At 38.6% G+C, this 232,103-nt stretch overlaps 12 protein-coding genes and 1 long non-coding RNA gene across 31 annotated transcripts; 8 read left to right on the top strand and 5 right to left on the bottom strand.

Annotated features, from left to right (window-relative positions):
• Positions 1-477: 477 nt before the first annotated feature.
• LOC130103759 (uncharacterized) lies at positions 478-1,648 on the top strand. The gene is made up of 2 exons (XR_008809396.1): positions 478-1,057; positions 1,191-1,648. It is a non-coding gene; the product is annotated as an uncharacterized LOC130103759 (long non-coding RNA).
• A 6,928-nt stretch (positions 1,649-8,576) lies between these two features.
• alkbh2 (alkB homolog 2, alpha-ketoglutarate dependent dioxygenase) lies at positions 8,577-12,300 on the top strand. The gene is made up of 5 exons (XM_056270079.1): positions 8,577-8,712; positions 9,037-9,285; positions 10,661-10,859; positions 10,988-11,375; positions 11,512-12,300. Exons 2-4 carry the CDS (start codon positions 9,045-9,047, stop codon positions 11,313-11,315), a joined length of 768 nt encoding a protein of 255 aa, XP_056126054.1. The 5' UTR covers positions 8,577-8,712; positions 9,037-9,044; the 3' UTR covers positions 11,316-11,375; positions 11,512-12,300.
• Positions 12,301-12,604: 304 nt separating this feature from the next.
• On the bottom strand, positions 12,605-15,764 carry bcl7a (BAF chromatin remodeling complex subunit BCL7A). Its single transcript, XM_056270081.1, has 6 exons — positions 15,437-15,764; positions 14,377-14,458; positions 13,934-14,030; positions 13,326-13,499; positions 13,138-13,235; positions 12,605-13,017 (listed from the first exon to the last, which is right to left on the bottom strand). Exons 1-6 carry the CDS (start codon positions 15,526-15,528, stop codon positions 12,952-12,954), a joined length of 609 nt encoding a protein of 202 aa, XP_056126056.1. The 5' UTR covers positions 15,529-15,764; the 3' UTR covers positions 12,605-12,951.
• Positions 15,765-15,877: 113 nt separating this feature from the next.
• On the bottom strand, positions 15,878-35,106 carry cfap251 (cilia and flagella associated protein 251). The gene is made up of 20 exons (XM_056270073.1): positions 34,606-35,106; positions 28,191-28,331; positions 27,978-28,087; positions 27,363-27,471; positions 27,012-27,092; positions 26,203-26,280; positions 26,086-26,130; positions 25,778-25,980; positions 25,370-25,558; positions 24,756-25,006; positions 24,347-24,498; positions 23,923-24,096; positions 23,646-23,830; positions 22,440-22,554; positions 22,073-22,236; positions 20,864-20,954; positions 20,178-20,321; positions 19,846-20,074; positions 16,564-16,644; positions 15,878-16,111 (listed from the first exon to the last, which is right to left on the bottom strand). The coding sequence occupies exons 1-20, from the start codon at positions 34,843-34,845 to the stop codon at positions 15,969-15,971; spliced, it is 2,925 nt and encodes a 974-aa protein (XP_056126048.1). The 5' UTR covers positions 34,846-35,106; the 3' UTR covers positions 15,878-15,968.
• A 3,203-nt stretch (positions 35,107-38,309) lies between these two features.
• Positions 38,310-80,706, top strand: atxn2 (ataxin 2). Of its 10 annotated transcripts, XM_056270064.1 has the most exons (26): positions 38,310-38,433; positions 38,693-38,850; positions 41,733-41,766; positions 41,986-42,045; positions 42,178-42,249; positions 42,384-42,534; positions 48,698-48,712; positions 53,527-53,651; positions 53,849-53,940; positions 54,047-54,235; positions 56,739-56,905; positions 57,704-57,919; positions 58,946-59,128; positions 67,592-67,771; positions 67,874-67,981; positions 69,742-69,812; positions 69,888-70,237; positions 70,473-70,539; positions 70,714-70,854; positions 71,683-71,700; positions 73,137-73,209; positions 73,483-73,676; positions 74,386-74,512; positions 75,890-76,260; positions 76,346-76,517; positions 79,979-80,706. In XM_056270064.1, exons 2-26 carry the CDS (start codon positions 38,732-38,734, stop codon positions 80,005-80,007), a joined length of 3,324 nt encoding a protein of 1,107 aa, XP_056126039.1. In that variant the 5' UTR covers positions 38,310-38,433; positions 38,693-38,731; the 3' UTR covers positions 80,008-80,706. The 10 variants fall into 10 exon arrangements, with proteins under 10 accessions (XP_056126039.1, XP_056126040.1, XP_056126044.1 ...); XM_056270065.1 differs by having other exon boundaries at positions 38,317-38,850; positions 73,137-73,203; XM_056270069.1 differs by having other exon boundaries at positions 38,317-38,850; positions 74,386-74,488.
• A 214-nt stretch (positions 80,707-80,920) lies between these two features.
• On the top strand, positions 80,921-92,535 carry riok2 (RIO kinase 2 (yeast)). Its single transcript, XM_056270075.1, has 10 exons — positions 80,921-81,108; positions 84,340-84,478; positions 84,782-84,898; positions 85,052-85,227; positions 86,055-86,143; positions 86,361-86,552; positions 86,630-86,722; positions 90,292-90,717; positions 91,361-91,451; positions 92,358-92,535. Exons 1-10 carry the CDS (start codon positions 81,043-81,045, stop codon positions 92,517-92,519), a joined length of 1,551 nt encoding a protein of 516 aa, XP_056126050.1. The 5' UTR covers positions 80,921-81,042; the 3' UTR covers positions 92,520-92,535.
• Positions 92,536-93,052: 517 nt separating this feature from the next.
• Positions 93,053-132,204, top strand: epg5 (ectopic P-granules autophagy protein 5 homolog (C. elegans)). 4 transcript variants are annotated; one of them, XM_056270046.1, is made up of 45 exons: positions 93,053-93,157; positions 93,879-93,988; positions 94,096-94,962; positions 95,407-95,650; positions 96,023-96,153; positions 96,472-96,579; positions 96,718-96,791; positions 96,997-97,108; positions 97,456-97,570; positions 97,950-98,100; positions 99,693-99,854; positions 99,936-100,093; positions 100,328-100,482; positions 100,594-100,734; positions 100,990-101,151; positions 101,276-101,398; positions 101,722-101,987; positions 102,130-102,270; positions 102,422-102,563; positions 104,385-104,582; positions 104,696-104,806; positions 105,277-105,399; positions 108,009-108,175; positions 108,675-108,905; positions 110,328-110,451; positions 110,740-110,887; positions 111,228-111,399; positions 111,584-111,746; positions 112,960-113,102; positions 113,179-113,335; positions 113,497-113,691; positions 114,072-114,285; positions 123,717-123,838; positions 124,186-124,393; positions 125,956-126,031; positions 126,118-126,221; positions 126,352-126,527; positions 126,840-127,019; positions 127,098-127,307; positions 127,423-127,567; positions 128,873-129,115; positions 129,360-129,579; positions 130,072-130,287; positions 130,447-130,561; positions 131,813-132,204. In XM_056270046.1, the coding sequence occupies exons 2-45, from the start codon at positions 93,935-93,937 to the stop codon at positions 131,993-131,995; spliced, it is 7,650 nt and encodes a 2,549-aa protein (XP_056126021.1). In that variant the 5' UTR covers positions 93,053-93,157; positions 93,879-93,934; the 3' UTR covers positions 131,996-132,204. The 4 variants fall into 4 exon arrangements, with proteins under 4 accessions (XP_056126021.1, XP_056126022.1, XP_056126023.1 ...); XM_056270047.1 differs by having other exon boundaries at positions 95,407-95,654; positions 96,027-96,153; XM_056270048.1 differs by having other exon boundaries at positions 93,055-93,161.
• An 8,591-nt stretch (positions 132,205-140,795) lies between these two features.
• Positions 140,796-159,258, top strand: dnajb5 (DnaJ heat shock protein family (Hsp40) member B5). Of its 3 annotated transcripts, none has more exons than XM_056270100.1 (4): positions 140,796-140,887; positions 144,832-145,088; positions 147,915-148,552; positions 158,875-159,258. In XM_056270100.1, exons 2-4 carry the CDS (start codon positions 144,878-144,880, stop codon positions 159,106-159,108), a joined length of 1,083 nt encoding a protein of 360 aa, XP_056126075.1. In that variant the 5' UTR covers positions 140,796-140,887; positions 144,832-144,877; the 3' UTR covers positions 159,109-159,258. The 3 variants fall into 3 exon arrangements, with proteins under 3 accessions (XP_056126075.1, XP_056126074.1, XP_056126073.1); XM_056270099.1 differs by having other exon boundaries at positions 140,817-140,892; XM_056270098.1 differs by lacking the exon at positions 140,796-140,887 and adding an exon at positions 141,366-141,598.
• Positions 159,259-166,048: 6,790 nt separating this feature from the next.
• akr1a1a (aldo-keto reductase family 1, member A1a (aldehyde reductase)) lies at positions 166,049-170,293 on the top strand. Its single transcript, XM_056269992.1, has 9 exons — positions 166,049-166,158; positions 166,494-166,575; positions 166,753-166,872; positions 167,002-167,153; positions 167,931-168,126; positions 168,388-168,587; positions 168,739-168,811; positions 169,974-170,060; positions 170,153-170,293. Exons 2-9 carry the CDS (start codon positions 166,495-166,497, stop codon positions 170,216-170,218), a joined length of 975 nt encoding a protein of 324 aa, XP_056125967.1. The 5' UTR covers positions 166,049-166,158; position 166,494; the 3' UTR covers positions 170,219-170,293.
• A 161-nt stretch (positions 170,294-170,454) lies between these two features.
• vcp (valosin containing protein) lies at positions 170,455-185,835 on the bottom strand. Its single transcript, XM_056269991.1, has 17 exons — positions 185,677-185,835; positions 183,718-183,829; positions 183,468-183,640; positions 183,147-183,289; positions 179,131-179,261; positions 178,910-179,041; positions 178,715-178,817; positions 178,454-178,587; positions 173,698-173,833; positions 173,445-173,557; positions 172,940-173,104; positions 172,712-172,834; positions 172,406-172,618; positions 171,950-172,258; positions 171,721-171,876; positions 171,349-171,503; positions 170,455-171,050 (listed from the first exon to the last, which is right to left on the bottom strand). The coding sequence occupies exons 1-17, from the start codon at positions 185,691-185,693 to the stop codon at positions 170,945-170,947; spliced, it is 2,421 nt and encodes an 806-aa protein (XP_056125966.1). The 5' UTR covers positions 185,694-185,835; the 3' UTR covers positions 170,455-170,944.
• Positions 185,836-189,267: 3,432 nt separating this feature from the next.
• Positions 189,268-193,697, bottom strand: fancg (FA complementation group G). Its single transcript, XM_056270092.1, has 14 exons — positions 193,540-193,697; positions 193,353-193,437; positions 193,146-193,271; positions 192,862-193,052; positions 192,504-192,645; positions 192,161-192,291; positions 191,842-191,988; positions 191,219-191,373; positions 191,019-191,085; positions 190,525-190,829; positions 190,396-190,436; positions 189,955-190,122; positions 189,740-189,857; positions 189,268-189,615 (listed from the first exon to the last, which is right to left on the bottom strand). Exons 1-14 carry the CDS (start codon positions 193,606-193,608, stop codon positions 189,507-189,509), a joined length of 1,854 nt encoding a protein of 617 aa, XP_056126067.1. The 5' UTR covers positions 193,609-193,697; the 3' UTR covers positions 189,268-189,506.
• Positions 193,698-195,815: 2,118 nt separating this feature from the next.
• On the top strand, positions 195,816-205,244 carry eef2l2 (eukaryotic translation elongation factor 2, like 2). Its single transcript, XM_056270105.1, has 15 exons — positions 195,816-196,008; positions 198,375-198,589; positions 199,256-199,437; positions 199,678-199,889; positions 200,404-200,591; positions 200,689-200,794; positions 200,882-200,995; positions 201,081-201,219; positions 202,682-202,877; positions 202,959-203,217; positions 203,306-203,413; positions 203,516-203,869; positions 203,963-204,145; positions 204,225-204,357; positions 204,575-205,244. The coding sequence occupies exons 1-15, from the start codon at positions 196,006-196,008 to the stop codon at positions 204,766-204,768; spliced, it is 2,586 nt and encodes an 861-aa protein (XP_056126080.1). The 5' UTR covers positions 195,816-196,005; the 3' UTR covers positions 204,769-205,244.
• Positions 205,245-206,274: 1,030 nt separating this feature from the next.
• Positions 206,275-214,103, bottom strand: pias2 (protein inhibitor of activated STAT, 2). Of its 5 annotated transcripts, none has more exons than XM_056270110.1 (15): positions 214,061-214,086; positions 212,984-213,068; positions 212,213-212,681; positions 211,385-211,472; positions 211,236-211,286; positions 210,163-210,253; positions 208,742-208,876; positions 208,544-208,649; positions 208,293-208,366; positions 207,991-208,151; positions 207,740-207,873; positions 207,430-207,619; positions 206,765-206,904; positions 206,624-206,661; positions 206,275-206,515 (listed from the first exon to the last, which is right to left on the bottom strand). In XM_056270110.1, exons 3-15 carry the CDS (start codon positions 212,676-212,678, stop codon positions 206,327-206,329), a joined length of 1,863 nt encoding a protein of 620 aa, XP_056126085.1. In that variant the 5' UTR covers positions 212,679-212,681; positions 212,984-213,068; positions 214,061-214,086; the 3' UTR covers positions 206,275-206,326. The 5 variants fall into 5 exon arrangements, with proteins under 5 accessions (XP_056126085.1, XP_056126083.1, XP_056126082.1 ...); XM_056270108.1 differs by lacking the exon at positions 214,061-214,086 and adding an exon at positions 213,719-213,918; XM_056270107.1 differs by lacking the exon at positions 212,984-213,068 and having other exon boundaries at positions 214,061-214,103.
• Positions 214,104-232,103: the final 18,000 nt, after the last annotated feature.

Here is a 232,103-nt window from a genome sequence, read left to right as displayed (position 1 = left end):
GTTGCTGGGGATTATGTGCGACGCTGACACGTCTGCTCCGGTCTCCTCAATTTTTTCCTGTTTTCACAGGGGCTGCGTCCGAAACCGCATACTTCCCTACTATATAGTATGGGAAAAAGAGTAGGCGAGCGAAAAGTATGTACGAATCATAAAAGAGTAGGCGAGAAATACCTGGGTGACGTACTAATTATCGCGAGATTCGGACGTACGTATACCTTTAGTGCGTTCGAATATGCCTACTTTCCTACTATATAGTAGGCGAAAACAGTACGTGAAAGGAGTAGTATGTCCGAAACATCAGTATTCATAAAAGAGTAGGCGAGAAGTTCCCGGATGGCTTACTGCTTCTGCACAGATTTTCGAGTGCTCAACCGATGGATACTGTGGATACTCATCTATCCCAGGAGGCCACGCGAGAGGATACGTCATTATCAACAATCGCGGAGATCAGCGACGCAGGGGTTTTCAAATGTGAGTAAACACGGTCCCTTGTGTTAAAATTGCATGTGTTGAACTACTGTACAGTAAACTGTTGAATTGTTGAAGGTGTAAAGACATTAGACAGTATAGTATAGTTGTGATTTTGTTGTTAAAACACGTTTTATTATGTATCGCTATCAGGGGAGCTCCAGTAAGGATCGACACTTAAGTTACGTCTCTAAAGTGGATTTACATAAACCACACATCTTAAAGACGCTTATTTTAAATGTCTATTTACATCTGACAGGAAAATCTTCAATAAGTATTGTAGAAGTGCACATCACAACATATAATAGACATCTGAGTGATGTATGTGTGCTATTATGTAGAACAAATCTATAACTAAACATACGTTATCTATTTTATTTGTCCATAGTACTGTTGATAAATTGAGGAACATTTATGTTGGATAAAAAGTTTAAACAACCTCAACATGTAAATGTAGTGTTGAGCTCATAAATCACAGAGGTTATGTGAATCTTGTCAGGATGTTACAGGGACAGAAGAACATGTGTGTGTGTGTGTCAAGTGGAGAGTGGCTCATGATGCTGATGAATGCAGCCATTAAAGGCTTTGAGTGAGTATACTACAGAAATGAAGAACAACAACTATTTAAATATTAAGTTGTAGTTTATTTTAATTATTGTAATTTCAAACAATGCTATTACAGCACTTTTCTGATTCTTGATTTATGTGGATTTGCTGCACAGCTTTTGTGGCGGAGTAGGACCTGCAAGGAAAGATGATGGCGGCATTTGTGAAAAGCGTTTTTGTCTTCTAAATAATACTGAAATCAAATGACATTGTGCTGTTAAAATGACTGCTTTTGTGTTATGTTTGTGCATTTTTGTAGGATCTGAAATGTCAGCAGACTGGTGTGAGCACTGAGGATGAAGAGCCCAGAGTTGAATCCTGGAAATGGTGCCATGGATGAGTCCCTCCATCCCTCCACCTGCCCTTATTTCCTCAGATTGGGAAGCACAACACATCACGCAACAACCTCCGGCACGAAGGAACGGCTCACCTCTGGCGGTCAGCTGATTCATCAGAATAAAGCCGCTGAATGGGAACCGCTGTGTTGAGATGGCAGTAGGATGGGGTTCAGCGCCTGTAGCCTACATACATGATTGTAGTTTGAATAAAGCTTTGTTTCATGTGTTGACTTGAATATGCATTTGTTTATTGTGTGATGACTTTCATTCATTCTTTTACTAATTTATTAATATTTCTCATTGTTGTCAGTAAATAAAATATATTTATTTAATTAATTAATTAATTGTTTAATTAATTGTTTGAATGAAAATGTAGATATGTTCACTATATACTAGGGATGCACGATGATGTCGGGACAACATCGGTATCGGCCGATAAAAGCTTAAAATGACCATCATCGGCATCGGCCGATATGAATATTTCTGCCGATGAGTCTTGCCGATAGGGTGGCGTGTTTCCTATGCGCACGTGACGCGAACGAAGCATGAGCGCCAGCAACTTAAACTTCCAACTAGGGGTGTGCCGTGCGTCTCACGCGGTTTTGATCGTGGACGATTAAAATGTCTCCACGATCTGCTTTTGAAGAAAAATCATAGTATCGTGCATTCTATCAGTTCAATTCTGGCGCCTTCATCTCAACATACTGTACAACGCGACGTACATTCACATCACATGTAAACGCAGAGGTAGAGTTACACTCACGGGACACTGCAATTCACAAAAGTTCATTGTTTGCATGTGCGTCAAAGTCTTGCTAGGTAAACATGTCATTCACGTGCTGATGCGCTGTTCTAACATCCGCTTTTCTGAGCGCGTACACGCGACGCTCACAGGAACTAAAGCCTGTCACAGAGTCTGCATACTGGACTAATCTTTCGAGTCTTATTGCGCTGATACTGTCAAATACACACAAGGTTTACATAAACAAAGTTGGTTATGTCTAAAGTGGAAGCAAACAGAGAAAATCTGCTTGTCAAATGCGTGTATATTAGACGCGTCGCGTTACTCGCGCGCAGTTCTTAAAGAGACAGTAATAATATTCTGCCGCTTGTCTTTAAAGAGATACTGCACCCAGAAATAAAAATTCTGTCTATCTAATGTTGTTTCAAACCTGGATTCATTTCTTTCTTGTGCTTAAATATACTATGGAAGTCACTGGAGTACAGCAACTGTTTGGTTAGCCACATTCTTCCAAATAACTTTTATAATTTCAACAGAAGAAAGAAACTTGAGAGAGTAAATGATGACAATTTAAATTTTTGGGAGAACTATCCCGTTAATGTTAATAAAACAACAAAACACAGAGGAAATCACTCACTGCTCTTGACTGAGAACATTAATAGAAGCTTTAATAAGCTTTTTTTGCACTTAAAAAAAATACAAATATATCGATATCGGTATCGGCATCGGGCAAAATTAGTTTGAAAATATCGGCATATCGAATATCGGCCAAAATCCTATATCGTGCATCCCTACTATATACACATCTAGAGTGTATTCATGCATAGCTATGTCATATGACATACATTATTGTTTGTTTTATTGAATTATATCATTTTCAGTAAAAAGTAATATAATTAAGTATTGGTCAGCATTTATCGTTGGTATTATTGTATGTTTTGGGGTGGGATAACAATGCAATACATTCTGGGGTAATATTATTTTTTAATATTAATGATACGGGTATAAAAGCAACAGTTTTCTCCAAAGGTGAATCTTCACACAGCTGCCCAACGTCTCCTTTGTGCAGACATTACAAACGCTGAGGAAAACCGTTCTAGGTAGGGCTGTCGAGTTACTGATGTAATGAGGTGTGTATATATATATATACTGTATATATTATGTATGCAATATATATATATATATCATATTATGATATCAAACCCATGATATATATAACCCATATATCCTCCTGGGACCCAAGAATAGACTTTTGTCCACTGTAGTGGACATTATATTTTAGTGAATTTCTCTGACATCATACATGTCACATGACACAACCTGGGTGTCCTGTAAAGAGCACATTCAGGACTTTTCAGAGATACCAAATGTTTGGAGGTTTCACCATGAAAACAACTTCTCCTTGGTCTTTAAAAATGTCTGACATTAATTTAGTGATCAAATGTAGCATTCTTATGGAAATATGATAATATAGTGTAATTATAATATAAATTGGACTACTTTTCAAATTGTATTTCATAAAACAACATCTCAGGAAAATGTTAAGGGGTTTAAAAAAAAAAAAAAAAATTCTGTTACAGAACAGGGCATTGATTTCAAAAGTGTCCACCGTAGAGGACATCAGGACTAAAATCATGTTTATCAGGCATTCTGGGAGACACAACAAGTGAATATGGAAATAAATTATACATCAATATTCCTATGAAATGTTAGATATTATTATTAAAATGTTGCCAATTATTACTCCAATTATTAACCTTTATTCTTTCATTAAATGTTGCTCCCAGAACACATTAATGTGCAAATTAGATGCAGTGTATAGATACATTGCATTGAATGGGAATATTAACTTATGGCCATTTTACCCACATATTGCAAAAAGTAAAATGGTGTATCAATTCATTCCATTATTTCTTTCATAACATAGATGAGAATAATCTTTATACAAATTTTGGTTGAAAAAATCCTGAAACCCCAAAATGTATTGGCGATTGAAAAAAAATCCCATTGTTTTTGCCTATACATATAATTTCATGTCATTTTATTTTTTAAACAACTTAGTCCTGGCGTCCACTACAGAGGACATAGCATAACGTATGAATAAAATATTATTTTATATATATGTTTTTTTACCATTTGTTTATTGTGCTCTAAACAGTGTGATGACATGGAAAAAAACTAAATTCAAAAAACTTTTTTTTTCTGGGTCTCAGGAGGATATCATGGGTTTGCATATAACATGAGATGTTATACAGAGGAAAAAAGAACCTACAAGGTTGAATATCTTAATATATATATTTTCTTAAATAATTCATTAATACATTTAAAAAAATCTTTTTTTGTTATTTATAGGCCTGAGGGATGAAACGAGAGTTAAATTCAACAAGAAAAAGCAGTAAGCCCCTTTTGCTTGTGGATGAAAATGTTTGGATATAAAATAAAGAAATGAACAACATATTCAAGGGATGACGATTTGGGGGTTTCTTAATAAAAAAATATATCGGTATAAGGTTTACTGTGGGTCACATTAGTAGGGTTTAAAATATAACAACTTAAATCAACCCTAAATGTATTCACAAAATAAATGGGCAGCTGTTTCTTCAACAATACCACAAAATTAGCAAGTTTCACCAAAATCAAGATATTTACAGATAGATGAATTAAATATTTGAATTAATCGAATCGCATCGAATTTTAATGTGAATCGCATTGAATCGAATCTTTCTGAATTTGCAAAAATCGTTCTTGAATCGAATCGAAAACGAATCGATTCGCTGCCTACCCAAAGATTCAGAGCCCTACTTTCTAATCTTTAAACAAGGCTTTCTGCACGGGGCCTGCAACAATAACTTTAAAGGGGTGGTTGATTATGATTTCACTTTTCTAACTTTAGTTAGTGTGTAATGTTGCTGTTTGAGCATAAACAACATCTGCAAAGTTACGAAGCTCAAAGTTCAAAGCAAAGGGAGATATTTTCTTTTAAAGAAATTGATTTTTAAGGACTACAATAAATGGCTGGTAGGGACTATACAACATTCCTCCCGGGTTAGTGACATCACTAACCCTAAAATTTACATAAACCCCGCCCCCGGGAACGAGATTTATAGATTATCATAACAGAAAATGCTAATCAATGACTAGAAGATAACTACACATAAGCTACATAAATTTATCAACTAACCATTCAGCAATGTTGTCTACTTATTGCGAAAGACACAAGAGCTCTTGAAGCTCCGCCCTCTGTGCAGAGACACACACAAAAACGGTGCGTTTTTGCTCACCCTCAAAAAGTAACAATTTTAACATGCTATATAAAAATATCTGTGGGGTATTTTGAGCTAAAACTTCACATACACACTCTGGGGACATCAAAGACTGATTTTACATCTTGTGAAAAGGGCATTATACCTTTAATATCTTCATCTGCGAGGCCACTAGAGGTCAGTAATGCCATTCTTAATATTCCACCAATTACAGCTGACAGACACAAATTATGTTTCTTATGTACCTCCACAGCCAAGTTGCCCTTTAATCATCACCATCAGTCCTTTTAACTTATATTGGATATAATTGAACAGTTATTAATATAGGCCTACTTAATTATATTAAAAATCTAAATAAATATGAAGAATAGATTCTGAGTAGATTCTCTCTCAGTATTTTTTTTCTCATTTAAAAGTATTTACTCTTGAATAAAATTAATACTTTAAGCAAAATACCTAAGTATAAAGTAATGTGAAAAATAATAATAATACATTTCAGCCATGTAAAAAGCATAGCTATACTTGTGGGTCTTTTTAAAAGCTTGAGTTCAAATTTTAAAATCCATCTAATCAAGTGGTTTCGTGTAATAGTGAAGATTAAGTAGGCTACATACATGCACACACCATGAGCATATTGTCTTGAGGCAACTGGCGGAGTAGGTAGAGCGATCAGGAAATTACAGAAGACACTTGTCCAACAGCCCCTTCACCTCTTCGATGCAAACATCAGAGTGAATTGTTTCAAGGTTTGCAGCACTCGCTCCTGATGTTTACCTGAGGGGGGAAAAAACATCCTTTCTTTCTGTGTTGGACTTTAGGGCTTTTTACTCTGCATTTTTCGCCTCTAAATGGTAAGGTTTATTTTTGGTCATGTTATGGTTTTTAATCAGTCCTTTCAGGAGATGTTATTGTAGAATCATTCAAGCAAGAATTTAAGAGTGTGTTCCATTAACAGACATTAATATAAACATAATAATTATACAAAGACATTATATTCTCAGCAGCATATAAGTATTTAAAGTTTGCCAACATTGTAAAACAGCAGAAAGCTCAGCAAACATCATCATTGTGCAAAGACCACCTGTGATGTGCAGACGGAAACTGGTGAATAGATTCATGTGTTTGTTGCTGTGGTTTCTCAGGTTTGAGCAGAGATGCTCTCTCGTTTCTTTGAAACAGCCATCTCCAGGCCAGGCTGCACGGCAGAGATGTTGCACCGATGCAACAGTATCTAATTTTAGAAAACATTCTGAAAGGTGAAGTAAAGGGTTAGGACGATAGAAGAAGACTTCCAAATTTTACGAAACTGGAAAGTACTCCATCCTCATAATGTGGGTCTGTTCCACTGTGAACTGTCTTAATACTTTAACTATAGCATTAATAAACATCATGAGGACACTGGAATTCACACATGTGAGTAAAAAAAAATTACTGGCTACCTTATCACAACTTTGCATTCAAGAGGACCTCTGACAGTTTTACAAGTATGATTTATTCACTAAAATAATGCAGTCAAAAACATACCATATTTTGTATGAGTATATTTGATTGTGTCCTGACACTAATTCTTAAAATCATACTTTTTAAATACTATATACTGATTTATTGTCTGTTTTTTGTTGTACATGTTACAAATGTTTTAACTTCTGTCTGAAAGGCAGAAGAATTTGAACAAGGTGAATCAGAAAGCTCAAAGGACACAGTGATGTCCTTTTGGCCCTTCATAGCAGGAGGAGCAACAATTATTATTTTTCTTCTTGTGGTCACAGTGTGTTGCATTGTGCGTAAACAAAATAGTAAGTATATCACATAAATTCTGAATATATTTTAAATATAAAATGTTTGCATGCTCATGTAACATAATCTCTTTCTTTCAGAAATATCAGATCAACCATATTATGCGAACAGCCAGCAGGGTAAACTTATTTTTTACCGTATTTTTTAAACTTATTATTACAATATTGTTATTAGCCTATATACAGTAGTATTCATTCACGCACATATGCTACATGTGAACATTTTCAGTAACACATGGTCTCATGAATCAAATCAAGTTTCAAGTTTTAAAAGATGGTGACATCCTGTTTCAAACATTGTCTTTCTCTCATTGTGATGATAGTTCAAGATGCCAGCAAAGATCAAACCATCTATGGTGGGTTTGATGAGTATTTCTTGTTTTAACAAATTCTCGTAGCTATATAAACTGTTAGTGAAGGCATGACCTTTTTTTATCAGAGACATTATATTTATATATTTATCAATATATAAATATTATATTATAATTCTGTTGCAGAGAATGATCAAGAGTTCAGAAAAAATACCTCCAAAGGGAAAAGTGAGTAATAAATAAATAAACTAAATTACTTTTATTATGGAAATATTCACAATAAATTAAACAGTTTTTTTTCCCCGCTTTGCAGGGCGGTTTTCATCAGCTTATATCAACAGGCCTGAAAATAAGGTTGCAATTTATGTGAACCGTTCAGCAGAAGCAGAGGAGACATATGCAAACTGCACTGACAATGATTATGAAAATGTGGAGTAGTCTGAAGGGAACATGACTGCGGTATTCTTCATTCTGTGTTTTCTTTTGTGCACACTACCAACTTAAGTGGATTTATGATATAAATAAAGACATTTCAACATTTCAGGCTTATTCGGGTAAGACAAAATAATGGAAAATAATAATGGAATGATCTGTTACCATTTGGGTGACTAAACCATTGTGGGACAAAGTCAATTGTATAGGCTACTCCAGTATATTTGACCAAATCTTTTATTTGTCAAAAATGGCAGTGTCTTCTTCAAAACAGTCAATAAAATATTGCACTTTTGAAATTGACCTCTTTGCAAACCTTGTCCACAGTGCTGAATAGTCATGATCATTTATTAACTGCTTTTACGTTTAATAACTAACAAATAATTCCTGTGACATAGATGCAGGTCATAGCTACATCACAAGTCTGTCAATGAATGAAAATTGTGTCTTCTTATTATTTCTTCGAGTAATATGAGGTTCCTGTAAATATTTCCTAAATACAAAACACGTTTCTTTTCATGGTTTTCCTAGTGAATGTATTCAGAACAATAGGTCTTGGCTAGATGCGTTTGTTTCTTTTACTGTCTATGGTTTGTACATAAGCACTGTTTATGACGTCTTATCGGTAGTGACGTGGACGTACACTTCCGGAGGTGTGCAGCCCACGATTGCTGGAAGTGAAAACAAATTTGGGACATAATTTGAGCATTAAGCTATGCAATGTGGATAGTTTATTAAAACATAAACGCAATCCAGGTAAGACACCCGACTGAATCCTTCCCCAAAGTTACAGTTAGATAATGCACGTGCATAACGAAAGACACGGACTGTGTTGCAACTTCTCAAGTTTTAACCACCAAAACATTTATTATAAACCGGAGAGCCCTCTTCATGCTTTACAGTGTCAACCACATTTTACTGTCAAAATGTGCATGACATAGATTGAAGTTTAGTTCATAGATTGAAGTTTTCCTACACCCACCGTACCTATATCAAAATAACTAATTAATAATAATTGTTGACAAATTAAAGAGACTTAGAAAACAAAACCAGAAGAGTCTTTTCTGTTTTGTTCTGCAGGTGTTCGAATGGATAAGTTTGTAACTCGGCACAGAAAAAGATCAGTTGTTGAGGCAGATGAATGGAAATCGGAGGAACCGATCAAGAAATGCAAAGATGAGTGTGCGGTGGAAGAGGAGTTTTCTCTGCCCATTCCCTGGCAGAAGTTTGAGGCAGAGGGATTGGACTGTGACTACAGTTTTCTATTTGACAAAGAGGAGGCTGATCACCTTTTAAACCAGCTAGAAGAGGAGGTTGTGTATTTCACAGGTATTGAATGTGCTTCTGTATCATGTAGGCCTACACTAACTCTACCGTTCAAAAGTTAAGAAAAAAAAAAAAAAAGTTTCTGAAAGACGTCTCGGTAACACTTTCTATGAAGCCCATGCTTATAATGAATTAGTATAGCCCCATTTATACTTATTTATAAGTATTACTATTCTATATATTTATAAAAACGAATTTATGGTAATGAATGTTAATTTTGATTTGTTAAAATCTCCTCAGCCATATGCATGGTATTGCTAAATAGCAGTTTGAAATTATACTTAAAAAAATATAGTTGCAGTGTTTTGCTAGTATGTAACATAAAAAAAGATCCATGTTTGCCTATGTTTTCACTTTACTTAAAGCCATCAATGATGCATTTATAGAGCTTATTAACTGTATTATCATTCACAATAAGTATTTATAAGAACACAACATGGCTATTAATAACAATATATTCACTTATTTAACAAGAATAAAGAATTATTAAAAATGTTTTAACTATAATATAATAATATTATAGCAATGCAGGCTGCATCTTTATAAATACATTCATGGAATCATACGACTGACTAATTAATACTTATAAATCAGTGTATAATGGATTATGAGCATGCACATTGAAAAAGCAAATGCATGACTTATAATTGTAAATAATATAAATGTAACTGTAACTGTTCTTATAATGCAGTATGTCTTAATGAGTCTTTATAAATATATTTATATAATAGTAATACTTATACGTATAAATGGGGCTATAATTTATTATAGGCTTCATAGAAAGTGTTACCGAAGTCTCTTAAGCTTACCAAGACTGCATTTATTTGATAAAAAAAATTACAATTTAAAATAACTATTGTGTTATTTTAATATATTTTAAAATGTAATTTGCTGTGATGGCAAAGCTGAATTTTCATCATCATTACTCCAGTCATCAGTCACAGGATTTTTCAGAAATCAATTCTAATATGATGATTTGATGCCCAAGAAATATTTCTTATTATTATCAATGTTAAAAACAGTGATGCTTGTGGTGTTTTTCAAGATTCTTTGATGAATAGAAAGTTTAAAAGAACATATTTATGTTTTGTAACAATTTAATCACTTTAATGCATCCTTACTGAATAAAAGTTTTTTGTGTTTTTTTAATCTTGCTGACCCCAAACTTTAAAACAGTTTATATTGGCGTTACAGATATAAGAATCATGCAGGATGTGTTATTTAGATAAACAATGTAACTTCATTGTTATATTTGTACCAAATGCTGTGTGCCAGATTACGGCGATATAGTACTCCATCCTGTTGTTTTTTGGATGCTGATTTTGTTAGTGTCCAGTGTTTGAAATGTTTTGTGTTTCCATTTTCTCATGTGACAAAGGTGACAAAGCTAAAGTACAAGTGTATGGAAAGTCATACAGTGTTCCAAGGAAGCAAGCGACATATGGGGACGAGGGACTGATGTACTCTTTCTCTGGAGTCCATCTCCTGGCTAAACCGTGGACTCCCACTTTGGAACACATTCGAGATGCTGTTACCAAGGCAACAGGCCATACATTCAACTTTGTTTTGATAAACAGGTAATTCAACTCTCTGCTGTTGACACATAGACACCACTGTCCTACCTATGAGCCTGAAGTGGTGCATTGCTTCACATAGAAGTCATGTTCTTTCAAAATGAGGAAAGTATGTTTATGGTTTACATCAGGTATAAAGATGGTCACGATCACATGGGAGAGCATCGGGATGATGAACGGGAACTCGATCCTGCCTGTCCTATTGCCTCTGTATCGCTAGGGGCTGTCCGAGACTTCATTTTCCGACATAAGGATGCACGAAGTGGTTCTAGCAAACGTCAGATTGAGCCTGTGAAGCTGGAGCTGGCTCACGGGAGTCTTCTGCTCATGAACTATCCCACAAACACATACTGGTATCACAGTCTTCCAGTCAGAAAAAAGGTCAAAACACCACGCATCAACCTCACTTTCAGACGCATAGTGAAAAACAGACAGAAAACTAGCATTAAAATGGAGTGATTGTTCTCTTAGCATCTTACCAGGTATTGCTGTGGGCCATGTTAGTTGTTCTACCACAACATGTCGGAAAGCTAGTGAGCACTTTTCACATTATCACAGAGTGCGGCTAATCAAATATGCAGTAAATCTTTGTTGTTTTTCACATTCAGACATCTCTTGCGCACACTGTTGTCAGTTTATTTTAATTATGTATCACTTTCTGTTAGTCTTCACGACACGTTATGATTTATTAGTCTTTACACCAGATCATGTGCAGTAAAAATGGATCTAAGGAAATCAAGCTTCAAGCACATCTTTACTATTCAGAGCATATTCTGGCTTGATATTTGGCAACAAAATGAATGAGCATTCAAAGGAAATAATTTTCTTTTATTTGTTTTTGTTTTTTTTTGTTTTTTAGAAAACCAATAAACTACATGTGGAATAAATAGGATAGACAACCATACTTCTGTACAAGACATTTCTATTATAGACTGGGAAAGAAAAAAAACAATATGGTCCCAATGAATACATTTTGCTAAAAGTTTCAAAGATTGAACTACAGAAGGCAGTTTGGCGAAACACTGTGGCAAAAACGTAAGGGTAGCAAAAACGTAATCGTATAAATATATACATTTTATTTTTCAAGCATACGTAACAGAGTAAGTTCGAGAAAGTCATACTTAGTGTTTACATTCCAGCACTGCTGGACTGAGTATGAGGTATTCGTACAGCTGTCTACCCTTAACCTGCCTGTGGTACAATCTAATCAATGTCACCTTTTTCCTTGGACGACGACACATGCAGTCAGTACAGTTGCTGCTAAAAGAATCAGTCATTTGTCAATTTGACGTATCAAAATGATGCAATTATTGTATCTCTTATGTACGTTGGAAGGTTGTAGTGCTGTTGAAATGGCAACCAGCATTTCAAAGCTTGGTTTGAGTTGAGCATTAGTGAAAATTAACATTTTCGGCTTACCTACTGTAGATATTTGAAAAACAAATAAACAAACAAATGAGAACCAAAATGTGTAGTCAAAAACAAGATGAGAAAAAAAAAATCCTCTTCTCAATAATACAAATGCACTCAACCAAGCAGGGCCTATGCTACAAGCTATGGTCTTCACAGGAGAACTTGAATAACTTGTGACTAGTACCATTTGCAGTATTTTTTTTATATTTAGCTACTTATGGTGAAATCTCTCTAAACTACAGCAGCAGAAATCAATTACTTTCACCGTGATTAAAAAAAAAAACAGTGTTGACCTTCCTGAGTGAACAAGAAAAGGTGATGACACACAAAAAAAAGGCAGTTGATAATGCCAATTTAGAAAAACTATGGCAGTTCCAGTGCCATTTCAATTGACAATACTGATCTTGGCAAAAGAAACAGCACGTAGTGATTGTAGGGCAGCATGAACTGTTTTAGGATCAGTACACTATCTCACAGCTTGATTCATTGCCTTAACTCATACAAAGACGATCCAGACATGCCCTTTACACTAAAACTGACAGCAAAAGACAGGGTTCTGGTTTAAAGTGAATAGATGGCAGTAGGGATAAGTGTAGAACTGAAGAAAAACCTCCTTTATGTTGTGATGTGTTTCGGGATAAGAGACTGGGATCGCAAATGCATAACAGCTGGTAGAAGATAGTTAACTTTCTTCAGAGGAAGAATCGATTTTTCCTTTTTTGTTTGAGGGAGCCCCATCTTCCAATTCCTTCAAAAGAAACCACTGAATCAGTTGACTGATCTCTGACTGAAAACTGTTGCTATATCTACTTAAATGATTACTTTGACTTTTTTAAACCTTCATGCAAGTGACACGGTTAGCATGTACCTGGGCCGATTTGGAAGAGTCTAAAAAGTGCTCCGAATCTCCTTGTGACTTGCTGTCCCTTTTGGCTGTCCTAGACTCTGATGAGCAGTGGTTTTGTTCTGAAAATAAAAAAGTGAAATTAAAATAAACATTGAAGAATAGAGAAGAGAGGATAGTGAGCTTGTAGAGGATTCATTGCAGTGACTAACCACTCTTATGATCCTGACCAGAAGAAGGCTGTTTGGAGGGATATAGGTCACTTTTCAAGTCATTGCTGTCACTCTGAGAAGCTGCCATGGGTTCAGGTGCAGGACTAGTGTTGGTGCTGTTCTCCTGCTTCAATGGGGAGGAGTCTGCAATGGAGCTCTGGTTACTGTTATCGTCTGTAGGTGAAAAACAGAAACACAATTAAAAAGGTCTGACAAAGGATTTGATAAATTCTTGAACAGCTTTCAAACAGTATGACATGTTAATGGGCGGTTATAGAATAGCAAATTACATCAATTAAATTGGAGTGTTTCATCAACACTATTGGTTAAGAAGGAAAACAGACCATTGAAAAACAATTAATAGGATTTTTCTTTTTAAATGGATAATTGGTGTGAAATTACAGGTAATTTCTGGCATACTTAAATATTTAATACATTCTTAGAAGACCAACTGTTCACAAATAACAATCTCAATTTGGTGTAAAAATAACACAAAAAACCCCACTAGAATTTATGATAATTGCCAAGTAACAGCACCTGAAAAGGCTGAATGAGCATTATTTTGAGATGTGATTAGAGTCAGATAACTGTCATGTCTGCAGCATTACCATGCATATCCATCATTCCAGGAGAGGAGCTGTTCTCAGGGGTCGTGACCTCAGAGCCATACTTGTCATCTTTGCCTTTCTTCTTGTTTTTGTTCTTCTGTGTGACAAATAAATATATATATACACACACATTTGCAATTAAGCCATGTAAAGAATATTGAAACATATATTGCAAAAATAATGTTGGCTTTGTGTTTGATGCGACAACTAAAACATGTAATGATCTGGGCCACCAGCAACAAAAACACATTTTTGGCACTAGTGACCTCAATCCCACAATGAATTTACCTTTTCTAATAATTTTTTTTTAAATAAATTCCTAATATGAAAAACAGATTGAAAAAGATTTATCAGTTAAATCGGCAAAAAATTACAATAATTGGGTTATTGGTATTGACTAGAATTGCAATAGCAGAGCATTATGGTGATTATATGTCACTTACATCATCTGACTTGGGCTCTGTCACTGGTACCCACTTGTAGATTCGTAGTGACGTGTCACCAACAGTCACCCATTTCTTCTCCCTGGAGATGCATGTTTTTGTTAGATATCACAGACAAATGAGACCGCAAGCAAATGAGTTTAACAGAGGATTAATCATTTATAGGTATAAGAAATCTCTGCAGAGGTATTGTTCGTTTAAAGGGTATTTCCAGAATATGCAATGCAACTGATAACATATTATCAATGCATCTAATAAACTAGTTTTACTATATACACGAGGTTAACTCTCTCTGCAATAGTGTACGTGGTGGACAGGGTAGAACAACACTAATTAAACTTAATTGATATTATTTACTTTAAAAATCACTTTTTACTAGCTCACAGATTAGGATAATTTCAATCACACTAATGTCATTATAAAACTACGATTTTCCTTATATAATTCTATAAGAATTATATATTTCTAAATAAAGTTTAGGAAATATACTGTTGTTGTGGTTATTGTTAACCTCATAACCATTTTGCTGGGGGAATTATTTGAAGTTGGACTGAAGTTTAAGCACAACCTTCAGAAGTTTTTGGTTAGTGTATTAAAGCTCCGCGCTGAGTTTAAACCCCCCGCGCGCGGATAAAACTCTTCTCACGCTCCGTCTCTCAGAAGTCTCTCGCTCTCAGATGAGATGAACTAGAGTCAAAAGCCCATTCATCGGCACTTTTTGTTTGGTACGGACGTTTGACTCTAGTTCATGTCAGCCCGTTCAGTTACTATTCAGCCGGCATTACAGGCTCAAACAGCAAAGGCTTCATGTGACTGCAACGAAATGGCTTCTAGGTTCAACCCACATAAACATTTAATGGAAGAAAAATGCGATGAACATTTTTCCTAACTAATTTTTCAAACGCCGACAAAAACCCCAGCCGCGCGAAGAAACAGCACATCTGACTGAAATTGGAGTGGAATAAACGCTCTCTTTCCTTTCATTTCATTGTTTCTCGTTGTCTCTCCTCCCCCACAGGCTGTCTGTACTGTTCGTTAACGGGTAGACGCTCTCTCTTACCATTTCCGCACTTTTTCAATTGCAGCCATAACCCGCTTGATGTCATCTTTCGCCCTGCTCCGCGTCTCCGCTCGAACCGACCTGCCCGACATTACTGCTGTTGGTAAAATATCTTTTTGCTCGCTGCCTGTTTAGACACAATGCGAATGCACACAGCACAGGAGAGAGGCGGGGTTTGTGCGCCTGCGCTGAAGCCAAATGCCCTCGAAGCATGAGAGACACGGTCAATGCGGGTATGCGTTTCGCTCCTTTGTTAGCGATCAGAGAAAAGAAAGCGATATTTCAACAGATTGCTGAATACGTCGATCAAATCGAAACGATGGCTAAGACATCCACACACGTTTTACACGTGTATCTGAGGAAAAAATGGAAACTGGATCGACAGTGTGTCAAACAACGTTTGATTTTATCTCTCTCTCGGCGTTTCAGAAAAGTATACACCGAAACAACAGCTCAGTAGTAATCACAAAATGACTGTTCTGTTATGCAGACTACAAATCATACATTTCTTTAATTAGATAGATTATAAGTTTCAGAATGGTTCTGGACACTTCAGATATAGATCGTGTGCGTGTTCTTGATGAAGTTCCTGGGTGGCTGCAGAAAACCCCAAGATATCTGTGGATAATGTCCTCATGGTGATTTTAGTGGGTAGCAAAGTCTCCAACAGAGACTCTGAAAGACAGACACAGTAGTTGAGATTAAAACATGGGTACACTTTGAAATTCATTACTAGTTTAGTCAATAATAGTCCTTCTCCTTAGAAGCTATCGAATACTGTTTCTGGGTCCAAGCCTCTACTCCGTTTTAAGTGAGAATACTATCTCAACAGCTGTTTATGAGCACTATTAATTTACAGCACCCTTAAATTAAGATTTTAAAAAGTCAGGATGTACTCTGGGCTTCCTGTCTCATGGACATTTAACAATTCAGAAAAGATAAATCACTGTCTGGCGGCAAACTGATATTTGAGCACAGAGATAAAGGTTAGGATCATGCTTTTTCAGTAGTATTACAGCACACCTTGAGTGTAGCCTATACTAGCACTGTGTTGTTTGCTTTTGGACCTGAAAACATGTCACCCAAATTCGGCCATCAGTATGGAGATTCACAGAACTTCTACATACCTGTGCAACTGCCTCCCTCTGCACTAATACCTAGAAGAGTTGTAAAGCATTCAGCCAAGTCCTCCTCTGTCATATGTTCACCTGAAATGAACATAAGTAATTACTAATTATTAATCGCTTGTTCAAAATTATGCAGTGTATCAAAAATTGTCAATAGAGCGGTTTCCCGGACAGGGTTTAAATAAAGCCAGGAGTAGGCCTTAATCTAGAATAGTTAATCGTGGTTTAAAAAATGGCTTTCTGAAACACAGATTAAGTACAGATTCAATTAAAAACATTTCACACACATTTTCATTATTAAAAATTAAATAATCCACATTCACCTTTTAGATTTCACTTCCAAAATATTCATTCTGTTTCAAAAATACAACCTATAATATTCGACAGGCAATTTTCGGTCCATTTATTTTTGGAAGTGAAATCTGAAAGGTGAAAATGGATTATTGAATTTTTAATAATGAAAATGCTTGTGAAATGTTTTGAATTGAAATATTCACAGCTTAAATAAACAACCATGTTGAATTTCAGCCTATAAAAATGCAAGACCTAAAAATACAATCCATTAAAGGTCCCGTTCTTCGCGATTCCATTTTTCAAACTTTAATTAGTGTGTAATGTTGCTGTTAAAACATAAATAATACCTGTAAAATTATAAAGCTCAAAGTTCAATGCCTAGCGAGATATTTTATTTAACAGAAGTCCCCTTTCTACGGTGGCCGAGAGAGCTCAACGCGCTGCAGCTGAATAAAACACATGCAAATAGAAAAAAAAGCGTGCAAATAGAAAAAAACACATGCAAATAAAATAAAACGCATGCAAATAGAAAAAAACGCATGCAAATAGAAAAAAACGCGTGTAAATAAAAAAACACCCGCAAATTAAGAAAACATCTTCATCAGTTTCATAACACATGTGTGCTCCAAATACTCACAACACCACCAAATAAAGAAACGCGCTGCAAATAACACAGAACACAACGGAAATGTTTCCAGGGGAATCAAATAAGTGACGAACCCGGCTGGGACGTGCTGGCATAGATATCCATAAATCTATGCGTGCAGGTGCTTAAAGCTTAAAATTATACTTTATTTATTTATTTATTTATTTGTGCAAAACATTCAGAGATGACATTTTTTATGACATACAACTTGTATACAATGTACAAAATGTATTAACAATATGTTCAATGTCATCAGAATACAAATGAGAAAAGAACAATGAGCTGGAAACTAAAATAAATAAATAAAAAAGATAAAGAAGAAAAACATGAAGGAAAGATATTTATCTATACATCAGTTACACTGTACAAATTGTTTCATGTTATTACATTTTCATAAAGAAAAGTTTCGTAAGAAATGTTAGGTAGCCTAATATTTTGCATCCGTTATGTTAACAGCATTATATTTCTGTCGTAAGACCAGCTGATGGACACCGTGCTGCGTTGTCATGGGAACATCTCAGGTGAAAATAATGAGGAAATTACATTGTCTGTCGTTGCTCCCTTCATCAAGTGCGTTCCACACGGCTGCCTAGCAGCACGCTAGAGCCCTGCTCACTCCACAGTCCCACTTTAAGGGCTCTGCAATCTACCCTTCGAAAGGAGTATGGCACAGGGAAGCTCACAAGCAATAAGCACGTCCCAGCCGGGTTCGTCACATTTGGTTCCCCTGGAAACATTTCCGTTGTGGTCTGTGTTATTTGCAGCGCGTTTTCTGTATATGGTTGTGTTGTGAACTTTTGCAGCGCGTTTCTGTATTTGGAGCACACGTGTGTTGTGAAACTGATGAAGATGTTTTTTTTAATTAATGTTTTTTTTCTATTTGCACGCGTGTTTTTCTATTTGCACGCGTGTTTTTCTATTTGCATGTGTTTGCTTCAGTTGCAGCGCGTTGAGCTCTCTCGGCCACCGTACCTTTCAAAGCATACAGCGAACGGCCGGTTTGGACTACATCCCTCTACTTCCTTTTTTAATGACGTAACTAGAACAGTTTTTGACTAATCTTCGCCCACAGGAATACACAAAAAAGGGGGCGTGGTCTTGTTGCGCTCCTACGGAGAAGAAGCACTTCAGGTGCGCATGCATCTCCAATTTATGATAAGAGGCGTGACCTTTCCGGGCAACGTGCGATAAGCTGCTGTCGAATCACAACACAGGAACCGCTGGCACAATCAGAACTCGTTACGTATTTCTGAAGGAGGGACTTCATAGAACAAGGAAGTCATCAGGCCGTTTTTTGGACAGTGAAAACAGCGGTATACAGATAAGTCAATTGTGTGAAAAATACTGTGTTTTTTTACACGCGCAACATGAACACATGTTATATTACACACTGTAAACACAAGCACACAGCAACACAACACAGCTTTTTTGTTTCAAAAACATTTGCCATTATTTTACTTCCATAGCTAAATCTAGCAACTTATGCTTAACCTGGTCTAGGGCAGGCTAACTGTCAGGCCAAGCCTGAATTGTTGCACAGTTCCTCTAGCACTGACCGACAGGAACACAATGATATTACGGTACCACCGACTCTTTCACATACCATTATTTGACTTTATTAACCACTATCAGTCCAAAAATAAGTATACAGTATACAGAGAATCAATTTAAATAATAAATCAAATAAATGGGCTACAATGAGAAATGATACAACATAGACCTACAAACGAGTGAGATTTTGAAACAGCTGGTATGCTCCACATGGAGATCTGATCTCACCATCATCGAGTCCGTCTGTGATTACATGAAGAAACGGAAAAAACTGAGACAGGCTAAATCCAGAAGGCCTGCGTCAAAGTCTCCAACACGCTTGAAGAAACCTACCTGCAAAGCTGCAGTACTGTGAAAGTATTAGGCACTTAACGCTGTAAAGTAAGGATGCTTTAAAAAAATAGTGTCATAAATGTATTTATTTATCAAAGAACTTTTAATCAAATCAATATTTGGTGTGACAACACATTGTGTTTAAAACATCTTTTGTCCTAGGTACACTTTTTCAGGTAGCTTTGCAGGTTGGTTTCTTCAAGCGTCTTGGAGATGTTGCCACAGTTCTTCTGGATTTAGTCTGTTTTAGTTTTTTTCTGTTTCTTCATGTAATCACAGACAGACTTGATGATGATGTGATCATATCTACGTGTGAAGCACACTGGCTGTTGTCAGACTCCTTGTGCATATTTTTTTGAATGTGCAAGTCAAAACCTTTCTCTGTTAATTATAATAATTCTTTCTCTGGTATCTCAAGTTACCAAAAGTATTGGTAAAACTCATAAAAACATATTTACCTCTAGCCTGCAGTAACTCCAGTAGTTCGTCTCTGTCAATAGTATATGTGCCCTCCTCGTCTGCCCTTCCAAGCACCTGAAAGGCATTGCAAAGCTCCTGTCTGGAAATGCCAGAGGCAGGTCTGTGGTTGATATACAGCTTAATGAACTCCTCCAAATCGATGTCCGTCACATAATTTCTGGTCTCAGCATAGTGGCTGAATTTCACCTCATTTTGCATGTCTTCCAGCTATAACAAAACAAAACAAAAAGACAAGGATTGAGTGCTAGTCCATCCAACGATGCTAGTTTTGCATGGTAGAATGAATTGGTGATTGCAACAACGCTTGCACCTCTTGCTCAGTTGGATAGAAGCCAAGTGCTCTCATTAAGAAGGGCACATCTGCTAGAGGGATGCGCGTGGACACAAGCCGTGTTTCCATGGTGTTGAGGTCCTGATTCTGTAGCTGGCAATAGTAAAAATATTCCTCCATTTCCTAAAGGACAAATCATAATATGGTCTGGCCTGGTAACATGTTAAGCAAGCATGTTATGAAACCTCATAACATTTTTTTTTTATTAAGTTGTGATTTTATCTGTAAAAATGCTACAGTAAAAACCTAATTGGTTAACGGTAATTTCACTTACTAAATGCAGGGGGGAAACAATAAATTTAACCTTACATTTAATTTAATTTTAAAGTAAAATACTGTTAAAGGTACCATTTTTGTAAGTTAAAAAGAACAAATTATATTATAATTTACAGTGAGAAAAAGTCTGACATTCCAAGAATTCCCTGTATGACACTTCATATTTGATGGCATTTTGTTTAAATAACTGTATTTCTTAATCTTTGTTATGAGTTATGTATGTATATTAGGGTTTTACAGGTTGTTCTGTAAATGTTTACATTTTATTGGGGTTTTTTTCTGTAATTTTTTTTAGGATGAACGGATGTAAACGGATGCAAAAATTTAGTACTTTTTGACCTATACAGGACAATGAGAAAAAAGAAAGCATTAAAATAGAGATCTCAAACCCTGAAGAGCTGTCCATCTCTCCCTCCCTCCAGAAGATTGTAGAAGGGCAACATGTCTTTCCCTCCGAGGGCAGCTGATGCCTCCAATGATCTGCATGTTTGCAAAAGCTAATTATGTGACCACATTTTCTGACAGACACAATAAGCAGTATATTTGATTTGAATTTCAATCCTAAACAGCTTTTTAAATTCATGTACAATTATTATCTGCTGCGTCACACGCATCACACACATGACCAGCGTCGGCCAATAGTGAGCCTGCGTGTAACGTGCAACACAGAAGCTTTGCGCAATATCAACGTATGTGATACGTTTCACGAGAGAGTTACGTGGTTTTCACGAGGCATCTATTCTCACCTAAGCTTACGCTACACCTACGTCATATGTCATGAGTCAGGTCAGAGGTCACCCTTCCACCCAAACTTGACTCTCGTGAACGTGAGTACGGCCGTTGCCGGAAGCCAGTGATTATAGTTTATAAAGGTTTAAATATGTAAATTTTTCTTGCAAAAACTCATCGCTTTGTTTCAGAAGGCATTTATTAACCCACTGGAGTCGTAGTGATTACTTTTATGGATGGATGCACTATTTGGAGCTTCAAAAACTTAGGCACTATTCAATCAGAGCTGCCAACTCTCACGCATTGGCCGTGAGACACACGCATTTGATTGGTTTCACATGCTCACACGCCACACCCCCGATTTCTCACGCTGAAGTGTCAACCTGGTCGGCCAAATGCCTGGAAGATGAGTTTATCTACATATCTACCTGTTGAGCCACTCGTGATCGACTAGTTATGCCGCAAATTAGTTAAAATCTCCCGTAATCTAGAGCGAGCGCGCACGCACGCGAGACAGAGATTGTGCTCCAAAGCACATAGAGGGAAAGCGAGCGAGAGACCTTGCATCCCCCCCAAAGTCGGAAAAATCTCACTCCAAGCTAAACTCAAAAGTTGGCAGCTATGATTCAATGCCATTACAAAGCTTGGAAGAGCCATGATATTATTTAATATGACTCTGAATGTGTTCGACTGAAAGAAAGTCATATACAGCTAGGATGGCTTAAGGATGAGTTAATTATGGGATAATTTACATTTTTTGGTGAAATATTCCTTTAATTGAGCAACTACATGATATATTATGACCTAGTTGATGAGTCAACTGCAAAAACTGTTGACTTTTACATGGGACGCATGTACTTCAAACTTACGACAAATTGAGCTCCCATGACAAGACAGTGCAGTCTTGTCCTCCAGCAGTGAAAACATTTCTACCATCGTATGAGACAGCTAGAGTTGAGACGCCTGTTGAGTGACAGATCATTGCAAAGGACTTATGAGGGTTTCCATCCACAGGCAAAATCTGAATGCCAACCTACATCAAGGAGAAAAAACAGGAATGAAATGAGACTTAAATCATTAAATCAAAGTAAAGGAAATAAAATTGTCATAATGGCTCATGCTGATACCAAGAGATCTTAATAAGACATTAAAGAGATCAGTTTATATATGTGTAATAGTAGTAGTTAATTTCAAATGCATGGTTTGTTTATGAGGCCTGAAACACTTTTTTTTTACCTTATCTTGTGTTATATATGCCATGTAACGCAAATTAGGGTCACCATCATTAGATGCAGGTAAGATGGCCATCTTTTTCACTGGAGAACCATATGAGGGCCCAAAGACTGTTTTTCTGTTTAGACAAAGCACACCATCACCAACAGATATATAAAATAAAAAACGAAGATTAATTTAGGAATGAAAAATTGCTGTGGCTTAGTTTGGAAATATTAGCATAGGCAAAGCAAAAACAGTCAAATTAACCACTGGGTAGGCCAAATCCAGGCGGAAATCCCAAAAATGGTCTTGGATCTTAACAGGTTAACTAGTTACTCAACATTAACTGTTTATTGAATTGTTGTATAAAAGCAATAATCATGCTGCTTTTAGTGCTGTGCTGGTATATTCAGAAATGGTAAACATTTTATTTTTTATCTCACAGAGAGCATAAACTGCTTTACAGATCTATTATCCTGACACAAACAATCCAATAAATAGTAATAATATCTAATAGTTGAGTTAGAACATTAAAGAGAACCGTTTTATTTTTTATTTCCTGTTTATATTGTGTTTACACTAGCTATGCATACAATTTTAATATATTATTTGTGTTACTGTAGGGTGTATTAAAGCAATACAACCAGATTATCTTTCTCCCTTTTTGGTATATTTGGTTGACAGCCTATTTAATTATTTGGAATTCAGGAGACCTGTAAATCCATTGACCTTTATTTGTATTACCTCACTTAACATGATGTCACCAGTCATCACTAAGTCCTTTCCCGTCACTTATGGATGATGACAAAAGTACTTAAGATGAATCTTCTGTTTCTTTGTCCATAGTCATAACAGAGATGTTTATCTTTACACAATTATTAACTTATTTCCCTTTTGGATCATAAGAAGGCCATATCCTAAAATATCCTTGAAATCCCATTCTACTATCCAAATTTAGGTTTGTGTAATCATTGTTTCCATTTAAGTTTCTCTACAAATCACATTTAGACAGAATGGTTTGGCTTTTGCTTAATTTGAAATTATGCAATAAACGAATCAACCAGGCTGCGTTTCCCAAAAGCATCATAAGCTAATTTGATCGTAGAGAACACTGGTGGCAATGGTCTCTACGATCAACTTGTCACGCTGCTTTTGGTAAACGCAGTTGAGATTGCTGTTTATTTCAGTGACATTTCTATTTGTTCTGTCAATAGGAAAACTGCAAACCTGCACATTTTGGAGGTAGCATTGAAGAGCTTCATCTTATACAGGTTGGAAGCTGTAAGGAGGAAGTTTTCGGGCGTCAGAGGAGGATACCACACCATGCAGGTGGGCACCGCACTCTGTTCGATCCGATCAGAGCTCAAAATCAACAACTCATTTTCACCGCTGTTCTGCAGATCATACTCCACCTGTATACAGACAGGAAGATGTGATACGTTTAACACAGTTCAACAAGTTAAACACATAGAGAGCAAGATCATATTAGAAAACAGGGACTCACCAGCCTGCGATCCATGCCAAGAGAGAGCAGGCGAGGCTGATTGCTGTCTAAATCCACTCCAAACAGCAGATCCTGAATGGGTTTATAATGCGAGTGGTGCCTGCCCTGGTACTTCCAAATCTCTTGGGTCCCTGCTTTACACCGATGGAGCAATGTCACACTTTTTCCAGTGTCCTGGCAGAAGGGAAATAAAATGCGAAACAAAGGATATAAAAAAAAGCGCCCTCATAAAATCAAGAACATTACTGTTACAATAAAAAAAAAAGCTTCCCTAAGGTCCACTTAGTAACATTTTTGTGCCAGAAACAGTAATGTTTTAGTTTTTAATTTCACATTATTTCACAATGTGACAGGATCACAAAACAATCTATGCTAAAATGTGTTGTACAAAATAAACTAAAACAAAAATGCAACTCCTACTAACCGCAGCAGCCAGGTAGCACGAGTCCTGAGAGAAGGTGAGATGGGTAATGCTGTCCTGACTGTACTGCAAACACTCTTTACCATCACTTTGCAGTGTACAGGCATCAACAATCTGCAAAGCCCCACTGGCAAAGCCCACTGCCAGGTAAAAACCTAGAACAGGGCAAATTCACACAGATCGTATATGTATAATCGCAATTTGTGGCATCCTTCATAATCCTATTTAAAAAAAATAAAAAAATTGAACAGGTGGATGCAAAATTTAACAGGTGGATAATGAATGCAATTTTAGTCGCTTCCTGTCTGGACAGTCTTGAATCAGACAATGTACCTATAAAGCTGAGCTAAAACATATATTATACCTTAACTATATTATAATAACATGAGTGAGATCTTGTTTTGCAGTTCACCTTGTGGATCGTAGGTAATACACTGGATCTGTTTGTGGGGCTGGAAGGCCCTGCTGCAGACCACCTCTTTACGCTCATAATCCCAAACCTTGATTGTGCCGCTGTGGCTGCCCATAGCTACTACCGGTTGTTTGGGGTGGCAGGCAACTGCTTCCAGAGGTTCTGGATGTTCCTTCAGAAGGGTCTGATGAACATGTCTCTGTGCATTTACATGTACTACAGTTGCACAAGTAGTAGAGAGAACAACATTTCTGTAATTGGAAGGAAAGAGAGAAACATATTTATTGCTTTCTTCAAAACATCTTTGAATGAAATAAATGCTAATTAAAGTTTCTCTCTAAAATTCTCTCTTATTTTGTTTGTGTGCGTGTGTGTTTATTTCTTCTTTTAAGTACTTTGCACTAGTCGTGGCATTCATTGTGGACAGCAAAGAAAGAATTTCATTGTACAGGGAAACTTGTTTTTCCTCACTGTGCATATGACAATAAACGCGTTGACCTTGAAATGTTTTTAAACAATAATTCATATATATAATCCTGACTTTCTCTTTTTATTACATATTTTGTTATGGCACATTGATCATAATAAATATTAGATCTTTCTGAATTTTTCACCTTATGACAAATGGTTTGGCATCAAGTGTGCAGTCTTTTGGATATCCCAGGCTGCTAGTGGAAGGCTTTTCTTTGGAAAAGGAGATGGATCTGATGGGATCCATGCTAAACTCATTGTAAAAGTTGATGAGCTTGAGATTTCCATCATAGAATTTGATTTGGCCATTCACGTCGCCTGTAACTATGAAACTTGACAGAGAACAAATTAAGACATGTATACAGATTTTGTAATGGCATTAAATAATGTCAAACAGAAAAACAACAAATGCAAAGCAAAATATAACATACAACAAGTGTAAATGTAATAGGCACAACCTTGCAGTGGCAGCACAGTTAGCTTATTAGGGTTTATTTGAAAAATCTTAATGCACAAATTTGCCATAAACTGTATCTGTGTGTCATATATACCTGTCAATCAGAGTCAATACGGTGATCGCTTCCTTCTGGAGAGGCACAATTTTCATGGCTTTTCTCACTGTGGGCTGAGAAGAGACAGACTCAGTCTGCTTGTCCCAGAGAACTATATTCCCAGCTGAGGTGGCTGTAAGAGCCTGCACACTGTCGTAGTGGAAGATGGACTGGCTCAGGGAACCTAGCACCATATTGAAGGTCTGAATGGGGACATATTTGCAAAAGGTGTGAAATGCCAAAAGCAGAGCAGAATACATCACAACAGCACACAGAAATGTAACCTGATGAAAGGTTCTTCTGCCAACCTTGTCAGTAATTTCAGGAGCAGAGTATTCCAGATGTCCCCTTTCCTGAGCAACAGAATTCATTGTTATACAGACAACAAAAATAGTAAATCAGTAACACAAATAAATAATTCCTACCCAGTTGTAGAAGAGAACCTGAGTGCTACTGTTGCTAACCAACTGTGTGCTGTCAGTGGGATTGAAAAGTATTTGATTCTGGGAAGACATGGAGAATGTTTACATGTTAGATGCATTTAAAGCTGACTGATAACCAGTATTCATAAAGAAAGAATACTTTTTTTGTTGTAAATTAAGACATTGCTGCTTTTCAGCTTTTGTGTATGTGTTCCCCTAGTGAAAAATAAATATACCAAAATGTATTTGAAATACATTTATTTTATGCTAAGTATATTTACATTTACATATTAATGTAATTACTATAAATACCCTGCAATTGTATTGTTGGTATACTAAATTGATATACTTAAAGTCTGCTAAATTGGAACAACTCATTTTGTACTAAATGCACTTTAGTTATTTTCTAGTTATTTTAGTTATTTTTTTCTAAATAGTGCTGAGGTCCAACTAAAGATATACTTCAGTATATTTGATTGTGCTAAAGTGGAACTATTGCAAAATATCTTGCATTTAAAGAAAAATATTATACAGAGATCATACTATCTTTACTAATAGTGATATTAAAATACATTAGGCTTAATATTAAGAAATGTGCATTGTGCAATAAAGAAGTATTTTATAATAAAAAATTAAATTGAATTATAATATTTACGTATATCAGTAAGTCTCAAGCGATACATCAGTAAATATGTTAATGGTTTTGTAGTATACTTAGTACGAATTAAACGCATTTTAAATACATTTTGGTATACTTTTTTTTCAGTAAGTTCAGCATAATAACCTCATCAAAGCACAATTTTGCAACATACCTGGCAACCATATTTTGGGCTGAGGTCAACTTGACATTGTGGGCTGTCGCTTTCATCTGTCCAGTCCCAAATACACACTCGCTGATGCATAGAAAAAAAGTAAATAGGTTAGTGTATTTGTAACCAGTGAAAATATTATGTGATTTCATTTGACCTTTTTATGTTCATCATTATTTCAGTTAATAAAGTTTTCATTTTCATCTCTCCCTGGGATCAACGTCTCTTTTGGCAAGTTATGATAGATGCTGGAAATACACGGCTCCTGGAGGGTGCATCTAAGATTTACGTAAGATATCTACAGTGAGGTTATGTAAAAATATGATAGATAATATAAAACATAATGTTTTAAACCTGTACTGCTCCAGCTCCAACAGTCGCCAGATATTTTGAATCCTTTGATAGTGCCAAGGCAGAAACTCCCCCCTCTGGATGACAGTCAAACAATGTCCGCACAGGAATCCTACAACACATGTTATGGATCGACATGAAATGAAAATTATTTTGTAAATGCATGTTATAGATCTTATTGTGATTGATTCATCCATGTATAGGTTTGTTTATTGTCCACCTTGTAATTCCTAATCAAAATGTCATAACACGATCTTCTGTTGAAACAACACACTTCTCTCTAGTGATCTAGGCCTATGTCGAATTTCTCCAAACATTTAGTCCGCTTAATCAACAACCAATGGATAGGATGGATAGAACAACCAATGGATCTCGCTCTACCTTTATTTCATTTTCAATAATCCGTTTCACCTCGATGTACATCACAATATGGAAGAAAAGATCTGTTGCTACTTTCGTTTCGTCACGACTTCAACAGGTTTTTTGAAAATCATATTCAAGACCATCAAGTCCTTACAGTCAGTTATAAGGGCAGATTTACAAAAACAATATAAATAGATTGTATAATCATATACACACATATATTCACATACATATGAATATTTGGGTCAGAGTTACCCTGTATAAGCATCCCATATAATAACAAGACTCTCTCGGCCCATGTCCGCTGTCACAAGCCAACGCCTGTCTTCACTGGCACACAAACAGGTGATTGGACTGCAGTGGCCCTGTAGACACCAAATAGCACAAAAGGAACATGTTTACAAAAAAAATTGAGGCTTTATATTAACTTTATGATTTACTTTTTAAGTAGCCAAATGAGCCTCGTACTTGTAACAGATGCTGAGCATTTGAAGTGTGATCATACATGACAGCAACATGAGCACAAATATACAAGATGACAAGCCTATCTTCATCCTGCAGGCTGAGAACGGGTAGTGTTTGGTTGATCCCATAAGCCCAGTCAAGGACCTGCAATTGTAAAGATCAAAGTTTTACATACAGATGTGAAATAAAGAAACTAAGGTATAGTGGGTATAGTGTTTAAGACTTTGACAATAATATGATTTTTACTTAACAAGATCAGTATTGTTAGCTCCTACACTGTAAACCCGGATAAGTAGAATCTACTTAAAAAAACCAAGGTAACTCGTTGCCTTAAAATTTTTAAGTAATGAAGCATTAGTTGAATAAGTGAAGTGGATTACGTTCAATGTACTTAAGTCCATAATGGAATGGAATAGAACATTTAAGTTGAATGTACTAATGACCGAGTTACAGTAACTGAAGATACTTAGTTTAAACAATCATTCCCCAACCTTTATTTAACTCAGCTTGTTAAGTAAGCATTACTCCATTACCAATTCAACTAAATTGTATATTCTAACTGACCCAACTTAACTTTTAAATTCCTGATACTCAAAATATCTTTCAATCAATAGAGCCATGTAAAATACATACAACTGCAACGTTACACTGTTTCAAAAAATTTTTTATTGAACATGTCTTTTTTCAGCAACAACAGAAACAAAGCCATGGCCTAATAGGTTTCTAGTGTGTAGTTTCCTCAGTGATGGCATGAAAAGAAAAAAAGTCTCTTCATCTTTATCTCCAATCATTACAATATTGTACTGCACCTCTTCATATTTGGTTGACAAACTGGCAAGATAAAACTCGCCACTTCTGAACACTGGCATCTTAACATTTATACTTTAACACTTAACATTTACATTTGGTTGACAAACTGGCAAGATAAAACTCAGCCCTGCTGAACACTGGCAGCTTAAAGGGTTAGTTCACCCAAAAATGAAAATTATGTCATTAATGACTCACCCTCATGTCGCTCCAAGCCCGTCAGACCTCCGTTCATCTTCGGAACACAGTTTAAGATATTTTAGATTTAGTCCGAGAGCTTTCTGTCCCTCCATTGTAAATGTATGTACGGTATACTGTCCTTGTCCAGAAAGGAAATAAAGACATCATCAAAGTAGTCCATGTGACATCAGTGGGTTAGTTAGAATGTTTTTAAGCATCAAAAATACATTTTGGTCCAAAAATAACAAAAACTACGACTTTATTCAGCATTGTATTGTGTTCCGGTTCTGTTGTGGATCCGCGTTCAGTGCCGCCGCTGACGTAAGACGCTGCTGACGTGTGTCTGGTGCGCCCGAGCTTCGTTTACAGTCTTTCCACACAGAGGAAGACTTGCATTGATTTGCCCAGCCATATTTATTTGTACCCGAATACACGGACGCACCAGACACACGTCACCAGCGTCTTACGTCAGCGGCGGCACTGAACGCGGATCCACAACAGAACCAGAATACACACACACACACCAGACACACTTCAGCAGCGTCTTACGTCAGCGGCGGCACTGAACGCGGATCCACAACAGAACCAGAATACACACACACACACCAGACACACGTCAGCAGCGTCTTACGGCAGCAGCGGCACTGAACGCGGATCCACAACAGAACCCAAATACACACACACACACACACACACACCAGACACACGTCAGCAGCGTCTTACGTCAGCAGCGGCACTGAACGCGGATCCACAACAGAACCAGAATACACACACACACACCAGACACACGTCAGCAGCGTCTTACGTCAGCGGCGGCACTGAACGCGGATCCACAACAGAACCAGAATACACACACACACACCAGACACACGTCAGCAGCGTCTTACGGCAGCAGCGGCACTGAACGCGGATCCACAACAGAACCCAAATACACACACACACACACACACACACACCAGACACACGTCAGCAGCGTCTTACGTCAGCAGCGGCACTGAACGCGGATCCACAACAGAACCGGAACACACACACACACACACAACCCAGACACACGTCAGCAGCGGCACTGAACGCGGATCCACAACAGAACCGGAAGACAATACAATGCTGAATAAAGGCGTAGTTTTTGTTATTTTTGGACCAAAATGTATTTTTGATGCTTAAAAACATTCTAACTAACCCACTGATGTCACATGGACTACTTTGATGATGTCTTTATTTCCTTTCTGGACAAGGACAGTATACCGTACATACATTTACAATGGAGGGACAGAAAACTCTCGGACTACATCTAAAATATCTTAAACTGTGTTCCGAAGATGAACGGAGGTCTTACGGGCTTGGAACGACATGAGGGCAAGTCATTAATGACATAATTTTCATTTTTGGGTGAACTAACCCTTTAACATTTACAAATAGGCTAACAAATGTCATGTGTCCATGGAAAAACAAAAAAGTGTATGAGAATGAAAGAGAACGGGAGGGTGAAAAAAAATAAGAGAGCAGATACCTGTATGGAGAGCCCATACTCTCCCCTCCACCTATACCTCCCTTTCTCTCTCCCCCTCCCCTCCCCTCCCGTCTCTACCACACTCCTCCATCTTGGCAATTGTGAACTCGATCATTAAAGGAACACGCCGACTTTTTGGGACTTTAGTTTATTCACCTTATCCCCCAGAGTTAGATCAGTCCATACACACCCTTTTCATCTCTGTGCGTGCTGTAACTCTGTCTGACACACCCACCGCTAGCCTAGCTTAGCACAAAGACTGGAAGTAAATGGCTCCAGCTAGCATACTGCTCCCAATAAGTGACAAAATAACGCCGACATTTTCCTATTTATATATTGTGATTTGTATAGTCACAGTGTGTACAAATAACAAGGTCATATGACACACAGCACCCTTATAACCGTATACATACTGGGAACTATATTCTCAGAAAGCAAAGCACTGCTACTTGGGCGGAGTGATTAGCGCAACACTCTGAGAGAACTCTCTGCTCCTCACCACCGGGCTTCTCAGGTGCTGCAAGCAAATCACTCCGCCCAAGTAGCAGTGCTTTGCCTTCTGAGAATATAGTTCCCAGTATGTATACTGTTATAAGGGTGCTGTGTGTCATATGACCTTGTTATTTGTACACACTGTGACTATACAAATCACAACATATAAATAGGAAAATGTTGGCGTTATTTTATCACTTATTGGGAGCAGTATGCTAGCTGCAACTATTTACATCCAGTCTTTGTGCTAAGCTAGGCTAGCGGTGGGTGCGTCAGACAGAGTTACAGCACGCACGGAGATGAAAAAGGAATGTATGGACTTATCTAACTCTGGGGGATACGGTGAATAAGCTAAAGTCCCCAAAAGTTGGTGATTCCTTTAACAAAAAATGTTTCTCTGGATAAAAAAAAAAAAGCATGTGTGAAACAGAATAAGGGTGAAAAATAAAACTTACATAAACTTAAATAAAACAGTAGATACCCATCTAGAGACCATAGAGGAGATGCTGGATCTTACATTGCAAGCTGATTCTTGAGTGTTTGAAGTTTAGGTTTCAGATCAGTCTTACCTAAGTTCAGAAGTACCTGTTGAATAAAATCTAAAGTGTTCTCCATGTACTTTGGGTAGTTGAGATGCAGTGCAAAGGTAAGTCCGAAGACAATGTACATGGCCTGGGGCAGGCTCTCAACATCCATCACAATGTTTCCCACTGAAGATGCAGTGTGGTGAAGGGACTGTGTGTGTGGAGTGATGTTTCCTGTTCATGGCAGAGGATCCCCACTGGCACATCATTGTACGAATCTTCCTCATCATCAATGTCCTGAAAAAAGGAACAGGGCATGATCACATCAACATGACAACATAGTGCTACAAACACAGAGATGCTGTATTTCCTATAAATGCACTAAATGCATTTATTTTGTTTACAAGTTCCAGATGGAGTCTGGAGATGATGTGGGGTACTTATTGTTTACTGTTAACATCATACTTTACACACTGTAAAGTAAGGCTGTTGTAGCTAGTTCAGGGGAGAGAATTAAATTGTCACTAATCTAAATGTCTATTCTTGATAACAATTGAATTGCTACTAGTAAAAAAATTCATTTTTGATATCTGAAAAAGTATTTCTGATATCAATATTATTTCAGATATATGAAATGGCTTTCTTACTAGTAACAATCACATTCATGATATCAGAAATGAACATTGTCACTAGTGAAAATTGAATTATTGATATCAAAAATAAAGATTTTTACTAGTAAGAATTGTATTTCTGATATGTGAAGTTGAAATTCCAACTAGTAAGAAATAAATTATTGATATCAACAATTGATTTTGAATGGCAGCCTATGGTGACATTTCACTGGTGAACATACAATTACAGATATTAAGAATTATAGTTTTTACTAGTTGCAATTCAATTGTTGATATCAAGATTTATAATTTTAACTAGTGAAAATTGAATTGTTGATATCAAGGATTCATATCCTGGAAATGAATAAAAGTGAACACGGCTTGCCATAGTAGAGCAGTCTATTGTGTGACCGAGTACGCGTACCCAAACACCGCTGCGGACTCAAAGTGTAACTTACCCAAAGCGGACGGTCACGTCGGCGCAAAGCTCAATTTCTATGTCCGGGCGGACTCCGTACTCGATGTCACACAATAGAATCCGGTTTAAAAAGGCAGCTGGGATCTGCGCCAACTTACCGGGAAGTTCGCTGGTCCGTGGTCCGTGACGCTATAGGTGTCCGGCTCAGCTCTACTTGCATTAACGTTAGCTGTCTGGGGGGGAACATACAATTGCCGTTACTGGCGCTACTAGCTAGCTAAAGTTACCAGTGAACATATAACGTTACGTTAGCTAAGAGACTGTGGGACAGAGAGCTGGTTAGCTTCCTTGTCAATAACTAGCTAAGTTATTTTTTCCCCGTTTTTTTTATAACTAAGTTAACTTAACGTTACAGTACTATAGAAATTAAACTTGATATACAGATATAACGTTAACGTTAACTTAGCTAGTTAACGTTATATCTGATAGATAGACTAACGTTACTTTGAATTATATCAAAGTCTCATTTCTATAGTGTTGTCCCCATGAAAATATATAATAAATTATTTCTAAAAATGTGAGGGGTGTAAATCACTTTAGAGATATAACTTACTGCTAGCTAAGCTAACTAATTACCTCAGCTAGCAGTCGGGACTGCAACCAGTGCAGTTTTTAAAAATTTAATCAACTTACCATTTTGTGTCTGAAAACGGTTCATTCACCGAAGGCTTCAACTTCCTTGCTAGAACGTCAGTTGACAAAAATCCAGCTGAATTCTTTGTCTTGCTCTGTCTAAAAAAATTCAAAGTCATCAATACCACTCGGTCAACTCAAAACTGATATAACAACTAGATTTTTGGCGGTTGCATGGATGACGTCAATGCGTTGCTAAGAGGCGGGGCATGGCTGCAGTGTAAATGCAGACTTTCATGCTAATGAATAAAATACTTTAAAATATATTTGGTGTTTTTTTTTTAACTAAACAGTAACGGCAATCATACAAACGAATATACTTTTAAAATATCTGTCATCAAGATAAATGCAGACTATCATGCTGATTAATAAAATACTTTTATGTCTGTCCATAAAATAAATAGAGACTAAATTTTAAATGAGGTTTGATCAAATGTGTTAACATCATGGACACAACAACAACATACAGAAATCAGCAAACTATATGTATGGCTAAAATTGTTAGCTAATATTCACTAACAAATGTCAATCAACGCTAATGCAGTTTTAAATGAGGATTCATCAATTGTACGTTAACATCAGGGACACAACAATAACATCAAGAAATCGCGAACTTACCCGTGACTCCATCTGGAAAATAATTTGCGATTTTGTTTTTGACCCTCTGAACTTGTCGTTGGACACGCCTCTGCATGACACGGGAAGCGCCAGGCTGCAGCAGTCTTGTTAGTAATAGACAAAACTTGATGATATTGAGTTGTTTGAGCTCAAACACATAATTACAATAAGATAGGTCAATAAAAAGTAGAGTTTACTTAGAATTCATAATTAATGTAAATTAATGACACATGTTTAAGTAATACAAACTCAGTTTGTTTGAGTAGAAACTACTGATTGGACTTAAAAACACAATTACAATAAGAAAGGACATGAAAAAGTTCAGCTTAATCAGAATTAACAAGTAATGTCAATAAATTAGGTACATTTAAGTAATATGAACTCAATCTCTTTGAGTTGAATCAAAATCTGGGTTTACAGTGTAAATAAACGTATTGTAATTATATAATGCAAAATACAGTATGACTGCTTGTCATTGTGAAACATAAAATCTTTTTAGTTTTAGAAGATACTAATATATGGACTAATTAAAGTAAATAAAAGGGTGATTTTATCAAACCATTACCAGTGGGTGAGTTTTGGTTCTGTTCTCCTTGGGAATGACAGACAATGATGTGGCTGTGTAAACTTGTGAATCCGCAACATTCTCTCCAAGACTGGATAGTTCACTTCTTCCTTCTCCAGCTTCTTGTAACGTTACTCCTTCATCGTCATCATGTAATGCTTTCTTCATGTGATTATCTACTGTGCTTTTCTGCTCCCTCGAGCCTTCAGGTTCTGCATCTGTCTTATCTGCCGTTGACATTGCTCGTTGTGTCTCGTAGAAGGAAAGCTGGAGAATTTGATCTCAATCAGAATCACGATGTTACCAGATGAAACCGCTAGAATCTCTGCGCGTGTCGGTTAGCCAGGCTAATTTAGTCTTTCTAGTGCCGTAGAAATCAGTTACCTCTGTTAAAGGTTTGCTTAAAAAAAAGTTTGAATTGAGTAACACGCGAACACATGTGAAAAAATACTCGTAATCTTGCAAATACGAATGTCTCGCACATACGAAGAAGTTGTTCTTTACCTAGCCATTTAGTCTAATAATGACCCACGCATCACGTTGCTAAGATACGGTCACGTGGGAGGACAACACTGACAACCTTGCTAATTTAGAGGAAAAATCCCTCATAAGGAAGTAAATGTATCATAGCTTAATAAAAGTATTTATTTTTTAAAAGCCCTCACTTTTTAATGATGTTGTGTAGGCTATATTATATTTTTCAGAAAAATAAACTAAATATGTTGTCACAATAGAAACCTACCACTAAACAGGGAATTATTGGACTTTTCAGCCAATTTAAACAGCAGTTAAGAAACACTAAACAGTTTATGAAACAGCAAAAAAAAGTTAAATGTAGGCTAACAACACAGCTGAACTTGTATAGGCCTACTAGTTGACACTTGCCTGAATGTATGCCAGTGTGGTTTTATTTTATTCTCTTGATATACCAAATAGCAATTAAAAAATAGGTGCTGTAGGCTATATGTAGTCCAATTTTAGTGTGCACTGCAGTTATGCAATTATGGCAGTTTTGAGCCACATGTATGAAAACAACTTAGAAAACCATTGCTAGTTTCACTGTAAACCTGCACTTGTGTAATTGGACATTTAAATTCAAAATATTTACTGAGATGTAGCCTTTTTACACTTTTGCAAGTGACATATCAATAGGATTTCAGTAAGAAAGTTTTTCAAAGAAAGTGTTTGTTTTATTTCTCACATCTGTATAGTTAACAAGTTAACTCGTTTTAACGGTCATCAGCATCGTAAATCCTACAAAGTTTTTTTAGATTTTCATTTTTTAAAATGTATTTATAACACTTTACTTTGTATTATATTACCTTTGCATCAAATTACAAAAAATTAGTTAACGTTGCTGTGAGGCTGCTTCAAATACAGCGGCAGGAGTCACTGTATAATTGGCATCTTTCTCTCTTCTGACTGCCGTTATCAATCTCTCTCTCTATTTTTTTTCCTGTTTTTGAAAGTTGTGAAGACACTACTGTGGAGTTTTTGTTTTAATGTTTGAGCAAATGGGAACACAAAAAATATATATTTAATGTCGTCTCTCATTCACAGAGGTTTACCTAAACATGACGACTTCCGCTTTTGAGAAACACGGAAATGTGAAAAAGGTCTATCAAGCAAGTCATAGTTCTCATGCAATATGGTGAGGAAGAAAGATCTTTCTAAAGATGAAAAGCATGACATAGTGCAATGTTTTGCAAAAGGCATGAAAACAACTGAAATTTGCAAAAAAAAATGTATAGGTATTTGAAGCAAAAAAGCATGTCTCTGCAGTCAAACTCATGCTGGCTGGCAGTTGTGCATAAAGTTGCATTTCAGCCACCTAACCAAAGCTCACAGAGAGAAACATTTACATTGGGTTTAGACATACATTTTAAAACAGTTTTATTGTCGTGGTGTTTTTGCAGCATGGGATAGTGTGTTGTCCTGCATGAAAATCCTTTTATTTCAGAAGGCTATCCTTCTTTTTATACCATAGAAAAAATGTAATAAACATATCTTGCAGAAGTCATTTTGACATCCTCAGGGACCCTAAATCCGTCTCACTTCCCAATATTCCAGCCCAAATCATCACCCGCTAGCTCTTCACTGATGTCGCAGTCTTGTTATGGGGTGGCCATTCACCAACCATCCAGAAATATATCTATCTAGCCCAGAGGTCTTCAACCCTGCTCCTGCGTGACCCACTGCCCTGCAGAGTTTAGTTCCAACCCTAATCAAACACACCTGAAGTTCTTCAGGATCGCTTGAAAACACACAGGCAGGTGTGCTGAAGTAGGTTAGAAATAAACTTTGCAGGACAATGGGTCTCTGAGCAGGGTTGAAGACCTCTGATCTAGACCATCTATTGTACAGCATTCGTCAGTGAATAAAACTATTTAAAAATGAGTCTTCATGTATTTCTAAACCCAATGTAAATATTCGTCTTTGTAAGTTTGGGTATAGGGGTGGCTAAAATGCAATTTTACGCACAACTGCCAGCCTGCATGGAAAGATTCTTGGGACTCCAGAGACACCAGCAGCTTCAAATACCTGTTTGCTGCTCAACAGTATAGCTTTTTTTATAGCTGCCCTTTTAATACAATTAATTTGTTTGACTGAAACGTTCCTTAACAAGCCTTTATCTTACCGAGTTCTTCTGTGCTCTAAATTACAAATCTTTTGATAGTTTGATAATCTCTATTCAGTTTGCGCAAAATATTAGTTTATTTCATGCATGCCCTTTTGTAAGACATTGCACCATTTCATGCTTTTCATCTTTAGAAAGATCTTTCTTCCTCCCCATATTACATGAGAACTGTGACTTGCTTAATAATATGTAACAACCTCTTTAATTAGGTTTTCCAATACTTAAGAAGACCTGGCAAACTATTTAACGAACTTGTCTGAGACTGATACTAGTTATCTAAAAAAGATATGGGGGAAAAAAACATTCTTTGAAAAACTAAAATCTGAATGTTTATTGTGCTGAAATCTTACTGATATTTCACTTGCATAATAATTTGGATCACAGTAATCTTTAAATAGTTAATCAACTCTGGTTTCTTGAAATGTCATGTTTATTATGAGTATGCTTCTTGCCTATCAAATATCATTAATCAAAATTATTAGATTTTTCTATGGATCTGGTTCTTCACAAAATGTTGAAAAGTGAAGTGAATTTACCCAGATGCTGCTAACCAAGGAGGAATATAACCAGCCTGCAACATATGAGTGAATAAATATTTTTTAAAATAATTTTTCAAACCAGTAGGCCAACATGAAAAAGGGCCAAATTTTTATCCGGATAGGCCTCAATTGGGTTAAATGAGGATAATTTAAAAACAAATGTTTTTACTAACTGTCTGATTATGGATTAAAAGACATTTGAAATATAGATTAAAATAAACACTCAAACGAATAAAATGATAAGAATAACTGCATAGTGCTTAAGGAATTTAACAGTAGGCTATATCAGTCACCTAGCGCAAAACGCTCAAAGTGATCGGTGCATTTGCTGAAAGTAGTGCGCTCTAAATAAGAGCAGTGTTCCTCAAAACTAACATTAGTCCATTTCCAATATTAACTAAATAACGTATCATCTTCCTAACATATTTACAGTAATCACTGGGGATCACTTCTCTTTAGAACAAACAAAACCGATAAAAGGAGTACACACATTCCTGGAATGTGTATATACATATATATCCTTCCGCCACTTTTTGTGGCTTTTCAGACTGTTTAGGTCTATCGGTCAGTACTGAAGCCCCGCGTGAACTGTGTATATCACAGAGAATATCGCACTTAAAATAACAACAACAAAAAAAGCGAAATTACTGGGTTGGTATTTTTGTTGACATCTAAAACATATGGATCGACCTCGCTTTGGTTTTTAAAACGGACTAAATCGTCTCTGGTTAGGAGGGGAAAAAATCAGCAGAGCTAGCTGAAGTAGCAGGCAGCATTAGTGGATACTTGAATAACTGGAGGAGTAGCTTTACACGTTGGCTGTCACTAACGTTAGATCAACTGTCAGCTAACACGTCAAATAGCATATTCCGCAATCGTACGCGGTGTAAAACGTTTTTTTTTCAAACAGTCAGAAAACTCTGCTCAAGCTGTCGTTTATGGGATCACCATGTCCATGAAGCCGCAGGCCGGTGGTAATCGCAAACCCGGCGGAAGCAACAGCGGAGCCGCTGCGGCCTCCGGTACCGGGGGAGCAGGAGGAGGCGTCGGACGCCAGAACATAGGCAGGTGGGTTCCGAATCTGCAACATAACGGTGTTTTAATTTGGAGGACGGGTGAGCGCGAACCTACCGGGGGATGCGGCATGCCCGCACTTGTGTCGTAGTTTAAAAACGCAGGTTGTGAATTTGCAGTGGTTTGGATTGAGCGCAAGTAGGCCGATATAGGCCAAGTTCTCAGGACAGGGATTCATTCACACGTTAATGGGCACAAACCCATCGCGGTTATAAAATTACTGCTGATAGCGGACAATACGTTCGTGAATATTTGAGAGGGGCGTGTTGTGTGCTGTGGTGAATAGGTTCAGGATGAATTGCCCTTTTGCCGGGGAAATATGGCTGTGCCAGCTTTTCCCCACAAGACCGATGCAATTATATCGTTTTGGAATGTATTCTAATGTAATTGACCGATTTTAACATTTAAATAACGTTCACAGAAATGCTTTGAGAGTCCTAAAATTAAAATAGCAGCAGCGATACAATTCATAGTAACGTAGTGTTGTTAGCCAGCTAACTAGCCAACATTTATTTGGTTATACTGTTAGTAATCTATTGCTTTTATCCGCATGACAGTCTAGTTTTTTGATAATTATTATTAAAAAAAATTTTTTTTGAAATTGCTCAAAATAAAATCAAGAGGTCCTTAATAATAGCCGATAATTAAATTATTTCTGCACCGTTTTATCATTTCCCTTTAATTTGTGTCAATCCCAATAAAATTGGTGGCTAAGGACACCTTTTCTTTTACTTGTATTATTTATCTTATCTGTCTAACGACAAAGTTCTGTCAGGTCTGATTTTTAAACCGTTCTGAGGGCCTGTGAATCGACGGTATGGGAATTCATCCTCCCATATGAGAAGTCACATGTTAGCTCTCTGTGTCTCTATTGAGAATGACATTAACCCAGTTTCCGCTCTAGTTTTCTTGCATTTGGTTTACTTGAGAACACCAGGGCAGAATTGCGTCTTTCCTGTTACTAATCATTTGGGAAACGAACGTTTTGGGACTATTTGTCAGACGGGTGCATTTCCGATGAGTGGCGGCGCTAGAGGGGAAAGTCAGATCTCAACCTTGACGTTTCCAAGAGGTTGCATGTATAAGTCCGTCCTTGCTAGATGACATTTTTGTAAGTATGTTACGTAGAGCGTGCTGTGATGCACGAAAAATATTGTTATGGTTTTTATTTAGCTGTGAATGTATTTGAAAACGTGTATTCCTACAGCTAAGAGGCAGAGGGGCCTTTATTGGCATCACATACTAGTCGCGCTGCTGCTGCATAGTGAAAAATGTCATTCTTGTTTACACGGAACAACAAGAGTATTATGACTTGTAGAAACTGTGGGAATCGTGAGTGGTGCAGTAGTGAAGCCTACACCGCCTGTAATGCAGCATTTGATTTGTAGTCTGGCTGCTGAAAAAGGAGGACTGTCATTCACAGCTTTTATTCTCTAATTTATTTTAATGGACTGGAAGCACTTGATAGTTTGTATTCAGATCATGCTCACTGAACTCATTCTTGCTGCACATTAGAGACCTCATTGGTATTTTGTCCTAAATGTGTAGATGAACACTTTATAATTTAGGATCTCTCATACTTGCATGTTTCTGGTATAATGCAGTCAGTGTCTACGAATCACGTCCTCTCTGTGAAATGCTATTGAACTCAATATCAATAGTTCATGTTTAATGTGAAAGTTTCAGTCTTACATTCACTATATCTATCCAATATATTGTTAGTTTTATTCATTTTGAAGCCTAAATGTAGTCCCCAGAAGTAAAAAGCTAAAAGTAGGCTATAAACGAACTACACCACGGTCCCACGACTTCAACGTCACCATCACTAAGCTTCAGACAACTCTTTCAGTTTTTATCTAAAAAACATTTTCCCTCTAAGTTTGAGTTAGAATCGTTTATAAGAGCACAATTGTAAGCATAACGAGGCTGTAAAAGTGGACTGAGTTTACCTGTTCAGCATGATGATGCTTAATGTCCTCGACAGCCTCATTTAGCCACTTGTTTGTTAGCAACCGCCTTTTTCAAGGCATGTAACAGCTCAAAAAAATCACGAGTGGGGTAATACTGATGTATTTTATGTCGTATAATAAAACGTCAAAAATCAGAAAAAAGATCCGCTTACGAAAATTGGGTGAAAAGCTCACAAGATTTTGTTGTCCTGAAGCCACAAATAAGGGTTCGCCCTTTAGTAGAATAAAACGTGAAAGTATTTTGAGCTTGTTCACCACAGACCTTATTTCATCCATTTAACCAAAAACTCATAAAAAACAACAACATTGAATTCAAGACGATTGAACCGTAAGTGCCAAAATGCTAACTCGTTTCTGCGTTTTGGCCTACAAATTTACATCATACCTGCACCACTCTATTAAGTAATTGATTGATGCTCATGTCTGTGTGAAGACTGTTCACAAGCCAGTGAAGAAAAGTTGAAGAAAGTTCCGCCACTGGTTGGCAACAAACACTCAGTATGATTTCAAAAACAACACATTCCAGCGCCATATCGCCTCTTATTTAACACAATGAACATCAACTGGATATGTTTCATTTGGATTAGGTATATCCGTGCAGATGTTTCAAAAAAGGGGTGGGGACAATATCAACCCCAGCAAAAAGTGGTGGGGACTCCCGTCCAACTCGCAAATGATGCCTTTGCTCCCTTGTCATTGTAGCTCTGAATGTATACCAGTGCATGTGCAATCGATAGCACCACCGGTATTACATGAATTATTGTTCCTAGGAGTGTGTAACTGTTTGTTTTTTTTGGCTTTGAAAACTGTGTACAGCATGTCAAACATTTCCTTGTTTCTATTTGATTATAGTTATTATCTATCTATCAAGCTTAATCATTATGTTGTTTTCTTTCTTCCTTACAGAGGACGCAACAATGCCAAAGGACCTTCCACTGCAGTGAGTTGTAACTTTTCTGTGTTTCTTTCACTTATTCATAACATTGATTTTCTAAATCGACAAAAAATGTCTAAATTGAGCCAAAATTTGCTCCGCAAGCAGTCCTCAGTTGAGCTCAATATCAGAACCTAGAACACTGCTCAGACAATTATGTTAAAGGACCAGCACTGTAATACAATTTAAATATAAGTATTGTCTATGTCTCCTTACCTATTTAAGGTGGCATTCAGTGGAGTTTATGCAAACATGAGGATGGTTCATGTTTTGACCTCAGTTGTGGTGAGTCCAAATGCAGTTTGTGCAGCTGTTATTATTTTCTCTGTTTTTTATTTTTTATTTTATCAGCCTTTTTACCAAAATTAAACCAATTCAATCATACTGAAATTTGTTTTGTGCTTCACCACTCAACAGGGAAACAAATGTGAACTTAAGGTTAAAAATGGCCTGATCTACGAAGGAGTTTTTAAAACCTATGGCCCAGAGGTGAGGAGAAGACTTTCTATGGCTCTAAACTCAAGTGTTTAAATCACTGTGTAGCAATTTTTGTTTTACTGTACTTTTATGCACATTTGGCATTTGTCGCTCTTTTTAAATTGTGTTGGTCTCTTCATCTGTAGTGTGATATTGTCCTGGATGCTGCACACAGGAAGAGTGTTGAACCTAATGTGGGCCCTCGCCGTGAGGATATTGTGGAGAGCATCATCTTCAAATCCTCAGATGTAGTGGTAGTTCATTTCAAAGATGTGGACCTCAACTATGCCAAGAAAGGTGAGAACTGTCTGTGTCAAATGAATGTTTGTCCATGCGTCTTTAGTGGTTACTTAACAGGTGTAAATTACAAACTGTAGATAGATAGGTACAAAAAAAGTAAAAGGTGTAGTAACTGCCAGTGCAATTGATCTATGAACACAAATAGCAGGAAAACTGACCAGTTTACTGACATAAAAACAAACATCTTAATTTAGACATTGCAAAGTGTGCTTTGACTTGAAAATATGTTGCCATCAACCATTAGAAAAGATTTTTCAAGATGTAAAGTCAAGCCTCAAGAATGTTATTTATTACTAAAACTAGAGCCATCCATTGTGTTTTCTGCAGAATGAGTGCGTGGCTACTAGGGATGGGCATTTTTGTCAATTTCTTGTTAATTTCTTTTTCATTTGTTCGGGGGTGGGGCGTGTCCGTCATGGAGACAATGATATCAATTTAATATTTTAGCAATATTTTGGATTACATTAGCACTTTCTGATAGAACAAAATGTTATTTTACAGTATATTGGCTAAAATTACACTTAAGTCAGAGTAAAACTGACTTAAATTACTGAAAAACACATGATTGATGAATTCTGAATACAATTTAAAGGATATGTTCATCATCATAAAAATGAATACACATGATACTTTTAGGCTACTTTATTCAACAGTAAATAAAACGTTCTCTTCAGTGCCAGGCTACTTCAGCAGCATATTTCAACTGTGCTTATGAAACAAAAACAAAAATGAACAGCTTAGTTTTCATTTAATAAGTGTAACAAACGACTTCTATGTGTAAATAAAACAGATGTTTTATTGATTTATTAAAACAAACACAAAAAAACATCCTGTATAAGGCCTATTTGCCACGACTGATGAAACTTAACTATAGGCTACAGCCAACATATTTTTGTTCAAAAAGATAAGTTGGTCTACGTGCTCAGGTGAGAGGCGTGTGCGGAGTCTATTCACAATTAGCCCCGCGGTGGAAAAACGTGCTCCGCTGGAACAGATGTCGCAGGAACAGCTTGGTACCACTGGGCAATGATGCTCAGCTTTGTAAACCGATTCTCATTTACCTTCCGCCACAGTAGAGGCTCCTGGTTTACAGAGATGCATGGCTCACTGAAGTAGCATTCAATTTCAGTGTCACGTGAACAAAAATCACTCGCCTGGCGCGGTGCGGTAATCCTCACCGAAAAGAGTGTCGAGCGCCATAGTTAATGCTGCTCGATCAGGCTGAGGGTCATTTTGAATGGGTGAGACAGAATTTGTAACGCTGTCGTAAAGCTGTTGCACAAATATACAGAGTTTCCTGCTGTTTAGGCATAATAACCATTCTCATACATTGGTTCTTTATTTGTTTTAAACTGCAGGCTTAATATTTATCCATTTCTGGTCATAATTTGAGACAATGAGCATATGAACCGTTGTGCCGTGCTGCTTATATTTCTAACGATTTAAAAAATGCCTCTCCCCGCACCCAAAATCGGTCATCTGTGGATAAGAATCCGAAACAAGGACTGGTGGGACGTTGTCCTGCTCCACTTCACAGATGCGGAGTGAAAGGAGAATTTTAGAATGACAGGACACTCATTTATACGACACTTTATTCAACAGGAAGAACAGCTTGTTCCGCGCGTCATACGTCATTACGCTATTTCAACGTCATTGCACATGCGCACGGGGTGGGCGATATGGCAAAAATATCATATCACGTTTTTTTCCTGGAAAATCACGATTCATGATTTTATCAAGATTCTTTTTCATGTTGGTTTTACTATTTTGCAAGTGACTGAGCATTACAGCCAAACTAATGTCCCTATTTTAAAAACAGAGCCTTAGGTAATAAAATATAAAATAAAAAAGAATGGCAGACATTTAGGCCAAAGTGGCGAAGATAAAAATCTTTGTCATTATTTTCTTTGTTATTAAAAACTAAGAACAAAGATACACATTACACATACACAACTTAATATACAAATGAAATAAACTGCTTTATATTTTCAGCTACAGTAGATGTATTTAGCATTGAAGAAAGTAATTAAATGAACAAATATGAAAATAAAACACAACATAGACTTCACTGTATAAATTATACATTGATTCTTATTAAAGCTACTATTAAAGTTCTCAGTCAAGAGCAGTGAGTGATTTCCTCTTTGTGTTTTGTTGTTTTATTAACATTAAAGGGATAGTTCTCCCAAAATTTAAAATTCTCATCATTTACTCTCAAGTTGTTTTAACCCCGAATAAGTTTATTTCTTCTGTTGAAAATAAAAGTTATTTGGAAGAATGTGGCTAACCAAACAGTTGATGGACCCCAGTGACTTCCATAATATTTTTCTTTCCTACTAATAGAAGTCAATGGGAACCAGCAACTGTTTGGTTAGCCACATTCTTAAAAATATCTTCTTTTGTGTTTAGCACAAGAAAGAAATTAATGCAGGTTTGGAACAACATTAGAGTGAGTAAATAATGACAGAATTTTTAATTTTGGGTGAACTATCCCTTTAAGGACAAGCGGCAGCATGTTTACTGTTAGGCTACTGTCTCATATGGTGTGTTCACACCGAACGCGAATAGAGCGTCAAATACGCGTCTAGTTAGACGCTTGAACATTCGCTCGAGTTCAAATTTTTCAACTTGCACGGAAGACATTCGCGGCAAACGCGTCGCCCAATTCGCGTCATTCGCAACGCCTGGAGCGAATGATGCGTCTATTCGCATCTTTGCATTGACTTTGTATGTAATCTACTCGCGCAAATAATTAAATTCGCGTTCGGTGTGAACACACCATTAGGCCTGGGACACACTGGCTGCGTGGCGTGAGCGTGGCGTTTCTGTTGCGTGTCAGCTGCGTGGCGGCTGTGTCGCGTTTTCTGGGTCTTTGCACACCAGAAGCGTGTCTGACGCGGCGCTGCTGCTGCTAGGTGACGTACAGGGAGGACGTATTGTGGAAGCCCTATACTTCATGTTAAGCATAAATATAAAGCCTACTGATAAAGACACTGTCAGCAGTATTGACAGCAAAATAGACTACATAATATTTCGTTCTGTATTGACAGGTGCAATATTTGAAAATTGATCATTATTTATTTTTAAAGGAGAACTCCGGCGCAAAATGAGCCTTTGGTCTAATCACACATTGTTACCTAGTCAACCGTTATCTGAGATTAGTTTTCATGATTATCGAATGTAAATAGTTTTATCTCTAAAAATAGTTTAGCCTATAAAGCTAGTATAACGCTAGTATATTGGGCATAGATCAATGACAAATAAAAATCGCTTGTTAATACCACTAACAAGGCTCAAAATAGCCCCACACTAGCACGGTAGCATAATGAGGGTCCCTACCTTCAAACCGAAGCATTGAGAACTTTGTCAGTGTCCAGACAGTTTAATAAGAAGATATTTTATACATACAGTCAACTTCGCGTATACAGCCAGAAGCCATCTTTGAAATACAGTCTCTACCAGTTGATCTACGAACGCCGATCCAAGTGCGCTGGTGAGATGTGAACGAGCTATAAGTTGTGATAAGGTTGTGATAAAATATCTTCTTATTAAACTGTCTGGACACTGACAAAGTTCTCAATGCTTCGGTTTGAAGGTAGGGACCCTCATTATGCTACCGTGCTAGTGTGGGGCTATTTTGAGCCTTGTTAGTGGTATTAACAAGCGATTTTTATTTGTCATTGATCCATGCCCAATATACTAGCGTTATACTAGCTTTATAGGCTAAACTGTTTTTAGAGATAAAACTATTTACATTCGATAATCATGAAAACAAATCTCAGATAACGGTTGACTAGGTAACAATGTGTAATTAGACCAAAGGTTCATTTTGCGCCGGAGTTCTCCTTTAAATTATATGTATATCTGAATTTATGTCAAAACCTAGACTTTCAACCATCAAAATGTAATTTATTAATATTTATTCGTGTACAAAATAACATATAAACACATTTTCCTATTCTATTTTGCCTGGAAACGCTTCCAACACGCTTGCGTGTCGCGTGAAAAATAGGCGTCGGTTCTATTTCTAGCATGCACGCGTTTTCCGCGCGGCTCGAGCTGCGCCTGAGACGCGCGTATCACGCAGGCAGTGTGCAAGCTCTAACCTGTTAACATGGGAGCCGAAATAAAAACGGACACGCCAAGCAGCTGAGACGCTTACGCCACGCAGCCAGTGTGCCCCAGTGTGACGCCTATTTTTCACCCGACACGCAAGCGTGTTGGAAGCGTTTCCAGGCAAATTAGAATAGGAAAAGATGTTTATATGTTATTTTGTACACGAATAAATATTAACAAATTACATTTTAATGGTTGAAAGTCTAGGTTTTGACATAAATTCAGATATACATATAATTTAAAAATAAATAATGATCAATTTTCAAATATTGCACCTGTCAATACAGAACGAAATATTATGTAGTCTATTTTGCTGTCAATACTGCTGACAGTGTCTTTATCAGTAGGCTTTATATTTATGCTTAACATGAAGTATAGGGCTTCCACAATACGTCCTCCCTGTACGTCACCTAGCAGCAGCAGCGCCGCGTCAGACACGCTTCTGGTGTGCAAAGACCCAGAAAACGCGACGCAGCCGCCACGCAACAGAAACGCCACGCTCACGCCACGCAGCCAGTGTGTCCCCGGCCTTAGACCTGCACGCGACGCGTCTAATATACACGCATTTGACAAGCAGATTTTCTCTCAATTTTCTCTGTTTACTTTCACTTTAGACATAACCAACTTTGTTTATGTAAACCTTGTGTGTATTTGACAGTATTCGCGCAAAAGACTCGAAAGATAACTTAGTCCATTAACCAGGCGCTGTTAGACAGGCTTTTAGTGCATGTGCTACGCGTATGCGCTCAGAAAAGCGCATGTTAGAACAGCTAATCAGCACGCGAATTTAATGTTTAACCGACAAGGCTTTAAAGGTATAGTTCACCCAAAATTGAAAATTCTGTCAGTAATTACTCACCCTCATGTTGTTCCAACCCCGTAAGACTTTCGTTCATCTTCGGAACACAAATTAAAATATTTTTGATTAAATCTGAGAGCTGGATCACTCCTCCACAGGCTTCTATGTTATTGAAACTTGCCGGCCCAGAAAAGTTAATAAAAACATTGTTAAAATAGTCCGAGTGACTAAAGTGGCTCAACCTTAAGTTTATCAAGCGACAAGAATACTTTTTGTGCGCAAAAAAACAAACAAAAATAACGACTTTATTCATTTTCATCTCTGTGGGCCTCTGAGTGAGCTCACGTAGTGTAACAGCGCAGCGCTTCTGTGGTGTACGTCACACGCATCACACACATGACCAGCATCGGCCAAAAGTGAGCCTACATTCTGACGTACAACACTGAAGCGCTGCGCTGTTACACTACGTGAGCTCACTCAAAGTTTTTTTTATTTAAACGTTAGAAAATTAACATAAATCAGTACACAAATAAATGAATTCCCCATAAATCTCTCGTTGACTCATATAGGTTTTGTGATATACTTTAAGCTGGTTTTGAATATACATTGTACATCATGTAAAAAAACATGAATGAGTATTATTTCAGGAAATGACTGTGCAGAAAAGAATAAGACCATCTTAGCTTATTTGTAATCACCACAGGGATATACCAGAACAATCAACTTAATCTGTGATGTGGTCAGTGTTACACAATTAGATCTGTGAGCCTTGCAGTGTAAATGCAGACCGCCAGAAACATCATAATGGACAGTGCCTGCTGTAGACCTGCCATTGTTTTGTTTACTGAGTTTGAAATGTGTTGTTATGAGATGGTGACATTTTGATGGATCAAAGACATTGCAAACCACTCGTTATAAAATATTTATTATGCTGCTACTACATACTGCTTTCAGCAATACAAAACACACTTGAAATTATCATTCCAGACATACTTGACATATTGGATATAGAACAACCTCATAAGGCATGAAATCAATTGTTTTTATCCTTTTGGTGACAACAGCATTTGCATTTTGCATTAAAGTGTGTATATTTAATGTCTCCACTGCTCCTTTCAGTCAATCCAATCCCTTTCAGCTTGTCTAGTTCACTGTAGCTCTTGAAATGCATTAGTTGAATCTCTTCAATGACTTTCACAAACTGACCCCTTCTTTATTCTGTCTTTTTCTCTTAAATGGGCGTAGTCTCATCAGATGCAGGTAATACAACTCATCCATTTCTTTTACCAGTGTATTTTTATGCAAAAAAAAAAAATGCTTTTATTAGTTGCTTGCGGCATTCTTTGAGTAGGTGAATAGTGCAAGACTTGCAGGCATTTTGACACAGAAATGCTTTTGTTATTTGTTATTATAATCTTGCTTGATCAGGGATCATGCTGGGTCAAACTAGAAATTAGTTTACTAATTAATAACACCCCTATTTTAAGTAGGGGTGGCACATTTAACAGATCAATTAGAGGTAGCTTTTACAGAAGGTTTGTGTTCTACAATGCACAATTTTCCTCATGCTTACTGAGGTGAAGTAATGTTATAATAACTTCAGCTACTAGATTTCGATTTTGAATCGTGTGAAGATAAAATGTAATTCACCATACCAAAAGCCAAACAAGCAACAGACAAGTGCTGAACCCCCTCAAAGCTGGCTGCAAGTAGCTACTGTAACATTTTGACTGTCATTGCATCATGAATCTGATGATGTCATATTAGAGGCCTGTTTCATTTCATGAGCACTACAGTATTTCTTTATCTATTCTAAATAAATCTTGGTGTGAGATCAAAATTCTTCAGGTTGTGATTTAGTTTTGAGCCATTTGCATGCTTTTTCTCCTCTTCCTTTATAAAAACGAATTTATTGAAATCAACATTAACAAAGTTAAATTCAATGCAAGGCCAGTTTAACAGCGATAAACAAATCATGCTGGCATGAAAACTACTTTATCAATTCTTTGAATCTACAGATTGAAATGGGTCTGTGTACATTTTAACCATTTTATTTCCTATCTGGGATGGAATAGTGAGAAATGAAAAGACTGCTTGTCTATTAGTTTTTTGTTTTGTTTACTTTAGCAAACGGAAAATTAGATTTAGACTTTTTCTCATTTTTCGTTTGGTTTACAAATCGGTCTATGGCTTTGAGATTTTATTCGCACATGTGGGCGGCGCTGAAAGCCCCTAAATCTGATTGGTCAAACCGGGCTGTCTTCAGTATGGCCTTAATTCTGTCAGTTAAAATAAGTCTCACTGCCAAATGCCATTTTAATAAGCATTTGTCACCACATGAACCACCACTCGTTGACATTTGAAACAGATATATGTTGCTGGGCATATAAAGCGCAGCATTGCCTCTAATTTACGACACTTGAATAGTCGCCAGCAATACAGTATGCTGACACAGAGTTTGGTGTATTATTTATTATTTCTATATTTAAAAGCAACATAAATCGTACAGCTTATAAATCATACTAAGTGATTTTTTTGTAGGGTCAGGGGATAGAATACATTGCATTTGAACGCGAGTGAGTGAACGCTGACGTGTCTTGCTGCCGCTGCTCATCGCACGTTTGTTTTGAATTACTGCTATGCTAAGTTAATTCTTAAACTTGCTATACATATTGATATTATTGTTGGGCTTGTATTAATGTTCTGTTTATTTTTGTTTTGTAAGGTGTCCTTGGGTGTCTTGAAAGGCGCCAACAAATAAAATGTATTATTATCATTATTATTACAGTATAAAATAATTTGTCTTTGGAAGGTCCCCATAAAATGTGTGTGTGTGTGACACACCTGAATAAATAATTGTGAAAAATAGATCGAAATAAAGTTAAAAAGCATTTTGTACTCAGTTTACATGAAAAGAATGAGAGAAAAAATGATTGAATCCGTGAACATGTAGGCTACTTAATATCCGACAAAATTAGCATGGTGGGAGAGTAACTGTATTATAGGCCTTAAATTGATACACAAATATGAATTATGAATAGGAACTGTACTGTTAATGCTGAATACATTGGCTAGAAGGCTAGAATACATTGTAAATGGTTGGTTATAAAAAACGTTAATAATTTACTTAGGATTAGAAATAAAATCCAATAAAAATATATGAATTGTGATCTGAGGAGAGTTTCTGCAGTGGTTTTAAATTAAAATCAGTGTTAGACAAATAATCCAAAATTAATTCGATCATGTTGCTTTGTGTCATTTAACCAAATGCATTAACCTACAAATTACATTGAACGGATTCGATCATATGTGGAAGATAATTTAAAACCAACCCTCTTAACACTGTAAATTAAGAAAACAGCACTTTTTAAAGTTATTATTGTTACATGCTTAATTGGTTGTATATTCCCACTGCTTTATGCATTTAATGTTTGTCCAGCAAAGCCCTGGTTAGTGTTTTCTAACTACTAAAGTACTTTCCGTAACACTTTAGTTTAGGGTCCAATTCTTACTATTAACTAGTTGCTTATTAGCATGCCTTTTACTAGGATATTGACTTTATTAGTACTTATAAAGCAGACATTAATACCTTATTCTGTATGATTATATCCTTAATCCTACCCAATACCTAAACTTAACAACTACCTTACTAACTATTAATAAGTAGTAATTAGGAGTTTGATGCAAAAGTCTTAATTAATAGTTAGTTAATAATGAGAATTGGACCCTAATCTAAAGTGTGACCGTACTTTCTTACTCTCTTTTTTTTTTCATTTGTCATGAGCTCTATATTTAAAGATGTACTAGGTATTGATAAATTACATTAAATTAGTGTGAAGGGCCTATGTCATGGGTGTCCTGCTCCTGGAGGGTCAATGTCCTGCAAAGTTTAGCTCCAACCCTATAAACACACCTGAACCAGCTAAGCAAGGTCTTCAGGATTACTAGAAATATCCGGGCTACACTTTCAGAAGAAAATGGTACAAAAGCTGTCACTGGGATGCAACCCTTTAAAAAGGTTCTAATATGTATAATTTAGGTACTTACAGTATATGTACACTTTTGGTACCAATATGTACCTTTAAGGTACTATTTAGGCACAAATGTGTACCTTTTGAAAGAGTACCACCCCAGTGACAGCTTTTGTACCTTTTTTCTGATAATGCATTGTGTTGGAATATAGGCTGGAGCTGAACTGCAGGACATTGGCCCTCCAGAAGCAGGATTGGACACCTCTGGCTTATGTTAATGTTGTTAAATCTATAAATGAATCTGCACAGCTTGATGTCTGCAGGCAGATGTGTAGGTCAGTCAATACAATGGAAAATGTAATGTGCAAAACGTTATTTTATCTTTACAACAATGCATGCAACCAAAACTGAACTTGATTTGAGAACTATAATGTTATAACTCCAAAACACATCCACAATGGAGAACAAATACAAACATGCTCAGGTTTGTTCAGGTTTGATTGTAATATTTTGACTTAATTGCAAAAAATGATTCTTCAGTACAAAAAATGCTAAACTGCGACAAAGAGCCATTTTTATTATAATAATGATTTTATAATAGTCTAAACACAAATCTAAATGAAAATTTGTAAAAAGATGTCTAAGAAATTCAATGCCTAAGAAATTGAGCCGAAATCTTATTTTCTGTTTTTTTAAACTAAACAAGAAAAAAACTAAATAAATAGACGAGCCGTCTTTTCATTTCTCGTTATTCATTTCATTTCCTATTTAATTTCCAAATAGGAAATGAAATGATAAAAATGTACATTGACCGAAATGCATGTTGATTCTTTCCTAATTCTTTTGTATTACTGTGTTTCCTCTTGAGTTCTCTGTGACCCTTAACCTCTGACTTACTCCAGTGAAGGTCATGTTCTCAGGCATCTCACTTTCTAATTAGCGTTCCTGTTGAATTAATCAAGTTTATTATATAGTTTTAAGGTGCGGTCACATTCGCTTTCTGTTGGTCAATGCGGCTTATCCTCATAACCAACTTGAACCCACATGAAAATTCTTCGCCCTCGTGCAAAATTTCCTATTGTTTGGATTCCTTGAAATAACTGTATTTTGACTGAAACTCTGCACACGACGGGGAATTTGACTGCACCTTTAGTTTAAGTGTTAGGATTTAATAAACTATTAGCAATGATGGAAATATAAACAGGAAACTTTGTTTCCTGTCTGCTTTGACAGGAATACTAATTTGTTTTCTGGTTATTGGTACAAGTCAAGAGCTTAATTCTTCAATAATAAATTGAACATGATGTCAGAAGAATAAATACTGCTCCATCTTTTTTCTGATAACATGGCCTTTAAAATGTTTTTGTAACTTGGTGAGCTCAGATACAATATAGTTGTATTATTTTTATATATGAGACCCTCGCCCCACCATTTGTGTCCATCTATGCCGGGTTCAAACTACACAGCATCATCTATTATGATAATCACTGTGTCAGATTATGTGATGTGTTGACTCCTAAATTCTTGTTGTGTACAAGAAATATGTGTGATGTCATCGAGAAGGCGGAACTAGCGACTGACTTCCGGAAACAAGAGCGTAAACAAACAATGTCTACCGAAGCGTCGTGTTAGCATCATAAAGGCAGGAGTATTGTTGTCATAGCTCCACAAACTTCGTTTCGGCATGTTGGAAAGCTGTGTTCGGAAGAGCCTTTGTGCTCCTATTGGTCAATGTCACAGATGTGACGGAACCCGTTGTGGAGGGCCGAAAAAAAATGAAACATGCTAGTCTTTCTGTCGGGACGTTGTGAAGCGTTAGTTATCGTCCACGGTGTCGCACTATACGATATAAAACGATTGATTCTTCCGTCCCGACAACCATTGTCGTTTACGAATCACCACAACACGCTACGTCAAATGGATTGTACCAAAATCTGGTTAATGTCGTGTAGTCTGAACCCGGCATTTGAAATCATCACTTGTTTTCCACTTCATTGTGTTCATCTTCATTTTTTTTGTCTCTTTCGTAATCATTTGTGTGCTTTTGCATCACCATGGTACACATTATATGAATCCTGTTGCTTATTTTGTGTGTTGGTGAAGATAACTTCACTGACAGTGCGGTAAGTGCCCGTCTGAATGGAGAGCACAAAGAGAAGGATCTGGAACCCTGGGATGGAGGGGAGCAGCACATCTCGGGCAGCATGGAATCTCTTGACACTGATCTGGTGAGACGTCAAACAAATCAGGCTTGAGATAATGTAATAAGTTGCAGTTGGATCATTGTAGAAGTATCATAAGCAGTAACGTTTAGATGTTTAAAACAATAAGCCACTTAAGGTCACACTTTACTGTGATTTTTCTGCGGTTACGAGAGGTATGGTGCAAAGCTGTAATCACTTTTTTCAAACTGTCTCCCTCTCAGTCAAATGGTTGGGATCCTGATGAGATGTTTAAATACAATGAGGAGACATACGGTGTGAAGTCCACCTATGACAGCAGCCTGTCATCATACACGTAAGTCATCTCATCTGTGTTTTAAATTACCTCTGATGAATATCTTGTTTTGTTTAAATACTGGATATGTGCTGTCTCTTAGTCTATTTTTTCCTTTTGTTTCCAGGGTTCCCTTGGAGCGAGACAACTCTGAGGAGTTCCTCAAGCGCGAGGCTCGTGCGTCACAGCTGGCGGAGGAGATCGAAGCCAGTGCCACCTACAAGGCCCGTGTGGCCTTGGAGAATGACGACCGCTCAGAGGAAGAGAAATATACTGCTGTGGTTCGTGGAGAGAGGGAGCTTCACAGCCTCAACAGGTGAAGCTTGAACTAGTTACCGCTGCTGTTTGTATGTTTAGATCAGGAGATGTTTGTGCTCCAGTGTATTTCTGTCGATGAACAAATAAAAAGGAGATTCATAATAGTGGGGTTTTTTCATGCTTTTCTTACTCTAAATTATACTAAGAGCAAGAAAAAGCAATTTCATAAGTGTATAAAGGCATATTTTATTTCACTCGTATTACTATGTTCACTTATATTACAATGAATAACTATGAATGAAAAAAAGTGCAATGCAAAATATGGCAGAATAAGTCCTGCCTTATAAATGAAAAAATCATGACTGCAGCTGCCGCTAGAAGCCCCGGATCCCATAGAAACAGTCAGAATAAGAAAGCAAGAGCATAAGTCTCATTTATGGACTGTTCATGTCAGATTTTATTGCTGATTTGAAATGTTATTTAAATGTGAGGTTGGTGAGCAGTTTTTGAGATTTCTGTATTTCTCCATTCAAGTAGATAGGAGTTGGAGTTACATGCCCGAAATATCTGCAAATTGCAAATATGGCCGCTGAGTGAACTGGCTTTCCTTGAAAGAGGCTTGATTCATTTCAAAGGCTAGTTTCATTTCTAGATTGAAATATATTGAAATATCCCAGAAAATGACAAAAACTATCGCTGGTTTAAGATTACAACTTCTTGCCTGTTAATCAGTCAGTCCAAATTAACCTTTGCGCAACAGTTATCTTTTGCTTCTTTCGTCTGGATCAATTCGAGCAGCAGCACAAATGTCTTAAGATGTGGTCACGTTTACCGTTGTTCTGCGGACGAAATTTAGTTGTTTCGGTAACACTTTACAATAAGGTTCATTAGTTAACATTAGTTAACACCATTAGTTAAAATGAACTAAGCATGAACAATATTTCTTCAGCATTTATTAATCTTAAATAAAATTAATTTCAACATTTACTAATACATTATTAAAATCCAAGGTTGTATTTGTTAACATTAGTTAATGCACTGTGAGAACTAACATGAACAAACAATGAACAGCTGGATATTTGGATATTGTTAACAGGGCTCCAGACTAACTTTTCCACTGGTTGCACTGGTGCTACCAACTTTCTCAGTTGGTCGCACCAGCATATGATTTGGTCGCACCTTTTTTTTTTTTTTTTTTTTTTTTTTTTTTGCTACATGCCATGGGATTAATCAATGCATGCTGATGAATTGTGCCAAATTTCAGGATTTTCATGGATTTTGGACAGTAATTTTAATCTGTAATTTTAAGCATTTTACATTTGAATTATATACAATCTATCTATTTACATTTGAATCATATCCTATCTATCTATCTATCTGTCTATCTATCTGTCTATTATCATCTTTCTATCTTTTAAAAATCATTAAACATTCAAATGTATGCATTACATTTTAAAAGATTAAGAGTATTATAATAAACTGATACAGATTTTTCGTTATCAAAGTTTATAGTTGTAACAAAAAGCAGAAATCTCACACTCCTTACCTTCTGCATTTTATAATAATTTCCTTTTCCTCTGTCGAGCGATCATGAGAGTAATCGCTCGACAGAGGAAAATATAACCGCTGAAAAGACGTAGGAGGAAGGGGCTCTGTGTTTCATAAGACCATTTTTATATGCCTTAATTCGTGAATTCGTAATTGGCGCGTTTCACCATCAGTGTGCAATGCGCGTGACGTCTACGTTCGTCAATAAATAAACTGCACGTGTCTTGCGGAAGAAGATTGTAGACGGAACTTCTCTCCGTTAATGTCTATGGCGAGTCACGCAGGCACTGGGCTACTCCGCAGCCGAGACGAGCCCGGGATAAAATAGTCCGAATATAAACACTTATTATAGGCGTACCGTAGTGATTCAGAATAAGTCAAAAACACGGTTTGGAAAATGGATTCATGATGTAGCCTACTCGTTCATTTTGAACATAAGTTACGGCGTAACTTATGTTCAAAATGAACGAGTAGGCAACATGGACTGCAGCAGCAGCTGATACAACGGCGTTCTGTTGCTCAAGCGTCCACTCGCACAAATGCGACCACATAACATTTTAACTCGCACATTTTTAAAAAATGGTCGCATATGCGACCAATTTGGTCGCAGTCTGGAACCCTGATTGTTAATAACTAACATTAACAAAGATTAATAAATACTGTAACAAATGTATTGCTCATTGTTAGTTCATGTTAGTTAATACATTAACTAATGTTAACTAATGAACCTTATTGTAAAGTGTTACCGTTGTTTCAATAGGAATCCACTCAAACAGAAATTTTGCATTTGGACTAAATATTTCCCAACACGCAAATTTCGCATTAAGTGAACGGATAGTGGACCTTTTTACCCACGAAATTATGCTGAAATTATCACCATTACCACTACTACAACGTTATTAGTTGGCACTACATTTTTTTGGTTAGAATTGAATTCAGTTTGAAAAGTATTGCTCATTTAAAAAAAAAATTTAAATCCAGAGTTTTCCTCTTTATTTTGTTTACTTAAACAGAGAGAACAAATACATTCCCCCTAGTCAGAGGAACCGAGAACCAGGGATGTCATGGGGAGCTGGTCGTCAAAATTCACCCAGACTGGTTCAGTGTAGCCCTGGGCCACCCACACCCAGATCTGGATCTCACGACTACAACACAATGGATCAGCGTGTGGTCAATGGAGGTACAAGATGATTTGTGATGATTTGTGTTGGGTATCCATGTCGTCTAAAATAGCTAGTAACTAGTGTAATGATGCCTCAAACGATAAAATTTGGTAATATATGTAAACAAACTGTATGTTTATTGGTTATGCAGCTTTGAATCCATGAATTATAATCAGTGGAGTTACTAGCGCAGCAAGCAATGTGCTATATGTTCTCTGGCTGGATCTTTGATAGACGTCTCAAAGTTTCCCCTGGTGTCACTTTCAACGGGATCATTCCTTATTAGTCCATTAAAACAGTAGTCAAAATTTCCATTTAAAATACTAGAAATTATAATGAGGAAAAAATAAAAAATCCCCTTGGCTTTCTATGGCATCTATTAATCCATTGTTCTCTCCTCAACTAACAGTCGATCTTTCAAATCATGTCTCTGGCTTTCAGTCCTTTCATGATAAAAGGATTCGGGCAAGGGAGTACTTTTGGCCAAGGCTGCTGTTCCAAGAGAATCTGATTGATCTTTCCAATGTTCTTTCTTTGAAGTCCCGTTTCCTTATTGTTTTCTGTTTCACTGCCTCAGAATTAACCAAAGATATCTTGAAATGTTCTTTGGTGTCTTGTCATTCCTGCTCAATACTTTTCCATCTCCTCTCTACCTTTCCTCCTGGAAATCATATCTAAAATTCTCAATCTATAAGGCCTTCAGACTTTTCTATTTTCCTATTCAATTTACATGGTCATTTGTTTCCCTTCCCCCGCTCTCTCAGTCAAATGTAGTTTTTCTTTCCTCTCATTTCGGCTCATTTCATCTCTGTCAGGTGCACACCCTTGGCCCTCACGCTGCCCATCTCCCTCCTCTCGCCCTCCATCCCGTTACCAGTCAGGCCCCACCAACTCTCTCCCGCCCCGGGCGGCCACGCCCACCCGGCCTCCCTCCAGACCCCCATCCAGGCCCTCTCGGCCCCTGTCTCACCCCTCTGCTCATGGCTCTTCAGGGCCCCTGTCCACCATGCCCAAACGCCTGTCCTCAGAAGGTACCAGAAATTCCAGACTGAGCAGTCATTTTGTTGTGGCACCACTGCTCAGGTTCACGTTTTGCAATCAGAATGCCTGAATTAAGGCTGTCACTAACAGCTGTGGGACTTTCCTGGTGTTTAATAAAACGACTCACTTCTCCTCTTGTTTCATTTTCTATTGCTATCCCTCTTTCTATGCATGATTGAAGTGAATTTGGGACATGTTTCACCCACTCATTTTCTGCGGTGTGTTTAAGGATTGGCATTGTATTTTGGCCATGGGGACACCACTAACAATGCCCAAGTGTTTCTTTCCATGTCTGATATTGGCTCGACATTCTATTCTCATACATCAAATGAGAAACTGTCACAGCCTCTTCAGTTCAAATGTATATCAGGTAGATTGACTAGAATTTTTTCATGAGGATAGAGCCCTACACATGACATGCAGAAAAAAAAAAAGATATTGAGGCCACAAATTAAGAATTTGTTCCCACAACTTATGAATTTGTTCCCACAACTTATGAATTTGTTCCCACAATGTATTCATTTGTTCCCTTGTTTTAGTTAAAACAAGCCCACATTGTAGTAATGTGATTCCTAATTTTAATTTCAATCGTGGCCACATTTTACTAATTCATTCCCTCATTTTCATGGCCACTTTGTTCTAATCTGTTCTTTAATTTTAGTTCAGTTGTGGGAATGAATTCTTAATATTTGGTCAGTATCTTTTTTTTGTCTTCTGCTTGTCATGTGCAGGGCTCTGTACATGACAAAGCTACTGAAGCGTATGACTTACTCATATTTGGTTAAAACTACAACATTTTCTGGTACCTCTATTGTAGTGAATCCAGTACATATTGAAATCACAAATAGTTGGCATAGTTATTTCCCCTCAGTGTTTGCTTCACATTTGATACTTTGAATGTCACATAGAGCATCTGCTTTTGGAGAGAGCTACACACTACACATTGATGAGAGATGCACTAAAGGGTGTTTGTTTCTTCTTTCAGAACTCACTCATCTCTATGTTTGTGAATGCAGGTCCTCCAAGAATGTCTCCCAAGTCACAGCGAACTCCGAGACCTCATAGAGTGGCCTCTTGTCGGGGTGGTGGTCCTCCTCAGCCTGATTATATGTCTCCAGGTGCATCGGTGGAGGTTTCTGCTCCCCCTCTTGCTCGCAACAGCCCTTCTGGGGGAACCTGGTCATCTGTTGTCAGTGGTGGTAAGTAGGGTTGGGAATTGTAAGAAATTTTTCGGTTCCGCCAAACGATTCCGCTTTCGGTTCCAGTTCCCATTCAATAAAAATGATTAAAACAACTAATAAAAAATTGTAGTAAGGGAAAAATGCACAATCCTTTTTGTGTTTGTTTCTTATACTTGTCAAATGAGTTTAACAGACTGGTAAGGTCAACAAATTCAACATATTATTTGGCAATTTTCGCAAAAATAATTTATTTTTCAGAAGGAAAATAAACATTTCTGCATTTTCTAGGAGAATTTGGGACCTCTCATAGCTTATTGTATCTCCAGCAGTGGAGAATACCTTCTCAGAAGGGGTAGAATATGCTTGAACACACATGTAAGATCCAGACAGGTGAAACAGATTATTTTTAAAAGCGGTTTGAATAATTGATTCATAAAGACTTCACTTGTTTCATTACTGGATGAATCAGCGCTCTAGCGATTAATAAACAGAACTGCATGCATCTTGCGGAAGAACATTGTAGCCGGAGCTACTTCTCTCTGTTTATGTCTATTACGAGTCACGCAGGCACTGGGCTACTCCGCAGCGGTGCCGACCTGACCCGTGTAAACTAGTCCAAGTATAAACGCTTATTACAGGTTTACCGTAGTTATTCAGGATAAGACAAAAACACGGTTTGAAAAAAGGCATTCATGATGTACGATGTACTTGATGTAAATTCTGAACACAAAAAAGTTACGGACTGCAGCTTTAACAGTCGTCTTTATTAGAGATGCACCGATTGATCGGCTGGTGACCGGAATTGGCTGATTTTCACGTGATCGGCCATGATCGGCGACCGGGCGGTCAGTCTGACATATGCCGATTTTATGCCGGTCAAATTCACTCGGGCGCCGCATGATTAACATCGCGCAACATCAGCATCACACGTGCACACGGAACGCACATGTAAGAAACCTTGTGAATTACGGCCGTTTCACACCGCAAACGTGAGCAGCGCGTATTATTTCCGGCGTGCATGTAAATCAATGAGTTCTCTTACGAGAGGTTCTCTCGTATTGCGTAAGCTAGCTTACGCTGCGGGAAAGATTCATCTTTGCTGAGATATTGAAGCCAAAAAATTATTTCATAATTTTGTATCCATACACAACGCAGTTCCTCTGCGGCAGACCTAGAGCGGGCTAGCTAGCAGCTCATTGGTTCGCTCAGAGAGAACTGCTTAAGCCTATGGGAGAGCAGGGCTGAACCCGCTTCCAATGAGAGGCGCCCGCGCGCTCATTGCGTCATGACCCGCCAGAATGGGCGTGGCCATGGTGTATATAAGGCGCTCTCCCAGGCTTATATGTTGATTCATTTCATCTTCAGCAAGCTGCACGCTTCTGCTGTTCCTGAGAAAAGCCATCGCCGTCGAAGAAGGCATCCTCTAGCGAGCTCAAGGACCCTGAAGAAGCCGGCCGTCTTCGCCACCTTCAGCCGCCCAGCAAGCTAGGCCATCCGACGATTGTATCCTTTCTCTATTTCTAAAAGAGCCGAGCGTCTTTTTAAAGATGTCTCGTTTTTCCTGCGGCTCTTGCCGCGCTCGTCTCGAGGACGGAGACCGCCATGTCATCTGCGCTCTCTGCTTGGGACTCGAGCATGCAGAACTCGCCCTCGCTGATGGAGGATGCGACCTCTGTGAAAGCCTGCCGTTATCGTCCCTGCGGGCACGACTTCTGGCAGTGAAAACCGCTCCCGCGCCGCCTATTCTCTCGCCGCGTAAAAAGAAACGCCGCTCTCAAAGGCCGCCGGAGCCCCCAGCGGAAACATGCGGGCCGCCGCCGCCGCCTCCCGCTTCCCGCTCTCCCTCCCCGCCCCTGCCGGACATTCAGTTGCCGCCGAGTGGCCGCTCTGTTGTTTCCGATGACGCCGCGGAGGAGAAGGACTCCTGTTCACTGCTCGCTTCTGACAGTGAAGACTGGTCATCTCTCGGATCCGCGAGAGAGTCGACGGGGACCCGCGCCGGGATAGAAGAGGAGCTGATGCGCCTCCTCTCACAGGCCGTCGAACGCCTCGGTCTCGAGTGGTCTCCTCCACCCGAGCAGGCCCCGAACCGAATGGACGGTAGCTTTTTTCATCGGCGCTCGACCCCCGCGTGCACCCGGGCCGCTCCATTCCTGCCTGAACTTCACGCAGAGCTGACAAAATCCTGGAATGCACCGCTCTCGGCTAGAAATCGCTCCGATGTATCCGCCTCGCTGCGCTCGGTGGACGGAGCCGCCGAGAAAGGCTATGCAGCCATGCCGCCCGTCGAGGACTTGGTCGCCACACACCTCTGCCCGCCCTCCGCTAGATGGCGTTCTTCACCCACGCTTCCTTCGAAGGCTTGCAGAGCGACCTCGAGCTTTCATGCTCGCGCTTACGCCGCCGCCGGTCAGGCCGCCGCTGCGCTTCACTCTATGTCTGTCCTCCAAGTGTTACAGAGCGATATTCTCCGTGAATGGGCCGAAGGCGGTAGAAAACCCCCCCCCCGCCGTCACGGATTTGAGAAGTGCTAGGGATCTCGCCCTTCGCGCCACTAAAGCCGCCGCACAAGCTCTGGGGAAATGCATGGCCAGCCTTTGTGTTGCTGAGAGACACTTATGGCTCACGCTCGCCGACATGGGAGATTCTGAGCGCGCCGCGTTTCTCAACGCGCCCCTCTCCCCGACGGGCCTGTTTGGATCTGCCGTCACGGGAATTGTCGATCGCTTTTCTGAAGTACAGAAAGCTTCTCAGGCGATGAACTTGTTTCTACCCCGCCGCGCTAGCTCTTCAGCGGGCCGCTCTCACGAGCCCTCCGCCAGAGCCCCATCACAGCGCCCCCCTCCGCAGACTCAAACAACTCAGCGCAGTCAGAGCGGCCGCCCTCGCCCTCGCTCTCGCTCTGACAGCCGCCGCAGACCGCCGCCCCCCCGTGGCCCGCGACCCAAGATCACGCTGAAGCCTGATCATCAGAAGTCTGCCTAACAATGTCAAGAAAACGACGGTGCTCTCCCGCCGCGGCCGGACCGCCGTCAAAGCTTCGCCCTCTGCCAGTCCCCGTTATTTCGCCGACTGCTGTAGTGTTGACCGCCACAAACAAGCCGGTGTCCCAGCCCGCTTGCGAGCGACAAAAAGCCGTTTTTACGGCTACCCAGAGAAATCTCAAAAAGAGAAATTTTGCCAGTTGTGTAGAAAATGTGCCCACAATCATGTGTTCACCCATACACACAAGCATAACATATCCCGTGTCTCTATCAGAGCCCCATCACATGAAACGGGCACAGCCCGCTCTAATATCAGAGAACATAAACACGCCCACGAGCTCGTGCACGTGTCCCCTCTCTGCTCGCTCTGTGTCACGGCCCATAGACTCCTCTCTGAGTGCAAATCCCGTTGCCACACACATTCAAAGCGCGCCCACACACTGTGTCCAGCCCGCTATGTGCAGCAATCAGGGCAATACAGCCATTCGGCCACTAGCCGCATGCTCCAAAGCGTGGGAAGCCATTCCAGGCATTTCCCCGTGGGTGTTAAGCATTATAAAGAACGGCTACCTGCTACAGTTTCGCCGCCGCCCGCCTCGTGCGCGCGCGCAGCTCGAATCTTCTGTCAGCCCGCTGGCCGCCGGCACGCTCCGCTCAGAAATTGCGACGCTGTTGCAAAAGGGCGCGATAGAGAGAGTCCCGCCATCTATGACCGAGTCGGGGTTTTACGGCCGTTATTTTCTGGTTCCCAAGAAAGACGGCGGCCTCAGACCGATCTTAGATCTCAGGTCTTTGAACAAAGCGCTCATGAAGAGACCGTTCAAGATGCTCAGTACCAGGAAACTCCTCGCGCAGGTGCGCCAAGGGGACTGGTTCATATCTCTAGACCTGAAAGACGCCTATTTTCAGATCCAGATAAATCCCCGTCACAGGCCATTCTTACGTTTCGCCTTCGAGGGTCTTGTTTATCAATACGCCGTTCTCCCGTTCGGCTTATCTCTGGCGCCCCGTACATTCACGAAGTGCATGGATACGGCGCTCGCCCCCCTGCGAAGCCAGGGGCTGCGCATTCTGAATTATCTGGACGACTGGCTGATTTTGGCCCAATCACAGACGGAGCTTCTGTCGCACCGCGCAGTTCTCCTCGACCATTTGGAAACGCTGGGCCTCTCTGTCAACTGGACAAAGAGCTCCCTTCATCCCAGTCAATCGATTTCCTTCCTAGGAATAGATTTGGACTCGGTCACGATGACGGCTCGCCTGTCTACACAGCGCGCGCGCAGTGTTCAGCGTCTAGCCGCCTCGTTCCAGATGGGCACCCGCAGGCCTCTGAAAACTTTTCAGAGGATGCTGGGTTACATGGCCTCAGCCTCCGCTGTACTTCAGCTGGGCCTTCTGCACATGCGCCCGCTTCAGTTCTGGTTGAACAGCCGTGTACCCCACCGCGCGTGGAACACGGGTCGCCAGCTGATCAGGGTTACGCAAACGTGTCTCACGGCGCTGCAGCCATGGACAGTAGCAGAATGGTTTCGTCTAGGCGTCACGATGGGGACCTTTTCCTGCCGAAAAGTCATCTCGACAGATGCATCCAACACGGGTTGGGGTGCAGTCTGCGAGGGCTCACCGGCCTTCGGCCACTGGTCGATTCAGGAAAGCCCATTACATATAAACTGTCTGGAAATGCTGGCGGTCGAGAACGCGCTCTCGCACTTTCTCCCGCGCATCCAGGGACACCACGTCCTGATCCGTTCGGACAATATGGCCGTGGTCTCCTATCTCAACCGTCAGGGCGGTGTCAGATCCAGAAATCTCTGTCGACTGACGCACCGCATTCTAGTTTGGTCTCAGAGCCGCCTGCTCTCGCTCAGAGCGACGCACGTGCCGGGCCATCTGAACGACGGTCCAGACATACTGTCCAGGAACCTCATCTCCACAGGAGAATGGTCCCTGAACTCACAGACGGTCCAGTTACTGTGGCGACTATTCGGCAGAGCAGAAGTAGACCTCTTCGCGTCAGAAGAGAACGCTCACTGCCCAATATATTTCTCGAAGAGCGAGGACGCGCTAGCCCAGGAATGGCCTCGCCGCCCGCTCTATGCATTCCCTCCGATCGCTCTGTTACCACAGGTAATTCAGAGGATCAGGGACACACGCCACTCGGTGCTCCTCATAGCCCCGCGTTGGGAGAGTCAGAATTGGGTTCCGGAGCTCACGCAGCTGTCACAGACAGCCCCGTGGCCCATCCCAGTCAGAGCAGATCTCCTCTCTCAAGCTCGCGGCACGATCTGGCACCCCCATCCACAGCGCTGGGCGCTGCATGCATGGGTGATCAACGACTATTCGTTGATTTGCCAGAGGGAGTAAGAAACACTGTCATACAGGCTAGAGCACCTTCCACGAGAAGGCTCTATGCGTCTAAATGGTCTGTGTTCTCAAAATGGTGCACCGACAAACAGCTGGACCCACGGTCGTGCGAGGTGCCGTCTTTGCTTGTTTTCCTTCAAGAGATGCTGGACAAGGGCAGGTCTCCCTCCACTCTCAAGGTTTATGTGGCAGCCGTCGCGGCGTTCGCGGAACCCCGACGCGCTCAGTCATTGGGCAAAGACGAGTTAGTCATCCGCTTCCTCAGGGGAGCTAAGAGGATGAACCCTCCGCGGCCCCCGTCGGTTCCGATTTGGGATCTTTCTATAGTCCTTGAAGCTATGAAAGCACCCCCGTTCGAACCGCTCGAGTCTGTGGATCTGAAATACCTCTCGCTCAAAACCGTTTTCCTGACGGCTCTGTCCTCAGTTAAACGCGTTGGGGATCTTCACGCGCTCTCATCCAGCGCCGCGTGTCTTGAGTTTGGACCGAATGATTCGATTGTCATTCTCAAACCTAGGCATGGCTATGTCCCGAAGGCGATTGGTACCCCGTTCAGGGCTCAGATTATCTCCCTATCGGCTCTGACTTCATCCGATAGTGAGCGTGATGCCAATCTCCTTTGTCCGGTGCGGGCTCTGAGATTGTACACTACGCGCGCTGCCGCGTTCAGACGCGCTGAGCAGCTTTTCGTGTCGTTTGGGGGGCGCACCAAGGGTCTGGCCGCCTCAAAACAGACACTGTCTAGATGGATAGTGGACGCTATCGCCTCTGCTTACGCATCTAAATGCCTGCCCTGCCCTCTGGGCATCAGGGCGCACTCCACTAGAGGCATGGCCTCATCGTGGGCATGGTCCTGTGGAATTTCCATTCATGACATTTGTGTGGCCGCGGGATGGGCCTCCCCGTCCACTTTTGTCAGGTTTTATAACTTGGAAGTTCCCGCCTTGCAGGCAAAATTACTAGCTGTCTGACGAACAGCTCTCTAAGAAGCTGCATTTCTGGAGGTCCCTCACAACCGGTTCGCCCCTTGTGCTCTCCTGTAATGCTTATACACTTCATGTGCCCGCTCTGCTGGCCCCATACATGCTTATGTGTACACTTCATGAGCCCGCTCTGCGGCCTCTTTGTACATTCACTCCACGTTAAGAAATTCCCCCGGTATATCCCTGGGTTTTTCATGAGTGGATTCGTAGCGCGCACGGCGTTGGCCAGGTGTTCCCGCAGCGTAAGCTAGCTTACGCAATACGAGAGAACCTCTCGTAAGAGAACGAATCGGTTACCTAACGTAACCTCGGTTCTCTCTAGAAGAGGGAACGAGTATTGCGTTCCCGGCCGTGCTTGCGCTACTAGCGTTTCGCTTCACGCTGAAATAAATCAACATATAAGCCTGGGAGAGCGCCTTATATACACCATGGCCACGCCCATTCTGGCGGGTCATGACGCAATGAGCGCGCGGGCGCCTCTCATTGGAAGCGGGTTCAGCCCTGCTCTCCCATAGGCTTAAGCAGTTCTCTCTGAGCGAACCAATGAGCTGCTAGCTAGCCCGCTCTAGGTCTGCCGCAGAGGAACTGCGTTGTGTATGGATACAAAATTATGAAATAATTTTTTGGCTTCAATATCTCAGCAAAGATGAATCTTTCCCGCAGCGTAAGCTAGCTTACGCAATACTCGTTCCCTCTTCTAGAGAGAACCGAGGTTACGTTAGGTAACCGATTCGTTCATTCACACCGGGAGCAGGAGCAGCGCGTGAGCGTCAAGCAGGAGCAGCGGTGAAACGCGGGTTTCGGCGCAGAGTCTATTTTTGCTGCACTGCTCACGCCTAATTAAAGTCAAAGCACACTTTTGATTGACAAAATAAATATGATTTCACACAAAAGTGCCCAAAATGCACAGAATTTGCATGTCTGGTGTGTTTTAACAAGAACTTGAGTATATGTCAGAAAAGAAAATGAATTTTCTTTTTGAAATGAACACATTTTTTTTAGTTGGATATTGGATGTGAAAAGAAGGAAATGGTTCTTCCATAACACTGCACTTTTAGATGTGTGTGAATTTCCCACACCAGGAGTAATTTATATAGTCCTATTTTATAGCGATTACTGTTAAAAAATGTTCTATGTAAAATGTTCTACTAAAGAAAAGAGAGAAAATAAATATTTGTGTGTGCTGTAAAGTGGTTAGAAAAAATGAAATCGGAATCAGCTAAAATCGGTATCGGCAGGTCAAACTTTGAAAAAATCGGAAATCAGAATCGGCCTAGAAAATTGTAATCGGTGCATCTCTGGTCTTTATGAATGTTTTGTGCATCAGATGTAATCGATACACTCGTTATTTGAAGCGACTTTCAAAAGGTGATTTACTCTATTTTGGTTGCTACCGTAGACATCAGTGTTTATACTCTAACTATAAACTTTTATCTCAGTACTTCTGTGATCATTTGAATATTTGTTACAGAAATATCGATACTGTGTGGTTAAAAAGACAACTCTATATATATATATATATATATATATTGACAACTGCTCTCTCTGGGTCAGTGACAGCGCAAACAGTTTTGAATGTTCCGGTGTGAAGTTTTTGTCATTTAGGAATAAGATTGCGTGGGTGTTTGAATCGAGATCTTTTAAAGATTAATCGTGCAGCTCTACTGTCTTTATACACTCTCTCTCTCTCTCTCTCTCTCTCTCTCTCTCTCTCTCTCTCTCTCTCTCTCTCTCTCTCTCTCTCTCTCTCTCTCTCTCTCTCTCTCTCTCTCTCTCTCTCTCTCTCTCTCTCTCTCTCTCTCTCTCTCTCTCTCTCTCTCTCTCTCTCTCTCTCTCTCTCTCTCTCTCTCTCTCTCGTTGATATCTGACGCAAAACGTATATGAGTAGCAGGGGGGCTTTTCAGTGCATTCATTACTATTTTAATATTCATGAGGTGAGAAATCGCTTTTAAAGGATAATCTCCCTGCACCTCGCCCACACATCGCACCAGAACCATTTTTGGAACCGAAACTTAGGAATTTCGCACGGTTCCGGTAAGTTGCTCGGTTCCCAACCCTAGTGGTAAACCTAGATTTTAAATCTGTGCCCAGATTTCAGTTTCAGTCGGAAACACTTCAATGCTCACTAATTTTTTTCCCACTTTTCTTAGCGCACAGACCTCGTTCACCTCGACAGAATAGCATTGGTGGAGGTGCTCCAAGCTCCTCCTGCTTGTCTTCCCCACAGGCTGGTACAGTGCCAGTAGACTCTATGACAGCTTCCACAACGGTGACTTCCCCCACAGCAGCTAACCCGGCCACCAACCTGGAAGCATCTCCAATAGAAGAGGGTTAGGACGTCCCTTACACAATATGGGCCATTTGTGCTATTAATTTCATCTGTACCAGATCTTACAACAGCCCTTTTTTCCATTTCTTTTTTTCTTCTATAGCCAAAGAATCAAGAGTACTAGAGACGAGACAAAATTCTCCTAATGCCAACAAAGAGAATGTGAAGCCTATTGAAGCTTCTGCAAGCATCGCTCGATCCATCGGCAAGGGTGTGTACCTTTGGAGATGTTATTAATCATCTACAGCCAGCCGTTTTGGATCTGAATTTTGAAGCTTTTGCTAAAGCTGTTTTTTCTGCATGTGATTTTGCTGTGTTGACACAAAGCATGTAGAAAGCAGAAATTGCCAGTTGTCAGTATGAATTAAGGATTTGGCTTCTAAGAATTAATTTTCTTTCTCAAAATTGCTGATACTGTAAATAGAGTGAGAAATGACTTTTTCAGTTTATCAAACACAATCTACAATACAAGTATAGGTACGGCATATACATTAAAGCTGTCACAATATCAGATTCACAAATTCACGATAATGACATTATTGCGACATCTATAGAAATTATGAAAAATAAGTAATGTTATCAGTCACATTGCCTCTTTTAACTGTACAAAAGCATACAAAAAGAATGTCCTGTTGAGCACCTCCTGCAGACTGGGGTCTCCAACACTTACCCCCGGTTTCACAGACAAGGTTTAAGCCTAGTCCCAGACTAAAATGCACGTTTTGAGCTGTTTTAACTCAAAGCAATTTGCACTGATATCTTAAAATATGTCAGTGTCTTTGTTTTGTCTCAGGATGCACACCAACAATGTTTTTTTCTAAGGCACATTTATAAAAGCTACTTAAATGTCTTAATTGAACTAATCCTGGCTAAATCTAAGCCCACAGAATCCAAAACTTTTTTTGGTGTGGGTGTCTGTCTAGTAATTTTGTGCGGCTGAAGTACTGTAGCTACTCGCTGCGCTGTTGTTATCTTTTTTTCTGTCTTATGACTGGTGTCTACCAGCATTATGGGCAGTTAACATGTCACGTCTTTTGTGTGCTTAAAGCAACACTAAAGAAGAATTTTTACCTTAAAATAATGTTTACAAAATTGTTTCAGCGGTTCATCAAGTGTACAGGGTGAAAGGCACTTCTGCCTTCGCTTTGCGGTCCTATATCTGCTATAACCACACTATGTAAGTTTGCCAGAACGGATCGCGTTTCTGTAGTTTGAATGAGACATAAGAAAACTACAAATTTGACTTGCTTTACGTCAAGCGTTACAATAGTCATTATTTAGTTTTTCTTTGTTTCTGATGTCGCAATACATCATACTTTCATGAAATCATGCATGAAAGTGTGATTGTCCCTACCTTGTCTGTGGACATCGTTCATTCCAAAGCCGGTGCTAGATAAACAGTGAGCGTGCGTGCGACAGTAGGCTGAATTAGGTTAAATTATTTACGACAGCGGTAATGGACAATTCCGCTTCCAACCTGTAGGGCGACCGAAGAGGAAAAGTTCTTTAGTGTTGCTTTAAGTTTGTTGTTTTAAATGTAGACGTGCGACAAGCACGCTCAAATAGAGAGCGACGCAATCACGGCGCTCAACAACTTCTTCGTCTTCATGAAGAACGCGGCTAAGGATTGCTTAGCAACGGCAGTGCGCTTTTGAAAAGAGGAGAAAGCGGCGCAGCCGGTGTTTTCAGACGCAAAATGTGAATGGCCCCTTAAGGTGCAATACTGCCATCTACTATGTTGGAGTGTCAGCCAGATAGTTACTGCCACTGGATTATTTATTATATTATATGTGTAGTATTAACACAATATCAATTCATTTTAAAAATATTTCAGAGACAGACATTTCAATACCATTATATCGCGACACCATTACATCAAACAGATCTTAGTGAAAAATCAAATGTAACTGTGAATTCTTTGTAATAGGTGTGCTTTCTAAAAAATATTCTTTCACTTTTTGATCTTCCTAGGGCCTCTCAGCATGGGTCCAGATCACAGGAAACAAATAGATAATTTAAAAAAATTCAGTGAAGATTTTAGGGTAAGTTTTATTTCTCTTCCATTATGTGTTTCAGCAACTGTACTTCAGTTTATTGAATCCCTTCATCATTTATAGTTGCAGTCTAGCTCAAATTCAGATGCAGTTTTTGATCCCATGGTGAACAAGACTCCAAGGGACCTTGGAATAAAGCCAAACGATCAAGCAGCTGAGAAGAGCACAGTAGATTCAACAGGACCCAAAGTCTCCATGGAGCCCGGCGTTAATGAAGAAACCTCCACTTCTGTGAGCGTCGCCCTAGCAGGAAGTAAATCTGGTACCCCTTTACTCTCTCCTTCCTCTGCTGTACCAGAGCAGAAAAGAGGGCCTGATGTGACATCTCAGGGTGTCCAGACCACCTCGCCTCTGGCCAACACTGCTGCAAAAGATAAGGATGAGAAGGAGGAGAAGAATGACCCTGTAGCAGAGTGAGTCAGCAGAAGAAAATGAAAACGCTGTAGCATTGGCAGTGTGAATCAGTGACAGAATTCATTGTCAAAATGAGAAATAATTTTTTTATCAAAAGTATAAAGAGGCTTAAAAGAGTCTTTCTCAGCAACATGATGCATGCCAGTAATATATTGTATTGCTCATTCCCCTGAGAAATGTTCTTGTAGTATAGTAAATAAAACCATGTTGATTTATTGTTTATGCACTTTTTAGGAGTGTTAGAAAATCTACTCTCAATCCCAATGCCAAGGAGTTCAACCCAAGGGTTTTTTGCTCCCCTGTAAGTAAATCAGTTGTTTGTTTTGTCATTAAATGAACTGAAATCAACATATTCCCCCCCTAAAAAAAAATTCTGAGACAAAATATATTGTACCTTAAAGTCAGGTCATTTTGACAAACTAATATAAGATAGAAATGTACTTGTTCATACATTTCTTTTTAACTGTTTCCTCAGCCTAAACCCGCAACAACCCCCACTCTGACCCGGCCTCAGGGTCAGCCCAGCCCTTCCATCGTAGTACAGCAGCCCCCTGCCGTCTATGGCCAGACCATGTTCCAGATGTACCCTCTGACCCCTGTGAGCCCTGGCGTTCAGGTGAGCACCATTATATGAACCCCTCTTGTCAGTTTAATCTAATTCGTTCTGTGCATGGAAGCCTACGTTTGTACTAAATCATCAAAAAGACATTTGTTTAAATTTGTATTTATTTTCATTCATGTGCCAAGATCATTGATGTCCTGATTGTGTTCATACTTCAGCCATCCCTCCTTTACTTTCATTTGTCAGTTGCATTTGCAAAGTATCTGCATGTATAACCCATCAGATGATTGCTCAATTGATGATTGACATGATTGCAGTTTTAATTCAGTGAGAAGGGCCAGTAATGGGCTGTTCATTCTAAGTTTGGTTTAAATAAATGGCATGAAAGTTTTGGAATTCTATCTAAATGGTTTATAGGTGTGCACTGGTTTATTTTACAATATTGTGCAAAAATGTGGACTTGGTGTGAACAGACCTTAAGGTCCAAACATGATAAAGTACAGATGGTTCTACTGGTAGCATGCTGTAAACCTTTGGAAGGAGCTCATGGTTCATCATCAGCCCAAAAAGTTGCACCACACTGATATTTGATAATATATTTACTAATTTAATTTTTTTTCTACTGACCAAAATAAAAGCTTTACTTTTTTGAATATATTGTGGTGTAGAGTGGAAAGATGCATTTTAGTAAATGCTAAACCCAAAAGCAATAGTTCAGTCATTCATTTTCCTTTGTAGCCTCTCTTAAAAATACGTTGATTCATCTTTAGTAACTCACATGTTCTAGAAAACTAATCTTATTATACTGAAGAAAGCAAGTGATAATCACACTAAAGACTGGTTCTTTTTGTTTCTTTTCCCTCTTTCCTCTCTCTCCATTAGAAAAGCATTATCTGGAAGGTTTGTGCAATTCTAAGCTTTTTTTTTCTACTGAAAACGTGTATGAGATTTTTGCCTGCATAACTGACCAGCAGATGTTGGTTTGCTCGTTACTTACTGCTGATCAGTTATTATTATACCATGGTCTGTCTGAATTCTCTATTCTCATTGGCTGGAAGGTGTGCAATAAAACAGTTTAATGCACCGGTAGTTCCAAGTCAGTTGAATCACCGTTCTATATAAATGCGCTTTTTTCATTGAAGCACACAGACGCATACATCATTCACGTTGTTTACATTGAACCAAACAAGCAAACGTCACTCGGAGATCGCGCTGCACACACAGAAATATTCAGGAGCACAGAAACTTGTCATCTCTGCCCTGTGACTTTCATTAATAAAATAGATTTGCTACTGAATCGCTACATTATATTTCTCAGCACTGAGGGGGTTACATCGCTGGTTTTGAAGTAATTAAACTCACAGCTGAACAGACAGGTAATTAACACACGCATCTCTCTCTCTCTCTCTTTCAAATAAATGCTATAATTCATTTATTGTAATAAATTGAATCTTACAAACTATCTCTGTATCTGATTCAAAGCGCGCAGAATGCTAAATCTAACGAGTCGTAACTGATGGAAATAAGCGTAATTTTTACCCTTCCGGTCAAATATTGCACTGCAAACATCAATAACAGCTTTAAGTTGTCAATGCTGGCAAATGACCATGGTATAAGCGGGATAATCCACGGCTAGCTGTGCATTAAACGATTTGAATGCACTCCACGGAGGCTTCGCGTCGGGTGGTTCTTTGCCGCAACGTTAAACATTAAAATCGTTTAATGCACAGCTAGCCGTGGATTATCTCTTACTTATTAAAATTCCATACTGTTGTCAATTTATTTTTAAACTCTCATTTCTTTTTTGCCTACCTTATCAACTGAGATTTTTCAGTACTCTGAATGAGCAGTTTTTTTGTTCTTTTTTGCTTCAAAATTGTAATCAAATTTTGTTTTTACATTTTTCCTTATTTTAATTTTGTTTGGTTCTGTTAGAGCATTGAAGCTTTGTTTGCATGAACCCTCTTGACCAGAACAGGAAAAAGCCAGAACGTTGTGTGGATTTATGTCAGTCTTTTTTCAAAAGCATTGATGTGTGTATTTCTCATTGTTTTTAACAACCCATCAGCAGTAGAGGACAACAATTTTCTGGGTCTTTGAGAAACAGAGAATGAGGGGTTCAACATTGATCTAATGTGTACAAATAGCTTTTTCCTGTCAGCGCTTTGAGACAAGAAGAAAAAGTGCTAAAAGTAAATTACAGAAGTGATGAACAGAATATGATGCATGATAGTCTTAAGATGCATTAAGCAAGTGTTTTTCAAGACTGTGAACTAAGTAAAAACTCAGAACATGTATGTAATTCTGCATCTCAAGTTCTGCTCCTCATCTTTTAGCCTCCAGCCATGTACCATGTTCAGGTTCCTCATATGGCCATGAACCAGAACAAGCCCTACAGACCAGGTAAAGGTGAGAATGCTTCTCTCTGTGTGCATGCTTTTTAAAGCTGCTTTCAAATGTTAGTTCAGGCTGTTTTCCATCCTCTAGTCATGAGCTTTTTCAATGTGAGGGAATTATACTATATTCTTGTGTATTGATTTTGTATATTGTTTGCCGGTCTATGCATTTAGGAAATACGATCTGTGTAAAATAGTTTATTTTTCATGATGTTCTCTCAATCTATAATGATTTAAGGCAAAATGCCCTTTTCATTCTCTCTTCTTTTGCTGTATCTGCTTGCAGTACCGAACATGCCACAGCAAAGGCCGGACCAGCATCACCCACCTGGCACATCTACAATGATGCATCCAGCTACAGCTGCCGGGCCGCCCATCGTGGCACAGAACCCAGCCTACTCCACCCAATACTTCACTTGTAGCCCCCAGCAGTTTGCTAGTCAACCTCTGGTACAACAGATGCCCCACTACCAGTCCCAGGTACAGTGACTTTAGAGATGTAATTTCTAACGAGGAATTACTAAAGCAGAGTAATATAAGATGAACACAACCAATAAATGATTATTTAGCAAAAAGATGACCCTTTGTCTGAATATGCTTTCTTCCCTACCAACCTCTTTACTAGGAGGCAGTACATGAAATTGGTATGTTCAAATGTCTACTATAAAACTGAGTGAAAAGTTCCTGAATGGCTGAATACCTCCATTGAGATTCTGAAGTTTGCATCCAATGGACACTTTACGATTCCATATGGCTGCGCAAGAGGAGTTGTGAATGGCAGTGATATAACTGGTGCTTTAGGTCTCATGACAAAGCCAACATGACGGATGTAGTACCCCTGGATTTCATTCATACTATATAGACTGTACTTTTTTACTGTTTGCTGAAAAGATACCAACAAACAACAGTGGGAAGTTTAAGAATCTTTAAATAAAACATTGTTGTGATTTGTTTGGATACTCTGAATGCCTTTAAAATCTGTTTAAAGATTGAGTGATGTCATTGAATTGACTGGATAACATTTGGACAGATTCTTTTCCCCATTATACAAGAAAAACATACAAGGGTTTTTTTTCTTGAAGAAAATTCTTAAAGGTACTATCTTGCAGACCATTTACTGTTCAACCGTTCTTGTCTTAAACAAGAAAAGTGAAAGTGATTAATATTATGCTGTGTTCATGTGTTTCAGGCCCAGCATGTGTTCAGTCCTATGATTCAGGGCAGTGCGAGGATGATCACCCCTCCTGGCCACGCTCAGCCTAGCCTGGTCTCTTCCTCCACCAATCAGTATGGTGAGCAGACGCATACTATGTATGGTAAGAACTCCCCCAGCATAAAGACTAAGCCTTGACAGCCCACTTTGCCCCTTTACTGTCATACTGTGCTAAATTTACTGTCACTTTTTGTTTCCTCTGAATAGCTTGAAGCTACAATGTTGGTCTTTGTAATGAGCCACACATTAATGACTTGAAGGGTTAGTTCACCCCAAAATGAAAATTCTGTCCCAATTTACTCACTCTCATGTCGTTCCAAACCCGTAAGACTTTCATTCGTTTTCAGAACCCAACTGAAGATCTTTTTGATTAAATCTGAGAGATTTCTGTCCCTCCATTGACAGCTACGCAACTACCACTATGACACTTAAAAAATTTGACAAAGAGATCGTAAAACTAATCCATATGAATTGAGCGGTTTAGTCCAAAATGTCTGAAGAGACTCGATTGCTTTATATAGGCCAATTCACACCGCATAGACAAACGCTAACAAACACGTTTGTTGGGGTTTGTCGGATCAGTGTTACCCCAGTCGGCTTCTGTTGGCATTGGTCGGAGTTTGTTTTCACCTGAATGAATATGTTCAATCAGTATTTGTCTGTTGGGGCAGTGTAAACTTGACAGTTATTTTTCATAAAATTCTAAATCCAACAGCCAACTTGTTTGTTGGCGTTTATCTGTGCAGTGTGAATTGGCCTTATGATGAACAGATTTAATTTAGGCTTTTATTCACATTTAAACATTAATCAGCTAACATAAACAGAAGCTCAACCGAACCTGCTTCACGCACGAAAACAAACCTCATTTGTTGCTGCGTAACACACGAGAATGAACCTCATTGGTTCTCGCACATCAAGCTAATATGCTTGAGCTTCCGTTTACCACAACTGATGTGTGAGTTGATGAATGTTTATGTGAATAAAAGCCTAAATTTTATCTGTTCATCACATAAAGTGATTGTGTCTCTTCAGAAAATTTGGACTAAACCACTCAATTCATATGGATTAGTTTTACGGTCTCTTTATGAACTTTATTTGAAGCACCAAAGTGGTAATTTTTGGTGTTAATGGAGGGACAGGAAGCCCTCAGATTTCATCCAAAAGATCTTCATTTGTTTTCAGAAGATGAAATAAATTCTTACTGGTTTGGAACGACATGAGGATGAGTAATGTGTCAGAATGTCAGAATTTTCATTTTTGGGTGAACTAATCCTTCAAGGAATAAAGGAAAATTAGATGCTATTTTATTTAAATGTAAATATGTTTTAATGATAGACTGATCTTCCTCCTGTCATGTTTCTTGTTGTTGTAATTAATTTATCATATATTTCTTTTTGTTTGTTTTTTTGTTAACAATCGCATTCACTGGATTTATTTTATCAAACATTATAACTGCATGTCATTTTTTTTTGTGTTTCAGTGTCACCTACCCCCATTCCTCAGCAGTTTCCCCACCCAAACTCCACCCTGCACCCTCATCCTCAGCACCCTCAGCCCTCTGCCACCCCGACAGGACAACCCCAGCAGGGTAACCAGCACGGAGGCAGCCATCCGGCCCCCAGCCCCGTTCAGCATCCCCAGCACCAGGCTGCAGCCCAGGCCATGCACCTGGGCAACCCACCACAACAGCAGATGTACTCTGCCCTGGCACCAACCCCACCCTCCATGACCCCCGGCCCCAACCCTCAGTCCCCTCAAGCCAGCTTCCCCTCTGCTCAGCAGACCGTCTACATCCACCCCCAGCAGGTGCAGCATGGGTACAACCATAACCATATGGCTCATGTGCAGCAGGTGAGTGCTAGTGAGACACCAGGATTATAAAAATAAATATTAAAAAAAAATATTCAGAGGATATTAATTCACTATGTCTCTAAAGGCACACATGCAGTCAGGGATGGTGCCTCAACATCATGGCACTCCTTCACACCCCACTATGATGTTGATGGCCACACAGGCTCCTACTGGCCCCCAACCTACGATGCCCCAGGGCACTCTCAACCCCATCCCTGTGTCATCAGCCACACACTACTCCTACACTCTCACCCCTGGTAAGAGCCTTTCTCAGCTCAACTGAACACATAGAGAATATAAAAAATATATAATTATATATATATATATATATATATATATATATATATATATATATATATATATATATATATATATAGTGTGTGTATATATATATATTATTATATATATCTATACAACCCTCTACGCACACCTTGGCAATAGAATCGCCATTGGCTAGTAAATTTTTTTTGTTTACTCACCAGACTGATATATATATATATATATATATATATAGAGATAGAGAGAGAGTATATGAATGATTCCACCAAATCAGCTTATCTTAGTAAAATGGCACAGCTTTTTAAATATCTGAACGTACACTTAACATCAGTCAATCAAGCATTATATTTTGATATAAGATAATAAAGCACTATTTAATGATAGTACTTTAATTAGAACTAAAACTTGGTAACCATGTATGAATGCATAGTTGTCATTTTAACAGAAAAAGATCATAGTAATATATAATAGTGATTATTCTAAAAAGATAATAATAACAATATACAGTGCATCTGGAAAGTTTTCACAGCACTTCACTTTTTCCACATTTTGTTGTTACAACCTTATTTCAAAATTGATTAATTCCTTTTCCTCAATTCTACAAACAATACCCAATAATGACAACGTGAAAGAAGTTTGTTTGAAATCTTCGCAAATTTATTAAAAATAAAAAACGACAAAAATCACATGTCCGTAAGTATTCACAGCCTTTGCTCAATACTTTGTTGGAACACCTTTGGCATTACATCTTCAAATATTTTTGAGTATGATGCTACAAGCTTGGCACACCTATTTTTGGGCAGTTTCTCCCATTCTTCTTTGCAGAACCTCTCAAGCTCCATCAGGTTGGATGGGGAGCGTTGGTGCACAGCCATTTTCAGATCTCTCCTGAGATGTTCAATCGGGTTCAAGTCTGGGCACTGGCTGGGCCACTCAAGGACATTCACAGAGTTGTCCCGTAGCCACTCCTTTGTTATCTTGGCTATGTGCTTAGGGTCGTTGTCCGGTTGGAAGATGAACCGTCGCCCCAGTCTGAGGTCTCCCAGTTCCTGCCGCTGAAAAACATCCCCACAGCATGATGCTGCCACCTGCATGCCTCACTGTAGTGATGGTATTGGCCAGGTGACGAGTGGTGCCTGGTTTCCTCCAGACATGACTGTTGCCATTCAGGCCAAAGAGTTCAATCTTTGTTTCATCAGACCAGAGAATTTTGTTTCTCATCATCTGAGAGTCCTTCAGGTGTCTTTTGGCAAACTCCAGGTGGGCTGTCATGTGCCTTTTACTGAGGAGTGGCTTCCGTCTGGCCATTCTACCATACAGGCCTGATTGGTGGAGTGCTGCAGAGATGGTTGTTCTTCTGGAAGTTTCACCTCTCTCCTTTCTTGGTCACCTCCCTGACTAAGGCCCTTCTCCCTCGATCGCTCAGTTTGTAATCTAGGAAGAGTCCTGGTGGCTCCAAACTTCTTCCATTTACAGATGATGGAAGCCACTGTGCTCATTGGGACCTTCAATGCTGCAGAAAATTTTCTGTACCCTTCACCAGATCTGTGCCTCGATACAATCCTGTCTCGGAGGTCTACAGACAATTCCTTGGTTTGTGCTCTGACATGCACTGTTAACTGTGGGACCTTATATTGACAGGTGTGTGCCTTTCCAAATCATGTCCAATCAACTGAATTTACCACAGGTGGACTCCAATCAAGTTGTAGAAACATCTCAAGGATGATCAGTGGAAACAGGATGCACCTGACCTCAATTTTGAGGGTCATGGCAAAGGCTGTGAATACTTATGTACATGTGATTTTTTCCCCCCGTTTTTTATTTTTAATAAATTTGCCAAGATTTCAAACAAACTTCTTTCACGTTGTCATTATGGGGTATTGTTTGTAGAATTTTGAGGAAAATAATTAATTTAATCCATTTTGGAATAAGGCTATAACATAACAAAATGTGGAAAAAGTGAAGCGCAGTGAATACTTTCCGGATGCACTGTACAACGCACTAAGGATTGATGAGCTGCTGGGTCCATGAATATTAATCACGTTATCAGCATTCGCTCAAACTGATTTGCTGAAATCAAAACAGGGACGGTAATAGATGAGCGCCAGCCAACGAGTTTGCAGTTTGCGCATTAGTTCTGCCCACTACCGGAGAAACCGGCATATCTTCTGCTTATTCTTAAAAGCTGAATAATTGTAAATTAACTGTTGTTTTGACTGGAAAATACAACAAAGAAAATCGTTTACATGTAACGATTTGATTCTGCGTGGTATGTAAGACTCTCTCTCTCTTTGCGTGTGTGTGAGAAACACCGTACTCTCAGCAAAGCGACAGCACACTAAAGTTTACGGGACGTCAAATACAGGTACCCTGGCCCGCACATCCATTGAGCTGCATTGAAATAGTACAGAATCTACAGATTGCGTGACGGAGAGCGAAACTCTCAAGCGCTAAGTCAGTGTTCAGCAAGTGAAAATATATCTATGCTAAACTTATACTTAGCTTCTAACACACACACTGGCGAGCAAAATCTAAGAATTTATTTGCCAATGGCTAATGATAGACGTTTAGTCGCCCAGAGTGAAGATTTATTCGCATATGCAAGTCATTTACTTGCATTGTAGAGGGTTGAGATATATATATATAAAAATATATAAGAAACATTTATATAATAATCTCATTAATATTATTATTATTTTGTATAATTATTATGTTTTATCTAAAAATAATAAATATTGCATAACTATGTTTGTTTTATCTAATTATTAATAGTATTATTATTATTACGTTTTTTTGAATTAACAAAATAATAAAATACTTTTTTTCCCCTTTTTTTATTGAAAACAAAGATCTAAGGTTCATCATGGGTGTTACAATGTCAGGTCACAGTACGTTTTCAACATACATCTTGATATACAATATAACACTTTAAAATGTATAGACATAATTCATTTTCCCCAATACTTGCTACATTTTTTTTTTATTAATTAAATGTGAGTCTTTCTATACAGTATATTTCAGTTAATTATGGCTTTCCTACTGGCTACTACTATAGCTTTCCTACTACTATACTAGTATTTTTCCTTGTGTAAAACAGTTTTTGCTATTTTCCCGAGGTGCAATGTAATGAATGAATTGTCAAACTCCTAGTATTTTTTCAATTTCAACCACCACCTATTGCCAATAAGTTTGTATTTTCAGGCAGGCCCAAAAAAAAACGTTCCACATTCCATGGAACTTTCATGTAATCTTCAAACCAACATTTTGTTGTCTTTTATAATGTATGCATTTGATTATATAGTGATCTGAAATTTCTGTTTTGCCTGTAATGTTAGTAACATACTGTCTGACTTGTGATGTTAACTGTTGTACATGTGTATTTAAGTTTCTCTGTTAATTTTGCTATCAAGTGTGTAAAATAAATCATTGTGTGTTTCAGTGCAAGCTCACCATCAGCAGCAGATGTAGAGGATGAAGATCAGAGAACAGCAGTCGAGTTGAGTGGCTCCTGGTCCTTGCAGAGCTATCTGGCCCCGCCCATCACATACTGGCCAACCAATCCTTAAACACCCCCCTAAATGGCCACGAGAACCTCTATCATGCTGCTCTACTGCTACCCACCACCAATGATTAAGAAACATTAACAGCAAAGATGTGGTGAACTGGCTTTTCTTTTTTTCTTTTTTTTTTAAAGAAACGAAATACAAGAGTTTTAACGAGGAATCATTTTTCACGTTTCAGTGACACTAGAACTCTTGCAGTGGGTCCTAACAATAGCAAAAAAGCCCAGAAGAGTGAGAAAACTGCATAAATAACTGGAACATTTCGTCTGCACCTTCTAAGTTAAAGATAATTCTTCCGTATATTGACAGTATTAACATTACTGTTAAATGCTGCTGCTATCTATAGCTGTGCTCAAGACCTTGGGGTAAAACACCAACAAAACGGAATGGTTGTAACCAAACTAAACACAAGAAACTTCCATTAATGAAGATGTTCGGCAAAAACAAATGCAGATAAATTATTTATTAATTTAATCTGATGACAAAACCCCATTTGACTTGACCGTTATAAAACTGTTAAGTTAAAATAACTTTTACTTTGTAGATAATATAAATGAATTTAAAAAAAAAAAAAAAACATTAAAAAAAGTTTTAAAAACTTTAACACGTCTCGACTGTTTTATTTTGTGTCATTTGTTATTTCACTTGACAAGATTCAAGATCCTGCTTGAGGTTTAAATATTGTTGATTTGCTCGTTTTGTGAATATGATACAAGTACATCAGATCAGACGGCGTTTCAAAGCTGCACATGCAATTCTACTCCAGGCCGCCAGGAGAAACACTTAACCCGTCAACCTCAAGGATGGGCACGTCAAAATACTGTGCTTTTCCGGTTTAAACATGTGGAATGGCTGGTTGAGGTTGAACTAAAAACGCATTGCAAGACATTTGCAAAATATAGAAACCTTTATAAAATTAAGTGGAAACGGGTTTGCCATCATGGGCAAATTGAACGTCGTTATCCTGAGGTATCTGTCCAGAGATGATTTTAGAGTTCTCACAGCGGTATGTATCCAATCTGTTTACATGTATTTTTCATCCTGCTGTATTTTTAACAACCATTTGAGCTAAATACGTCTGTCTGTGTCAATCAAAATTAAGATTCTCATTTTAGCTAAATGCATATTGCATAATATTAGTTCTATCATGGCATATAATGTACGGGGTTGAACAATGAAACACTGACCACTATAGTATTAGATGTTTCACGCCTGTATGCGCGGCCTGGTGGCCAATCTTCACTGTCCTCAAAGAGGACATATTGATTCTGCGCGTCTCGCTGGCTCATATGTGACCAGGACAGAAAGTATTTGGGGTGTATTGAGAGGTATGGTATTCAGGGTAAAGTCGGCATACACCACATACTGTAGGACGAACCACATCCAACAGGAGTAACTGTCGAAGCAAGAGAAAGGGATGTCCAGGCAGGTACTAACCCGGATTGCATCCAAAACACATAAAAGCACAGCTGCCAAACTCACTGCATAATTAAAAGACTCGTCTGGAGCTTCACAGAGTCAATATTCACGGTCGGGCTGTTATTGTCAAACCTTTGGTCACTTGTGCAAATGCCAAATGTCAGTTTCATTGGTGCCAACAGTGCAAATCTTGGGCTGTGGACAATGTGAAACATGTATTTCCACCTTCACTGTCTTTCCCACATCTGTGGGAGTTATGATGTGGAGAAGCCCCAAAGAGGCTTAACACCCGGACTGTTGCTGTCCAGAGTGAAGCACAGGGTGGATCAGTGATGGTTTGAGTAGCCCCAGAGTGCAGTCTGGACGATGGGGCGGGGCGACACTTTTAGGTGGGGCGACACGTGTCGCTCCGCCCACACCCGATTTTATTGGTTTATAATACCGCAATCTTATTGGCATAGACGCTTGAGGCACGAGCATGCGCATTCCTTTATGTACGAGTTTATTAATTATCTATGACGCTGTTTGGCCGTACTATATTAAGATATTAAGTGATAACCATTGCGATTTCAGTAACGATCAATTGGATAATGTTTTGATGAACTTACGAATGAAGTTAGATGAAGTTACTGTCAAATGTATTCACAATTCACATCGTTTCAAAGCAGCTTTACAAAAAGTCATATTGTAATATTGAGCAGTTTTATTGCTTGGGGATATCACAAAATATGTTGCTGATAAATAATACACTGTTTGAGATTTAGCCTAGCTATACTATATTAATTTACCCTAGATAAGTCAGTGCCACTTTTGGTGGGCAATGAGCATGACTGCATGAAATTACTGGCAGATCAAAGGAAAGATCATTTCTATGTGGGCTGATTTAGACAATATTTTTCCGCATGTCATGCAGAGCTCCTTAATTTTACATCATTCGTTTAAATGCTTCTTCGTTTTTCCAGTGGGATCAGTGAATAAACATAAACTCGGGATTTTACACAAATTATGATAATTCCCTGTATTTCAGTAAAACAAGGATAAATCTGAAAGTGTGTTTTTTTTTTTTTTTTTAAGCAAAACCACGGTGACAAATAAGACAGGCTACCAAATAGCAAGCCCTGGCCATTGGGTTATGTGCGTACAATGGGAATAAAATCCGTGCAGCGCTGCAATGTGAAAAAAAAAAATGTTTTTTTTTTTACTAAAACAGATGTTATGTTGATCTATAGCAAATATTATAATGTAGGCTATGTGCTCAAGAGCGTATTTAAGCAATTGGCCTACATGTTCATATCACTTCTCTGCTGGGTGTTTTATTTATTTTATTACAGCCTATTATAATTGCACAGATTTATAGCAGTGTGTGTTTTTTATGGTTATGCAGCTAGCCTATGTGTTAATATTTGTAACCATTTTTATCCAGTAGCCTACATGAACACGCAATGCGATGAAGGATAAATAAACAATTGGATTTTTAATATACCTGATGTCACAGTCACAGATAGACAGTAGTACATAACCGGTTGACACTTATTAGAAAACATGAATCTTTAAAAAATATAACATAGGGCTTTACAGAACCAATAGGCCCTCATATTGTATGAACAGGTAATCAACCAGGAAACGTGTTTGCCATTAAACATTTTATTTGCACTTTGTACCAAATAATGCAAGCATTGGACAAACTCGTTAAAAAAATGACAACAAAAAACGGTCATGCTTTAAAATTTAAAATCAGCTGCTTACATTCTTACAGTCAATATCATCATTTGCGTAAAATCCCGAGTTTGTGCTGATCCACCGATCCTGATAGAAATATGAAGAAGCCAAGTGAATGACGCACTATCTAATGTAAAACATCTCCCTGAAGTACAAGTAACGTCACCAAGCGTTCGTTTTTAAACAATAACTTAATCTATACTGTGTCTTAAGTATATAAAGTATTAGCCAATAGATATTAACAAAAATTACCATGGTAAACTGATAATAAGATACAATTAAAGTTAGCATTTAATATTTCTTTGATACGGCCAAATCATTCACAAAATCGTACATAAAGGAATGCGCATGCTCAGACCTGAATCGTTTACACCAATAAGATTGCGGTATAATAAACCAATTAAATTGGGGGTGGGCGGAGCGACACGTGTCGCCCCGCCTAAAAGTGTCGCCCCGCCCCATCGTCCCTGCCGAGGACTACCGAACCATTCTGAAGGACCAGGTGCACCTAATGATTCAAACATTGTACCCTGAATGAGGTGCCGTGTATCAGCATGATAATACACACAGCAAAACTCGTGACACAATAGTTTGAACATGAAAGGAAAGTTGAACATCAAACAAACCTGTCACTTTGAGGTATTTTGTTCAGAAAATATTTTCCTTACCTGTCCACTGTTTTGAAAAAGGAATGGCTCAAAATCCTTTTGGCCACTGAAGGATTTATATCTGTTATTTCCCAGATTAACTGATGCTGCATTTGCCGCAAAAGGAGGCCCTACACCATACTAATAAATGATTGTGGACTAAAACCAGGTGTTTCATTGTCCAACCCCTGAAGTTCACATTCTGTTTATGAAAATTAGCGAACCTTGTTGAATTACTGTTGTCAACTATTTCAGAGAATGTAATTATACAAATTATAAACAAAATTATTACATTTCAGTTTGCTTAGTGGGAAGAGAAAGATATTTGCTGCTTGACATTTGATTCATTACAGGTTTGCTCAGATGGAAGTACAAACTAAAAGATCTGATTATGATTCAGTGATCAAGTTTTTTGCGTTATGCCATTTTTATTCTCTTCGGGGTGCACACAGGTGGAAATGGGCATGAAGAATCACGAAATCGTCCCAGTGAATCTGATTGCATCCATTGCCAGTCTCAAACATGGAGGATGCAACAAGGTTTTGCGGGAGCTGGTGAAACACAAACTGCTGGCCTATGAGCGCAGCAAAGGTAAATGTGTTAGGCTTAACACTGTAACAAATTAATTATTTCTTATTTACTTATTTCTTATTTTATTTTTATACGTTTATCTTAATTTATTTATTTACTTTAATGCATTTCTTCTTTTAAAAAGTGTAAATTGAATGTGTATGTGAAAGGGTGTATGTTTGTGTACTTGTTCTGTGGTTATAAAACAAGAAAGGGACAACAAAGATATTGGGAAAAAAATGTTAGGCTTGATATCATCCTTCAGTTTCATTCAGTAATGTTTTTGTGGATGAGTGCAGCTTTGACTGTGTTTCCTCACTGTAGCTGTGCAGGGGTATCGCCTGAATTACGGCGGCTATGATTACCTGGCATTGAAGACACTTTCATCCAGGGATGTTATTTTGTCTGTTGGAAACCAGATGGGAGTTGGCAAAGAGTCAGGTCAGGATAATTTTTTAATTAGAATTTATTTTTAGTCGTTAAGAAGTCTGACACATTTAAAAAAATAATAAAAAAAATGGTCCATTCTCACTCAAACCTTGAATAGTTTCACTTATCATAATGGAGACTTATAATACTTGTTTTATATTTCAGACATTTACATTGTTGCAAATGCAGAGGGGGAGCAGTTTGCTATGAAACTTCACAGACTGGGTAGGACATCCTTCAGAAACTTGAAGAATAAGAGAGATTACCACAAGCACAGACACAATATGTCATGGCTGTACCTGTCCCGGCTCTCTGCCATGAAAGAGTATGCATACATGAAGGTAATATCCAAATATTCCTAGAGGATATTTTCTGTACTCTTTCTGTACTTTTTTTTTTTTTTGGCAGATTTTGGGTTACTTCATTTGTTTTCAATATTAAAAGTCTCATTTGTATTTGCATGCATGCTTCTAATCTGAAAATGCATTTTTGTCAGAATCCATTACATTTATTCATGTAGCACAATGGTTCCACTTTGTCCAAGACAATATTCGAAGGCACTCGAACTAAGCTGATATGAACCTCTGGTACTTCTGCTGTAATACCAATAAATTCACAAATGCGACGTCAGTTCAATGCTCTACATCTTTATTTTAGTTAGTGTGTGTGTTTTTAAACAATTTAAGATTAATATAATTTAACAAAATTGGTCGAGAACCACTGATATAGGAGATGCTTTTATCTAAAGTTTCCCATAGTGTCCCATAACCAACATCCAAAAAAAAAAAAACCTTTTTGCCATTGTCATTTTCAACCTACAATATCTTTTGTGTTGAGTATGTGTACTCTCTGCAATACTTGACTCTAATTGGTCAATCACAGCATTCTGAGGTCTAATATTTGCTCAATGCCAACCAACTGTATTTGCCTGTTGTTGACCCTTGCAACCAATCTCCTACATTGTGCTAGATTCAAATCTTCTCTTCTGAAATAATTTGAATGTAAATTGATATTTTATGTCCATTTATTTGGTATTTGAGCTGCTACCAGCTGTTGCTTACTTTATGATATATTAAAGCTAAATCTAACCAAATAAAGACCAGAAAACAGTTCTTGTTCGGGCTAATGTTTGTCTGGATTTATTTTAAGAGTCCTTGTTTTTCAACAGGCATTATATGACCGAGGGTTTCCGGTTCCAAAGCCAGTAGACTACAACAGACATGCAGTGGTTATGGAGTTTATTAATGGTTACCCGCTGTGAGTTTACTTGCACTTTGCTTTAGATGAACACACTCCTCACACACTACTTTTTTCTTAGATTAAATATTTACTTGTATGTCATGGTCATTGATAACTGTGCAGTGGTGTTCTGTATTAATCTATCTTGTACCATACTTAATTTCAAAGGACATAGAAACAACATTTTTTGTTTATTTATTTACTTGCGTTGACTGTTTCTGTATTCATTACACAGGTGTCAGATTCGACAGATTCAAGACTCTGCTACACTGTACAGTGAAATCATGGAGCTAATAATCAAACTTGCCAATCATGGCCTGATCCACGGAGACTTCAATGAATTTAACCTCATGCTCGATGACAACGACCACGTCACAATGATTGACTTCCCTCAGATGGTCTCCACCTCCCATATAAATGCTGAATGGTGGCTATTTAACCTGATGATAAACGGATAATTATTTAATAAGCACTCGCACTAAGTTTTTGATTGTTTTCCAAAAGGTACTTCGATCGAGACGTCAAATGTGTTCGAGATTTCTTCATCAGGAGATTCAACTACGAAAGTGAACTCTATCCAACATTCAAAGATATCAGGTAATTTTTCTAAAAGCTTGCTTTATTGCATAGTCTAGACCAGGGGTCGGCAAAAGGCAGCCCGCGGGTAAAAACTGGCCCGCCAGCAATAATATCTGGCCCGTGCCGCAGCCTGAAAAGTTCTGAAAGACATTCAAAAGAGTCTGTGGATCGCTAGACACACCTCTAAAATAGCCGTCATGAAATGTCTAATATTATATTCCAAACAGCGACAACTTGCAGTTAAAGGGATACTCTACTTTTTTTGGAAATAGGCTCATTTTACAACTCCCCCAGAGTTAAACGGTTGAGTTTTACCGTTTTTGAATCCATTCAGCCGATCTCCGGTTCTGGCGGTACCACTTTTAGCATAGCTTAGCATACATCATTGAAGTGGACAAGACCATTAGCATTTCTAAAAAATAAATGACCATAGTGTTTCGATATTTTTCCTATTTATGGTACGGCAGTAAAGTTTCTTGATTATTACGCAGGAATGAGAGTATAGTTCCTAGCCATATCAGCCTAGAAAATCGCAACTTTACATTTTCCGTCGGTCTTAGTGCACGATGTAACTACAGAAGAGTCAAGTTTTAAATAGGAAAAATATCGAAACGCTTTGGTCTTTTTTTTTTTTTTTGAGAAATGCTAATGGTCTTGTCCACTTCAATGATGCTAAGCTATGCTAAAAGTGGTACCGCCAGAACCGGAGATCGGCTGAATGAATTCAAAAACGGTAAAACTCAACAGTTTAACTCTGGGGGAGTTGTAAAATGAGCCTATTTCCAAAAAAAGTGGAGTATCCCTTTAAAGGGATAGTTCACTTTGAAATTAATTTTTGGTATGTTTTAGCTTACCTCTAGGGCATCCAAGATGTAGGTGTCTTTGTTTCCACAGTATTTTAAATTTTGATATTTTTAGGTCAAACCGTTCTTGTCTGTCTGTCATATAATGCAGGTCTATGGTAACTTCCTCAAAGAGCATGCACAGAGAAGTCCAAATTAAACATGATTTAATCACTCGTAAATGTAAGTACACATTGATGGCCTAAGACACGAAACGAGCGGTTTGTGTGAGAAAACGAACAGTATTTATATCGTTTTTACCTCTTGTAAACACAGCCACGTCCAAGTGATCTGAGGTCGCGGGCGCTTCGGTCTTTTCCGGAAAGTGCCGGAAGTGATCTCTCGCGCGTATTCGTCACTCATTGTTTACACAGAGCAGAGATTGTAGGTAAGACGGCTTGTTAAAAGGGTACTAATTTGCGCTTATCCGGGATGTTTAAATCGTAAAAAAAAAAAAAAAAAAAAAAAACAATTGTATGAGTGGCGTACACGCGCGAGAGATCACTTCCGGCGCTTGGCGGAAAAGACGGAAGCTCCCACGCCCTCAGATCACTTGGACGTGGCTGTGTTTACAAGAGGTAAAAACGATATAAATACTGTTCGTTTTCTCACACAAACCGATCGTTTCGTGTCTTAGGCCATCAATGTGTACTTACATTTACGAGTCATTAAATCATGTTTAATTTGGACTTCTCTGTGCATGCTCTTTGAGGAAGTTACCATAGACCTAGTCTCAGCCTCAGACGTCACGCCCACGGAACGTTGGCTAAACGTCTGATGCATATGGTACACTTAACTGGAAACACTTCAGGAATGTTGAAGTCGTCATCTGATTGGTTGAATTTTATCGGATTTCCGGGGGGCGCAAGTGTCGCGTTTGTTTTCGGTCCGCCGGGAAACAAAGCGCAGGCGTGTGATTGCGGAAGAAAAACTGTTGTGTTTACATGAGTGACAATGAGCATTTATCAAGATCAGCTAAACGTAGGATTCTCAAAAGTATGCGAGGTTCACGGCATAGACTCTAGAAGTTTTCTTCTCCTTCTTTGATTTTCTATGCTGACTGACTTGTTGCACGCAGGTCTGTTGTTGTGGGGACATTTCCACGCCCCGAAACGTGACGCTGAACGAAACGATCTGTAATTGGTTGTTTTACATGTCGGTCAAACGGCCTTGTGGGCGGGCCTTAGCCAAAGAAAGCTGCTATGAATTCCAGACCTTCAGCCGTCAGTCTGAAGGTCTGGCTACGCGAGACTACCATAGACCTGCATTATATGACTGACAGACAAGAACGCATAGTTGTCTTTTCATTATTCTTTGTATGGCTATTTTCGCTGTCAACTTTCCTCTTTAGACTCTTTGATAGTGCCATTTTCTCTCACCAGCTAGCTTAAATGTTAACATCACTCTACACGCGACGTAATAGCGTACCACCTGCACGCAAACAATTTAAAAAAATGTAGTTTAGTATGCGATTATCCCAAGGAATAATTCTAAGTTTAAAAGTAGGCTACGTCAAATAATTATTACAATAAGTTAGGCTCCATTGTGTAACAAGCAAATTAAAATGATACGCATTTATTATTCACAATATGGAAAGAGGAAATAAAACATAGTTCGTTAAGAGCATGACTCAAAAATGCCATTAATGGGCTTATTCAATTCCTCTTTTATTTCTTTTGTTATTTTTATCCATTCCGCATCTCCCACATGTGTGTTTTAGCAAGGTGGGATGTGTTGCAAGATGCCGCAATATATCGGGAGACGTGGGTCAGACATGATTTTGACCATTTCATTAAGTTTTGTTTTGTAGAAAGCCTTTCTAAAAAGTGAATTTTGTTTTGTGTCATTTGTACCTTATTTTTAATCAATGTTTCATCAACCAATTGCCTGGATTTAATAAATAAGAAGCAAATATAGCAGACAATATAATCAGGACATGAGGCGCCGGCGAGATTGCATTGCTCGTGAACTGGAGCTCTTCTCATAAATGAACCGAAACTCAGTGTTTAAGCTGCCTCACAGACACAAGAAATATATATTGAAAGCTTAAAATGTCTAATTTTAAACGAAACAATTCAAAACGAAAAGAAACCGACTACTCTCTGCTTATGTAATCCATATGAAATGTGCATTTCTCTCTATAGGCGCGTTAACTACTGCGGTCACTATTGCAGCCGACACAGACACTAATAAACAATTAAAATGTCTCCTTGCTATATTTGAAACATTCATAATCATTACTTTTGCCGATTCCTTGTGACAGCTTTTGCGTTATTGGCAGCGTCACCCTCTGGTTACATGAACACAGCGTCACCACCGAATCAGCACCGAAAACATGGGGATTTTTTTTTTAGACAATTATCGCACAACCTATTCTATATTCTATAAATAAATCAACAAATCGAATATTCGAAAATCGTGACTCATCCCTTCTGCTTTATTAATGTATCCAGTGTAAAACCCGGACACTGCCACACAAATGTGGCTTTTTTGTTAATGACGGTTCTACTACAGGATTTAACACAGAGTAACAGCTCACTACCAGTTACAAAAGACACTGTAACAGTCTGTCACAGGCAATTCTAGTTGCATTTTTCATCAAATAATTTCTTAAATTATCCATTGACTATGTTCTGGCCCGCCATCTAGTGTAAAAAAAAATGTTTTGGCCCGATGCCAACCTTACTTGCCGACCCCTGGTCTAGACTTTATAGACCGAGCTAAGTTACGCATTTCTCTCCACAGAAAAGCATGTTCACTCGATGTGGAGATCTCAGCTAGTGGCTACACCAAGGAGCTGCAGCAGGATGACAGTTTGCTTCACCCTGAAGGTCCAGAGGGTGAGGGACTCAGTGGAGATGAAGATGATGACATCTCAGAGTCAGATGATGACACACATCAGGCAGCCTCAGAGGACGTTATCTGCATGGAGGAGTATAAACATGCCATGCTTGAGCTGGAAGGGCTAAAAATTAGCAAGGAGACTCCATCAGAAGAGAACGACACAGAGGAACACGAGGGAGCTCGATGTCAAGAGGAGATCCCCGCAGAGGACATTCAGAAAGAGACTGTTTCTGACATTTCCAAAGACTTGGGAAGGGATGAGGTGGAAGATGAGTGTCCTGATTTAGTTGACCTTTCTGCATGCAACAAAGAATTCAGGCCTTTCAGGTAAGGAGACCTTTATAAGTCATTTATTTTATATGATAAAATATATTGTGACTTTTTTTGTATCTAAAAATATGATTTCTAATATCGTAACTGGATTGCACACACAACCATTTTCACACAGATATATAGCCACCGTTCATATTGTGGCTTATATCCTAAAAGGGTTATTTCACCCAAAATTGAACATTCTTTAATTTACTTGGATCCAGTACAAGTACAGTTGAGCTTTAGTTTACAATATTTGATGTGCTTTATGGATGTGCGTTGATCAATGTTTAAATGTGACTACGTTTCAATTAAATCTGTTTTTAATTTAATTTCAACTGAAATATCTGCTACCTGTGAAAAATGTAGGTTTCCTAACGCAAGCATTCTTCAAGCTGACACATCCGGTCACAACGTGACATTTGGTTGGAGAGCTGCAGTGGAAACAAAGATTATCTGTGAATTATGACCTTAAATGACTTTTGTGCTTTTTTGATGCTTGGCACCCTGTGGTTGCTGTGAACTTATTATAAGAATAAGTATTAGTATTATAACTTATAAGAATTCGAATTTATGTGTGAACTAAAGCATTCCTGCATATAAAACCCTTACTATTACATTTGATATGTATAATGAAATGATGCTTGTGATCCCACAGAGACCAATTGAGCCTTGAGAACGAGCACAGGAGGAGAACAACCAGTGAAATGAGCATTGGAAGTGTTGGCAGTTGTTCAACAATTCCACCAGTGAGTATAACCTTTTGAATGTCATTATATGGTTAAAAATTTGCTTCCTCATTCACAAAAGCAAGATGCAGTCAAAACTTTGTAGGTTTGCATAAATAAATGCAAAGTTCTTCGGGGAAAGAAGCCAGAGTCTATTTGCACAATGTCAACAGTTTTTGGGTGCTATGTATACTTAGTGCAAATAGTGGCAGATACTTTTTGCACCTTTATTGTATTGTAAGTATATTATAAAACAGTATGTAATAAGAAATTTAGTGTATGTGTTTGCATGTATTAAAATGAATGCTGCCTTTTTGGGACATTACTTGTTCCTAACCCTAAATCCCTTCCCTACATTTACCCCTAACCATGCTGAACCTGCTGATAAGTAAAGTTGTCCTCAAAAGTCCAGGAAGGGAGCCATTGTTTTGAGCGTGGTAACATGAGTCGCAGTCAATGTTCAAGACCATCTGACCATCGTGAGGACACCACATCCAATTTAATTTAGAAATGCCAGTTTAGCACTAAATTCCCACTATTAAATATCTAAATACCTTGAAAATATTTTCTTAATTTTATTTAAAGTAACACCTCTCCAAGCTGATATGCAATAGGAAAAGGGAGAAGAATAAGTTCGGAAAAAGGCGGATTCGAACTCTGGTTGGTTGCTTCAAAAGCTATCGCCAACCAGCTTTACTCTCCACGTCACTGCTTCTGTTTCAGATGGGTGTCCTTGGTAATTTTGTCCTGACTCATCTTGACAATGGTGGGCAGAATTAGTGTAAATAGCCTCTGCCAACAAGGTGGGCTATTTGAACTTGGTGTAAAAAATAAATAATCACTCCAGATTTTTTTTAAACTTTGCTTTTATGATGCAAGTTAGATTTATGTTGTTGTAAGTAATGAGTTGGATGTGCCCCTATACAGGAGGTCATCAGGCAGAAAGTGAAGAGACAGCTCAACAAACAGCAGAAGGCTGCTCAGAGAAGACGTCTGCAGAAGGGTGAGGCCAACCTGGTGACCAAGGAGAGGAGAGAGAATCAGAACAACATCAAGGGCAGTTTGGATGCTGATCAATTCTGGGGCTGAGGATGGAAGAGATTACCTCAGAACTTCTAACAGTTTTCAGTGTCACTTGTGTATGAAATGAATTAATAAAACATCTACATCTAGAAGCTGAGTTGTGGTTAGCTTTATTTATGTTTGAAATGAAATATACCACATAAAGGTTAGACCTGGTTTTATTTCAAATAATGGAGATTGACTACATGTATTGCATGTATTCAGGGATTTTTAAAATATGTACATGACTTAACTTTATTAAGCACTATCAACTAATCAAATATAAGTACATCTCATTATCTATCATTTGCAAACCTATAGCATGGTATTGTAAACAAAATGTCATCGCCTTCAAACTGGTCAAGAAGCTTTCAGAATCTGTCGTTTTTGTGTTTGTTTGTTTTGCAGCAACTACTGATACTGCAACATAATTGTAGAAACGGCAAAACTACAGCTGCACTAAAAAAAAAAAAAATTAATAATATTTACGTACCTTGGCTCATAAGTTCTTCGCGTTTTGTCCCTTCCGGCTCACCATTTGAGAGTGGAGGGGCACGTGATCCCCGTCTTGCGATAGCGTCCAGGAACAAAACAATCCAAGAACTGACAGCGCCGCAAAATCTTTATGACTGACTGACAGCTGCTGTTTATAAGAGTAATATCACGTAGGTGAGTTATAATAATCTTCCTTTCGCACGAGATTATTTTGTTGTGTTTTGTAGAACGAATCATCCATGTCAGCAGGGGTTATGTTGGATGATCCGCTCCTCCCTGCAATCCTTTGATGTATCTGTCTATGTTTACTTTTTACTAGAAATGGTACGTTAGCCTCGTTCGTGGAAGTAACAACTAATTTATTCACTGCTAATTATAGAAATAGTGAATCAGCTGAATGTGAACTACTGCACGGGTTCATCAATGTTCTGTCGCTGTCAGTTGTCTTCAGTTGGTTTAGATGTTATGGAAGGTGGAAACTCTTACCGCCAGAATTTCCGCTCTCTTACGTTACATTTTTGGTTTCGTTTTCTGTTGTATTTTAATTGTAGGCTATTGTTGTTCCATCGAAATGCAATTGTGATTATCCTCATGTTGTTACAACACATGTGACTTCAGTGAAACAAGAGATCTCTCAGTGAAAAGAGTCTCTCAGTCACCTTGCACTTTCATTGTATTTTCTCTTCATGTCAACAAAAGTGAAAGGTTGCAGAGACTGTCATTCTGCAAAGCACGTAGGCCTAATTTTGTGTTCCACAGCCAGAAACTAAGTCATGCAGGTTTGTAACGACATGAGGGTGAGGAGATAATGTTGTAAAGTAAAAATGTTTGTGTGAATTGTTCCTTTAAACGCAATATCTTCTCTAAAGCTTAATGACTTGTGTGCTGCAGGGTCCTGTAGAGGAATGGAGTAATTTTATAACGATCATGTGGAGACTGGCGTGGAGATGGAGGCTGTAAGACCCAAAAAATCAAAGTCCAAATCCAGTGGCAAGCCACAGGTGAAAACCCACCTATAATATTTCTCTTACTAATCTTTAGGTTGACACTTAAAATCTTGTTTTAAGTTTATCTCATAATCCTAAAAATAGTTATTCTTCATTAACAGGTCAAAAAGGAGAGACAGTTAGAGAGTGTTAGACAGTCCTCTGGACCTTCTAGAGAACTTAATGAGCCAGGGCCGGCACTGTTCACTGATGTCCCTCTCAGCCTTTCTCATGTGCCTCCTGCCTCTGATCTGAACCTACCCACCACACAGACCTCACTAGACCATAATGACAAAGCTGAAAAGGACCAAGTTCTCTTGTCTGATACGACTGAAATAGTGAAGAAACTGTCCTGCCATGAAGACAAAGAGCATGAATCATCAACACAAGACACGGCACCTTGGGTGGACCAAGTTTTGACACCCACTCAGTACAGCCAAAGTGATCCCAAACCTCTTAGTGCTAAACTTGAGCCATTTAGTGTCCCTTCTATATATCCGTCTATCCCAGCTTCCTGCCCTGAGCCTCAGCTCTCGGAGGACTCATACTCTATCGCCTATGGATTGTTAGATACTTCCTTTATGCCAGTGGCTTCTGATGGACGGGTAGCTCCAGCTGTTCTGCCTCTGGCTAACCAGGAATCCTCCCCGCCCAGCTTGATCCCTGTGAAGGTCGCTGACGTGGAGAAGCCCAGGGAGAGGCTTTATCCAGAGCTTCCCAGGACCTGTCAGTCCGTTAAGCCCTTCAGTAGCGAGCAGCTACGGACATGGGAACCCGGTTCCTGGTTGGAAAACGTGGAGCTCCATGAAGCCGAGTTCCAGAGTCTGGCCCTCCAAGAGGGACATGAGCTGTACGAGCTGCTGTTGAGCTACTGGAGGTGCCGTAAACAGCTGACGCAGGCCCAGACTGAACTGCAGGCTGCTAACTCAGACTGCAAAAATGTGCAGAATCGCATGTGGAGCTTCAAGGATGAAAGGCTTTCATTACAGGTGAGTCACATCTATCTATCTATCTATCTATCTATCTATCTATCTATCTATCTATCTATCTATCTATCTATCTATCTATCTATCTATCTATCTATCTATCTTTCTATCTTTCTATCTATCTAGTTATATATTAAAGCCAATAAACCTTCAAATTTCAAGACAAACTAAAAAAAATACATTTTTATTGTGATTCTGCATCATGTTTTTTTACCTCAATCCTATTTTATTTCAAATTCAGGAATGGATTCAGTGCAATTCTGAATAAATGCGCACAACCCTGATCAGCTGAATGTTTTTTGCTGACTGGTAGCATGATCTCCAGTTTTATAGTGTGTCCTTATCAAAACTGTAAACCCAGCTGTTTAAGTCACAGCCATGCCTTACCATAACAAATACACTGCATTGGTCTGTTTTATTGATCACAAACACCTGTTTGCTTTACAGGGTGTATGTGCGGACCAGACCAAGGTGTTTGGCTACCACTGCTACCAGCAGGTGACTCTGAACGAGGCAGCATTAGCTGAGCTGAAGCATCTGTTTTCTGCAAAAGCAGAAATACTCCATCAGACAGTGGCCCTGCACTCATACACCTCCATCCTGTCCCGTCTGCAAGTGGAGTCTTATCTCTACCGCTTGCTCAGCAGTAACCCCACCACCAAAAGTGTGGCTGTGCAAGATACAAGCACAGGCAAGTTCGCACTGATAAGTCTCTAGACTGTACATTAGACACAAATAATTGGTTAACTTACACTGTTTGAAAAGGAGTAAATATTTTCACAGGTGTTGACAAAACATCAATATGGCAAATGTAAAAACATTTTTGATAATTGAGGCATATTTAATGCAATCCTTGTTGGATTTTGCTTGTTCACTGTTTGTGTATTTTAGCAGACACTTTTATCCAAAGATTGGATGACCAGAACTGACAACTGTCTTACTTCTATATTATTATGTCTGGTCCTAATGAGCATTGAAAAAGCATAGGATTACAGCTGAACGTTGTTATTTCTGTTATTTTGAATGCCATGCTGTCTATTGATTTTTGTATTGAACTTCTTAGTGAGTCCAAAGTCTCAGCCGTCCTCTTTGCAATCGCTGAAGGAGAGCATCAGTGTGCTGTTTATTTTCACCCGACGGGTCCTAGATGATTCTCAGTTTCAGGCTGACATCCATCTCTGGCTTCAGAGGCTGGTAAAGACCCTCAAACACCCAGCTAATGAACTGAAAAAATCTCAAGATAACATGAGATCATAATATAAGAAAGTCTTACTATATTCATGAGGAACATTCTGAAAAAACAGCTACAAATTATTTGTAATATTAGATTCATATCAAATATTGGTATCTATAAATACCAATTATTCTGATGTCCTTTAATTGATTAAATTCAAGCTTAGCTGATTACCGTATACTCATAGCCTTACGTTACTCCAGAGTTAAAAGGATCTCAGTTATAAGATCTGGTTTTCATGACCTATGATGAAACATAAAAGCTTTTTTTCCATCCAGGTGTCTGTGCTGCATCATGTTGGATCAAGAGGAGATCATCTCTTCATCCTAAACCACCTGCTCTGCTGCCCGGCAGGTGTGGGGAAATGGGCTGTGCCATTCCTGCAGGTACTGAAGCAGAGCCTTGATGTGTGACTCAGATCAGCAGTAAACAATCTTAACAGGGATATATAAAAATATACATATAAAAAATCTCAAATATCTGCTTGTCTTATAATACTCATTGCATCCACTTTCCTTCAATAGATCAAAGTATTGGATAACCCATCTGGAGTGTATCATTTCATGCAGGCTCTGGCTATCCTCATGTCTCCAGCGAGGTGAAGATTAGCTTTACTGGAAATTGAGCTGATGATCCATTGAATTTTTTTTACATATCATCTGTATTATTGCCATTGTTACAGTTACAGCTCGAAAAGCTGCTTCTTTTGTTTAAAACTGTTATAACTAAAAGCACAAACTTGATATAGAATTTGGCTTTGCATTATTCATTTCATTGAATATGGAGATTTGTGTGACATGCAGGCACCGTGCAGACTTCCTCGGACACATGAAGCCCAGTGACGTGAAGGGCAACAACAGTATTACAGGACCTCAGTCTGGTAACTGGACTCTAGTGGATGAGGGTGGAGAGGAGGTGAGGAGGTCCATCATGAAACCGAAAATTAAAATTTCTGCTCAGCCCCTGTCAGTGCTTTATAAGAGAATGTCTGAACTCATACTGTTATGCTGATTTGTATTAAATTATTAAACATGAAAAAACAGAAATTTTTACAATTTCTTTGCTAATGGTTTCAGACATTTTGACCTCACTGCAAATATTGACATCAGAAATCAATTATATATTATATTGCAGTCTGATCAGACTTTTGACTTCTGTTAGCACAGGCCGAAAGTGCCATTATTTTGTCTCTCGTATCTAAGTACCAACAAAACCTTACTACCAGGTGATGTCTACTGTAACACCCTTGTGAACTCTCTCAGGATGAAGACCCAGAAACAAGCTGGATGCTGCTGTCTGAGGATGATCTGGTTTCTCTGTTCTCTCAGTTTCCCTTTGATGAGCTCTTCAAACGCTTACTGGGGATCTGCTCTAAAGGTGGGACTCTCCTTATATCTCATAAATGAGCTGAGACAGCCTTGCAATATTTAGTGTATGTCTGTTTCTCCTCATTAATTGGTCAGTAGATTGTATAGTATTCACTTGCTATGAAAAGGATAGTTCACACAGAAATGCAAATTCTACCATCATTTTCTTACCCTCATGTGATTTCATGTGTATGACTTTCCATAGAATGGAAAAATGTCAATTTTTGTTTATATATTGAAAGAGAATGGGGATATGAAATGGAAAAAAGCTTATGGCATGTATTTCCCTTAAGACTTAGAAATCTTTAGACAGTTATTTGTATATTAGAATTGACATTTTCCATACCGATTTAATACGTTGACCTGTTAAATGTCACTCTTGCCAATAGAGGACTATCAGCCTCAAGCCACCACCAGTCAAAAGATGATGAAGATATTTGCATTTGCCTCTTCGCTGGTCGAACTGCTTGCTGTTGGCTTGCAGACCTACAACAGAGCACGTTATCGCCAATTTGTGAAGAGGATTGGTTTCATGATTCGGTACGTAAGCTTTATTAATTCAGTTCAGTTTTTCATTTCATACTATATACAGTAATGCTTTCATACTTAAATAATCCTATTTTAATCCATATTTACCAATTCCATATTTTCTAAATCCAATTTTAATCTATAATCCGATATTATTTTATGGTGTTATTAGGGGCCAAGCACCAAAAGTGCATTGGCCCCTATTTTAATCGTTAGTCTTCTTCTTCTTCTTTTTCTTCTTCCTTCTTTCTTATTCTTCTTTTTCTTCTTCTTCTTCTTCTTTTTCTTCTTCTTCTTCTTATTCCGCTCTGGAAGTGTATGGCAGCCCATAGAAGTGTATGGTAAAAAGTTGTGAAATTTGGTACACTGATAGAGGAGAGTCTGAACATTAACCACAGCCATTTTAGACAATGATACCAATTATTAGCCTGACTACGTCAGACTTCGTACTTCCGCTCAATTTTTAGTTCGCTTCTGTACTCAGTCTGAGATAGCGACCTATCTCTCAGTTTTCCTCCGGCCTGAAAACAGCCGGCCAATCAACGAACAGAAGGCGGGCTGAGAGCCGTGACGTAGACGCTAAGCGCCGAGTATTATTGTATGTTAGGTTAGGGAAATTGAAAACGACCGCGGATATGGAGATACGGGATGCAATTCGCTCTGTTGTGGAGAATATTCCCGGCATTTGCAAACTGAAGCCCGAACAAGAAGAGTGTTTGTTAAACATTTTGAATGGAGGTGATGTTTAAGTTGGAGAGAGAGGTGATTGCGTTATGTGATTGGCTTACGGGTAACCAATGATTTTATACTTCAGACAAGCGCCCTTTTTTTTTCAGCCATTTTGACTAAAATAATCTAAAAACCTCTTAATTATTGTTGCAGTTTTTCTGAAGCTCCCAGCCATGGTTGCATGTCTCATTGTTTATTTCTGTGCTTTGCCCCAATAATTGCTGCTTGCAGCTATATTTATTATTATTATAATTAAAGGTAGGGTATGGGATTTGCAAAACGGCCAGCAGATTTTGAAAATACACAACTCAAAAGGTCCTACCTTCTTTCCTCCAACGCTGGCCCTGACTCCACCCATTCGAAGAACATGGACGCGCAATCATGCATCTGCAAAACTCAAATGCGCGAGATTGGACTTATTCTCTCTCTCTCTGTACCGGGACGACTTGCACTTACTGTGACTGGGTCACGAGCTTTGAGTATGCGCACGAATGGGGACACACGCGTGAAGGGGGTGGGGGGTATGGTACGACCGTTTAATTGACGCATTTACAGTCCAATGATTCTAGGTGGTCTTGGAAACGATTGGCTGGAGTTTTTCGAGTCCTGCCCGTTCCACAGATGATTAAATTGATTCATTTTCATTTCAGTGCTTCTAACTCAGTTGGCTGTAAGTGGGTTAGGAATAGGATTTCAAGTGATTTTGAAAAAATGGTCAAAAAAGAAAATCACATACCCCACCTTTAATAATAATTATTAGAAATTATTTAGCAGGTTTTCAGTCAGGTGTTCAGGTATTTTTCTTTTTTATATAGTTGACATATAGTCTTTTAATAAGTACTGACTTTATGTCCATGTTCTTTTCCTCATTCTAGGATGACACTCTGTTATGTTAGTGACCACTGGGCGCAGTACATCAGCCTGACAGGTGTGAGTAGAACCACAATGCAGGAACAGTCGTTTTCAATGGAGAAGCTGCAGGTGGAGTTTGACCATCTCTTCCTGAGAGCAGTGCTTCATGTGCTCAAGGCCAAGAGGTATAGGATAATGCTATTATTCTATGTAGTCTATTTAATGTCTAATAATGTCTATTTAACTAACTCTTTATTGGTTTACAGACTGGGCATATGGCTGTTCATGTCTGAGATGCCGTATGGCACATTATCCAGCTGCATGCTGTGGAAGATCTTCTACATTATGCAGTGTGCAGAGATGGATGGTCTAGAGAAGCTCAGCTGTAGCCTGAGTGCTGAGGACTGTATCCGGGGACTCAAAGGTGAGATGCCAAGCACATCTGATGCTAGAAAAACACAAGAGAATAGTTTACTAGTTTAAAGCTGCTCACTTTATTTAAGTAAAATGATTGTTTTTGTCTTATTTAAAATAATTTTAAGCCATTTGTGCCACCCCCCTTGGAAGTGTGCTGATGCCCCCTAGTGGGTCACTGTCCCCTGGTTGAGGACCACTGGTTTAGAGCAAAAACACTTATTGTGTGTTTATGTATGTCCAGAACCAAGCCATCAGGAAAAGTTTCAGCTCTGGCTGTCAGAGATAAACAGCTCGGATGGAATCTGCCTTTTGACAACGTTTGCACACATGGCCCAGCCCAGACGCACCGACGTAGACCCTGAGTTTGTCAGGAACATAGTGCTAGACATATACGAGGTGATTTGACTTTTCCCCTCCAACATTTTACTGAAGCACAAAACAACATCTGATCATGACATCATCTAGGTGTTATAAATGCAATAAATGTGTGATTACTCTTTGCTCGAGGTGTCCTATGTTAGTATCGCCACCCGTGAGATCTTCTCTAAAGTTGGGCGGGAGTTGTTGGCGGCTGTAGCAACTGCTCACCCTCACATAATCTCTGTGTTGTTGGAAAGACTGAAAGAGACCATAGAGAAAGTGGGCATGGTGAGTGATTCTTCAAAAACACAAGAACTTAATTTCTGATTTCTTTAGTAACTGGATGATCAGAGACTGATAAAGATTGCCATTTGAGCATGTAACACTACTAAATATGCATTCAGAACAGCTACTGTAGAAAGAACAGAACAAAATACAGGATCTAAAGATACATTTTTGTATTGTATATTCAATGATTTACTCATCTGCCACAAAAATGTCTTTTATATCAGCAAATACTGATAATTATGATTATCTGTCCAGGTGTCACTCTACCTGTTCAAGGAGTTGCCCCTGCACTTGTGGATGCCAGCTCAAGCTGAGGTGGGGTTGATCCGAGATTGGCTGTTGAACTTCAGTCTCTCTGCTGTGGAGAACAGATTAGCCTGCATCATTCTAGAGGGCCTCAACTGGGGATTTCAGCCCGTGAGTCTCAGCTATGATTATTGAAACATAAGTACTGATTTATCATCATAAAATGTGTCCAGTTTCTATGCTATTTTGTATTTTTTATAAAGTGTTAATATACAACTTTCTGTCTTGTCCACAGAATGGTTGCCTCATTTTACCAGCATCTTTACACAGTGAAGTCGCCCTGTTGGCGATTGAGGCATATCAAAAATATCTCACAGACAAGCCATATGGTGGCATATTATCAGAAGGCATCAAGCAGGTATGAAATAAGGTGGCTACATATCATGCCTATTAATCAACACTGATTGTCATTCATTGACTACTGCAGATTAATAAGCTTCCTCAACAGTTTTAAAAAGAAATTTGTTGTACATTTTATGGCTTTGTTTTTGGAGACTAATGCAGACCATATTAGTCTATGTAAAATATCTAATTTGCACTGGTTCACCTCCTTTCATCAGCAGAAATAATAGCCAAAAGTTGAATCAGCCACTTATAGTTAATAGTTAACAATTTCCCTCAAAGAATGATCATTTTCTTCCTAGTGCCAGCTCACATTTGCTGCGTGATAACTTTCTGCAGGTGTCTTACCTGGCTAACGTGGTGCGGCTTGGCCAGACACTAGAATCCTCCTTTAACCAGTGGGCCTGGGACCTGGTTCTGAGGCTAAAGCTCCATGCAAATGAAAGAAGTCCTCAGGATGCCTGGTGCCCACTTCCCTCTTCCAGCGCCCCCAGTGTGCCTGAGATCACAGACTCTCCCATCATGCACCCTGTTTTCAAGGCAGTCAAAGCTGGCATCCCTATTGGCTGTTTTCTGGCTATTGACATGACAACCATTGGGCACAGGTTTGGAAGGAATATTACAACTCTTGTTTCAAACAGAAGTGTAGTGACAATCAACTGACTGATTCATCATCAGTAACGTTCCATGCTGGATGAAAATCCAAGTCTACTAACATGAATTCATTTTAAATGTTTTTCATGACAGTTTGGAGAAGCTTTGCAGTGATGGAATATCTCTGCTGAAGACTCTGGTTCAGTCCCGTCATCTCAAAGCTGTAGTGCATATACTGGAAAACATCCTTCCTCTGGTCTACCACTGCCAGTTCTATCTGCTCAAGAATGAACAGTTAAGAACATTTATGCTTAAATATTTTTCACTTGCTGTCAGACTTTACTGCAGCCTTGACAATGTGTTTATTTACTTTACCGCATAAATAATGAATTAATAATGCTCTAGTTATAAGAAATACCAATGCTTTCCTTCTAATATCAATCAGGTTTCTGAGCTGTATCCAGCTCTTCTTGCAGATGGATAGTGGGACTCAGGGTGTGACCCAGCAGGTCACACAGAAGGTGGCCCAGCATCTGATTGGCACCTCTACATGTGAGAACATAAAACTCCTCAACAGTGTGATCCAGGTAGGATTTTGTGTCGATTATCCATTTATACTGGACACTTGTTGCTCTTTTTCCTTTATTACCCAATCCAACTCCCCTATTGAAAAATATACAGTGCTGTTCAAATGTTTGATGTCGGTAAGATTCTTTAATGTTTTTGAAAGAAGTCGCTTAGAAATATTGTGAAATATTATTCGAATTTAAAGTAACTGTTTTCAATTGTAAAGGGGTCATCGGATGCCCATTTTCCACAAGTTGGTATGATTCTTTAGGGTCTTCATGTAAAGTTTGTAACATACTTTGGTTAAAATTCCTCAATGGTTGTGTAAAACAACACCCTTTTACCTCCTCAAAAACAGCTCTGTTCACAGCGACCTGTTTCGGTGCATGTCTCTTTAAATGATAATGAGCAACTGCTCACCCCACCCCTCTCTTCCGTGGGGCGTGTTGACACAAGACATTAAAGTGCTGCTTTGGCAACCTGCCTTAATGGACAGAATACAAATGGCTAAGGGCGGAAATATGCTAATACGGGACAGTCCATCAGCCGTCGTGGGCGGAGCATGAGCAATATGACATCATATTGATATAATTACCTTTATACCTTAAATATATTTTAAAATGTAATTTATTCCTGCGATGGGAGCTGCATTTTTTTCAGCAGCCATTCCTCCAGTCTTCAGTGTCACATGATCCTTCAGAAATCATTCTGATATGCTGATTTGATTTTTTTTCAGGATTCTTTGATGAATAGAAATTTCAAAAGAACAGCATTTTTTTTTTAAAGCTGCAGTCCGGCGTTTTTCCTCTTTGTCGCCATCTCTGTTCGAAATCTGCAATTGCAGTCATTTGCAGAATTATCAACTTTACGTGAGTTGTAGTTCGACACGGCACAGCGCGGATGAACAATGTTTGAGGAGGCTGTCAGTCACCGCGCCGATGTGGAGACTGGCATTCAGAACCACAGATTATTCTTTTTGGAAGTATGACCAACATAAGAATTTTCACCGGAAAATGTCATTTGAACTAGTAAGAAACATCCACTTTTGTTCTGGTTCTGACATTGCAGTAAATTGCGCTGATTAAATCTAACGATCGCTTATAAGTTATCATATCATGCAAAACCGTGCAAAATATACTTTGTTCTCAAATTGTTAATGTTAACAACGTAAGCATGCATTGCGTGACTACATGTATTGTCCTTCCGATATGTATCCACTCCGAAGTCCGAACGAAGTCTTTTGCATTTTACAGCGGGTGAATCTGTTGTCACTGGTGATTTGTCGTTTGAACCTTTCTGGATCCGCCATCAAATTGATGAGTTTAATTATATCAAGTGCTGTGAGAAAAGGCTATAAATCTCCACCTCCAACATCCTCACACGCGATATAGCTTATACTAGCCGAGACTCCTTCTTTATGTGTACAGATGTGACGTAATGACGCAAAGACATGCTCGAATCTCCCGCGGAAATCCTCCAGTACCACTGGAATTAAAAACATTATTACAAGCTTACCGCTTTGAATCGAGCTAAGGCAAGCAGATAGTTTTGAACACTGGCTGGTTATGTATTTTATCAAAGATGTATTTTGGATAATTTTTAACCCAAAAAAAGCTACGGACTGCAGCTTTAAATAAAAATCTTTTTTTAACTTTATTAATGTCTTTACTGTCACTTTTGATCAATTTGATGCATCTTTTCTGAATAAAAATTTCTTTCAAAAACATCTTACTAACACCAAACTTTGGACGGTAGTGTATACATAAAAATACTTAACATTTGAAATACAAAACCTTAAAAATCTTAATGGATCATCATGAGAAGATCTTATTGTCCTGCAGGCTCATATTCTGGAGAGCTCCAGGCCGGGGCGTGTTGGTGCAGTAGCTGTTCTTGAGTTCTGGCTTCAGGTTTTGACCGAACAGAACCTCTGGCATCGAGACAGAGCTGTTCTCTACCTTCTAGACCACCTGTGCCGTGCTGCATTTCTTCACCAACAAGAGGAATGTCTCCAGAAACTTCTCTACCAACAACACAAGGTTTTTCATTCTTGGCTGTTGTTTAAACAGCCGCCTTCTAACAAATGGGTGAATTAAAGCAAATGATTGACAAATGGTTTTGTATGGTGTTTTCTTTTGGATTTCCCTTTTAGAGTGCATTAGGTTATCATGGAGACAAAGGTTTGCTCTCATCTCTAATGGGCTGGATAGTGGCAGGAAATGTTACTCCATCCTTCATTGAGGGCAATTTTCTCACAGGAGAGGTATGTTCAGGTTATTACTTAAACGGCATATCTTGATCTAATTACTGTTAGGGTGCTTTCACAATAGCACTTTTGGTGTGCACCTGGGTTCGATTGACGTAAATTTTCCAAACTCTGGTGCGCACCTGCGAACTTAGTCTGCTTAAAAAGGGAAGTCTGGGGTACGGTTCATGTGAACTCTGGTACTGTTCGCTCCTGATATGAATGCAATCATACTAAATCGCTGAATCTAAATCGCTATGCATTTTTCCACCCTCTGCATTATTGTTAGTAAGCAACAGGTGTGAACAGCTGCTGCTTTGATAAATCAAACGCACCTCGGTTCAGACCCAAATTATATAATGTGAATACATTATGAATACGAGGGGAGGGGGGAGAAATCAAACTCTGGTTTGGACCAGGAAATTGAACCAAGTGTGAAAGCACCCTTAGTCATCATGTCCCTCTCCGTGTTTTTATTTTGTCTCAAGGTGTGGTTTGCTTGGTTGGTCCTAAACATGGAGACAATGTTCGAGGAAGATTCTCAGCTGCAACGTTTTGTGGAGCATGAGCTCCTCTCAAACTCTGCTTGCACACCAGATCAGGCTCTGAAGGTACACATTCGTTTTGCTCCAACCTTCTCCTCTTCAGTACAATTTACATGTGCAGTCACATCAAAGAGAGTGTTTTGAGCACACCTGAAATGATCAGGGAATGTTAAAAGTGTTTAAAGGGGTCCTATTATGCTTTTCCACATTTTCAACTTTAGTTAGTGTGTAATGTTGCTGTTTGAGCATAAAAAAGATCTGCAAGGTTACAAAGCTCAAAGGCGGTTACAAAGCTCAAAGTCCGCTCCAAAGGGAGATATTTAACACCATTCACTTTTCAAGAACTACAACGAACGCCTCGTTTGGACTACAACACGATTTTTCCAGATCTTATGAAGTCACAATGTTACTCATTTAAATAATTTGTGACCACGGAATACGCAAAAAAGGGGACGAGGCCTGGCTGAGCTGCACTAGAGATGAAGAGTGACACTGTTCCGGAACATTATAACCCGAACATTTATCTGTGTGCTCCACATTTTATGGAGAACAGCTTTCTGTTTCTGTTTCTTTTGTAAGCTCTCACTTTTGTAAGATGGTTCACTACTCCTTAGGAAAATTAACCATAGATTTGGGATCAATTACTGTTTGTATTACCTTAGTTTTCCAACAAATATCATGATTAAATGGTGGATAACATCATATCTATAATGTACACTCACCGGCCACTTTATTAGGTACACCTGTCCAACTGCTCGTTAACACTTAATTTCTAAGCAGCCAATCACATGGCGGCAACTCAGTGCATTTAGGCATGTAGACATGGTCAAGACAATCTCCTGCAGTTCAAACCGAGCATCAGTATGGGGAAGAAAGTTGATTTGAGTGACTTTGAACGTGGCATGATTGTTGGTGCCAGAAGGGCTGGTCTGAGTATTTCAGAAACTGCTAATCTACTGGGATTTTCACGCACAACCATCTCTAGGGTTTACAGAGAATGGTCCGAAAAAGAAAAAACATCCAGTGAGCGGCAGTTCTGTGGGCGGAAATGCCTTGTTGATGCCAGAGGTCAGAGGAGAATGGCCAGACTGGTTCGAGCTGATAGAAGGGCAACAGTGACTGAAATAACCACTCGTTACAACCGAGGTATGCAGCAAAGCATTTGTGAAGCCACAACACGCACAACCTTGAGGCGGATGGGCTACAACAGCAGAAGACTCCACCGGGTACCACTCATCTCCACTACAAATAGGAAAAAGAGGCTACAATTTGCAAGAGCTCACCAAAATTGAACAGTTGAAGACTGGAAAAATGTTGCCTGGTCTGATGAGTCTCGATTTCTGTTGAGACATTCAGATGTTAGAGTCAGAATTTGGCGTAAACAGAATGAGAACATGGAACCATCATGCCTTGTTACCACTGTGCAGGCTGGTGGTGGTGGTGTAATGGTGTGGGGGATGTTTTCCTGGCACACTTTAGGCCCCTTAGTGCCAATTGGGCATCGTTTAAATGCCACGGCCTACCTGAGCATTGTTTCTGACCATGTCCATCCCTTTATGGCCACCATGTACCCATCCTCTGATGGCTACTTCCACCATGTCACAAAGCTCTAATCATTTCAAATTGGTTTCTTGAACATGACAATGAGTTCACTGTACTAAAATGGCCTCCACAGTCACCAGATCTCAACCCAATAGAGCATCTTTGGGATGTGGTGGAACGGGAGATTCGCATCATGGATGTGCAGCCGACAAATCTGCGGCAACTGTGTGATGCCATCATGTCAATATGGACCAAACTCCCTGAGGAATGCTTCCAGCACCTTGTTGAATCTATGCCACGAAGAATTGAGGCAGTTCTGAAGGCAAAAGGGGGTCCAACCCGTTACTAGCATGGGGTACCTAATAAAGTGGCCGGTGAGTGTATAAGAAAATTACAAAAAACACACCACTCTGAAACGTCCTGTGAAATCTGTGCATGATATCTGTTCTGCGTGATCCTCTTGTTCGCTAACATTGTCAGGGTCTGAATCGGGCTCGAAGTGGTTTGAAATTGACGCCATCCTCAGTATTTAGCTTGCAGTTATGGAGGGGTGAGAAAACGAAAACCATTTGTTTTCTCTTTGTAAGCACTGCCAATCACAACACATTTCATATTTCGGATGAAGGGGCTTCATCGAAATCGGCGTGTTAGAGCCAGACTGGGGAGAGAGGTGCTGTAATTATGTAAAATATGTGAGAAATAATGCGTTTTTTTTTTTTTACAATTAAGCATGAAAACATATTCTAGTACACCCCAAAAATAAAATAAAGACTTCATAAAACGGCATAATAGGACCCCTTTAAAATTGTAATTTTTTCACTTTGCAGGTGGTCTTTAGAGTAAAACTTCATTGCTTTTGTTACGAAACCCCCTAAGGAGACATGGTGATGGAAAAAATTTGATGTGAGAAAACTCCCCAAACTCATTTCCCATGTTCCCCTACTTATTTCATTGAGGATCTTATTGGTGACATTATTAAATAAGTAATTTCAAAGAGTAAAATAAGTATCCGTTAATGACTGGAAAGATAATAGATATTCATCGGTTAATTGGTTTGAGATCCCTGTAAACGTTTTTATACATTAATGCAATGAACATACATTTTATTAGCCCATTTGTTTTCGTTTTGTCAGAAAGCCCAGGTGCGTCTCAAGCTTCAGGTTGTCCCGTCCCTGCAGAGGTTGATGATCTATCGCTGGGCTCAACAGGCTTTAGCTACCCCTGCAGATCATCCACTCCTGCCTTTAGTGTGGCAGAAATTCCTCCAACTTTACCTCCGTCAACCTGGACCAGAGTTTGGGTACGTTAAACATGGAGACTTTCTATCCTTTTTAGATAACTGTTATTTAGTACCTATTGTTTTGCTAAGTTTTAAATGATCTGGCTCCTTAAAGTGAAGATTTCCAAACTTTACATATCACCATGCTATTTCAGTTCACTTAAGTCTAGTTGTTACATAATGCATGTTTTATTCAAATGCATGTTTTATTCATTTGTACCTGGAAAATGTCAATTTTATAACATGGCTCTCTGAAATACACTTCAAAGTCTTTTTCATTTAACATAATGAAATAATTTCAGCTCAAATCGATATTTTATGCATTTATTATTTTTATAATGCTGTGACCCACTTGGTGTTTTAATTTGCAGTAATGACCAGATGACTGTATACTTTAATTTTTACATTACTTAAAGTAATGTATAATATTTGTGAGTTGTGAACTGCATATGTGGTACAATTTGTATGATCATGGGTATTTCTGAACCCTTGTCTCTGTTGTTTTATTTGGCACCATCAGGCTGGAGGTGAAAGGTTGTATTGGGAGGCGTTATTTCCATAGTGCGGCCCATCTCTCCTTGCTGAAGAGCCTCAGACAGCGGCTGGTTGAGGTGTCTGACTTCCACCATGCTGCTAGCAAGGCTCTGAAAGTGCCCTCTTTGAAAGGTGAATCCAGTGATGGTTTGCTCACCCCCGGGACGCCCATCACCCAGTACATGACCTCTCCTGAACTGCACACTGAGCTTGTGCGGTAATGTCCAGTGTTTTATTCTCTCAGCATCCATTATTCTGTTTACTGTTGAGTTTAATGTCCTATTAAGTGTTGAGTGATTCTGACATCAGAAAGAAACTTGATATTGTTTCCAAGCTGTTGTTTTTCTTTTGTCAAGTTACAATATAAAGATATACACTCACCTAACGGATTATTAGGAACACCATACTAATACTGTGTTTGACTCCCTTTCGCCTTCAGAACTGCCTTAATTCTACGTGGCATTGATTCAACAAGGTGCTGAAAGCATTCTTTAGAAATGTTGGCCCATATTGATAGGATAGCATCTTGCAGTTGATGGAGATTTGTGGGATGCACATCCAGGGCACGAAGCTCCCGTTCCACCACATCCCAAAGATGCTCTATTGGGTTGAGATCTGGTGACTGTGGGGGCCATTTTAGTACAGTGAACTCATTGTCATGTTCAAGAAACCAATTTGAAATGATTCGAGCTTTGTGACATGGTGCATTATCCTGCTGGAAGTAGCATTCAGAGGATGGGTACATGGTGACCATAAAGGGATGGACATGGTCAGAAACAATGCTCAGGTAGGCCGTGGCATTTAAAAGATGCCCAATTGGCACTAAGGGGCCTAAAGTGTGCCAAGAAAACATCCCCCACACCATTACACCACCACCACCAGCCTGCACAGTGGTAACAAGGCATGATGGATCCATGTTCTCATTCTGTTTACGCCAAATTCTGACTCTACCATCTGAATGTCTCAACAGAAATTGAGACTCATCAGACCAGGCAACATTTTTCCAGTCTTCAACTGTCCAATTTTTGTGAGCTCTTGCAAATTGTAGCCTCTTTTTCCTATTTGTAGTGGAGATGAGTGGTACCCGGTGGGGTCTTCTGCTGTTGTAGCCCATCCGCCTCAAGGTTGTGCATGTTGTGGCTTCACAAATGCTTTGCTGCATACCTCGGTTGTAACGAGTGGTTATTTCAGTCAAAGTTGCTCTTCTATCAGCTTGAATCAGTCGGCCCATTCTCCTCTGACCTCTAGCATCAACAAGGCATTTTCGCCCACAGGACTGCCGCATACTGGATGTTTTTCCCTTTTCACACCATTATTTGTAAACCCTAGAAATGGTTGTGCGTGAAAATCCCAGTAACTGAGCAGATTGTGAAATACTCAGACCGGCCCGTCTGGCACCAACAACCATGCCACGCTCAAAATTGCTTAAATCACCTTTCTTTCCCATTCTGACATTCAGTTTGGAGTTCAGGAGATTGTCTTGAAGTTGCATTTGAAGATTGCATTGAAGCAACTGCCATGTGATTGGTTGATTAGATAATTGCATTAATGAGAAATTGAACAGGTGTTCCTAATAATCCTTTAGGTGAGTGTATATTACAATATATATTTTTTTAAATGTCAAACTCTTATTGTTCAGGCTCTTCACTGTGTTTGCTTTGTGGTTGGATGATGAAAACCTTCAGAAGCAGGAAATTTTCTTGCCCTCTTTGCCAAAGCAGTATGATACCCATCGCCTAGCCAAAATCATGCAGCGCCAGCAGGTGAGGATTTGTTCAAACCTATGTTTTGGTCTTTAAGAGGACTGTGAACCATCAAACTGATTTAGTAGATTTTTTTTTTAATAAAATTTTTATTTAAAACAATCCCTTCCAATTTAAATATAAAATATCAAGCTGTATATTTAACAAATCTTTTTTGTAATGTTTTTGAAAGAAGTCTCTTATGCTCACCAAAACTGCATTTATTTGATCAAATATATGGAAAAAACTGAATTGACAAAACATTATGAAAAATAAATTGAAGCCAGGTCTGTGTCAATTCATCTTAAGGAGGTGTGGATGGAGCATGTGGACATTGAGCGAGTCCAGCATGAGCTGCAGGAAGTGCTGAGTCTGTGGTCAAAGGTCAAGAGTGAACCCGTACTTTCCCAGAACACCAACTCCTCCAACTTTATTGACTTCATCAATCCTCTGGCTGGTACTGAGCCCACTTTCCACTAATAACCATATTCTGATATCTGGACTCTCTAATTTATAAGTCAAAATATGAGGGAATGCTACAGTTGTGTGCATCAGGCATATTTAAATAAAAAAGCAAGAGTCTGCAAGCAAGAGAAGGGGCTGCATTTATGTCACAACAAGCCCTTTTTTAACATATTCAAGTTATAGTTTTGTATAATAAAAAGATGTTAACATGTATTTTTTGCTGTTGGATATGTAGAGTTTAGGTCAGTTTGCTGTACAGATTAATTGAACATGTACACAGCATTTTGTACCTTTTTCAATAAATAATATATTCCTTAACTATTCTTTTGCAGCAAGGGAACGTATTCTCACTCACTTGAGAAAGCATGTTGCCCCCCAGGGGGCACTGTTGCTCATGCCTATGAAAGCTCCAGTGCCTGACATTCCCACTGAGAGTCTGTCTGATGAGAAAATTTCAACTGCCTTAATTCAGGAAGACCTTGCTAAGCTCCAACATCAAGCCAAGTAAGACTCAATACATGAGCACGTAGTCGTTTTGAAGCATTTATTAGTTAATAATGTCAAAACTCACTTAAGATACACTTGAGATTAAGTCTCCAGTGATTAATAACTGGAGCCGCTCAAATTACTCAATGATAAGCTGTATTGCTGAATTATGTTGTAAATCATGACTGTGTCCTCTTCTCAGGTTGGCAACGATCCGGGAGACGCAGCAGGTCGCTCTAGACAATGAACTGTTGGAGGTGTTGCCTCAGCTCTACATAAACCGAGAAGAACAGCTCTCAATGCAGTTAGAGTGCCGTGGCAAAAGTGGTCAGCCCTGCCAGGGACCCGCACATGTCACTGTTAAGGTGAACACATATATCTGTTATTTCTGTACTTCTGTTCTGTGCTATTCGTAAGGTGTACTTTTTTTACCTCGTTAAAAGGTTTTGCATATAAAGATATTAGTACATTTGAAACTATATTTAAAATAATGTACATTATTTATTTATTTATTATAGCTTTAGTCATATTAAGGAGCCAAATTTAAGGTTTTTTATGGCAGAGGTATCCTGTTCTTGGAGATCTAACTTCATGCAGAGTTCAGCTCCAACACAAAACACAACTGAAGCCCATAGTATACTTCGGCCGTCCACGTCCGTGCACCGTTCGCCTGACATCATTTTCATCATCAGGATGGTCCGTGGTCGTCCGCACACCCCATCTTCATGCAACCTCGGTGCGCGTACAACAGCGCATGTGCGAGTGACTTGAGCGCTCAAAAACAAAATCCACTAGCTCACGGCCAAAGGAGCATACTTTGAAAGGCTGGCGCACTCAACTGTGCGCCATGTTGAAATCACATGACCCACTGAACACTTTATCGTGGTAACCCACATTTTATTGGACACTTTTGATTGTGTAATTAATGAATCATGACTGACTGCAATTAGCATATTTCTACAGTGGCAATGGTAACTGAAAACTCCACGCCTCACCAATCCACGCCACATCCACCTACATCCGCATACATCCACGCCAATAGGTGTCCTTGAAGGATGGAGCGGGTCCAATAAGTCCATTTTTTAATTTAAGTAAATATATATACACTGAACAAAATTATAAACGCAACTCTTTTGTTTTTGCCCCCATTTTTCATGAGCTGAACTCAAAAGATCTTTCTATGTACACAAAAGGCCTGTTTCTCTCAAATATTGTTCACAAATCTGTCTAAATCTGTGTTAGTGAGCACTTCTCCTTTGCCGAGATAATCCATCCACCTCACAGGTGTGGCATATCATGATGCTGATTAGACAGTATTTTGTGCTGTGATTTTTGGTTTTGTCACAAACAATTTTAATATCCACCTGTTGCAGCCATGGCCTTGCAGTTTGCACAAGCATGTTCCAGACCCACTGTAAACTGGGATGTTCAAATCTAGCCTGTGTCCAAATCCATTCCTCCTCTCTCTCCCTAAAAAATATTGTCTTCTCTCTGTATTAATATCAAAAACAATTTTGGCAACTGCCCAAAAATCCTACATTTTCATGAGCTTTCTCTCCCTTTCATTGTTTGTTGCAGTACTCAACAATGCACAAACTGGATCCAGTGCAGAATCAGATCCAGTGCCTGAAGAGTGATATTAAACAGCTACAGGCTGATGGAATCAAAGCTCCTCCTCAAAGTCTGGCTGAGGCGGCCGTGCACACCGAGAACTTTATCACGTCAGTAGCCACTCAACTCTTTCTACGCTTTCTAAATTTGTGTCACTAAATGTAAACATCACGTTTTCTTGTTTAGGGCTTTGGTTAATGTTTACAAACTAAATACATCCCCTGGCATACTGAAAGTGGGCATCGCTGCATTCTATCAGATAGTGTCCTTTGTTTGTGAGGACACACAGAGACATCCACCCACTCGCCAGTTCTTCACGTCCTGTATTGAGATCCTGGGTCAGGTATCGGTTTCAGGAGAACTTTGTTACATTATTTCAGCCTTAATTTCAAAACTTTAGGATGTTTTCTCAAATTATGTTTAATTTAAATGTACTTTTTTTCACGTGAATCACTTACCTATTTTATGTAATACAGACTATATAAAGTGTGTCTTTGACTATAGGTTTTTATCCGGGACGTCCGATCAGAATGTAAACACATGCTGAAGACCATCCTGCTCAACAGACACCTATGTAACCTGCTCTCACCGTACTTCACCCCAAACGCCTCCCCTGCAGAGCTGGTCTCTCTGTACGAGGAAGTGGTCAACACCCTTCACATAGACAGCGGTGATGTCATATTCATGCTCCTCACAAAAGTAATTCGCCTTCATTGAATAATGCTTTCAATGTTTGTCAGACAAGTTGCATTTGAAACTATTATGTGATACAAAGAATTTGTAAAAAACACTTTTCTTACAGAGATTTTTTTTTCCCTGCTCCATTTGGAGGAAGCACTGTTTTGTTCAGAATTATGTGAAATGGTGCTGTCATATCCTTTAACAGGATTTTGTTAGCATATTCCCAAACTATTCCCGTTTTTGTGCAGAAATAGCGGGTGCATCAAAACCGTCGCATTTAATTGTATATGATTTATGCTGGATCCTTCCTGTGGCCCTCTGAGACTTTGATTGCTCTACTTTTTGCTCTTGAATGTGCAGCTCATGTTTGCATATAATAATCTGTTCTGTGCTTCTAGTTTGACTTGACTCAGTGGCTGTCGGCGACGCAGCCTCTGTTCTCTGAGCGTAGCCGGCTAATGGCAATCATCCATCAGGCTCTGTGCACCTGTGGGCTGGAACCTGAGGCAGAAGTCCTCATGCCCTTCAACATCTTCTGCAAGCACTGGAATGAACTGCTGCTTTACCAGTTTCCAGACCACTACAGTGACTTTCTTCGTCTGCTCATGCAGAGTATGACTTTCCTTTTCTTTGACCTAGACAAATTAGTTTTTTGGATTTGGTTGGGTCTATGTTGTATTTTCTCATTTAATCACCTCAGACAAACAGTTATTTTATTTTAATATACTTGAACAAATGCCATCGCACACCTGTAGGTGATAGGTGCGTAGGAAAGGAAGACCAAGCTTGGTCGACAATCTACAAATAGGAATTCCCGCACACTATCAGTACTTGCAAATAAAACTTTAATTTAGCGGCAAGATTTCGGTCTTACGACCTTCATCAGGCATATACAAATTTACAAACTCATCCTATTTAAAATACACACATGACCAATCAACAAAGCTCCACCTGTAACCACTTAAGCTCATTGATGATCTATAATTGACAACACGTCATCAAACAGTTACAACACGTAATTGTACACAGTTACAAACATACTTGAAACCAATACATTTAAAAAACAAAAAAAAACACACATTATAACATCACATTAAATAATGCTTCATCATTCATACCTGTCAAGTGCATTCACTCTAGTGAAGTTCAACCCTGCAGTTTCCCCCACTTGATAGGGTATGCTTGCCTCTGAAGGTTTGGACTGGATTTTACTCAATGACCAGGAATCAATTCTTTCTTTTCTTTCTTTTATTTGAAAGTTGTCATGGCCACAAGCAGGTAAAAAACCTTAAACACAAACAAGTAAATCAAGAAAACACATAATAAACCCAAGTAACCATAATAAAACATCACCATCCAAAATCAAAAACTTAAATTTAAACACTAGAAAATCAGTCTTAAAAATAAGTAAAATTTGAAGACACTTTTAAAGCATTGCTCAAATGATTTAACCTTAATTTCTAGCAGCTTTAACCCTCTACAAACACAATCCCACACTTCCAGTTTGCACCCTTTTAAAACTTTACAATACGTTACTTTTAACCATGCTTTCAATCTTCATGATGTTAAATGTATAACACTTAGCTTACAATTCAACCACATGATTTTATACACACATTTTACCCCAAGTATAATTATATGATTCACTTTAATATTAAAATCCACCACACTGCACAAACAAATGCTCACCGGCTCCTTCCTTGTTCAAACAAGCTTTAGTCCTGCAGTCTCATTTTCCCAGTTCCTCCACACATCTTCCCAGCCTGCTTACTATCCTGTGAGTGACTCCAAATCCCCTAATTTCCAGATCCTTCCCACCTGGTGACTAACTAGCTGACTGCAGCTGGGCACCACACCCAGCACCAAAGCACCCAGGCAAAAAAGGGCGTGGTCTGCAGCTCAGCTCGACACCTCCCACTCGATCTTCCCACGGAAACCGCTTGAGAGATCGCACAGTGAACTAGTAGTCAGAGATTTCCTCCTGGACTCCCAGCCTGCTCCTCCACTGGCAGTAGGACCACCAACCATCGAACATCCCGGTGAAGAATTGTGGACTGAAGGTCCCCCCGAATACTGGAGACGCGATGCTTGGATGCAGGAAATTTGGATGATAATGTTACAGGCCTCACCTCTGGAATACAGGAGCTCGCCACAACTCTAATATTCACATCCCGTACAATGTTTCTGGAGTCAGGGTTGACACTGATGACTCTTCCAAGCTTAAAGTGGCCCCTCAATGCATTCTGATCGCAGAGCCACACAATATCTCCAATTATGACATTCCTCTGTGCAGTGTGCCACTTGCTCCTCACAAAAAGATTAGGACCAGCAAGTTGGCTCCAGGATCTCCAGAATTTGTTGACCTGATGCTGCATTTCCTGGAGTCTCTTATAGGGATAACTTGTGAAGTCAAATGTTTTCCAATCACCACTTGATGATGCTCGTCCCAGCAGGAGTGTATTGGGCGTGATGTACTGCACTGTATCTTCAAGGCTCTGCACCCTGGCATCAATGGGCCGCTCATTCGCCAGATTAGCGGCGAGCTGAAGTGTCGTCTGAAACAGAGCCCTGACTCTCTTCCCAGACTCTGGAACGCCTTCTTCACTATCCGAACAGCTGCTTCAGCAGAGCCATTCCGATGAGGTGAATCAGCTGGCAGGATTTTCCAGTGCCAGTCAGTTCCATTTTGAGCTGAAGTATCCTCCACAGCAGACCTATCCAGGCTATCCAGGAACTGATACAACTCCTTCAGAACAGACTTGGCGCCAACAAAATTAGTCCCTGGATCAGACCATATCTTCTTAGGGTGGCCTCTAATTGCTGTGAACCTCTGATAAGCCATCAGGAAGCTTTCCGTTGACATTGTGTTGGCAAGCTCCGTGTGGATTGCTCTGCTGACCATACAGCAGAATACGCTCCCCAGGCTTTCATTTTGACTCTTTTCCTAACATCATCTTTGACCTGATAGGGTCCAAACAGGTCAACTGCTGTAAACTCAAACGGAGATGCTGGCCTGGTTCTCTCTTGAGGCAGATCTCCCATCACTTGCTGACATCTTCTCGCTCTGGCTTTCTTGCAGACCATACATTTCTCAATGACTTTTCGAGCAATTCTTCGTCCCTTGATGACCCATGCTTTTTTTCTCACCTTCATCAGAGTCGCAGCCACACCCTCGTGACCCTTGCTGTGAGCTTCCTGAACCAGCAATGTTGAAACCCAGGCGCTGCAAGGTAAGAGAGGGACACCAACTCTGTCTTCATTAAAGGCTTGGACTCGCCCACCACAAACTAGTAAACCAGTTTCTTCCTCTTTGAAGACTACCAGCCGGTCTATTGTGGTTGCTGGAAAGGTCACCCCCTCTTGTGTGCCAAGAAAAATATCTCTTGAAGCATCTTGGCGCTCTATCGTGGTGATGACCTCAGCTAAGGAAACCGCCTCCCACTTTGGATCTCCCAGGATCTTATTTTTAGCTGCAAAACATTTTGCTGCCCTCCAGACCCAGGCGATCGTCTTAACCAGGTGAGTCAGGTTGCTGAACCGTCCTTCATTCACCAGATTTCGAACAGCAGCACCAGCAGGTGGCCTTCGATGCTCCAGATCTGGTGGCTCCCTCTTCACCTGAGCTCTTGTGAGAGCCGCAGCAAATGATTTCTTCTGCATCCTTCCAACACTCTCTCTGGCAGCTGCGGATACATCCTTTGCAGACTTAATCGGCCAATCCTCAACTGGTAGAATCAGGAACTTTGGTCCTTTCTGCCATGGTGAATTTTCAGCCAACTCTTTTGGGCCAGCCCCACGAGTAATGATGTCAGCGATGTTTAGAGATCCAGGAATCCACCACCAATCCTGAAGTTGTGTGGTGGTCTGGATTTCTCCAATCCTGTTGCCAAAAAAGGTCTGGAAGCCATAGCTCTCACGTTGAATTGAACAAAGTACTGTTTGGCTATCAACAAGGTGGTACCACCGTCTGACTTGAATTCGACCATGTCGTTCAAAGTACCTCTTTAATCGGGGCGGCGAATACTGCCCCACATAGCTCTGCCTTGACTGCTTCCCCCTTGTGGTCTAGGGGAGCCAGCTTAGCTTTAGACTCCACCAGCCTCACTATCGGACCTTGGTCACAGTCCCACCGCAGATACAGGATGGCACCATAAGCATGATCACTGCCATCAGAAAAGGTAACTGCATCAGGCTTAGCTGGCCCGCTCAGGAACTCTAGGGAACTTGACTTTGCTCAGCTCAGCGTATTCTTCAAAAAGGCTGATCGCATCTTCTCTGAGCTTCTCTGATAGTGCAAGGTCCCAAGTGTCTCTGACGGTGCTACATTTGGGTTTGGCCTCTTGAAATGCTCTCCGAACCAAAATGGCTCCTTTCTGCTTTACAGGTGTCGTCAGACCAACCGGGTCATACAGCCCAGAAACTTGGCTAAGCAACTCTCGTCGTGTCAGTGGGTCTGGCGTCTGAGCTCTCACCTCTTCCAGTTTAAGGTCTTGGCCAAGTCTCATCTTTCTCTTCCTCTTTGAGAAATTTATCCCAACCATAACATTAAGCCTGTCATCCTCCAGGGTGTAGCCGAGGCCAAGAGCTTTGTTGTCCTCCTCCTTTAGCTAATTTGGCAGGATTATAGTCTCTGGAATAGCCACCTGCTCCGGTTTTCCAACAGACTCCTTCCTACTTTCACCAGAAAAGACCCACGGCTTTAACCTGAACCCTCCTGCCCCCAGGATCAGCTCCACATTTTCTGTGATGACTTTGAGCTGGTCCAAGTTGTTATGAGAGGTCAGGATATCGTCAACATAGCTGTCCTCCTCTAACACTCGACGTTCTTCCTCAAGATGGCTAAACTGGGGGAGATTCGCTGTCTCTCTAATGGCGAGTTGAGCTATACAACCTGCAGGCTTGTCACCAATGTTAACCCTTGTGACTGCATACTCGCCCAGCTCCTCCTCCTCAGAGTCACGCCACAGAAACCTATGCAAATGCACCTCCCGATTTTCAAGCCACACTGAATTGTACATTTTTCTTATGTCTCCCAAAGCCGCAAAACCTCCCCTCCGGAACCTGAGAAGCACAGCACGAATAGAATTGAGGACGTCGGGGCCCTTTAACAGGAGATCATTCAGACTCACCCCTCTGCACTTCTGACTACTGTTCCAAACCAGTCTCACCGGAGTTGTGACGGAGTGTGGGTTGGGTGCGATGAGGTGGCTAATGTACCATACAGGGCCAGTCCATGTCTGAAGGACGTCTTTAGACAACTTCATTGCGGCTCGGCGCTCGACCATCTCGTGAACTTGAGCAGCATAGGCAGCCTTCCACTCCGACTCCCTGGTCAGCTGCCTCTCAGTCCTGAAGAAAGTTGCCTCAACTGCACTCCTGTTGCTTGGTAATGTGGCTGGATCTTCTACCCAGGGGTACTTGGCGTGCCAGTGAGGCCTCTCACTGTGCTCATCAGCAGCTACATATGTGAGCCCATTCTTTACCACCTCCAGCTCCCTTTCTTCCGCGAGGGTCATTTCTTTGCCGCCTGGCTGGCAATTTCCACAGCGACAACCCCCACATTTCGGAATGCAGCCAGCACCGATACTATCCCATTTCCACCACTCGAGGAAGCTGGATGTAGTAGTTACACAACTGAATCCCTGAGGTTGCTGGCTTTGCTGACGATGAATGGGGACCACGCAGGTGTGTTCTTCATACTTCACTGCCGCAGTTCTCATAGACCTTGCGAAATGCGTTCTCGATGTGTGAGCTGATACAGTTAGCGCCTCGAACAACTCAGGATGGGTGCCAGCAACTGTCTTTCCCATTGGTCCGTCCCACAGCACAAGGTCCACCACCGTGCGGATTTTCTGCGTAGCCAGCTGGCCTTCCTTGTGACTTACAAGGAGATGGATCTCCCTCGGCCTTGCCAGGTCGCTGAGTGGAATGTCTGGGAAGAACTCTTGAAGCTTTTTAGCTGACACATGTCTTTGAATGTCTGCAATGCTGTCTAGGCCATAGCAAACAAGCTGATGGGATCTAAGAGTGCCTCTTAAAGTGTTGACCCGAATTTTCAGGAGGTACCGCTTTGTCTTAACAAAGACTTTCATGCCTCCTACACCATGGACTACAAGCGTGATGTCTTCACTTCTAAGATTGAGCCGACCTGCTGCCTCGTGGGTGATATAATTAGTATCAGAAGCTAAGTCTATGAGAGTCCCAATTTTCTGCCCAGCATTTGCTGTTACCTCCAACAGCATCATGATGACAGGCCACTCCGCTAGCCCGCTCTCTACCAGAAGACTTGAATGACTCTTTGCAACATGCGAGGTGCTCGCTGATGTATTACAGAATGCGTCCCGGCATTGTTGAGCTAATTCAGGTGAGAGTTTTCTGAAGAATTTCTCCTGAGCCTCGGTGTAATTCCTCCAGCTCTCACCTCCCACTGTGCTGTTTTTTCTTCTCCTCTGAGCCGTACTGTCTCTGGATGCCTCAGCCCTGGGACACAGATAGTAGTGATGGTCTGTGACTCCCTGCTCTCCACAATCGGGATTTCTGCACAGAAACAAAGTTTTGCAGTGATTACCCTCGTCATGGACCTCCAGACATTTCCAGCAGGCTCCCAGCTTCCGCACTGCGTCCTTCTTCTCTGTGAGCTTAAGCACACGGAACCGTTTGCAGAAGTACAGCTTCTTCTTATGCTTGATGTCCCCACAGACGACACATCCTGAGAGATTGCTACTTGACTGGTTTGAGGCTCTGGTTCTAGCTTGCCTTTGCTCCGGTCGGTTTTCTTTCCTCAGTGGCTCTTCATCCCTCAATTGATCCAGCTGTTCGTAGATACTCTCTTGACTCTTGAGAAAGGCCAGAAGACAGTCGAAGCGCTTCTCTGGGTCAGTACTGCTTCTCTCAGCCGCATAGAGAAGCCACTCTTTCTTCAGTGCATCCGGAAGCTTGTTTTCAATTGACTTTGTCACCAGAGGGTTCCTTAAAGCGCCAGTGTCACCAAGGTCACTCAGATCTTCAAGGGCCTTCTCCACAGCTTGGATGAGCTCAACAATTTTCTTGGGCTGGTGACCTCTGGCAGCTGGAAGTCTCTGGAGCTCCTCTACTATTTCAATAGCGATCGCAGTTTGGCTTCCGAACCGATTTTCTAGGACACAAAAGATGTCTCCTGCTGTACTATAATTCATCAATCGAAGATCTCTCATTACCTTCTCATCCAAACTGTCAAGAAGCTGGAACTTTTTGACTTCTTTTGAACCAGTGGGTTCTCCTTGCCTCTGGAGGGCCTCCCAGTCCCTTTTCCAGCGATGAAAGTCTCGCCTGATGCCAGTGAACTTAGGGAGGGAAGTAGGCTTCAGTCTAACGACTGCTGTTGGATAGTTGATAGAAGCTGCACTCACAACTCTTTCGGCGTCTTTTTCAGCTTTTGCTTGAATGAACTCTGCTTTTCTTGACATTAACTCAGGGATGATCTGCTCAAGATTTCTGACCCTCAGCTGAAAATCTTTCCGTTCAGCAGGGGGAACCCAACACTTCCACTGTGTGTGCAGCTCTTTTGCCCTCTTGACCAGTTTTTCCATGTAATCAAACATGAAGTCAAAACTCTCTTTATTCCCACCAGATCCAAAGGACACCACACACTCTACTTTTTCCTCTGCAACCTTTAATGCCATCGTCAGTTCCTCTTCTCCAAAGTTTGCCCAGAGTGTCTTTTGAATAAGCTCCTTGAGCTCGTTCAGTCTCATCTCACACTCACTTTTAGTTTTCCCGATGTCGGCCTTTTGCTGCTCATTCAACCTGGGAACTTCTTCGGAATCAGTATCCAGCTTTGCCTCTACAAGGTACTGGGCCTCTACATCATCGTTGGCTTCCATGACCTTGTTGGCCTCAATTATGAGCTTTTTGAAACTGTCCCTGAGCTCCTCTTCAGGTGTGATGCCATGCATCCGGACTACATTGTTAGCCAGTCGTGAGAATTGCCGCTTTGCGGATGTCCTATTAGCTTTAAGCTGCTCCAGGGTCTTTGAGTCAGCCATCTTCTTTTCAGCAGGATTGGGTGAGATGATTTCCTGTTTTATCAGGCCAGGCTGGTTGCTGTTCAGGATCCTCTATTCCAGTCTTCACAGCAGTTTTTTACTGTCAAGTGCATTCACTCTAGTGAAGTTCAACCCTGCAGTTTCCCCCACTTGATAGGGTATGCTTGCCTCTGAAGGTTTGGACTGGATTTTACTCAATGACCAGGAATCAATTCTTTCTTTTCTCTCTTTTATTTGAAAGTTGTCATGGCCACAAGCAGGTAAAAAACCTTAAACACAAACAAGTAAATCAAGAAAACACATAATAAACCCAAGTAACCATAATAAAGCATCACCATCCAAAATCAAAAACTTAAATTTAAACACTAGAAAATCAGTCTTAAAAATAAGTAAAATTTGAAGACACTTTTAAAGCATTGCTCAAATGATTTAACTTTAATTTCTAGCAGCTTTAACCCTCTACAAACACAATCCCACACTTCCAGTTTGCACCCTTTTAAAACTTTACAATACGTTACTTTTAACCATGCTTTCAATCTTCATGATGTTAAATGTATAACACTTAGCTTACAATTCAACCACATGATTTTATACACACATTTTACCCCAAGTATAATTATATGATTCACTTTAATATTAAAATCCACCACACTGCACAAACGAATGCTCACCGGCTCCTTCCTTGTTCAAACAAGCTTTAGTCCTGCAGTCTCATTTTCCCAGTTCCTCCACACATCTTCCCAGCCTGCTTACTATCCTGTGAGTGACTCCAAATCCCCTAATTTCCAGATCCTTCCCACCTGGTGACTAACTAGCTGACTGCAGCTGGGCACCACACCCAGCACCAAAGCACCCAGGCAAAAAAGGGCGTGGTCTGCAGCTCAGCTCGACAATACCCTTAGGAGATAAAGTCTGAAGTGTGAAAATCCAAAAAAGTTCACGTCTCAACAGGAGCAATTCAATGTCGCCCCAATGTCTGTGATTACTTGTGTTTCTACTTATGTTGTTTATTTGATCCTTTGTCCATGTGGGTTAGGTTATGTGGGGAAAACGTCACGTCAATTAAAACAAAGAATTAGTGAACATAAGAGCTCTATCAGAAGAAAAGATGTAAATTATCCAGTTGCAGCTCATTTTTTAGCCTGTAATCACTATGTTTCCTCTTTACGCTTTTGTGGTATTGAAAAAGTGAATGTGCCACCTAGAGGGGGTGACATTGAATTGCTCCTGTTGAGACGTGAACTTTTTTGGATTTTCACACTTCAGACTTTATCTCCTTAGGGGTATGAATGATGAAGCATTATTTAATGTGATGTGTTTAAAAAAAAAAAATGTATGTATTGGTTTCAAGTATGTTTGTAAAACTGTGTACAATTACATGTTGTAACTGTTTGATGACGTGTTGTCAATTATAGATAATCAATGAGCTTAAGTGGTTACAGATGGAGCTTTGTTGATTGGTCATGTGTGTATTTTAAATAGGATGAGTTTGTAAATTTGTATATGCCTGATGAAGGTCGTAAGACCGAAACCTTGCCGCTAAATTAAAGTTTTATTTGCAAGTACTGATAGTGTGCGGGAATTCCTATTTGTAGATTTTAATATACTTGCAAATCTCAGATTTTCGGGTCGCAATCATTCATTTTTGCGATTGTATTTGCATTAGACGTTATGCTGTGTGTTATCAAATTTCTATACAATTTTTGTTGCAAAATATTATTATTTGCTAAATCATATGTATATGTATGCAGACTAAGTATATATCAGTCCAGACCTGCATTTGTAGATTTGATTATCTATGGATTTCTGCCATAGTAGTTTTTCATGTGACTAAGTGTCCTGCTTTCACCTTATTTTAGTAGTTTACCATGATGTTTCTTTTCATAATTCATAAATATTCAATTTAAACGTCAAAGATTACATATGAAGAGTTTGCTATAATTGAAAATGTACTTAAAGTAATTTAAAAAAAAATGCAATTTCTCCTTGGAAAAATTGGCATTGTCCACCTTCCTGCAGGCTCTTCTGAGCAGCTTCTCAGTCCAGACTGTTGGAGAACGTCACTAAGAGTGCTGGGCTGTTCTCCTCATCCTAAGATGAAGACAAACAAACCCCGCTCAATCCTTCTTTCTCCTCAACAGGTAACACAAAACACTCTTATTTTAAACTATTTCTTTGACATACAGGTGAAACTCGAAAAATTAGAATATCGTGCAAAAGTTCATTTATTTCAGTAATTCAACTTAAAAGGTGAAACTATTATATTATATAGACTCATTACATGCAAAGCGAGATATTTCAAGCCTTTATTTGTTATAATTTTGATGATTATGGCTTTCATAATTACTGAAATAAATGAACTTTTGCACGATATTCTAATTTTTTGAGTTTCACCTGTATACAAAACATATTTTAACTGGCATACTCTATTTGTGTTAAATACTTCGAACTGAAGCAATGCATTACAATAATATAATGTTTTTTTTAGGTGGATGAAACAATCGAGTGGCTCTCAAAGTTCTTCCTGAAGCTCCGTCTGTCTAATGCGGACTTCAGGAGCTTTGGTCTTCTCTCAAAATGGGGGCCGTACATTGAGGAAGTCAAGGTGTTTTGTGAAGATCTGATTACCTACGTCATTTATCTGGAATTAAACAATTGCAGCAAAGAACCAGTAGGAAGTCCAAGACTGGTCAAAGGTACAAATTTATATTTCTTTGCAACTATATATTTACAACTATACAGATATAGAAGTACACTATCGTTCAAAATTTTGGGGTCCGTAATATTTTTTACAAATTTAATAAAGGCTGCATTTACACTGTCTTGATGCCCAAATCCGATTTTCTGACTATATCCGATTTTTTGGACGACCCGCTTACATCATCTTTTAAAAGTGACCCGTATCCGATTTTTGCATTTACACTATACACTGCTGAAACTACCAAATGTAGACGTTCTGACCCGGAAAAGGAAGTAAAACAGCACGAAATGCAATGGATGCAGATGCAAGTAAAATTATCCAGTGTTTTGCTTTCCACAATATTTTGAAAACTCAGCAAAACATTGGTCTCGTACGGCGGAGAAAAAAGAGGAGAGCCCTTGTTGGCACTGTAGCCACGAACGCTTAAAACCGTGCCTCCCCATATCTCGTGAAATGTCTTCAAACACGGATTTATTTCTGTAACAACCCTGCATTTTGCCAGCACTCTTCGCCCCAAATACTCAAAAGACATGAAACCTCCACATTGCTCCACTGTGTGTATCCTTCGTCCTCCATCGCGCCTATAATAAGTCATGTGATCTCAGTTGGTGGTGTCCATCTGAGTTAACGTCATTTACTGGGGAATATCCGTTTTGTCTCCTTACATGGCAGACGCAAATGCACGTATCCGATTCATATCCGATTTATTACCACATATGAGTGAGGCCTGAATCCGATCTGAGAAAATCGGAATCCATGCGTTTTTTTCCTGCTTACACGTTCACCGGTCATATCCGATCTGTGTCACATGAGAGGAAAAAATCGGATTTGGGTCACTTGAACCATGCAGTGTAAATGGGGCCTAATACTTTTATTCATCAAGGACATATTAAATTGATCAAAAGTAACAGCAAAGACATTTATAATAAAAGATTCAAATAAATGAAGTTATTTTGAACTTTCTATTCATCAAATAATTCTAAAAAGAAATGTATCACTTGTTTTGCAAAAATAATATGCAGCACAACTGTTTTCAACATTGATTAAAAATAATAAATGTTTTTATATTAGAATGATTTCTGAAGGATCATGTGACACTGAAGACTGAAGTAATGATGCTGAAAATTCAGCTTTTACATGACAGGAATAAATTACACTTTAAAATATGTTAAAATAGAAAACAGTTCTTTTAAATTGTAATGATATTTCACAATATTATTGTTTTACTGATACTTTGATCAAATAAATGCAGAAATATAATTTAAAATAAAATGCATGATGTGTCAAGCTGCAGTAGGAAAGCAATAACCCGTAAATGGTTGCATGTTGACCCTCCAACAAAGGATCAATTTATATTATATCAAATTTAACAAGTTTTGGAAAAAAATGGATTATGTACGTAAACCATTGAGGAAAGTGTGATATTGTATATCACATTGTAGCATCCATGATAACTTTTTGTGTTCTTTGTTCCAAAAAAAAGAAAAAGAGATGTTGCATAGTCACTATTTGTACACTCAAATTGTTTAATATTATATCCTTTTCTCCTTAATGTAGCTCTTGAGAACCTTCATGCAAAAATGGCCAAACTCTTTAAACCATGGATTCTGGTCCTTGAAACTGACAACACTAGGTATGCTTTGATGTGGCTCAGTGGTTTGGTTATAATAACACTGATGACAGAAGTGATGAGTAACAACTCTCTTGTGTATGTCACAGTCATCCCCGCTGTTCTCCATGGCTTGAATCTGATGCCGCAGCTGCAGCAAGCTTAGTGAGCTTATATGCCTGCTTGGTGGAGACTTTACATGAGAAATTCAAAGGTAAACATCCTCCGAGAACAGAAAAACACACAAGTCAGGATTCATTCAGCCGTTTTTGCTCAATTATATATTTTTTACCGTTCATTTCATGTGATCAGAATACATTTCTAAATCCATGTTTTTGTTGCAGATCGCTTGTTGCCAGGACAAAGAGGAGCTCTGTGGCTTCATCTCATGCATTACTGTGAGACCTGCACATCTCCCAAGATGCCAGAGTACCTGCTGTACACCTACCACACTGAGTACAGCCGTTTGCCATGGAAGGACCTGCATCCAGATCAGACACTAATGAACCAGTTTTTCAATGTGAGAGACTTTAAAATCTCATGTATTACTTGAGCTTGGTTGAGGGTCTCTAGAATTTTGAGGAGTGTTGTGTGATGTTTCAAAACTATCTAGACCTATACACACTACCATTCAGACAATTGGAGTCTCTTATGTCATAAGTCTCTTATGCTCACCAAGGTTACATGTATTTGATTTAAGAAAATACAGTAAAATCAGTAATATTGTGAGATATTGAATCCTTTTAATCCTTCTAAGGTTTTAACAGGCTCACTCATACAAACTGGATACTTTAATAGATCATTGTCAATCATTTAATTTCATGATGTTCAGGTGGAGCGGGGAAGTCCAAAGAGTTGTTTCCTGTTTATGGGAGAGCTGCTGTGTGAGGTGAACTGGGTGAGTGTATTGAGTGACTCTCTCAGCCCCCAGCTGAACCCCTCAGCTCAGACGATGGTGGTCTCTGTCCTCTACCTGATGGTGTTTCTGGCCAAAGAGGATCTCAGCAAACCTGTGAGTGGTCACCTGTTTGCCCTAATCATCTTCAACGGTGCCTATTAGTGGTTAATGTATTGTGGTTTACTTCTACAGGAGTCTTCTGTCGTCACTCTACTGGACCAATCAGCTTCTCTGCCTTGGCACCTAGTGGATTTTCCTTCTTATCAAAATGTTATGCGCTATGTTAGCACACATTACCCAGCATCCCTTGTTCTCAGTAATGACGCTACTTCACAACAAGTCATCAGATTGCTTAGAATGGCTGCTGGATTTGGGCCGACCACACAAGTGTTACATCATAAGGTTAGATGACACATTATTGTCAAATCCATGTTTGCACACTATACATTAGTGAAACGTACAACTACATCTTTATAGCATCATGATGTGCTGCTGCTGTGTGTTTTGTGTCTGTTAGGACATGACTTTAAAGTGCCAAGCCTTCCTTCATCTAATGGTGCAGTTCCTGGTCTCTCTGGATCAAAATGGGCACATCAGTCTTGCATCTCTGGAGACAGAAATGGAGAAATTACTGGAGTACATTGTCATTTTCAACCCTCCTGGTGAGGAGAAACTTTGTTTCATTGCTATTTCACATTCATTTTCTTGCTACGTCCCTCAGCAGGTGACTCAATAATACTGCATACGCATAATTTGTAGTTCTCTGTACCACTGGGTCGTAAAGGAATAAAAGCAGTTGTTTGCCTCAGAAGTGCTTAGGCTGTGTTCACACTGCACACAGTTCTGGATTGTTTTTCAGATCCAGTCTTTTAGATTGATTTATTGTACTGTCATTTAGAAGATGACAAAATCAGATCAGTTTGTTCATTCATTACCCAGTGCATCGGTTGCCATAGTAAATGACATAGGCATTTGCACAATCCCCAGATTGGGGGAAAAAAGTAAGAAACGAGTGTATTCAGACAGATATAGGCACTACTGTGCATTATGAATGCAGCTCTTGCCTAAAACTTTTGGAAAATGATCTACTGGTTAGTATGCTTGAGTACGCCAATTAACTCTGTTTGGCATGCTAGAGAATGCTATATATTTATATTTCTAGCATATATATATATGTACATAGAATTTGTGCAGCAATCTCTGAATTAGCCCTAGTGTCTGCTGTTCACTTTCCATGCTAAACCTGAAATTCAATTTTACCATTCAAACTGAAACGCATTTCCAAAAATCTGATTTTATTTGAATTTCAAACTAAATACGTTATTTATTTATTTATTTTTTTGTTTTTTGTTTTTGTTAAACATGCTGTTTAGACTACAAAAAGCTTTAAATAGGTTTCAGTCACACTTAAAAAAAAAAAGTTTACTCCCTGTCTGAAGCCTGAGAGTTGAAGTCTGAATAATATTGGGGGTGTAAAATGGAGAATCCTTGGTCAAATTTGACAAAGATTTATATTTATCTAGTGTGTCAATTTCTGTGATTTCTAGCATTTATTCAATTATCTTACATCCCAAGGCTGATTTTAACTTTTAACAAGCTACACTACAGTTAAGAAGTTTGGTGTCGGTACGAGTGTCTTATTCTTCACCAAAGCAGTATTTATTTGATAAATAAAACAAAACTGTTGTATTGTTTTAAATTACTTTGTACTATTTTTATATATTTTAAAATGTAATTTATTTCTGTGATGACAAATCTGAATTTTCAGCATTAGGATCAGGATTCAGGATCAGTCTTGAGTCTCACATGATCCTTCAAAAATCATTCTAATATGCTGATTTTGTGCTCAAGAAACATTTCTTATTATTGCCCATGTTGAAAACAGTTGAGCTGCTTATATCTGCGGAAAGCTGGAACACATAACAGGCTGAACTGATGATCTTAATGTGTTTCATCCTCGCATTCAGAGACAGACCTCCAGCAGCGGCATATGGCCACCTGCAGTCTGTTTGCTGAGATGCTGACTCTTCTGAATGAAGCTGGCATGTCTACAGCAGAGGGACTCGGCACTAAACTCCACTCCTGGGTGGAAAAGCGAGCTCGGGGTCCTTTGGTTCTCCCCCTCCTAACCGCTGCGTGCAGATGCCTGGCCTCAGTGCGTCATATGACACGCACCACTGAGGCCTGTATTCTCTCCTACTTCACTGACGGTAATAATAGCTTGTACTTGTTCTGGGCTTAGTCACAGATTTTAAATGTTCTGTCTGCGTAAGCCTTTAGGAATTATTCCTCTCCCTAATCACAATGTTAGGAGGACCATAAAAGCAAACCTCTGGGCTGAATTTGCATGGTTTTCTATTACAGTACCATTAAAGATTACAGTGAGTTTTAGTTTCTTATAAAACTGTCGAAAATGTCCACATTGTCTACTAGTATCTTGTGTGTCTCTTTCAGGTGGGTGTGCTGATCAGTACTCTGGTTGGGGGCCCATCCTTGTCTCTCTTCAGGTTCCTGAGCTGACTGTTGAGGACTTCATCCAGGAAAGCCTGAGCCTGGGAAGTTACCTCACACTGTACGTCTACATCCTCCAGAGGCTCAACCTTGAGCAAACCCTCCTGAATGAGAAGAAGACCTTAGTGCTGCTCAACACGTGGATCAGTCAGGTCTTCCCTAGGTAATGTGCACATTATCACATATAGTGGCATTGTGTTCTTTCTAGGGCTGTCAGTTAAACACGTTATTAACGGCGTTAACGCAAACCCATTTTAACAGTGTCAATTCTTTTATCGCGCGATTAACGGTCTTTTTGGCCTAGCAAACTTTGTAGTTTTTTTCACATGCTTTTGCAACAGGACGCAGCATGCGCTATGAAACCCATTCATTTCAATGGCTTGCGCCACGCGAGGACGTTTTGTTCCTTCGTCAAACAAAGCGCAAGCGGATCTAGCTAGACCGGAAACAAAACAACAGGCGTGCAAAAGTTTAAATCATTTTTTTACAGTAATTTTATGGTTTAAGATGTTACCATAAACATATTCCCCCCCCCCCATATGATTAATTACACAATAATATTAATTATATATAAAGTGTATATAAATTATATTTAAAAACCCTGCAGATAGCCTTGTATTCATGACCTAAGTGAGTGTGTCGTCTGTTCCTGCAGTGGTCCAGCTGATGAGGCAAAGCTGTTTTTATGGTGGCATAAATTCTTGGAGCTTCTGCAGATCCAGGTGGACCAAGAGGACACCTGCACACTTGACACTCTGATTCTCACCTTAATGGCGTTCCAGAACAGTCTGGCCCAACTTAGTGAAGAAAGACTGAATTCAGGCATTCTGGGAGCCATCGGCCTTGGGAGGAAATCGCCCCTTTCTAGCAGGTGAGAGAAGTTTTAGAGTTGTTGAAATACTACTAGAAGTAAAATTTTGGTTTGACGTCCAGATCGGAAGTAAAAGGTAACTGCTCTCCATTAAAGCTCATGAAAGTAGAATTGTGTGAATTTGCATGCCTCACAATTTCATTTCTTACTCTATTTCAGGTTTCGGGTGTTGGCACGCAGCATGTCAGCATTTCTCCTGGTTCAGGTGCCCTCAGAGAATCAGCTGCGTCTTCATCAGGGCACAGAGCTGCAGCTCTCAGCTAAAGCCCAACAGGTAATGCCGAGTTCAGACTGCACGATTTTCAAAATAATCGGGTCACTGTTGTTTTCACACTGCATGACTATCTGGGGTAACATTCAGTTGCTGCTGTGTTCACACTGCACGATGGATCGGCGACAGGAGGTTTCACACTGCATGACTTTACAAAAGAAAGAATCGCCGACAACTTCTGCCTGGTCCGCAAACTACGTTTCACAACCAAACAAACACGAGAAGTGATAGGGAAATAATGGAAGATCACGCGTGCGTGAGACCGGAGTTCTCGCGCGACACTGAATTTGTTATTAAAAATGATAACCTACAAGAAGATTGCGATCCAAATTGTCTGTGCACTGATTAGCGGAAATGAAAAAAAAAAAAAAAAAAAACAGTTTATGCAGGAAATGGTTGGGCAGACGAGGGGAGCAAGGACTGTGTTTTGCAAAGAGAGTTGGGGGTAAATAAATAATTTTGCAAATGACGTCCTGCTGTTGCTGCTGGTCACGCAAATGTTTGTGCTTTGTTTCTGTTTGATATAATTGTAAATATAGGCCTATCTATTAAAATACTGATATTCTGGTCTATAACTCCTCCTCCTCCTCCTCCCTGTATCTTGCTCTCTCGTTGGCTGTCGGTCATCGCCGATGTAGTTTTCAGTCAGAACACATTCACACAGCAGGATTGTGAATCGCCGACAGGTCCAGATATTTAGCATGCCAAATATCTCACGGGCGTCGGCGACTCGTCGGCGATTCTCTCAGATCGCGTCTTTGCTCATTCACACTGCGTGATTGTCACTCGCGTGAACGAGCACCAATTTGCCTGTGATTTCGGGCATTTGTCGGCGATTTCTCAAAACCTGTCGGCGAGCCAAAATCGGGGCTAAAATCGTGCAGTCTGAACTCTGAACTCGGCATAAGAGTTTCCAGGGAAAGGGATAAAAGTGTGACGTCATCAACAGGCAAGACGTAAAAATTAGTGCATCAAGTTGATTTCTGTGCAGCAGCAGCATGTGCTCACAGCAATGTCTGTGAATGTATTGGCTCAGTACGTGCTCTGCAGCAGCAGCGGTGTAACAGATCTATTCCGCCAAGACCAAATACATTAACATTGCTGTATTTATTACCATTACCATGCCAATCTCTCAGAGAGTTGTCATGACAGAAATATAATTAATGTAATATAATATTTTCTTTTGTGTGGCTTTCTGATGGTTAGAAGGGGATATGTTTTAGATATTTTAGAATGTTTACTCTCTGTCCTCAGGCCTTATCTGTACTGGAGGCGATGCTGAGTAATAAGCAGTATTCAGAGCTGCATGTGTCTGTGAACCAGGCCTGTCAGTTCATCAAGTACTCAGATCACTGTCTGCGTGACAGCAACAGCCTTTTGACCCTGCTGGTCAATGCGCTCTACACTGACCTGCATTACCTGGACATCATCCGTTAGCTATAACCTCAAAACAAGATTCAACGCCTGCTGTCAAGCTTTGTGAAACCCTCCAAAAACTCCCGGAGAACAACGCTAACTCCAGATGAGACGATAGAGCGCTCTTTGTTGAGAATCAATGCAATGAGCTTCTCACATTAAACCCTCTTAGGTGTTTTCTGGAAAAGGACAGAATAGCGAGGAATGCATTAAAATCATGATTTTAGACACTGAGACAGTGGTCATTTTTTAAACTGTGCTTAATGTTATAAAAAACAGTACACAAATTTTCTTTCGTTCTCACATTATTATCGTGCTTGCCCCTTTTTTTCCTAAAATGCCATCCTTTAAAGGTTTAGTTCACCCAAAAATGAAAATTCTGTCATTAATTAATTACTCACCCTCATGTCATTCCAAAGCTGTAAGACTTTCGTTCATCTTCAGAACACAAATGAAGATATTTTTGATCAAATGAGAGCTTTCTGACCCCACATAGGCTGCAACTCAACTGACACTTTGACGCTTCAAAAAGTGATTAAAGAGATCGTAAAACTAATCCATATGAATTGAGCGGTTTAGTCCGAATTTTCTGAAGATACACGATCGCTTTATACGATGACAGATTTAATTTAGGCTTTTATTCACATATAAACATTCATCTACTCACAGATCAGTTGTGGTAAATGGAAGCTCAAGCATGTTTGCTTGATATGCAAGAACCAATGAGGTTTGTTCTTTGTGTGTTACGCAGGTTCGGTTGAGCTTCTGTTTATGTTCGCTGATCAATGTTTATATGCGAGTAAAAGCCTAAATTAAATCTGCTAATCAAATACGGAAATCGATCGAGTCTCTTCATAAATCTTTGGACTAAACCGCTTAATTCATATGGATTAGTTTTACGATCTCTTTATGAACTTTTTGAAGCGTCAAAGTGGTAGTTGCGTAGCTGTCAATGGAGGGACAGAAATCTCTCAGATTTCATCAAAAAGATCTTCATTTGTTTTCAGAAGATGAAATAAATTCTTACGGGTTTGCAACGACATGCGGGTGAATAAAAGATGACAGAATTTTCATTTTTTTTTCATTTTTAAGGCAGTGTTTCTCAACTCCAGTCTTCAGGACTAATCTATCAGAATGTTTTTGATGTCTCTCGCTAATTAAAACACCGGTCACTAATTAACCCATCAGCTAGTTAGTTAAATAGAGAGATATCTTAAACATTCTGGAGGGTGGGTCCAGAGGACTGAAGTTGAGAAGTATCCAAAGTTTCAGCTTTTCAGACCAGAAATAACACACAAGCAAACGTGCATATTGTTCATAGTCTCATAATAATATTGTAGTCATTTATATAATTTATCTTGGAGTGGTTGAGGGTTTTATGAAGCATGTATGAGGATGTTTTGGACCTCCCATGCTGCAGGAGTTTTGGTGATATCTGATGATAATCATCTGAATCACAGTCGCAGAGTATCTATACCTCATTTAGCATTTTTCTCCCATTTGATTTGCACAACATAAATGCTGGTGATTTTACAAAATATATATATTTTTTTTGTAAATGGTAAAATGGTAAATGGACTGCATTTATATAGCGCTTTTACAGACCCAATGGCCACCAAAGCGCTTTACATTTGCCTCACATTCACCCATTCACACACTCATTCATACACTGACGGACATATATTTGTGAATATATGTTTTTGTAATGTGCTTTTTAAAAAGTACATTCCTTATGAGCTCATGAAAATAAATCAATAATGGTTGGTCATCTACATTTCGATGTGAAGAAGTGAATGTTTTAGAGGCTCATCTTTCTCACTGTTATCTTTTTGTTTGTATGGAGTATAAACTTTTGGTCTGGCCAACAATGTCTAAACAAGATGAACTGCTCCAGCATGTGATCTGCCTGATAAGTGCACTTAATTTTTAAATACAGAAGTGCTCCGTTAAAGAACATTCACAATTTTGACATCAAACATTCCTTTCTCCTTTTAAAAACTTTATTTCTCCACAGAAAAATGGCTGTTATAAAAATCATTTTAGAACTAATATTAATTAGAAAATCTATTTCTGCGATTCTATTGCCAGCATGTTGGTATTTCCATATTTGGTTGCAGTTTTTATTGACTTAAGATTTTTGGTCAGCACTTCTGGGGATTCACTGCATACTTTTATTATACAGTCAGAGGTCATTTTCCATACTTTCTCATACCACAGAATTCACTGGTTTCCATAATACTGCAGAAGAAACACGTTCATAGTTATAGATGTTTAGATCCTCCCCAGACAAACCGATGCGCAAATTATAAAATAAAATTAACATGATGTATGTATTGTCATTGACATTGTCATCCATTGAGCATGATGTGCATAATGTTAAAAAACCGCAAGCAGAACAACTATTGAAATAACCTGGACACTTGTATAAATGTACAATGAAAAGAAGTATAAAGTATAGACTTGCCTTAAAATGTTTTCAATGTGATTGTGTTCCTCTTGTGCCATGATTGTCATCCGTTTACAAAATCGTCAAATTATTTGTCATGTACATGGAAATGGAAATGATAACCAAGGTCAATAATACCTAAAATCAAAGGACAAGTGTATGTATGATCTCCTTCCCTTCCTTACTGACCTGAAAGCATTTATCTGCACAGAATGCACTGCCTCAACTACAAGTCCATCTGTAAGAGAAAGCCATATTAATGTGACAAAACAGTTGTACCCTTTTGAGGCAGTGTAAGTGTAAAACTCACATCCCAGGATATGGCGGTCACCATGGCGATCTCATCCACTTTAATAGATGCTACAGAGGGAGTGTCATCAGGGTACCCAGACAGCAGATGGGAGTCTGAGATGTGGCATGCTAGTGTCTTTTCTTATGTTTAGCTGTTTATGCATTCTTTCACATCTAAGCCAGAATGACACGCTGGAGCATCTGTGAATAGTAGTGCACCAGCATGTATGTACATATTATAAAAGTAAACAAAAGAGAATAAAAAATGCACATGCTGCGAGTTCTGCATCAACTCCCAATGGCTTGGCACTAGTGGTAACATTTAAGATCTGAAGTTTGCTATAACAGTGTTGTTTATGTCCTCAAAAACATGATACAAATGGATCCCAGCTTATGGTGATCTGACCGTGTGCCATCAACTTGTGAAGCTTGTATCTAGTGTGGTGCCAGCTGGACTTCTGACGCTTCTCCTACAGTCTACCACATTTAATTACATATCTCACTTCATTTATTTATTACCAGTCCTGTAGCTGTGCTCTGCAGCCTTATATCAAAACACCTATTTTAATGAATGATACCTTAAATTAAGACTTTTTCTAGGTTTAGTAAGGGCAGAACCACAAACTTCATGCATAACTGGAAAAAAAGAAGTTATATGGAATTGTCAAGTTCACAAAACTTAATTTTTTCAATAACGTGTGAAGTTTATTTACTTTTTTTATGTTAAGTCAACTGATACTTTTTTACAGTGTGGTGGTTTTCTCATCTCCAGAGTGTAAATGGGTGGAGGGAACCGCAGCAGCGCTAAAGGCCTGTGAGTGTGTGTGGCTGTCGGAGGTAAGCGGCTGAGAGACTTCAATAAGCTGACCTCATCTGAAACTTAAGATACTCATACTCTGTGCTGTAGCTTCAACATCCACTCTATTACAGTCACCTTATTTCAACCTTCAATCACATTCTAGATGAAGACTGTGACTGATAGATTTCTGACACAGAGGACACTTTTTTTGGCTTAGGATGAAATACATGGTATGGACATTTGAGTTTATGTTTGTATACTTGTAAAAGCCATAGAGGTTCTTCTGACAAATGCACAGAATTAGTCATGTGAAAAAGAAAGTTCACCCTTTTGACTAGAATATAGTTTTATAGGGACAAAAAAAAAAAATTCATAATAACAACCTCAGATGAACAACAACACATGACATATTACACCGTAATGGTTTATTTAACAAAAACTTGGCCAAACTGGAGATGCCATGTGTGACAAACTAAGTACACCATTGCTGCTTCCATAGGAATTAAGAGGGTAAGTAGAAGTCAGGCATTAATCAAATGCCTTTCATTTAATTGATCATTAGCAAGCGTGATCCTCTCTATAAAAACAGAGGTTTTGGCAGTTTGCTGGTGGAGCATTCAGGTGTGTGTTCACACAATACCAAGGAGGAAAGATATCAGCAATGATCTTAGAGAAGCAATTGTTGCTGCCATCAATCTACAAGGCCATTTCCAAACAATTTGAAGTCCATCAATTAACAGTGAGGAATATTATTCACAAGTGGAAGACAGTTGCCAATCCTCCCAGGAATGGACGTCCCAGCAATTCACCCCAAGGTTAGACTGTGCAAAGCTCAGAGAAACTGCAAAAAACCCCAAAGCTAAATCTCAGACTCTACAGGCCTCAGTTAACATGTTAAATTTTAACGGTCATGGCAGTACAATTAGAAAAAAATGGGACAAGTATGGCATGTCTGGAAGGGTCGCTAGGAGGAAGCTTCTATCTTAAAAGAACATGGAAACACGGCTTAGGTTTGCAAGGTTGCATCTGAAGAAACCTGAAAACTTCTGGAACAATGTCCTTTGGACAGATGAGAACAAAGTGGAGATGCTTGGCCATAATGCACAGCGCCACGGCCCAGTCAAAGGACCCTAAGAGAGCTGTGTAAAAACAAATGCCCCCAAACCTCAATGAACTGAAGCACTGTAGTAAAAAAGAGTGGGACAAAATTAATTTACAATGATGTGAGAGACTGATACTGTCATACAGAAGACGATTACTTTACGTTATTGCTGCTAAAGGTGGTCTTTAAGCTATTAAAACATGGGGTGTACTTTGTCACACATGGCATCTCCATTTTGGCTCTATTTTTGTTAAATAAATAATGACAGTGTAATATGTAATTTGTTGTTGTTCATCTGAGGTTGTATTTACCTCATTTTAAGACCTAAAGACCAGATTATTTTTTAATATGTCCTGATACGTAAAAACATACAATTAAAAAGGGTGTATTTTCTTTTTCACAAATGTTAAGTCAAGCCTCAAAGATTATTGCTGTTTAACTGGTAAATTATATTATATTATAGAAACAATAAATCCTGCGCTGAAAACTGGGACTGCATTGCACTTACATGGGAGATCCTACATCTGCAATACAGCACTAATGAAACGTATGACTTATGAGGATTAACTGCCAGTTGTTCGTGATGAATCTCTTTTAATATAACAGCCAACTTTAGTTGCCACATTTCCATTATCAAGTCTGACAAGCCTTTATTAAGAAAAAGCATTCCTTCTATGGGTTCACAACCCTCTTTGTAGACTTGTTTCTGATGGATTGACTTATAAGTGTATTGAACAAAAGTTTTACAGTGCTGGAAAAGCAGTGCAGCAGTGAGTCTGAGTCATCGTGCTGTTTTAGCAGAGGGACAGCGAGTGCCAGGAGTGAGAACGAGAACATGGCTCAGAATTTCCACTTGCATTTATGGGACTTCCACTCTATCACTGTAGCCTCTATATTATTATCAGAGAAAACATTCTTGTCTAAGAACTTACTCTGTAACTTGGTTTTAAGTGACAGTAAAATGACATGAACAAGTGACACTTTTTAAGGTAATAGCATATACATGCTGCTGTGAGTCTTGATTTCATGTACAATCCCTATGGGGGTCTCCATCACAAACTGTTACATGAGCAGACATTCACCTCATAGAAACAGAATGTAATTCTATAAATGTGTTTTGAAATAGATATTGCTCTGCACACATATTTAACTGGAAAATACCAGTATCAGAGATAGAAGTTGTGTCATCAACTTGTTTCTGAAGTTCCGACGCAAACAGATTTCAGTTAGGCTAGATTTGCTAAGCAGGATTTTGTATTTGTGTGTATTTCTCATCGATTTGATAATGACAGGGATACGAATCTCTTAGTCTTTGCCACATTTCCAGCTGAATCATGCTAAGAGATGTAATGCTAACCTTTGGGTCTGCAGCTCACAGACGTTTTTGAGTGACGATGAGCTATACTTCAGGAATGTCTTCTGAATTTTGCGAACAAATCCTTCTCCGATAACATTTAATAAAACAGTGATTTATCTGTGTAAATGTTAAATGACCCTTTAGAACAAAATATTTACCTTGATTAAAATATTTGATCTTTTCAATATTTTTACTAAATCATGTTTTTGAAAACGTAAAAATGCAGAGAGTTTTGTGTGATGGGTAGGTTTAGGGGTAGGGTTAGTGTAAGGGGGTAGAATATACATTTTGTACAGTATAAAAACCATTGCGTCTATGGAGAGTCTGTGTGTGTGCATGTGTTGGACACCATTCTTCACCTTTATTGTATAAAAAGAGAAGCTATAGGATAATCTGCTATAACTCCACAATAGAAACAAAGGCACTTATGAGGATGAGAAAATGCTGACAGATGTTTAATTTTTGGGTGGACTGTCCCTTTAAGAGTTAAGAGTAATTACAGCGGAGAACATCAATTACACTAAACTGTCTTCTCCAATCTCCCTAATGATATAAACCTCTGTTTTGTATTGTTCTGTATTGACAGATGTCATTGGTATCAGGAGACAGTGACAAAGACTCAGATATAAACGGACTGTCTAGCTCCGGGTCCAGTTGTCATGGCTACCATTATGCTGTCTGATGCTGAAGTACATTTTCTGTGGGAAATTTGTTCTGTTACCCCGGTGTTCAAACCCAGCGTGCTCTCTCTCTCTCTCTCTCTCTCTCTCTCTCTCTCTCTCTCTCTCTCTCTCTCTCTCTCTCTCTCTCTCTCTCTCTTTGTGTGTGTTCTCTCCATTTGTACAGACAGTGTTCTTGCTTCTGTATGGCCATTAAATGACGTACATTGTGTCATACAGATGTTCCAGAAATAAATAGTTTTTAGGAAAAGAAAGCCTCCACTTGTAGATATGCCACCCCTGCCCTGCAATAAATCAGTTAGTTGGATACGCGAGTGGGATTTTATTTATTTATTTGTTTATTAAGTCATTTAATCGTTTAGTCACGTAGAGAAGAGCTGAAGAGGTGGATGGACAGTGGAGGTACAGTCTGTAGAGCCGGTTGCCATGGAGACACTTATCTAGCTGTGGGTCGGGGGTATTTCTGGATGGAGTAGTGCCTTTAGGGGAACCCTGGACGGATTGGGACAGAAAACTTGCTTATGACGATCAAACTGTCCCCGGATGAATATTGAGAGTTCGGATTTAACTGTTCTCCCAACACCTGTGATGTCTAAATCTGTCATTGCAACTTACAAAGGCTAAAAACAACAATTCTTCAACTCAGAGCCTTCTTTCTTATACCGCATGTAAGGGGTTAAATGACTATCAGTATGGCAGAGTCACTGCACTTAAGTTGTCGCCTGTGGGAGGTTCTGAGTCACCCAATCATTTACATTTCTCCTCCACACTCAAATACTCTGATGATGATTCAGGTGCACTTATTCCCAGCAGTCCACCTCTTTCAGCCGCTCTTCCTTTCTGTCTATTTAAAGATATCAGCTACCTTTATACAAATGATCAAGACATGGGGATTCTGTAATGACATTTCACTCAAATAATCTAATAAATAGAATACAACATGATGCAGCATTTAATATATGACTTATCTGCATGCTCATAGAACAAGTTTGGTTTTCCTAAAAAAAATACTTTTGAGGGGAAAAAAGAATAATATACAATATATAACTGTATATATGTATATATATATATATATATTAGTGTATGACTTTCTTTCTTCTGTATGAAGGTATTTTGAAGAATGTTGGTAACCAAACTGTTTTGGTTTGCATAAACTCTAACTATGAGCAATATCTGTCTGCATGCCTTCAAAAAGCACAAATCCATGCCCGACTCTCAGAGCATTGCATAACATGGATTGACTTCAGTGTAAATATAGTTTTAGAAATATTCAGAAGCAGCTAATAGATTTAAACAGTTCAAAAGGTACAGAGGAAAATCCAAGGCCTTGGATGTTAACTTATGTAATAGCGTTCCTGAATATAGAGCCTGTACGCAAAGGAGACTGAATGTAGAAATACCTTGGACTGTGGAGTGACCAGACATCAGAGAGTCTCGTCCCCTGCTGTGTTAATGTAAAGCCTGATCTGGGGCCAGACAGCTGTATCGAGCACTCTTATTGACTGGGGCCAGTTGCATCTTAAGATCTAGTATGACCCATTATTTAGTCATGGGGCTGTCATACTTAATTTTCGGTATTAAATTAGACCAATCTACGTTTTTATGTAACTGACTTAAAAAAGTTATGAACAGTCAAAAAAAAAAAAAAAAACGATTTGATGACTAACTTGTAAGACCAGTCTTGACGGTTTATGTAGGTGGTAAGGAGCGCATGGTTGGAGGTGGAGAGGGGCATAAAAGCAGTAGAAAACACTGTGGATACTGCATCATCTCATATAGCCTACATATACGTGATACAGCTCTTTTGCACCTTCTTCAAAATCAAATTCTCATTTGTCAAATACAGAATGTTACTCTAGGTTAAAAGTACACACTCCAGACATATTCCTGTACATTTAAATACAAATAGAAGAAAAACAAATATTTAGAATAAACATTAGAAAAATGTTGTAATATTTTAAACAAATTTATTTGGTGAAAAATAGCTATATGAGTGTCTACTATTAGTCAATACAAAATCATGTCAAATATATTTTAATCATTTCATTAAGTTCCCTTCTTTGTGAGCACACTTTCTCAGATGTCTACAATGCACTTCACTGAGGCAGATGGTTCTGGAGAGTGACTTGTGTGCCTTGTGCGGGGCGGGGCCTATGCAGATTGTGGGCGTGGTCAAATGAATGGAGTAGAATGTCATGCAGCTCTAACCGGCAGACAGCTAAAGGATATTTTCACACGGTAAGGTCTGTTTTCATTTCTGTATTACCTCACAAATACAAGTGAAACACATATCAAGAATGTGATTGACAGCATAAGTTATCATTTCCTGTAAGATTTCACAGTGAGGTTTTGAAGGCTAGTCTGTTTTAAAAAACTTTAACTTAGTCTTGCCGGAGAGAATTTGACATCTTCAGTAGCTCAACGAATAGTAATGATTAATACTGATACAATAACTGTAAATATGTCATAATTACAGACAGTTCAATGACTGTTATCAGCTTCAGGCTTTTGAATTTGTATGGTCTTCTTTACTTTTATGAAAGTGCGTGTGTTTCAAAACCTCGCTGCCTGCTGCTTAGAAAGCTCAGAAGGATTTGAGACAGCCAGTATTGATTTCATCTTTTCTTGCGTCTAATTTAAGGACGTTGTCTAATCGCACCCTGGTTTGCACACTCTGCAGAGCCTATATAGCTGTATGATGGTGCAGACGCGGATAATCCAACATCTATTTTTATGCGAAAAATACATAAAGAGGTCAGGCTTGTCTAACTGACGTCAGTGAGATATCACTCAGTCACCAGTCGTCCGTTATTTTTTCATTGGTGGTCAGCGTGACATCATTAAATACCGGAGAGGAATACCGGGAGACCTCAGAGGTTTTGATTTAGCGATGAGGATTTCCTGTCGGATGCGGCAAACCGGCATCATAATCTGCAGATATTGTAACTGGTGAGCTTTAATGAAATTGTTCGTGATCTGTCGAAGGGTATATACTATAGGTATATAGGCTAGGTAGGTATATATTGGGATGTGTGTATTTTAGAACCGTTTTTTTTTCTCTGTTAAACGGAAAATAGACCAAACAAGCAAATAACGTTAGCCTAAATGCAACTTGACACTTTTTAAACGCATGTGTGTTTATGTGTGTAAATCGAAACTGCTATGTATAATATGCTGAACATAAAGTCTTTGTTAGTGTTTCTCGAGCTGTGTTTCTTTCTGCAGTGCCGCCCAAACGAAACGCTCAAATGTTCAAGGGCTTCTCTTAACGCGATACAGTTTATTTTCAAATAGCCTACGTCTGTGCTACTGCATGCTGTGCAACGCTCTTGTCCACATGATTGTAGAATATTGCTGTACGATATTTATCTGTACTGCTTGTGTTTTTATGAATATCGTGGACACTGACTGATTGCAGCAAAAGCTCTCTGCATAAGTAGGCTATAATATCCAACAAGCTGAAGTGCTGCTGTTCTTCATATCAGCACGACTGAAATGCCGTGGGAGACTGAGCGTTTGATATTACTTAACAGTTAATTAAAAACTAATCAATTTCAAATACTTCATATTTAAAACACAAATTGGCCAATTAATTTGTATATTTCAGATTTCTTTCAGAATTTAGGCATAATTTAATTTTCGTTTATTCCCATTTAAATGTTATTTTCCCCATCTTAAAATGAGGGGGCCACTATATATATATATATACAGTGGGGAGAACAAGTATTTGATACACTGCCGATTTTGCAGGTTTTCCCACTTACAAATTAGCCTATGTAGAAGTCTGTAATTTTTATCATAGGTACTCTTCAACTGTGAGTGACGGAATCTAAAACACAAATCCAGAAAATCACATTGTATGATTAATTCATTTGCATTTTATTACATGACATAAGTATTTGATACATCAGAAAAGCAGACCTTAATATTTGGTACAGAAACCTTTGTTTGCAATTACAGAGTTCATACGTTTCCTGTAGTTCTTGACCAGATTTGCACACACTGCAGCAGGGATTTTGGCCCACTCTCTACAGATCCTTCAGGTTTCGGGGCTGTCGCTGGACAATACGGACTTTCAGCTCCCTCCAAAGATTTTCTATTGGGTTCAGGTCTGGAGACTGGCTAGGCCACTCCAGGACCTTGACCCAGCCACGACCCATCTTTAATGCTCTTACTGAGGGAAGGAGGTTGTTGGCCAAGATCTCGCGATACATGGCCCCATCCATCCTCCCCTCAATACGGTGCAGTCGTCCTGTCCCCTTTGCAGAAAAGCATCCCCAAAGAATGATGTTTCCACCTCCATGCTTCACGGTTGGGATGATGTTCTTGGGGTTGTACTCATCCTTCTTCCTCCAAACACGGCGAGTGGAGTTTAAACCGAAAAACGCTCTATTTTTGTCTCATCAGACCACATGACCATCTCCCATTCCTCCTCGGGATCATCCAGATGGTCATTGGCAAACTTCAGACGGGCCTGGACATGCGCTGGCTTGAGCAGGGGGACCTTGCTTGCGCTGCAGGATTTTAATCCTTGACGGTGTAGTGTGTTACAAATGGTTTTCTTTGAGACTATGTGGTCCCAGCTCTCTTCAGGTCATTGACCAGGTCCTGCCGTGTAGTTCTGGGCTGATCCCTCACCTTCTTCATGATCATTGATGCCCCACGAGGTGAGATCTTGCATGGAGCCCCAGACCGAGGGAGATTGACCGTCATCTTGAACTTCTTCCATTTTCTAATGATTGCGCCAACTGTTGTTGCCTTCCCACCAAGCTGCTTGCCTATTGTCCTGTAGCCCACCCCAGCCTTATACAGGTCTACAATTTCATCTGATGTCCTTACACAGCTCTCTGGTCTTGGCCATTGTGGAGAGGTCGGAGTCTGTTTGATTGAGTGTATGGACAGGTGTCTTTTATACAGGTAACAGGTTCAAACAGGTGCAGTTAATACAGGTAATGAGTGGAGAACAGGATGGCTTCTTAAAGAGAAACTAACAGGTCTGTGAGAGCCGGAATTCTTACTGGTTGGTAGGTGATCAAATACTTATGTCATGCAATAAAATGCAAATGAATTACTTAAAAATCATACAATGTGATTTTCTGGATTTTTGTTTTAGATTTTTGTTTTAGACTTTTGTTTTAGATTTTTGTTTTTGTTTTAGCTTTCACTCACAGTTGAAGAGTACCTATGATAAAAATTACAGACTTCTACATGCTTTGTAAGTGGGAAAACCTGCAAAATCAGCAGTGTATCAAATACTTGTTCTCCCCACTGTATATATAATTAATTGGCCAATTTGTGTTTTAAATGTAAAGTAGCCTATTTGATACAACCGATGCTCGTTAACCGATAAAATTATGTTTAACTAGAATTAAATTCGAATGGATAAGTGTCTGTGACCCATTAAAAATACCTAAATTTGTTTTGTTCTGTTTTATGCAAATAGCAGCATAAACAACAGAACATTAGGATTCACACACTTAAAATACTAATCTCACTTAAATAGGCCTACAGATTAACAAAAATAAAGAAAAAACTGTGCGACAAGTTGCCTATCCGCAGAGTTTCCATACATTTTTGTGTCGCACGCACTCCACTAACTTCACGGAAAGGAAACCGAAATGGCAGAAAGCGGCATCCTGTTTGTTTTCTTTATTTCACAAAAGCACAATGTTTTTTTTTTATTGTGAGTGTAAAAAAAAAAAAAAAAGACCGTGATGTGTGACCACAAATGACAGAGCATTTTAAGTTGTTTCCGCTGTTATAATGAGAAAACATTATTTGGCATTGTGCAGATTTGTGTCGTAGAAGTCTCACTACTTTAGTTACTTAAATGTGAAGCCTCAGGTGCTGCTTCATTCGCTGTCTCCTCATGGAAAGGTGAAGTAGGCACAGATGTAGATTGTACTTTTTCTACTTCTCGCTCATTTTTCCGTGATTTCTTGAAAAAGCGCAATAATGAACTTTGTGCACCCACCAAGTGTCACCGCATGCTAATCAACTCTCACGCACAAAGAAAATGACAGCATAGGGTATGCACAACACATTAATCAAACCAATAAGTTTGAAAACAGCGGCTGTTGCATTTTACCGCACTGCATCGGTCAATCTATCAGAGTAACAAACCTGAATGCATTTTTATTTCTTTATTGGTTACCTTGTTTATTTTCACCTTTGTTTTGTAGAGAGCTTGGGGTGGTTCTGGAAGGACTCTATCTGTAAATTAAAGCCATGGGGAAGGATTACTATAAGACCCTTGGCATACCTGCAGGCTCTAATGAGGATGAAATCAAAAAAGCCTACAGGAGGATGGCCCTAAAGTTTCATCCAGACAAAAACAAGGATCCTAATGCTGAAGAGAAGTTTAAGGAGATAGCAGAGGCTTATGAAGTTCTGAGTGACCCAAAGAAGAGAGTGATCTATGACCAGTACGGCGAGGATGGTGAGTATGTTTGGTTCCATATACAAAATAACTACAGCCAAACATCTCAGTACCTTATCAGATTCTATGACTCATTATTGGGGCATTATCAGTTTTCTGAAAACAATAGTTATCTTTTATTTACAATTTGATAACCATTATATAGGCAGCTTTAAGTTGAAAGTTTCACACTTTTTACCCAGGTTATGAAACCCTGCTTTGGAGCATGATTAGAACCACTTTTGCTGTGTTCATCATACAATCACTGACACTGCAAATAAGAACGTAAACCCAGGGTTTAGGAATTAACAGTGTGAAACGTTGGATTATAAATACCTAGGATTTATTGTTAACCTCAGGTTAGTGTGAATCGTGAAACATGATAATTTAGGATTCAGTTTTTGCAGGGGTTAGAATGACCGAGTTTTTGCAGGGAAAAGCAATGTCCTTCGGATGAGACGTTAAACCGAGGTCCTGACTCTCTGTGGTCAAAAAAAAAAAAAAGAATTCCCTGGATGTCCTTCGAAAAATAGAAGGGGTGTAACCCTGGCATCCTGGCCAAATTTGCCCATTGGCCTCTGTCCATCATGGCCTCCTAATCATCCCCATACTGATTGGCTTCATCACTCGCTCCTCTCCACCAAGTTGGTGTGTGGTGGGCGTTCTGGCGCAATATGGCTGCCGTTGCGTCATCCACACGGATGCTGCACATTGGTGGTGGTTAAGGAGATCCACCCCTCCCTATATAAGCACTATATAAAAATGTAACAAATTATTATTAAGTGCAATTTAAAATTCGTTTAGGTGTAAAACGAAGTTCGAAATACTTTAGCAGCAGTATGCTGTTATCGAACATCTGACGCTGCCCACATTGCAGAGAGCGACGGTTAGATGAATATGTAAATATATGCTGTGCGCTTTCCTCTCAATAAAATACACAACAACAAAATTGAGAAAACAGCAAGCATTTTAATAAAGCATTTGAAAAATATTTGGTTATAGCAACGTGGTTATGTTTGCACAAGCTCCTCTACAGCACTCCAGTGAACTCACGTCACATTTATTTATATATCACTTTATACACTAGATAGCATAAAATCAATCAGCATTTCTGTATTAAACATGAAAAACAGTGTCAGTGTCTCGTTTCATCAGAAGTACAACTGCATTTTTCTACTATAAAGCAGCTCTCCAGTGTGTTCATGTTTTCACTCAAGGACTTCTGACCTCGACTGACTGCACAGGAAAAAAAATTACCAGTGTGAAAAGTTCCTAATTATTGGTCTAAAATAGTGCATTGTACTCCAACATATCTTTTCTAAGAAAACATTACAGATGCTACAACAAGACTTCATGGACCCAGGCACAGTTCTGTGTTTATGCCAGATCGGACAAACCTTAAAAGGATCTTGTCGTGGCTCACGTGGATAGACCACTGTTCTTTATACACTGTCAGTGCAACTCTACCACCTCTGCTTTTTCCCAACAATCAAAATAACTCCTTCACACTACAGGATGATGCAGAAAAGTACTCTAACTAATGCAAGGACTATGAACATGGCACTGTTCCAAAATAATAAAAATGTCTGTGGAAACAAAGAAGGATTTCAAATGTTCCCACTTATGCCAACTCCAGGCTAGATGCCAAACCTAGCATCGTTGCACTGAGTAGTACACCTTTGCCAATTCCTCCTTCACTGAAGTTACTCCTGAATTTTGCAAGGACTCCCTTTATGTTTTTAGAGTCTTTGCATAAATTCTTTCTGTGCACCGTGGCGTGGTTCCATATTGCTTGTAAAAAGAGCCAGTGGGTTCCCTCAAAAGGCTGTGGCTGCAGCAGAGAGCTTATTTGCCTCTATTAACACATTGAAAAATTATGTTTTTAAATCTGTATTTTAAGATATGAATCTGTTATTCCCAAATGACTCACTTTAATAACCATCCCCTCATTAACTGTGGCCTGAGGAGTTTGTTGAAATTGCAAAGAATGAAATGGAAACATGTTTTATAAGATGTCCGCATTAAGTATAGAGTTGAGGATGTGAAGTTGCAAGATGAGTCAGCTTGTGTCCTGGTAGTTAGGAGTGCATTTGTTACAAGCCATCAATCATCCACCATAACACATGGATGTTAATGTTTTTTTTTAACAGAACTGAACAGTCAAAAAAGTTTATTATTGTTTGATCGTAATTGACCTGCTCTTTTTATACTTCTGTTTTTGTGCAGAGGACAGAGGACAGTAAAACTCATAACACAGTTCAGACACCTGAGCTTAGAGAACACATATTCACCGTGCTATGGCCTTCCACTCATACAGGATCATTAGTTCCCCGGGATTTGTGCTACTTGTTCTTTTCAGCCCATTTGAGAGGGGGTGGAGAAAAGAGAGAAAGAAAGACTTGGAAGGTCTTCTGTTGAGCTTTACACCTTAAAATGGTGATGTGTAAACAGCTGCAGGCTAAATCAAATTCTATTCCATGCTACGTCATGGAGTAGGCTAGTACTTGATAATTGTCCAGCAGGACCATACAATTAACTCAGTTATTTTCCTTTTTTCATTAAACAAATAGAAATTTCTTATGAGTTTTTTTTTTGTGTGTGGCTATTTCACTTTTTGGCCATTTCAAATAATTGCCATGCAAATAAATAGACTGTCCTCTCTTAGTAATGTCAAGGGAATGAGTCAAAGAATCATTTTGGAATTGGCATCACTGAAAGCTAGAGAGTTTCTTAACCTTGAAACGGTCACAGAAGATGCTTACCTGTGGAATTGGGCAGAACTTAAAATACCTGGAAGTAAATGCAGAAAACCCTAATACATTGTCCCCCCTGTGTATTTCCTTTCAGGTTTGAAAACAGGTGGCACAGGCTCATCTAGTGGACAAGGGACTACATATCACTACACCTTCCATGGTGATCCACATGCCACCTTTGCTTCTTTCTTTGGAGGCTCCAACCCCTTTGATATATTCTTTGGCTCTGGACGCCAGCGAGGAACCACTAATGGCTTTGCAGACCATGGTGACCATGACAAGGACATTGAAATGGATGGAGATGATGATCCTTTCAGTTCCTTCAGCCACTTTGGCTTCAATGGTATCAACGGTTTTCATCATGGTGGAGGTCGAAGACATCGTAATGAGCCCCTTCATGGCGGCCGGAGGAAAGTACAGGACCCTCCGGTAGTACATGAGCTTAGAGTGTCTCTAGAAGAGATCTTCCACGGATGTACCAAGCGAATGCGAATCACTCGCAGACGACTGAACCCAGATGGAAGGACAATGAGGACAGAGGACAAAATCCTTAACATTGTCATCAAGAGAGGCTGGAAGGAAGGGACCAAGATCACCTTCCCCAAAGAGGGTGATGAGACACCTGAGAACATTCCTGCTGATATTGCATTTGTGCTCAAGGACAAAGGGCACCCACTCTTCAAAAGAGATGGCTCCAATATCATTTACACAGCCAAGATTGGTCTTAAGGAGGTATGTGCTCTTAAATCTTCACTGTTTTGACAATCAGTTTTCAGTCAATTTGGTTTCCACCATGTATTTACCCACAATATATTGCAGTGTTTCCCAACCCTGTTACTGGAGGAAAACCAACAGTACACATTTTGGATGTCTTCCTTATTTTACCTATTCATTTCAGGTCTTGGAGTCTCTTCTAATGAGCTGATGAGTTGAATCAGATGTGTTTGATTAGGAATTGTTCGAAAATGTGTAGTGTTGGTGTGCCTCAAGGAGCAGGGTTGGAAAACACTAGCTATGTTTCCTTTCAAAGTTATGAATTTAACTTAACAAAATATCATTGGTGCAAAATATCTGTAATAAAAATGGAAGTTGCTTCTATCAGGGAAGCCACTGTGGCTCTTTTTTTCCTACATCATAAATTACTTTTATCTCGGAGCCACAGACGAAACATGCTGTCATGTCATCATGCATTTGGATACCTGGTGTTTGAGAGTGCAAACATGAGAGACACTTCTGGGAGGTCATTATACCAAATGATTCTGGTGACAGTCTTTGGCTCAGGCATTTCAGATCACACCAATATTTGGGATGCTGTACAATGAAATTGGTCCGCTGGTTAGACCAGTTATCCAGTCACATTCACTGTTGACTTTTTTTGTTGCGCATAGAGGGATTTATTCGGTAATGGGTTTGCACTGTAGTTTATGAGCATGTCTTCTCATTGGATAAAAAATGATCCGCCTCAATTGAGTGCACATGTATTTTATGCGCATTCTTAGAACTTATACGCATCTTGGCATTTCCATCCAGCGTTTTTTTATGCGATATTCCAAAATGCGCATAAAATAGGTGGATTGAAAGCTACTTATATATTGGTTATTGGACAGAATTTCCATATTGTGCATCCCTAATTGACAGTCTGTTTTTTTTAACCTGTGGGCTTTTTCCCACTATTCCTTGACATTCCCTTACTGGCCGTCAAAGCAGACTGGGTTGTTTTATCAGTTGGCTTCTGTAGCCCAAGAATAGACAGACCCAGACTTAGATTAGACAGGTTTATGACAGTCTCCACAATGGACCACCCTTTGGCCCTCATTAACATGGACTTAAAGGGTAAATTAATGGGCTTCATTTGGTATCAAACCCCACTCCAAAATAAGTGCTGACCTTGTTAACCTGCACAGCTGCTAAATTTGGCTGCATTATTTTCCCAACGCAAACCATTGGTAGGTAATTTTCCTGCAATGTCTGTGACTAGGGCTGCACAATATTGTTTCAGCATCAACATGTGTGCATCTGCGATAGATAGATAGATAGATAGATAGATAGATAGATAGATAGATAGATAGATAGATAGATAGATAGATAGATAGATAGATAGATAGATAGATAGATAGATAGATAGATAGATAGATGTTACATAAGTAGGAAACATAGTTGATCCGTGATTCATACGGACCAGGCCCCACATTTCAGAACCCATGTGAATCGCGGATTAATAGCATAGTTTAACCATCATAGAGTGAAAGTTTATTATTTGCATGTTTTTTTAAGTCCCGTCAGTTTAAACATTCAAACGAGTTTAAAGCATTCAAGCACAAGAAGACGCAAAAGAAGACTCAACTTGGGCGCTGTTTTCTGTGTGCTCACACAGAGCCGCCCAGACAGCACGCGAACACTGAATTCAGTTCTCTTTCTCATATTTTAGTGCTTGAACAGACACATACATGCAAAATTGTCAAAATGCCCATCTCTGCAAGTATCCTCGTAAACACACTTGTCTTAAGTGAAAGTAAACAATTGAGAAAACAGATGCGTATCATTAGGCTATATTGAATCCGTGCATTAGGTCTTAAATTGACAGCAGCCTAATATACCTGCTGCCGTCTATATCATTAATGTTGTAAAAAAACAACAACAACAACAACCTTGCATCACAATAAGTGGTAACTAAACTAAACATTTGGTAACTAAACAGAATTTCATTAAGTTTATTGACAACATTTTACAATGTTTACATTTTCACATCTAAGCTTGTGATTTGATCGGAATCTTGATTCAATATCGATTCATTTGGATAAATATTTGGTACAGTAGCTACATTTTAATTTCTCAAATATCTCAAAGCAGTAAACATACAGGGAGCCCTGTCTATTGGTATTATTATTAAAGGTTAAAATTAACAACTCAAATTAATATAATGCGGTTTTTATAATAATAACTTTATAATATTTTTAATGATATGACTAAAAATATTATAAATCGATCTGTCACATCACATCACAATTTTGTAATGAAATTTCATAATAAAATTGACAGAATTTGAAAGCTGAGACTTTGTTTTTAAAGTAACCTGCTCTGTCATGTCTGTCGATGTCAGTAACTGCGTTTCCATTACAGATTTGCGCAAAACTTTTGCAATATTTTCCAAACTATTGCGAAATGATGGCATTTCTCCCTCCTATGCTTCATTGTCTTGATAAATTGTGGCATTTCTTTGTTTAGAATCCAGTATTCCCGAATTTAACCCATTCAAATTCCATTACCCTTCAAATTGTGCAAATTGAAATTGCAATTGAAAATTGCTGTTGTGGCATTTTGTGTTGCATTACCATGAAAAGAGAATACATAAATAAATTAAATGAAATGAAATGAAAAAAATATGCCCAATGGAAACACGTCAATTTCGTAAAAACTCCCATATATCGCAAAAAAGTTTTTACTCTCACATGAGGTGGTTTTTCAGGCAATTCGAAAAAGGAATATTTTGCAAAACTGCAATGGAAACAGTTTTTGCTCATTTACATGGCACCTGACGTAAATGGCGCGGTATGTTTGGACAGAAGACGAGACAGAGTTCTTCATTAAACTCATAAAACTCATAAAAGACAAAAGTATTACGGGAATACTGGATTCTAAACAACAAAGAAATGCCACAATTTATCAAGACCTTAAAGCAGATAGGAGGGAGAAACACCTCATATTTGCCGCTCCCAAGTATAAGGGTCTTTCCTTGCCATTAATGCCTGGATAACATGCCTACGTCTCCTTCCATTAAAAACAATGGCTAGTGCGGTGGCTGGGATATATATAAACCTACCAACATCCATCGCCATGATTTTTGGAATGACGTTTTAGTCGCATAACATCGGTTAATGGAAACACCATCATTTCGCAATAGTTTTGGAAGGCAGCTAGTGTCAGTTGCGTGAGTCTCTGAATGCGTGAGAGTTGGCAGCCCTGCATTCTAGAAGTATTCATTCTTTCCCAATTTATTGAAGTCATCTGGTGAAATTGTTTTCATATTGCAATATATAAAACAGAAAAACAAAATATCGCAATGTCAGTTTTTTCCCAATATAGTGCAGCCTACCATATATCTGTTACCTTCCATTTCATTATGAAACATATTACTATTATTGTATAACATTATAATGTGTATATGGGTAAATGTACCTGAGTGTGCCCAGTGTTGATCTACCATAGCTATAGGACTCGATAGAACAAAATCATGCTTGGTGACTGTAGAGTCTCTCCATGGCTCAAAGTCATTGCTGATTTACTCTCTCCCACTTCAGTGTGAGAGCACAGGAATGTCATGGTGCAGTGTCATACGCCAAAGCAGAGTCCTTACTTTGAAAAAGCGAGTTGAACTCGCCTTGAAGAGTTGAACCGCACATATAAAATTGCCATGTGACTGAGCCAAGCATGGTTTTTCGGGTTGCACATGGAACATTTAATTTTCACGCCTGGAACCAGAAAAGTATTGCTGATGATAATATAGTTTGTTCACAATAAACAAGCAGATAAAAAACAATCATAACTGGAATTGAACAGTTAGATTTTTGTGACTTGTATTTCTGTTGTATCGTGGCATACTGTTTGTGTTTTCATCATAAAAATTCAGTAGTTTATGACAGCTCATAGAGTCACTGATGCAGCGCTAGCCTGAGGGGATCCAGTAAGAACCTCAGAAAATTCTGCCCCAAGTAATTAAATGCTGGAACATTATGCTTTTTTAATCAGAGGAATAATTTAAATATTCTATTGACGTTGCCTAGATGTAATGCGATTTTCATGGGCTGACCCACTGAGGATAATAACCACAGTAACTGCATATATTTATTAGTCTAGTGACCTAGAAAACCACAGTCAGTTAATACTTATAGTGACATCCGCAGAAATAGCCTTAATGTCAGTCTTGAGTGACCGTGAAGTGTTTCAGAGCACTACTGTCATTAACGGTAAAGATATTTTCTTGTCTTTCTGTTAACTTAACTTTTGACAACTTTTACCTTAGCAGCTCAGCCAAGGCAGTCAGCTGTCAGCTGTTTCAAACAATAATGTGTCCGTTAGATTTCCAGCTCTACAGCGTAGGTTCCTTTGCCTAAAACTGCATTTTGGCTATTATGTCAACCACAGATTTGAATATCTGAAAAGATTTACAATGTCTGTCTTAAATGAGTACCGTACTATTTTCTGATATGTTTTCAGAGCACTGATTTACTTTTAAAGGTCTTGCTCATTAGATGCCCAGAATGAAACTTGATAAGTGCCAGACAGTGAACATCCCAAACCGTTTTGCCATCTGGAACCATCTCATGCAAACTGATGGCAACTCGCCACACAAATTTTCATCTGCCCGTTTATTGTAGATGCATTCACGGGACAGATTTTGCATGGATATAGACTGTTCTCATAGGCACATTGTCTTCATTTTTAAAATGTTCATTTAGAGATGCTCTTAGTGGAACCCCAAGGCACTGCTTTTTTTAATTAGAGCTCTGAGCTTCTTTAATTGCCTGCTGGTAAAGACCATGGGTTTGTACAAGAGCAAGACAGCTATAAGGTCCTTGTCTGCTGGTAATTTCCATACCCAATTCACCTAGTAATTATTACTCATCAACAGTACTAAAGAGGCCAGTTAGCAGCGATGCATGCTGAGGAAACGCAAGGCCACGTGATGATATCTGTATGATGACGCTGGATTACTCAAGACAGCTCTAAATGTGATCTTGCATCAAGTTAATTTGTTAATGTGAGCATTGTGTCTTGAAGGTGCATTCAGTAGTTCTTTACTCTGATACTAGTGAGTTTTAGAGAGTGTTCAATGCGATAATTAATTCCCTTTTACCCGTCCAACAAAAATAGAAGCAATTTGGGCATCACTACTAGGATTTTATCACTCATCAACTCGTTCCACCTTGTGTATGCCATATCAATGTTTAAGCTCGTTTTTTTGTCTTTGTCTGTCTTTTGGCTTCAGAGCTTTCTGCTTCTTCAGCCATACATGAACTGATTCTCTCCTTGCCGCTACTGATAATAAAGCTCGATAGTAAGTGTCTACATAGAACATTGTCTAATTGTTTTTCTTCGCATCATCAAGCATCACTACGCTACTAGCGTATCTACAGATGTGGAAGCCAATGAGCGTGAGGATTCTCTGATGCTTAGTAAAACTGCAGGTCATGTCATTTCAACATAGCGAAATACATTTAGGGGGCGACATGCACGATACATAATTAAAACACTTTTTACAGAAAACTTTTATAAGTACAGTCTACAAATTGCCAAACTACTGAACGCACCTTTACAGCGTGCGGGACCTGTATGTCTGTGCACAATACAGTTGTCAGTCATTTGGAGGTCTAAATAAATACAGTTCTGTTCATAAACATTTAGGGTATTAGAAAGAGAGTGCCCACTAAATTGTCAAGTCAAGTCAAGTCAAATATATTTATATAGCGCTTTTCACAATATAGATTGTATCAAAGCTGCTTCACAGTATCAATCAAAACAACTTAACAGTGTTTGTTTATTACTGGAAAAGACATCCAAGTTTGGTAGAGCTGATCAGTGGTATGATGGGTATATATAATTTGAATATCCCCAACTGAGCAAGCCAAAGGCAACAACTGACAAAACTGTCAGGGCTTGCAATCGAATTTTGAGAATAGTTGCATTTGACTAACTTTTTGCCTGTGTCATTGTTGACATACTTATGGACATGCTTAGTGGGTTTGCTAATGTAGATGTAGCCTATATTTTTCACTAGTGGTAATGTTCTGCAAACTTCGTACTGGTGCAAATGTCCAGATCAGTGACGAACCTCTTTGCCACACCGAGCTGTAGACCATAAAATAACTTGTTTCATTTTCAATCTCCTTTAACAAGACTATGTTTGGGAAACATCATCATTAGCCAGAGTCGAGGAGATGCCTGGCACCTTGTCATGTTCAACTGTTTTGTGAGAGTATCAGCTACTCCCTTCTTTCCTTGAATCCCCCGTCTCCCATCCCCCCAGCCCACACCACTGCTGTTTGTAGGAAGGAGCTGATGTCATTGCGAACACATTTTCTCATCCCTTGAGGCAGCTGCTAAGCAGAGCTGTCTGGCAATGTTTGTGCTTGGTATTCACAGAAAGTTCATGAAATGTTCTTCCAGCATAAGCTCACATGCAATAACCGCAGGCTTTTCACTGCATACATTTAAGCTTTAATCTTTAAAGTCTCGACTTTATCCATCTCGTTTTTAATATCCTGATATTTAACAGTGAGGAACTTCAGCTCTGTTGGAAGATGAAAATGAACTAAATCTGACATAAATGTATAAATACAGAAGGATCTTGTTCATATAATCCTATCAATTACATTTGTAAACTGTCTTAGCAGCTATATATACACTCACCGGCCACTTTATTAGGTACACCTGTCCAACTGCTCGTTAACACTTAATTTCTAAGCAGCCAATCACATGGCGGCAACTCAGTGCATTTAGGCATGTAGACATGGTCAAGACAATCTCCTGCAGTTCAAACCGAGCATCAGTATGGGGAAGAAAGGTGATTTGAGTGACTTTGAACGTGGCATGATTGTTGGTGCCAGAAGGGCTGGTCTGAGTATTTCAGAAACTGCTAATCTACTGGGATTTTCACGCACAACCATCTCTAGGGTTTACAGAGAATGGTCCGAAAAAGAAAAAACATCCAGTGAGCGGCAGTTCTGTGGGCGGAAATGCCTTGTTGATGCCAGAGGTCAGAGGAGAATGGCCAGACTGGTTCGAGCTGATAGAAGGGCAACAGTGACTCAAATAACCACCCGTTACAACCAAGGTGGGCAGAAGAGCATCTCTGAACGCACAGTACGTCGAACTTTGAGGCAGATGGGCTACAACAGCAGAAGACCCCACCGGGTACCACTCATCTCCACTACAAATAGGAAAAAGAGGCTACAATTTGCAAGAGCTCACCAAAATTGGACAGTTGAAGACTGGAAAAATGTTGCCTGGTCTGATGAGTCTCGATTTCTGTTGAGACATTCAGATGGTAGAGTCAGAATTTGGCGTAAACAGAATGAGAACATGGATCCATCATGCCTTGTTACCACTGAGCAGGCTGGTGGTGGTGGTGTAATGGTGTGGGGGATGTTTTCTTGGCACACTTTAGGCCCCTTAGTGCCAATTGGGCATCGTTTAAATGCCACGGCCTACCTGAGCATTGTTTCTGACCATGTCCATCCCTTTATGGCCACCATGTACCCATCCTCTGATGGCTACTTCCAGCAGGATAATGCACCATGGCACAAAGCTCGAATCATTTCAAATTGGTTTTCTTGAACATGACAATGAGTTCACTGTACTAAAATGGCCTCCACAGTCACCAGATCTCAATCCAATAGAGCATCTTTGGGATGTGGTGGAACGGGAGATTCGCATCATGGATGTGCAGCCGACAAATCTGCGGCAACTGTGTGATGCTTTCATGTCAATATGGACCAAACTCCCTGAGGAATGCTTCCAGCACCTTGTTGAATCTATGCCACGAAGAATTGAGGCAGTTCTGAAGGCAAAAGGGGGTCCAACCCGTTACTAGCATGGGGTACCTAATAAAGTGGCCGGTGAGTGTATATGTTTTTTTTTTTTTTTTACTAAAATCTGTATATCTATGCTTTTATCCGATGGTCCAGTGAGGTTCTTAAAGCTACAGCCCCTCCATAATGGAAAGCGTGGAAAATCTGTTTACATTCTCACACTGCAGGATTATATGAACCAGTGAAATCATAAATTCTTTAATTATTTTAGGCAATAACTTTCCGAAAGAGCTCAGAGTATGCCACTAGCATCTCACTAACATAATGAATGCAATGCATTCAAGTACCATGAAATGCCAGCAACACAAAACTATTCTCAACATACAAATCATGTCACAAAATATTCTGTATCTAAGATTGCTTCCACTTCCATTTGATTTACTTTTAAAACATTTTTTTTTACATTTATTCATTCAACAGATACTTTTATCCAAAGCAATGTACAAATGAGGACATTATTGTGATATTATGGTTTGTGTGTACCCTGATAAAAATTATCCTGTGGTGAAGTAAATGCTACAAAAAACAAACAAATGTAATTTCTACATTAAGTGAGTTCAGGCAAGAATTTAAAGAAACAAAGTAAATTCTATAGTAGTACTCAATTCAAGTTTGTAGAAATCAAAGTGTAAATATCAACGTTATAAAATTAAGTAAAACCTACTCAACTTTCTGATATTGGTGTTCCCATCATGCACTGGGGCATGCCATGCACAATTAATAATGTCACTTTTTTAGCTGCTTTCCAGCTGTATTTACACTGTTTTATCGTTGTTAAGGTTAGTAACTTTCTGTTTTGTGACATCTGGAGTTCATTTTCTACTTAAATTGATATTCATACTCAAATGATCCATCGAATGTTACCATTGTTGTGTACCAAGTATTGAGGTTCGGATGGGTACTACTACCACAGCGCTGTGTAGATGACCAACACAAACAAGATGATGAAGAGAAAAGTCAGTCTTTAATTAATCCAAAGCTGAACAGAATGACAATCCAATCAACAACCATGACAACAAACGAACTCAGGGAAAAGGTGCAAACTGAAAACTAAGTCCAACCAGTGTGTGTGACAACTACATTATTTATATTGCACTGTTTTTACTCAATAAAGTGAAGTCTCAGCTATATACATTATTAAATGCAGTGTAAAGTTTAATTGTGTTTTAAGAAATATTATTGTGTTAGTGAACTCGATTAAAATAAGTTCAGAGTACTCATAACTATTGTTTTTATAAACTTAAATGAATTGAGGCAATCGGTTTCCTCAAATGAAATGAGTTAGCTTAACTTGTTGGGTTTTACAGTGTGTGTAGATATTGCGTAGTAATTTAATCTAATTTCATGTTTCTAAGTAAATCGTACAATTTTAAATCATGGCTTAATTCAGTGTGATATTGTTTGAGTAAAATGTACAGACAGAGAGTGAGCAACTTAAAATTATTGTATTGCACGATAAACTTAAAATGATTAAGTGGAAATTACTCAACAAACTCTAACTGGCCCAGTTAAATGTACTTATCCTCTTTGTTTATTTTCCATAACTTAGTTAAGTAGATTTAACACTAAATGTGAAATTAAATTAAAAAAATCTGCATTCATTAAGTAAATTTTACTTATCGTTTTTTTTAAATAGTTTTGTTTGGAAAATTCTTCCTCTTTAACAATTTGAAAGTGTTCCATCTGTGCCTATGGACCTATGGAATCCTGCTTCAGTCTCTTTTTTATCCATAGCAACTTCTGATTTGGGAATCACAATTTATGTCCTCAGCTGATTTTTCAGTTGCTTCATTAGCTGTGTGAAATGAGAGCAGTGGCCAGAATTAGCTTTCTGTGCACTCAGCTACCACATCTGCAGCATCACACACACACACACACGCACACTTGCCCACTTTGACACAATCCAAGTCAGAAACTTTACAACTACTGCAAAAAGTTTTTGATCAAATGTGAATGAAGTTATTGTGTAGATAATTGTTGATCAAATACATGTATTTTGAAAAAGTAAATGAAAACAATTAATGACCATTTTATCTCATTTATTTGTTTTCATTTTAACTCTAATTGAATAATCAGAAGAACAAATTTATAAAAAAAAATTATAGTGACAGTAAATACATTTATAATGTTCCAAAATAAATATTTTTCAAATATATATATATATATATGTTAAATTTGTAAAACTTAAAATGTTGGGTGCATATTTTTTTATGGATAAAGTTCTGGCAACCACAGCTGCCGGTTTTTACTGTAAATTTCAGATTTCTTTTTACAGTGCACTATATATACACTATATGTATATAAACCATATCCATACTGTACATGTGCTCTCTGTGCCTGTAACATCATAGAGGCATCTTACACTAGGTCTCTATGTCGCCATGTAGAGTTTGTGCTTGAGTGTTGAAATACCATCAGCGTCTCTTGTCCGCACTGACTTCACTTTGCTTTTTTGCTTTTTGATAGGCTTTGTGTGGCTGCACAGTGAACATTCCCACCATTGAAAACCGAGCCATCACATTGCCCTGCAACGATATCATCAAACCAGGCACAATCAAGAGACTGCGTGGAGAAGGCCTACCTTTCCCAAAAAATCCATCCCAACGCGGCGATTTGATAGTGGAGTTCCAGGTGCGCTTCCCAGACAGAATACCACCCCAGTCCAGAGAGATCATCAAACAGCACCTACCACAGTCCTAGAGGAAGTTCAGTGGATTCCCTTCATGCTTACGTTTTTCAAACACACGTTTTCCTTAGAAATACAGACACTGAATCAAAGAGGGACAAATATGTCGCAAGGACCAGAGGCTCATTTGATATTTTGTTACAGTTTTAATTAACTTATTATAAATTTCACTGAACGTGGAACGCCCACGACTTTTTTTTTTAATAATCTTTTATTATTTCCCCTTAACAGTTTTTATTCTCTGTGTCAACATGTTGAAGGCAAACAGTTATAAAGGAAAACAAAATGACAGAATTTTTGGATGGAAGGTTCATATTTTTATGGAGATGAGGACAATCCAAAAACAACCGGTTATTCTGAAATTGAATCTGTGTTATTTTGTAGCAGATGAAACTCTTTTCCATTGTAATAATCGATAAGCTTGTTTTGATGTTGACTATGTAAGACAACTTAAGTGTTGGAGACTTCTGGATTTTTGAGCACCAGCAGAGCCATTTGGTAACGATTTGATATATTTCCACTCTCTCACCCATCTCTACAGGTGCTTTCTGCTAGTTTTTGAAGTACCAGGTCCTGGCATTTCTGGTAAACATTTAGTGATGTGATCAAGGGATTTTTTAGGTCACAGAAATTCTGAGTGCCTTACTGAGGCAAACCAGCTGTTTTATTTTTATTAGCATAGACATAAGGGTATTATTGAAACAAATACTGTAATCAGATTATTTTGTCATTTCAGTACCCAAAAATAATGTATTGCAGTAACATCATTAAAGGGATAGTTTACGCCAAAATGATAAATCGGTGATGTAGTCATTGTCATGGTGCTCATAACGTCATTGTTTCTGTGGAACACACGAGTTAGCTAGCAGAATGTCCAGGCTGTTTTTCTAGATGATGGTGACTGTGGCTGTCAGGCTATCTCTTACACCTTCCAAGTTGTATAGCTTTGTGTCATAACTGAAACAGACCAAAACTTAAGCCGCTATTACACCGCTATGTGCTGCTGTGTGCCTCGCCTCTAGCGGTCTGTAAATAAAGAAATTGTGTGTTGTGGAATCACCAGCTCTGATTGTAAAAGAATGACTAGGAATGAGATGAGAGTTTTTTTCTGGGGTTTTTTTAAAGGTGCAAAAGAGAAAAAAAGACAAGAACAACAAACCGAAAAAATAACAAAAAAATATAATCATCATAGGCAATATCTTATATATCATATGTGTATTCAGTCATATTCGTCAATCCAAGTTATATTGTACAATTATTTGGCACATCACACATATCGTACAAAACAAAAATCTTTGACCTTGGTCAAATGTCCTTAACATTTTATGATTTGGTCTGACAATTCTTTTATTTATTTTTTATTCAATTTCCTTATTGTTTTATTAACTGAGAGCAGGAAAGTTTCAGTGAAAAACATAAATTCTGGTCTGTTCCTTATGTCAGGATGTTTCCTTTTAGAATTTGACTGTCAAAACTCACTTTCATTGTATAGAAAAGAACAGCTGGGTCATTCTGCTAAATAACTCATTTTGTGTCCCATGGAAAAAAAAATATTTGGGCAAGATAATTGTTAAATAATCATTGAAGCAAATAGCTATTAAAAATGCTCATTTGTTTATTTTAATATACACACCACCTCGTACACTAGAAGAAACACAAGCATCCTCCAAAGTGCAGCATGATAGTCTAGTCTCAGTATATTAAGATGAAAATATAATTTTCACTGAATGAAAAACTGTTACCTAATGTTGATTAGTGTTTGAAGATTGGTCAGTGTGAAACTGAGAACTGTGATGTCAAAAGTTTTTCTTTTTTGAAATACAGATCTTCATTGTTCAGTAACCACAGCTACAATTATTGCAAACTTTTTTAATGGAAGTTATTAGGGATTGATTTGTTTTCGAACAGCTTTTTACTACAACGGTTTCAGTATTTTACACTTTTAAATGTGAAATAAACTGCAATAGTTGTCTGTATTTTAGTTTAGATTTATAGCACAGAGCCTCCTTTCAATGGATTTGTGATGTACCATCTTTCTACAGTAACAACAGCATTTGAGTAACAGTATTTTGGATATAAGCAACAATTTTCATTTTTCCAGGGATCCATCTTGGATATCTCTTATACAGCCATTACTCTGTCATTTAGTTATTACTGTATTTGGTGTTACATTGAAAGTATGGAAGAACACAACCTTTTTAAAGACTGGTGTAAAATAGTTTAATTATGTAGACTACTCACAGGACTTTTGGACATCCAGTCACTGTTTTGAATTGGAATGTCAGATTTGAAATGTCTCGTTTATGACTTCTGTCCTCATGTATAAATCCTGCTCCCTGTGTCCATTGGGAGGATAAATCAATATGTTAATTTCCTGTGATTCAGAGAGAATCATACCTGTAAGGGTGTGTGTGTGTGTGTGTGCCATGCTGTTGAACTCTTTCATTTTCAATAGCTGCAGTTTACATATTTGGTGCTTTATGAATGATTTACAAGAACAAGTAATAAACCAAACATACTGACAGAAAAGGAAAATAATAATGATCACTGTCTCTGACTGAATGAATTGTAGACAGACTGACAGCTTTCCAAGTGACATGACGATGTTGGGCACACAAGGGAAACAAATCTCAATACAAAATCAGAATGTTGACAACAAATCAACATGTTAACGTATTTATAGTTCCTATAGTTTATACAGATGGAGTTATACTGTAACAACTAGCAAAGGTTTCAACTCCACAGATCAATGCTGGACTACAGTTTTGAATTTCTTGTATTTAAAATAAATGTTATAAAAGTATCATATTTGGGGCAAAACGTTTGCTTTGATCTATTTTAAATACATTATGTAAAGTCTAAGTGACATGAATAGAGAATGCTTTCATTATGTGGATATGGCTCATGCCACATCCCTTGACTCAGAAATGAATGATCCTCATCCCTCTGAAATTACCCAGTGAATCAGACCATTCTCAGTCACCAAGAATATTGGACTCAATCAACTTCCTTTGTCACACAAAAAGCATTATTTCACAAGTTAATTAACTAAAGGTGTTAATTCAATTATTTCTTCATAAAGTCGAAGTATGAACCAAAGTCCCGTTGATGTGTACTGCTGACAAAGTACAAAATCTCTCTGTGATCATTAAGCATAACTAAACATTTGATGGTGCATGTCTCGATGGGTCTGATTATCTGTGTCACAGACATGAGCTCTGTTAACTGCACTGCATTCCTCTAATGGATCTGCCACTGTATGAGCTGAGAAATTAGCACTGATGTTCCACTCAGTTTTCTATGGAGTTCATACAGTGCATGTAAATGAGCTGGCCCCCCTAAGACATTTTGGGATTATGTAAGCCTGTATAAACTACAAGCACAATAGAATTCAACAGTTCCTGTCCACTATTTCAGTGGCCTGAATACTTTTTAAAGCTTTTTTCTCAATTGGTTTTTCTTGGGGAGTTGAAAAAAAAAAAAGTCTTTGTTAAAGAGTTACCAAACCAATAATGTGAATCACAGCATTGCCCCTTTTTTCAGTAAAATATTGTTTTTATCTCGCATTTGATGACTTCTTCTTTGGTAGACTCTCTTGATGCGTTTATACTAATCACAGCATTATGAAATTTGATTTGAAGCAACAGTATTTGAAAATTGACCCTTTTCACATTTCCGAGTTTCTCAGAAGCGGAAGTCGTCATAGTTGGGTAAACTTCTATAGCGGTGAATGAGATACGACATTGAATATATTTTGTGTGTTCCCGTTTGCTCAAATAGCAAAAGAAAAACGCTGTAATAGTGTTTTCACAACTTTAAAAAAAAAAAAATGGAGAGAGATTGATAACAGATGTCAATCAATCACCTGCAGGTGATGCGTGGGAAAAAAGACCAAACGGTAGGTCAGGTCAAATATCAAAAAAAAAGAAAAAAGAAAAAAGGACCTCCCGCACACTATCAATAGGCCTACTTGCAAATGAGTAGGCTATCAAAATTTTATTAGCAACGTTTCGGTCTTGTAATTTGTAACCAATTAAGCTCAATGAGACTGAATACATAATTAACACCACATCATTATATTATCAATTTTGAATAGTTATGTTTGTAACTGTTTATGATGATGTGGTGTTAAATTAATTATGTATTCAGTCTCATTCAGCTTAATTGATTAATTGGATCTTGATTGGTCATGTTATCATTTTAAATGGGATTGAATAGTTGTACTATATGTCTGATGAAGGTCGTGAGACCGAAACGTTGCTATTAAAATGTTGATACTTATTCACAAGTATTGATAGTGTGCGGCAGTTCCTTGTTTTTTTAGCTTTAAAATAAAATAAAACACACTTTCGAATTTATCCGATGCCTTACTGAAATAAAGTGAATTATCATAATTTGTGTAAAATCCCGAGTTTGTGTTTATTAACTTACCCTAATGGAAAATAAGCATAAACGACTGATGTAAAATTACGGAGCCCTGCATGACATGCGGAAAATATTGTCCATATCAGCCTATAAAATATCTCTCCTTTGCAATGCCAGTAATTTCATGCAGTCATGCTCATTGCCCACTAAAAGTGACACTGACTTATCTGCTGGGTAAATGAATAAATATAATAGCTATAGCCAGTCCTTCCAGAAAAACGCGGAGTTTTTTTGTGATTGTTGCGGGCAAAAATCCTTGATTACGCGGCCTGTTTTCTTTAAAAATGCGATGGAATATGCGGGATATTTATGCAATTTTTTGCGATGAAATTGCGGGAACTTGCAAAATTTGCCGGAACTTGCAAAAATTGCGGGAACTTGCAAAAATTGCGGGAACTTGCAAAAACTGCGGTTTGATGAAAAAGAGGAAAAAAAAGTGATTCCCCCAACACCCTGTTCTCACCAGGCTACTACCTTAATGTAAAGAGTCCTTTCTTATTACTTCCTATGATAAGCAAGCATACTACATCACAGAAAGTGCTGGAAATATTTAATTTCTCATCTTGTTTTATTTCAGACTGTAACGAGTGGAAATAAGGTGTGGCCCCTTTAAGAGCTGCGCGCTCCCTGTCTAACTGTCTGCAGTATTATATGTGCCATGCGCCTCGAACACCCCATGTGTGCGGGTAATTTCTGTTTGATGCTACTTCTTTTATCTTATTTTGTTTATTAAGTAACCACGTGGACGGTAGAACGTGTGACAGACAGTTACGAGTTCGATTTGCGAATAAAGTGCGAGTTGTGAGATGCCAATCGCCTCCGTGAGTCTGTCTGGCCTCTGCAATCACTTCAGCTGTGAGCTATCCCTATTTTTCTTCCCGACACAACGCGTTACAAGACCTTAATAAACACATCAAACTTACAAAACATTGCTGAGTCAAACAAGTTCTGTAGCTTTACTAGAGGAATATGCTACAACTTCAGTAAAAATGAATAAATGAAATATTTTAAAATAAAGTGTGCTCCTGTTTTACAGCTTTTCAATGATGTTCACGTCGCGTAATTACGTCACTTCATAGCGTTCCCATGGCAACAGGGGGAAGTGGCTGCTCTTGTGTGAAGCAAACGCAACATTTTCCAACTTTCTGCTAAGATATATGTGACTTTTTTGCGACGAAAATGTGGGGATTATGAAATCATGCAAGCCCCGCATATTTTGCGCGGAAATCAGCAATTTATGCGGCGAAATTGCGGAGTATTTGAAAAAAATGCGACCCCCGCATAAATATGCGGACTTTGGCTGATTTTGCATTGAATTCAGCGATCGCATAATCGCGTTTTTCTGGAGGGACTGTATAGCTATAGGCTAAATATAAAACAGTGCATCATATCAGCAACATATTTCATGATATCGCCCAGCCCTAAAACTGCTCAATATTAAAGCTTACAATATTACTTTTTGTAAAGCTGCTTTGAAATGACGTGACATGATGTTGACAGTAACTTCATCTAACTTGATTCGTGTAAATTAATCAAAACATTATCCAATTGATCTTTACTGAAATCGCCATGGTTATCACTTAATATTTCCTATGGCCAAACAGTGTACTAGATCATTCATAAACTGTACATAAAGGAATGCGCATGCTCATGCCTCAAGCGTCTACGTCAATAAGATTGCTGTATTATAAGCCAATAAAATCGGGTGTGGGCGGAGCGACACGTGTCGCCCCGCCTTAATGTGTGGCCCCGCCCCAATCGTCCAGACTGCACTCTGGGGTTACTCGGCGGGAAAAGAGTTAAAAGATAAGCTTGTTCTGTGTAAATGGCTCCTAAGAATGTTTAGTCAAAATTTTATTTTATTTAACTTTAATCACAGCTTTCACATCATAATTAATAATCATTAATCATAATCATCAATAATAGTTTCTGAAAAAAAATGTTCTCTCTAAATAAAATTCACCTCCCATTGCCACATACCCAATGAGGTGTACAACAAACACTAGCCACATATTATATGCATTACAACCGGTTAGAGAGTACCCTCACTTTAAAATGAGCCATTGGTGCTATTAGACTATGTGAGTCCACAATCAATAATATTCTTCAGGGGTTTGCAGGGTTTTCCCCTTCTGTAAGGTGACTAAGACATTTCTTCTGCCTGACCACATAAGAGAAGTGGAGTGGGTCGAGCGCGCTGCCAGGTCACAACACTTGGAGCAGTCATGAGGCAGACAGTAATAATTCGTTGGCTCTATATTTGTCCAGCAGGAGGGCCGTGACAGCTGAGAGCGCTAAACCTGCGCATGCCAGAATGTGACTGACTCTAAACTGTTTTGATATAGGCTACGGCTCCATTGTGAAAACATCCCGAATAAACAGATGCCGTTTCCTGACTCAAGTCATTTCGTTAACTCCATTCCCCCCAAAGCCACACTGACAAGCAATGACATCAATGCTGTTTAGCAAGATTAAAAAAGATTGTCTGAATGTAGGTCCGAATGTTCATCAGATAGCTGTAGCTGTGAGCATGGCTTTCGGTTATTGTTCAAGCCTTTTAGGAAATGAGTAAACAAAGACTTTGACCTCAGGGTATACAACTCTGTAACTGTGTCAGTCTAAGTCTGCATACTGGAAAGGTAAGATATGAACTAAATCTTTCATTCTGCTATGTCAAATGTTTAATTTTGTACCGGTATGTTCAAACTAGAAAAACAAAAAGTTAATTGTTTTTATTGTATACATAGTTCATTTGTGTTGCACTGTGTGCAGTTAGTTTTGTGTTCAGATACTGCTTATCTTAACAAATTAAATGACAATATAGAACCATTAATACTATGTAATTATCAGAATAACTATGTTTTTTTGTTTAGTCTAGTTTTAATAATTAACAAAAATGATATTCAGGTCTGTAATTAGTTTGGCTACTCTGAAAATGTCTCCTTTTTGTTAGGAAACCGTGCTCTAATTAAAGCATGACAGAAACAATCACTCTCTCCACGGGTCAGCAGATGCCATCGGTGGGCCTAGGAACATGGAAAAGTGCCCCAGGACAGGTGCATGTGTAAACCCTTTCCCACCCCATCATATGTCAGACATTAGCTGATAAAAATGTCAAAAACAGCCCAAAATTTGACTTCTGTACAGTATGTAATAGTAGCATTTTCTTGTGTTTGTTAGCTTCTTTATTATGTATTGATTGTGTCAGAACTGGATTGGATTGTGTCGTACAGGTGAAGCAGGCTGTCCTAGCAGCGTTAGACTGTGGCTACAGGCACATTGACTGCGCAGCGGCTTACGGCAACGAGCGAGAGGTCGGAGAGGCCCTGACTGAACTACTTGGACCAGGAAAAGTACCTGCAGATAAAACTATATACATAAAACACATCATTTAGCTAGAAGTCAATAAGAATCAATCATCAATACAGCTCACCATCATCACGTCTCACACATGAAATTTGTACGATTTATGACTACCATAGTCCCTGAGACGAGAAGACATTTTTGTGACCTCCAAGTTGTGGAACACCAAGCACCATCCAGATGATGTCGAGGAGGCCTGCAAAAGGTCTTTGTCAGATCTGAGGCTCTGTTATCTGGACCTGTATCTCATGCACTGGCCAATGGCCTTTGAGTAAGTCATTGTGTTTCCATACCATGCCTAGATCTTGAATAGCAGAGCAATTTTTCTGAATGTCACCAACATACACTTCAAATGTTTTTGAAATAGGTCTCGTAAGCTGCATTTATTTGATCAAAAATACAGTAGACCAGTAATATTGTGAAATATTATTACAATTTAAAATAACTATATTTTATATTATTAGGCTGGCTATATTGTAAAATGTAATGTATTCCTGTGATGGAAAAGCTGATTTTTCAGCATTATTACTCCAGTCTTCAGTGTCACATGATCCTTCAGAAATCATTCTAATAAGCGGATTTGTTGCTTAAGATCATTCTTATTATTATCATTGTCAAAAACAGTAGTGCTGCTTAATATTTTTTGTGGAAACTTTTAAGCTATTCACATTTATTTGTATAGCGCTTTTCACAATACATCATTTCAAACCATTGAATTATATTGAATTATAGATGCCTTTCCTGTCACTTTTGCTCAATTTAACAAAATCCTTGGGGAATAAAAGTAGTACTTTCTTAAAAAAAAACAAAAAAACGTACTGACCTCAAACTTTGAAACGGTAGTGCATCTGAACAGAATAAGTTTAGGTTGGGATAAAGCTGTGCAAGAGAATCAATGAAACAAGGCTGTACAGATGTCTTGAAACAATCAAACCATTCAGCTAAAATGATTCCTTCTTTTGGTTGTATGTGTATTTTTTTTCATGTTTTCAATATGGTTTCATGCGTGCTACAAATATTATAGATAGTGTGTTTTAAATACTTCCAGGAGAGGAGATGAGCTGATGCCGAAGCATCCTGATGGCACTATTCGGTATGATGACTCTCACTACAGAGACACATGGGCAGCCATGGAGAAGCTGGTGGACCAAGGGCTGGTAAAAGCCATTGGCTTGTCAAACTTCAATGCCAGACAGATTGATGACATTCTCAATGTTGCCAAACACAAGCCAGTGGTCAACCAGGTATGCAAGAGTGACAACTGCACACCATAAGACTGGATTGTCTTTGCATTAATTTGCCATTGACAACTGATAGGCATTCGAAAGGCATTTTTACTACACATCTTTATCTATGGTTATACTTATCCTTTGATATGTAAACTAAAACCATTATAACTATATAGTTTTTTTTGTTTATAAATAATAAATACATATTTTGAATATTTATCATTTCAAATATTATAAAATAGCTTTTTTTCTGTATTCTGTATACAATATTTTCAGGTGGAGTGCCATCCATACCTGGTTCAGACTAAGCTGGTATCTCACTGTTGGAGTCGAGGGCTGGCAGTAACAGCATACAGTCCTCTGGGTTCTCCTGATCGTCCATGGGTTACACCTGGACAAGCCCGTCTGCTGGATGATCCAAGAGTGGTCGGTATGGCCAAGCACTATAACAAGAGTCCTGCTCAGGTCATCAACAGGTGAGGACGGTAAACAGATCCAAGAATAGGTTCACATTTACTGATGAGAAGGGATTCCTCCAGAACTCTTACCAAGTTTTATATTAGTATTATTAGTGTATTTTTGAGTACATGTCCATTATGCACTTCTGGTTTTGTTTTTGTCTCATAGATGGCACATACAGAGGGGTGTCGTTTGCATCCCCAAAAGTGTCACTCCATCCAGGATCAAACAGAACATTGAGGTAGGTTAAAAAGACTTAAAACTTTTTTTTTTCTCCAATTTTAAAATACTTTTTCCTGCCCCATTTTGAACATGCAGATAAAATAAGAGGTCGATTTTCCTGAAAAGCTGTGGCCCTTTTCACATTTCCGGGTTTCTCAGAAGCGGAAGTCTTCATAGTTGGGTAAACTTCTGTAGTGGTGAATGAGAGAATATTAAATATTATATTAAAAACATTAAATATATATATATATATTTATTTCCATTTGCTCAAATAGTAAAATAAAAACTCCCCAACAGTGTTTTCACAACTTTCAAAAAGAGGGGAAAAAAATTGATAACGGCAGTCAGAAGAGAGAAAGATGTAAATTCAACCGTCACTCCCACAGCCACGCTGTATTAGAAACACCCTCACAGCAGCGTTAACAAGTCTTGTCATTTGATGCAAAGGTAATATTATACTAAATATAGTGTTATAAATAACTGAACATAAAACAAAAAAACAAAAATATTAACAGTCCATGAAAAGGATTGCTTTCTTTGTTGGGGCATCCATATCAACGAATCACAGCAACACTGACTCAACCAATGGCGGGAGTTTGGGGCGGGGCTATGATTTTGTCCACCCAATGGATGATGGGGGGAGTGTTCAGGAAACCTGTTTGAAAATAATTAATTATTTTTGTGCATCCATTTGGACATGCTTGTGACAGAAATTAAACACTTCAGCTTTAAAACGTTAATATTCAACCTCCACGTTTTAGCACATGCAGATTCACCTTTAGGTGCTCTCGCATCTCAACTTCAATGCATGGGTTATTTAACGACTGAGTCTACACGTAACCAAATTACTAAAATAATGCCTGGAGGGTTTAAGCTAGGTCAGTCATCATCATTCTTGTTCAGAATGTCAACAGAAGAGAGGGCATACAGAGACACCTGGAGGACAATAGCTGTAACGAGGAGAGAGTTAATGGGATAAGAGTTGAAATGCTGTTGTTTCAAAGAAATTAAGCTCAATATTCAGTGAATATCTTTCTCTCCACTGTTGCTCTCAATTGAGATTGGTGAGACATGCAATCTGTCAAACCTGGTGTGGCACATTTTCTGAGCATATGCTTGAATGAGATTTGAGAGCTGCAGTAAAGATTGTTAATGTAACCATTGTTCACTTTTGCACACAGGTGTTTGATTTTGAATTATCGGATGAAGACATGAGGCTCATCGAATCCTTTAACAGGAACGAAAGACTTATTGTTCCAACTATAATGGTAACTACGAATACTTAATTGCAAATCAAACAAAAAAATCGTTACTGCATTGAAATGTCTATTGTGGCTGAAAAAAAGTTGTCGCTCCACAGAAAGATGGACAAAAGGTTTGGAGAGATGCAGGACACCCACATTTTCCCTTCAGTGATCCATATTAACAAAACAGAGGATTTTTTTTTTAAACCGATAAGATCTAAAGGTGACATGTTTAATAAAATTAATTTTAATAAAAAGCTGCATTTAAATAATTGTTTCTTTTGAATTTATGCAGACCCCACCTAAGGTGTAATACACATGGCATTTTATATGAAACCAAGTATTTAGCATATACAACCATTGTCTGTACATGTGCACAGATCCCAAACTTCTACCAATTAAACACCACAAAATCAGGTCCATTTCGTGAATTTTATTTAACATTTTTCAAACTTGTAATACATTATATGCTACATTCATAATAAAAAAATGAAGTCATTAGCAATTTTTTTATTTTTATTTTTTATCATCCTTCCAACAGCCTAGCATTAAACCCCACCACTAAAGCTGTTCATATAGCTTGTGAAGTTAATGAAATCCCTATTGTGTATGGTTTTTACTGAAATTCACCCCCACCCACAGAATGTTAAGATCAAAGTTCTCAGAAATCATCCTTTCACAAACCAGAGCAAAACACAAGCAGCTACATGCTTTTCTCTATCAACAGAGGGGGGTGGACAGAAGGGGAACGAGGCGAATAAAAAACAAGGGGAATGGACTTGAAAGGAGAAGCGGAAAATAAGAAACAAAAAGCACAGTCCTAAAAACTTGGAATTTTTATTTTTCGTCTTTTGTACACGGAGGCCTGTACGAAGAGTGGCCTGTGAGGGTCAGCCATGTGGTCACATTTATCCATAAAGATCATCATCGTTGTCCTCATTGAAGACTGTGCCTCCGCCGCCACCAGAGGAGCTCTGACTTGGTCCACTTCCTCCTTGGTTACTGGATGGGAATCTTAAATAAAACAAACATTTGAAATCTTAATGAAAGAAAACCAAATGACAGCATCCTGACAATGTTAAACAGTTGATGGACCCCATTAACGTCCATGGAAAAAAAATTATAATATGGAAGTCTTTGGGGTCCATCAACTGTTTGATTACCCATATTCTTCAAAATATCTTGTGTTCAGCAGAAGAACGAAATTCTTACAAGTTTGGAACAACTTGAGTAAATGACAATTCTCATTTTTGGGCAAACAACCACTTTAATATCACAAAAGCTGCCACTAAACACTAATTTAAGAACCCACCTGAAACTGCCAAAGCCTCTGCTTTGCTGCAGGGTCTGTGCGAACATCTCATATTTGCGGATGTCGTTATCACTGACAGAGCGGCGGGCAAAGCGCATGGCCTCCTCAAAATGGTCCTTCCTAATCTCAGGCACAGGGTCATCCTCCTCCACTTCCTGAATATACAAGATCAAACCAACCAACATGTTGGAAAATCAAAACGGCCATACCAATTTAAATGCAGGAACATTAATCAAAACACAACATTATGCCATTATCCATTTGAATTTGCCCAATTTTGAAAAATTGCCCAACTAGGATGTTTAAAATAAATAAATAAAATAGTACTTGAATGGTTCGAGAAACACTACATTAGACAAACTGAAATCTCACCATTGCAGAAGGGTTGGTCTGCCTCTCGCGTTCCCGCCTGATCTCGTTCTCAATGGACTCACGGATGGCCAGTTTACAGGCCCTCTGACAGATCTCGGTCAAATCAGCACCTGAAAAGCCATTGGTCATCTTGGCCAAGAAGTCCAGGTCCACGTCCTACGCAAGGACAACATTTTAATACCAATTAATAAAAAAAATCCAAAGAAAAAAATAAAGCATCCAACCTCACCTTTGAGATTGGAGACTTCCTGAGATTCGCTTTGAGAATGGAAATGCGAGACTTCTCATCAGGCAGTGGGATGTAGATAAGCTGGTCCAGTCGGCCAGGCCTAAGGATGGCAGGGTCAATGATGTCTGGTCTGTTGGTGGCCCCAATGATGAAGACGTTCTTCTTGCTGGACATACCATCCATTTCTGTGAGGATCTGGTTAATGACTCTGTCAGCTGCTCCACCACCATCACCAACGTTTCCACCACGAGCTTTAGCAATGGAGTCCAATTCATCAAAGAAGAGTACACAAGGAGCAGCTTGACGAGCCTGGAGGACAGAGACCAAAACCATTTTAAAATGCATCCTTAATTTACATGTCATAGTTGCTACAATTTTTCTTCACGTTCAACATTCAAAATCAAATAAACAGGATTGAGTTAGAAACCGCTTCCTTGAAATTACAAGATCACATACCTTGTCAAAGATTTCACGGACATTAGCCTCTGATTCTCCAAACCACATAGTGAGCAGTTCTGGGCCCTTGATTGAGATGAAGTTGGCCTGGCACTCATTGGCAATGGCCTTGGCCAGTAGGGTTTTACCACAACCTGGTGGTCCATAAAACAGCACACCCTTGGATGGGGTCATGCCAAACTTAAGGAATTTGTCTGGATGTTCCACTGGGTACTAAAAAGGATAGAAAATGTAGTAAGCATTTCAAAATTAAGCTGTGTGAACATTTTGTAGTCAACAAAATCTGAATAAGACTGTGCTCAGTACCTGCACCAGCTCCTGCAGCTCTCTCTTGACATCATCAAGGCCACCAATATCCTCCCAGGTGATGTTGGGCACCTCCACTACGGTCTCTCTCAGGGCAGAGGGGTTGCTCTGGCTAAGAGCCCACTGTTAGGTAAAAGAGCAAAGCAATTATGTCTTTTCTTTCTGAATGCAAGTCTCACACTTAATTGGTTTGAATGTTGTAAGAGTTACTTAGATAAAGATCCTCACCCTGAAGTCATCCATTGTAACAGCCAAGGAGTTCATAACCTCTGCGTCGATGGTCTCATCCTCCAGATCGATGAGGTCCATTTTCTTACGGATGGCTTGCAGAGCAGCCTCTGAGCAAAGGGCGGCCAGATCAGCACCCACATGGCCATGGGTTTCATTCGCCACCTGAAGACAATTGGAGGATGGTTCAAAAAACAAACAAAAAAAACTAAATTGTGTGAAAATGCACCTATGCACTCATATTTGAAAGGGGCACTAGCCACAATTACTTGGTGTCTCTTTCATGTCATTTTTAATGTTTTGTTTTATTTAGGGCACCGAGACATTCTGAAAATGCATTCTTTTTGGGGGGGGGGGGCATTTTTAAATCCACTTGGCTCAAAATTCTGAGGGGGCAGACTTAATGCGCATGACGCTTCTGCCATTGCCTGCTTAAGGAGACCCAGTTTAAACAAAAATGAATCATCACTGAGCACTGAATGTTCTAACATTCTCTGAAACACACCTGCTCCAGATCAACATCATCAGCAAGCTTCATGTTCTTGGTGTGAATCTGAAGTATCTCAAGTCTTCCAGTAGCGTCTGGAATGCCGATGTCCACCTCTCTGTCAAAGCGACCTGAAATCAAGAGTCAGGACATCAGCACAAGATGTTCCTATCTAAGGTGCAGTGCATGTAGCCAAAGAGCCTGAATATCAACTGGAAACATATTTGCTCAAATGTTGCTTTGTAAAGAGACATCAACAAAGTAATCTCACCAAATCGCCTGAGAGCTGGGTCAATGCTGTTGGGTCTGTTAGTGGCTGCCATGACTATGACATGAGCCCTTTGTTTAAGTCCATCCATCAAAGTGAGCAGCTGAGACACAATGCGCCTCTCCACCTCACCATGAGTCTGGAAAACATTTAGAGAAACATCCCTTAGACATTCTTAAGCCGCCTTTCCACTGCACACGACATTCGCATACGATTGTCGCACGTAACTTTGAAATTGGTCGTGAAGCAACCGTTACCTCGGCTTATGCACCATGGTAAAATGAATAATTAATGAATGTAATGCAGGCATGTATGAAAATATCCACACAAAACAAATGACCCTCAATACATCTAAAATAAAAAAAATAGTAGATTTTATAGAGCTAATCAACATATTGATTTAATAATTCTGCCATAATTCTGTCCAACAGCTGTCGTTTGTCGTGTGCAGTGGAAAGGCGGCTATACATACATCATACACCTCAGATAAGACGTTACTTTAAAGTAGGAAAACGCAAAAGCAGACTAACTATAAATAACATTTTGCTATTTTTAAAATTAGGTGCATGATAGTACATTTTTGGTTTATAGTAACATGAATAGAAGTAAAACTAGAGGAAATAAAGCTACGGCTTTCAAATTAAAATTTGAATATTCGTCGAATTTAAAACAATCGAATGCAAAAACAGGGCATTCAAGTTTTCGGTGTAAGTCATGCAGCCTTATCAGTGGCGCACGAGATGTGATGACGGAAGAGTAGTTATTGCCTTTTAATGTTTTGTTAACCTATCGAGTTGAACCTGTTGCTTTGTTTAAAACATTGCAGAAATAGAAAAGCTCAATGCGGAGAAGATCTTGTTTGCGTCACAACCATAACCAAGCAGTTCACACAGAATGCATTTTCTGCTCTGCTTTTCCATTGTAAAACATGCACTAGACGGACATCTTTGACCGTTGCACTCACGTCTTGCACAAGAGATCCGCATGTTTAGAAAGCTGTGTAAAGTTAAAAGAATGTCATCTTCTAAAAAACAAGTCGTGAGACTTTATGGGTTTTTTCCATTCCACTGAATCTCATGTTTTTAAATGCAAAAACATACTTTATGACTGTGATCAGCTCTTTGGCTCTTAGCATTGAACTATGCATAAACGCATGATGCCGTTTTGTTCATAATTGTTTATGCAATTTACAAAATTATATTTGATTTATAAAATGTTATTTTATGCACTTCATGATTTATAAAAAATGCACTATTCCCCATACAGTCATTTCATTGCTTAAAAAAAAAAACTATTTAAAGGTACAATATGCAGGATTTTTCGCCACCAGGGGTCACTAACCTCTTACAATAAGAAAGGCGTATATTAATGACGTATATTCCGCATTAAGCGGAATTATGGATCTTGTCGTCAAGCTGATGGATCTTTTTATGGATGAGTGAATACATTGATGTTTTTAACATGACTGTGGTATGAAGCAGGCCGCGATTGCTAGACCAAATCAATACCAGATACCAGCGCCACACGCAACGCGAGTCCCGCGGATATAAAGGAATAAGGACATTTCATGCTACCGAACTACACGCAAGTGTTGAATTAATACTCACACAGGTCAGTTTATTAGAGGAATTAAACTTGAGGTAACGCAGCGCTGTTCCACTTGGTCTAACAGCTACACTATCACACTAAACTGCATTTGTGGGTGGAATGTTGTTAGATCATATTCTAACTTTTCATCATGTTGAACTACATAACATTGATTAGTTTTATGTACATTTGCTCAACTGTCTAATAAAGTAACATGCAACACTCGCGTCTCTGTCAAGTTAAAGTTAGTCGCGGACGTGGAGCTCTCGGCATCTCAAAAGATGTTGATCTTCGTTTTATTCCTCTTTGTCTCAAAGTCTGCTTGCCATGGTCCATAATGTTTGAACAAAACAACAACAGCGTGAGCGTCCTTCTAGGCATAACGGGCATAACCCAGTTGTCAACTTCTGTCGCCATGGTTACTATTGCAGTACGAGGTCAAACCTGGCGGAAACCGGGGATATGACGCCATTGACTGGCGACTCCTCACCCCTGCTCCCACGCCCCGTTTCCTTGGTTAAAATCGCAATTTTCTCACAATATCCCAAATGTTTCCAACTATTTGTAAATTGTAAGTAAAAAAAAAAAAAAAAAAAACATTGGCCTAGTGGTTTTTGGATATTTTACTGCAAAAATCTTGCATATTGTACCTTTAAAGGGTCATGAAACCCCAATTTTTTTTTTGAGATGTGAACAAATATTTCAAGGCTGCACATCACTGAAAACACTAAAAGCACTCATTAATTTTATCAACAAGTGGAAATTGGTTATTTTTGCATTTTTCTGAGCAATTTCGTTCTTCCGGGTTGAAAAGCAAAGTCGAAGCAACGTCACAAAATCTGAGTTTGAAGCGTGCTTTCAGGGCGTGTGACTGGCTGCCGAGACTGGAGAGCACAATTCTAGGTCATCAGTTTCTGAGCGCTTCTCTGGATTTATTCATGAGAATAAACTTTTAACCCAAGCACTGTGCTGTATTACGCATTAGATCAATTAAATTGAGAGTGGTTTCTGCCCGGAACACCGCGATGAGTTTAACAACGCTTGCAACGGATCATATACGGACTGGAGCAAGCGCGTTTCAAGTTATGGACATTTCATATACTCTAGTGCTATAAACATGGACCAGCACTGTGTAAGTGCACGTCTTCTTCAAATGAAATATATGTGCTAATAATGTCTTTCGAAAAATAGAAGGGGTGTAACCCTGGCATCATGGCCAAATTTACCCATTGGCCTCTGTCCATCATGGCCTCCTAATCATCCCCATATACTGATTGGCTTCATAACTCGCTCCTCTCCACCAATAAGTTGGTGTGTCATGGGCATTCTGGCGCAATATGGCTGCCGTTGCATCATCCACGTGGATGCTGCACATCGGTGGTTGAGGAGATTCCACCCCTTCTATGTGTAAAGCGCTTTGAGTTAGGGCTGCACGATTAATCGAATTTTAAATCACGATCACGGCTTCCCACGATCAAATTCGCGTGATAGAGCGATATTTAAAATGCGTCATTCCGTTTACAGAACGCTCCGTATCGAAGGTTTTTTCTTTTGAACGAGAGAGACAGTGTCCAAGAGTGCGCTCGAAAGTGCGCGAGAGATACCGAATGTGTCTGCGTGCGAGCGACACCGCGCGAGAGATATCGAATGTGTCGGCGCGCGAGAGAGGCCGAGTGTCCAAGAGCGCACTCGAAAGTGCGCGAGAGATACCGAATCTGTCTGCGTGCGAGAGAGACCGAGTGACAGTGCGCGTGAGAGACAGAGTGTGAGCATTAGTAAATTGGTACATACTACATAGTAATCTATACAAAAGGCATGAAAGTTCGATAAATGGACTCCAAATTATTTCTATTTATTAAACAATAGTTCAAAACAAGATGTTTGTAGTACTGATTATTGATCACATAAACTTTCATATGGAAGATTAAATTGATTAAATTTATGCAGTAAGACTTCACAACTAATCACTGACACTGTACCACATTATTTTACATTTCTTAAGCATCAAATAACAAAGACTCTGAATTTCATCCATTAATCGAACTTCCATAGTGCATAGTTCTGCCTTAACAGAATGTAACCAAATGAGAACGTGTCATGGAATATTTGTTTTTTATTGATTGTATATTTTGCGCGTTTTATTCACATCCATTATGCAGGTACAATGCAAGTTTATATTTTTGCTTCCTAAAATATATTTACAAAATGTAAAATAGTGCCCTGTTGAAGTTGCGCTACATTTTCTTAATTGTTTTATTTATTCTTTAAGGAGATGCACTGAATTTTGGTGAATAAGAGGACCTATTTTATTTTGATGCACATTGTTGTACATTAGCAGGAATGTAGCACAATATGGATGTGAAAGCAGTTATAATTAGCCTAAGTGATAAAATTTGTTTTGGTTAAAATAAACAAATAATCGTGATAATTAATCGTGATCTCAATATTGATCAAAATAATCGTGATTATCATTTTGGCCCAAATCGTGCAGCCCTACTTTGAGTACCCAGAAAAGGGCTATATAAATGGAACATAATAAATTATTAATAAGGACACCGATATGACACTGTTTTACGACACTTAGTGGTGCATTAATATTTTGCTCATTGTGCCCTCTCTTGGCCTCAGAAGACAAGCCAAAAGCTTTTTTTTTCTCTTCCCCTAACTGAAATTATGCCTTTCAAGTTAAAATATTACTAAGTCTTAATTTAAGTATAATTCAAATTTAGTTTTAGCCATTTTGACTATAAAGCATCCAAAAATGTAAGAGAGGATTTGGGGAGAGAAATGTCCTGTAGAATAACTCATACAAAATACATTAAATCGGTATGTTTCCAAGACAACATTTCATTGTAATATTTTCTTATTATTTAATGTAATATTTTATTTTAATTATGTCTTTATTTAAATATTTAATTATTTGTCTTTCACATTGCAAGAGCAGAAAGATAAAAAAAGGCAAGAATTTGTATCCATGATAAGACTGAAAGCTCTTACCACAGAAGTTATTAGAATATCAATGTGTTACAGCTTAAAATATTTTACTGACGGATAAAATCATTTACAACCCAGTCAGTCAAAGTAATGATTTGTAATGATTCTAAGTATTTGTGCAAAGCAAATGATGTGATTGAGTGTAATAATCTTTCGTCCATTACAAAAGCAGTCTTACCTTCTCTCTTTTGGGAGCAATGGCATCAAGTTCATCAATAAAGATGATGGCTGGTGCATTCTTCTCTGCTTCCTCAAAAGCTTTGCGCAAATTGCTCTCAGATTCACCAGCCAGTTTACTCATGATCTCAGGGCCTGGGACAATTAAAATAATTTACTTCAATTTTCCTCAGGGTCATAAACTGAGATACCGACATACAAGCATAAAACAAATCATTAAAAGCCATTAAAATTAATTTAAATTGTTTTCTTGCATCCCCACCATTGATGAGGAAGAAGAATGCTCCTGTTTCATTTGCCACAGCACGAGCTATGAGTGTTTTTCCAGTTCCAGGGGGGCCATATAGCAGAATGCCACGGGGAGGCTGTAAATAATTTAAAAAAAAAAAGTTATTTGTACCTCGGACTATAAATTCACAACACTTTAATGTGTTTAAGTCTCAGTGCAGACAATTACCTTCACTCCAATAGCCTTAAAGAGAGCTGGGTGTCTAAGAGGCAGCTCTACCATTTCTTTGATTTGGGCAAGCTGTTTCCTGACCCCTCCAATGTCATCGTAACCCACCTCATTCAAAGACTCTTCCTCATCCTGCAAACAGGAGTGCAGACGCATTCATACACACTGTTCCACCACAAAACCCATTTTAAACCATGACAAAACTTGAAACATCTACTCGCCTCTCTCTTGATAGGTTCCCCCTCACAGTGGATCACTGTGTCTGGGGCCACAATACAGTACGGGCTGGGGTCAGTCTCCACCACTTTGAACTCCACAGCACGCATGCCTCCTCTGACCAGGAAAATATCACCTATGGAAATCAAGCCAAACCAATGTTATTAGAAATAAGAAAAATATATATTTTTTTAAATGGATGATTCACACATTTCATGCTGCTTTAGACAAACCACAAACTCTTTCTGGTCCTTAACCCTCTGGGGACCAGAAACGCGCCGGCGCGTTTTGCTCGTTTTTTTTCACATAGCAGAAAAATAGACTTAAAGTACTACCATCATTTCTGTTCATATAGAGTTAAGAAATCTGAGAAAATAATCTGTTAAATGTCTACTTTTTTATGTGCCCACATACAATCGAAATAAAATATTTTGCTTTTGTAAAATAAAGAAAATAAACAGGGTGTGCGTTCTGCCTCTCGGTCACCGTGAACTTTTTTTCTGGAGCACGTCTCTAATCTTCAACACAACTCAGCTAATACTATTCACCCAGCCATAAGCAATATATCTTTTAAATCATTTGAGTTTGTACTTTTAAATGATCCGATTCAAAACTAAAATTATTATTCTCCGTTTATGTCATCTATATAAAAAGAGAGACGTGTCAGCCCGTCTCATTATCGTTCTCTCAGCTGATTATCTCTGGTAATGTGACACGCCCACGGAGAGCACGCGCTATTCAAACGCAAATATGTGAAGCAACACATTGAGACGCGTTAACGCCCATAAACTCTGAAAACACACATTTTTTAGTCAGATTAATCTACTGTCGTCTTGCGCGGCTATATGAGGAACAATCCTGGGACATTTACCACTGGGTTTATTTTCACTTCGAGGATGAACAGATTCAGCTGAGAAGTAAGTGTTTTTTGCAAGTGCTTTGTTCTAATCGCGATATAGAATAACGTAGTGTCTGAAAAACGGAAAAATAGCGTACTGTTAAACGTGAATCATGTTTGTGTGTGTGTGTGTGAATGAATGAATGAATAAACGCACAGATACGCACTGTTACAGACTAAATAACATTTCGTTGACTCGTTTTGGATAAAGTTTTTACTCTAAAATAGACATCAAATAAGCTTTTTTAGGAGTTTCTGTTCATATGTTAAATATATAGTATGTTTTGTCAATAAACTAATCAACTAAGATTGTTATAGTGTTTGTTCAAGCTATATCAAAATAATGAATCCTCAACTTTGAAATATGTATGATCAAACTAAGACATTTATGGAGAAAGACAATTTTCTTTTCAAGATGTTTCCAACTCTAACTTTGAACTTTGAACTGAAATAAAACCATGTCTATATGGTGAAGGGTGTGTGATAGAAGTGTCCAGACGTATGCACCCTGTATTTTCCTTATATAAATCCAAACAATCTAAAAGCCATTCTTTTTTAAATCTCCTCATTCTTTGTGCAAGGCTCCTGTAATGATATGGCCTGATAGCACCTAATAGGGCCATTATGGGGAGGGTCTTTGTCAGGTGTGGAATGCCACACATATTAATGAGAGATCACGCCTCCTCGCATAAAGCTTTCTCAAACAAAACACATCATTAAAAATGTAAAAGACTTTGACTTATCTGAATGAGTAGTCAGGATGATTCTCACATAGTTTTGGAGCAAATATTCTAGGCTATGTGATAAAATTTTCAAAAGTCTTGTGAAGAAATAATCAATATGTGTTTTGTGGTCTTATTTCAGCAACTTTCATTTTTATTTTTTTCAATAACCACGCATAAACATTATTCTATTAAAAATACAAACATGTACATACATGTTGCTCAGATATCATGGTAGCCAAATTTGTGCTATATAGAGTGAATTTACACCTTTGCCATTAACATGTTTATAAATAACTGAAAAAAGCACAAATGTCAGTGCATGTCAAAACATCCCAAGGGCCCCAAAAACACTCTGGTCCCCAGAGGGTTAAAGGGTTAGTTCACCCAAAAATGAAAATTCTGTCATCAATTGCCTTCATGTTGTTCCAAACCCGTAAGACTTTAGGTTCAACTTTAAAACACAAATTAAGATCTTTTTGATTAAATCTGAGAGTTTGGTCTCTCCATTGGCAGCTACGCAACTACCACTTGGACGCTTCAAAAAGTTTATAAAGAGATCGTAAAACTAATCCACATGAATTGAGCGGTTTAGTCCAATTTTTTCGCTTTGAGGAAAAGATTTAATTTAGGACTTTTTTCACATATGAACATTCAACGCACACATCAGTTATGATAAATGGAAGTTCAAGCATGCTTGCTTGACGTGCAAGAACCAATGAGGTTAATTCTAGTGTTGCGCAGCACGTTTGAGCTTCCGCAAGAACCAGTGATGTTTGTTCTCGTGCTTCAAGCAGGTTCGGTTGAGCTTCTGTTTATGTGCACTGATCAATGTTTATGTTAATAAAAGCCTAAATTAAATCTATTAATCATATAAAGTGATCGAGTCTCTTCAGAACATTTGGACTAAATCACTCAATTGCGTGTATAAACTACTTTATACGGAGGCAAGATGAAAATAAAGGAATAGAGGAAAATAAAATGTTATCAAAACTTTCTGAAGACAGTCAGTTCTTTTTAGAGATACATTCATATAAACCCCATCAGCAATTAATATTTATATTTTTCTTCCTAGTTTTCTATTTTGAGCATCGTGAACATTGAGTGCAATGTGCCTGGTACAGTATTTGCGTCTGTGTTCTCTTCTTTGCATCCGTCTTTAGAGTGTCCCGTCTCTGTCCTGTGTTAACATCCTGTCGATCGGCCAAAATAAAACTAAAAAACTATTTATTGCTGGTCGACCGGTGAATAGCCCCTTTCGCACTGGGTAGTTCTAGGAACTAGGCACCAAGGTGGTTCCCCGAGAACTAAATGTTCCCCAAGGGCCATTTTCCTGGTTGCATTCGCACCGCCAGAAGGAACTCTGAAGTGACGCAAGCCACGCTTGTGACTTTTGATGGCGCTGAGAACGCCAGAGCCTGCAGCACTCCCATTCTCAGTCTTCATTAGTTTACGATTTGTTTAACAGTCCAGTCTAATACATTATTAGATAGAACTGTTATACAAAGAAAGTAGACCGTATATGAAAAAGTATTAGTGTTTGCCATGTGGTTAATGCCCAATGCTGGATTTTTCGTAAAGGTTGAGAGGTCCATCTATCACTGTTTTACATGTTCGTAGAGTTAGCGGAGTAAATATATAGGCTATAATCTGTGTGTACACGTCTTTTTTTTTTTTTAAATGGCGGGTGCTGGTGTTTCACGTGCGTTCGGCCAATCAGCGTACACTTACGTCACTGGTAGGTCCTATTGTGCTGGTTTATTCCCCTACTCTGAAGTAGCAGCTAATTTAGTTCCCCCAAAAGGAGTTCCTAGAACTAAAATCGTTCCTTGTTCCTGCGGTGCGAACACACCAAAAAGCAGGTACTTCCGCCAATAGTTCTAGGAACTATGAATAGGTTCCTCCGGTGCGAAATACCCTAATCTCTAGTAATTACTATTGTAACCACATGTAATATGTAACAATGTGTATATATGATAATATGTAATATGACTAAAATAAAGTTTGTTAAAAAAAACACAAAAAAACAACGTTTTTGAAAAGACGACTCTTATGCTCACCAAGGCTGAATTTATTTGACCAAAAATACTGTAAAAAGGTAACATTGTGAAATATTACTTTTTTTCTCTCTAATGATTAATGATTAGACAGTTCAAAACAACAGTATTTATTTGAAATACAAATAATTTGTAACAACGTAAATGTCACTTTTGATCAATTTAATGAGTCCCTATTAATTTATTTCAAAATAAATCAAAATTACTGACCCCAAACTGTTGGATGGCAGCTAACAGATTTAACATAAAAATGTACATCTCACGATTAATCCAAAAGTGAACAGTAAAAAAAAAAAAAACATTATCTTATTACAATTATAATGAACACTGGAGGTAATAGTTACCTTTACGGATTGGCCGATAAGCCTCCAGGAAGTAAGGCTTGAGATAGACCTCAAACAGATTGCCTGTGATGCCTTCTACCGTGTCATCGATTGGCAGAACGTGAATGCGCTTTCCATACTTCACATCTGGACATGGCTGAATACTGAAAACCAGAAAGGGGAACAAATGAATGATCCATCCTGAATTTAACAGGAACATTTTCGAATAACTAGTATTTAAGTCCTGTCGATCAGAATAACACCCTAAAACTGTTGTAACAACATTACCAGGATTATTCAGCTAGCAAATGCAATGAAAGTTTAAACTGAAAAAAGTCTAACCTGATAACATCACCAAGGCGCACCCTGAGGTTGTTGCGGACCACCCTGTTCATGCGAACCTTTTCGTCAGAGCAGGTGTCATCGGACAGGACGATGCAAACAGTCTCCCTCCGTTTCTTGCCCTTCAACAGCACTGTGTCCCCCCTAAAGAGCTGGAGCTCATCCATCTTTGCCTGAAAAGTAAAGAAAATGTGATAGGCACATGCAAATGGACATTTTTATACATTTATAATCCGACTGAAGATTTTACCTGAGAGAGAGACACAACACTGTTGTCTTCATTGATGGATTCATCAACAATCAACCTATTTGGCCTGTTCTTCTGCTTCAGAATGGCAGTGGAAAGATCATCATTTTTGGATCTGTGTGGAAGAGGAACATTTTAAAGCAGTGGTCCTCAACCCTTTTTTCCCCTCAGAGGCCCCCCATTTTTCAACACAATATGCAAAGACCCCCCATATTGCTGTATGACAATACTGCTTTCAAACACTGGAAGTATTGATATTAAATTTAGCATGATAAGCTTTGCGATTCGGGATTACGACGCATGTTCTTAAAAAAAAAACGGTATTGAAAAACCTGTTATTGGGAAAACGCGTTCAGCATTTAATTAAGATCATTTTTTTATATATATAAAATAAAATAGTTTTAATTCATCCTGTGGCACCCTTGGTTTTCTGAGGCTCTTCCATGGAACAGAAGAGATGATGCTCTGCAGAATGACAGCTTCTCACAGTTTGGTTTCACTGCATCCATTTTTTTAGGTAACCAAGGCTGTTATTGAGCAAAAAATGTTAGGAACAAAAAGGGTGCGAGTAAAGACTACTCATTTTCGGGTGATCTGTCCCTTTAACAATTCTTGGCACTTCACAGGTGGTTATCAGAGACAGATAGTTGCTATTTTCTTTCTTTCGGTATCACTTGAGGCGGAAGTGAAAGATAATTACATTTCATATTACGTAGCCCTTTCATGTAGAAAGAATTTACATGACATTAAACTCTGTTCCGAGAGAATAACACTATAGAGTCTATGGACAAGTGCACGTCTGCTCACATGTACGTTTGTCAAGCTCAAGTTACTCTAGTCTAGAGCTTTCCACAAAACACCGGACTGAAAGCCGTAATGATCCGCTAGATTTAGCCCGGGATGCGGTCGTAAGCAAGGCCTTAGAGTAGCTGATCCCGCAGAATACAACAATTTAAGCTGTACACCGTTTAAATGTTTTTGTTTTTTTTAAGAAGGAAAATAAAAGAAACTAAACCAAAACGGTTCTCAGGCACGTCAATAGGCAGAGGCCAACAAGCGCGTGTGTACATAAGCTAACAATGTACATCCTCGTAGCTAACAGACAGCAAACGTTATATCTTTACATACTACTGAACTATACAGCTAACTTCCTCACACAAGTGTTAGTTTTAGTCGTGTACACAACCTAGCCATGTAATGTTCAGGTTATGGAAGTATGATTTGTATTCCTGCCAGACGACGATGAGCGAGCTAGCAGCAGTTAGCCAGCTCCAGTTGCCAATGACACAGCAAATGCTCCTGTGTGACATGTGAAGCCCAAACCGCTGAAACAGTAGTATTTAAGTGCTTATAATGTAAAGCTCTAGGGTCCGATACATTATCTAACGGTTTAAATGACACATTATCTGCGGTTTTTGATTTGATGGCTGAAATATCTAGATCACGGGATTTGTCATCATCATCATCATCATCACCTGCTGCTGCTAACGTTATATGTACAAAAACGGTTAGCTCGTTTTGAAGCTTATTCGCGGTTTTACTGCTATAGAGAATTGATATTATTTTTATTCAATGGAGCGACATGCGGGCCGTTTAACGGGGTTGTACGTGTTTTTGTTCCGAGCAGTCTCCGGTGATGCCGGTGGGCCGAAAGCCTCGATCATGGGAGATGACTCAGTCTGGTTAGCTTACATGCTAAACACAGCTGATCATGGTCTTCTTAAAACTCCCGCAGAAGTTTAAAATGAGTAAAGAGAACGTAAATACCTAAGGATTAAAGAGATTAAATCAATTAACATGTAAACCCAGATGAGAAATCTGTAGCGTGTAAACTCGCTCTTTTCATTGATCACCATTCATGATGCGTTCGTCTTTTAGCTTAACGGCTAGCTAACTGGCACTCAAAAGAAAACAAAACAACTATCAACAGACTAAATAACTCATCACTAAAATTGTACTTACTCTCCACCCGAAGCCATATTGCTTCTCCCGGAAAAAGATACAAATAGTTGATGGAAATGAGTAGCTCTCTTAAGTGACCGATTCCAACCTTCACACTAGCTTTTTACCTCTGCACTGGATTAGCCTGCTAACATCAACTCTGCGGAGAAAAAGTTTCCTCGCCCATTTTCAACGTTTAGCCAATCAGAGCACACGTCGCGATTTCTTGCGTTGACCGATTGGCCAATCTTGGACCAACTGTGGAAGAGCTTAAACATCATTGGTGTCTTTCACGGTTCATTGCGATTGGTTTATTTTCTGCTGCGTTGTGAATTGTCTCTTTTGGATTGGCTCGGGAGAGTCTGATTAAGCGGTTACTCTGCTGAGCCGAAGTGTCAAAATGTCAACAACTTTATTGCCAAATAGGCAATGTTGCCCAACAGGTTAGGTAATCTCAAAAAGACACAAAACGCCAAATATATGTCTCAGATAATATATGTAAAGAATGTTTTTAATAATAATACTTTAAATGAGCTGGAATGCAGAGCAATGCGGTGAATGTATAATATTTCTGTCATAATAAACAGGTGCGTCTGAAAAAATCGAAAAGTATGTGGAAAAGTATATTTTTCATCAAGTTAAGCAAGTGAATATATTAATATATTCTATGCTCATAACACGTAAACTAAAATGTTACAAGCATTTTTTAATGTAGATAATTATGGCCTATATGCTAAAATAATATATAATTATGGCCTATAGCTAAAAAACCTCAAAATATTAGAATATCTCATTTCGAGTTTGATTAAATTGTGTCTGTTGTATAGCCTGAGACACAGGCTATACAACAGACAGGAGATTTTTTAGAAACTATTAAAGTTCCCCTTACCACAAGTACATTGGTTTCCCTTTTGTACTTTTTATGAGTTTGATTAAATTACCATTCATACAGTATAAATACCAGATATCTGTCTAGTTCAATACACACAACCGCAATCATGGGGAAGACTGCTGACTTGACAGTTGTTCAGAAGACGATCATCAACACCCTCCACAAGGGAGGTAAGCAACAGAAGGTCACTGCTGAAAGGGCTGGCTGTTCGCAGAACGCTGTATCGAAGCATATTGAAGTTGACTAGAAGGGAAAAGTTTGGCAGGAATAACCGCAGCCTTGAGAAGATTGTCAAGCAAAGCTTAAGAACTTGGGAGAGCTTCACAAGCAGTGGACTGAAGCTGGAGTCAGTGCACCAGAGACACCACGCACAGATGTCTTCGGGAAATGGGCTACAACTGTCGCATTCCTAGTACCAAGCCACTCCTGAGCCAGAGATAACATCAGAAGCATCTTACCTGGGCAAAGGAGAAATAGAACTGGACTGATACTCAGTGGTCCAAAGTCCTCTTTTCAGATGAAAGTAAATTTTTCATTCCATTTGAAAATCAAAGTCCCAGAGTTTGGAGGAAAAGTGGAGAGGCACAGAATCCAAGTTGCTTGAAGTACAGTGTGAAGTTTCCAGTCGGTGATGATTTGAGATGCCATGTCATCTGCTGGTGGTGGTTCACTGTGTTTTATCAAGTCCAAAGTCAGCCGTCTACCAGGAGATTTCAGAGTTTCATGCTTCCATCTGCTGACAAGCTTTTTGGAGATGCTGATTTCCTTTTCCAGCAGGATGTCACACCTGCCCATAGTGCCAAAACAACTACCAACTGGTTTGCTGACGATGATATTACTGTGCCTGATTGGCCAGCCAACACGCCTGACCTGTATTGTCAAAAGAAAGATGAGAAACAGACGAGCAGAAGGCCGCTATCAAAGCATGCTTGGCTTCAATAACGGCTCAGCAGTGCCACAGGCTGATCGCCTCCATGCCACACTGCATTGATGCAGTAATTCGTGCTAAAGGAGCCCTGACCAAGTATTGAGTCCATAAATGAACATTGTTCGGTAACGCTTTAGATTACAGCCCGGAAAGTACTGTGTAATTAAGAGGAATTTACAGAGTAACTTTCAGTAATTATAGTGTACCTATAAAGTACTTGCATGTAAGTATAAGGGAACAATATGTAAAGTTTGGGGAATAAAAGGGTAACAACCAGGAGAATTAAAAAAATATTTATACTGTAAGTATTATAGAACTAAGGGTAACTTATTCTACTATTATGATACAACAATCTTACATTTGGGAGCAATTTAGCGAGAACATACACATTGCTTACCTTTTTGTAATAATTGTATACCAATACATACTGTATAGGCTTTTTTTTAATTACAGGGTACATATCTATGCATTTATACTTTTATTTATTTATTTTATGATAGTAAAAGTGCAGATGTTTAAGTTGGGCTAACATGTTTCAAGGCAAGAAAAGCTAAGACTATTGCAATTTTTTTAAATACTGGGAAATATATCTTGTTTCATGTGGTTACAGGGTAAGCGGTGCTTCTATAATAAATAAAGGTTTCCGAGTCAGTGATATAAGATTGTGTGTATACATTTTTATTGTTACCCTGTAACTACATGGAACAAGGGGGTAAAAAGCACCACTTTAATTTACAGCCCGCAATGTCACACTTACCCTGTAACTACATCGAACAAGGGGGTAACAAGCTACATGAAACAAGAGTATCTTTCCACAATATTTAAGCAAAAGTTGCAATAGTTTTCGTTTTCAGTGCACTTTTGTTAAAAAGATTACATTTTAAAAATTACAGGGTACATCTATGCATTTATAAAGTATACAGTATGTACTGGTTCACCATTATTTCAAAAAGGTACGCAGTATATGTTCTTGCTAAATTGATCCCAAATGTAAGATTGTTATATCTTAATAGTAGAATAAGTTACCCTTAATACTTACAGTATAAATAATTTTTTTAATTCTCCTGGTTGTTACCCCTTTATTCCCCAAACTTAAAATATTGTTCTCTTATACTTATATTGTAAGTACAATATAGGTACACTATAATTACCGAAGGTTACGCTGTAAAATTGCTTTAATTACGCAGTACTTTCCGGGCTGTAATCTAAAGCGTTACCCATTGTTCTATTCAGAACTTGAACATCTCTGTATTGTAAATCCTTTTTTGATTGATCTTAGGAAATATTGTAATATTTGGAGATACTGGATTTTTAATATTATGAGCTGTAAGCCGTACTCGTGGAAATTAATACAAGGCCTGAAATATTTCACTTTACGTGTAATCTAGAATATTTGAAAATTTCACTTTTTGAATTAAATATACACTTTTCCATGATATTCCAAAAAATGAATGCACCTATAATATACTTACATCATGTAAGTTACATGCGACTGTGCGGGTTGAAATAAGGAGCATGATATAACGATTAAATGAAATATTTTTTAATAAAATAATTGTTTATACATTTCATTATAAATTTTGTTTTCTAGATAATAGATAAAAGGGTTTAATTTCCATTCCAAAAACAAGATGCTAATCAGAAAATCCCCACTACTTTAGACTTATTTTGTTTAGCATGTATAAAATACACAAAGAATTTGATTCCAGGCTGGATGCTTTCTCTTTTCATTCTTCTGACAAGTGGAATGCAACCTTATTGGCAATGGTTGAACAAAATGTCAACAGAGACATTGTAGCATGAAATCCTGCCCTCTGATTAACACAGCTCTTTAATTTGGTTTTAGGGATGACACTTCAGCTACAGTAGTACAGTACAGTAGTATTACTATGCTACATGGTTACATCTGACAACACAATTAGACAAAAGGAAAAGGAAATTAGACAACACAATTAAAACAGTCTTTTTTGTATGTAGTTATGCACCAACAAAGATGACATGGTGCAATTTATAATAGAGAGCATCCTCGTCTTATGTAATTACATTTTTGGCATGAAGGTATTCGCCCATTTTCTTCTTCAAGTCAGTGAAGTCAAAAGCTGTGTCCTCTGGCCACGCCTGCAAATATAGCGGTAGGTTTCTGTAACGCAAGTCAAAAAATGACTGAACAATCATCACACCAGTTACAGAAATTATAGATTGCAATGATGTGACTTTCATGTGTAAAAGTCATAGTCTGACATATAACTTGTCTAATAGCTTACATTGACTTGTAAGGTGTATCTGAAGTACTATGGGCTTCTCTCCAGTTAGCTGATGCTTCCTCTCTACGATCAAGCCTCCACAAGACCTCAGTTAGCCACATTTTAGTATTCTTACAACCTAGTGAAATTCAATTCCACATGTAAATTTGAGAAGGACAGGGCAATGTATCAGACTAAGCACAATTCACTATAATGACAACATATCAGCTGAAAACCTGGTGTCATCTGGAGACTGAGATGAAGATCTCTCAGGGCCTCCTTCAATTGACCTCTTTCCAAAAAGCAGCACCCTCGACCAGCTAGTGCTTGTCCTTTTGCTGCTTCCAAAGTCACCATTCTTTCAACCATTGCTTCAGTGTTTCCAAGATGTTTTTGTTTCCAGTCTAAAAGTTTGATGAAACCATGTAAGTATTGATACATAAAACAAGTTCACACATCAAATGTGGCTTCAGTAAGATAAAATGGGAAAACAGCTTCAACTCTTGAATGCAGATCTGTTATAAATAGATAATGGATGAGAACCCTAGGATAAAAATATTTATGTATAGTTAATTATATCTGTAAGTCTGCGTTTTTCAACCTGGATGATACTTCACAAACAAAGACAGACAAAGCTTAGTATGATTCCGCAATCTAGAAAGAAAGAGATCACTTACCTGTCTGTTTAATAAACACTTTCACCAGCTGATTAATCGCTCTGAAAGGAAAGAACAAGAGAGCATTTTGCATAAAACATGATTTGCCAACAAAGCTAGGTACTGAATGAAACTCTCATCACATCGTACCTTGTGAAGTTTGTAATAGCCTCTTTGGTGTCCTTCAGTTTCCAGTGGGCTTGTGCTTGAAGGAGATGGGCCGCACCAGCCCATAACACAAAGTCCACATTTTCAAGTACGACATCAGAATCAGATTTTTGTTTTTCAACAGCATCAAGTAGCAGCCTCTTGGGAATGAAGTCTGAAGTGCTAGTGATGACCTCCTCGCAGACCACAAGAGCATCACTATACCTTTGACCTTTCAACAAAGCAAATCCTGCTTCAAGGTAGACCACTGGGATTCTGGGAAAAGAAGTGCCATCCCCTGTGGATACCTGAAACACAGACAGGTGGTTGTCTCATATTTGATGAAGTTATTTTCCTCTTTATTACTGTAGCGTTGCTTTGAAACAATATGTATTGCATAAAGCACTATATAAATAAAGGTGACTTCACTTGAATCAGTCACATCGCTTTGTGTGCATTATTTCTGAATCTGATGCCTGAAAAAGTGCAGTCCTTACAAGATCTTTGCCATCTGACTGGAGTGACGCCAACAGATCAAGATAGTGCTCAACACCATCTGAAATACTGATTGACAAAAATTATATATATTTTGTTTAGAGGTTTAGTATTCTGTAAAAGTTTTTCGAAATCTGATTTTTCGAAATATTGATATTTGATAATCTAGTCAAGCATTGGTCCTTTTTGAGGGATCACTTGCCTGCCACTGAACACACATGTGTGAGCCAAAGTGTGCAGAATCAGAGAGGAGGAAGGGACTCTGCTAATGAAGGTCATCTGTTCACCACCAAGCAGTGTAGCTGGAGAGACCAGTGAAGCACTAGATGAACTTTTATCAGCCTGCAGCTGGACTGCCTGTAAACAAAGCAAGAGAAAAGTATTATTTAACAAACACATTTGAAAATGAGTGACACTACATTACATGCAGGAAATACATTCATTGGATTATTACGAAACAATCTGAAACATCCTTTACTGTTTGAAGCGAAAGCAGCGAATGTCAGCTGAACCTTGTTGCTACTTAAATGTATTTGTTTTAGGTGTACTTTGTTGACGCCGGAAGACAGTCATGAGATATGGACCTTTGGTACTTATTTGTTTATTTATTGTTTTTAATACAGTATTGAGTTGTTATATGGTCAGTGTACAGCAATTAATCATTTGTTATCACTGATATCACAAGCTGGTAATGATTTTGTGTAAATGCACCTCTCATACATGTTGTAAAGCACAAGGTACATTGTATAAAAAAATAAAAAAATATTGTACATAATATATTTAATAATAATAATAAGCCAAAAAGTTGTGTGCAGAATGACTTACTGAGTAAAGAAGATGCAGGGCCTCAATTTCTGCCTTTGAATTGCCAAGCTGCCTGAACACCAGAGCACTTTGATAAAGTGCACTATGGCAAGCACAATCCACCTCCACAGCCTTCCGATAAAAGTGGAGAGCACAATGGGGCTGACCCTGCACGGACATAAGAAACAGAGCCTCAAGAGCCACCACAAATGAATCAGTTAAACAAACTCAATTAATCAAATATAAACAGGAACTGATGGTTCAAGATTTGGTCTATTTAGGTCTATTAAGTTCAGGCCAGAGTTCACTGGACGGAGGATTGTAGAACAGAGCTTCTTACCAGCTTAGCAAAACTCTGGCCTGTAAGAGTGTGGATCTGTGCCAAGAGACTTCTGGGACTTGGGAGGCCTTTAGCCTCCTGAAAAGCCTCAAGGGCCTCGGAATATTTCTCCATCTTCATCTGTTCCACCCCTAAACCAAAAAACACATTTTAGGACTAATGGCAGTTCTACTATTTATTATTTTAAATTGCAAAGAAATGTAAAATTACATCTATATTGTGTCTTACCTAAATACAATATTTTATCATAAAACAACACTTACAAGTACTTTATATTTCTTCTGACATTAATATAATGACCTACATAATGTATAAATAATAAGTTAGTTCAGCCGTTTCATACCTTGACATATCACAGTGCAGATGTGCAAAAGATCCTTGAGGTCCTTTGCTCCCATGGCAACCATTAGTGAGGAGTCTTCTTCCATGCTCAAAGCAAGGTTTCGTGTTTCTGTCAGTAGATTCACAGGTGCTGAATGCTCTCTCTGAGAGGAGATGAGTAAGACAGCAGTATAGCAGTCAAATATACATTCTTAATGAATAGTTTTCATCTTATTATTCTTCTTGCATGTTTTTTTTTAGTGATTATCTCTATGTATTAGTATTGCAAAACTGTGGTTCTCAACCAGAGGGTCGGACGCTTCACCAAACTTCCAAGGGGAGTCTTAACATTATATTTATAAAGATTATAAAAACAATACCTTGTGGTTAGTCTGTGTTAGAAGAGTAAGAATTCTCTCCAACTGACAGTGCATGAGCCACAGCATCCACTGAATCAGCAGAAGCTTGTAGACATACGGCACAATGACTGAGGTGCCAAAAGTCTGAAGAACAGCCTCCCACAACTTCACTGGATCAGAACTGGACACCTGAGATCCTGCAGCCTCTAAAGCTACAGAAAAACAGAAAGATGGAGGGAACATAAAACATACAGCATATAAATCATTAATAATGCAAAAAAATAAATAAAAAATGCTTCAATTACCTCTTAATAATGTGTGGATGAGACTCTCCTCAACCTCACTGGGGTTGGAGAAACCCAACGAGAATAAAAACGTATTATATGAAACTGTCATTTCAAGTTTGAGTCGTTCAGTAGCTGCTGGTATTCCTGTGTAAACACAATATGGTTATGAACTTCTGTCAATATAACCATGCTGTGTAAGCGATCAAAAGTAACACATGACAGTACCTTGAATTTTCTGAAGCAGTTTAAGGCTTTCTGAACAGCATCGCTTCCGAACATCTTGACTTGGCTCAAGGTTTACTTCGTTTTGCTGCAACGGTAAACGGTACGTGTATTTATGCGTAAGGTAACGTTAATTTTACTGTAAACGATAAACAAGTTATTTTGCTAACGTTACAGTAACGTTAACTACCTTCCAAGTCAATATTATGTTGTTATTCTCCTCACTCCAACTATCAACTAAACAGGGAATTGTAGACATGTCAAAGACTCGAAATATAGGCAGCCGCAGTCAACAGATACCTAACGTTTCATGTGTACTTTATTAAATCCAAGCTCATCCATATTTCGGATTCGGAATCAGTCCCCTTCCTCATCTGATTCGAACTTTCCCTCCTCCTCTAAAACCCAAATGATTAGTGATACAGCGCCACCTGCTGTTTGGGATGCACTAGTCTAAAACTGTAAAAGAAATCGCACACTGTTAAGAACGTTCTAGTGATCATTTCTGTTAATTCAAATATAATTTTAATTTCGAATGTCACAATTGTAGTATTGTTGTTAAAATAAGATTGTTTGTTTAAATGCTTGACTGCTTATTTGTCAGCAAGCTATCACCTCTGTGGTCATTATACAGTGTATTTTATTAGGTAGAGAAAATTGTGTTGAATCTTAATGCCTTCACTGGTCTGTCCAGTAATATCTGCGGAACAAACGAGCATTTCCCAATTTTGGGCGTTTTCAAACGGGTATAGACCACGGATCTGAGCAGCGCCAAGACAGGTATGAAAGCGAGGCTGTGAGAGACTACCGTGTTTTAAAGGTTTTAAATGGCTGAAGTGCCCGAGCCTCTGGTTGAGAACCACAGTTTTATACCTCATTTGCAATCAGCGGAATCACAAACTCAATATTTTTGCATCTGTGATTTTTTTCTATCTGTGGACTTGTATCTGTGAATAGGCATATCCCAAGAGATAATAAACCCAAAACTTATAGGGGAATAATAATAAAAATAAAAATAAACACTTTCTTGCCCCCATAAAAAAAAAAAAAACTCAAGACAAGCGTCAAGCCTGAAATGTTCTGTATGCACACTATAGGTATCCCCAATACCTTCTCAGAAATTGACTCCAAAAGTGGAAGAATTTGAAAATGTTTATATATGTATGTTCATGTACATTGAAATGTACTCTAGACTAGAGCAGTGTTTCCCAACCTTTTTTTTTTTTTTTTGCCAGGCAGTTTTGATAAGTAAAAAATCTCATGACACGCGCCATTTATAAAAATATAAAATAATTGTTTAAACATGCAATGCTTCAAATTGCATATTATATTAATAGTACTCAAATACATATTTAAAATACATTAACATGTTTTCATGCATGTGTGCAATTTTGGAAATATTTAACATATAACACAAGAAATTCAAGTCTACCCCGAATAGAAGTGCTTCTATAAACTAGGAAAGTGTAGCCTACTGCTGCCTTCACCACAGGAGTTTATAATTAATATTATTATGCTACCATACATTTCGGCAAACTTTTAAAACGATAAGCTTTACTGACGCTCAAGGTAAAACAGAAACATAACAAAAAAGAAGCTACGCTATATTGGCTCGTTTAGCGTATCCTAACTACACCTCTAGCAAACCTTTATGTTAACCGAGCGTGCGTTAATATTTTCAGTCGCTTTAACTGTGACACAATACAGGAAACTTGTATGAACACCATGTAAGCGCCGCTCAGTCACCGAATGGCTGACTCCCTGATCAGTGCCCTGACTACTGAACTAGGGAGCTGATTGAGACGCACCCTCAGACACCCGAATATTTCACAACACCGGTGTGGCGCAGTTTCTTTTTCCCCTCTTTTTTACGTTTATACCCAAAAATGTACATGTAACGTTTCCAAAAATACAAATATTTCACATATAATGCTCTAAAGAATTACATATTATCATAAAATATTAATAACATTTTAGCATCCGTGTTGTATATGATGATGAACGTTGACGATAACGTGTGTCGCAGTTTCTCCAGAGCGGCTGAGCGAGCTGAGATGACGACACAGCTGTTCTACGATTGGCCGGATTCACCAATGACAACGATCACGTGTGTTTTGTGTTCATTCTGACACCTTCAGTTCCACTAATTCTCACAAAGCTGTGTTTTTTATTACAGTTAATGCTCTTTTCATGTAGTCGCAATGTTATATTGTGTCATTCTTATCAAAATAAAAAACCATAGACCCCACTTAAATGGCATTTAAATAGTATAGGCTTATGTTGAACTTTAATATTGTAAAAACAGACGCTACTAAGCAGTAACGTTAGCCTACATAAAGTATTTGACGAAAACGTCTCTGAAACGTCTGTGTATTTGACAAATATTGCATTTAATTCAGCTGACACTGCACGAGCGTCACTACGGGAAGCAAAAAGTGCCCGACTCCGTTTTCAGCTCCTCCCCGAGTCCGACTGCAAGCGGCAACTCTCGCCGATCGGTTACATCCCTCCGCAACTGAAGTCGAGCACACCTTATGTGTCGCAGCATAAACTAAGATTCTACGTCACATTATCTCTCTTTCCCCCAGGTCCTCAAGCGGAGAGGAGCAGCGATCGCAGCGAGAGGCCGTCCTAGATTTGGGAGCCATTCGCAAAAATGGTATGATATTTCACCCCGTCACTCACCAGGGCATCATAAAATATGACTAGCTCTATATTAAAACATTTGTGTACATTTAGGACGCATTTATTCAGTCATTTAGGCTATGCAATCTTTTTTTATTCTGATGTCAATGACGTAATGACAACCTGCTAAGAAGATTCTCGCGTTTATAGCAACCTTGAACATGAGTTATAAGCGGAACATTTAATTTATGTCTTTATTTTAAAATAGTCAGGAAAGAGAATGACGCATTGAAATATATTACATCTTTGTACTCGACGGGAGATCATAAAGTTCGTCATGTAACTACGCATACTACGCATAACTGTAAAGAACAACCGCATGCGGTTTGTTGGATCTTTGTTTTTAAGTGAAAGTAAGCCTCGTACTTTGGGATATGGCCCAACACAGTGCACGCGCGCGCACTGGAATAACGTTACCGCGATATAAATAGCGCGTTCACGCCCCCACTGTTCTTTTCAATGCGCGTATTAAAGTTTCATGCGCAGAGACCGAGCAAGCCGTGTCTGTGGAGGGCTGCTGAGTGGAAATCGTGTTATTATAGTGACGGGGCCGCTATGTTGTTGTTTTTGAGGGGCGAAACAACCCAACATTCTTATCTAAACAGCTTGCTATGTTTCCATCCACCCATTTTTAATGCGCATTTTGGGATATCCTATCGCATCAAAAACTGCTGGATGGAGGCGCCAAGATACGCATAAATTCTAAAAATGTGCATAAAAAACGTATGTGTTTTATCCGTTAAGAAGACATGCGCATAAACTACAATGGAAAACACATTTACCGAATAAATTCCTTGATGCGCATCAAAAAAGACTTGTGACTTTGCGCGATGGTAAGTTACGACATAACTGGACTACCAGCGGAACGGTCATTTTGCTCAGCATCTGAAATGGTGTTTTGGTTGTTGTGGAATGCCTGAGCAAACCTGTCGTTAAAGTGGTTCGTTATAGGCCTTACCTTCCAGAAGAACTCTCTTACATGACTGCGTTCGTCCCAAACACCAACATCCACCCCCGAAAGCAAGATGGATAACACGTTTATTGCTTTTGGTCTGCGCGCTCTGAGACGCAAGTAACTTACAGTGGCTTCTCCCACTTTTATTTAGAGCCAGACAGTTTATCAGGAAGTAACCATTTTGTTCTCTTCGACTCACTGGTTGGAAACGGTGCTGTATTCGCAAATGTTTATACGATATTTCAATTTTGCGCATAAGTTAAATTCCCAACTTTGGCTGGAAAAGTGTATCGCTGGGCAGCGCTTGTGCTTCGGAGACAGCAGCAGCACAACAGCGGCCACCCAGAAACTGCGCACTCATGGTGCATGCTGTGCTTCACTGCACTCTTGTGAATTATGATACATTTAAAAAGCGTTATTGAAATCAATAATTACTGTTATTGTGTAATTAATTAGGGTTGAAAGCATAATACATAGTAAATGCTAGTAAATATGAGACATTTCAAGTCACTTTACTTACCATATACAGGTAAAAATAAGTCTATTTTAGAACGGGCAATAAAAGTATGAATTGCCTCAATTTATGGCGACAGTGATATTCTCAAAATCAAATATCATCACATCACCATCACATTTGAATTTTGTTTAATTGTAATATTGTTTTAAATGTTAATTATTTTTCATATTTTAATTCATTGTATTTTACATGGCATTGTTATGAATGTTAGCAGCATTATTTTAGTCACGTGTCAATTTTGCCGTTAAAATGATTTTTTGAGAATATTCAAACGTTTTTAAATTATCTCAACAGCTTTAAAACTATTGATATTTAAAAAGGTGAAAGGAAAGTAGTAGTATTTTTATTTTTTCTTATTAAGACACCATTTTAAATAGTTTTCGTAGTCTGTTCATTTGTTCGGACGGTTGCTCCACCTGACATTTTTGGGGGTTAAAGATAAAACAAAGTAATATGTCTTATTAAAATGTACTACAAATGAATTCAAACTAAATAGGTTTTATAGAATAAAGTGGCATATGTCATGAATTTATCAACTTATTTTGAAAGGAGATAATGCACTTGGACACAAAAATTTGCACGTCATGTTACTGACCCATAATTCAATGGCATATGCAGTTCCAAATATGCAACTTTGGAATTTATTTTTTACTGTAAATTTGAATTAAAAAACAAACATTTATTTAGCCTTTATTGATAAATTAAATGCATGAGCTTAGTTACACTGTCACAGTTCCTTTTTGTAGATTCCCATCCTCTAATGAGCCAGAGGCATTCATTTGTTTTGACATCACATATTGTCCCTCACCCACAAACACTTATATTTACTCCACAATCAACACTTGAAAAACTTGTCTCTGTTCCTCAGGTGAACTTTACAGTAGACCAGATTCGGGGGATTATGGACAAAAAGTCCAACATCAGGAACATGTCTGTGATCGCCCATGTGGACCATGGCAAATCTACTCTCACCGATTCCTTGGTGTGCAAAGCTGGTATTATTGCTAATGCACGCGCAGGAGAGACCAGATTTACTGACACCAGAAAAGATGAACAAGAGAGATGTATCACCATAAAGTCAACGTAGGTATTCCTATTTAAAAAGTCACTATTTTATTATTAATCATATTGATGTCACAAGAGCTATTCGACAGAAAGTATTTGTCAGTAGGATGCATTTTAATATTATATGGATGAGATCTTTTCACAATCTATTGAACTTTTCCACCATTTTTGACCAATAAAAAAGGTACTTTTATTGAACATGCTCCACCATTCAAAATTTCGACTCTTTAATGTTTAAAAACAAGTCTGCATTTATTTGTTCAAAAATATTATGAAATATTATTACACTTTAAAATAACTGTTTTCTATTTAAATATATTTAAAACTGTATTTTATTCCTGTGATGGCAAAGCTGATTTTTCAGCATCGAGTAATCCAGTCTTGTGTCACATGATCCTTCAGAAATCATTCTAATATGATGATTTGCTGCTCAAAAAAACATTTATTATTATCAGTGTTGAAAACAGTTGTGCTGCTTAGTTTTTTGTGGAAACAGTGATATATAGCCAAAAAATATTCAGGATTTTTAATGAATAGGAAGTTTAAAGGAGGTTTTTTGTAACAATGTAAAAGTCTTTATAAAGCTATGTGTCTCTTATTCTATTCAAACAAAATCATCAAAGGAAACACCAAAATGACTTTTCACAATCACTGAAACCCTTTACATGTATGTTTCCCTTACAGGGCTATCTCTCTGTATTATGAGCTGAGCGAGTATGACTCAGCTTTCATTAAGCAGTGTAAGGATGGTTTTGGCTTCCTCATCAACCTGATCGACTCACCAGGACATGTTGACTTCTCGTCTGAGGTGACGGCAGCTCTCAGAGTAACAGATGGTGCCCTTGTAGTGGTAGACTGTGTATCAGGTAAGGCAAAGTCATTTTAGGATATCAAATTCACACTTCTGTTCTATAAATAAGGCAGTATAGTTTCACAGACATGCATCAGGTGATTTTAGAGGCAATCCCCTTAATGTTAACAAGAACATTTAACAATATTTGTTAAACCATACAAATAGTTTCATCATGAAACCTTGAAGGACACGATTTCTATGCCGGACCAAAAAGTGATTTTTAAAAAAAGGTGAAAGCTGACTTGTTCCACAGGTGTGTGTGTGCAGACTGAAACGGTCTTGAGACAAGCCATAGCAGAGCGCATCAAGCCTGTGTTGATGATGAACAAGATGGACCGTGCCCTCCTTGAGTTGCAGCTGGAACCCAATGATCTTTTCCTAACCTTCCAGCGGATTGTGGAGAACGTTAATGTCATCATCTCAACCTATGGTGAAGGAGAGAGTGGACCAATGGGAAACATTATGGTAACAGTTTAGACTGAAAAGTCAACTTTGAGTAAAATATTTGCTTTTATTTATCTGTTTCCTACTGCGCACATATATATTCAAATGCGCATACCTATAGACTAAACACGTAATACGCAATGTGCACGCCGTCAGAGTTCTCACAGGTTTGCGTTTTTGAAGTTTGCGCAGAGATCACTTTTCCCCCCCAAAATTTTTCAAGGCTTGCACCCTGGAACCTATTTCAAGGTTTGAGTTCTCGAGCCACCAGGCACTGTTGTTGAGGGTTTTCTGTTAGAACGGTTTCGTGTTAGCGCCCCCTAAGTTAATAACTAATGATCTTTGCAACGGAAGTGAATCAGTCAAAACTAACTTTAGCTGGACAATAACTTAATTCTAGAGCTGCTGTAAAGCCAAAACAATCTCTGTTACTTTAATTTCCTATTATCACTGTAAAGCTGCTTTGAAACCATCTATATTGTCGAAAGCTCTATATAAATGAAGGTGACTTGACTTGGTTTCTGGGGTACCTTAGGTGGATCCTGTGGTTGGGACTGTGGGATTTGGGTCAGGTCTCCATGGCTGGGCTTTTACTCTGAAGCAGTTTGCTGAAATGTACGTGGCCAAGTTTGCTGCCAAAGGAGATAAGAAAAAAACAGACCTCTCTCCAGCAGAACGAGCTAAGAAAGTGGAGGAGATGATGAAAAAGCTTTGGGGAGATAAGTAAGTGTCTTGTGTAATAAAGAAGACATTTGATCACAAGGACACAAATACAATGTGTAAATATGAAATCTCTTTAATTCAAAGACATCCTTTTCAGGTATTTTGATCCCGCTTGTGGAAAATTTAGCAAATCATCAACCAATGCAGATGGCAAGAAGCTTCCGCGTACTTTCTGCCAACTGGTCTTGGATCCCATCTTTAAGGTTTGTTTGAATCGGTTCTTCTTGTCACTCGTCTCCTGCTACTACCACTCATTTGCAATTACTCTCTGATTTGAACTCTTTCCACAGGTATTTGACGCCATTATGAATTTCAACAAAGAAGAGACCCAGAAACTGGTTGAAAAACTTGAAGTAAAGCTTGATGCAGAGGACAAAGAAAAAGAAGGGAAACCTCTACTTAAGGTACAACTAGAAATAATGACTTTTAAAAACATGTACCCTAATTAAACTGGTATTGTTGTTGACATGGTTTTTCGAATGCTTCCAGGCTGTGATGCGCCGCTGGTTGCCTGCAGGTGATGCTTTGCTCCAGATGATTACCATCCATCTTCCTTCTCCGGTCACTGCCCAGAAGTACCGCTGTGAACTGCTTTACGAGGGTCCTGGAGATGACGAGGCCGCTATGGGTGAGTCACTACACAGGGGCGGACTTAACCATTAGGCAAAGGTCGGCAATTGCCTTGGGCCCCGAGCTACCTAGGGGCCCCCAAAATACCCCATTAAATTATGCTTAAGTTTTTATTTATTTTTTACTTTTCGCAAATTATATATTTCTAAAAAACATTTGCAAAAAAAGGCATCAAATCATTAGTGGCGCAGACAGGAGGGGCCCCCCCTACCTCACTACATTGGACTATTCCATTATCTCACTTTCTGCGTGCGAAAGTGACAATGCTAATGCACCAAAAAACTGACGGAGAAAAATAAGTTATTGACAGACAGTGTAGGCTACAGAGTGACAGACAGAGAAGCTACCCAAGCGGTGCTGAAAAAGCAGGAAGCGGGAGGAAAGCAAAAAGTTTTTAGCAAAATTGCAGAAGGTAACAAACTTTTTTGTGATGATGTGCTAATATGTTACAAGTCCATGGCCGTAGCCAGCTATGAGGTGACCGAGGTCCGGAACTCTGTCATATTTTACATTCAAAAATAAAATGTCAAGCTCTCTGAATGATTAATTAGCCGTTTAAACCACCTCATATGAGTGTTTGCAATTCATGTTGCTGCGAGAAGCTAGCGCAGTGAACGGGGCTTGAGAGCGCGCTGTGAGTGAGGGCGCGCGTGCAGCCTCTGTGTTGCCAGATCCACCTAATGGAAAGGAGGCAGTAGTCTTCTGGACCTGTTTTTCTGATTTAATGTGACACTTTAGGAAGTTATTAAAGTGGAAAGTTGCATGTGAGGGTTAGTGATATATTAATCTTATTTCCAAAACACAAGCTTTGAACTTATTTCGGATTATTATTATTTTGTTTTCTTGTTTTTCGTAGCAATATCTGGCAACATTTTACTGTCGGCATTAATAAAAAAAAAAGCTTATAGACAAAATGTAATTGCATAAAGCTACCACATTCGGTAAGACAAACGCAATGATCATCGTGATTATCTGTAAGAAATGTATAACACTATCAAAAACTATAGCATAATACAGATCTGTATGAATGAAATTTGCCAAATAACTTACTGGCCAGCAGGAAGACGGCTCATGCTGTTTAGTTAACCTTTCACAAAGTCATCATAAAAACATTAATTAAAGCAGTGTTTCTCAACTAGCAATCTATTCAGTCAGCATGTTTGTGTTTGATCTCTGTGAATTACAGAAATATAAGACTTGCTAGACCTACTTTTTTCCTATATTTCTTTGCACAAAACTCTCCAGAAAGTGCCATGTAATAGTTTATAAAAAAAAAAAAAAATCAGAATTTTTTTTTTTTGTTCTCTTTTAAAGATCGGATGGGGGGCCCCATACTACCTTTGCCTTGGGCCCCCAATTTGCTAAATCCGCCACTGTCACTACATTGCAAGGTGTTCTACACTTCAGAGAGATGTGCTTTTTTTCTACAACTTTCACATATTCCTCCTTTGACTTTCAAGGTGTGAAGAACTGCGATCCTAAAGCTCCTCTCATGATGTACATCTCCAAGATGGTGCCAACCACTGACAAGGGTAGATTCTATGCCTTTGGTCGTGTCTTCTCTGGTGTTGTTTCTACAGGGCAGAAGGTGCGCATCATGGGCCCGAACTTCACACCAGGAAAGAAGGAGGACTTGTACATAAAGCCAATCCAAAGGTTTGCTGCTCTCAATTGCATTTACAGTATGTCATCTTCACTTGATTCGATTTGATGATCATTACTCAATGGTCTCCCCAGAACTATCCTAATGATGGGTCGCTATGTAGAGCCCATTGAAGATGTGCCATGCGGGAACATTGCTGGTTTGGTTGGGGTTGATCAGTTCCTGGTCAAAACTGGCACCATTAGCACTTTTGAACATGCTCACAACATGCGTGTTATGAAGTTCAGCGTTAGTCCTGTGGTGAGAGTTGCTGTGGAGGCCAAGAACCCAGCAGATCTGCCAAAGTTGGTGGAGGGTCTCAAACGTCTCGCCAAGTCTGATCCCATGGTTCAGGTGAATATCTTGGTGGGGTAATAAGACGGTATAAACAGAATTCAGTCTTTCCAATAATAAATACAAGTTGTTTTCCACCTTTTGCTAGTGTATCATTGAAGAGTCCGGTGAGCACATTGTGGCAGGAGCTGGAGAGCTTCATCTGGAGATTTGCCTAAAAGATCTTGAGGAAGATCATGCCGGCATCCCTCTGAAGGTAGCGCTAGGATGAGGATACTAAAGAGTATACAACAGATATGTTTTATTCTATTCTCCGCTAATAGTTTCTATTCTAATCCACTAGTAATTTTTGTTGCAGAAATCAGACCCAGTTGTGTCATATCGTGAAACAGTCAGTGAAGAATCAGACCAAGTTTGCTTGTCCAAGTCTCCCAACAAGCACAATCGTCTGTACATGAAATCCAAGCCCTTCCCAGATGGCTTGGCCGAGGACATCGATAAGGGTGACGTGACCTCTCGGCAGGAGCTCAAACAGAGAGCTCGCTACCTGTCTGAGAAATATGAGTGGGAAGTGGGCGAGGCCCGTAAGATTTGGTGCTTTGGACCAGATGGCACAGGGCCCAACGTCCTTGTGGATGTGACAAAGGGAGTTCAGTATCTGAATGAGATAAAGGACAGTGTAGTGGCTGGTTTCCAGTGGGCAACAAAAGAAGTGAGTCAAGTCAATTCATGCTTGGACATTCATACCATTTACATTATCATAATGAGATACTTCAACAGAAACAATTTTGTGTTACCTTACCAGGGTGCACTCTGTGAAGAGAACATGCGGGCAGTCCGGTTTGACATTCATGACGTTACTCTTCACGCTGATGCCATCCATAGAGGTGGCGGTCAGATCATTCCGACAGCCCGAAGAGTTCTGTATGCCTCTGTGCTTACTGCACAGCCAAGACTCATGGAGCCCATTTACCTGGTCGAGATTCAGGTATACATGGTGGATTCCTGGAACAGAAAAACGAGAGTGCAATCTTGATGCCGTTAATGTATTTTCTTTTCCCCTCCAGTGCCCAGAGCAGGTTGTTGGTGGCATCTACGGTGTACTGAACAGAAAAAGAGGCCATGTATTTGAGGAGTCCCAAGTAGCTGGGACACCTATATTTGTGGTGAAGGCATACCTACCTGTAAATGAATCATTTGGTGAGTTAACACTTCAGATTTGACAGCTTGTTCAAAATGACAGCAATAGGACATTGATGTAATTTTTATATTCAACAATAAATACATTAGTTATAGCAGTTAAACATTTTTGAATGGTGCCAAATGTTATACATTTCTGAATTATTATATTGTGGACATTAACACAAGTCCTCAGTACCTTAGTGCCTATAATTCGCTTGCATTTTTTTCCGAACAGGTTTTACAGCAGACCTGAGGTCTAACACTGGTGGACAGGCCTTCCCTCAATGTGTGTTTGACCACTGGCAGATTTTGCCAGGTGACCCCTATGACATAAACAGCAAACCTTGCCAAGTGGTGGCTGAGACCCGTAAACGCAAAGGTCTGAAGGAGGGCATCCCACCGCTGGACAACTTCCTGGACAAACTATAAACATCTCTGGATTCTATATTAGTGATTGAAGCTATTAACCTTACCATGTTAACGTGATGACTCTGAAGTGTATGGCATAATGTTTACACAAATAAATAGACTTAAATTGAAATACAATTTAAATATTACTTAATTTAAATATTCAAAGCTGCACAATCTTGCAGAAAATAAAATCTGAGCAAGTTAAACTTGTGTGGATGTGTCCATACATAAAGGACAGCAAATACAACAGCAATCTGGACATAATATTTCAACTTGAAAAATATATTTTTCCAGATGAACATGAAAATGCTTTAATCACTGTGTATTGAATTACATGTCTTAGGATGTACATGTATCATCTTAAACTGTACCCTCCTTTGTGCTAAGAATTCAAGATTCTCAACAGCTTTACCTTTGCCATCATCAATGGAGAGCTATGTCGATTAAAACCCTCAGCCCTGATCGAGAGGGACAATAAAAGCACTGTATCAACATTTACAGCACATCATTGTTTTTTTGTTTGTTTTGTTTTTTACATCAAAATATATGGGCATCTTTGAATCAAAATAGTACACAAGTAACAAGGAGGAACTTCTATAAAACAAAAACAAACAAAAATCACACACCTTCAGACTGTCATCAAAATGAATGCATGTTGTATGGCTCATAATCATAAGTCAGCCCATATAAGATGACTTCAAACTGCTCATCTATCAAGTAAGCCATTAGCAATAAACGCCAATTTCTAAAAGACCAATTTTTGTATTTCATGATCGTTATCCTATTATATCAAAACTTTGATCCATAATCTTAAAAGAACAATGAATGGCCTCATTTTCATTTCATGCAGTTGCTGGTTTTATAATGACCAAGAACCATGCAATTAGACAGATTACTCCCTTAGTTTGATCAACAATGATATTATAGTTTCTGAGGCGAATATGTTAGATGTGTTAAGATAGTAAAAACAACTTCCATATAAAATTACAAATCAAAAATAGGTTTACAGCATCAGCAACAGGGAATCTGATGGCCCTTGAGCTAATAACCACAAATAAAAAAAATCAAAAAAAAAATCTGTTGACTCATTCTACCTTGATATCAGACCACTAAATGTTGAAATATACAACAAACAGTTTTTATTGCTGCAACTGAAGTCTTGTTACAAAACATAATTACACTGCTGAAATCGAAGAGACATAAAAAGTGAGCTGCCGCTGAAAACCTGCTTTCGTTTCAACTGCAGAACTGCTGAAGCAACACACAATGGAGACAAGAGTGCAGTTATTGGAAGTGTCTGAGCTTTCCAGTCCACTCATTTATGCAGTTTGTTTTGCTCTGCTCCTCCAATGAAATAGCTAATGAAAGAGCTATTGTGCAACCGATAGTTTCCCCAATTCGAGGGAAAACGGCTTAATTCAGGTTTGACCCCACTCAAGATATTTTCATAGCAGTCCTTCTGGGTCCTTGTCGAAACAAGATTATTGAGGTCCATAGTCAAATGTCAAAATAGTTTTTACTCAGCTGACTTGAGTGTAGTTGTTTTGGTGACTGGCCAATAAAGATGCACTAGGAGTCAGTCTAGAGAGATAATGTCTGATAGGCCTGAAGATCCTCCCGTGATCACACCCGTCTCATGACTCGAGCTGCTGCTATGGGTTGCCGTCTCGTACTGTGAGGATGAGGAGACCAGGCTGGCGCTGGTGGTGGCACTCTGAAGGCTGCTGGAGAGATTGTCTAAAAATATGGGGCCTCTGTAATGTTGCTGAAAGAACAATAAAGGAAACTAGAGGTAAACAGCAGTGCAGACTATATAAATATGTATGCATGCATGGAATTTTAATATTTCTTTGTAAGAATGTTTCACTCATACCTGGGGGTCCCCTTGAATCAGAGAAAATAAATCAAGACCTTTGGGAAAAATGTGTGTAGTTTGACATGTTAGTATTCCTGTAAAAGCTTGAGCATAAATTAAAGCATATTTGATTGGACGGCAGACTGGATAAGTGCATACTTTGCATATCTGTGGGAATAGTGGATAAGGTTGAATGGTGGAATGGAACCGAGTAGTCTGCGATTGAGGAGGTCAGGTATGAGGTGTCCAGCGCCTGGACATTTGGCACCCGGACAGTTGATGGCTGATAAGTCAAGACCCTAACACATGAAAATAGGATCATAGGAAAACCAATAAACACAAAGCATCATTATCATAGAGAAACGTTAGTATTTGTTAATGTTAGTTAATGCACTGTGAACTAACATGAAAAAACAGCTGGATTTCTATTAACTAACATTAACAAAGATTAATAAATACTGTAACAAATGTATTGCTCATTGTAGTATAATACATAATAATACACTAATGTTAACAAATGAGACCATATTGTAAAGTGTTACCATAATAATAATAATAATATTTCTGGCTAATAAACATTTTAGAGAGCAAAATAAATAAATAAAATAACTTTCCATTCTTTTTTTTAAGATTATCAACTTACATGTGCCCAGGTCTAGAAAACAACATTTTTAAAACTCCCTAATTTTGAGGTATTATCGACAATTCTGCGTTTTTTGTACAGTTCAGGGCTCATTTAAAATATGGTCACAAAAGGGCAAGGCTTATAAAAGAGGTACACAGAAATGCCTGGTCTAATTTGTATTAAATGAATGAACACAAACCCTTTGCTGTGCATCTCCTCAGCCTTTGACATGTAAACACAGCGCTTTTTCAGAGGAGGATCGCTGTCCTCATCATCATCATCATCATCATCAGACGAGCTTTCTAGCGTAAGGTCAATTACGTCTGCCTTTTTTGTACTGCTGGTTTCTGGAGGTGGCACCACTGCACTTTGTCTCACTGTGACAGCACCTAAGGGGCCATGAAATACTTTCAAAATGCATAAAAAAAATGGAAATCCTATTTACAATCAATTAAAACCTGGTACACAGAGATAAAGCTCACACACTTATTAACGGTAATGAACCTTACAATCAATTTTTGGGATACATGGAGATGACACTTTTAACGTCTCCTTCTTTGGTCTCATTGGACACCAAGTCCCATCCTCCTGAAACTTGATTTCATCAACATCTGTGCAGTCATTGAGTATTTCCATGAAGAGCCTGACAAGTAGAGAGTGCCCAGTTTACTCGATGCATATTTACTATCTCAATAAAGCCAAAAATATTTAAGGATTGTGGTTTAAAATGGCACCTCAGCTACAGTGAAAGTAATCTCACCCATCTATAATCAGACTCTCATATGTGGCTTTTTTGTCACAGACGGGACAGATCCAGGTGGGCTTCTTCTCATTCATTTGCAGGTATAGAGCAGCATCGAAGCACTGCAGGTGGGAACAGGTGACAGCTCGACAGGGTACCGTAAGGCGCATCTTGCCAAGCTATATAAAAAGACGACTTATTTGGTCACAATTTTTTTTTTTTTTTGCCATACTAAATCAGAAGACCAAACAAAAACTTAAACCTGTTGTTTAAAATGACATACATGAGTCAGTTAAGATCTTGTAGATGCAGTAACTTACTGGGCACATGAGTGAGACTCGTAAACTAGTTGTGGCGATTTCACTGTCAGGGTCTGCCGTGAGTTTTTCTTTAACTGTTACAAGAGTAAAGAAGGGGTGGATTTAGTACATAATTTCAATAATTCAGTCAATAAATTATATATAAGGATTGACAAAGAAAGACAATGAACACAAATTTGTCAAGTGTGATCATATTTATAATTTAGATTACATGGGTATCTTTTTTCTCAAAGAGGGAAATGTTGCCTTACTTAATGCTCTGGAGTGGTCAGGGTTTCTGATCCCCTTCATTCTTAATCTCTGTAGTAACAGTGGGGAGGTCAGCTGCCGCACCAAATAAACAGACATGGAGTATGTCTGCAGAAAACAAGATGGAAGTACATACAACGCTTAGCATAAAGAAATGGCTGAAGCAGTGCTGTGGCAATGTGTATTGGCACTTTACATACCTTCCCTATTTCAGGTGCCCATGTGACTACTATCTGATTGGGTACAGCAGATGACAACCTGACCAGCGATGTGATGTTCAGCGGTCTGCCGGGTCTTTTCTGCTCTACACCATTCTTAGGAGGTGGTGCATATCCCTGTGTGATAACCACATCATATCAGCAATTATACAAATGTACAGTTTGAGTTCAGCAAGATTTAAAATAAAAGAAATAAACACTTATTCAGCAAGGATGACAGTAAAAAATGTTAAATTCTTACAAAAGATTTATACTTCAAATAAATGCAAAAAAACCCTAAAACTTTCTATTAATCAAAGAATCCTGAAAAATAAATAAATCATGGTTTTCGAAAAAATATTAAGCAGCGCATCTGTTTTCACCATTGATAGCAATAACGGTTTCTTGAGCACAAACTCATTAGGCTGAAGTGTATCTAGATAGATACATTTCACAGAGGCTTTTAATATGCATGCATGTTCTCCGCTTTGGGGTTATAGTCGTGGCCGAATGGGTAACCCGAAGGTTGCAGGTTCGATCTCCAATCGCTCCCCGGGCACCGCAGCAAAATGGCTGCCCCGGGTGTGTCCGTTCAATGTTTGCAGTGTGTGTGCGTGTTCACTACTCACTGCTCCTAATATGTGTGCGGTAACTTGGATGGGTTATATGCATAGGACAAATTCTGAGTCTGGGTTGCCACACTTGGCCTTAACGTCATGTCACTTAAACAGCCATTAAAACATTGTTTAAATAAGATGTACAGTATTACGGTCATCTTTTACATTTTCTATGAGCAATGTTCCTGTTCAAATAACAAATTATGCATTTCATCAGTAATCAGCATTTTTGTTTTTGGTGGTGGACTACGACAATTGTATTCAATATTTTATTTGTTGAATATCTGTTACCTTATTAAATTGCACCACGTTCTTGGATTAAGCTTGCATTAACTTAGTTATTTCATTAACTTAAAGTTGGCATGAAACGGAAGTTCAGATAGTCTTTTCTTCCCTAATATGATGCATATCAGAGTAAAACAGCTCCTCGAACAAGAAAAAATGTAGGGCAGGACTTGATTTTGTCTATCAGGAATTGATTGAATGGTTGTGGTTTGCTATTCCTGTGATCTCATGTGAGTGACAGGTTGTCCCACCCTAATGCCAGAAAACACATCATTAGAGAAGAGAGTTTGTTGCAAGAGGAAAGGGAAGTTATTTTGATTAAAGATTACGAAGGAACATAAAAAAAATGATGTGCATGGATAAATCATAGTAAAGACTGCAATATTCCATAAAAAAATAAGATTTGATTTCACGGTGACTAAATTAGAAAGAGTTACACATTTAAAATGCCTCAAGACCTCTATAATTCATATACATTTTTAAGAACTAGTTTTGGAAAACACATTAAACGGGTCTACATACAGGGAGGGGAAAGAGCTTTCCATTGACTTTGATGCACAGGCTGTTTGGATAATTGTCCTCTTGTGGACAACTGGTCTCTGCTAGACAAAACCTAGAATCAAAACAGAACATCAAGAGTTTAAAATTGAGATTAGGGATGCACCAATTGGATTTTGGCCGATAGCCGATACGATATACAATTATTTTTCCCTTTTTAATTCTGTTTTTTGAGTTCTGAGGTCTCCTTACCAGAAGGTTACTTGTTAAAGATAAATAAATGTTAATAAAGTTATTTTTATAATAAGAGTACATTAAAAGCTCTGAAAATAACAATAATAAAGTCTGTTACGTTTTTCCCCCCAGACAGAAGCATTTGTAACCTAAATATTTCATTTTTGTATTTAACATTTGTAGAGTGTATCAAGAGTGCGGGTGGCATGACTTCAGTTAATGCTCTCTTCAGCTTCAAATAAAAACTCTACAATTATTTTAGAGCTCTTTGGATTCAAGTTATTTTCACCACCCATTTGATAAAATTTTATTACAGATTAAACTGTGTATAAAATTATTTAATTTACAAGTCTCATGCTTGTGATTTATGACATCAATTACTGATTTATTTATCCAGAAACAGAAGTAACTTATTTGTGTTTTCTACTTTTCATTTTATTAGTATAACAACAGGACCCCCACTAAATAAATATAACATTCTACCAGGGGAGGCTTCTGCACATGCTAGAGAGTAGAGAGTCTATTGCAGGTATCGCATCCTTCTGTTCTCGTATTCACAAATTCAAGACAGCAATCGAAAACAGTGAATATTATAAATCACCACATGCAAAAATTCACTTCAAGAATGACCACACAGCTGACGTGAATGATCTTATCACTAGCACTCCTTGCACACGTGAGTTATTGCAGGCGCATATCAACACGTTATCATATTGGCAAGACATATCGGCATACTTAATTCATATTGGCCGAAAAAATCGTGCATCCCTAATTGAGATTATGGTGACAAACATCTTTGTACATACTCCAGAATCTGATAAACAAATGACAGTATAGGAAAAGCATACTGAGTTCGTTCTTACCGCAGCTGAATTTGAACCATGTAGTCCCTTCTTCCACCTGGAAGAAAGTCCCTATGCAAAAGGTTAAGAACAACAAAGAACCAATAAATTTCAGAAAAGGAGTAAAAGACAAGTCACATTAAGTCGCATTTAAGTCATTTAGTTCTTACCGAGAAATGCAAACTTCTCTCACTTGTTGTGGAGTCAATGCAAATATGAAGTACTTCTCATGATGAAACCTCTGAACGGCATGGGTCCCTTTAAAACACAAGTCATAGGGTGTATAGTTTTAAACCTAATGCAATGAGGAAATCATGCACAACCCAGCTGATGGGATAGCAATTAGTTCACATACAGTACCGTTCAAAAGGTAGGGGTCGGTAAGATTCTATGTTTTTTGAAGAGGTATTTTATGCTGATCAAAAATACAGTAAAACAGCAATTTTGTAAAATATTACTACATTTTTAAATATATTTAAAATGCATCATTACTCCAGTCTTCGGTGTCACATGATCCATCATAAATCCTTCTAATATGCTGATTTGCTGCTCAAGAAACATTGATTATTATTATTATCAATGTTGAAAACAGTTGCGCTGCTTAATATTTCTATGGAAACGGTGATACATTTTTCAGGATTCTTTGATGAATAGAAAGTTTTCTTATTTAAAATAAAATTTCTTTGTAGCAGGCTAAATGTCTTTACTTTTGATCAATGCATGAATGCATTCTTGCTGAATAAGTTAATTTCTTTTAAAAAAAAACAAGAAAAAAAAAACATTTTGACCCCAAACTTCTCAATGTTAGTGTGCCTAAATCACACTATTACACAAACTCTAACACTATTTTTCATTTAAGTTCAAGGCTATAAATATATTAAATGTGCAATGCATTTATCTCTATAAAGCTGTATTCCACACTCTAATCAAAAGTTTATTACCGGTAATTTATTTTTTTACCAAGCATGGAACAATCTAGACATTTTGTAGAAAATTACCTAAACTTGATGGTTTGATCAAGACATCCAGCACATCGTAAAACGGTAGGGCCTTCATCTGCACGTCCGGGTGGACCGGAGCCATGAGCGACGTGGGCTGCTGCATATTCATCATGGGCTTTAATTCATGTAAAACAGGTGAATCGCAGCTCATCTGCTGCTGCTGCAGGAGGTCTGAATGGCCGGTTTGCAGAGGAAGGTCTGAGCTCACAATTGTGGCGTCACTGTCTATGTGAAAGTAGGATTTAATGCTTGACTTTAGAGCCGCCAAATCTTGCAGACCATCAAAAGTCCTTGGGTATCTCCGACAATACAGTTCCTTTATTTTGATCTGCACGGCAGGACCACAACCACTCCTTAGTAGATGCAAAGCCCTCAGCAATAGTTCATGCTTGCGACCGCTCTTATTCCTTCCAGCAAAACCTAACAGTACCTGGAGCTCTGAGACACGGAAACTTGATACCATATTCTGCAAAACAAATCCAGACAATCCATAAAAGACTTTGAGATGGCAAACATGGAAAAGCATATGGGCTGATCAAGCTAATTCTTTTTTGCCACACAAGTTAGTAAGAAAAAACACCCGAGCTGTGCCATGCTGACAAGTTTGCCATGTTTTGCATATATAATAATATATTAATAAGAACCAAAATATGTAATTTGTAAGCAGATTAATTAATTTATTTCAGAATTATGTGTAAAGTGAGGTGACAACCCACCCAAATACACCCATTCCAGAAACCCCAGAAAAATAAGAAAATCTCAACTGACCCTTCATTACATGGTCCATGCTTGATTGTTCTTATGTGTTAATCCTTTTTTCTTTAAAAATCCTTAACAAATGACCGAAATGCATCTAAAATGTTGAGAATAATTCCAAGACCCATTAGATGAACATCAAGAGCATAACAAAGGACAAAACAGATGTTCACTTTGATCCAGAGAGAAACTAACTGAACTGCTGAAAAAAAAGCTGGGTTTATAGTTATGTGGGATGTTTCTGAACAACTTACAAAACAACATGAATCAGTCAAATAATGGCAATATAATTAGTACACAAAAGCAGGTCTCTAACTTTCCTGTATCCAACACACAGTCTACATTTGTTATTGCAGGGTTGTGTTGGCGCTCATGCTGCAGTACAACGCATTAAATTAAACTTTAGAAAGATGGTTTATGTACAATGCCTGTAAAAAATAATTCTCTTGAGACAGATGTGGTGATTAAACGGTCACAGTGACAAAAATCAAGTTTTGCTTCAGGCTTGTAAACAACATTGTCAATGTGTCCCTCTTTAATGTTTAACGTTACATCGCAATTTAATGTAAAACGTGCGTCCACTTACATTTATACACACTGGTCTACACATCATTTACCCATGCAAATACAGGTTATACATCAAACTACACCTGTGAGTACATGTAGACATTTTCAATTGCTCGGAAGCTAGCTAACAAAAGACCAACCAAAACAATTCGAGAAATTGTAACGTAAAAAACTTTTTACCTGCAGCGAACAGTCGTCAAGTTCAGTTAGGCATTATAATAAAGCGTTTTCATGCAGTAAAAGATGGTAATGAAAGCAGTGACATTTTGAGGCTGTTCTTCAATGTTTGTGTAGCAGCTCGAGAGCTAAGAGAGTACGTTAGCTGGTTGGTGGCTAACAAGCTAAACACAATCCGTCTAACGGACTGATGTGACGTCTCTCTATTAACTATAAAGAAACTAACCCATGGGCAGCAAACCGACCGGTTAAATAGCATATCAAAACGGTAACTTTAACTGCAAAATATCTTCAGAATATGAAAAACGCAAAGAAGTAACCAGCTATCATTGCACTTTCGCCTACCCGTAACTCCTCAAAATCCGCCATTTTCTGGCTTCGCTCATCCTGGCCAGTCCGGAGAATTTCGGGTCACGTGACACAGTCTGGGTTAAAGGGGTCATATGATAATTATTTATATTTTTTCCCCCTCAGGGGTCCACTTATAATGTTAGTTATAATGTTAACTTTTTTCTTCGACAAAACACCCGTTTAGTTTTAATTTTGACCAATTCCCACGCTCTCTTTGACCGTTTATTTGGGCTGCTGTGTTTTTAAGTTCTCCTGGGAAGAAGTTCATGTGACTTTCATTGATTTCGGTGTGCTGTTTACTTGCCAAGAAGCATTTTAGAACCAAGGCAAACAAAATGAAGTGCAAAGGCTGCGCATTAGCAGTAGTTAATGCCAGTGGTTCTCAACCAGGGGTCATATGGGCTCACTAGGGCCTCAGCAGACTTCTAAGGGGCCCTCACGATGAGTTAAAAATGATTTTAAATAAGACAAAGGAGGCATTAAAATCAAAACAACAACAAAAACAAAACAAGGTATATCTTATTTTAACATATTTTTAAAATCCTTATCCTTAAGCCCTATTCACTAAATCACAAACAACGGGAAAAGTGATGGGACTTTCGAATATTGTTGTGGACTGTTATGCTATTTATGTATTTTATCATTTACAAAAACAAAAAAAAAAGGTCTTACAACAACTCTTATACAGGCTAAATTAGAAGTGTTTTCTAGCAAGCTTCATTGCTATATTCTCCATCAAAATCTTGAGACGCAAAGGACACTAGGCCTAACTAAAAAGGGAACACAAACGTTCTTGAACATATAAAGTTTGGTTTATTTCATCTTGTAGATGTCAGTGTTACAATTTTCCATCATTGGACATTTTTACATAGGATATAAGATTAGGCTTAAAGACCAATGAAACACAAAAGAAAGCAAATGATTATAGGCCTATTTAAAGATTCTGATACAATTTTTAATTTCACAATTGACTGAAGTTTTTTTTCAACCATCTTGGTCAGAAATGTGAGAACACATCAGTTATACCATACCATTATGTATAACTAGTATTTAAACTTAAAGGTAATGAATGGTAAAGGATCTGAATTTCACAAGGATCTGTTTGTTACTGAACTACTGATTTTCTGGATGACAGTTGCAGCCTGTTGTCCAGCAGGTGGGGCTCAGAGCAAATCTACCATAACCAGGTTCTGTTTATCTTAGAGGTTTTCGTTCCTGATCAGTTTTATTTCTAATGCTTAAACTAGGATTCTTGTGTTAGAGCTGGTCCTGGACCAGCATAAGAAAGTACCTTATTCCTTGATTAAGCTATTAACTGATGAGTAGTGCACTGCAGAAAACTTGCCTTTAAAGTGAGAAATGTTGTTTGTATGTTGCCCTTTAAAACTTTTAAAACAGAATTGTTGTAATCCACTTGTTTATGTCTGAACCAGTGTACATTTTGGTAACACTTTATTTTACAATGTTTGGCATATTACATGTACTTATTATAGTATAACTAATGCATAATTACATGCAACATACCCTATAAGTACATATTAGTACATAGTAAGTAGATGATATTGATTAATATTACTCAGTACCTAATTGTATAAGTACTATAACAAGGACTCCTTAAAATTCGTGTAACCTAAATTTATTTTGATCCATGTTCCATATTCTGTTTATATGATTAGATTTATAAGAACCCATTTGAATACCTCCTGTACTTTCCCTTTTACAATTTTCTGACAGAAAGATAAAATAATATTTTTGTATTTCTTAGATATTTTTGGTAACACTTTACAATACGGGTGCACTAATAAGCATTAATTCATGCTTAACTAATGCACAGATAATACTGAATTAATGTGTAACTAATGATTATCTAAGCTATTAATTAATGATTACCACATTAGGAACTAATTAAGAGTCTGTATGGTTAATGTATTAGTTCATACATGAATTGTTATTAATTAAATATGTAATGATGAATTAATTCCCTAATAACTCATTTTTTTAACTAATAGTGTTAATTAATATGTTAATTACCAGATTGAGCCAAAGTCTTGTATTTCAACTTCGAGATAATACAGGTACACTAATATGCATTAATACATGATTAATTACTTCATTGTTAGTGCAAATTCATGTGTAAATTACTACTATTACTAAATGACTAGTTAAGTTGGCTTGTGAGAGCCAACTTACTGAAATGCTATTTAAACTTATTATTATTCTTCTTTTTCTTACTCAAAAAATGTACAACTCTAACTCCTCCTAGAGCTTTAACTCCACATACTCCAAACTCGGCACGGACACTCAAACTGTTCTGACTCGCGTTGCTATATCTTTTCTAACTGATCGGACTTACGGTTTTCCTAAAAATGACGATCAAAACTCGGAAAAAATCATTTGAAAATCCCATTGACTTAACATTGCGGAATGTTCAGATTTTCAAACTGACCAACTGCCAAAAATTCAAAAATTCAAATCTAAACACCTTGAAGCCCTAGACTCAATCAAACTGCCAAACTGCCATTCTGTATGTCCTAATGAACTTATCTTTCTGTATGTCCTAATGAACTTATCTATCTATCTATCTATCTATCTATCTATCTATCTATCTATCTATCTATCTATCTATCTATCTATCTATCTATCTATCTATCTATCTATCTATCTATCTAACTCTCTCTTTCTAACTCTCTCTTTCTATCTATCTATCTATCTATCTATCTATCTATCTATCTATCTATCTATCTATCTATCTATCTATCTATCTATCTCTTTCTAACTCTCTCTTTCTAACTCTCTCTTTCTATCTCTTTCTAACTCTCTCTTTCTATCTCTTTCTAACTCTCTATCTATCTATCTATCTATCTATCTATCTATCTATCTATCTATCTATCTATCTATCTATCTATCTATCTATCTCTATCTAACTCTCTCTTTCTAACTCTCTCTTTCTATCTCTCTATCTATCTATCTCTTTCTAACTATCTATCTAACTCTCTATCTCTCTAACTCTCTATCTCTCTAACTCTCTATCTATCTATCTATCTATCTATCTATCTATCTATCTATCTATCTATCTATCTATCTATCTATCTATCTATCTATCTATCTATCTATCTCTTTCTAACTAATCTATCTATCTTTTTATTCTTTCTAACTAATCTTTCTTTCTTTCTAACTAATCATTCTTTCTCTCTAACAAATCTATCTTTCTTTCTAACTAATCTATCTTTCTTTCTAACGAATCTCTTTCTTTCTTTCCAACTAATCTATCTTTCTTTCTTTCTAACTAATCTATCTTTCTTTCTAACTAATATTTCTTTCTTTCTTACTAATCTTTCTTTTGTTCTTTCTTTCTTTCTAACTAATCTATCTTTCTTTCTAACAAATCTTTCTTTCTTTCTAACTAATCTATCTTTCTTTCTTTCCAGCTAATCTATCTTTCTTTCTTTCCAGCTAATCTATCTTTCTTTCTTTCTAACTAATCTATCTTTCTTTCTTTCTAACTAATCTATCTTTCTTTCTTTCTTTCTAACTAATCTATCTTTCTTTCTAACTAATATTTCTTTTTTTCTTTCTAACTAATCTATCTTTCTTTCTAACTAATCTTTCTTTCTTTCTAACTAATCCATCTATATTTCTTTCTTTCTAACTAATCTTTCTTTCTTTCTAACTAATCTTTCTTTCTTTTTTCTTTCCAACTAATCAATCCTTCTTTCTTTCTGACTAATCCATCTTTTTCTTTCTGACTAATCCATCTTTCTTTCTAACTAATCTTTCTTTCTTTCTTTCTTTCTTTCTTTCTTTCTTTCTTTCTTTCTTTCTTTCTTTCTTTCTTTCTTTCTTTCTTTCTTTCTTTCTTTCTAACTAATCAATCCTTCTTTCTTTCTGACTAATGCATCTTTTTCTTTCTGACTAATCCATCTTTCTTTCTAACTAATCTTTCTTTCTTTCTTTCTTTCTTTCTTTCTTTCTTTCTTTCTTTCTTTCTTTCTTTCTTTCTTTCTTTCTTTCTTTCTTTCTTTCTTTCTTTCTTTCTAACTAATCTTTCTTTCTTTCTTTCCAACTAATCTCTTTCTTTCTTTCTTACTTACTGATCTATCTTTCTTTCTAACTAATCTATCTTTTTTCTTTCTAACTAATCTATCTTTCTTTCTTTCTAGCTAATCTTTCTTTCTTTCTTTCTTTTTAATCTTTCTAACTAATCCATCTTTCTTTCTTTCTTTTTTCTTTCTAACTAATATTTCTTTCTTTCTAATCTTTCTTTTTTCTTTCTTTCTTTCTGTCTTTCTTTCTTTCTTACTGATCTATCTTTCTTTCTAAATAATCAATCCTTCTTTCTTTCTGACTAATCCATCTTTCTTTCTTTCTTTCTGACTAATCTTTCTTTCTTTCCAACTAATCTCTTTCTTTCTTTCTTACTGATCTTTCTTTCTGTCTAACTAATCTTTCTTTCTTTCTAACTAATCTATCTTTCTTTCTTTCTAACTAATCTATCTTTCTTTCTTTCTTTCTAACTAATCTATCTTTCTTTCTTTCTTTCTTTCTAATCTTTCTAACTAATCCATCTTTCTTTCTTACTAATCTTTCTTTCTTTCTAACTAATCTTTCTTTCTTTTTTCTTTTTTTCTTTCCTTCTTACTGATCTATCTTTCTTTCTAACTTTTCTTTCTTTCTAACTAATTTTTCTTTCTTTCTAACTAATCTTTCTTTTTTTTCTTTCTTTCTTTCTTTCTTTCTTTCTTTCTTTCTTTCTTTCTTTCTTTCTTTCTTTCTTTCTTTCTTTCTTTCTTTCTTTCTTTCTTTCTTTCTAACTAATCTTTCTTTCTTTCTTTCTTACTTACTGATCTATCTTTCTTTCTAAATAATCAGTCCTTTTTTCTTTCTGACTAATCCATCTTTCTTTCTTTCTTTCTGACTAATCTTTCTTTCTTTCCAACTAATCTCTTTCTTTCTTTCTTTCTTTCTTACTGATCTTTCTTTCTTTCTAACTAATCTTTCTTTCTAACGAATCTATCTATCTTTCTTTCTTTCTGACTAATCTATCTTTCTTTCTTTCTTTCTTTCTTTTTTCTTTCTAACTAATCTACCTTTTTTCTTTCTTTCTTTCTTACTGATCTATCTTTCTTTCTAAATAATCAATCCTTCTTTCTTTCTGACTAATCCATCTTTCTTTCTTTCTTTCTGACTAATCTTTCTTTCTTTCCAACTAATCTCTTTCTTTCTTTCTTTCTTTCTTACTGATCTATCTTTCTTTCTAACTAATCTTTCTTTCTTTCTAACTAATCTATCTTTCTTTCTTTCTAACTAATCTTTCTTTCTTTCTAACTAATCTATCTTTCTTTCTTTCTAGCTAATCCATCTTTCTTTCTTTCTTTCTTTCTGTCTAACTAATCTTTCTTTCTAACTAACCTTTCTTTCTTTCTTTCTTTCTAACTAATCTTTCTTTCTTTAACTTTAAACTAAGTTAAACTATAAACTAATTTAATCTTCAAACTTTGCGGTCCAAACTTTCACAAGCCAACTTAAAGTTTGTCTCGACGAACTTTTTCTAGTTAATAATGATGTGCCTCAACAAGTAAAGTCATAACATAATGATACCTTTGCAAATCATTAGCTAATGATTAATTAAAGCAGACAACTGGAAGTTGAAGTGCATAGCTTTGACTAATTGTGGTAATTAACACATTAATTTACACTATTAGTTAATAAAATATGTTATTAAGGAATTAATACACAATGACACATTGAATTAATAGCAATTCATGTATTACTTAATCTATTAATTATATAGACTCTTTATTAGTTGCTGATGCAGTAATCATTAATTAATGGTTTAGTTCTTCATGAATCATACATTAACTTATGATTATCTATGCATTAGTTAAACATGAATTAATGCATATTAGTGCACCCGTATTGTAAAGTGTTACCACATTTTTTAATTCATGTAATTTAATTAAATAGGATATAGCTAAAACTGCATGACTGAAATGGGTTGTTAATTTGGAATGACTTTAACAATTTCCAAATCATTTTCAGAATGCTTAGATTAGTATGGTGACCTCACAGTTTTAACTTTCAACTGCAGTGGGCTAACCTCAGTATCACTGCTCAAGAGATTAAAGCTACACATTTACATGACTCGTATTGCCACATAATTGAAAACTGTACATCTGGACAGTTTCCCAGAGAAGTGCATGTTGGCTGTATTGTTTTATGAGACACTATAATGCAATTCGAATACAATTAGAAGTAAATATTTAATATCTAACTTGCGATTTATGAAAACTCTGTATGACTCTGCTTTGTGCTGTTTCACAATACAAGGTTAGCCTATATATTTGTGATTGAAGAGGTTGAAGTGTGTTGAAGTCCATGACCTAGGTAAAGCGCCCATGGCATCTAATTACCCAGCCTTTCCCACTTGAACAACCTGCCATAAGAAAACACTCACACATACACATACAGACCTGCCATAGAAAAAAACACATAGAGGCGCACAAACACCTTAGCCTTTATTAACCTTAGCTCATGTTATTGGCAGTACTAGACAGAGACAAGACCCCAATTACTGTTGAAATCAAAGTTGCTACCGTTAGGGCTGCGGTGGAAGCGTGTGGAGGTTCAGAGTGCTGGAGTGGCTTGTTAGTCCGCTTAGTGCTTGTCCATTGGGACTCTCCGTTTCAAATACCTGTCTCTCAGAGCATTGTTATTCAAACGGAAAATCGAACAGCCCATGTTGCTCTAGTCATTCTGTCAAGTTCACACCATGCTGTGGGCAATGGTTAACAGTAAATTGTAATTTAGACTCAAGTTCAGACATAACACCATTTGTATGTTTGCCCCATAATCTTGGACAGTGTGGCATCATCACATGTTAATTAATTAGAAAAACTTAAGTTGATCTAATTGTACACTGATCAGACAGACAGAGCACTCTTAAATTAATTTACCCCATCTGTTGAGATGAGTTGAAAAAAAGGATAATGACTGGCTTACTACAAATCATATTAAGCTTTGCCCTTAAATCTGTGTAATCACTAATCCCAAACCTTGTCTTAAAAGCTAATGTAATACATTTATCTGATGCATTCCAAATATAAAAAGCACAAAACATTTATTACTATTTGAAGAAAGGTACACAGGGAAGTAACATACATGGGGTCTGGGCTTGGAAGAGCATATCTACATCATGGCAAGATACGACATATTTTAGACAGATTCAGAGTGGCTTGTAATCTTGCTTTAGGAATTAACGCCCCTGAATAAGATGCACAAGTGTCTCATGTTTAACAACAGATGCATTAAGGATTTTCTTTATACCTTTTAGACATTCATTTATCCTCCCAGTTAAGCTTAAACAAAACCAAAACAAACTTTAATCAAAACAAACATGGCTTAAAGCTTAGACTGAAAGGATTATATCCAACCAAAACATTGGTAGGTTATTTCACCTGTCCAAACTCTAACGGTTTGCTTAGTGGGAGAGTACTAGGCTATCATTCATTCACCATTTCATTCGTAAACAACTTTTAGTGATTCTATGGACCAGCTCTTGCCATACACGGGAGACTGTCCAGGAATTTTCTTAGCGATGATTTTTCCTGGGTAGGTCGCCAGGTCTTTACCCAACCCTCCAAATTGCATGGCTTGGGACTCACACCTCTGAAAATGTAGGGAGCGTGCTATACTGTGTAATAATCACAATGCAAATAGCCATGATTCACAATACAGCAGGGTGTAATGTAAGTTCGATGATGAAGAGGAGAGACAGAGAGGTCTTTTTATTTAAATTAAGTTAAATCAGGTAATCCAATGGGTTCAAACAGCAACAAGATAGCGTGTAGCACATAACACAAACAATACCTGACAACTGAAAGGAGCACAAAGTGGAACTTAAATTCACAGTGATAATGACAACATAAACAGGTGTGATGATAGAATGAATGTCCATGACAACTGATGACTGGCAGGGAACTGATGAATGCAAACTAAAAGTCCATGAAAACGACACCAAACACACAGAACGTGACAGAACGCCCCCTACCGGGAAGGCGAGGCCTCGCACCATGATGGATAGATCGAGGAAAAAAGGCAGGAGGTTCTGGAGGTGGACGAGGGACAGGCGAGGCGCTGAGAACCCATAAGGGGCAGATGGGAAGAACAAAGGCGATGCAGACGGTGGGAGAAGCCATGGAGATGAGGGGAGGCATCATGGAGGAGTAGACGGTGGGAGGAGCCATAGGAGATGACTATTGAAGGGCCCATGAAGGAGTGGATGGTGGCAGGATCCAGGGAGGTACGGACGGCCGAAGAGATTTCAGAGCAACCCAGGATACAGCCATGATGGAGGTTATACATGGCGGCAGTGATGGAGGAAGGAGCCATGGTGAGGCCCAGGCGATATCTGATTGACAGAGAGACTCTGCGACATTGCTGGACCTGGAGACCCAGGCGGAGTGCCGGTAATGAGCAGCCGAGGTGGAGCCAGTTGGCTGGAGGACTGAGGTGATGCCGGTGTGAGTGAAGACCCCCATGGAGCCTGGGGGATGGAGGAGCCCGACGGAGCCGTAGGGGTAGAGGGATGGAGTGCAGCCGACAGCCCGGAAATCTGTGACAATGGCGGAGCAATGACTGACTGGGGTGGAGCCAGTGGGACGAGGGAGCTGAAGGGACGATGGTCCCAGGTGGAGCAGAGGGGGTGAGGAGCCAGGGTGAAGCCTACTGGTTGACGGTCCAAGGTGGAGCTGAGGGCTCGGAGGGTAGAGGCGGAGCCAGGGAATCCCTATGCCATGGCGAAGCTGGTGACTGAGAGCCTCAAGGCAGATCTGGGTTGCATGCTCCGCCGAAGGGCTGAAGGAATCCAGAGAAGGCGGGGGTCGAGGGAATGGCTGGCTTCGGTGGAGCGAACAGGAGAGGAAGGTTGAGTGCGGAGACAGACTTGGTGATAGACAGGGATGGTGGCGATGAAGACAATTCTGTGCTGGATGGGACCAATGGTGATGAAGAGACATTAGTGCAGGAGGGGACCAGTGATAGAAGGTTCGGGTGTGGGAAGCACTACCGCCATATTCAAGTCTATTAGCCATTAATCCTCTTCCAGCTCCACTAAAACTTCCACAGGCATGGATGTGACTGCCAGCTCACACAACTTATCAGACAGGTACTCAGGCTTCTCTTCCTGGACGGACTTTGCAGCTGGCACTGACTTCGTTGTGGGCTTTGGCTCAGGCATGATGTCCATTGTGGGTAATGGCTGGGTCTCTCGGTCTGCGGTGGGCTCTGGCTCCCTATCTGCGGTGGGCGTGGTCGCTGGATCTGGCTCTGGGGTGGTGACGGATGGTGAGTGGGGCTGGACCCTGGTGGCAGGATGCTCTTCTAGCTCGCCCGCAGTAAAAGAAGATTAGTTGACCCAGAGGGCAAAGTTTATGTGTTCGGCCAGCGTCCAGCAGGAGTTTCCCCCTTGGCATCACCAGCCGGATCTCGTCATTCAGTCCGATCCAAAACCCCTCCATGAGTGCAATGTTATTGCAATGGGTGAGTCTCTGCTCTACCTCCCTGAAACATAAAAATCGTGGCCCCATTGGATCTGTTAGAGCTCCCCATTGGGGTGACATTAATGGAGGCAAGATCCATCTTCATTTCGTTTAAGGTCCGAAATTCTGTAACAATGAAAGTCTGATGATGAAAGGGAAAGGCATAGAAGATCAAATATAAGTCCTTTTATTTAAATAAAGTAAACTCAGGGAATCCAATGGGTTGAAACAGCAATGAGACAGCGTGTAGCACACAACACACGAACACTACCGGACAACTGAAAGGAGCACAAAAAGAAGAACTTACACAGTGATAATGACAACATAACAGATAGGGGTGTAAATCGGACAGCTCATCACGATACAATATCGATTCTCTCAGTCAGCGATACGATATTTGCCGATACCTCTCAAAATTCTGTGACACAATTCAGGGCTATATCGATCGATTTATCGATATTATGTGCCAAGTTTACACAACCAGTTACATTTTTATTAACTCACAAATGCAACCAAAATATATAATATGAACGTTTAATTAAACTCTTTGAAAATTGCACACCCTCTCCGAATTGGGACATTTAGAACAGAAGAGTTCATTTGCAAAAATCATTTGTTCTTGTTAATTTTCATAAATCATGTTTTTATTTATTGTGCATTCCAAGTAATATCAATCAAACAGCATTTTTTTTATTAAGTAATAAAAAAATTAAAAAACAGGTGACGTACAAAACGTAACTTATTTTTATAAATATATATATTAAAAGTTTTTTTAACAAAAGCAGATAACTCCACATTTCATGTTTCAGAGTTAAAAAAAACCAAGTTATTGCTATGATATATAATAAAACACTCGTTAATCTTTGTAACGTTAATCTCCTCAACTGACTACAGCTGTGTCCCAATTTAGGGGCTGCATCCGCTGCATCCTCCGAAGGCCGTATTTGAAGGCTGATAAGTCAGAGGTTTTCCCGCGGAATTCGGATACTTTTAAAGCAACACCAAGTAACTTTTCCTCTGCGGTCGCCCTACAGGTTGGAAGCGGAATTGTCCATTACTGCTGTCGTAAATAATTTAGCCTACCGCAGCCTACTGTCGCACGCGCTCTCTGTTTATCCAGCACCGGCTTTAGAATCATGATGACAATTCAAAAGCTACCCGGCTGCTAGGTATCTTACATGTAGTTGTAGTCTACTGTCGAGTACGCTCCACCTATCGGCAATTGTAACGCTTGACGTAAAGCAAGTCAAATTTGTAGTTTTCTTATGTCTCATACGGATTACAGAAACGCGACCCGATCTGGCAATCTTACATAGCGGATATATCAGATAAAGGACCGCAAAGCGGTGGCATAAGTGCATTTCACCATGTCACGACTTGATGAACCACTGAAACGATTTTGAAAACATTATTTTAAGGTAAAAAATCTTACTTAAATGTTGCTTTAAGTTGTTGCCGCGGGTAAACATTTTTTCAGCGGGTTGATTTCCACCCCCGTAAGTACGATTTTGACGCTCCAAAACATTCCCCAGTGGAGAATTCGGCCGTCCGATGGAGGAGAAGAGCCGATGGTTTTTTTGGGCTACTTTTGTTGCACACACCCGGCAACCCTGCAAAATTATTTGTGTGGATTTTTTTGTAATGCAAGGTATAACTCGTAAATGTAATAAAGGAATTATTCTGTACATTTATTTTTGTCATGTCAATTCATTTGTACATTTGATACAACATAAATTGTTCTATACATTTGTACTTACGTATAAGATAAGGAAAACAAAATAAGTTTAAATTAACAGTATAGCCTACATAAAACAGATTGGAGGAAAACATTTTTCTGTAGACTTTTATTGAGCTGAGCAGGAGATGGGCTGCATACTAGTGACGCTGGTAAAGCCTCTGCCAGAGGGAATAATCTGGGATCAGTGCATATTTCCACTGTCTACCAACAGGTTTGCAGGGCTGACTCAGGCGTGGGCTGCCAGTCACTGAGATGTTAGAAAAGAAGTTAACTCACATGCTCAAATCAAACCATAAAATATTTTAACATGCAAAACTGTCCTATAAGCTGAACTCTGCAGGAAAGCGGCCCTCAGGACTGATCGTTGCTTATGTAAAAAATCACACAACATTACTGGTAACATGTCCTTTACAATAAAACAATTTTATGATTCATTAAAGCAACAATATATAACTTTGAGAGAAATAACAAAACGTTATTAATGAGACTGCAAAAAAAAAAAAAAAAAAAAACACACACACCTTCCAAACCAACAAACTTTGATAAATCTAAAAGAATGATTAAGCCTATATTTTAGAGTTGTCAAGATTTTGCAGAAAATTGCATAAATACAACTGACCCGTTTCATATAATTTTTGTACACAAAGAAATTTAGCTCCTGCTGTGGGTAGCTTGAAGCTGAAATTTGTCACAACAAGAAAAAGTTATGGCAAATCACTGGCTGTAAAACAAAAACTTATTTGTTCATCTGCTTTGATAAGGTGTCCTTCATCCATGTGTACACTGGTGCCTTTAAAACACATTCATCCATACAGAGGAGCAAAGCACAACCAAAACAAAGGCTGCATCTGAAATTGCATACCCTACTAGTAGGCGAAAAACAGTGTGACAGAAGGAGTAGATTCAGTCAAAGAAGAGCTTTATCGACAGCAACTGAGCAGATTGGTGATAACGGGTAAGTAGGCAGTTCAGAGATACTTTAGGCAGAGAATAACTTGGTAATGTGGATATTTCTTGTCTTACAGGTTCAGCAGATCGTGGATGGGAAAACTGGTAGCTGATGGAACACACACACCTCGACTGGATGGGTCAGTTTGCTGGTATGGTTACTTGCAGGTGTACACAGAAGACACGAGGGAGAGGAAGATGCTGGAGAATGATTGGAGATTACCAAAGGAGAATGTTGCTGGAGATCAGGTAAGTAGTCCACTTCGTTGAAACAAGACCAGACCATCAGCTGAGATAAGGTGTGTGCATTTATGGCTGGCTTGATGGTGCAGACGAGGTACAGGTGTGCGTGATTAGTATTCTGTCACTGGTGTCTGACACTGGTAAGTCACTTGACAGTAACAACATGGCGGATGTAGTACGTCCGAAATTCATGCGTACCACCCATATTCATGCTATATAGAACTTTTTTTTTTTTTAACAGTTGCTAAGTTTAAATTCACATGTAGTACTTACTCAGACAGTCATTGATTTCAGATACAGTCTCTGACAAAAGTTATGCGGCCAAAAAATTATCCGCTATCGGAGCTGCAAAGTTATTTGATGAACTGGTGTTCCTTATAAGTGGAACGCTGGACAAGAACTAGCCATGTAAACTGTTTATTAAATGATGTTATATATGACATCATCTGCTGAAAGCCCAAAAGGACTGGTAATAAAACCACCATTAAAATGTCTCTTTTGTAATACAGTAATGGGGCAGTAATATTGCACAGGACTGCATTTGTAAGGCAAAACAGAAAAATAAGCGAAGTACTAGCGTGGGCCAGCTGTGTTTGTTGGGATGTCAGCATGTTGGTGGCAGCACATTCATCATTGTGCGACATAGCTTTAGCTCTGCTTTGTGTGTTTTGGTGAATTTGCATTCTAAATGTTTCATATTATCTTCACAAAGGCAGGTGCAGTGCTGGCTTGGTAGGATTCGAACACCTAGTTTTACAACAAGCAGACATACAAAAAAGACGTTACCTAGTAGGCTATTCAGTGATTTATCTCTGTTGATTTGGCATCCAGAAACAGCGTGATAGTCATTGGCTTCTGATGTGAAGCGTGACAATCCTGATGACACAAAATGGAAAGCAGAACTATACATACAAATATCCACATTGACAACATCAACAGATTTTTCTCTTTGTTTCAAGATAATGTTTGGGCTACTCTAAACAGCCACTGACTTTCTCAATAAGCCATGACAAGTCTTTTGTTATTTTGCTGAGCTGCGGTTGTGCCCTGATAAATTGTGCCAAACATGCCAACGATTAACTGAAAATATCAATGCTGCCATTTTACACTGCTTATTTTTTATTTTTTACCTATGCACAGAAATAAACCAGAAAAAATCAGGACAAGAAAATTGTCATATATCATTTTATATGATACAGAAAAATAAACCTGGCGATTTTTTACTGTCAGAAAGCATTCGGTTGACTGATGTTTGGTCAGTAAAATCCACTATAGACTATTGTCAGTGGAACTATGGTAATCAATAGATGATTTGTGTATTGACTACATATCCAGTTTCCATAGCTTTTATCCCTATGGCAACTAGTGGTTTTGTGGCAAAACTACCATTTCCTTTCACATGAGAATATTTCTGATGGCTTTTTAAGTACCTCCCTGACCATCACATGGTCAATTTTATAAGGCAGGTCATGGACCGTGACCTAGATAACTGAGGAAAATAATCCCATCACAATGCATTAGTGCCTGACGAGTCCCTTCTTAATAAAAGGAATGCACAACCCTTCCCCCATTATCTTTCATTCTCACCATGTCAACGAACAAAGAGATGTACATCCAATCTATGTTCTTCCTAGTTGAAAAATCACATCCAGTGTTTCACACAAATGGAAATAGCAAGTCTAATGTGAAATCTGATGTTTGTTGTTCAACATTTACAATTCCCACTTTAAAAAGAAATGATCAAATGCAAACTGGACTGTTTTACAAACAGATTAAAAAATCTAATGCTACAGAAATGGAACTGGAAGTTAGTTGTAAAATAGACATATAGATGTGCAAAGGTGTTATTTTTATTTACATTTCTTTTTAATTCATTTTATAAGTGTTTTTATAAATAAGTTATATTAATATGCTAATTTCTATACCACCTCTGAGGTTTTTAGTATATCACACATAATGGATCGTTCCTCTCAGGTTGCTTTTGAAGTGACACTCCCTATGAGCCTTTGAGTAGCCCAATAAATTTCATCTTCATCTTTCATCTTACCACACCCTTAGGCAAACCTGACAAAAGATACAAGCCACCTGATCCAGGATCAGCAAAATACTGATACAAAATATCCCTTTGCCTGAAAGTTTTTGTCTTTAAGGTACAATGCCATTGATATGTAGAAAGAAATGAATACGATTCTCAGAAATCCTTGATAAAACTGGTCTGGTGCACACAAAGGACAACAATCCCGTTTACACTCTTGATGGGATAGTTCACCTAAAAAGAAAATGAAGTCATAAATTACTCACCCTGGTGTTGTTCTAATGCCGTATGTTCTTTTTTCTTTTATGGACCACAAAAGGAGAAAAAAAGAAAGAAAAAAAAAGTCCTGCTCGCACTCGTCCATATAATGGCAGTGAAGGGCAACCAGCATCAAGCTTTTTAAAAAAGATGCAAAAGTATTACAGAATGATCCCATGTGACACATGTTGTATATTCCAAGTGTTCTGGGGGTATATGATATGAAATTTAATGTAGTATTTAACGAATATCCTGACCTTGGTCGTTGGTCTTTAGTGCATGGCTACACGAACGCGCACGTTGCGAAGCCGTGCACCGAAAACCAACGGCCAAGGTCAGGATTTTTTTTAAATGCATACTTTTTTGAAAAAGCTTGATGGTGGTCACCGTTCACTGCCATTATATGGACATATGGAGTGCGAGCAGGACATTAAAATCCTTTATAATCCTTTTGTGGTCTATAATAGAAAGAAGGGCATACGGAATTAGAACAACACCAGGGTGAGTAAATGGTGACTTAATTTTCATTTTAGTGTGAATGATCCCTTTAAAATAGCCATTTGTGGTTCCCCAAATAACTGAGTGAACAGTTTTTAAAGACTCCTTAGTGTGAAGAATATTTTAATAATCTAAAGAACCACTTTTCCCACCATAAAGAACCTTTTGTGCAATGGAAAGGTTCCATGGATGTTAAATGTTCTTTATGGAAGTAGACATGATCTCTTACATAACTCAATGAACTTCAGAAACAAATCTTTCAAATGTCTTGAGATCATTGGTGAATGTTTCAAATGATATAGAAGTTATTCATATTTACCATTACCAGTTCACTCATGCAGATAAAAATACAGTAGCCAATTATGCCTCTCATAATAACAATGATGACAGATATGTAGTCACTATTGTTTGAGTCTTCCCTCAAAGAAAAAAAGTTGTGAATAAAGTTTGGAAGCCAATTAATCAGTATTCAGAACATGATACCATCGCTGGTATATGCTGGTTGCTAATTGGTATTGGCAGCCCAAAGCCTGTGCTCTTAGATCAGCTGAGCTAATCATCTCTGACAGCCATGAGGTGATTCTGTGAGGAATCCTGCTCCTGAGGTCAAAGTTCACCGCTGAATCAATGGTCACCAGGACAGCAGTGGATGAAAACAGCATCTTTGTTGTTGTTTCTCTTATCTATGGCTCATCAGCCAGTGTGTAAGATGAGTGAAAATAACCCACAACATAATAATGTGGCTTCATTTGATTTAGGTGGGGGAGTTTTCCCTTTCCTTAATCAGGAAGCCTCAAAGAAGATAGTGATCAATTACACCTGATAATAAACATCCCTGTGCTGTCCATGAATGACAAATCATCATATTCATAATTAATCTTATTGATTGACATTATTCTCTTGCTGGAACAGAAGTTCAGGCACTAAAATGAAATTAGACAACAGGTAATATGCAGTCGGATTAGATGTTCTCAGATGACCCAATAAGGCAGGGTAATCTAACCTCTTGGACACATGACCAGTTTAATGCCCGTCAGTAATACTGTTCTAAATTTATTTTAAAAAAAAAAGAAAAAAGAAAAAAAGAAGAACATCTCTGCTAACAGTCTAAGACATGACTGGCCTTTTGAAAGTAAAGGATAAATATCAGATCGATCCATCTCTACTGCTTTTAAGTGGAATTTTCCTACAGAGTAAAAAGTGATCAGTTGACTTAACTTAAAAAAAGTGAGGAAACCAGTTGCCTTAAACCTCATGTGTAATTGAAAAAAATGAAGTTATATGAACTTGACAATTCCACATAACTTTTCAATTACGCATGACGTTTATTTACGTAATAATTTTAAGGCAACGGGTTTCCTCACCTTTTTTTTAAAAGTTAAATCAACCAATCACTTTTTACAGTGTATGACTTTTTAATGCAACTTAAAGTTAACAAGAGAAAGTACATGGCCTGGTTTCACAGACAGGACTTAGATTATGCCAGGAGAAGGCCTTAGTTAAATTAGGACATTACAGATTTATAAACATCAACGTGCCTTAGAAAAAAAACATTATTGTTGTGCACTGACATATAGTTTACAATGGCACTGCTGTAATTGTTATATGGATTGAGACTTTAATGCATTTTATTGTTTTTAAAGTAAAAAATGGAATTTAACAAACAATACTTTTGGCTCCATTACACATTGGCCTCACAAAACTCTTCGTCTACCTGTCCTGAACTTGAATTGATGGTCTCCCTGACTTTATAGTACCTACATTGATTGTGAAGGTGCTTGTCAGTGATGCATAAAATTAACACTGTGTTATAGGGCATGGATTTCTGTCAGGCCCTGACAAGATAACCCATTATTGGACGACGCTGCTAATTTGTTTTTGTTTATTCCGAAGTGTAATGTAACACTCCTTGAGCCTCAATGATAACTCTATTACCTGCAAATCCCAGGAAAAACCATTGACAGACACTAATCTTGGCCCTACTCCTAATTACATCAGGTTCTTGGGTCTTAATGAAGCGATCTTTACTCCATTTTAGCTGCTTAATGCTGCACACACCCTGGCATCATTAGTTTAATTGCCTGCGTTTGCAGTGCGGGATTTTGACCTTTGTCCAGCTGAGTCAACTTTTTTCTGTCCCGGTCTTTTTCCATTTGTTCTTTGTGGTTACTGTGGAAACGAATTGCTGATATTCGCTCTATAAAGCAGAGCAGCTGTTCTTTTAAATTCAGGACCATCTGCTGTTTCCACTCAATCTCATTATGTTTTAATATGAACATAATGAGATTGAAGGCCGTCTTGCGCTATATACATCTTGTCGATTAATGAACACTTGTTGCTCATTTTGCCTTTTGAGTGGACAACTTTTTAACACAATCATTTGTAAGTAAACATGGGCTGATCAACAATTAAGTAAGCTATCATTAGTATTCCAAACTTAAACTCTGGAATAAAGTGTGGATTTTGTCAAGTTCATGTTAAAATCATTTGACATTAGCTTTAGATAAAAGCATCTGCCAACATATGCAGTACTGTTCAAAAGTTTGGGGTCAGTAAGATTATTTTAAAAGAAATGAAGGTAACACTTTATTTTACGGTGTCCTTGTTACATATGTTACATGTACTTACCATAGTAATAACAGTATAACAGTAAATTATGCATAATTACATGCGACTAACCCTCAACCAAATCCTAATCCTACTCTAACCCTATAGTAAGTACATGTAGTTGCTTAATATTACTCAGTACTTAGATATATAATTACACTGTAACAATGACAC

The sequence above is a fragment of the Rhinichthys klamathensis genome, unplaced genomic scaffold, assembly GCF_029890125.1.
Source record: "Rhinichthys klamathensis goyatoka isolate OS25496 unplaced genomic scaffold, OSU_Roscu_1.1 h1tg000296l_1, whole genome shotgun sequence".
Classification (NCBI taxonomy): Eukaryota; Metazoa; Chordata; class Actinopteri; order Cypriniformes; family Leuciscidae; genus Rhinichthys; species Rhinichthys klamathensis.
The sequence above is the reverse complement of the archived record's forward strand: the minus strand, read 5'-3'. Positions and strand labels throughout refer to the sequence as shown.

What these genes read in the sequence shown, in the direction of transcription:
- epg5 (XM_056270046.1), top strand. Translation starts at nt 93,935, where the DNA reads ATGGAGGCTGTAAGACCCAAAAAATCAAAGTCCAAATCCAGTGGCAAG. An exon ending in TGGATGAGGGTGGAGAGGAG is followed by an intron (nt 97,109 to 97,455) that starts GTGAGGAGGTCC and finishes GAACTCTCTCAG; the next exon opens with GATGAAGACCCAGAAACAAG. An exon ending in CAACCTGGACCAGAGTTTGG is followed by an intron (nt 108,176 to 108,674) that starts GTACGTTAAACA and finishes TGGCACCATCAG; the next exon opens with GCTGGAGGTGAAAGGTTGTA.
- riok2 (XM_056270075.1), top strand. Translation starts at nt 81,043, where the DNA reads ATGGGCAAATTGAACGTCGTTATCCTGAGGTATCTGTCCAGAGATGAT. An exon ending in GGCCTATGAGCGCAGCAAAG is followed by an intron (nt 84,479 to 84,781) that starts GTAAATGTGTTA and finishes TCCTCACTGTAG; the next exon opens with CTGTGCAGGGGTATCGCCTG. An exon ending in CCAACATTCAAAGATATCAG is followed by an intron (nt 86,723 to 90,291) that starts GTAATTTTTCTA and finishes TTCTCTCCACAG; the next exon opens with AAAAGCATGTTCACTCGATG.
- atxn2 (XM_056270064.1), top strand. Translation starts at nt 38,732, where the DNA reads ATGTCCATGAAGCCGCAGGCCGGTGGTAATCGCAAACCCGGCGGAAGC. An exon ending in CCAAAGGACCTTCCACTGCA is followed by an intron (nt 41,767 to 41,985) that starts GTGAGTTGTAAC and finishes TACCTATTTAAG; the next exon opens with GTGGCATTCAGTGGAGTTTA. An exon ending in CAAGGGTTTTTTGCTCCCCT is followed by an intron (nt 70,540 to 70,713) that starts GTAAGTAAATCA and finishes CTGTTTCCTCAG; the next exon opens with CCTAAACCCGCAACAACCCC.
- pias2 (XM_056270106.1), bottom strand. Translation starts at nt 213,974, where the DNA reads ATGCTATTTAACCGGTCGGTTTGCTGCCCATGG. An exon ending in GATCAAACCATCAAGTTTAG is followed by an intron (nt 211,473 to 212,212) that starts GTAATTTTCTAC and finishes TGTGTTTTAAAG; the next exon opens with GGACCCATGCCGTTCAGAGG. An exon ending in GAGTCTCACTCATGTGCCCA is followed by an intron (nt 208,152 to 208,292) that starts GTAAGTTACTGC and finishes CTTTTTATATAG; the next exon opens with CTTGGCAAGATGCGCCTTAC.
- akr1a1a (XM_056269992.1), top strand. Translation starts at nt 166,495, where the DNA reads ATGACAGAAACAATCACTCTCTCCACGGGTCAGCAGATGCCATCGGTG. An exon ending in ACAAGCCAGTGGTCAACCAG is followed by an intron (nt 168,127 to 168,387) that starts GTATGCAAGAGT and finishes CAATATTTTCAG; the next exon opens with GTGGAGTGCCATCCATACCT. An exon ending in TTATTGTTCCAACTATAATG is followed by an intron (nt 170,061 to 170,152) that starts GTAACTACGAAT and finishes GTCGCTCCACAG; the next exon opens with AAAGATGGACAAAAGGTTTG.
- eef2l2 (XM_056270105.1), top strand. An exon ending in AAGGGAAACCTCTACTTAAG is followed by an intron (nt 200,996 to 201,080) that starts GTACAACTAGAA and finishes GAATGCTTCCAG; the next exon opens with GCTGTGATGCGCCGCTGGTT. An exon ending in ACCTGTAAATGAATCATTTG is followed by an intron (nt 204,358 to 204,574) that starts GTGAGTTAACAC and finishes TTTTCCGAACAG; the next exon opens with GTTTTACAGCAGACCTGAGG.
- bcl7a (XM_056270081.1), bottom strand. Translation starts at nt 15,528, where the DNA reads ATGTCGGGCAGGTCGGTTCGAGCGGAGACGCGGAGCAGGGCGAAAGAT. An exon ending in TGGAATGATGGATATGCATG is followed by an intron (nt 13,500 to 13,933) that starts GTAATGCTGCAG and finishes TTTCACCTACAG; the next exon opens with ACGATAACAGTAACCAGAGC. An exon ending in TGGTCAGGATCATAAGAGTG is followed by an intron (nt 13,236 to 13,325) that starts GTTAGTCACTGC and finishes TTTTATTTTCAG; the next exon opens with AACAAAACCACTGCTCATCA.
- alkbh2 (XM_056270079.1), top strand. Translation starts at nt 9,045, where the DNA reads ATGGATAAGTTTGTAACTCGGCACAGAAAAAGATCAGTTGTTGAGGCA. An exon ending in GGAGGTTGTGTATTTCACAG is followed by an intron (nt 9,286 to 10,660) that starts GTATTGAATGTG and finishes CATGTGACAAAG; the next exon opens with GTGACAAAGCTAAAGTACAA. An exon ending in AACTTTGTTTTGATAAACAG is followed by an intron (nt 10,860 to 10,987) that starts GTAATTCAACTC and finishes GGTTTACATCAG; the next exon opens with GTATAAAGATGGTCACGATC.
- vcp (XM_056269991.1), bottom strand. An exon ending in TTATCGGCCAATCCGTAAAG is followed by an intron (nt 179,262 to 183,146) that starts GTAACTATTACC and finishes TGATTTCCATAG; the next exon opens with GTGATATTTTCCTGGTCAGA. An exon ending in GGGAACCTATCAAGAGAGAG is followed by an intron (nt 179,042 to 179,130) that starts GCGAGTAGATGT and finishes TCCTGTTTGCAG; the next exon opens with GATGAGGAAGAGTCTTTGAA.
- fancg (XM_056270092.1), bottom strand. Translation starts at nt 193,608, where the DNA reads ATGTCTACAATTCCCTGTTTAGTTGATAGTTGGAGTGAGGAGAATAAC. An exon ending in CTGCACTGTGATATGTCAAG is followed by an intron (nt 192,292 to 192,503) that starts GTATGAAACGGC and finishes TTTTTGGTTTAG; the next exon opens with GGGTGGAACAGATGAAGATG. An exon ending in AGTCAGATGGCAAAGATCTT is followed by an intron (nt 190,830 to 191,018) that starts GTAAGGACTGCA and finishes TCTGTGTTTCAG; the next exon opens with GTATCCACAGGGGATGGCAC.
- dnajb5 (XM_056270100.1), top strand. Translation starts at nt 144,878, where the DNA reads ATGGGGAAGGATTACTATAAGACCCTTGGCATACCTGCAGGCTCTAAT. An exon ending in TGACCAGTACGGCGAGGATG is followed by an intron (nt 145,089 to 147,914) that starts GTGAGTATGTTT and finishes ATTTCCTTTCAG; the next exon opens with GTTTGAAAACAGGTGGCACA. An exon ending in CCAAGATTGGTCTTAAGGAG is followed by an intron (nt 148,553 to 158,874) that starts GTATGTGCTCTT and finishes GCTTTTTGATAG; the next exon opens with GCTTTGTGTGGCTGCACAGT.
- cfap251 (XM_056270073.1), bottom strand. Translation starts at nt 34,845, where the DNA reads ATGTCAACGGCAGATAAGACAGATGCAGAACCTGAAGGCTCGAGGGAG. An exon ending in GCTACCTCCAAAATGTGCAG is followed by an intron (nt 22,555 to 23,645) that starts GTTTGCAGTTTT and finishes TTGTCTAAACAG; the next exon opens with AAAAACAGTCTTTGGGCCCT. An exon ending in GGAGTTACTGCAGGCTAGAG is followed by an intron (nt 16,645 to 19,845) that starts GTAAATATGTTT and finishes TGTTCATTTCAG; the next exon opens with GTGAACATATGACAGAGGAG.